The 285,807-nt window shown below is 40.4% G+C and overlaps 5 protein-coding genes and 1 long non-coding RNA gene across 14 annotated transcripts in view; 2 read left to right on the top strand and 4 right to left on the bottom strand.

The window, feature by feature from the left end:
• The window catches only part of LOC146382832 (cGMP-inhibited 3',5'-cyclic phosphodiesterase 3A-like), an 83,138-nt gene extending 25,100 nt beyond the window's left edge, over positions 1–58,038 (bottom strand). For both annotated transcript variants that reach the window (XM_084933775.1, XM_084933776.1), the window contains exons 1-3: positions 56,455–58,038; positions 10,940–10,990; positions 1,731–1,991 (exon numbers count right to left, since the gene is read on the bottom strand). In XM_084933775.1, the coding sequence (XP_084789901.1) occupies positions 1,731–1,991; positions 10,940–10,990; positions 56,455–57,369 (1,227 nt within the window). In that variant the 5' untranslated portion in view covers positions 57,370–58,038. The remainder of the gene's footprint in view (positions 1–1,730; positions 1,992–10,939; positions 10,991–56,454) is intronic.
• A 61,060-nt stretch (positions 58,039–119,098) lies between these two features.
• LOC146382831 (zinc finger protein aebp2-like) lies at positions 119,099–141,646 on the bottom strand. Its single transcript, XM_084933774.1, has 9 exons — positions 140,987–141,646; positions 140,204–140,414; positions 138,903–139,010; positions 138,588–138,774; positions 137,084–137,208; positions 129,859–129,926; positions 122,976–123,089; positions 121,624–121,653; positions 119,099–120,590 (listed from the first exon to the last, which is right to left on the bottom strand). The coding sequence occupies exons 1-9, from the start codon at positions 141,541–141,543 to the stop codon at positions 120,584–120,586; spliced, it is 1,407 nt and encodes a 468-aa protein (XP_084789900.1). The 5' UTR covers positions 141,544–141,646; the 3' UTR covers positions 119,099–120,583.
• A 1,200-nt stretch (positions 141,647–142,846) lies between these two features.
• On the bottom strand, positions 142,847–226,795 carry LOC146382830 (pleckstrin homology domain-containing family A member 5-like). Of its 8 annotated transcripts, XM_084933765.1 has the most exons (29): positions 226,666–226,795; positions 226,468–226,544; positions 224,019–224,076; positions 178,616–178,699; positions 170,666–170,786; positions 170,418–170,522; positions 168,528–168,600; positions 166,641–166,741; positions 165,249–165,364; positions 162,878–163,372; positions 161,183–161,663; positions 160,068–160,151; positions 159,255–159,374; positions 158,210–158,263; positions 157,286–157,366; positions 154,899–154,961; positions 154,731–154,811; positions 153,976–154,125; positions 153,748–153,849; positions 151,612–151,770; positions 150,351–150,506; positions 149,417–149,537; positions 148,652–148,767; positions 146,166–146,381; positions 145,889–146,050; positions 145,166–145,299; positions 144,642–144,784; positions 144,241–144,343; positions 142,847–144,003 (listed from the first exon to the last, which is right to left on the bottom strand). In XM_084933765.1, the coding sequence occupies exons 1-28, from the start codon at positions 226,755–226,757 to the stop codon at positions 144,249–144,251; spliced, it is 3,840 nt and encodes a 1,279-aa protein (XP_084789891.1). In that variant the 5' UTR covers positions 226,758–226,795; the 3' UTR covers positions 142,847–144,003; positions 144,241–144,248. The 8 variants fall into 8 exon arrangements, with proteins under 8 accessions (XP_084789891.1, XP_084789892.1, XP_084789895.1 ...); XM_084933766.1 differs by lacking the exon at positions 144,241–144,343; XM_084933769.1 differs by lacking the exon at positions 150,351–150,506.
• LOC146382829 (uncharacterized) lies at positions 226,746–245,603 on the top strand. The gene is made up of 3 exons (XR_014800677.1): positions 226,746–226,864; positions 236,956–237,025; positions 238,984–245,603. It is a non-coding gene; the product is annotated as an uncharacterized LOC146382829 (long non-coding RNA).
• A 619-nt stretch (positions 245,604–246,222) lies between these two features.
• Positions 246,223–266,677, top strand: LOC146382828 (1-phosphatidylinositol 4,5-bisphosphate phosphodiesterase zeta-1-like). The gene is made up of 12 exons (XM_084933762.1): positions 246,223–246,339; positions 248,396–248,588; positions 250,269–250,470; positions 253,092–253,236; positions 253,497–253,649; positions 255,320–255,502; positions 255,712–255,868; positions 256,912–257,028; positions 260,454–260,626; positions 263,254–263,380; positions 266,070–266,219; positions 266,428–266,677. The coding sequence occupies exons 2-12, from the start codon at positions 248,402–248,404 to the stop codon at positions 266,508–266,510; spliced, it is 1,677 nt and encodes a 558-aa protein (XP_084789888.1). The 5' UTR covers positions 246,223–246,339; positions 248,396–248,401; the 3' UTR covers positions 266,511–266,677.
• Positions 266,678–268,028: 1,351 nt separating this feature from the next.
• On the bottom strand, positions 268,029–281,599 carry pik3c2g (phosphatidylinositol-4-phosphate 3-kinase catalytic subunit type 2 gamma). The gene is made up of 33 exons (XM_084933764.1): positions 281,503–281,599; positions 280,526–281,057; positions 280,334–280,413; positions 279,925–280,076; positions 279,108–279,222; positions 278,888–278,999; positions 278,416–278,486; positions 278,189–278,252; positions 277,962–278,087; positions 277,766–277,796; positions 276,777–276,960; positions 276,517–276,639; positions 276,225–276,353; positions 275,584–275,698; positions 275,357–275,490; positions 275,020–275,208; positions 274,522–274,615; positions 274,267–274,361; positions 273,231–273,411; positions 272,984–273,091; positions 272,790–272,882; positions 272,512–272,641; positions 272,304–272,440; positions 272,047–272,216; positions 271,796–271,952; positions 271,591–271,700; positions 271,317–271,485; positions 270,675–270,793; positions 270,459–270,555; positions 270,302–270,365; positions 270,089–270,168; positions 268,966–269,091; positions 268,029–268,181 (listed from the first exon to the last, which is right to left on the bottom strand). The coding sequence occupies exons 2-33, from the start codon at positions 280,964–280,966 to the stop codon at positions 268,029–268,031; spliced, it is 4,149 nt and encodes a 1,382-aa protein (XP_084789890.1). The 5' UTR covers positions 280,967–281,057; positions 281,503–281,599.
• Positions 281,600–285,807: the final 4,208 nt, after the last annotated feature.

Raw genomic sequence — 285,807 nt, 5'->3', positions numbered from 1 at the left:
GCTTTGTCTCCAGGCAAATAAATCATCTGGATGAGATTGTTGTTTTTTCTGCACTTGGCCAATCTGAAACAAATGACGCTGGTGATAACCTGGAACATTTTTCACGATCTGCCTCGCTGGATCCAAGGAGAATAAACCCCGCATCGGACATTAGCAGGCAGCTGTGGCTCTATACTGTGCAGATGCCTTTCATCATATAGGCTCTAGCCTCTCTGCTTCTTATTCTCTCTGTAAGTCTCTTTTGTCTTGTTCTGTCAGTCACAGGCTTTCTATGTCTATTCTCTCTATTCTTCCTTCCCTGGGATTCCCAGCGGTCTGTGCCCGTGCAATGCCTCCATCTGCTCTGTGCCATGCAGTCATTTGGCACAGCAGCTCTAAACATGGCAGACTCTCTTTCTCCGTCCTCTGCAGAGTGACCTACTGAAGATTGCCTTAGAATCCTGAATGAGCCCATTCACAACAAGGCTTCATATACTGAGTGCTAGGACACACAAACTCATGTACATGTACTCATGTACTCATGTCATGTTAGGAGGCATGTTTCTCACTTACATTACCTTTAGAGCTTTGACGTAACCTTAGTTCTGCCATCAGTCCAAGGTACATGCAAAATTCCATTCACACAAATTTAAAAGAAAATCTTGTTTCTGCTATGACTACAAACATTTCTACCATTTTTTGTATCATTAAAAAGGTATGCTTTTCCAATGGTAAAATTGTGCAAGGCTGTAATTTTAAATTTCCATAAAGAAAGCCCTATCAGGTTAAAACCAAAAGCAGAAATACATGGCACAGAAACACACACAGCAGTGTCGACATTTCATCATTTGTATAACCGTTTAAGAGGGCAGAGTGAGTTTCAACATTTAACAAGTAGTTATTTGTTTTGTCATTCATGGGTTTTTTTGTAGCCCTTTCAATGGAGTTGCCATTTTGCAATGGAGACAGAGAACATGCCTGTGTTGGACAGAAAATGAGCTTGGAAAACCTTCACTCCCGTTATTCTCCTCCTGGGCAGGCAGAACTGGGCACATTGTCCCTCAGGGGAGGAAAGTCTTAATGAGCACAGTTTCGCGGGCTACTCCACAGGTGCAGTTCATCTTGACTACTTTTCCACAGTTCAGATGATGTAAACGTGCACCTGTCAGACCAGCGACGTGACAACAGTTTCCACAACGGCCAGAACAGGTATCGCATAGCTGGACGGTCATGAAGGAGGTCCAGGTTTGCTTACACGCTTGTCGGTCTTTGCAGCCTTTAGAGGAATACATTCACCTCCATGTCGCCTCTCCTCTTCTACTCCGCTCCTCACATTCGTGCGCACACACTCTGTATGGCTCTGCACATCTGTCATGTTGACACAGCTGCGGCTATGAAGGGAAGAACAGTGCTCCAAGCGCTCTATTTTTCTTCACTCAACTCTACAAAAATACTCCTTCATTTGATGCTAAAAGTTCTGAGAGCAGGAAGCACTCATTAGCTGAAACATGGGCTAAAAGATTAACATGTGTGGGGAGTGCTGTGTGGTATATAAATCATTTGGCCTTAATAAGGTGGACCACATTTCCATCCAAGGAATATTTCACTGTTTCCAAATAAAATTATTTTGTTTCAGCCTCTTGACTACTTCTGATTAACACGTTTGACTTTTCTTTTAAGGATGAAAAATATCCCTTCTTTCATCTTTGGTTCCAAGGGCTACATTTCTTTGTGTTAACTCATTTTGTTACCTTGTGGATGGATGTCTTCTCTCCCTTCTCAGGTACCTCCTCTGAGTCAGAGCAGGTGTAGACATCGCTGGGGTTATGCAGGGGGGCAGGGCGTGGCCGGTGCAGGGGCTGGAAAGTGAGCTGGGTGGTAAGCATGTTGCTGACGGCCCGCAGCGACGTGCAGGTGTTGGGTGGGAGAGAGGGGTCAGCCAGCAGGTCTGTAATTAGTCCATGGGCTTCTCCCATCACTGCTATGTCCACCATGACAGTTGTGCCTGATGACTGTAGGATGACAAGGAGACAAAGAAGAGTTAATCATCATTGCAACAGTAGCTGATGTGAGCTGATGCTAATTAACGGCTGAGTCTGATAGCGGCCGTGTTCCGCCTCGATGGCAGGCATGAAGAGCGGGTGTGTAAACTATGTCAGCAGCTCCCTTCTGAGTGTATAATGTTGTTAACTGTAACACTTGAATTTCTTTTGTTGTTTATGCTAAAGAACTGGTAGTCAAGCTATGCTGAAGGTTAGATGGTGTTTTTACATTAAGACAATTTCTTTCTTAGTGACTACTTTTAGGATAAACTGGAACATTCTGTCACGGAATTCATGGACTGAGAAAAAACACTTCCAGAAATCATTGTCTGTGAACACAAGTCACAAAGATGAAGCCATATGCGAACATGATTCAGAAACACTGTTTTTCTGGCCAAAACACACTTCAAAAGCCTTCATGTCTGGTGGCATGGGGGGTGTATTAGTGCCTATTCAGCTAGCTCATCTGGAAACGGAGCAGTCTTTTTAAGGAAGGCCTTTCATATTTCAGCAAGACACATAAAGCACACATAAATCTTTCACCAAGTGAAGACATTTCATGAGATGAAAAATCTAACATTTTTTCTTAAAATGGTAAATTGTCTCAGTTTAAACATAAACATTACATATAAACATTTTCTATTTTCCATTGTGAATAAAATGTGAGTTTATAAGATTTGCAAATTACGGCATTTTACACAGTGCCCTAAAACTTTTTTCGGAATTGGGGTTATAAAACCTTTAAAAACTATAAGACCTGTAAGTCCTAGAATTAAAGGGAATCCATTGACATGCCAAATAATCACTGGATGTTATTTGGCCTGCCAGTGTCAGTGGCTAATATTTATCTATGTGTCACTTTATGTGGATAAAGATTCAAAGATGAAGACCTTAAAACTTGTTAATTACTTTTCATAATGAATGAATGAAATTCTGTATTCTCTGGCACAAAGTGGAACAATATGGATCGTTGTATAAGTTGTTATTCTAGCAATTTATTCTGTGGTATCTGCCAAAAAATGTTGATTTTCAGTTTTGAATTCCAGTGCATCCTTAAGAATTTGAACTTTTAAATAAACAGTTTGGAATATATGAATGGCACGTCTTTATACAGCACTCTGCATGTAGTCACTAGACAACATTAATCTTTGGCTCTCTTCCATTGTGTCTTTGTCCTGTCATCCTCTCCTCTGCAGATAGCCACCCTCCCTGAGCCTAGTTCTTCTGCAGGTTTCTTCCTGTTAAAAGGGAGTTTTTCCTTCCCACTGTCGCCAAGGCATTTGCTCATAGGCGGTCATGTAATTGTTGGGGTTTTCTCTGTGTTGTTGTAGGGTCTTTACATTACAATATAAAGCGCCTTGAGGCAACGGTTGATTTGGCGCTACATAAATAAAACCGAGTTGAATTGATTTGATATGCATTGAATTAATGTCATGATGTTACCGTATGGTATATGTAAGTGCAGTGTTGGTGGCTTGTGCGTGTGTTTCAGAAGTGACTAAATAGAAATTTGGGATTAAGTATATATTCAGGATTATGCATTTTAATTTAATGCTGTCTTTCTACGGGGCATTAAAACATGACTGAAAAATTAAATGAGACAACAATCTATGAATAAAATCTTAAGCATTAAAAATATACTTAACATGAGGTCAGATCTTGATTTTCCTGCTTTCCAGTGGTGTCTGTGCATATAATCATTAAAAACAATAATTAAAAAGTTCAAAGTCATCAATTGCTTTGTTCAACTTTTACAGCACATCTTTTATGTAGAGTGACGCTGCGAAATCCCTTGAAATGTGCGTTCAGGAAAAAACAACAACAACATCAGAAAACAAATTATACAAATGCTAAGTAGCCAATCGCATAAATAAACAAGATCCAAACCCAACACATAAAGATATAAAAACAAGAAATAGTCCTTTTTGTGCCACTATTAAGTATAGGAAATATATTCAGTAGTAGTGTTAGACTTTGCCAGGGTTTGTTTTATAGCTGTGGTGTTACACAGGCACACATACAAACACGCAAACTTACATCCACTCATAGATCAAAGGCTTTATTTTTGCCTTATATGGCTCTTTTTTAAACATGAGAAGGAGGAGTACAGCGATGTACTTCACAGTAGTAGACCTCAATATTCTAGCAGCCTGTTAACTATCCGCATAAGTTTGAAACACGTTCAGCACAGATGTGGATTACTTGATCCTTGTTGAATGGACTCATTAGCAGTGTCTCAAATAGAATCTGACCTTTGGCCTCCTCACTCCTGACCTCTCAGATGGCCAACAGCCATCGTCTGTTTCTGACCGTCTGCTGCACAGCTTTCAAGGCATTGGCGCTGCGCGAGTCGGCCTTGTTTTCACAGGGTAAAGTGAAAAGTTCACAACCCACTCTTAATTGCTGTGCCTTGAGCAGTTGAACAACCACAGCTAAACACAGGTCAGTCCTGGCTGCCAGCTAATTTATCTAATAAGCCCACGAGTTCCCTTTTTCCCCCAAAGAATGTTATCAGATTTTTTTCTCCCCCCAGTGTCCCATTCACTTTGACACCAGCTGCCGGGCACCCAGATTTATTTTATTTACACTGGCTAAGTAGCAAGCGGTTGACGTTAACAACACATGTGTGTATACCTTTCATTCGTCTCCTCTTGTGGGAACAGAGAAGGTCTCGCATTTTGTTTTCCTAGTATCCTATCAGATAAGTTGGTGTATTTATACACGTTTTCCTGTTGGTCTGCAAGAATACAAAAGGCATGTGTTCTCTGAGTTTAAGCAAAGTCCTCCACATAGGGTGACCCACGCATGATGACACGCAGACATCCTATAAAAAGGCGAATGGAACACTTCTGGACAGATCATCGTTTATCCCCGCTGCCCTCTGTTGTCCCACTCACATTTCCTATACTCTTTTACTTTACACTGCGAGCATAAGATGTAAACACCTGTCTTTCAGCTCATTTATTGCTTGATTTAAGAGTTCGCTAAATAGGGGGTTAAACAAAAGTATGGTGGCTGAAAAACATCTGGCTGGACAAAAACAACAGTGATCCTTAGGGGGTCTCAGTGGCTCCAAACGCACATGCACGTACACACGCAAACTCATCTGCTACTTCTGCAAACTCCGTCTTTTGTTTTCACGCGACAGCCGCGACTCCGAAGCGAAGTGAAAACATAAAGAAGGCACTAAAGTCTGATAAGTGAATACAGAGAGAGCATCATTTTAAGCATGTAATGCAAGGACAGATGAACACTCTGTAAGGAATATGAACACTGCATGACTAAGTGGCCATAAGAGGATGATGAAAGCACTGGGTCTGAAACTGAACTTAGAGTAAGCAACTTAAAGCTAAGAGCAGGACATGAACATTCAAGTGCAGTGAAAGACTCCAGGTGCTGGGTTAGCGTTTGAGGTGGGAGTTTTTGGACACAGTGGAATTCGTAGTATTTCTATTACTCGAAAAGCTAGCGAAGCCTGTCTGCTACAACACTTAAGCCATTTCCTTGCTCTGTGAGACCTATATAAAATGCTATAGACATGAAGAGTTTAAACTTTGAGCTATTAAAAGCTCATTGTAGGAAACATAAAGAATGTGAAATCCCAACTATCCCTGCCTTTCAGCTTTTACTTATGCCTCAAAAGGTGCGTCTTGCCCAGAAAATACCTCCCGATGTTCCCAATGTTTCAACAGTCTGCAACATAACACTTGAGAATCATCAATGGATGTCCTGGAATAGATGACATTGTAAGTGAGTTATGTAATATCCAAAAATTATATAAGCACTTTGTGTAAAGGTTAGATGTTTGGTCTAATTCATAGGCCACTGCCATAGCTGCAACAGCAGGCTTCACTTGGAGACAGATTTGACCGCTACAAAATAGACCTTGCCTGGGAAAAAAGCACTTTGTGTACAAAAAAACAAACAAACAAAAAACGAATCTCCAAAGATGTTATGATGAAGCATTTCTTCACTTAGACACATGCGTGTTTGTAAACTAAATAATGATAAAATATATTCAAACAATGGGTTTTAACATTTAGGAATAGTATATCGTACATATGGTTATTCCTTTAAAAAAGAACTTTTGCTATTGTCCTTCACAATTATTAAAAGTTAAAAATTTAGAAAAGTTTGCGCACTTGCTAAGAGTTCAACAAGAAGGTACGTGGTGTCATTAATTATTTAACAACAACTGAGCCAAAAAGCAGAAGCACTGTGTGAAAAAATAAGTGCGCCCCATGATTCAGTAGTTTGTCTAATCGCTTTTACAAGCTGCAATAACTTAAATTAATCATTTTCTATATGACTTTATCAGGCTCTCACAGTTGTGGAGGAATTTTGGCCCATTATTTTTTACAGCGTTGTTTCAGTTTAGTGAGGTTTACGGGCATTTGTTTACACATAGCTCTCTTAAGGTCAGCATTTCAATCAGGTTGAGGTCTGGACTTTGACTGGACCATTGCAACACCTCGATTCTTCTCTTTTTCTGCCATTCTGTTGTAGATTTGCTGCTCCACTTGGGATCATTGAGCATACATATCACAGCCTGGCTGCCTTAGTAATTTGAACACAAATCTTTTAATATGTCAAATAAAATCCTTACTAAGAATAATAACGAGTTGTATTTACTAACATACAGTTTCTCCAAGCGTTGCAGGGTCTGCTCTTGGGATGGATTTGCTGGGACGTTCACGCCTTTGCTAGGATGTCCACTTATGGCATTGTGTTAACTAATTCAGTTAATTTTTGTTAAATAAATAATGAGACGGTGTAGTATGCTGTGTTTTGGAGTTGATTTGAGGCTGTATTTATCTCAATAATCTCTCAAGACCTGCTAAAGACTTTCTTTTTTGCAGATTTTTTTTAATTATGTCCTGATATGCAAAACCATAGAAATTAAAGAAGGTGTAATATTTTTTTAACCATGACTGTAAATGCAGCTTGCTAACGAAGTTTGTTGAAGTTATCCAATTACTTTGCACTCCACTCTCATCTAAATATGGCTACTCCCAGCTCTCAAAAGATCCTGTCAGCCATAATTATTTAAAAGTCCAAAAACCAGTGGGAGGCCTCGTGCTGGTTAAGCTCATCTTTTATTTACAGTCTATGTTAACTAAGTTAATTTTGCTGACTCGATAGTTGTTTAAAAATAAACAAAAAGGTTCAATTTAATCACAACAACAGTTGCCTCAAGGCTTGACAAACGTGGCTACACTCCTGCTTGTAGCTATAAAGCATGTTTTGCATTAACCTTTTACAAAAAGCTTGCTGATCTTAACCACCAATTTATCCTCCTAGTTTGATCACAAAATTACCAGAAATGTGTGCCCTATTAGTCACACACTCCGAACTGTTAGGGGGTTGACATGCTACATTAGGTAAACCTGACTACCATCATCAATAAACAGAATTTATGACTGCTCAAAAAGCTAAGTCATATACTAAACCATGCATGAACAGTCTGTTATGACATTGTACAATGAATAACAGCAGTGCACATGATCAATGGTCTTAATTGTTTATGTGAACACACTTTAGAACCGTACATCAATAGCCATGCCATAGATTAGCACCCGAGCAGCAGTTCATATAAACTAAACTGAGGGCCATTCAAAACAAACCAGCAATCATTCCTGAAGAGTGAGAGTCTGTTTGTTTTTCTCTGTACTAATATATGGCCTATACTCAATTGTGTAGGTAGGTTTAGCTCTAGAAATGTACCGCAAAATACAATGTGTTATTAGCGAATGCTTCTTAGTCGGGGTTAACCTGAAGGTTGTATCTGACCTCACGAAAAACAGTTAATTTAAAGGCCTATGACACTATGTTTAATTAATTTTAAATATATGCACAAACTGTACATTTTGGAGAATTAGCTGTTACAAACAACATTGCTGACCAGTGCAACCACCCAGAACAGTGGAAATATGATTACTGGTGTTCCTGCTGTGTCCCCATGTCTTTTGCCAAAAACTTTGAGGAGGACAGATGAAATATACTCGGTGCAACAAACAAAACCCTAATCCTTCTGTCTAATGAAGATTATTAATGGAATACACAGACAGGAAGGTCACATATTTGTAATTTTTGAGAGAGTCCACTTGATGCACCTTTAACCTCTCGGCTCACTCATCTAAACATACAGTCATCTGAGCCTCCAGTAAAGTAACAGTGATATGTGGGCCTCTGAAAATTGTGCAATGGTGAGAATATAATGTGTCCCAGAGGGAAGCTAAAGGTCCGGCAATAATGTAAGCAACTCTGCTTTTCATAAGGTACATATACTGCAGAGCTTATTTTGCAATTAACCCCACGCAAAAAAAATAAAGAAAAAAAAGAAAAATGGGAAGAGCAAGAATGTGCTGAGCAAGAAGCTGGGGAATATATCTGAAAATATTTTAGTGTGTTCCTTACTTTGACTTTATTTACCCAAAACTTTGATCACCTTTGAAATAATCATTACCATGCAGTTTTCTGTTTCAGCGGTAGCGCAGCTAACGTAATGGCCTTGATTGCATCTGTCAGGTTGGATTAGGCGAACAGAAGCTAGGGAGACGACGATGTTCTCTAGAATAACAGAGGAGTGATACAGTATGAATCACAGCATAAGGGTAACACAAAACTCCACTGAGACGCTCCGAACTCCCAGCCAAAGCTTGTGAAGCAGCACTACCCTTCTCACTTTCAGACCAACGCTCAGCCCCACTGCGACACAACTCTCCTCACAAACCTTCCGACTGACTGAGCCAGGTCTCCGGCTCTGCAGCCAGGGTACAATTACACGCTATTATATATTTTATTAAAACGTGGCTCGTCGGGGAGGTTGTACGAGGTATCAAAACAAAACAAAAAAGCATAACTGCCTCATTTATGATTTACTGGGAAAGGTCAAGCCCACTGACCCTTCACATTTTTCTTCCACATATTTCATTGTGTATAATTCCAGCAAAGGAGCCCACTAATATAGCTAATATGCAAAAAACAGAAGCTGTGAGACAAAGTGGTAGAGGCAGAAGCTAAAAAAAAGAATATATAAGAATATATATATGTGTGTGTGTGTGTGTGTGTGTGTGTGTGTGTGTGTGTGTGTATATATATGTGTGTGTAAAACCAGAGGTTAATGTATTCATCATGAGCACATCAGTGCACACACTCATGTATTTAGAGAATATGAGCAGATATACTAAAATTAAAAGTAATTTGAAAAAACTAAGTTTTAAAAGTGGCAATTCATCTATATTATTCCATTTTTTATTTATTTTTTTCAGGCATTGGATAGTCAAAAGCACAAGTAGTTCAGTGTTTTCATTCTATATCACCCTTAAATTCACTCTTGCCACAGGACACCGCGTAATGAGAAAATAATCTACTAGATTCTTATTATGGGACCAACCAGAAAGACGTCAGAGAAATTTTCCAACTTCCAAACTTGCAGTTTCAGAAATGTTGATCGGTGTTTGAAGCGCTCACAGCGATTTCTGAAAAATCTTCGACATGACTGCGATGTCATAGCTCCTCTGCCTCACAGACCACTCTTCCAGCCTTGCTGTAATTTAGAATAACATCCACAAAATCTGGGCCTACAAGTACTCTTTTCTCCGATAATCTCCTCGGGTAATATTCCAAAACCGATGTATCTCCAAGTTGAATACAAATATTTAAAAAGCTCTTTTCCATACATAACTTCACTGTCAATTCCTAAGCTAAAACATCCACCGCAAGCTTTGCACGGGGGAAAAGAAAAAAAAGAAGAAGATGTGGTTTGGAAAATGAGCCTGCTAATGTGTGCATGTTGGCGAATGCGACGCAGTGGAGATCAATCAAGCGCTCCGGTTCTCTCTGTGTGATTTACACACGCTATGAGGTGCTATAGTGAAGTGCAACCGGCCTCTCTGACCGACAACGTGGTCCAAGACAGCGGAGCCAAGGGAAAATAGCCACAAGATGGAGAGAGATGCCAACATAAGCCCCGACTTCTTACATGTCTTGTCAGTCCTTGGACTATTACAGGATTCCACTGACGAATGCACTGCACTAGTCCAAATAAAAAAGACAGAACTGACCACTGAATCTAAATGGCAGCTAAGGGAATGCATCAATCAAAAAATATGTGCTCGCTTGCCTCGGACAATATTTTAAGAGGGTAGCATGCGATTGAAAATTTCTTCTCCGTGAGGGGAGCGGGATTTTACTGTAAGGCTGATTTTAGCAAAACTGCATTAGCTGTATCTCTTGTTAAATTATATGCTGTAATTTTCAAGTCTAACCCTGCTCTGTACAGTTTTTGACACTATCCCCCCACTCTGTCTTACCCTGAACTACAGCTTTTGCAACATCTGTTGCTACTCAAGCATACATCGTCAGCAAAGACACAGTGTCTATTTATTTCCAAAGGATATCCTCCTGATAGGAGACCATGCAGTACAGGACACACGCATAGTGTATACGGCCACGCCAGTGCCAAGGGCATTGTTTGTTATCCGTGTCCTCCAGAGTCCTGCCCTGTGGCACTGTAGCAACTCAATACATAAATTTAAACATACACATGCGCACACAAAGATGGAGAAGGTACAGTAATGTCGAGGATGTGGCTGTGCCTGTCCTCTACGAGCTGCGTCCCCTACACTGAACTATTCCCTTGATCTTTGGTGGCTTTCGTAGCTCCTCAGAGCAAACTCACATGCACGCGTCCTTTAAACTAACAGTGCAACAAGGACACTGGTGGGAAGAGAAATGCTGTTTAAGCACTACTAAAATAAGTGGGTGTGAACAGGCCAGTTAGCGGTAGGGTTTATGTTGTTTGCGTCATTTATAAGGTGCATGTAGGCGAGTGCTAGAGATCGGGGATGTAGATCCTGTTCTCTCTTCTCTCTTTCTCTCTTTTTCTTTTTCTTTTTCTTGTGGACACTGCTAACCTGTGATCCTCGGGAGCCTCTCTTGTGGTCCCAATCCGAACGGGGGAGCATCTGTGGGAAACAAAAACAGAAACATGTTCAAACCACAGTCCTGCACATCCTGTTTCTGTTCGCTTCCTACAACAGCAGCAGTGCCACCATAATGCAGATAAACTCTGCTCAAGCAGAATAGAAAGGAAAAAGAAGCAAAGAAGTGGAAGAAGTGTGGGGGAAATGGAAACGCTCATAAAAGCAAAAATGGGTTTTGTCTATTTTTTTCACTTTCCATTAAGCACAGACGTCTAATGCAATTTCACAGTCAGGTTTGGTTTACTTTAGCTCTTATTCACCGCCTAAGGGGCTGTTGAAGGCTGAGGATTTTTACGCTGTTTAATTACCAGCCACTGTATCCTCCCACAGGCCTTGTAAACCCGTTTTCCACTTTCTTGGGAGTAACTAAATGCAGGAGTGCAGCGACTGTCACTGATGGTTGGTGGGCACACTGCAGAGCCAAGTCAACGTTAGCCACCCCTCTGCCCAACTGGCTCTGTTAGGGCTTTCTGCCCCTTAAGTGAGAAGTCCTGAGAACCCCAGCAGGCTGCTTTGACAAATTGCTGCTGCATACACTGAGGCAAGAGGCTCCAGCATAAGAGCCAATTTGATAATTCAGGTGTAATTTACTGTGTCAGTGTAGGTCATTGAGTTGTGTCATGCTGTGAGTAAAAACATTAGGAAAACAGTGGGTTTTCATTTGCCGGTGCTGTGGGCTTGTGTGGGCAGCGCTGTTGTTTAGCTTTTTCCCCCCCACAGTGCTGCTTTGTTTTAAACAAATGCAATTTTAGAGTTATTGTTACTGCTGCCCAATTAGGGTAATTTAGTTTTATTTTTTATTTTTTCCTTCTTGTACCTATTAATGAACTGGGATTGTACCTTCTTAATAAACTGGGATTTTACCCCCACTACACTTTGGAGGCCAACAGAAAATGTGCTTTTTTATTCACAGCATTTAAATTTTTATTCAAAAAAATTTGTTAATTTTAAGTGTCATTTTTTACAATTGGGAAAAAATGCCTCGGTTTACGGCCAGGTGTACAAAATCACTGAAAAAAATTAAGCAGGTTATTGTTTTTGTTACTGAGTACTTCAAATCTAAAGTATGTGTCTTTAACGTTAAATAATTAATAATCAATAAGCAGCAATCAAAAATAAAGTTTTGGTAATAAAGCTTCTGGGTATTATCTATGAACAGTTTCACACTTCATCTGCACTGCGTGGGCACGGTTTAATCACATGTGATTGACAGTGGCCAAAATAAGCAAACAACCCTCCAGCTGTCACCACACTTGAAGTCAAGTATTGCTAAAATCCAGCAAATCCTTTTTTCCATCTGAGCTCTACCTACTTCTAAATTGTGAAAAAAAAAAAAAGAAGAAGCAAAGACAGAAACTTCTCATGTGAGAAAACAGAAGCAGCTCCAAATTTGGGAGAAAGTCGCACAGGATCCATCGCTCATAGTCAGAAGTAGTAGGTTGTTTAGCAGTGAGGGGAAACAGTTTTTAGGGCTTGGATTTAGGAGTCACAACAGCTTTAAATTGCTTTAATAAGCAACAGCTTTGACATATTTTGTGACGAAATGTAAAGTGCAATCTGCTGTTAAGTTTGTGGGACAGTTATTGTATCGCTCATCCTTTTAGTCAAGGTTTTCACAACAATGGGTACTGCAGCACAAAATGTGGTGACCGTGACAGAGAGCAAACAAGGTCACTACTATATAATGTAAATCGCTCTTTAGGTGCAGCTGACGTGCCACAGTTTTACAGTTAGGATGTTGAATAAAACACAATATGAAGGGTTTACCCAAAACATACTCTTGTGCTTTGGCAATGACTGTATGCACGATGACATCTGTGAGTTGCTTTAAACTCCTTCGAGCTTGAACATACTGTCTCATGCACTAACAGAGCTATACTCGATAGAGTACAAAAGGAAAGGCGTATGTTCATGCACTGGATGTAAATCACTGTAGATAATAGTATTAGCCAGTCAGTGCTATTTGTCTTATTCTTTACAGCTCTAATGACAGCTTTTCTTACAGTATGGAGCTGGCAGTAGGCTACTCTACAGTTGCTCTAGAGTCCAACTCCATTAGAAAGTCCTAGTATCAGTGAGTCTCTCCAGGCGCACACGAGTAAACAGCCTTTCTGTTTGACGATCTTATATAACCCAACCTTTCATCTCCTTGCTCTGAGAGACAGACATAGACTATACAGAAGTCTACACGCTGCCTTTGATGTGCCAAAAAAAAAAAACCCCACACACAATACCTAAGCTGAGCACAACATTTGAGTCGTGCCGATAGCCTCTTGCGCAGAGTGACTTCCCCGGCCACAGAAGTTTATTTTTTCTGAGAGTACTCAAAAAAAATGTTAATACATGTGCATGTACAGTAGCTGCTCTTCTCAAACGGTGGGTGCAGTTGGATGCCAGTATGTGTGTGTGCGTTTAACCACAGATGGAAAATCACTTACGCTTTTAAATACAAGCTGCCAGTGCTAGAATAAACAATAAGCAAACAAATGCACACACATCATCTGTTTTAAAGAGGCAAAAAGCAACAATATGAGTCTATAAGAAAAAGAACTAGATGATTAAACATCAGTGTATACAATCTACAGCAACTAGAAGAAAGAAAGTAAGTCTTGGTTTTGCTTTATGTTTGCTTTGCTTCGAAGGGATCGAGGAGAGTGGTCAAAGATAATACTTAAAACACACGAAAGGTCACTGGCAGTATCATTTCTGAAGATGTAAAACCACACATGAATGATTTCTTAGATATCTCCTGGTTTTCGTGGACACTGTCCAGTCAGCATAACACAGCTGAAGCAGTAAAACTTTCGAATGGACTTGTTTTTGTTCTAAAGCTCCAGTACACCTACTGGGAAAAATAACAACTTTGTAGAAGTTGTGCCCTTTGTTTCACCCTCTGATTCATTATTCCGGGCCATAAGTCAGAATAAGCCAGGTCTAATGGTGGTGATTTGAAAGTAGAGTCGTCTCTTTCAGTCTTTCTGCTGTAGTTACCTGAATAACATGACGCACTCAATAAGCTCCGAGCCATTTTTATGAGACTGTTGTTATAATCTGAATGAGTGGTACTCCTCAGTAATAGTAATAGCAGATTACTTCACTTTATAAGATGCAGCCAGACTGAGGCTCCTTCCGCAAAATAAGCTGGAAATAAGTAACAGGCACAAGTAACCATATTACACTATACATTCAGTCCTTCTTGCATTTATACTACTTGCCAATTGGAGTGGGAAGGCAATATTTTCAGTTGTGACAAAAAGCTGACACTGTCTATCTGCCTGACCCACAGGACCTGCTATTTTGGTTCCTTTATTTGTAGCTGCACATAAAGTCCAAAGGACTGGCTGAAGGTGAATTTAAACCAAAAGGGTGAGGTGGTCAGTAAAGTGACTCTTAGCCAGTCACATCTCTCGTCTCATCGCTCTGAAGGAAGTGCACCAATCACAGTGAAGCACGCCAACAATAGGTGGAAATAAAGCGTAAAGAAGCTCTTTAAGGACATCGGTCTGCATGGTGCAGAGCAGCATGGCATGAACACAAAAGTAAAATCTGCAGCCAGAGAGAGAAATGGTGTGAGTGCTATTTAAAGTACACAGCACTGATAAATAAAACCGCACTAACCAATTTATATGCTCGCGTCTCAGCTATTTTAGTTTTATTTCTAATTATCTCGCGTAAATAACTGATCACATTTGACTGTAAAATGCAGCGCAGCAGGATTTGCATCATAACGCATTACAAGAATGAATAAGGATGCTCTTACACTGTAATGGGGATCAGCCAGGCACAATATCCCAACCAAGCTGTGATCTCATGGCTCAAACAGTACCAGCCAAGTAAACTCCCAACCGTCCTCAAGCATAGAGTGTTAAGAGGGCAGCTGTGTGGATTCCAGTATACAGAAAATGCCCTTTCTACCACCATGGCACGCTGCCGTGCCTCTGAGGTGCTGGGCAAACACCATGGTGTCAAAGCACAAACAAACTACTGGAATATGCTTGTTGTTTCACTTGCTCCCGCCAATATCCAGCTGAGAACCACATCTCTGTGGCTGTGAAGCGGTGGGAGCTGCAGCAGCAGCACCTATAGCACCACTTTTACTGTGACCAACCAGAAGCTTCACAGTAAACACTTCCCACTGTTATCAAGTTAAAAAAGATGATTTTGAACAAGGATATGGGTTATTTCCTTTCTTTTTTTCATTATGTTCTGCATATTTATATAATAGTGTATTACGTAATATCCTGTATATGTGTATATATATATATATATTACTCATATATATACATTTGTCTGTGGCTGCTCGGGCTGTTAGAAGCTGGGATGAGAAGTCAGTGCCAGCCGATCACCCTGTTAGAGAGGAGGGAGGGAGAAAAAGAGCTGTGTCCAGATCTTTCAGTATGTTCGGGCTAATTAAGGTGCTGTTGTGAGGCCAAAAGATCAGTCTGCAGGATTTCCAGTGAGCTTGACCCAAAGGTTTAATGAAGCACCTCTGTGTCCAATTAAACTCTCACTTACAGTTAGGTCTGCAAAGTCATGAATTCACACATATGTCCGCTACACACGCACGCGCACTCGTTCATACATGAGCACACACCCACCGCCTCAAGGTCTCTGAGTATTTCCTTTCTTTATTTTCCTTTGTTCTTTTATCTGTGCACTGTGTCAAAGATATTCTGATGTCTGTAGTGTTTGACTAGGACATCCCTGCACTCGCTTTCACTCTAGCTGACACAAAGAAAGTAGGTCAGATTCTACTAAGTCTTTCTATGTGAAAGCTTCAGAAATTATAGCGGCTTAGCCCTAAGGACACCATCAAGGCAACAATCAAAGAACTTTATTCTCCCTTTCATGGGTGTTAGAACCACAGTAAAACTCTACTTTGCTCGCCCTACCTTTGACAACGAGGTGTAGTCTTGTTTTACACCTGCAGGTGGAGGTATTCTCATGATTAGTGTCACGAGCACGGTTTCTCCTGGGACGCCCTTTGAAAAGTTTTGTTTGTTTGTTTTATGAGTTTTAGAGACATTTTAGAAAATAAGTTTATTGTGATAACAAATATGCAATAATATCAGGATTTAATAATGGTAGCATTTGGAACATAACACAGAATTTAGACCAAATCATATAGGGGTGTTCTCAGGATAAACTTTAATATCTTAATTATCTACCAGCTACACTCTGGACACATGATCGATCTGCTTGGTCTACCAGGGGCTTGTTATAATTTCCTCGCCCTGAAATCTAGACAGATAAAGTCCATTTAGCTCGGAGAATTGGACCCATGTTAATGATGAAAGTAATCATAATGGTGCACAAGTGTGTTCATTAAGGTTTTCTTTTTACCCTGTATTGTAATCTCTACTGTCTTTTTCTTTAAGCAAGCTATCATATGATTTAAACATGTCTTTGTAAACTTTAATGAATATGTCTTAACACAAGGTACTTTCAAAAGGATAAAAACCAAAATTAAAGGGTGATAGTTTAATCGGTATGTGTATGCTAAAGTTTAATGAGAAACTACAGCCTGTTTAGGCAGACACAAAAAAATTGCGATCCAAACTGTGTGGCTCCTTGTCCAGGTGACTGCAAAAACCTCACCCCACCTTCTCCTCTGCCACATCCGTCCCAAGTGTAGCAGTTGGGGAGGACTCTTATAAATCCTTCTCTGCCTGAAGGCTGAGTTGAGCGCATGGAGAGTCATTCCTATTCATGCTGGCTAATGATTTACAGGTTTTACCGTGGGGGTCAGTCATCGTGGGTCATTTGCGTCATCGCTAGAGGGAAGGGAACTATTGAGGTGGGCTGCCAAGGGCAGGGGAGGGGGCTGTGTGCGGGGAATGAGGAACATACTTTATTAGCACATGTACATCTAAATGTGTGCACACACTCTCTCGCACACATTCATTTTCCTGCAAAGCACTCAATTAATGAAGAAAATCACCAAAAATTTTTTTTTAAAAAAGCTTACAAGCTCAAGCATGATCCCATGACATATTTCTCACATTAGTCCTGCATGTGCACACTGGCTTTTCCCTCTCCCCTCTCTTGCCTGTGACATGTTCTTACTCAGACGCTTATAATTTCAAACGTGTGACTAATGGGATTTATCCTCTTTATGTTTCCTGGGAGAGACTTTGGCTGATCCTAGAAGAAACCCACTGTATGAATCTTTGCCAGAGATAGATCTGTCAGTCTCTGAGGGTGAAAGCACACACGACAAGGATGCCGTGACCCAGAGAAAACCTCAGTGCGGGTACCCTATATTCTGACCTAAAAGGTTTCAAAGACAATGATATGAAATATGTCAGACAGACAGTGAAAATCTGTTCGTGAAGGCCTACATTACTGATACCGACTTTACAGACGTGTTTCATGAGTAAAATTGACACCTATTTATTTATTTTTGCTAACATTACACTGTTTTTCCTTGCTCATGAGCTCCCAGCTCCACACAGGCAACGGGGTGAAAAAGAGGGGATCTGGCTGGGCAGACCTGGCAGCCTATACCAAAAACAGCATGCCAAAGCCATTAGTGTATAATAGTACAGTCAGGATTGCTGCTGGGTCCTGGAGAGCTGAGAAGGGAGCGCAGCCCCACTTGTTTGTTTGTTTTACAAGCCTTTACTCTGTTCGGTTTGCAAGGTGCCAGTGGGCTTTGTGCGGTTTAATTCCCAACTGATTTGAACAGTGTACAGTACGTCAACAACGGTAGCTGTGCTCAGGAAACAGCACACTTGTTTTGAAGGCTTATGTCAAACAAAATCAGTTACGACATTAAAATTCATTTAAATACTTTCATTTACCATACAGATAAATAAAGCCATGGCTGTGGGGTATTTTCCCCAAAGGTGACTACACCTGCGTATTGAACAGCTAACCAGAAAGATATTCTCTCTTACGTGCTTCTTACATGATCTGAACTTTCATTAGAGAATAGAAACTGTACATTTCTACTTTGTCTTGCAAAATAATTTGCATATATAATGAAGCATATGTGAATTACACATTTGTGTATGAAAGGCCAGATGACAAAGAATGTCAGCAAATGAGAAGAGTTAATCCAGCTTGCTCTATTTTGTTGCTCAGTGGTGTTTTTTAAGCCATGAAAAATGGTCTCAGACAACAGCAGGAGTGGGTGTTACAGTGTTCCACTGTAAAACCTTTTTATGAAGCCATAAGTCTGACTGGGACAAGAGGCAATATTTCTTTTGGAAGACGCAAAGTATGTCAAGCAGGATTTTCAAAGTTAATGAACAGATGAATAACAAACCTATTCCGACCTGACCTTTACATGAAAACCAAAGAAAACCCCACAGAATTTCTTAACTGGGTTATTTTTGGCTAAATAGCGATGCGTGGAACTGTACTCTTTGAAATGACTCTTATCTGGCTCGAGAATACAAATTAAGCTTTGCTGCAAGATAATTTCAGATTGGGGAAATGCATGTTATGAAAACACTAAGGGATTTTTTTTTGCATGCATGCATTCTGCCTCCAGAGCATACATTATTTCATCTTTTATTCACAGGTCTGACTCAGCAAGGCCTGTATTCTGTGTTCTGTCTTTACTCATCAGAGAGGGGGACCACTGAAACACACAGACAAACACACCTACACACACACACACACACACAGACACACACATAGACACATACACAGGCACACAAACAGTTTCAGCATTTCCAGTAGGGATGGGTACCGGTATCCGGTGCCATAAACGGTAGTAACCAGACCGAAAAGCAGCGCACATTTCGGTGCTTTATTTCGGTGCTTTTTTTTCCTGAGATGTCATACACTTTGGATTCTAGCCAATCATTTTACCTTTGCAAGCGTAGTAGGCGGGCCCAGGTACGTAGGTTCTTTTAGAGCAGAGCTACAGATTAAAAATTCCCAAGGCGAAGCAGTCAAAAGTCTGGCTGTACTTCACAGCAAAAGATGCAAACTCAGCACCCTGCAACAAGTGCTTTAAGGTGATACTGTGCAAAGGAGGTAACTCCTCGAATCTGATGAAACACCTGGCGACGTATAGCATTTTGTTAAAAGCCGAGAAATGCGCCGTATTTGATAGCTTGCTGCGAGACCTCACACCGGGCACATCTACTGCGGGTGGGTTGCCTGTTATTGGACCCGGAGTTAGCAACATCCCCCAAAAACCCGAAGAGGAGAATCCTGGCCCCTAGCCCTGCCAGTGTAGCAGAAATGATGACGGATGATGATGGCAGCAGCAGCCGTTCTTCTCTGCGTGAGTCGCTTAATGTTGTCCGTGTGTGATTTACGTTGAGTAGGCTAACCACGTTATTAAATTAATGCATGTAAGGTGAACTAGCAAACACCGTTGTAGGTACATGCGGCTGTCTTCTTGTTTGATGGCAGATACTCCCTTCACCCTGGCCAAAAAGCCTAAAATGACCAAAGAAAAAGTGGAAAACAGCTGAACATGAGAGGTTTTTGGACCAATTTTGTGTTCTCCATTCTTTAATCACCGGTTCGAGCACCGGTTCGAGCACCGTTTAAGCACCGGCACTGTTTCAAAAGTACCGGTTTGGTACTGGTATCGGATAAAACCTAAACGATACCCATCCCTAATTTCCAGTCCCATCAAGATTCCCACAGGACTTCAGTAAACAAACAGACAGCAATTGTCCGCTGAAGCATTTTAAATCCTTTAAATGCCTTTAAATCACATCCCTACATCCTTTATAAATCACCAGTGTTCAAACATAAACGTGCAGTCGGGACAGCCCCTATGTACTGACTAAACGTGTGTGTGTGTGCATGAAAGTGTGTAAATGCCAGGCTCAGATAAACAGCATGTATGTCTGCATGGGGAAATAAATCTTTGCTTCCTCTTTTTTGCAGGTAGCCCGTTCAGGTAGAAAAGGCTCACATCAACCCTCTGGCAGGTTTGTCACAATTAGCTTGTAAAATGGTTGCTTTGTCAATGAAATTCCCATGGGGTACTGGGCTCTAGTTCCATGTATAGCGTGAACTAGAGGTTCTGAGGAGACAATGACGGTACAGGTCTCTGTTGAGCCTTTTTTTTTCCTTAACAAGACAAAACATGCGGCCATTAAGAATGACCCATCATGCTAATGCCTATCCTGGAAACCTGGCTGGAAAGCAAACAGTGGCATAAGTCAGGGGAGATGCTGGCTGTCCTCTGGGGAAATAAGCTGCAGGCTCTTTGAGTGACAGAAAGCCATCTTCTTCAATCACACCCTCACTGGAGCTCACCGAGGCTTAGCAAGCAATAAACAATACATACTACCTTAAAGCTCCCTGTCTTGTTTGCCAGTGTGATATATGATGTGTTAAAAAAAGACACATATTGAAGTAATGATATGCTGTCACTCTGCTGTGTAGTAGTTTTGCCTTTGGCAAAGCTACCACATAAAGCATGGTGATAATAGAGCTCAGGTGAAAAGTGACAGTAGTTCTATGACTTGACCACCCAGAGTGATTCTTCAATTCAATTCACTTGAGTTTTATTTATATAGTGCCAAAAAACAATGACAGTTTTCTCAAGGTGCTTTATATTGTAAGCTAAAGACCCTACAATAATAGAAAGAAAACATAGAAAAAAAAAACAACAATCATAGGACCCCCAATAAGGAAGCACACTGGCAACAGTGGGAAGGAAAAACTCCTTTTTAACAGGAAGAACCCTGCAGCAAAACCAGGCTTAGGGAGGTGCAGCCATCTGCTGCGACTGGTTGGGGGTGAGTCGATGAAGACAGGACAAAAGACTTGCTGTGGAAGAGAGCCAGAGATTAAATAACAAAAAAAAAAATTAAATGCAGAGAGGTTTATAAACACACAGAGAGTGAAAAAGGTGACTGAAGAAGAAACACTCCATGTATAGAGGAATCCCCGTAGCAACCTAGGCCTATTGCAGCGTAACTAAGGGAGGATTCAGGGGTCATCTGATTTAGCCCTAACTATATGCTTTATCAAAAATGAAAGTTTTAAGACTAATCTTAAAAGTAGAGATGGTGTCTGTCTCCTAAATCCGAACTGGAAGAGGGGATTGAAAGCAGAAGAAACTGCGTTCCATTCTACTTTTAAATACTCTGGGAGTTCAATTGGGGTGATACAGTACTAGGTCATTAAGTTAAGATGAGGCATGATTATTCAAGACCTTGTATGTGAGGAGCAGGATTTTAAATTCAATTCTGCTAAATTCAAAAACGACTCTAAGATTCCTCAGTGTTCCCAGAAGTCCAGGGCAATGTCATCCAGAGTGTATAGCCGTGAGACCAGTTTTCCCGTGCTTCACTCGTGTACGTAAGTTTGAAGAGGAAAAAGAACTCCACAGGACTCCGACGTGAAAAGATGTAACAAAAAAATTATTCCACAGTTTGCTGGTCATCTTACAGGAGCGGTCAGGTTTAACTTATCCTCAACAAAAAAAAACCTACTACGGTAGGAAAACCGTGTGGCTCTGTTCTCCCCAGCTGCCGCGTATTTCTTAGGATGCCTGGGTCGTTGACCCAGGGTTTTTGAGTTTATTATATTATTTATAATTTCTAGTCTTTGGGTTTTTGTTAGAGTCATGTCTTATGGTTTGTCTCTGTGTAATCCTTAGTTGCTGTCTCCCCTGTCCGCTATATCCCCGTGTCCAGTCAGTGTCTGTGTCTGCCCTGGTCCCAAGTCTCTGTTCCCTCTGTTGTAGTGCCTGCATGTGAGTCTGTGTCTTTTGTTCAGTCTGTGTTATGTGTTTCCTGTTTTACTTTGAAGGTCTCTGTCTTATCTCAGTGTGTTCAGGTTATGCTTCCTTGTCTCGTCAGTTCTGATTTGCCACAGCTGTGTTTCCCTCCTGTTGTCCATTCCCTGATTGCTCCCTCTATGTATTTAAGCCCTGTGTTTCAGTTTGTCATTGTCGTGATCTACTGTTTATCTAGCTGTGTGTTCTGTCAGTCTTCCGGTGTAAGTTTATTTTGATATTTCCAGTTATTTTATATTTGAGTTTAACATTAAAGCTGTTTTGAGTTCAAGTTTTGCCTCCGAGTGTCTGCACCTTGGGTCCTATTCTTGTCTGCACACAGCCGTTCCATAACAGTATTAACTTTTTTTCTCTCTCTCCCCCCTCCCACACCGCATGCGCTCATTTGCATACATCCATGACGTCCGGATTTAACTATAAACACAAGCCTTTAAGACACATGTATTCACGGTACTACGTAACCAAGCCAACACAGCAATAAAATAATTTTAGTTCCACCATAAACATGCATTTACTTCTTAAATTATTAATTGCACAAACAAGTTTAACAACAGCGAAATATAAATACTAAAATATATGAACTACATTAACTTGGCTCCCACACAGAGTAAGAATCTGGCTAGAAACCACATTTCTGTAACCTCGGGTTTACCTGAATTTAGAAGGTGAAAGCTTGAGTCTATCAAGGTCTTTATGTCTTCAAGACATTTCTGTAGTTTAACTAATTGGTGTGTGTTATCTGGCTTTGTGGACAGATAAATTTGGGTGTCATCTGCATAGCAGAGAAAATGTATGCTATGCCTTCTAATGATACTGCCTAAGGGAAGCATGTATAATGTGAACTGAATTGGTCCTAGCACTGAACCCTGGGGAACTCCATAATTAAGTGTGAAGAAGATGCTCAATTTACATGAACAAATTGGTGTCTATTAGATAGATATGATTGAAACCACTGCACTGTACCTTTAATATCTACAGCATGCTCTAATCACTGTGATAAAATATTATGGTCTACAGTATCAAACACTGTACTGAGGTCTCAGGTACATCCTGAGAAAGAAAGAAAGCATTGGTGAATTCAGCAACGCAAAAAGATCTGGATGTCCACAGAAGACAACAGTGGTGGACGATCCCAGAATTATTTCCATGGTGATGAGAAACCACTTCAAAATAGCCAACAAAGTGAACAACACTCTCCAGAAGGTAGGCGTATTGATATCCAAGTCTACCATAAAGAGATGACTGCATGAAAGTAAAGACAGAGGGTTCACTGCAAAGGGCAAGACACTCATAAGCCTGAAGAAGAGAAAGGCTAGACTGGACATTGCTAAAAGAAAAAATATTTGAAAAAAATGTTTAAAAAAGCCAGCAGAGGGAAAAACATTCCCGAAAGTATGGAGAAGGCATGGAACAGTTCACGATCCACAGCATACCAGATCATCTGTAAAACACGGCAGAGGCAGTGTGATGGCTTGGGCGTGCATGGTTGCCGGTGGCACTGAAACACTAGTGTTTTTTGATTGACAGAAGCAGCTGGATGAATTCTGAGGTTTTCATAGACATCCATTCCCCAACTCTCTGTGAATGGTACTCATGGCCATTGATCAGTGGCCTTTGTTGATCAATGGCCATGAGGATTTGCATAATTATGATGAAGGAACTGACCTCCCAGCCCATTGTTCCTTCAGTGGTGCTGGTTTCAGTCATTATGCAAATGTACTGTTGAGGTTGGGGAAACCTGCAGTCAGCTGAGACTGAAGAAGTCACTTGGATGAGTGACGAAACGTTTCTCCCACTGAAAACATTTCTCGTCCAGATGAACAGAATCAACTTTTGGAGATTTTCATAGACATACTGTCTGCTCAAATCCAGCTAAATGCAGTCAAATTGATTGGGCGGTGTTTCATAATACAGATGGACATAAAACATACAGCCAAACAAACTCAAGAGAAGTGGAATATGCTTGAAAGGCCAAGTCAGTCACCTGATATTAACCCAAATGAGCATGCATTTCACTTGTTGAAGACTACATTTTGGAAAGAAAGGCCCACAAACAAACAGCAACTGAAAGCCGTTGCAGTAAAGACCTGGCAGAGCATTAAAAAAAGGGAAAACCCAGCATCTGGCGATGTCCATGAGTTCAAGACTTCAGGGTGTCATTGCCAGCAAAGGGTTTTCAACTAAGAAGAAGAAACTTAGAAAGACTTAGAAAGAAATTAATAGTTAATGTTAAAGCAGTGTTTGGCTTAACAGAGCTCTGACTTTTTGTCAGCATGGTTACAGTGCTGAAGAGAAACCTGGGGTTTTTCTTATAAGATAAGATAAGATAAGATAACTCTTTATTGTCATTGCACAGTCATACATAGTACAGTAGTACAATGAAATTGGAAAAACTGTCCTACGTCGGCACTACATATAACACAACATGACACGATATGACACATCACAACGCAACAAACAACACAACACAGTATAGTTTTTAACTTAGTATAAAAAAGAAGAATAAGTGTATGTGTTACGCACACTGTTATTATTGCACATTAATTATTATTGCACCTTGTTATAAATATAAATATTATTGTTATTGTTTTAAACATTGTTACCTCCCCCCTAAAAAAGTCCAGGGAGGTATCCAGTCAGGTCAGCTATTTACATTGATCAGGGCTATTGCCCTGTTGTAAAAGCTGTCCTTGAGTCTATTTGTTTGGGACCTCAGCAGCCTGAACCTCCTGCCAGACGGCAGCAGCTTAAACACCCGGTGTCCTGGGTGTGTGCAGTCCCGTAGGATGCTGCGTGCCCTCTTGAGACAGCGAGTGCTGTACAGGTCCTTCAGGGAGGGAAGAGGATGTCCAATGATTTTTTGGGCCATGTTGATGACCCTCTGGAGTGCCTTTCTGTGTGCTGTGGTGCAGCTGGAGAACCACACACCGATGCAATATGTCAGCACACTTTCAATGGAGCAGCGGTAGAAGACGGTCAGCAGCTCCTTCTTCAGGTCCATTTTTCTGAGGATTCTCAGAAAGTGGAGACGCTGTTGGGCCTTCTTTAAGACCGCAGAGGTGTTAGAGCGCCATTGGAGGTCTGTGTCTATGTGCACACCCAGAAACTTGAAACTGGAGACCCTTTCCACGCACTCCCCGTTGATGCTGACAGGCTGCAGCTCGGACTTCCTCCTTCTGAAGTCAACTACTAGTTCTTTTGTCTTGGTGGTATTGAGGTCCAGGTTGTTATCTGCACACCAATCTGACAGCCTCTGAACTTCAGCTCTGTACGCAGTCTCATCTCCCCCTGAGATGAGCCCCACCACGGTGGTATCATCTGCAAACTTGATGACTGTGTTGTCTGGGTGGGAACTAACACAGTCATGTGTGTACAGAGTGTACAGTAGGAGACTCAGTACACAGCCTTGTGGAGAGCCGGTGTTAAGGCTGAGGGCTGAGGAAAGATGAGGCCCCACTCTAACTCTCTGTACACGGTCTGAGAGGAAGTCTCTGATCCAGCGGCAGGTGGTAGAAGGAAGTCCAATTTCCAGCAGTTTAACTATTAGTCTGTCCGGGAGTATCGTATTGAAAGCAGAGCTAAAGTCAACAAAGAGCAGCCTGGCGTAACGGCCCTGCACTTCCAGGTGAGAGATGGTGGTGTGGAGCGTTGTAGCGATGGCATCTTCAGTTGATCTGTTAGCTCTGTATGCAAACTGGAGCGGGTCGAGTGTGGGTGGCAAGCAGGACATGATGTGACGTCGGACCAGTTTCTCGAAGCACTTCATTATAACAGGTGTTAGAGCAACTGGTCGATAGTCGTTGAGGCTGCTAATGTTAGTATGCTTTGGCAGTGGGACAATTGTGGCTGACTTTAGGCACGGCGGGATGCAGGACTGGGACAGTGAAGTGTTGAAGATCTTAGTGAAGACCCCAGCCAGCTGGTCTGCACACTCTTTTAGGACCTTTGCGGTTACCCCATCTGGTCCGGCGGCCTTCCTGGGGTTCACTGCCCTCAGTGTGCGCCTCACCTCATATTCCTGCACTATGAGGCTTGGGCTGCTGCTGCTGTCCGATGTTTTTGCTGCTGCTGCCTCTGGTCCCTTCACCTCAAAGCGTGCGAAGAAGTAGTTCAGCTCCTCCGCAAGCTCCGCGTTACCCTCAGTCAACGTGGTATTGCCAGGTTTGTAGTTGGTTAAGTGCTGAACTCCCTGCCATACCTGTCGTGAGTTTTTGGTGCTGAAGTGGTCTTCAATCCTTCTCTTGTACGCTGCCTTGGCCTCTCTGATGCCTCTTTTCAACTCAGATCTGGCTGCACTGTACTGCATACCATCACCGGATCTAAAAGCGGCGTCACGTTGCTTCAGCAGGACCTGGACCTCTTTAGTCATCCAGGGTTTCTGGTTGGAATACACCCGGAGACGTTTGTCCACAGTGACACTGTTGACACAGAAGTTAATATATGAGAGCACTGATGTTGTGTGCTCTTCAAGGTCCTGATGTTCGAACACGCTCCAGTCCGTGTTTTCAAAACAGTCCTGCAGCTGATGTGATGCACCTTCTGGCCAGGTTTTCACAGTTTTTGTGACTGGGGGGGCTCTTCTCCTAATGGGAGTGTATGCAGGGATCAACAGCATGGACATGTGGTCTGACAAACCTAGATGTGGTAGAGGGGTTGCTCTGTAGCCTTTTTGGATGTTGCTGTAGGCTTTATCCAATGTGTTTTTCCCCCTCGTTGCACATTTAATATGCTGTTCAAATCTGGGGAATACTGACCTTAAATCAGCATGGTTGAAGTCCCCAGCTATAATGTGCACTGCGTTTGGATGGGAGTTCTGCTGGTTGCTTATTGTCTTGTGCAGCTCCTCCATGGCCGAGTTAGCATTAGCATCGGGTGGTACATACACGGCCGTTACCATGACAACAGTAAACTCGCGAGGTATGTAGACGGGTCTGCACTTCACAGTCAAATATTCCAAATCCGGGGAACAGTGGCTGTCTACAGTCTTTGTGTTTTTGCACCAGCTGTCATTGGTGTAGATGCATAAACCCCCTCCTTTGATCTTACCGGAGTGGCTGTTCCTGTCGTGACGGTGGACCGTGCGGCCTGCTAGCTCAATAGCCGAGTCCGGAATTGATGGCTGCAGCCAAGTCTCTGTGAGTAATATTATGCTGCTGTCCCGTACACACTTATTGACTGCAATTTGTAATCTCAGTTCGTCGATTTTGTTGGTTATGGACCTGACGTTTGAGAGGAAAATACTCGGAAGCGGTGGCTTAAATGGCTGTTTCTTTAGCCGAGCTAGTGGGCCCGCCCTGCAGCCACGCTTTTGCCTCCTTTGTTTACGTTTCCTCTTTGTCTTGCCGCTGGGAAGAACCAACCACGGAGACCCTGGAGCTCTTATTATGTCCTCCGGAATGCCGTGAAAGTGGTGGTAGTCCGATGTAATGCTCCTTGCACAGCGTGATCCCAAACTCAGAAGGTCCTGACGACTGTAGGTGGACTCTACTCGATGTATAATAATAAAAAACACACACATCCACACAGATACACGTAGAAAAAGTAAAAAACAAAACACCGAACGTGAGGAGCAGTGAGCCGCTGCGTCTGTGTGCGCCGCCATCTTGTTCATCATATCACTACTTATATCCTTCAATCAGTAATGAAGAGTAAGGTGCTCTAGCTTTTTGGAGGGCTTTTCTATAGAGCAGCAAACTGGCTTTCCAGACAAAATGATGAGCTTCTAAAGTAGTGAGATGGCACTTCCTCTCCAGCTTTAAGGTGTGTGTTTGTACCCTCATACCTACAATAGACCGATTTCTGTAATATATCTATATTATTGCTAATATATATTTTGTAATATATCTATATCATGGCTAAAGCACTTCTGGATGGATGCAAACTGCATTTCGTTGCCTTGTACTTGTGACATGTGCAATGGCAATAAAGTTGAATTCTATTCTATTCTATTCTGAATTCTATACCAGGGAGTCAAGCACTTCTGATTTGAGGCTTTCTTTTTCAGATGAGCTACAGTATCCAGAGTTGTAAAAATATTAACAAGATAGCGGTTCAGTTAGCTGCTCTGCATTGTGTTAGCACAGGGCATTGAAGAAGATAACAGTGGATGAATTATATCCTTAAACTTAGTTACAGCACTTTCAGAAAGACATCTACTATGGTAAAATCAATTCCCTACTGCTGTGTAATCCATGGCTGTAAATTGTTATTAGGAAAATATCGGACAAGAGAGGGTTTCAGGAAATACTGTTAAATATTCAGTAGAATAGAATGAATGCCATGTTGAGGCTGTAATTTTTAGTATCTGCATTGATGTTAAAATCACCCATAATAATTATTTTATCTGAGCTGAGCACTGAATCAGACAAAAAGTCTGAGAATTCAAACAAAAACTCTTGAGTAAGACCCAGGTGGATGATGTATAACAACAAATAGAACTGTTTTTTTTAATAATATGAACATAAAGTGCATATTTACACTATGCTCAGCTGGCTGTGTATTGTGGCTCTGGCACATCAAAGTATCCCTGATTTGATAGTTAAAAAGTTGGCAACCCTAGTTGGCTACGAGCTAAGTTAAGCTAGCGAATCCCTAAAGACACAGTGAATACTGTGAATATAATTAGCGGGTGAATGAATGAACAGAGAGTGTGCTTTGGATAAAGCATGTTAAGATTACACTTCGTAATAAGACGTTATCTTTACATTTTTAATTAAATTGGCTATGCAGATAAAATACACAAAAACACCACTGCATGTTGTAACAGAAACAGGAAGTGATACTCTACCACAGAGAGAGCCAACACCAGTCTTTACAGGAGCAAAGGTGTTTGTTTTGTTTTTTGAGAGTTTTTTGAGAGAACAAATTCTTTAAAGGTGTTCAGACGCTATGCATTAAATCATTAGTGAAAGAAGGATTTTACTTTTTCTTTGTTTTTGCTAAAGGGTTGAGCAGACATGGCATGGACATATTACAAACTTTAAATTTGAGGAAAATCAGGTCGGGGAAACAGTCTGAAGTTGTCTTTTATCACATGTAGACAACAAACGATACTTTGTGTCATCTGCTCTCTCATTATTGGAGATATTCTGTGGTTTAGTCCGAGGTGCAGCCTGACTAGAGTGTGCAGGAGCCAGGACACATGATGCCTGCTCACTAGCTGTAAACTTGTTAGCTCAGGGAAGTTAAGGAGTGCACTGCATGTGTAAAAACAACTTTAGTTCTAAGACTTTATTAGGGTTTTAAGCTTGGTGTAATGGTAGGTACTTGCTATTTGATACAGCTGTGTCTTCTTTGCGGCTAACTGTTGGATATATCAGTAGAAAGTGCAATAGTTCCCTCCAAAAGTCTGATGGAGGAAAAACAACTGAATGAATCAGCATTATTGGAAATAAAGAAGTAAATGTACTTGTATTTGTTATATAGCACAACTGGTGCAAGCACGTGATTGAGCTTAAATGGATGATATCTGAACATCCTTCATGTCTGGCCTTAGGTCATTTATGTGTTTACATGACTGTTGTCTGTTAGTTTATCAGTGCATTACAATAAACATGCATTGTATCTCTATACCTGCGTTGTCTGAAATTGCATGTACAGCATATATCTGTAACAGTGTGCAAGTGTGTTCAGGACTTGGAATAGTACTAAGGCTTGCCACATGCTAGGAAAACAGTAGTAAAAAAAAACCTTTGTTAGTCTGCTGTTTAAACATGAAAAGAATCCCAGTAAAAGTACACTGAGGATTTGGGTTTTCTTCGCACTCAACAACAGAGAGCAAAAACTTGGAATTTAGTTCTTAGATCCTCTTGATTAGAGCTTCTCATGCAACCCACGCACAGCAGGCCAAATGGCTACTCGTGTTTACCTAGCCATGTGACTGGAGCTACGGTAGGGCCACTGACGTCAGCTTACATTCCACACATTCATGAGCCTCAGTTCTCACTGATACGGTCTCAGATGCTGTGGAACAGAAGTAGCAAAGATCATACATTATAAAAGCAGCAGTCATTCACTGTGCCTGTGTTTGCTATATACATATATATATACATATATGACTGAGAACCTTCACAGACATATATATATATATATTTATATTTATATTTATATTTATATCTTATCCTGATAAAATAAATATGCACTGCGTCATGTTTGCCATCTGTTTTCATTAGCTCATGGACAGGGATTGCCCAAAATAGCCTATTCCACTTAAAACATCAAGTCCATAAATAATTGCAAAACTGCTGTCAAGAGATGGATGCACGGAAGAAATAACTCACCACATAAATATGCAGGAATACTTCAGTTTTAGTTTTTCTTTTGGGTGTTGGGTGGGCAGCCTATTATTTTTCTAGCTTATGTGATAAAGAATCAAACAGGAAGAATGAGGATCCTACAATAATGTATGTATGATAATGTACAAAAGGGCCATATCCTTGATTCATTACAATCAATACTCTTGGTACTCCTGTTATGGTATTAAGTTACTGCTTGACTAAATTAACTTGTGCTGTAAAAAAATATATGACTTATGATGGCTTGTCCAAAGAAAGAAACACACAGAGACCGATGAGCACTGCAAAAGATTACAAAAAAAAAAATTCCACTAAAGCACATCCATAGCATCCAGACATCCATAGAAAAAAAGGAATTGCTGCTTTTTCAAATAAGGTTGCTAGCTATATGTGACACAGCATGCAAACAGCAGGCTAAAGTCCTTTTCCCCCCCTTTTTTATGTTTCCTACAAAAAAGGGGAAGCGCCTTTGACTTTCTTATGTTTCATGTTATACAGCCCCCAGAAGGGCAAGGGCTATAGTCATAGAGCATCATATTGAAAAAACAAAAAGCATTTTTTTCATATTGAAAAAACAAAAACACGCCCTTCCATATAGAAAGTTACTCAATATGGTTTCTTGAATTAATTTGTTTTCCATAGCGCTATGCTAACATTAAAGGTTACAGTCAAATTCTTAGTAAACCTAGGTAATCATGTCCCCCAAGGCCTAGTATATTGTTGTGCAGTGTAAAGACAATGCATAAAAATTGTGCGTAATATAAAGTTCTTACTCATTTGCTGTGACCTTGATCAAGCTCAAGCTGTTATTGGTACCTACTATCACACAAAATTTGAAAATGATATCCTGAAAACGGTAGACGCTAGACTCCTAACAAACAGACAGACAAACAAATGGAATCAATTACAAACGTCCTCCCTTCTGGGAAAGGAAAAAAAGGTTTTTATGTCTTTGCTTATTTTTATGAATTTCTAACTAAGATTACAAACTGAGTCCATTCTTTAAATTATTGTGGTTTATTAATAATTCCAATAAATAAATAGTCCTTTGTAGCACAGTTGCAAATGATTAAACTTCTGATTAAAAACTGTCATAGGTTTACAAGAAACTGCTGATAGATCACAATCCACACAGCATTATCACCGCAGGTCAAATAAGGAAAAGTTGCCAGCATCACTAAGGGGACAAATTTTATTGGCTGACTGCGCACCCAGGCACACGAGGCTGTGATAATTGTGAGTTTACCCTCACACCAGAGAGCTTTGCTGGATGAGAACCAGGGGCAAAATAGTGTCTTGTGTATTTGTTTTTTGGTATCAGAAACAGACCAATAAATCACATTTTTCTGACATAGGTTTCAGAGAGTTTGCAGACAGTGAAATTAGGATATCAAAAATATGGGAAAGTCCCGTTGTTCTTGATTGCGTCATTGTTTTACGATGGCCCTGAGAGGTCAAATGCACTTCAACTTAACAAAACACTGCAAAAGCACACAAAACACAACAGAAGTTAAATAAAACAAAAACAGAAGTGTTTTTTGGGAGTCGATAATATAACCAAACAGTTAAAGTGACAAAAACGAGGACGTCAAGGAAGCACTGAGACTTGCTGAAAAGAAACAGAGGATTCAAGGTAATGTGTGTTTTAATCACAATTCATATAATACTGTAGATACAGATTTGCAATTAGCATATAATATTAGCTTGTCATGTTATTGTGTTTTTGTGAGGTTTTGCAGTGTTTTTTTCTTATTCCATTGGCTTTTTTTCAATTTGTACACCAATGTAAATAGATAGCTAGCACGGCTACAAATTTAGATGTAGGCAAAGATGTTAAAAAAGACTGAACAACAAACAGTTGTTTTTTTGTGGAGTTGGACTAGTTCAGTATCATAATTACCATTTCTGAGATGAGGATGATGGCTACATTTGTTTTTCTTTTAAAGTATATGTTGAGCCTCAGTCAGCATGCACAATGCCAAATTAGCAGAGAGCACCTGGTGTACTAAACATGAGCTGCACTCTACATAACTTTTTTTTTTTTTAAACTAAGCTTAAACATTTAATTAACATGCTTCACAGGGTTAAAGTGGGGTCTGAAAAGCTTCACAGCATTCAGGCCAAAGCAAAGAAGCACTGCATCATGTTGGAAACGTGACTTTCTCACTCAACCCAGCAAAAGCTTGGGGTACCGGACGTCATCGCGTAAATGGAATGGAACTTGTACTCACCACTTACCACACTACAACGATTACATAACAGGAAAAGCATTCTGCTTCTTTTGGACTACAGTATTTGGTAACTCTAGAGTGAATATACAATGTATAGAGCAAGGGCATATACTACTAGAACAGTGGTAATGTGCAAACTCTGCATGACTTGAAGTATGCTGTTTACCTAAATGATGCTTCTGTTCAACAGCAAATATATTTTAAGAGAAACACGGTGATGAGTAGACTGACTATGACTAACATTTTCCTTGCCAGGATATTTCACTTGTTTATGAGATATGTTGAGTGGCTCCGTTGTGTAGTCATTTGCACATTTGCCTAACAAGCAAAAATCCCTGGTCCAGTCTCAGGAGGAGACACAAATCCCTTTGGGATTGTGTGAGGAAGGCCAACCAGCGTAAATACATCTGACAAATCAAACATGTGGCACTACCTGCTGTGGCCACCCCTTGTGAATAAAGCAGCTGGAAGCAGCAAGAGAGAGAGAGAGAGATAATGCCCTGTATTTACTAAAAATAAAAAACAATGAGTTGAACACTAACTCAAATAAAAGCTCGTAATTTAAACATTAATGGGTAGAAACCTTGTCACATTTACAGATTCAGCAGTTACTAAATTCTGCGCCAACACTGTGTTTAGGTTCCAATTTGTCCGCTAATCAGTGTCGATACCAATGATTTTTTTATGCTGTAATTTATCTACCAAGATCTCTTTTTGGTTAAAAGGCTGGTTTTGTTTATTTACACGTGCTGTGAAAAAATACTTGCTCTCTTTGTGATCTCTTAGTTTCTTAATTTTTGCACTTATGTTACACTTTCATATTTCAGATCATCAAACCAATTCAATATTAGACGATTTAATTTGTTAAGAGGGAAAAAAGCTCTGAAATGTGAAATATGTGTGGAAAAAAATATATGTGACATTTTTTTAAGTCTAAACATGTTTGATTTTTTTAAATTTTTTACAGAGGGTGAATATTAATATCAGTGAATCTAATGTTAACAATTACATGCAGAGTAAATTTGATCACAAACATGAACGTATTGTGAGCTGGGAAAAACTTCCTCTCGCTCTTCTTGACAACAGGAGGTGATTTTGCATTCTGTTGCTGAAACCAAGAAAAACTCTCACAACAGAGAAAGTTTAAGACAACAAATCTCTAACAGGGCTGAATTCTTAGGCTATCCTTTGCAGTTCCCTTTGCAGCACAGCTGAGGAAACAATTTGTTGAGACCTTTGCCTTTAACATTCTGCTCCCCACGCCGTGCTCTAAAGACACCACAGAACAGCAGGCTCATCTTGCTACTGTCTGAAAAAAAAGCAGGAAAAATGTTATGGAGAATTTTGATGGAGGCTGTGTTTAACCTCGCGCAGTCATTACATGGTCCAAAAGCTCATTTGTTATTCTCTTAATTGGTCAATCAGTAATGTTGGCAGGATAATTAATCAAACAATGAAAAGAAAGATTAGCCTTAGCCTTAAGATCGTGTTCAGCAGAGGTTCACATCCCGTATAAGTCCAACAAAGCAGGTCTGTAGCCCGAAGCTAATGTTAATTCTCATCTGTAATTGCTTTAATTGTACTTTCCATAGACCATGTAAAAGCAGAAAGAAATAAAGTCTGCTGCAACTCTGAATAAATGACGAACATTGTAAAAACAATCCTGGCTCAAAAAATGCCCAATTGGAAGGATAATCCGCTATAATGGGAAGTAGTTCAATTAATTGGAAAGGTAGACTAGAAGATAGGTATCATAAAACCAAGCCATTAACAACTACAACTGCACAGTGGATAAGGCTGTACTGTGTAGGACTTGTAAATGCAAAATGGCCACCCTGGAGTTAAAAACCATGGAAATTTTTATATTAAAAAAATCTGCATGTTTATCATTTGCATGTGCGTACTACATTAATTGAAAACAGAACCCAAGTAAATCACCGCTCCGCTTATAACCTGAGTAGTACACATGCGCCGGGCCTGAGCCAAGTGGATCTGGTGCCGAAAGGCTGCAAAAGAGGGGCACGGATGTGAATGCAAAATTCAGATCTGGCCACCTCTAACACAGTCACATTGTAAATCCCTAAAGAGAAGAACCAAGACGGGCAGACCTCGTCCAGCCGGCGCTCACATCCAAAACAGTCGCTGCTGGTGATTACAACATTACATGACTAATCACAGCAACAATAATGAGCTGTTGCGAGTTGGGAGTCAGTGGCTAAATGGTGCCTGCCGGTTTGAAAGGCTATTGTTTTAATAGAACTGCATTTGCCATGTGTCAAAATTCATTTCAATCATTTATACATTTGAATAGCAATTAGTAGATTTGCAATGATCGACTACGTAAAATGATGGAAGATGTGGTTTAACACTCTTGTATCTGTCCCTCAAGAGTAAAGCTACAGTTTTGTTAAGCTTAGCTCAAAGACTGGGAACTGCATGGATGATGCAATTCCTCTGAAGCACTGATTAACCAGATATACAATTACCAGAAGAAGAATGAAATGATTTTTCAGGTGAAATAGAGTGAGTGACTACAGTTTTTTCTTTCCTGATTGCCAAGACTCGCCCTAAAACCTCAGAAAAGCCAAAAATCTCATATTCGGATCGCAAAGCTATTCCTGGAAAAAAAAAAAAGACATAAAAACAACAATTGATATAACTTGGCTATGCATTGTAGCGCCAAGATTTTTACACACTGAGAGCAGGTGAAGCAAAATTAGAAAAAACAAAACTGGCTTAGAAATCACAGAGTTTATGAGCTTGGAAGAAAATGACAGACATTAAGAGAGCAGCAGCATCCCTTTGTTCCATATGCTAAATTTAGCTAACCATCTCTTGAATGTAGTGTCATATTTACAAGTTTAGATACCTGTATTTCATAAAATTTCCCAATTTTTAGATATATTTTTTACATTCATATTTAGTCCATACTCTGACTCTAATGTTCACCTTTTCCTTGTCCTTCATTGCACTTGATCTTTTTGCAGTGCTGGCAGTGCTGTGTTAAACTGTCAGCAACCAAGGCACCTGCATTGGCAGAACAGGCCTTGCCTCGGGCGGTTAAGCCCTCAACTGGGGCTTACTGGTTTATGGTTCGGTTGCACTCTCAGGGTCTTTGGTCAAAACTCAACTCACATGCAACAATACACAAATGGCTGTCGCTCTGTGTTTTCCTGGGCCTCTCAAAGTCAAGGCGAAGTCATCCAGAAACCCAGGCATGACTCAAGGCTGACCAGTAAAGCATTTTTTTTTTTTTATGACTGCCTTACTGGCAAACTGCACAGAATCACACATGTTTATAACTACCCCTTGTGGTTCCTCCATCTGACTCTTTTGCCTCTTTTCCACACATCCACAGAGTAACTTCAGTCACATGCACCTGTGTGTGTGTGTGTGGTGTGCACTGGATCTAATTGATTGGAAAATGAAGATGGACGCCTGTGTGAGCAGAGCCCTGTTGATTAACAAGAGACACAAAGTCTATTACAGCGGTCCTGCTCCCTTGTCACCCAGACAACCAGTCAGTCTTCACTCTTAGCCTCCAGTTACGCACCTGACAGTGAGCAGCAGAGTCGATCATCTAAATGACAGAAAGGCAGTGGCAAATCACTGCTAGGTTTAGGCGACACCAATGCCCTTTTTCTCAACAGCAACGCTCCACTTTCAGTAGGAAAAGGAGATGGTTAAAATGGGCAACGTAATGCTTTCAGTCTCTGCCTCTCTGTGCATTAACAACAGACATAACAGAGAGCCATTAATGGCTTCACTGTGTGTTTGGCTAGCCAGACAGACAGTCTGCTGCTAGCTAGAGATCGAGGCTGGCCTGATTATTGACATTTTGATGGTTTTCAGGTTTGGAAAAAAGTTAGACTTTGTGGAACTTTGATAGATTTGGCATAGTGGAGTTAGAAAACCTTTGCACTGGGTAAGAGTTAGGGTTTTAGTTTTGCAGGAAAAACTATGCAATGCAGTATTTTGTTTTTTAATGCATCTATTTGATAGAAATCTAACGCTAAATGAATTTAAGAGAGTACCTGTGTAGATAAGACATACTCCATTCACAATCTAGTTATGAACTGTACCTGAACTTGCTTTAGTGAAATGTTGCAACCCTCGGGTGGTTGGAATTATATTAATCTTTGGTAGGAACAGATACACACAGCTGGTCCTCTGAACAGAACAAGGAAGGAAAAGGGAAAAGGCAAAATATCATACAAAAAAAGGAAAGCCTTTAGAAAAGAGAGGGGTCGTCCGTTCAGTGGAATTCAGCAGTGCGTGAAAACGGGGGAAAAATGAGTACATCTGGCGTGAAAATACGAGAGGTGGTTTGTTCACCATTATGGAGTTTTTGAGAGCAGAAGAAAGAAGGGAAGAGAGAGGGCAGAGATTAAAATGAGGGTTAATCATGAAAGAGAGCTGGGAGGCAAAAGGAAACAGAGGAGGACTAAAATGGGGACAAATCAAATGAAAGACTACAAGGTTTAGAGTGAAACACAGAGACGTGAGGATGAAAAGAACTAAAAAAGGAGAAGCGGCAGGTAAAAGAGAGCAAAGTCCTTGGTGCTAATCATACAAGCACATTGTGAAACTATAGATTGGGGGGGGAGGTGATTCTAGCTTTAGGAGTAATGTCTCCATCCTGAGCCGGAGCTTTGAAGGCTCTAGGACGAGATGTGGGGGAAAGAAAAAAAAATGAACGCACCTCCCCAGAGTGGGGAGCACTGTGTTACCATGGAAACAGTGCTGACGTCAGAGCATGCATTATGTGATTACTCATAGACTCTGTTGAGGAGTGGGCCAATAAAACAGGGACCATTACTCACACACAGGGAGATGGCCAGAGCTCAGGTTACACACATACTTCAGTGTGCACTCGCACACACACGTACACTAAAAGCACAAACAAAAGCATATACATATACACATGGCCAACTCGTTCAAACGGCTCCATTTTAAATGAGAAAAAGACTGCAGACGACGGTCTAGAAGAACATTTTTACAATCAGGCTTGTTAAAATAATGCCAGTTTTTACAAATGCTCCCGATTTGGCATGGAAAACATGCAAATTCCTTGTATGCTTGATAATGTCAGTGCTGAGGAATGAGGCAATAACCTGAACACTCATCGCTTTGCTCTAAAATGTCAACACAAGTGTCCACTCGGTGACAACAGACAGAGAATCCACCTCTCCATCGCAACCAGGAGGAACACAAAACACTACCTCAGCAGCACAACCACAACCCGGATATCACTGACAGAATCTGCATGTTCGGCATTCCACACACTCTGACCCGTGTCTGACAAAGCACATCAAACACAGACGGTTACATGTACACTATTGTGCGTCACAACACACACACTTGCATGCACACTTCCTCTCGCCTTCTCCCACACATTCTCCACTGGGAGTTAAAACACTGTTAGGGCTGATAAGGATCCAGGCAAACAGAGTGGATAAACAGTCACTCTGGTAATTAAGAAAAATGGGCCTATCAGAGAAGAGCATGTAGAGACAAACATGTAATGCAGACTCTATTATAAAGGCCTTACACATTCCCGACACAAAGACCATTAGGTGAGTTCAGACGGACGGCAAGAGTATGGAAAGCCAATGAGGTCATTTTTCTTATTTTTTACTGCCAGCTAGCATAAACACAAAAGAAGTGCCACGTGTTGTTGCAAATACCAATCAATGCTTATGAATTTTGCACCTTAATGTTTGAATTGCACTGAAATAATTAAACTTCTTAACTCACCAGAGTTGATTCAGACACAGCAGACCGTAAGCTGTCCTCCACTGTTTTATGTGTATTCATAATGCATATTTGCTCAAAATGCTGCTAGCTGGATGTTAGCTAGCTCATTTTTTCTAATAGCTGCAGTAATGTTAGTTAGCCCACGGAAACAAAGATTCATGGGTTATGGAAACAGTGGGAATGTATGTTACTAAAATCAAGTAAAAACAGTAACCTTAAGGAGCTGGAGATATTAAAATTTCAGAATGCAGGAAAGATGAGATGAAAGATGGGTTGCTCAAAAATTTAGGAGACATTCTACTATTTTCTGGACTGAGAAGAACACAAAAGTACAACTTAATACACCAGCCTGAAGTGGTCCTAAAAAAACTGACTCCATTATAATATGCTAATAGTTAATTAAGTTGCTAGTTTAACTATCCTGTTCACTATAAGGTTTGAGTAGTATTAAAACATTATTAAAAATGTACCAATTACACTTCACACAGGAGTGGGCGATATATCAAATATGGCACACTGCGGTGAGCATGCATGTTTATATGCTACCAGATAGGGAAAAAGTTGGACACGCATGCAGAAGTTGCATCCCGTGATTTTTTTCATGTTGGCTTGAAATAAAATAAAATATCTTTCTCTGCTGTTACTGCAACTAGTACTGCAACTTCTGGATGCATGTCTTTTTCACGCTTTGGAGAGGCAAAGTGTGAAATCGACACAGTGGACCAGTGTGTCTATTATATGTGGTACTGGGTTGCAATATTATAATTCTCATATGAGCAAGATGCTGTTTAGTGGTCTTAACAATAATGTGGCTACACACAGTATAGACTGTCATAAATCTAAATGTGGTCAAACTACATTAGCGAGACGTAACTTTTAAATAAGAGTGATTGTTCATAAAAAGGTGCTTGTGTTAAACAATGTGTTAAAGCTCATTGTTATTGTTTTAGCAGATTTTTCACATCAAAGGGGTAAATCTAGTATTTCACCTATTCCCAGTTGTTTTATTGTAATGTAAAATCATAATAGATATTGAGGGGTTTTTTCAGATGTGTGACCACTATGACGTTAACTTGTCCACAAAGCAAATGTTTTAGGCGCAACAGTGGATTCAGATCATGATTTTTCTTGCTAAAGCTGCTTGACATGACAGGTTAGAAAAACAACCTTGCCCACCATTTTGAGTGTGTAACAATCATGTAGGTGAGGTAGGATCAAGTGATTAAGACGCAGTCACACAGACTTAGAAATGACCACCAGTCATGAAGGGAGAAATGGTTGTAAGACTTGCTTGAAGTCGGTGGCAGACGCTGGGAAAATGAAGTCATACAAGTCTACAGACCAGTCAGTGACTCCAGGCAACCACCTTCACCAGAGAAAAACATGTAATCATTAAATGGTTGGCAAAAACTTCCTTGTTTTTGGTTGCTAGCATAATGCTGCAGTCATGGTTTGAATGGAAGTGATGGACTTGTCTACAAACACTGTCCAGCTATCCCTCGAGCTGCAGCGAAACTATGAAACGTGTGATGCAAATTGGAAATGGAAAAGGTTTACCTTCCAAGTAAAAGCTGTACATTTTGAAAAAGGCCCAACTTTTACTTTTGAAGGTGAACCTTGTTCTTTTCATTTTTTTCCAACATGAACAACATGAAAACCCACAGGCAACTGTGGGAATCTTCTAGCAACCAAATCAATCACCAGGGGTTGCTTTTTTTTTGGTTCAACCCTTACTTTAAAACTGATTTCACTCAGAGACAGCAAGAAAGTTCCAGGAACCACTGCCAAGCAGTCAGGGAATACACAATTCTTCCTGAGAAACTCGTGGTTTTATCACACCAAGTATAGTGTACAACTCTTGAGAAATGTCCCCATGATGTCATGTGAGAAAAATATCAATAATTACAAACAAATATCTTGAGACAGCTGGCAATAGTAGTCAAGTTTAGTTTAATGTTATAATGATAAAAAAAAAATACAATTTAACAATAAATATGTTTCTTTGTATTGACATTTCAAAGGAGTTTTTTCTTGAAAAAGTGACACAGGTTAGCACTGATCGATCAAAAGACAGGTTGTAACTACTGCTCAGTGATTTCAAGAGGAGTATTCATCCAGCCAGATGAATGTTCTCTTTTTCCTCTTTATGCTCGAACATGATGTTACATGTGAGCTTTATCAGGCATCAATCTACCTTCCTCTGAAGTATCTGTATTTTTAACTGTCCTTAATTTCCATGACGCAAGTTCAGTTATTGCATTTGGGACAAGTACTCCATGTCATTTCTCTGCCACAAATGTGACTGAGCTCTGGCCAAAACCTGATATACTATACTCTGCACCATCACTAATTTGGTTACAATGATACCATATCTGAGATGATCTAATTAGAGGCTTACAAGGCCAGTAGCTCTCCCTACCTCTGTGTGTCACTGCAAATTGTGTGAATGTGTCTTATTTGTGCTACTATTAATAAGCACACATATATGTGTTGATGCATCACAGAATAAGCTTATGGAGACGTGCGAGCGCACGTGTGTGTGTGTTTGTGTGTGTGTGTGTGTGTGTGTGTTGAAACAAGCACAAGCTGCAGTCCACCTGGCACGCCAGTGGGCTTAATGAGTCTCACGTTCATGCAGCATGCACAGCCACATCCACCGCCTGAGGCTCTGATGACCAGGTGCTCTGACACAACACATCTTCAAACAACATGAGCAGGAGCCTCCCAGAGGACGGTTCCTCTAGTAATATCACCGTGACCAGCTAAGAAGAAACTGTTTTACTTTAAAATGTTGTTCTAAAATCTTGCTAGCTAACTATAACTAACTTTTGAAAAGGTGCAAGGCTGTCACAAATATTGCCTAAAGCGAGGAAATGTCAGTTACTTTGTAATCATTTTGCATATAATCTTGTTCCATTTTCCTATTCAACTCTCAACATCATTAGTGTTTGTTATTGTTCTTATTTTAAAGTTACAGAGTTTAAAATCTCACCACTAGATGTCAGTATATTGCAGTCAACACCTCTCAATTCAAGTGCTTAATCCTAGCTAAAGGTGGATGTTTAGCCAGTTTTTGTCAGCTTCTCTAATCTGCCGACAACAAGTAATTCTTACAAGATCTGGAATAAATGAGCATTTTTATGCACATTTTTTGTGTTAGAGCTCCAAATAGTTCAGGCGATGAGGTTTGAGGTGAGGAGGAAGAGGATGACATTTTATCCAAATGACGGTCACGTTGTCGCAAATGCCTACGACTTCTTTTCTACTACTACAAATATGCCCGGTCTCTAGCCACATAAATAAAAAGTACTGGGCCAAGCAGCAATATTCGTCTTGGCCAATGTATTCGAGATGGGCAGGCAACATGGCAGCTTCTATGATTCTGAGAATACATCAGTTTGTTAGAAGATGGAATTACACACTGTGTAAAGCTAGAGTCAGGAACATTTGCTTAGTGTTGTTGGCTAAAAAGTATTTTCTTCTCCAAAATAAAAACAAAAAACCCCCAACTTTACATACGATGAAGCTACACAGCACCGAGAACTAATGCAACTTGTAATAGAAGGAGTTACATTTCATATTTAAAATGAATTCTGATATTTTGGGGATTGAAAACAATATTTTCATTACAAGTTAGCATTAAACTGAATTACTAAAGACAGGGGTGGGCAAAGAAGGAAGTATCTTGCCCCGACATGGACGGGATCCAGTCGGGATCTAGTCCAGTCATTTCAGACTTAGCAACACAAATATACTGATGAACTGCAGCTGCGGGGTCTGAAGAGAAGGCCACCTCCTTACTTCACCTCCCAAAAAAAACAAAAACCTCTGCCACGCTTTCTTCCTCACTCACTTCTCTTGTTACTAAGGGCAAGAGGGTACACCTGCACTCAAGAGAGCCATTTCAGCATCCGTTACTTTAGGGCGGACCGGCGGTAATAACAGTGCTACTGCTGATCGGAGTTCAGTTTCTCCCGCACCATTTACTCTTGATCCTCAGACTTCCTGAGAACAAATGAACAACTTTTTGTTAGGGATTATGATTCAAGGAGTGTTAGAATTTTATCCACATGTTTGAGTTAGTGGGAGGGTTCGATTGCAGCCAATGGAATTGCTGGCTGCTGCAACCTGCAGCACAGTCCTGCCGATCTGAAAAACCTGGCCAGTCTGCTGCTACCACGGCATTGATATAGAGCGCTATAGGACCTTGAAGGGAATGGATCTGTCCAACATGTCTCATCTCCCCTAATGTTTCCTCTCAGATGTGACCCTTGGTTCCAGTTCCTTTCCAGCAGCTGATCACCATATGTAAAAGGCCCACACATGTCCACTGAATCCCTCCCTAATGGGCTGCACAGATGCCACTTTCCTGGAACATCTCTCCCCGTGTGTGTGTGTGTGTGTGTTTGTGTGTCCGTATCCCTGCCTTTCTCTGTGAAAACAGACTCTGACGTTCCACACATTCTCTTCAATATGTTTCACCGCTGTCTGGAAACAATGAAAAGATGCTGGGTGAGAAGTGTGGGGAGAAGAAAAAAATGCAAAGGAAGAATTGTGGAAAATGACACGGTGGGAGAAAGGGAAACACATAAGGGGGAAAATTATACTGCTGTTTGGATAAGAGTTGTTGAGGGTAAGTAAAAAGGGAAGTACGTAAGCTAACAGCAGGTCAGTTGTGAAGGGAGGAGGAGAGGGAGTGGGTGAGGGTAGATTATTGACTTAATGGCAGAATCAAGGCTGTCAAGTGCTGCAGAGACACTGTTTGTGTAGTTTGGACTGGATCTGCTAGAGCGTGCGATGTGATGATGGAAATCTTACACTCAAAACAAGCCCACTGACCTTTTCATCCGCCGGTCCCTGAATCAGAGTTAACATTGTGCCAATGTGGAAATAAATGGGTGCTTATTACATCTGTGGCAACACTGCACTCTGGCCCCCTTTATTGCAGGTGGGCGCGCGTGTTATGCGTGCATGTGCACTTTGTGTAAAATGAAGCAGATAATTATCTTTATAAACATGTAATGTAGTTGGCTCAGGTCTCAGCCCGCTGTCCGTCAGCAACCAGAGGGGCTGGCGAGGAATGCAAAAATCTTAGAAACTGGGTCACTTCTTGAAGGTGACCAATCTTCGTTATCCCTGACATTTCCGAAATAATCAGCTCGTCATAAACAGTATGAGGACCCTCTAGAGGTCCAACCATTTTGTTCGTGAAGAGGCCTGATCAAACATCTGCCTGGAATAATATGATGCCTCTGATGCTTCACCCATAACTAACAAAGAGGACACAGCTGCTAAAAAGTAATCTGGATTAAAAACCTAACATTATCACGAATGCGCAGCCAAGCTACTAATTGAGATCAACAGGCACTGATGTTTGCCTTTCTTAAGATCTAGGATAAGCAAATTTTTTCTCAGAAATTGGAAACTGACTGCCAGCTGTGGCATGCCAGAAAGTGAAGCAAGGGAGAAAGGCTGAACATATTATTGTGCCGTATATGCAACATAGATATCCAAAATATTTGTCTAAAAATCCAAATATTTGCAAAGATTCTGGGATAAATCCCTGGAAATGAGGTGTTTGCAAAGACAATAAGACGGACTTGTTCATATAAAAATCGCCGACTGTTCTGCCAGCAAAGAATTGCTTGCACCTTTTCTCTGCCGAAGAATGAACAAAGGAAGAATGAGAGAGACTACACATCTAACTCTTGTGTGAATAAACATGCTGTTTCCATTATTTGATGTAATCAAATTTGTTCAAATTAGCGCAAACTATGTAGAAGATCAGCTACGCCGCAGATTTGCGTATCAGGTTTAGGGGGTGAAATCTGATTAGACGAAACTCCCACGGGAGAATGAGTCCAGATTCAAATGATGTCACATGAAAAGGCTAAAAGAGAAAAAAAAATTGAAAGTAATAAATAAAAACAAACCCATAATAATTGTGTCTCTGTGTTGAATTCTGACATTAAAACGGCAATGAAATTATTGAATATACAGATATACTCAATACCTTCTAATTACAGACTGATCAGATATATGTGAGACCACAACAGCGGTCTGTAATGTAGTTTAGGAAAACCTCCAGCAGGGCTTCTATGTTTAAGTTTTTCTTTTACTCTCAGAAATGTTTGTGTTGACTCAACTTTTAAGGATTGTTTTTCATTAAAATCTCATTTAACCTTCCCTGGTTTGGGTCACTTGCCATAAAAAAACAAGAACAAGAGATTTTTTTTTTTAAAAAAAGAAAGAAAGACCCCCAAACACCTGGTCAATAGTTTGCCCTTGTTCAGTGATTTCAGGTTATGGAACCAATAGATGTCAGAATCAATCGACCCTTCTCCTACTGGGATTTCTGCATGAAACAGAACGTTCTTTAGAAAACCAAAACAATGATTTAAAACATAGTGAAGCGCTCGAAGGAGCTGGAACGGCAGATTCTGGCAATAATGGTGACTAAGCTATGAGTGCAGCTACAACAAGTCATGTGACCCAGCTTCAGCATAATAATATTGATTGCAGATGTCACACCTGTAACAAACCTGTACAGGTTTGGTTCTCCAGTGGGAATGCATGTCAGCTTGAACTGTGCAGTCACTCTGCTGGAACAAAAAAACGTGACAGGCACAGTTGCATTTTCAGGAAAAGGTGCAAATAGCTGCGAGATAAAGAGAGCCTACATATCTAACTGACAGACCAGAAAGAAAGGCTTTATGTAACATCTGAAATCACGGCAGATGGGAAAAGGAGACGATTGATGGAGCTGCTGGAGAGCTGAACATCCACCTTACATAACCAAAGTGGCGTAACTAAAAGACGTACTGTAGAATCGGCTTCAGGCTCCTTTTTTCCTGTCCCTCGGACACCTGTTAGAGAAAAACCACCAGATATGACCTCAGTGACTCACTAACTCACTTCTGTGATGCTTTAACTCTTAGACTAATATCTCACAAGCAGACGACCGCATTGGTTCACGCCTGTGCACAGCCATAAACGCAAATGAGACCCACCTAAATGTCTTGTGTCATTTATTCGCTTTCTGTGGGCATTTTAACGGAAAATAAAGACAGAGTACAATGTGCGCATAAAAACTAGGTGTTAGTGTGTGTGTGTGTGTGTGTGTGTGTATATGCACGTGCGCATGCAGGCTCATCTGTGCAACATCTGCTCAACCAGCCCAAGGCTCCTTGCCTCTTGAGAAGTGGGTCACGTTTCCTAATGACGTCAAAGGTCCTTCTGCCTCTCCAGTTTGTGGAGTTTTGCCAAAACCACCACATGCCTTTCTTCATCCTTACAATGGAAACGCTAACCCTAAAGAATCATCAGCCAAACCTATCAGAATTTTTGAATGGCAATACTGAAGTGTGACTGACCACATGGGAAGGGGGGGGGGGAGTGAGGGGGGGTGCAACATCACAGACACATTATGTTGGCAAACTTTTTTTCCAATCTGAACAGAAGAGAAGAAAAGAGAAGGATAATCATAGATATGGAGATTTCATTCAAGCTGTCAGGCCCCGGAGGAGACGATGCAGGAACCAGAGAGAGTATGAATGAAACAGCAGCTAATGGAAAATATTATGGAGAGAGAGAGGGAATGTGGAGAGAGAAATCTAAGGTGGCCCTTGGCAAAAAACCATTCAAAAAGCCTGGTACTCCTGTTCTAATCTCAGTCCCATTGCTATTGTATGAGCTTTCAGCGTTTCTCTTCACAACACACAGACTATAGACACGCACTAAACATATGAGTGTACATTATCATTTATAGGTTTGGCTTGTGCTACTTCAAGCAGCTAGCAGTTGGTATTGGCTAACTTGGGAAGGAAGGGGTGCCTGGAATCAACAGTCCAATATTTACACAGGATTGTGTGGCAAAACATGCATACATGGAAGAGCCTGCTGTTCATCACAATAAACTCAGGCAGAATATAAATGGATGTCATCTACATAAAAGCAAGTTGCCCTTTGCATTGCTTAGTGTCTCCAAGCAGTGCCATAACAAATCAATGACATCTTGCAATCTGTTTGTGCGTTTGTATATTGGAAGGCAGTTACATTGTCCAGAAAATATGCACAGTGGTACTTCATCATGCTCTTCATTATACTTAAAAAGCACAAGCATTTGATGATAGACGTAGGACAGTGGCGCTGCCTTCGTCTAACAACTAGACACAGACCCACACTTCTAACTTAATACGTGAGCACTGAGTGAGCAGTTAAGTCGTGCAAGTGTGAGTCTGTCTGTGGGTCATTTGGTCGCTTTCTTTGCACCTCAAATCAAGTAAATGTCAAGTGCACAATACTCACTTAAAATAAAGATTTAAATATTTATCATACACACACTGAACAAAAAGAAAACAGTTCCTCTAAACTTTAGTGTTCCCATCATTAAAACATAACATATAAACTCTCCCTGAACTTAACAGAGAAAGACAGTCAGAACTTACCGTTACGGCTATTTCAGAATCAGCAGTCGCCATGCATGTCTTTGGATAGACTGGCAATGAATTGGATAATCAGAAGAAGACGGATGGATGGAAAACTAACTCATTTCTGAAAAATTAGCTATTTGTTGTTGCATAGTGAATTAAAAATGTAACCAAATTTGTCCAAAAGAGGCTCTGCACTGTTAAATTAAATGTAACCTACTTTGGTATTACCTCATCCACAGCACATCCATAAAAATCTAAATTATGGGGTGACCCAATAGATGAGAGGTTAGAGCGCATGCCACATGGGTAATGAATCACCAGTTTGCTTGTTATTCCCCTACTCTGTTTCCTTGCATTACCTGTCTATCTCTAATAGTATTATTAAAAAGAAAGGCATAAAATGCTCCCAAAAATGTTCTTTTTTTAAAAAAAAACAAATCATATCAACACCATTAATCTTCATGCCAGTTCAGCATGTACCTACAGTTATACATTGCACTTTTAATATCTGGTTAATTGAAAGTGACTGTGAAAAAACAACCCCTAACCCAAACCCGAAGACTCTTGCACTGCAAGTGGTGAAATAGCCCGACTGACAGACAGATGTACAGACAGATTTCTTTTTTCTCTAACATATTTAGAGAGTAAAACATAGCATTGAGCAGGGAACAGCAGGAGCCTTGTTGGCTGCAGGGACAGATGGGCTCATGGTGAGCCAGTGAGGCAGTGGGCCGGACTGAAGGGGAGGGCTCCCCAGGCAGAGGTTACAATAACACAGTTCCTTGCACCACGCCACTGAGCGGGAGAGACATAAAGCCTGCTGACTAAATCGGTTTTACATTCGGGTCTAAAAGATTATATTCCACAGTCAGAGCTTGACCAAATGAAATAAAGTGAGATACGATATGTACATTATTAACCAGAGAACTCTGTTATTAACGATATGAAGCTGAAACTGTTTCAGCACAATGTAGCTGAGTAAGTCTACTCCACTTACTGTGCTGCACTCAAACTTTTAATCTACTTGAAATCTCAATTTTCCAGTACTTTATACTTACACTCTACACTGTATACCAGACGCATAAATTCTACATTTCATTCTATTAGGTTTACAGCTATAATTTGTGATCAACAGTTTGCATAAAAATGTGCAGATGAAAAAAGTTAACCTACGTAAAAGATTGAGCCTAAACTCAGCAAGATATATCCCTAAAGTAATTTTTATATATTGAGGAACAGGTAATAGTAATTCCATGATATAATGTATATTTAACTCCCATATAGAGCATTGTTGAGGCAGTGACATCAAAGTACCTATAGCTACATATATTTATAGTACATATATTTAAGCACAAACATAAATCGTGGACTGAGCAGTCTATTTAAACTAAAGGTCAATTTTATTACTGTGAGGATGTACAGTTTGTAAAGAAAAAGCACTGATAATTCTGAACAAGTGGTCTTTTTCAACTGTATGTTAAAATTAGTGTACCACTAGGCAAATGACATTATATTAATTACATTAAGGATTTTATGATATATGTAATATATATGTACATCTTCTAAGTTTGACCTCAAGTTTATCCTCAATTGATGATTATGATTGTGATGATTATTGATTATGATAAATAATTCTATTTATCTTACTGGTGTGAGCTCTCGTGTGTGTGTGTGTGTGTGTGTGTGTGTGTGTGAGCTCTCGTGTGTGTGTGTGTGTGTGTGTGTGAGCTCTCGTGTGTGTGTGTGTGTGTGTGTGTGTGTAATTATGGAAATACACTCTTCCTTTAATGCTAAGTGTTGCACTTACTTGATTCTCATTAATAAAACACAAAACTATAAGAAGAACTTTTACTTTTTTAATTACAATTTAGAAAGTTGTCATCTTTTTGTCTAATCTCAATACTCAAAGTAAATGTGTCACAAAATATGTTTGAATTTATGCACAATAGAAGCTTAAAGGGGCATGAAATCAAAACACTCAAAGAACAAGTTATTTGGATTTATAAGACAGAATTTGAATAGTTTGAATCTCCACCACTCCTGTGTTCATGCAAGCTGTTATCAAGTTAACATAAGGATCTGAATACCTCTATAAACACTGGCATTTTGGAAACAGTACAATGTTTAAGGGACAAGTCACACTACATGTTCAAGTTAAATTTAACAAAAAAGTCTCAACAGTCTGAACAGTTGAAACCCTGAGAAACAAACCAGGCAGTGGATTACTAAATGCAGTCATTCATCACTGAAAACCACTTCTCTTGTCATGCTCTTGAAATGTATAATCAATTAATAGCTGACTATGTTTGGATTTATTGGGCAGCCTCAGTCATAGGGGCTCAAAATGTTCCCCCTCGCTAATTGAGTCATGGCAGCAGAAGCAGCAGCGGCAGCGACAGCAGCAACTGTGGCCTGCTCTGTTTCTAATGCAGACACAATGATACTGGAACAGGGGGATTAGCTGAACTTCCCCTACTCAATCTGAGCTCAGATGAAAGAGTCCTGAGATAATTTTTTTTTCTGGGGCGGTATTTTCCAAAATATAAAAGGAAGAAAAGAGAGAGTGGAAACGAACAGTTATTTATTCTGTGTTTCACACATTCTACTGGCTGTCGCTATTTCAGTCTAGAACTACATTTCCACCTCCCTCTCCTGAATACGCACACATGCTCACTTGAGCACACACCTCCTGGGGAAATATGAGAGTATCTATTCATTCGGCAGAGGCCAGCTGTACACCTGGTGACAGCCCGGGATGGTGGTGTTGGCTCAGGTCACGGTGTGCAGGGAGAGAAAGGGAAAGGGCTGAGTAAATGGGCCCGTGGGCCTGTCCTTCAGGCCCTTCAACCTGCACATTCCAATTCATATAGCAGCAGGGCAACGGCTGGAATGTCTCCTCATGTAAGGGATTACTGTCTTAAAGGTGGGCTCCTCTTGTGATTGAAAGGCCCCTAGGATGATAAATAGACATGAAAGCCTGAGGCATTGCATTCATTTCCCCAAACGAATGTACTGCCCATCCCTTAGAGAGCAAAATGGCTTGGCTTCAGGGTTACAGACACAAATGTTTGGATTCAAGAAAATTCTGAAGTTATTCAAATTTTTTTTGGTTTTAGACTTCAGAATTTAGGAAAAGCTACCTTATGACTCTTTTAGATGTTAGATGTTTGCTTGCTAATATAAGTTTGTAAGTAAATTTTCAACATATACCCTCGTTTCATATGCATTGTAAAGGCCTGACAGTGATGCTAGAAATGTTAGCCAGAAAGCAGCCATGGCCTAAGGACCACAATGCCTAATTATGAAAAAAGATCCACCATAAAAATTCCACAACCGTTATTGGAATCTGGAACCAGCAGGACTTTTTCCTGGAACAATCCTTTACTAGATATTTCCTGTATTGCCCCAGTAGTCTGGAACCATCTCTCAGGCATGCATTTGACCTACAGTGATCAGTCACAACACTAAAACCTCTGACTAGGTGAACTGAATAAAATTCTTGGGTTCTGTCATTTATGTCTGGGTAACTATGGCAAGCCTACCCACCAAAACATTGTTTGCAGTCTGAGCATCTGCAGGATGTGCCACACTAAGTTTGATCCCTCAGGGCTCCAACCTGCAAGCCACAAGACACCACTGCCACCCTCCTGGTACCACAGGCATCACAGGACACCCCAAAAAGGACCTATGTTCATATTTCAAGGGTCAGAGCGATGTTGTGGCTTTTTAAAAGAATCAATATATGTACCAAATAGATCAATAAGAAGATACTGATCTCCTAGTTGATCTGAGGACTTTAAGATCTTATAAAATCTCTATTTATGTTTTTACCACCGTCTGTGCTCTAAAATCCCTTTAGGCTGCATGTTTCTATAAACGATGTTATGGTAACGACAAATAAAGCTGAATATTCTTTACTTCTGCAGTTTCTTTGTTATTATTTTTTTCTTTAAGGGCAGTTTACCACATTTACAAAGTGGGCTATCTAATATTTCTTCATGCATTTAGATCTATCTAGCAGGGATAATGCTTACTGATAAGCCAGATTTCCCCATATAGGCTAATTTTTAAAGTTGTTCCCGGCCAGTTCTTAAAAGTGCAGTCTTAAATAGACCAAAAATATATATATTTATACAATCATTACAAATTCAGTTGTTCTAGCAGTAAGATAAAAAGACATTAATGAGCTATAACAAGTAAAAAAAACCTTTTCTCTAGAAAAATAAAAACATGTCTATAATTCTCAAAATAAAAAATCAACAAGTTATGGTAATGACATGCTGACGCGAGTATTGGCTACGTAGTATTACAAACACTATCCAGCCCTATTGGTATGCACGGACATCCACTTCTTCACCACCACGTGCGCACACTTTCTCTCTATCTTTGTCTCACATACACAGACACACACTCATGCACAAGCACGGACGCCCACATACTCTACTCATAAACACTTTTGTGCCAGGAACATTCTGTTCACCTCCATTACAGAAAACTTGAGTGACATAGTTGCCTTAGTCAAGAACACGGGAGAAATGAGTACAGTTCATAATCTACTATTCAATTCACGCAAAAAAAAAGTTTAAAAATCTGTACTTCACTTTAGATTCTGCTGTAGTCCAGTGTGAGCCAGTTACTGGGAACCTGAGGTGTTAATATGTGTGATGTGTGTTAGAGCTGGAGGCCTGCATCTGTCTAGCCGTTCCAGCTGCGTTGGGTTGCGTCTGTGGTTAGAGGCCCTCCATGTTTCTCAGAGCGGATTCAACCTCTCAGCCTACAGCAGCTGGCAGCCATCAAGCTGCTGGCACCACATACACACACACACACACATGCGCACACATGCTCACACAGACGTCTGCAATTTCCATGGTAATCAGTAGAGAACCAGAGCGTGGTTGTGCCAGGGTTAGGGAAGAGAGGGAAGGATATTCAATTCAGTCCCGGACCTCTAGTTTGGTTGGCTTAAATGATCAGAGATACAGGGAATGAGCTAGATCTTATTGCTGTAAATGACTGAAATGAAAGAAGTGGACACAGATGTGTGATTCAGGAGAGTAGAGTTTAAAGAATAATTCTGGTTAATCAAAGCCTGGGCGTTATTTGTGTTGTTTTGCGATCAATACTGATAACTTTGTTCTCACTCAGTTAAATGCTAAGCTCTAGGATCAAGGTAATATCACTAACAAGTGATTATGGACAAGAAAATTAGCTCATTGTCAAAATATAGCACTGTGTCACGCGGCAAATTTGACATCACATCCTGTAAGCCTGTGTCGCGCACAACAATCTCTGTAGCACTTCAGTCAGTCGTGCAGCTCTTGATTTTGTAACCTGGCACATTGTGCCATGGCAACTGTAGTTTGGTTGAAGACACAAGTGTACAATCGTAGTGGTTTTTTACCGCCATTTGAATGCTATTCCAGTATGGAAGCTGAGAGACATACAGATGTACAGAAGAAGACGTTGGAACAGTTTGAAAACTTGACAGTTTGTGGAAAAATCTTGGAAAAAAACACTGGACAAAGTCTTAGCTTTTGGTAAAGGCATTGTTTAAAACTATTTGTTGATCAGCTGGATACATTATTTAAAAGAAATTAAAAAACAAAAGCCACTGGCATAGATAACCTGTTTGGTTTGGTTACATAGTGTCAAAGCCATTTATCTGATACTTAAGCCAGTTGAACTACATATTAATCACTTCAGTGTGCACAATGACGACATATTTGATTGAAGTGATTGACAAAACTACGGAAACAGCACCCAGTTCTCATAATTCCAAGAGAACCTTTGGAGGCTTGGACGGGCAACTTCAAGACCAAAACCCGGAGTGATGTGGCTTCATGCTGGTTAGCCAACATGGCAGAGGTAACACATACAAATCTGGAGCATAAGCACGTTAAAAGTTGCTACTCTGCGTCAGTAAAACGCAAGACTCTTCCACCATTCAGGGGGGGTAAGAGTAAGCCTGGTGTTTTGCCTGGCTACTAAACAAAACCTCAAATGACCTACTTTCATTCCTACCCCGATTCCTCCACCCCTCGCCTCCTCCTCTTCACACATGCACAGCGCAGCTAATACACGGGGACCGAATGAGGATTGAAAGTGTGAAGTGGAACGCCCAATCACAAGACACGGAACCCCATGCTGATATCAGCTTCCTTTCCAAGTGCAAAAGGAGGCTTTCAATGAGACCATTCCTAACCCAGAGGCCATTCAAGTTTTTTAAAAATATTTAAGAAAAAAAAAAGTTAAAACGTATCATGTCCCATGAGGCTACGAGTTTAGAATACAAACAAGCTGCTCAGGATGAGAGTGTGCAGTGGTAAATCACTGCCCTACAGGCTATCAACAACCTCCTCCATCCCAAACACAATTCAATTACGGACAGTGTGGTAAAAATAGAGTAAGAGGAAACCTTTACAAGACCAACAGTAATTGTGTTTGGAACCCATTCCGCAGGAAGTCATTATCATAGATTTCAAGAATATCTTCATCATCCGAGTTAAGAAAGAATTTCCTCCCCTGGCTGGGATAATATTTGTGCTGGTGTCAGAGAGAGTACAGAGAGTGGAGAAATAGCTATGGAAAGGGGCGGGGTTAGTGAGAGAAAAGGGAGTGGCTTCAAAGACCTTGCAAAGGGGGTAGTACTTTACTCCCCATTACCGGCCTGATCAGCTCTGCTCAAACTTTGCAGCTCAGGTAGGAGAGGTCAAAACAGGGCAGACTGCTTTCCTCTTCTGCGCACAGAAAGTTCTATGGTGGCGCTTATGTCTGCAGCAGGACAGCCTTGGACTCAAATTTCCTCACATGCTGTGAAAAGTGATCCACACGAGTCCACACCTTATTCTCCAGTTCAATATCCCCAACTGAAATACAGAAGACCGGCTTGCCATTTCGTATTAAACCAAGACGAAGAACTATCCCACAGAGGCCCCCGCTAACTGCTATCAGATCAGCTGATAATGACTTTCTTTTATTAAGCCAAAGATGGGGGTGGGAGGTGGGGGGGGACAACCCCAGCATTGCAAAATGCATCTATTTAGTGAGCTGATAGATGTCGGCAGCCAATTTGTGTTTAAAAAAAGGGAAAATTACTGTTTATCAAATCTACTGTTGTGCGAATTTGAGCAGTGCCTCAAAGCGTGACTTTGGAAGGATGGTGATGAGAATGGGGGGTAGAGTAGCTTTGAGATTTGTGATGAAGCAAAGAAACAGATTTCTCTTTGCTCTATTTATTTTCTGAATAAACAGTTTTTACATCGTGACTATGAATCTGAAGAGCTTTGTTTCTTTTTTTTGTTTTTTTTAACAAGACTCAAAGGTCTTTGAGAGAAGCTTCCTGAGAAAAATAAAGTTAAGTATCAAATGTAATGCTCCATCCAGGATTACACTGTTCTTCAAACACTTCAGTCACATAGCACTAGTGTAAACATCATCGGGTCAACACAGTGCAGATGTACTCCTTGTTATGCTGCTTCTTTAAAACATCATAACTCTCTTGAAAACAGCAAAAGGGCAAACTGTTAAAACATCAACCAGCCTCTTTACAACAAAGACACTCCTAGAAAATTACAGCCTCGTTGCTGTTAAACACTAAATACATATATTTTCATCTGCCAGACGGATTTTTAAAAAAATATATAGATGTATATATTTGCTGTCTGGCATCTCTCCTGTTCCCATCACCATGTGGCAGTTGCTTCGCGGGCCCCAAAAAGTGTGACTGATCCCCTTCACCCCCACCAACCCCCAGGGATGCCAGAGCCCAGTGGGAATAAGGTGATGACTAGTGTGGATCAGCGCAAGCTTGTTTACACATTACAGACCACACAGACAAGACAGCATACGCACGCCATGTGTGGCTCAATTACATGCAGGCCGTGACTGGTCAACTGCTAAGCAGAACCATCAGAGATGAAAGGGAAGGGTGCATCACTTGGCCTTTGTTGTAGAAGCTTTAATATGTCGTGAACTTCTTCATGTTGCGCTGTGGGTGCCTGCGTTGCCGTCTTTACATCCCACTACAAACACCTGTAATTGAGACGGTCTTTCAGCAGAGGGCTCCAGCCTGGCTGAGGTGACAATGTAGGAGAGTCACAGATGTTGTAAATGTCTGCACTCTTTCATGATATTGCCTACTTTGTCAGCCAGTTCCATCCTGCTTTTGAGTGAGGTATGGGGACTGAAAACACAAAACCTCATAAATCATAACTTGTCTGTTTTTACTGTGCTCTAAGCAACTGTTTTGAATTCAGTGGAGCCTGAATCCAAAAGTAAAACCTGGTGTCCACCCTTTTTTATGTGTTTTGACATCTGCAAGCTTTGTAAAGGTGCATTGCTGTGACTTATTGCAGTTTAGCCGTCAAATGTATCCGCGTAGTCTCACTGCTTTGGTGAGGCATGGAGAAATTAAAAATATACTTTACTGAACTTTTACCTTTACTCGATTTCTGAATTGTTTTAAAAGCATCGTCGCGTACACTGAAAACAAGAGAAAATTTAGAGAATATTTCATGCAGAATTGAGAAGATATCAAAAACTATATGTAGAAATTGAACTGCTTTCTTCATGTGTAAATAAATATGTGAGATGTTAAAGAATTGTGGGACAACTCTTTAACATCCTACTTCAAGTAAAAAAAATTAAAAAATAAATACACAAAAATAAGCTTCAGTTGCAAAATCATTCCTAAATCAAAAAAAAGTGCAAAGTGTAAAATATCTAAGAGTCTTTTCATGTACAAAATGTGCACCATATGTGTGCATGTGTGTGACCACAAAGAAAAACAAACTAGCACACTGCAACACTAACTAGCCCTGAAGGCATCTTTCAAGTGGCCGACAGTGCAGCCTCTCATCTGCCACACTAACCACACTCATAGGTCACAACGATAGCTTTGATGGCTCTAAAAGTCAGTTTCCCATTCATTGATTTTGCATTCGAAAGGTTTTAGGAGTTGATATGAGTTCATTTAAGTGAAGCTAACCTGTCTTCTTTAACGCAGGAATGCATGTGTAACAGTATCAGTAAAGATTTGAAAGTCAGTGCAACCACATTCCAGAGGTTTAAGTACAGCAAGCAAGTAAAGTGGTGAGAAACAAGTGACATTAAAGTCCAAGACAGAACAGCAGTGGCTCAGACACTATCTGGGGAAAACATTTGATAAAAGAAAATTAGGGATGACAAGGATCAGCTTCCCTTTCTCATCAGTACTCGAAGGCACGGACTCAAAAATAGCATTCCATTTAGCAAAAACACTTCACATTTGGTACTTTATTTTTGAAATGACAAAAGCGAGCTTGACATTAAACCATAGGCCTAAGTTTTTTTTCTACTCCAAAAACATTACACTGGTTTGAAATGTGCATCGTTTTCTTGAAAAATGAGGAAAATCTACATTAATTCATATGTTTTTTAAGATGTATTATCAGTTTAGATTTTTAAAAAGGTATTTGTAATGATAACTTGTCTAAACAGTTTAAGTGTGGATGTAAATAGGAAAAATAAATCCTTTGTTAGTATTGAATTTGTGCCTGAGAGTGGCTGCAATTAGCTCCACAAAAAATGACAAGGTATCTGTCAAAAATGATTTGATCTGATCAAAGATCAAAGCACACCCAAGTAAACTGTAATCTCCACTGCAAGGTTAAAAAAAAATACAAAAAACAGCACATTACTTAACAATAATTATAATAATAACTGTATTATCATATTATTAGACTTTCTGTTGTTATGTTATTCTGTTGTGACATGCCTGACTTTCCTTTTCTAATTAGGATCCTGCACACTGTCTGGCTTTGTTAAAATCCCTGCTAATAATAATAAAATAACATTGAAATTTGTGATCAGATCCATAAAGGGCCAGTGGTCCATGTTTTGATGCCACTGCGCAGACTGTTCCCATCTTTCCTCCACTCCACTCAAAAAAACAAAAACAAAAAACAAACAAAAAAAATTCATAGGACACAAAGCAGAAAGAGAAAAGTTCAAGGGGACAAGAACTTCTTACCTGGTCTCTTTGGATGCATGGCAGAGAGGTCCGGCGATGTGACTTGCTGTTGGACTGACTGTGTGCCATGTCTGAGGCTATCACAGAACTGGACCTCCTGCGCCTTTTAAATACAGGGATCTCTTCCCTGGCCTCAGTCACAGGGGTGCAGCCCTCCTTGTGTCTCCCTTGGTTGGGAAGGAGCTTGTCAGCATACCTCGCCAGCAGGATGCCCAGCACTCCAACCAGGTACGCTACGTATGGTCTCCAAGTGGCCCGCACTTTGTGCAGAGAGAAGAGTGAGATAGTCCTGACTACGCTGATGAAAACGATCACCGATATGCCCTGATTCAACCGTACTACCATGAGTGCGCCGGTGGCCACGCAGAGGAGCACAACAACGGCCGCTGTCGTGAATGAAAACAGCTGCTCATCTGTCCCATCCAGAAGAGACCACGCCGCTGCTTCGCCCAGGTGGCACAAGGTGAGGAGGGAGATGGCGGTCTGGATTAGAACCCCGCAGCGGATTAAGTACACACCGACCCAAAAGAAGGCACATACAAGGGTGAACAATGGCGAAACCACACTCCAGCAAGTTTGCAACAGCTCTGCTGCGCAGCCTGAAACGAAGTGAAGGGGAGACGATGAATGCGAGAGTCTGCTGTCAGCGCTGCTGCTGGCATCAGCTTTCCAGTCTGCACATTTGACCAGCAGAGCGAGAAAAAACGAAAGCGAGCCCACACACACCGCACTCCGGAGTCTTTGCGAACTCCATATTTTTGTAAACATCAGTCTCACCCACGACTCATAGTGTCGGTCTCGCCACAGTGGAATGACACATGTTTTCACATAACCATTGCGATCCGGTGCGCCGAAGCTTCTTTCGTAAGTGCTACTCTGCGCACCGTTACTGCAAGCTTCTGAAGGCATCGCCATCACTCATGGCAGATATGAAGTATGAGGAAGTCTATAATGCATCTATGATAGTGCGGTCATGGGACAGGACACAAGTGACAAAACAAGCGTAATTTATTGTAAGCACAAAGGAAAAGAGCACGGCAAATACGCACACACGTCTCTCCATTTACGCATGGAGATGTACTGCCAGGGAATGCACTCTCTTTTGTTTTTCCAGGTGCGGGATGAGGAACTGCTGCCCCAAAACAACATAAAAGAAGCATGGACGACAGAATTACTCAGATGTGTTACAGATCTAGGGCACCGCTTCTTTGCACACACATGTCCCGCGTTGCCCTCCTTTGTGGCGCGCCGTCTCTTTGACTTTGTCTGCTGTCATTCTCGTTCTTTTGTACATCCACGGCCCGTGCAGCAGCACCAGCAGCAGCAGTAGCAGTCTTTGCAAAACATCCGTCCCGTTCTGCGAACATTCAGCCTTAAACCATTTGTTTCGACACTTTTCGGTTTCTCCCCAAACGGTAAGAGTCTCCGGTTACTTTCGAGGATAAAAGCCGCTGAGGAATTTAAGCCGCTCGAGTGAGTGTCCGCCAGGTTGTCGCTCAGCGTTTCGCGTGTTTGTCACCAGCTCTTTAACCAGCCGTGAGTCTCAGCTCATTCACACCCCCGAGTTCCTACTTCACACAGGGAGCAAGATATTGCAGCGGCAGTGAAACCCCCAAATCCTCCTCAGCCAGCCCAGCAGGCGTTGTCCTCACATATATATTTTTTAAACATTTTTTAATACATCACCATGTAACATATACATGCATATGAGTATTTGTATACGTTTTTTTAAGATAGAAAATAAAAATGAAAAAAAAAATGTGGATGACCTATATTTCCCTGGAGTTTCTCTCTGTTTGGAGTAATTACGGGGTATTTAGGAACAAAAATTCAAAGCATGTTACATCACAAAGAGTTTATTTTAATTTATCATTTTCTTACAGTATTTTTTTGTCAAAATTTTTTATTTTATTTTTTCAGGAGAACCAAGCAAACTTCAAAGCTTCAAATTGCCTCGAGATGAATTCATTTTTAATTGAGGCTATGCGCAGATGCTGACGAGAGAAACGGGGCGCTCTGCATGCGAACTGTAGTTCGGCGAAATTCCCGGAACAGTGCTGTGGTTGTCCTCCAGCTCGACCCCCCTGCCATTGAAATATTTATCCCATCATCCCACTGTAAGTGTCAGTGATGATATACAGTATTACGTCACAGTGAAAGGTCTGCATCAATGTTTCAGCACAAGAGAGCCTGTGGGTGTATAAATGCACGGTGTTCACAGTTCATGAGGTGCATATGTGTGTTTCCTCACATGGCCTGCTATAATCTCGTGGGATTACACCCTTATCACGTGAAGTGGATGCACCATATGCAAACAGAGATCCACCAAAGCAAGCACAGGTAATCTCATATTTGATGCTGTGCAAAGACGTTGCCTCACGTTGGACTAGTATTTTTTTTTCTTTCTCAACCCTGACCCACCCCCCACCCCCCTCCTCTCCCTCTCTCTATCTTACACATTCACACACACACACTTAAGCACACACTTTTAACCCTGAAGCTGTTTAACATTTAACATCTGGTCTTCTCATGAAGACAGAGCATTGTCTTTTTGACGGGCTGTCTCTGTTAAGCCGAGGTCGTGCTTTTATAGCCCAACGTCCTTCTCCTGCTCCTTCTACCCTGATTAAGACAGGTCAGCACAACTCCTTCCACCCAATGGCGTATTACAGGGCCCTGTGTATGCCTTGTCAGCTGTGATTAGTTAGAAGCAGGGGAGGAGAAGACGCGCTAACAGGGAGTGATAGGAGCAGGGAGGAGGCCGGGTCTTGTCCATCACCTCTCAGCACACGCTCGCAGAGAGCCAGACAGTCCTTTCAGAGCAGCGTGTCACCAGGCAGCTGCTGGCTCCACATTTTTTGGGACTTTTTTTTCAGCTTATCAGAACCCATAGGTAAGTTTTCTCAGGGAGAGCTGAAACAATGTTGCCTTATCAGAATGGCTTATTTCATAGGTGATAGGAACAAAAACATTCCCTCTTCAAACACGGAAGATAAGAGGAAGACAAAAGAGGGCAGAGCTGGAGTCAGCCAGAATACAGGATATACACGCATTCGTTAAATCGCTGTGTGTGGTAATGAAATGCAACATGATTTTATTATGTGATAGGTTGCAAAAATGGGCTGTGTAAAGGGAAGCACGCCAGGTTGGGATGCTTTGGACACCACCTGTGTTATCAAAATTTAAAGCTAACAGCTGCCCTCGTTTCGCACAAACCTGTCAACGGTCAGGAAGATTCTTCAATGAAAAGCATCACATCCTGTTTCAGACTGTTTGTGGCAGATGAAAGTAAATCACTCCAAACCTGGAGCATATCCCGCACTACATCTAGAATCTTACAGCAAGCTCATTGTGAAACATTCCTGCGACTCTCTCTCCAAAACGCTACTATTCTGAATTACCCAAAGGAATTTTAACAACCGGGGAATGCTCACCTAACTGTCTTACCGTATTTGGCAATGCCACGCTCCATTGTAAAAGAGGAATCTTTTATGAGGAGCAATTCATCAGACATCTGGTTTTGATGTTGCATGGGGGTGCAGTCTTCAGAAGTGACCTTTCTCAGACCAACGCCGGCCTGTGGGACTGCTGCAGGAAGATGTGTACTCTGGAAGTGTGACTATCCAAAATCTGGCTTATTTACCAGTAAACCACTTGACCCAGAAGCCTCTTTGCACTTCATGAATCCAATATGAACATGATCTGATGCCATATACTACGCTTGGGTTTCACTTCAGGCAATTTGTGTTGTAAATAGCTTTCGAGTATACACAAATTGCAGATGTCTGTTTGATTTTGTCAAAAAATGTTAAAAAGAGATGCAAAAAGCTGTTTCTTGACGTTACACATCGAATGCAGCCTAATGTAGTGTTGAACTACTAAAGAACAGAAGGAGAAGAGTGGCTGAGTGGCGTGATGGAAGCAAGTTTACATTGTGTTTGGCACTTGAGTGCAGAGAACGAGATCAATCACGGTGTGTTTACCAGCCCTCATGGGCAAAAGCTGGCTCGTGGCCAAGTTTCCACTGTGGCGCTGTGGGCACCCATCGCTACACACAAACACACACAGACACAAATGCCACCGCCATCATATACACAGTCATGCACGTGCACGCACCCCCTGACACAGTCTTTTATTTGCCCCGGTGTGTACACACAGTTACACGAGCACCTGTAGAGCACGGGCCTTCTAGCACGAGCAACCGAGGAATCAGCGAGCATCCTTTCTCTGCAAAGAGGAGCCTGTTCGTAACATAACTGGAATTAGTCTGTGCCGGATTCTTCTGCACAATCAGGGCCAAAACGTTATTATCAGTTTAGGTCAGTGACACCGACAGCGGTGTCAATATTCCAAATTTCAATCAGATTGCACAAGATACAATTTTATAAAAATGTTCTATCGCTAAATAATCTGCGATAAGTAAGAGATTAGTCAGAGGTCTGCCGACAGATTATTTATCAGGAAATGTCTGAAAATCTGAGAAGTGATTTGAAGAATGTGGACGTACAAAAACAAGACAACTCACGTGGGCTTTGGGAAACTTTAATTATCAATGTGTTTTAGAATCTGAATTCTACAATAAATGATTCCATTCAACAAAGTCACCTTTTTATTGTTTGTAAATAATACTGCTGACTCTCCACAGACTGCAACATATTGTGTCTAGAAGGATGTGTTATGAAATGTCACACCAAAACAGATGTCTATTACCAATATATTTACACACACACACGATGTAGATTTGGTAGATTGACTTTCAAGTACACTGAATTTATAGCAAGACAAGTTGTTTTTTTATAGTTTTAGTATTTCTCCTGCCCTGCGACAGACTATAGCGCCAAATCACAACAAAAGTCGCCTCAAGGCGCTTCATAGATACAGAGAAAAACCCAACAATCATATGACCCCCTATGAGCAAGCACTTTGGCGACAGTGGGAAGGAAAAACTCCCTTTTAACAGGAAGAAACCTCCAGCAGAACCAGGCTCAGGGAGGGGCGGCCATCTGCTACGACCGGTTGGGGTGAGAGAAGGAAGACAGGATAAAGACATGCTGTGGAAGAGAGACAGAGGTTAATAACAGACATGATTCGATGCAGAGAGGTCTATTAACACATAGTGAGTGAGAAAGATGACTGGAAAGGAAAAGCTCAATGCATCATGGGAATCCCCCGGCAGCCTACGTCTATTGCAGCATAACTAAGGGAGGATTCAGCGTCACCTGGTCCAGCCCTAACTATATGCTTTAGCAAAAAGGAAAGTTTTAAGCCTAATCTTGAAAGTAGAGATAGTGTCTGTCCCCCGAATCCAAACTGGAAGCTGGTTCCACAGAAGAGGGGCCTGAAAACTGAAGGCTCTGCCTCCCATTCTACTTTTAAATACTCTAGGAACAACAAGTAGGCCTGCAGTGCGAGAGCGAAGTGCTCTAATAAGGTGATATGGTACTACAAGGTCATTAAGATAAGATGGGGCCTGATTATTTAAGATCTTGTATGTGAGGAGCAGGATTTTGAATTCAATTCTGGATTTAACAGGAAGCCAATGAAGGGAAGCCAAAACAGGAGAAATATGCTCTCTCTTTCTAGTCCCTGTCAGGACTCTTGCTGCAGCATTTTGGATTAACTGAAGGCTTTTCAGGGAGTTTTTTGGACATCCTGATAATAATGAATTACAGTAGTCCAGCCTAGAAGTAATATATGCATGAACTAGTTTTTCAGCGTCACTCTGAGACAGGATATTTCTAACTTTAGAGATGTTGCGCAAATGGAAGAAAGCAGTCTTACATATTTGTTTAATATGTGCATTGAAGGACATGTCCTGGTCAAAAATGACTCCAAGGTTCCTCACAGCGTTACTGGAGGCCAAGGTAATGCCATCCAGAGTAAGAATCTGGTTAGATACCATATTTCTAAGATTTTCAGGACCGAGTACAATAACCTCAGTTTTATCTGAATTAAGAAGCAGAAAGTTAGCGGCCATCCAAGTCTTTATGTCTTTAAGACATTCCTGCAGTTTAACTAATTGGTGTGTGTTATCTGGCTTCATAGATAGATAGAGCTGGGTGTCATCTGCATAGCAGTGAAAATGTATGCTATGTCTTCTAATGATACTGCCTAAGGGAAGCATGTATAATGTAAATAGAATTGGTCCTAGCACCGAACCCTGTGGAACTCCATAATTAACCTCAGTGTGTGAAGAGGACTCTCCATTTACATGCACAAATTGGAGTCTAATAGATAGATATGATACAAACCACTGCAGCACAGTACCTGTAATACCTACAGCGTACTCTAATCGCGCTAATAGAATATCATGGTCAACAGTATCGAATGCTGCACTAAGGTCTAGCAGGACAAGCACAGAGATGAGTCCACTGTCAGAGGCCATATGAAGATCATTTGTAACCTTCACTAAAGCTGTTTCTGTGCTGTGATGAGCTCTGAAACCTGACTGAAACTCTTCAAATAAGCCATTCCTCTGCAGATGATCTGTTAGCTGTGTGACAACTACTCTTTCAAGGATTTTTGATATGAAAGGAAGGTTGGAGATTGGCCTATAATTAGCTAAGACTGCTGGGTCTAGAGATGGCTTTTTGAGTAAAGGTTTAACTACAGCCAGCTTGAAGGCCTGTGGGACATAGCCGATTATTAGAGATAGGTTGATCATATTTAAGATCGAAGAATTAATTAATGGCAGGACTTCTTTGAGCAGTTTTGTAGGAATGGGGTCTAAAAGACATGTTGATGGTTTGGAGGAAGTAATTATTGAAGTTAACTCAGAAAGATCAATTGGAGAAAAACTTAATATCAATTTTACTAAGAGTAGCTGTAGATAATATTACATCTGTGGCTCAACAGAGCTCTGACTTTTTGTCAGCCTGGCTACAGTGCTGAAGAGAAACCTGGGGTTGTTCTTATTTTCTTCAATCAGTGACGAATAGTAAGATGTTCTGGCTTTGCGGAGGGCTTTCTTATAAAGCAGCAAACTATTTCTCCAGGCTAAATGATGATCCTCTAAATTTGTGACACGCCATTTCCTCTCCAGCTTACAAGTCATCTGCTTTAGGCTACGTGTTTGAGAATTATAACACGGAGTCAGGTACTTCTGATTTGAGACCTTAGTTTTCACAGGAGCTACAGTATCCAGAGTCGTACCCTGCCTCTCGCCCCAAGACAGCTGGGATAGGCTCCAGGATAAGCGGCAGAGGATGGATGGATGGATAGATAGTATTTCTCCAACACATTTAAGCAGGGGGAAAATGTAACTCACTGTTAAAGTCTTTCTGTAGCTTTATATCTGTACGCATTCACATCGTATTAAGGCTGTAGGGTTATGTATTAAAATGGACGTGGCCATTTTGAATCACAAAGGTAGATGTCATACTTATGACATGTACGGATGGACTTTAGATAGCAAGGCCCCAATATGAAGCCCTGAAACCTCAAAATGGACCTTGACTTTGAAACCAAATGTGGCAAATGAAGGGGGGATCTGAGTAACAAAGCAAAGGTGTCTTGAGTGACCCCTCATTTTTCCATGTTTTGCACGGAAAATGGGAAATAGGTGCACTGATTTAATGAAACATATGCAAACAATATCTGGAAAAACAGTATGTGAGGCAAAAAGTTTGTATCACTCTAACCAGCTTGACAGTCAATATTTGGTAACTGAGCTCTTTAAGCCAGCTTTCTTGTCATTTTTTTAAGCAGTCTTCAGGAATAGTTCTAGAGGCTTCTTGAAGGACATTCAAAGTTCTTCTGTTGGCTGTCTTTGTGTTCTCTGTAAAGATGATCCCACACTGCAACAATAATGTTGAGATCCAGGCTCTGGGGAGGCCAATCCATAACTGATAGTGTTGCATTGTGTGTTTCTTTCTATCCAGGTATGCTTTTATTGTATTCACAGTGTGTTTGGGATCACTGCCAAGCTGAAAAAGGAAGTTGTTGCTAATCAGATGCTTTCCAGATGGTACTGCACAGTGGATCCAGATCTGATGGTATTTTTCTGCCTTCATAATTACATCAATTTTGACCCACCAACATGACTGGCTTATATGCAACCCCAAACCATAACAGAGCCTCGACCATGTTTTACACTGTTGTACCCCTGTACTGACCTCTTCTATACATAATAACGACGTCAAATTTGGATTCATCACTACGTAGGATTTCCTGCCAATGATTTAAAGTCCAGTTTACTTAAGCATACTTCAGCCTTCTCTCCCTGTTTACCTTCCTTGAGAATATTTCTTTACACTCAACCTTCCACTGAGACCATTTCAGGTGAGTATCCAGTGAACAGTATCCGGTCGTTAAGTTTGACGTCACTAGCCGTGTCTGGGCCTAAACTCCGCTGCAGGTCCATATATCAAACGATCACTATGGCATTACTGAGAGTTGAAAAACTGTCTAAAGTCTTTCATCTTTAATAAAATGATCAGCGTTCTGCTCTACCAGGTGTAACAATTGAGTTTAACATACAGGCATCCATGAAAATGGAATTTATGACATTTAACAGAGTTAGAAGTTAGCAGGAAGTTAGCTCGCTAGCTTCTATCTAAATACAATATAGCATGTCCTGACTGCGGAGTTTTGGAAACAAATTAAAACGTACAGCTCTGTTATCACTTCCAACATAAATGAAGACAGAAAAACTAAACAGCAGTGACGTTTGCAGGGTTACTGAAGTTTGGCTAGCTGGTATATAATGATGTGCTACGTGACCGCTAGCGACACAGCTATGTTAGCATAATATAAACAAGCTAACTTTTTTTCCACTCGATAAAAGTTAACTTGAGTGTTCTCGGTAGTCAGGAACAAATGTAATCGCATGGCAGGATGCTGTAAAAGGACCAAACTTCAGCCAGGAGAACAACTGAGATAATCCATCCACAATACGAGGCTAGTCATTCATATACTGCTGCATGGGCTGGGCTGTAGTTACATCCTAAGGTTTTAAAAACTGAGCTTAAATAAATGATTAGCGGTAATAAAAGCCGAGGGAGGTCAACAGTGATCACTGACTGTTTTAGGAGCTTTTTGAGATAAAATAGAAGAAAATACATAACATTAAACATGTTAACAACACAAAAGCCATATTAAATGCAGACTACTTTAGGCCCGGAAGTAGGATTCGTCATGTCATCACTTAACGACCGGATATGGATCAGCTGAAGGGTCAGACGCATCTCTCAGGTCAGGTTTTGGGTGAAGTACTTGCTGGATTCTTTTTGTTTCTTGAGGACATGTTTTTCAGACATTGCCAATCTGCTCTAGGTGGACTTTTAGGACTGCCACTTGTTCATTTGTCCTCCACTTGTTCCATTTACTCAAATTTCTTTAAGGAAATGCTGAACAATGTGCCAAGATAAGCCAAGTTAGCACTTTTGGAATCATCTCTATCACATAAAAAACTATTTTATGCGTGTCAAAATGTGCTCTTTTGACATATTTCATGGATTCATGTAAAGAAATGGGAACAAATTATGGGTTTTTATAATAACAAAGAGTCTAAAACTAAAATTTAAATCAGTTCGTAGCTCGGTTGTGTGTTTTGTGTGGACACAACACTAGTTCATCGAGGTAGAATTAGATGCTTTTTGAAGTATTATGTGGCTTAACAAACAAACAACAATTCTTCTGAAAATGGCAGAGTAAAGTGATTATGAGTACACACTGAAAATACCTGTAAAACAAGCCAATGTCCAAAAAGAACTTTGCTCAAGAGTACTTTTTAAAAATGGCTCATCTGAAGCAAAATACAAAGAAACGAGGGATAAAACCAGAAGTCTCATCACCAGTGAGCCAGCAGGCCAGAAAAAATTCAATTTTAAGACACCTACCTAATTGCTACTCTTAGCTGATAGGTTAGCACTTAATCCTCTTGTTCAAATATGTCTCATTTGGCTCCATTATGCGAAAGGCCAGTCTTCAAAACGTGAGTCCAGACACAAATATCTAATGTCATGGTGGCTACTTCTGTCTTTTAAATATGCTTGACTGCCCAGACTTTAACACGCCAAAACATGTTTTTTGCCACCCATCCACCTTCCCACATGGTAAATCTGCACGAGCCTTAAAAGTTTGCCCACTATTACTCACAAATGACTCCTACACAATCAAATCAGTTTAATTGGACATCTGTAATTATTGTCATCAGTTTAGTAATGGATCAAACCAAATATGACAAGAACCGCCCCTTCGGTTCCTCAATTATGCCACTGAGTTTGTCCCTTCCTGCCAAATTTGAAGTAATTCATTTTTAACTAATACTTTCATGACTCTTCAAAAGTAAAATTGAAGCAGTACATATTCTTATAGTGCGCTATTGCTAGTTCATTCTTTGACATGATCAGGTGTAATAGTCATATGTGTCTCTATCATGCACAAAAAGTCAGAACATGCACGCGCTGACAAGACTCACTGTTTGGAGCGTGACTGCAAAGAATATCCAAAGTGAATTAGAAGACAGGTACTCGGTTGTGTGGGTGGGAGCACTGCGGCCTCGGAGAGAACGCTGAAACACTGCCTCAGATGAATAATGCAATTCTACGGTTTGAGTGGGATAGGAGCCACGCATTTTAATGCATATATATACTAAGGAGCCTCAGAAAAGTTGCATGTATGAGTTTTGAATATTTCAGATCAAAGTTTTCAAAGTTCTTTTTGCAACTGTAGCTCGCTTAAACCATGTGGCACTTTGCTGGCACAGGATGTAGCCTGTCTTCGAAACTAGATATCAGTTTGTGCCTGGGATTTATGCTAACCCAGGGAAACTGTATGAACTTGTATTATATATCTCTGTCTCTCTTGTTCTGCAAAGAGCAAACCTACTTCCTAAGCCTGTTCAAATAATGCAAAATACAACTGTAGATCATAGGCTGACACACCAGGCAGCCCAATGTAATTGGTCTGTGTTTGTTCAAGACATGCCAGGAAAAACACAGGCCATCCACCTTGTGTGAGAGTTGTCCAGCGTACAAAAGTCAGCTTTCATATGGGCATCTGGACCGTGCAAGAAAGGCCAAAAGAGCTGACTGCTCACTTTTATTTTTTTAACGTCAGTTTACATGTTTTCCTAAACACGAGGAATGCTACTTGGAGCTGAGGCCCAGAAACAGATCCATAGCCTCGATTCACTTGTCAGGGAAACATGGGGTCATGGATAAAGTGCTTCACGGCAACTTTCCTGTCAGGAAAAAAAGCATGGTGGCAACAGGCAGCCTTTTCCAAAAGCATAATCACAAATAACAATCAAATAAATTCTTATTAACTGCAGCACACGCCTGTCATGGGAACACCACGGTCAGGAGAAACTGTGCAGTTCCAGTTTTGTTGACTTTCAGCTGAAGGATCACAAGGACTTTTATAGGATTATAAAATCCCAGGATACTTCTGCAGATGAAACTCGTTCCAAGGCAACTGGATGGAGTCAAAAAGCATGACTGTCAAGCTCAAAAAATATATTTTGGACAATTTGAAAACTCAGGTTTTTCTTTTTTCAAACTAACAGTGTTTGCATATCGGGACTCAAATGCAGCCTTTTTTTCGGGAGCGCATTTCTTAGATTCATTAGTTATAAATGGTAGCTCAACTTAAAGAATCAAAGCTGCTTCTGATTAGTGAAAGTAAGGCCAAATATAGCTCTGTTACAAATTGTTATGAAGCTACTTGTCTGATGAGTAATTTCGAGACTATACTGACTCCTTGTTCCCTTGTTATGATGCTTATTATGTTAATGTTAGCAAAATTATATGTAGTTTTTTTTAAACTGGAAAATTGTATCAACACAGAAAGATAGCACAGGAGAATGCAAGGACTGAAATTGTCATATATACAGTGAAAGTGTGAAAGTTTTCACACAATTCTCTGCAGTCTATGAAAGCACTCTTAATGTCCACAGCATTTCAGTCAGGTTGACATTTGAACTTTGACTGGGCCATTGCAAAACCTTGATTCTTTTCTTTTACAGTCTTGCTGCTGTGCTTGGGATAATTTAAGCACATAAATAAATACATAAATGACCAAATTTCACGCCAACTTGACTCTAGAATAGTTTGGAAAGCAGAGGAGTTCAAGGATGACTCGATGCCTGCAAGGTGCCCAGGTCCTGTGGCTGTAAAATAAGCCTAAATCATCATCCTTTCACCACCGTGCTTGACAGTTGGTATGAGGTGTTTGTGCTGAAATGCTGTGCTTGGTTTTTGCAAACTGCGGTGCTGTGCATTAGTAAGGCATCTCAACTTCTACTTCATCTGTCCAAAAGACATTGTGCCAGAAACCTTGTGGTTTGTTCAGATGCAACTTTGTAAACCTTAGCCTAACTGCCATGTTTTAGAGAGAAAAAGTTTTCTCCTTTCCAGCCAAATCATCCGATTTGCTAGGATGTCCACTTGTGGCATTGTGTTAACAGACACGTGGAAATTTCCAGGCCAGCAAACAATGAACACTTCTGCTTTTTTAATCAGTTAGAATCAGTTAAGTCATTCGTTAGCAGCACCTGGCTGCTACCGCTGCCTCTTGACTACAAACAGTAAGGGTGCACTTAGTTTTTCACAGCACGTTCACAGAGTCCAGTGAAAATTTTCTTTTTCACATGACTGTAACTTATGTTTAAATCTGGGAACAAGTGAGCAGTGGTATTTGGTATGCTGCAGCACCAGATGTATAACCTAAGTGTAGGTCAAAATTCATATCAGGAGAGAAGGTCAGATTCCGTGCTGTAATATTTTAGTAACATTGTCTAGGCTGGCTGGACATTTTATTCTCCTAGGGCATAAATATGATATTGGAGAATGTGTCTAGCTGCGTAAGGAGGACTTCATACACAGTGGAATCTGAAGTGGTCTTTCAAATGCCAGACACAAACAATCATCAAGGACGAAAACCTACGGAACAATTTAGGGCACCACTAAGAATCATCAAACAGCTGTGGGCTTTCAGTGAAGCATGCAAGTCAACTTTCCTCTCCTCAGGCCAAATCCTCTGAATTTAAGCAGACCTTCATAAAAAGTTTTTTTTTTTTGTTTTGTTTTCTTTCTGAATCACTTGTCTAGCAGTTTACTGTAAAACACGATTTTGTCCTGCGATAAAGAGGATAGAATGAGATTTTAGGTTGCTGTTGGCAGACTTACAAACAGTCCTCAAAAAAGCAGCCAAAAACAGCAGACAGGCAAACTGGCTTCTAAACAGAAGGAGAGGCTGTGAGAAGTCGGGGAGCCAGAACTTCCCGTCCCCAAGAAAGGGAAGAAGCAGCAGAAGAAGCGGCAGACTGATCCCATCTCTGTCCAATCAGCTTTGACTCTCACATAGCCACTCTTCATCTCAGGATTGTGACAACCCCTCTCCCTTTCTGGTTCTTTGTAACTTTTATTTGGGACAGAAGCTTTTAAGCTGCCTCGTATCCCCCGCTGTTTGTACAATTCATCCCGGTTGCCATCACAGAGCATGGCGCCGGCACACATTATGCTGTTCTTGGACCAGAGAAGAGGAGGAAGTAATCCGTAAAGTGTGTGGTCTCCCTAGAGGAAGGAGGCAGATTTAGGCCTCCATTTACAAACTCTCGCGCTGCACTTTTGTTCTGTCATTTATCTAACATTTTATAGGAAACACCTACATCGTTGATACCCTAAACAGAGACTTTTAAGGCAACAGGGTTTTTTTTTTAGCTCTTAAAATTAGAATACAAAGTAAAATCCCCCCCATTAAGATCAGCGTGAGGACTTTTGTGTAGACGGACAAGAGACTTTAAAAAGCCCTACTTAGTCTAGCCAGTGGCCGTTTGACGTCATTTAATGGAGGAAAGACTGTCTAAAGTAAACTGACAAAAAGGAGAAATCGCGCTAACAGCTTACAGTTGTCATTTGGTTGAGCCTGAACACTGTAAACAGGGAAAAATCTTACATGATCCTTGCCACTCACAAGCATCTGTTGAGTACAATGTGTGCCTTAAGCAGTGTTGGGCAAGTTACTTTGAAAAAGTAATTAATTTTATTGAATAATTTAGTTTATTGAATCATATTTCATAACTTTAAATGCAAATATAAATTGTCAATTTTAAAATCATATGCACAAGTTTTGCAAACAACAAAGTTAATTGCAACTGTTTACCTTTTACCCTCTTTTTTATAACCATTTCAAACTATTTATATAACAGTTAGGTGTTCTGCATTCAGTATGTACTCGCTCTCTCTCTTTTTCTGCTCTCTCTCGCTCTCTCTCTGTCGCCATCACTCCTAAAACTTCCCCCTCTTCCTAAACAACCAAATGTCATGTTGTCATATCATTTTTTGATTGGTCGACATGGTACATTTTTCCACCAACACGAAAGGGCATCTTTTGTTTTGTTTTTTTATTTTTTGCTCATAAGCAGAGAGTGCTTGCTAGCTCTGTCCTTAGATGTTAGACGATACGAAACTATTGAGGAAAAAACGCCGCATATGTATTGTTTATCATCTACATCATGGTTGTATGTGGCCTATCAACACAATTTAAAAACTGGTGTATATCACCTTGTTGCTTTGTCATCTTGAAGTGGACATGTGATTGGCTTAGCACGACTACTTTAATCTTCCTCAGTCAAACAGCAGAACTCATGTGATTGTTTTGCCCCATTAGCTCCAGGTGTTGTGCCAAAAAGTGATCGTGATTGCCGTCCGCGGGAGCACGCGCAGCTGCGTAAAGCTGTAGCGCCCAGATTACTTACGTAGACAGCTACTTCCGTGCAACTGATATAAATTGCGGTAAGCTGAACACAGCTTCAACTGTCTGTTTGTTGAAGAAAGGTAACGCGACCGCACCGCATTTTCTTGTTAGTAACGGTAACGATAGGAATAGCAATTAGTTAGATTACTCGTTACTGAAAAAAGTAATGCCGTTACTTGTAACGCCGTTACTTGTAACGCCGTTATTCCCATCACTGGCCGTAAGTTAGGCTTTACCAAAGTGGAAAGGACAATATTTTCTTAAAATCATGAAACAAGAGTTATATTCATCTTACGATATATTATCTTTGAAAGAGATCAAAAGCAGAAACATCTATCAGTGGCATAAAACATTATGTTTGACAGAAGGAGTTTAAATGAATAATAATTGGAATTCCAGATGTGCTGAAAAAAAAACATTGTGAATACCTCTACCCCTTTGTACAAGTGTTTTATGTTCCTTTAAAGAGAAAAAAAAAAAGCAACTTGTATCTTTTAATAATGCACTTGTGCAATATTCATATCTAAGCGTTGTCAAACCCAGAACAGGACAAAGGGATACTTTCAAGAAGCCAAAATACCAAAACCGGTGCTGGTGACAATGCAAAAACTACACTTGTTTTCTTTATATTAACATAAAGGCACTTCTCCAGATGTTCGCTGACTCAATATGTGTACTCAATTGCCATGGAAATGGACACAAATAATGTCATGATTTAGTAGCAGCTCAGCTAAAGCTTTTGCTTGGACTAATCTAGAAATGTAGTGCTTTGTTGGTAATAGGAACTGTTTTGACTGACATTATTTAACAAATGACTTAGAGTTGCCACGGATTAAGGACATAAATTTCAATTCAGCGTGAAAGATTAGACTTAAACGGCATGTTTTAAAGCATAAATTTAAATGTTATCATTCCCAGTGCTAATATATGGCTTCACTTGTTTCTGTTTTTTTCAGTCTCCTCTTTTCTTTACAGAAAGCATGTGTGCCCCTAGATACAATGAACATTACCCCGTGTCAGGAGTGTTTATAACACTGTGATGCACAGACTGCTCCAACAGATCTGTGTTACCCTTTAAAGGAAAAGCGAGCGGTCAGGCCATTGTTAGGCTGGTAATAGTGCCAAATGTGATAATACAGATTTTCTACGCAGGGTCGAGGTAAATATAAAGTTAAAGGTTTGTGAATAGTAATAATTATAAAAAAGGAATACCAAAAATTGAAAGCCAAATTTTTCCATACATACAGCAAGTACACTCTTTAGTGTGCTTTCAATATCCAGTGCAATATAAATCAGTTTTATACAGTACCAGCATCTAAAGCAGGGGCATCAAGGCCAGAAAAGTAAACACCAAAATGTAGTCGAAAGGCATAAATCCTGTCGCAGTTTCACTAGATTCTCCACCCTAAAGCATTGTCTTACAAGTCATTAGAAATGGATCATGTGTCATCACGACACGATCTGAGCCAGATGTGTCAGTCGTCACTTCTGCAGCCTTCTTATTGACAAAGATATTACCCACAGCCTGCCATACCACACCAAAGGGAGGTGGTTAAGCCAAGGAGCCGTACTGATGTGTTTCTTTGAGTGATGACACAAGCGTTTCTTCCTAATGACAGCAAACCGACTGACTGTGGAAAACCTGAGAGATACCGTCGAAATTGCACTTTTCTGTTTTGTAATGAATGGTTTGTTTAATGTGAACGGATTCAGAATGTACTTTTTTACACTAAAAGAAACGGGAAAAATGGAGTGTGCTTAGTTTTTTGGGCTGTTGTGCAACGGTGTAAGTTGTCCAGCTGTATGTGGCCTGTGAATTAAAATCAGTTTGACGGTCCAGATGGGAACGCACAATGAAATGCAAATAAGGAAACCAATTTTTGAAACACTTTGTTTATTTCAATTCGTGCCACTAGAAATTCAATTTTATTACTTTAATGTTGTTTCTATTCTTTTTATTTTCTATTCTTTTGTTTAATTTGGGCATTTGCATAGTTATGTACTTCCTCAGCTCGATAATGATTAATAGTCTCGACACTCGATTAAATATTATGTTTTCTTTTCAAAATATGAAGCAACCCTGTCATTAAGTATTTTGCTTTAATCATTGAGTGCTTTGTCTCAGGTTTTCTGTTGTGTCTTCTGTAATTTTGGTTGCTTTTTATTTATTTTATTTTTTTCAGTACATTTACAGTCAAATTCACTTAAATAGAGGAATTCCGATCAAGAAATTTATGTTGGCAAAACATGTGTCATAACTGACTTACGAGTCCCATCACACAACAATCTTCTCGCTGCTCATTTTTGTCCGCTCTTTCAGACAATTGTAATGAGAACTGCTGAATACAGACGTGAGCCAAATTTTTCTGACTATACGGTGCTGACACATTTCTCTGGGTGTACATTATGCACAACTTATTCATGGCTCACTGTGAGCATTCAATAATTAAAAGACTAAAATGGCATATGTTTAAAATTTAAACACCCCCCTTTTTGCTGGACTTGAGCACTGCACTGTTCTCGTCGTCCCACCAGTTTGATGTTCACAGGGCATAAGTCATGTAGAGACTTAAAAAGGATTGGTTTTAAATTCCTATTGCACAGAGCAACCAAACTCTGGTGAAAACGGAGTAAAGAAAAGAATAATGTATAATCTAGGACTTTATAATCTAGGACGTGTTTCTGTTTAGTCAATATTTGACTGTAATGATTTTAACACTTGTCTCTGTTGGAAGTATATTAGTGGTACGATTATTTTTATCTGACTTTGTATGATATGTTAGATTTTAAAATATTTAATACTTTCACGAATTTAATAATTTATCTGAGCCATCATCTGTAATCAAATCAAACAAACACAGTCTGGTTGTGCAGCAAAAAAAATGAAATAACGAGCTGAAAACTTCCCTAGAAAAACTGAATAATAAATCGACAGGAGAGGGAATGGCAGCTGCTGAAGTGTGTCCATTCCCCGTGGTATCAGATTAAGGGTTTAATGACTTCCAAAGGCTCAGGTCGCTTCCTGTCTGCACTTCCTGGTGCTTGGACCAGTGTGTGCTGGCTTTGACTTTCCCTGCGTCACTCTACTCTGCTTCCCAAAGGAGAAAACCTCCACATAGTCCAAATGGTAAGAGCAAAAAGAGTCTCAGATAGACCAAACAATCAGGCACTGGCTCTGATATAATCTGCACTGGGCATGAAAAGCCAGCAGAGCTTGTTATTAGTCTAGTGCACGGGGAAAGTGCTCCTTCCTCTACATGTGCACTCTGACGTTGGCCTCAGAGGCCAGATAAGCCTGTCGACTAACTAACCACTCAGGAATCCAAAGATAACGTCTGTTAAGGGAACTTATGCCTGTAGATGGATGCATGAGCATATAACCATAGCTGAGTGTGCGTGACAAGCCCAGCCTGCAGCTACATTTGCATGCGTATGAGAGCTTTTTATATTTGTTTGTATGTACAGCTGAGGGCACACACGCACATCATGTTTGGATTTAACAGCAGGCACACCATCTGGGAAGAACGGAGTGTTTTCAAGTTTCCTTAGCTTGATATTTGGCTGATCCAAGATGACGGGCAGAGAAGCTGGATGGCGTTTCCGTTGAAGAAAAAGGTTGAAACACCTACTGTGTAGCGTGCTATGCAGGAGGCACTGACATCATGTGGTTTTATCTACCCAGGGTAGCATGCTCCTTTAAAATTATACTGTCGGTGGTGAAGTATTCAGTAAAACATATGACCACTAGCTGTTTCCATCACATAGAGACAAATTATACTGCATTCAAGAAAATCACATCATTTTTTTCTATTGTTCCATTCATAAAAACCACATTAGCAACCCATTTTATGAATTACAGCTTCTAACTGACAGAATAATATGAAAAATGTAGTGCACGCTAGGAATGGCTAATAAATAATTGAATGGCCACCGGAGGTTAGCTTCAGAGCAAGACAGACCCCAACTTCAGCGATGAAGGAGGTGGGGGTTGCAGTCTGAGCCCTCCACTGAGTCCAGTGGGTGAAGTCATAGTGTCTGGACCTACATTCATTTTTTCTATACTTTTAATAGTTAAAATGAAAGACTTTAAATCAGAAATAAACATGTTAACAAAAAGTGTTTACCATTTATGATAGCAACTTGTAGAAACATACTGTTTAAATTATATTAAGCGTATGGGAATTTTAAGTGACAAGTGGATGTTGTTTTGTCTTGTTCAGTAATCCTAAAAGACACTCTAGGTTGGTGGCTGTTCAAGTTTTTAAGTACATTTTAGTCTGACCATGGTAGCACAGAGCATTGAGTTGATTGGGTGATTAAATACAGGAGTCAAAGTGGGTCTGAATCATTCAGAATAGCATTCTTGCATCTTCACTTAATGCGTAATTTACTCTAGGGAATTAAATACAAAATGCCCCTACTATGGTGGCCCTGAGAGGCCAAACAGACTACAAATTAAGAAAACACCAGCAATAATAAAAATGCTGCAAAAGCACACAAAACACAACGGAAATAGGAAAAACGAAAAAACAGATTTCCAAACGCACAAGGGAAGTGTTTCTGGGGAGACAATAACCCGATGGACCAATTGCACAGGGAGACACTTAAAAGATGTGGAGGATGTATTAGTTTTGTGAGGAAAGAAAAGACAAGAGGTAAGTGTGTTAGCCTAACTATTAGCCTAAAAATCCGTCATCAGTATTATATAAATCATGAGATTAAAATACACTTACCTAGCATGTTTTGGTTCCTGCAACTGGTCCGTCGGATTATTGTCTCCCTAGACTTCCCTTGTGCTTCAGGAACTCTGTTTTTCCTGTTGTGTTTTGTGTGCTTATGCAGCGTTTTTCTTATTGCTGGTGTTTTCTTAAGTTGCAGTCCGTTTGGCCTCTCGGGGCCACCGTAAAATGCTTTTAAATAAGTTTATTTTTCATGTGCTGCAGAATGACATTGATACCAAGGACACATATGGCACGCATCCTTTTTTCCCTTCTCAACCCGATTATGTTAATCTATGTACATGTCAATAAAGTTGCGGTTGTAGTATGTCTGCCTCTAGCTGGCTGCGCTGAAAATAAGTAAACCTAAATGGAATATTTTTTTTTTCCATTCTCCTTTCAGTCCTCGGTATTTATGTACTTGGTGACAATTATCACCAAATACACTAACTGTTTATGTGCAGCTCGACACAAACACAGTTTGTTTGCCAGCTAATGTTGCAAGGGCTGTATTTTCCAGGGAAAATATGTTACTGTGAATTTCACACTCAGTGATTGTGAAAAATATAAGAAAGAGTGGACAGTAAAGGTAAGTACAGGTCAATAAGGGACATTTGACAATGTGGCATGAACATTGATTTGAAATAATCATAAATAAACAAACTTCAATTTGATCTATTTAGAAATCAGTTACACTTAAAAAAAAATATGCCTTGGATTTAAAAGGTAAAGTTTTGCTCATACACAAACAAGTTATGTTTTTACATGTTACTCAGTAAAACATGATGTATTTATTAACCAGGTAATAAACATATGGTCCACGCACATGTAAACTCACTCACCATGATGCCATGTGTATTGCATTAATGCAGCTGTATCCCAAGACCTGGCAACATATGAGGCAGGATATACCCATGCTTTCATGTTTTTTGTGACAAATTTCTGACCCTACCATCTGAATCTATGTTGCTGTAATCTGTGTGCTTCGAGGCTGGATGCGTTGGTGTTTAGAGATGCTCTTCTGCATACCATGGTTTTAACAAGTGGTTTTTTGAGTTACCTTCCGTATCAGCTTGAAGCAGTCTGGCCATTCTCCTCTGGCAGTAACAAGACATTTTCACCCAGAGAACTGCTGCTCACTGGATATTTTCTCTGTTTCAGACCATTCTGTATAAACCCTAGAGATGATTGTGCAGGAAAATCCCAGTAGATCAGCAGTTTCTGAAATACTCAGATCAGCCCATCTGGCACCAACAACCTTGCCACGTTCAAAGTCACTTAAATCACCTCTCTTCCTATTCTCAGTTTGTACTTCAGCAAGACAATTTGACTACATGTCGATATGCATTGAGTTACTTATTATGTATTAGTACACTCTGGCTCTCTTCCACAACATTTCTTTTGTCCTGTCTTCCTCTCCTCACCCAAACCGGTCGCGGAGGATAGCCACCCCCTCCCTGAGCCTGGTTCTGCTGCAGGTTTCTTCCTTGTGCTTGCTGGTTTTCTCTGTTTTCTTTGTATTGTTGTAGGGTCTACCTTATCATATAAAGCACCTTGAGGCTACTGCTATTGTGATTTGGCGCTGATTGAGTTCCTGCCATATGACTGGCTAATTTGCGTTAAAAAGCAGTTGAACAGATGTACCTAACAAAGTGGCTATATGGATTCCTGAGTGGTAAGACAACCTTGTTTGTAAACCACACAGCTGCACCTCAACTCTAATTTATTGTAGGGTTATTATTAAAGTGACCATGTGAAAACATAGGGATTTTCAATTTAAAGGTCACACAAGTTGCAGCTAAGAGAGCTCTGTCAGGATTACTAAGGCTTAATTAAGATTAATTGAAGCATTTATTCCTCCACACTTAGTGTATAAATCAAGTGTGACAGCACAGTATTGGTTCTAGCTCCAGGGCTAGTGGGTAGTATAGCAAGTTGACATCGACGCACAAGGCCTCTCAAAGCAGGTGGTTTTAGGCTAGAGGGATTTTGACAGGCTCCATTAGCTAACACTTGACTCTGACACTGAGGAGCGAATGCAGACTAGAGCTCAGAGACCCCCCTGGGTCCTGTTTACCTTCTAGACCACACTAGACGATACTCTGTTTGACAAAAAGGAATGTGAGAGATACAGCCATACTAACAGTGCAGGACACCCACAGCGTAATCTGCTTGTAAAACAATGGAAAGGAAAATCGGGGTATTTATTAGATAAACGAGAATTAAGACTTGACTGTGTTTGCCTAACCATCTGAGGGCCTTTAATTTATCTGCTTATATTACTTAGGTCTTCGCTGATATCTTCATGTGGTTTTAAATTGTGTGCTGTTGCCAGTGATGTATTTACAGGAGCACAAACCGAATCCTTGACCCTCGAGTGTGGGGTGGGTAGCTTTGACCGCTGCCCTGCACCGTGCCACCCGACTAATGTTTCTTCTGGCTGCTCTGTTGTGTTCAGGGCAGAATCTACGAGGGAAACTTTCCAGCTGGCCCCTCTATCTGAGCAGTAATCAAGAAAGGAATCTGTTTGGTTAGCAATGTACAATTACATGGTTTTTAGAGCATTTTGTAAAAGACTGGATTTATGGCTGGGAAAAGGCCTGACATCGAAAGGGAGAAGATAAATTCAAGGGATGAAAGGAATGGGTCACTTTCCAAAGAGCATCTTACAACTGATATCCCTGTTGCAAGTGGATTAGGATTTCAAAAAGATAACAGTCAAAAACTTGGCTAAATCCCATCGGAGGTTTGCCTAGCTGCGTATGTAGCACTGTAATAATGTTGATGCAGACCTTTGACCCACTGAGATATACTACTATGTTCATTTTGAAATTCAAAGTTACGGTTCTCACAAGACTTGAAGGTTTAGTCCAAGATGCAAAAGAGTGGTTCCATATTTTAAAACAAATATATACTATAAAATTATAAAATAAGATACGCCTAATGCGTAGTTACTGAGTTGCACCCTGCACCAACAGCAGTAAATGAAAGCAAGGAGGCCAGCACAGAGAAACACGACTGTAGGATTGAAACAAACATTCACTATCTATTAATCTGCCAGCATGATTCACCACTAACAGATGAGGAAAAGTCTAATATACAAAACATGTGAAGAACTGTCAATCACAGAAGCCACCATGAGGGATGAGGTCACTAAATTCCTTGTTTTTTTTCTGACCAATACACCAAACCTCCAAAGATATTCAGTTTGGAATGACACAAAGATGCAACAGACGCAATCAGCCTTGTGAACGCAGGAATTTGAGTTCGGTTTTTACAACAGGCTTTGAAAGAGAGAGAGAGAGAAACTATGGGTTTAATTTGGTAAAGCTGTCGTTAAAACGGCAATGACTTTGTGTGGAAAAGTTCCAACCCTCAGTGGTTGGGAATGGAAAACTGACAGTACAATATAACTGTTCTGTGAAAGTTGGCAGAGGATGTCAAATCAACAACTTTATCAGGCCAGTTATCTCAAGAGGGAGTTTGTCTGCCGAGAGAAATCTCCATTCCCTGTCCCGATGCTAAAGAGTGAGCTAACGTAACTACCGGGAAAAAGTTCAAAAGTTCACGTTTCTCTGGAGCAGAGGGTTAATTATAGTTATTGGTTGGTGAGCTTTGGGATACGCTCAGCTTGTAGGACAGATTGAGCTCCCAACCTTCTGACCTAATGTTAAACCCCGGAGAGAACTGTGTTAACCAATGATCTCCTCAGTATTCCAAGGAAAACACAGCACAAGCTGTCATTTCCACCAGGAGAAATTAATTGGCCCTAAAGTCAAGCTTGATGCACTAAGCTGTTACAATATTAGCAGGAGAAGATTATTGTAATAACACACATTATTATTTAGTGTTACAATTAAAACAGAAACTGTGAGTTGAAGGGGTATGAGTCAGCCTGCAGTTTGCTATATTACAGTGCATGAGAACTCGATAGGCATCAAACTATTAATAAGGCTCAGGTTGCAAGAAATCCAGCGGGTTTAATTGATTAAGGAAACGAGGAGGCTCGCGGCTATATTTTAAATGGATCTATTATGCTCATTTCCAGGTTCATATTTTCATGCTTGGACTCCAGTAGTAGCTTTTTTTCTTCCACAGTTAAAAAAAAATCTTTTTATCTTTATACTGGGCTTTGGTGCTGACGGTGCAGACCATTAGTTAATCCACTGCTTTAATCATCAGTTTGAACTCCCTTTTAAGGCAACTTTCTCTCGATTGGCTGTATCTGATAAACAGGAAAATTTGAACCACAAGTGGGTGGGGCTCCTGCTTTCACGGCCAGAGCTGTATGCCTGAAATGACCACATTAGGCATATCCATAGCACTGACTTCATACGTAGCCAAGATTAGAAAAACAGTCTAAAACAGTGTTTTGAAGCAGACTTGAGCTTAGCTCTCGGCTCAGAATCCATCAGAAATGTCTTGTGTATAGGTAGGTAGGTGTGTGTGTGTAGGTAGGTTGGTAAGTAGGTGTGTAAGCAGGTGTGTAGGTAGGTAGATGTGTAGGAAGGTGTGTAGGTAGGTAGGTTGGTAGATAGGTGTGTGGGAAGGTAGGTAGAGATTTGTAAATGATCACAATCAAAACTCTAACTGTGAAATTTTGGTGCCTCAAACTCTGAGACGATTAAACCCAAAACAACTGCGTTCAAAAGGGTAGGTGTGTGTGTGTGTGTGTGTGTGTGTGTGTGTGTGTGTGGGTAGGTAGTTAGGTGTGTATGACATTGTGTAGGTAGATGTGTGTGTGGGAAGGTAGGTACATAAGTAGGTGTGTAGGTAAGTAGAGATCTGTAAACGACGTTACAATTAAAAACTCCAACTGTGAAATTTTGGTGCCTCAAACTCTAAGTGAGACGATTAAACCTAAAACAACTGCTTTCAAAAACTTAAATAACTGTAGTTTACAAGAAAGTCATTTACAATGTTTACAAGAAAATAAGAGCACACATCGTCTGAACAACAGAACAAAGGAAAGATTGAAACCTAAGTGAATAAACACAGCCTACATGTAAGAACGAGAGAAAACGCAGTGTAAATGATTATGTTTTGCATTTACGCCCAGTAAAAGAAAAAACAGGTACATGAAAAAAGAGAAATTTCTGTATATGAGGCACAATAAGTGGCCAAAGCAGTGTTCTATTCATAAGTAATTTTATGATATAATGTACTTGTAGATACAGACATGTGAAAATCAAATCAAATTAATTTAGTAATCCATGTATGAGCCTTGTAAAGGTTTTCTCCTTTTAATGTTATTTCTTAATGCCCCAAACCAGTGGAGTTTACTGACCAGCCGCAGTAAGGATCGCTAAGGCCTGCGTGTTAACTCCAAACATGTTCACTTTATTTTCACAAGGTGAGAGACAAATGTGTTTTTGTAAAGCTACACCATTCTTTAAGAGTCTACTTTATCACAGTGTTTTTTCCTGCTCCTGATAACAAGGCTGAGACATATGAAACAAACTGTTTTTTTTCCAGTGAGAACCTTGGATTGAATTGGCAGTCTTGGCAGTGACTTGGCCTTGAGAAGATAGCCCAGTGCATTTGCTACAACAATGACAAGTAAACATGAAAGCTTCAGATGAATGACGGTTAGTAGCAATCTCCTTGATCATTATGAAATGTTATTTTTTATATAGAGCTGTTAATTTATTTCACTTTTTTAGATGAGTCAAAGGAAAATGCTTCAGACACACACACAAAGATACCCAAAGATAGTCTGTGATGCCAGGAAATGTGAATCTGGGTTTGTTTGAAAGTTCATTACAAAGTCAAGTGGAAACATTTGCTGAGTGAAAAATAAGCTTTTTCTAGCTGGCAAAAGAACATTTACACAGATGCTGCACAAAAGACACACTGGACATAACCTGTACAATACAGGATACTGGCAAATACAAGTTTTAAGTATTATTTTTGAGTAATCAGAATATTTTTCACAAATATTTTTAACCCTTTCTGCACTCAAATGTGAAGTTTTGTCATTCCTATAAAGAAAAAAAAAACATAAAATCATTAACAGTTTTGAATCATTTCATCTCTACATAAAACATTTTAGTTATCATACTGTATAAATGTTATAAGCTACAGATTTGCTTATTAAATTTAAGTAAACCTGATACATTTTAATGAGCATTTCATTTGTTTTGGAAACTTAGGAAATAAAGAAAAAATAATTAGTCTCAAACGTGGAAATATTATCGTGATCATTAGGTTGAGTCTCTGTAGATAATGAATACAGTACATGCCTAAAGTGTTCTCTTAAGTATCATGGTGTAGGAATAATGCAGTATCAATCAGACAGTTACAACAAACCATCAACAACACCACACTACACAAAAAACAGCCTCTGCCACATCATATAAATGAAGTTATTTTTATTTTAGATAGATAGAAATAAACTTTATTATAAGAGTACTGTAGTATCTGTACTATGTGCAAAAGGTGGTACATACAGTAAAAGACAAGTCAGAAATTTTTAGTATTAGTTTGTTTGTTGCTGACATGACCTTACTCAACAAAGTTTCACTGAGCTGGCAGACATGATAGATCCTGTTGGTCTCTTTGTTTTTCCACCAACCCTATTTGGCTGTTCTGACCTGTCATTTATAATGGCCCTGGTCCATATTTAATTCACACAGGGCCTAACAGAGTCAGACTCCATACAGGAAGCTGACTATACAGGCAATAGCCATTCTAGTTTCCTGCCTAAGACATTTTATCAACACGGAACTCCGAGCCAAGATTGATTGTTTCCCAGAAAGCTGTACATCAAACGTGAGCGACACGCCAAGCCCTGTTGTTGCACCCCTGCTAACCTCAAACCTTCAGATCAGTGTACTAGCAACCTAGTAACTTCTACCAGGCATTCTCCAAAGTGCTCAGCAATTATAACCTGAGTGTAAATCCATGCTACAGATCCAATTGACACACTGTAAACTCTAATCAGTTCTTTCAAAGGCGCTATCTTTGCAGTGTTACTGTGGTGGCATTAGCTGGGCTCCTTCCAAGTTGCATCACAGAAGCCCTCACAGAGATGCCGTCTCTGCAGCCTAATTAGCTGCTCCAGTAGCTGCTGTCAACACCACCATCGTGGGCTTCAAAGCACGGGCTCAAGCTTGTGATCTGTCTAAATATTTCTTTCATGAAACTCTCTTTATATCAGGCTTCTATCACAAAAAAAAAGGCCAGAGAAAGAAAAAAATGGAGGAAGAGCGAGACAGAGTCAGGTGGTGAGACTGACTGAATGGAAGTATGCATGTCCCGCTCAAAATATTTGAAGTTCTCCATGTCATTAGCAGATCCAGAGGGACTTCTGCCATGCATGAAAATGTCTTTTCATCTATCCTCACTTACACTCACTGATGTTGCACAGAATTGCTCGAACGGTCACTGCGGCTAGCACATCGCACATAACTGCTGATATTTACACCCCAAATCCAGACAAATATTTGATAAAAAAGGAATTCTGTCAAATATGTTTCAATCTCGACACTTATGCAGAATCTTGCCAAGACTATATATCACTGAACTGCATGCACCACAAAGAAAAAAGGCTTACCTAAAGAGGGAGTACTGTGGTCTAACAAACATACTGAATGAGCAATCCCTCATAACAATCCGCATTCTGCAGGGGGAGAATTAGCCTACATTGCTCAAGCTGAGGGTGGAAAGATGGTTGAGAATGAGTGCTACAGACATTCTTGGAGTGCAAATGTCATTATGATGGCCTGACCATGGGTCCGCAAACTGACAGACCATCATCTGCATATGGCCTCCAGGCACGCTTGTGGTCCCATGTCTCTCAAGAAAGAGGCAGAGAGAGAGAAATCTGCAGTTGTTTAAAGGTTGCATAACATGATATTTGGAGGTGATCTATTCCTTCGAAGGTCTGTGGCAGTGGTGGTGACGGCAGTGGTGGTTGCGGTTGGGCTAAAAGATTCTAATCATGTACCGACGCCGCGTCTACTGCTGCTGAAAACGTGTTAAATTTCCCTGAACATCAAAAGCAACAGGACAGAAATTAAAATGTGAATCACTGAAATATAAAAGGTATGAATAATAGAATCAATAGTAAGTAATAGAATAGAAGTAATAGAATCACTTACTGTGAACATGAAGGTGATGTAATGTACAAATGCCATCGGCTGCAGAAGAACTCTTGAGACTGAGACATGTTTGCAGACATCGATTTATGAAATATATGGTCATATAAAAAAATATGAATACCTTCTTTCAATTTTAAGGTTTTAATAATAAGGGCATCATGAAAATCATTTGATCTTAAACTTAGGTTAATGAAGCTTCAGATAAACAACAGCCAGTGTGAGGGAAAAAAGAACATAAGTACACCATTCCTGCTTCCAAAGGAATTCAGAAGGTAAGTAACAGCCATGACCTGCGAATGTAATACACTTTTTTTTTTTTGAAGAATGTAGAATGTAATACACTTGAATAACTGATCATAAGCGTGTGGTCACCTCTTTAAAAGCTATAAAACTCAATTATCTCGTTAAATGTTTAAAGTTCATGAAGGCACAATTAGAAAAAGACTGAACACATGTGGCTTATTTGTAAAGAGAAGGCGACTTCTTTCTAAGAAAAACATGGACTGGACTGATTCTTATATAGCGCTTTGCTCTCTCTCCCGGAGTACTGAAAGCGCTCTATACAACATCCCACATTCACCCAATCTCACAAGCACTTTCTCTAAACTGTGCTTTTTAACTACATGCGTTGGAGAGCAACTTCCCCAAAAAAGTAATCCCATTACTTTACTGATTACTTATTTTTCAAAGTAATTAATTACTTAGTTACTTAGTTACTTTTTAAAAACACGATTTACAACCTGAATAGGTGATAAAGCAATAGATCTTTCAGCCCAATTCTACTTTTTCTGCATAATCCATCATACAAAATGTAATCAAATGGAAAAGTCCCTTTTTAAAACTTGTTTTATTAGTTTTAATCTTTTAATTTTATGCATCAAGCAAAAATTTAATTATATGCAACATTCTCTGACTGGAAGAAATTTGTTTAATATTTAAACCTATTATCTGCACATTCCAGCACATAAAATAAAATATTTTTTTGTGTTTACACTCAGTCTTTCAAATAGATGCAAGTAAAACACAGCAGAAAATAAATAAAATCAAAGACTAGAGGTTCTGTTGCTCTATTTTCACCTGTAAAGCAGGAGTGGGGTAGGCGGAGGTTTACCCTGGTGCAGGTGTGCCGCAGCGGTCAGTGGAAGAATCCGTGAGCTTCTCTGTGAATTTCCCATTACGTGGTAGCGCACTCGGCGCTTGCTTGGAAGTTTAGGGGTTTTTTCGCTGTAAAAAGAAGTTTTCTTCCCACGCACAACGGACACTAATGTTTTTGTCACTTTTTATGGAATCAAACTCAAAGTAAGGTCAGTACTTCCACGCTTTAAACGCTGCACGCTCATACTCTCTCCCGCACTCGATATATGATCCACTGTTGATCTGCACACAGCTGTTGCCACGAACGTCGCACTCGCTTACGTCATTGTCATGAGACATTCTCGCAAAAAAATCACGGTTTTAGTAACGCAATAACACAGCGTTCCTACGGGAAAGTAACGGTAATCTAATTACTGTTTTTGCAATAGTAATCCCTTACGTTACTCGTTACTGGAAAAAAGTAATCGGATTACAGTAACGCGTTACTGCCCATCTCTGGTCCTGATATGTAAAAGCTTCACGACTGTGTATGCATATATACTTCCACTCTTTCAGTGCCCTTCATTGTTTTTTTTATAAGTTACAAATGTGTGGCCAATAGTTCAATAACAAGAAGCAATCTTGGTTGAATGATGTTACTTTTTTTAAATTCACAAAATGCATACAAATACAGACAGATGTGACAACATTAATGCTGGGGTTACGCCACGATCACAGTCACAACATCCAAGTCTCGTGTAGTGCCAAGGCTTGAGCACACAGTGAAATATTGAAAACTGATGTCTAAGCCCTTGCCACTCAAGTTGATGACAGAATATTAAATGTCTTTTAAATGTGGTTTCATTCAGCATTTATTCTGTAACACAATCTCTTACTGTGGCCACTCATTAACTAGGGGTTTGGCATTAGAAAATATATCTCCAGATGAGGACAGCATGTACATCAGTATTTATAAGAGATCAAACATGATCCCGGTAGATAATTAACACAAAACTTAATAATGCAGATGATGTGGAATTATCAAAGATCTGGCAGTGGACTGTCGTAGTACAATATGGAATCATAAAACTCTCAGCAAACTTCTTCTCAGTCCTTATTAACTGCCAGACAAAGCTATCTTTAGTAGACATCCACGTAGCGTGAGACTTCCATAAACCAACCATTGTTCATTAATTTTCTTTCACTTCGATTTATAAAGGAATATTGTTTTTTTTCCTAAAGCAAACTATTAGGTGCTTCTAATTTAAAAAAAAGGTGAACTCCTCATAGTTTTATATTCATAGTGTATTGTAGTTTTATGTAATTGGCTGTTATAATTTTGATTGTGTACTGTAGATGTAAAAACCCAACATGGGACAAAGGTTGGAAATTAGCAACAGCTACAAACTTTATGTGCAGCACATCACCGACATGCCCTATATTGGAACTGGGTTAACTGCATTGGCCCATGTTAAATAAATAACTTGAAATGAATATGAGGGGTGTGAAATTCCCCAGAATCATGGCTCACACCTAATTGGTTTCGCTTCATTCCTTGGTTTTTCTTTACATTGGATAAAGAACATAAAAGAGGATATTTTTGTGTTATCTGCCTGCCTGATGGTAATTTAATGATGACCAAAGAAATAGCTTTAATTAGGCTGTAAATTCTTATTATATTTATAGTTAACTCATTAATGATCCTGAAACATTACAGCACATTTAAAGACTAGCATGCTTTAAATGTGCATGCCAGGTTTCTTGTGGGTATCATGGGACAGGAAGCTGGAACTGCAGTATGATATTTCAGATGTAAATTTTGGCCTGTGCATTGATTTTCTTTCTTTTTGCTTCTTCCTAGTAACACTTTATAAAATAGTATTTTACATGTTTAACTGGCTTTAAAAGCATTACACCAAAGCTTTCATTTGAAATTTTCAAAATCGTCCTCTTTGCTTTAACAAGAAGTCTCTTATTCACATGTCTTCATCAGACAGAGGAATGTGATGCTGATGCTGGACCCGGGTGAGCAAAGGCTGCTGTCATCATAATCGACCTAGTCAGAGATAGGAGCATGTGTCATCGGAGGAGGACTTGAGGTTATCTCAGTTTGCCCTCCCATTTTCTCTCTATCACATTGTCTATCTTTTCAAGTCTCTTTTTCTTGGCTGCCCACCCTGCTCCTGCTTTACTGTGAGCAAACAGGTCCTTTCCCTCAGCTGCTGTTCTCTCTAAATGTCAATCAAATGGAGAAAAGAACCACAGGCAACACACTTTAAACAACCACAACAACAACCACAGGACGCAGGAGAGGTGTTCCCCATGCCTTATTAGATTAGGAACCTCCTTTAAATTTTAGAATTAAAGGACACGGAAACAATCTGTGGCACGACAAACTGTGAGTGGAATACATACAGCATCAGGTGGCCACCTAAAGAACATGTTCAAGTAGCTCCATGTTCGACCAACTTGTGAAAAATGCATCAAAGAAGAAAAGCCATTAATAAGCTGACAATTGTTGCCAGGGGGCACAGTGGATAGAGCTGTCAGTGGATACAGCACAACACCAGATACATGGCATGTTGCAGGGCAGCCGTCATTGTCCTATGGCCTTGAGAACCACAAGGCCACAGTGGAGGTGGTGGAGGATGGCTTAATAAATCAACTGAGAGGCTGTTTTTATGTGGGCCCAGCACTATATGCTTTTATCTTTAGTATTTAACTACTGTGAGCCTGGTAGATGCAGGCAGTAAAAAAGAAAGAGGTCTGATAAACAGTGCAGAGGGCACTGCAGTAATCTATCACAGCCACATCTGGGTTTGGCCTTTTACTGTCATGCCAGCAAAAGCGGGAGATTAAATACACCATCAGCCTGTGTGATCCCAGCCCATGAAATTGTACAATATCAAGGAAGTAAGCATTAAAGTAGGAAAGTAAATAATTAAATAAATAAATAGTGAAGACAAAAGAATTAAAAATGCTTGAAAAACTTGTGCATGAAGTTTTATCCAATGACTGAATCAAATCTTAAGTCATTAAACCTACACGTGCAACAAAACCTTAATTCAAGGTGTTGTAGTTGACCGTATGAATGCTTTGGGCCACCAATTCAAATGACAAGGCAACACTGTCAATTAAAGTTTAATTTAATGGCCAGTTCTTTAATTTTCTTTTAATTTCTTATAAACATCAATTTTTTTTAAATACGTGACAAAGAAATAATAAAACTCTGCTGCTCTTTTGCATGAATAATTCAGCTGCATATGAACACTACACAATAGCCCTCACAGATACGTACTCCTTCATCACATCTCCAAAAAAGTCCTGATGGCAGTCTTACTAAGTCCGATATGTTCATATTTAGTTGACATTTATATTATGCTTCACTTTTGCCAAGTCTGAACTCCATGAGAGATGACTTTGCACGTCTCTTTTGTGCCCTGATGAGTTGCGTAGGTCGAGGACAACACACCAAACGGTAATACACACATAATGGCATTTTGTCTCACAAAATCCATTTCCAGTGTCCAGTAAGATGAACACATTTGTCTTAATGTAGTTTCCTTAATTTTAATCCAGAAGAGAAAGCTAACTTGCAGCCTTTTTGTGAGTAATAGGGTAGAGGCATGAAGCACGCATAAGCACAGCAAAAGCATCCTTCTCTTATAGCAGCATAGTGGCGGAAAGAACTAGACAGTGCTCATCCTGTCCTGTCCTGTGAGGGCAACGTAATGGAGCTGGTTAAACTTATTACAGTCAATCAACCAAGTGATTTCTCACAGATGCTAATCTGAAAGTGCTGCTGACCCTTTACCTACATAACTTGCCTGTTTGATTTGACCGGACATGGTCTGAGGTGCTGTCCCCTCTCCGTCATCATCACAGCTTTTCTTGCTAATCTACTAGAGGAGTTATTAATTATTTTTTCACACTCCATTTTCTCTACATTTCACTTGTTGGGAGTTTGCCTTGTAATCAGAAGGTTGCCGGTTCGAGCCCTGGCTTGGACAGTCTCAGTCGTTGTGTCCATGGGCAAGACACTTCACCCTACGCCTACTGGTGGTGGTCAGAGAGCCCGGTGGCGCCAGTGTCTGGCAGCCTCACCTCTGTCAGTGCGCCCCAGGGTGGCTGTGGCTACAATGTAGCTTTCCATCACCAGTGTGTGAATGTGTGTGTGAATGGGTGGATGACTGGATGTGTAAAGCGCTTTGGGGTCCTTAGGGACTAGTAAAGCGCTATACAAATACAGGCCATTTACCATTCACCATGGTGGTTAGCATAAAGAAACCCATCTGTAACGAGGATAAAACACTGAAGCTCACCTACTTGCTAATGCTACCTGTGATTCCACACGAAGCGCAGATCGTAACTGACCTAAGATGACTGAAAGCGGAGCCAGCTTGCTTTGCACACAGGTTTCCCATCAGTTTACCACCAAAGTCCACAAATGCCCACAGGAAAGCTGCCGGCATCTCAGCTTGCCCAGCTCAATCGTTGTTGATAGGAGAAGGAAATGCCTGTAAAATGGAGACAGATATAGTTTCCTTTGAGTGTGAAACAAAACATGATTTCAGCAACAACAGCCAACTGCAGCTACAACGTGGCACTAATGTAAAGGATGTGCGCAGACAGGCAAGGAACTTTATGACCGTACTGTGGGAGATCGCCTTACGTTGGTACGTTTTTAATGTATGCCCATTATTACATTTGGCAAAACAAGCACTGCTTGAATGCTTGTCTTGTCCTGATGAAACGCCACTGCTTCATACAATGGCACTCTCCATCTCTGTCATCTCTGTCGTGGGTTGACTGAATAAAGGCAGTTAAACATAACTGAAAAAGTTAGTGACTACCAGCCCACACAACTATTGTGACTTCATAACGTCATGTTGACTTCCCAAAGTCAAAATCGCAAAAGCATTGTCACTTAGTAAATCATTAGGCAAAAAGAGCACAAATAAGGACGTGCACAGGACTTGAACATCTTTCTAGTGGTGGAAAATAAATTGATTTGACAGGGAGCTCTCTGCATGGCCTGAGACAGTGTTTCAAAGTTCTTATCTATTCCAGGTAAGCAGTTGCAGGCAACAGGTATTACACGGTCCCATCGGCCCATCATCGTTTTTTGCTTTCTGTAAGTATTTCTGGCCATTTTGAATCACATGCATTAATAACACAGCAGCTTGGATCCATGACACAAGTGGTTTTATTAGAAAAATAACTACGTCCATACATGAGGGAGAACAAACAGAACTACTCAGACATTTCCACCGTACATAGCAACTCCCAGAAACACTCCAGTCATCTTTCGTCAGTCAGCCCAGTAAATCCTTCCCAGCTAAGCATGGAATATTGGTTTATTGTCAGAACCAGAGGTTCAGATACACTTTGGATTATCTATCTGTCATCATGAAGTGAACTGGGAAACAACTTTAACTGAATGGATATATTTTAGCAATCAGCGAGAGGTAAAATTGCAGTGTGAATTATGTGAATGTTCATAAGTTTAATACTCTGAGTCAGGAAGGAGATCAGCTTTCACTGAAGGGAGACTGATGAAACCTGCTGGGCTTTTGGGGCTATTTTTTTCTATAGTTCATTGACCTGTTTGATTGCTCTGGTGCTGGCTCCAAAGGATCTTTCCAAAGCAAACCGAGGACATCATTATCTTCCTTGCATTTTAAGCTCCTCACTAATCTCTTTCCTGTCCCCTTTAGAGTTGTTAATGTTGCACACAGTGCATTCTTTTGATGTGGAGCAAATGAAGAGATTGTTTCCCGATTCTGGCACTTGCCAATGCCTGCCTTTGCCAGGTTGACAGATTTCAGATTTCAAATTTATGATGACCATAAAGGAAAACAACAGAAAAAACCCACCCAAAACAAACAAACAACAACAACAAAAAAAGAAAGCTGGCACATTTGAGCACAGGGACTGTGGTCACTGCTTCTGACCTTGCTCTCTCTTTAGTTTGACTTACAGTCAGATGAACTGTGAATCACACTATCATGCCTGCAGGAGTGAAATCCCCAAAAGAGAGGAATGCCATCTTCGCACACTGCCAACTGTTTATGTGTATGCCAAGAACTGATTGTGCTGCCTGATGATGTGAGGATTCGGGAAAAGTAAGCCTAGAAAAGTAAAAAGAACACTTGTGTGTCCTGGAAGCTAGTTCTAGCACTACACACAGTGGTGTGAAAAAGTCTTTGCCCCCTTCCTGGTTTTCTAGTTTTTGCATATTAGGCACACTCAAACCAATTTAAACAATTTTATTATTAGACAAACATAACCCAAGAAATACAAAATTCTGTTTTTAAATGAAATTGATCAAGGGAAAAATGTTCAAATCTACCTGGTCTTTTGCAAAAAAGCAATTGCCCCTCTTGTTAAATCATGAATTAACTGTGATTTTTTTTTAAAAAGTTCAGTTTCACTAAACACACTCAGATTTGATTACTGACAGACATGAATCAAGAAATCAATTAAGTAGAAGCTGTCTGACAAAGTGAAGTAAGCTAAAAGATCTCAAAAAGCAACACCTCAGGCCACAACCTAAAGAAACAGCTGAGAAACAAAGTCATGGCATCTATAAGTCTGGAAAGGTTTACAAAGGCATTTCTCAACGAGAGTGAGAGCCGTTATACACAAATGGGAAAATCTTGGAACACTGGTGAAGCTTCCCAGGAGTGGAACAGGACCGGCTGACCAAAATTACTCAAAGAGCACATCGACAACTCATCCAGGAGGTCACAAAAGAACCCAGAACAACATTAAAGAACTGCAGGCTTCATGTGTTTCAGTTAAGGTCAGAGTTCTTGATTCAACAATATAAAGAGACTATGATAGCATCGATTTGCGAGTTCAAAGAGAAAAAAAAACAGCTGGCCAAAACGAGCACAAAGCCTCATCTCACATTTTCCAAAAATATTTTTTGCAGACTGACGAGACAAAAGCTCAAAAGCTCAAGCTGATGCATTGGGGTTCTGCAGCAGGACAATGATCCAGAACACACCAGCAAATCCACGTCAGAATGGCTTAAAAAACACAATGGAGACTTTGGCGTGGCCTAGTCAAAGACTCGTCGCCACTTATCGTAAATGCTTGATTGCAGTTATTGCTGCTAAAGGTGGTTCAACCAATTATTAGGTTTGGGGGGGCAATCGCCTTTTCACACAGGGTTTGAATAAAAAAAAAAAACAGTCAAAAAATAGTACAGCCAGACAATTATGCATACTGCATATTTGATGAGAACTGGACCACAGGTGTAAAGAGCTGTCTTACTCATCCAAGAAATTTGCTTCAGATGAGCTGACCTGACTGCAGCAGTGGGCCATTGGTTTGGATGTGTTAGTCAGATACACCACATGGATAGCTGTGCAGATCATTTTAAAACAGCAATTAAGCCTTTAAGATAAGTTTTACATTTTCAATATTATTATTCATATTACATCATACAATTTACACTATTAATAAAATGAGATGACACTTTCAACATCTGTTTGTTGGTCAGAAGACTGAATATATTAAACTAAGGTTAAACAATGCACTAGAGCCTATCAGTCAATAGGGTGGGTGAACTTGAAGTGCTGCCTGATTTTTATTTGGCTGATGTTCCCTTCAAAGTCGCTCCTTGTGCACTTCAGTTTGGCTATGATTTTTAGATTACTCATGGAAATCGCAGTCTGACCACTTGCATGTGTACACTGTCATACCAACTGGATCGCCTCTATTGTGTCAAACCAGAAACTTGGTTTGCATGTCATTTTAGGAGGGAGGAGAAAATTGTAGGAAGCAAGTTCTCTTGCTCATGGTGAGCTACAGTTGTGTTGGTGTGTCCAAAAATACCCACACATTTCTAATGTGCTGCAAGACACAAAAAAAAAGGACATTAGTGCAGAACTATGCAATGAAAACATGGTGGACAAATTCATGGGGTACAATATTTGAGAACATTAAAAAAAAACAAAAAAAAACCATCCTCATGCTTATATTCCCTACCTACTGCGCCATTATTGAGCTGGGTCATAGGGCTGGGCCATATCATACTGTTCACGGTAATACCGGTATAATGTTGGGCAACGATAAGAAAATGAAATATCGTGTAGAATATGGGTAAAACGCGCATGCACAGTGCCTTTGTTTTCATACGCACATGGCAGCGACGGAGAATGAGAAGGGCGAAAGTGGATTGTTGAATGAAACGGATGAACCAGAATTGGTTTGTAAAAATGCTGCAACTTCAGTGGTGTGGAACTGGTTTAGCTTTCGTCCGTCAGATACACAACAAAGCACTATTTTTGGTAGAGCATGCTAGCGGGCCGTCGTTATTAAAATACGGCACACTTAAAATCAATCCTTTGATTTTTCTGAAAATTGACAGTGCCCCTTATAATCCCGTGTGCCTTATGTATGAATTCTGGTTGTGTTTACTGACCTCGAAACGATTTTATGTGGTACACGGCGCTCGAAAATCTGTCAAATGTTTTAGTACGACTTTGCTAAGCTACAAAGCCGCACCGCTTGATGGATTGTCGGAGCATTACGGCTATCGTAGGCAGGAGCCTCGCGGAGTGATACATTCTGTGCTTCAATATAATATTACCGTATTGTGTGTGTATAACCTCTTTTTAAGTTTTGTGGATATTATACATGGTTTTGCTGAGGATATGTCGGTCAATTTCCACTGGAAATGCCTTTTGGTTAAACTGTCAGCAAGGAATTTGCACTGTTAAATTTTTATATAACTTTAATGCACATTAAAAAACAGCTGCTTGTTTAAGTGAAAATACATTGATGGGGTTTTTTTTGCACTAATAAAGTTGTGGAGTTGTAAAGTATTTTGTCTAGTGTCAATTATATCATCAGTTATATAGTTATTGCTCATATCGCCCTGCTCTACTGGGTCATTGCAGATTCTTCAGCTGAACTCTTGATTCAGTATCTGCGTCATAGCCAGAAACCCAGCTCCTGATAACTGCACCGAGATAAATGTAATAAGTTGATACATGTTCTTTGTATCATTTCAAGTTCATTGTGACATGGTGCAGAGCCAGAAGTGGATATGGTCAAATTGTACTGAGAGACGTCCAGGGGTGCACAAAGAGATGATGTTGAAGGGGAGATAAATATCACCTCTAAATTTGAATCGGGTGTGTTTTGTTTTTGTTTTGTTTTTTATGTGTCAGTGACGGGAAAGTTGCATCTCTTATATGTTGTTAATTTCACCTTTTCCAACTGTTGATGATGTGGGTGTTAGCTCATGCAAACTGCAAATGCGCTGCAGTTGTCACATTTGTATTTTAATCTAATATTTATAACTTCACAAACATGACTGTGACGCCTCACAGCTTAAATAAGATGTGAGTGAACAGAAGCAGACTTTGAGACCACTGTGATCACACTTTGCACCCTTTTCGTTGAAAGAATCAAAACAAATTCTCCTGACATGCTGTAAATGTCAGATCACTATCACATAGAGTTCATGTTCAAAGTGGTATTCTGCAGCAGTACAGTGTCTACTGTGACCCTCTTCTCCTCAGCCACGTTGCATCACGGCTGGCTGATGTAAGCCGGTGAACACAAAGCAAAGCACAGTGGCGGCATCCATCCCAGTCCTCTCCTCTTGTACCCAGCATCATTAGCTAGGAGAAGTGTGTCCTGCTGTTTTTGTTGTCCTCTAACATTTTTCATGGACACAACCAGACACCACTCCAAACATCTGCCAGCATCTGGCTGCCCCATTTCTGGTAAGATCAGGGCTCCATGCAGCCAAGTGGCGGACAGGATGTTGATGACAGCCTAGAGAGAAACTCAATGCAATATGAGAAAAGTATTAAAACATTCTTTCATTACTCTAAAAAGAAAACAATAACAAATGTGTTGAAAAAGAAGAATCCATACATGATTGTAAAGAACAAGAAGATCAAAATTTGGGTGGTTGAGTCCCCCAGTTCTACTGGAGGTCGACGCTATTCAACACAGCTGCCTCTGCATAAAGTTACGACTGCCAAATTCTGCGACACATCTAAGAGTTGGCATCACGTCCTCATCTGAGTTCAATGAAGTGGAAAAAAGTGGGCCGTCCAATTTTATTCATATGAATCCCACCCAAACCCACTGAACTTCACCATTGCCTGATTTTCTACTTCAAAGGAATATTGAAAGACTGGCCCTTTTTTGTGCTTGGCCGTAAAGGTTCCAATCAGTTTGGGGCTTGGACAAGGTTTACTCTAAGACTGACTGTGAATGTGAAATCAGCCATTGAAAATTTCTATTAGAAAAAATGCTCTCTGTTCCAGTGCAGCTCTCTGTGGATGTGGTGTACTCTTGACAGTACCTCAGGGATAAATGCTGTCATAAAAACCAAAAACCAGAAAAAGCTTAACTTTGTATTAGAAGTAATGCATATTAGGAAAGTTTCAAACTGACCTGTTGACTTATTTGACCTATTTTAAAAGCCTCTACAGCTAGTATAATTATACATAATATTTCAAAATCAAAAAAAGAACCAGCAAACAAGACGCAAAAACAAAAAAAGCAACAGAAAACGTTTCAGCTAGCTTTACCGGAGGAACCTACCCATCTATCTATCTATCTATCTATCTATCTATCTATCTATCTATCTATCTATCTATCTATCTACCTACCTACCTACCTACCTACCTACCTACCTACCTACCTACCTATCTAAACCTGCAAAGGTTGGATGCTAGTACACATCTAAGAAGGATTGACATCTGGGAAGGAAATATTGTGGGCACATGCATTGCAAATGTCTTCACAAAAACTACATTGGTGTATACTGTGTGTAGAGCACTCTTATCTTCATGTAAACAGCATTTTTTTTTTACCCGTGATAGACTGACGACCTGTCGAATGTGTGTGTTCCCCTATGCTGGCTGGGATAATCACCCCCATCCCGCGATCTTGAACTGGATAAGGCCACAGAAAATGGAGAGAGTGATGGGTGGATGTTTTTCGTTAAATACTGGTCACTTAAATTACCATTAGGATGTGGTATGACTATAAATGCAGTTCTGATGGACGTGTAACTCCAGGAATACACTGAGCATGATGGATATGAGGGGTGGGGGCTGATTTTAATGCATGCAAAGTTCCAGCCACTTGGAAATATGGTTAATTTGGAAATTTGGAAGAAGAATCTCGTGCATTTGATGCAAAAATGATAAAAGCATTCTGAGCTTGTAGGCTCACTAATATGCAGTATAAATATAACCACCATCACAAGTTAAGAGTCTTGATCAAACAGCTGTCCGGGGGTTGGTACCTCCATATTCATCCATCATCCACACTCTGGGTCTACTGCCCACCTGTGAAAACATGCCACAGCCAAGCTCGCCTCTCCCTTCATTACTGGAGGAGGTAGTGCAGCAATGGAGCTCACTGGTTCCAAATTAACCTCACTAATGGTTTGACAGCAGGGATATTTTCCCATTATCAGTACTTTAATTTTTTTTCAACTAATGGCACAACTGCATCACAGACTGGTGAGTTTCAGTTTCATTTATTGCTCCCATTTGATTTTATTCTTATTCTGCTTGCAAAAGTAGAACTTTCTAATTTTACTTACAAAGTCGTTACATTTATTTTAATTCTAATTAGCACATTTGAAAAAAAAGTTGTGAAATTGTTTGCATGACAATGTGAATTGAAATGGCTGCAATAAAAGTAGGAACAATTTAAAACCAGACAAAAATACCAAACATTTGCTGGTACTCGTGAATAAAATGTTGTGTAATTTCCTCCCACTAATTATTAAATATCGTTATTTTGGATTTTTGGAAGTTAGTTGAACTGAACAAGACAGGTGACAGTGTCAAACGGGGTTCTGGATAACCGATGGGCATTTGGCACAATTTTTAAAACTACTATGAGTTACTGATTGAAATGACTGTATGAAATATTAAAGCAATGTGTCCCAATGTGTCCCAATGTGTATCCTCAGCTCATGTTGCACATCCCTACTCAAAAATTCTGCTTTAAGATCTCATTAATTGATATTTTGTAGTATAAAGTAGGACGCACTCATTTGTGCACATGCAGCAAGTCTGATCCGAGCGTAGGAGAAGAGAAGAGTAGATGTATTAATGAGTGGCTGTTTGCTACAAGTAAAAAGAAAAGGGAGCACGTAAATAACCGATGTAGTGTAGCGTTTAGTGTGGCACTAAGGCATGTGCCCTGATAACTGATGTGCAGTTTTTGGAGGTGTGAAACATGAGAGCATTGCAGAGGCGCTGTAATCTCGACAGCTGTGCTTCTGCATCAGCTAAACACTACACATGCAAGTTCATGTGTGTGTATTTGAAGCTGGTCTGAGTACCGCATGAGAACAGCTTGGAATAACCTGGTGACGTCACAGGAACAGCCAGGTCTGCTATCTCGCCCCAGCAGCAGCACCGTTCGTCATTCTTTACACGTCCAGCCAGCGAGGGAGAGCTGGAGGGAGAGAGGCAGGACGGGGAGGAGTCGAAGCCCCCAGGAGGATGCCTTGGATCATTTGGTAGAGCAAAGTGGGACCTGGGCCAGAGCAACACTAAAGTGGAAGAGTTTTTAATAAGAAAAAGGAGGGACAGAGGGAGGAGAGGGGATGGAGGGGGATTATGGAAAGGACTCTGATACAGTAAGTGGTAATCAGCAAGAGTGAGTGAGCGGGAGGACACAGAAAGAGCAGGGTAAACCTCTTTAGCAGAATAGAAATGCATTAAAAGAAGTAAGAGAAATAAAAGAAAATAATGAGAGATGGGTGCAGGAAGAGGTACTTACACAGCTACTCGTAACGAGTATTGTTGCAACACATAGGAGTATGATTTGAAGAATCTGGAGTAAGTTGTCATTGTGCTAAAGTGCACCAGCGTGTAGTCTTCTAATTAAAGGCACTGTTGTGCAATAATTAGCTTAGATTCGTGCTTATGTTTATGTTTGCAGAGGAAAATCTCTCCCTATAGGTTGCTTTCATCACAACCTGCTTCTCATTTATGCTTTTGGAGATTATAGGGTTACATAAAATGAGATGATGAAAGAAAGTGGTGTGAAATGGGAATTAGAATGAAAGAGTGCAAGCTTGATATAGAGTTTCAGGCAGTTACTTGGGTGCATTTAATAGTTGCTTGTGTGATCATTTCTGGGCTTTTAACCATTAATGCATATCTACCTCCATTAGATGCAAAACGGCAGACTGTGGGGTTCATTTGGTCAACGTTACAGGAATGTGTGTGCTGGGGAAGCAGCTCCTGCCCTCAGTTCCCTCTCCATATCAATGAGCTTGCAGTGGGTTGTGCGTCATCAAAACAGATCACGCTGTTTACAGTCAACTTCACTGTCTGTCAGCGCAAGCTCATGTGAAACCTGCATCTAGCTGTTGCAACAATCCATCCGTGGCTGTTAAGAAAATGATATAAACAGTAAACACTATGGGCTTAAAAATGGTAATTGACTCTAGCTGACTCATTTTTTTTAAAGCTAATTATATCCAGAATGTGTGCAAACAGAGCAATATGACAAATAAGCTCCCTAAGTTTCTACCTTACCTCTCTGAAAAGAATACAAAGGTTTTCAAAGAGCACTCCCACATTCAGTAAAATTACTATTTCCCCATATGAATAAAGATACCTGATACCAAAACTGAACTTTTGGAGTCATTATCCACCATTATGACATTTTAAACCTCACTATTTAACTAGTAATATCAAAGGAGCATTTAACTAGCAATCATTATTAGCCTTAGCCAGTTGTTAGCATTAGGTGTTACTAGCATAACACTCCTCTGCAGCACTTACCTGGTGCAAGTGATGCCTGGGCATGTTACATGCTAGGCCATGCCCTGCCCTCTTAGCTGCTATTTTTAGAATAGGTTACATAGCAATTTGAAATAAACTCTAAAAACTCTGATTTCTCCATTTTATGCTGTCAGGCTGTAACACTGCTTAACTAATACGTTACTGCTAAGCTAGGTTTGAATAGTTAACATGTCAGAGCCCTTTGTCATTCACTGTGCAAATAAGACTTCTAGCATTACTGGTTCAGTGCAGACAGAAGTAGTGGACACATCTGGGTGTCATGTGGGTTACTTTTGGCACTTACAACTCAGTTACACCATTGGCTAATGTCATGTAGACCAGATATTGCCCACATCTGACACAGGGCATGTAATATGTTGACCTGTGAGTCAAGGCTATCATTGAAGGCCTTATGTAGCCCCATAAAAACTGCAGATGTGTGTCACATCTGATGCCGTTTCTCACATCACTAATAAGGTCAGAGAAATGAGAAGAGAAAGACTGCTCAGCAGAAATTTACGAAAGAGTCCTGCACCGACCAAAGATGGCGCTAATCTCACGACTACCCCCAAAGGGCTAACCTTGAAACAAGACATTGTGTTGTTCTACAGAGAGGTTCATGACAGGTTCAGCTGCAGCGAAATGTACATTATTGTCATAAATATATAGGTAATATTTATACGTAGAATACTATGGCCAAGTGCACGACATGGTATTTGTTCGAGTGCGCTGGCGTGGTTAGATAAAAGAATGTATAAAAAACAACAGAAGATTAGTTTGCACTCTTTTTGTGGTGAACTAAGTTGAACTGTTGTGTGACAGTATAATAAGCTTTGCGTTTTACAAAAAGCTTATCAAATTTCACTGGTGATTATTTACATAAATTTTTTATACACAGTGACAAGTTGCAGCTTTTGCTAATTTTTTACATAAGGTTTTTATAATAACTGCCTAGAGGCAAAACTAAAAAAAGGGCAGTGATTGTCAAAAGTTTGCAGAAGTCCAAGTAGTTACTGAAAAAGTGCAATCAGATGTCTAAATGTGCTGATGAAGACCAAACTAGTGGTGGAAACTTTTGATATCAACAATATGGATAAAATGTTTTTCTTACACTGTTTTTTTTAGATTCCTTGTGAAAAACCATGAATCTTTGCTAGGCCTGGAGTGCATTACAATCACAGAGTTTTCACATGTGCAATGCATTTGATGGTGAAGGCGGTTTGATCTGTGGTCAAACACAGCAAAAACATGAGAAGGTCAGGTACACTGTAGGAGAAACAGTACGCCGTTGCCCTCAATCAGACCAGATGATGAGTGATGAAAGATGAGAGGGAGGGGAAGACGCAAACGAAGGAAAAGCAGGGGTGGGGAAAAGAAGAGAACAAGAAGAGAACAAGTGTGGAGAAGGAGCGTTTATTTGGCGAAGGGCGATTATGATCAGACAAGGTGAAGCAAGCACTTTTGTCAAGGGTGCGACTCCTGAAGAGAGGAAAACACTGAAAGGAAGAAGCCAGGAGAATACGTGAGAGGAGGGATAGGGAGACAGGGGGTATGAAGAGAACAAATACAGAGAGAGTGTCTGCTAAAAACATCTGGGAACCATCAGCGAGTGGATAGAAAAACGCTGGACTCAGCTGAAACACTTCGCTCCCTTTGCTACGCTGCTTGCCGGCTCGTCTGCTTCATATCCAACTAACACCTTCCCCCAAAAGACACAAAGTAGAGGGAGGGTGAGTGCAGTCTGTCAGGGAGCCGAGAGAGTTCAGAGCTCTGCAAGCTCTCACTCCCGTCAGATTACAGGGACTGCTGTAAAAGTAGATCATGCATTGTTAACAAATGGGATTCATCTGAACAAAACACGTTGCAAAATGTTAGCAGTAAATGACATTCAGACACGCAACTTGCCATGTCTGTGAATAAACGAAACCTGTAGCGAGAAGCACTGAAAACCTTCCACATGTGCAGCCATGTGATGTCCCAGCGTACAATGTGCTTGCCTCCGTGTTGACCCCTGCACTCATTGATCATTTGAATAATTCAGCATTTGAGATTTAAGGACTCAGCGTAGTTCCATAGAAGGCTTCAGAAACTTTACTTCCAAATGCTCTCGTTTGAAAACAGAGCGAGACATGGAGTTTCCTGTGTGGTCAGGGTGGTGTGGGCACAGGGTGGCATCTGTCCATGTCTTCATTGAAATGGCACGGCTCATATGATGACATTACCAGAAATGTCAGTCACCTAGTCTCAGAGGTTGTGTAAAGGGCAGACGTTCTTTCGCCATGCCACTAATGATGCCTTTCACTGAACCATCAGATTCCCTAACCTTTCCTCTATTTCATATTTAAAGGATGAACCAGATATCAATGATTTATGCATCTACATGATTATTGAGCAAAAGCAAATAAATAAATAAAAATATTGCCGAGCCTTCGACTGTCTGTGGCGTCAGTAGATTCAAGAGAAAGAAAATGTAAACACAAGAGTTTCTTAAAGAAGGGATACAGCAATCAGGAGGGGTACTCTGGCAAGGCATTAAAAAAAAAATCTTTAGAGTTCACCCAGGAACAACCGCGAGTATCTATAATAAAAAAAACTAGACAACCATTTCAGCAGATTGAAAAGTTTGCCCAGCCACCTGTTCTCCAGGAAAATTTTCAGAAGAATTTTTCTGCTTCTCCCAATCTTGAACTAACTCTATTAGTTTGTCCACTCTGGCCTTCTTATTCACTTGATTGGAGAGATATTTAAGGGATTTTCTTGTGATAAATTATTACATATTTCGAAATTATAGCAGCCACTCGGCCACTATATTAAGTCTAAAAACGTCATACCAGTGACTGACCTGAAAATCAGAATTGAATCGGTAATAAAGGCTTTTACATACACTGGTTACCCTGGAGTCCATTATTAAAGAGTGAGAGAATTAGTCTTTTAGTGAGCGTGAGTGTTTTTAATGTTGCTCTTAATGATCTCACTTGTTTGTATGGAATATTGTATTTGTTTTTTACTCGCTGTGTTTTTATATGTGTAGTATAGCCAGGCCCCTCTCTTGGAAATGTCAAATGTCAATCTCAATGAGACTCATTATTTATCTTTATAAATAAAAGAGAATTAAGTAATTAATTAATTAATTAATTAAAGCAAAGTCAGATTAATGTGCAGTTCTTGAGTTGTCTTGATAGACTATAATCCATGTCTGCTTACAGACCATCATTATTATTTCAACTTTGAGAACGACTGACTGCAGAGATGGTTGGCTGTAAAATGTTAACATAATCAGTTTAAAAATGTAAAACTTTTCTCAAAGAAATATGACGACTTTTGTTCCGAAAGAAAAAAAAAGCAAACCATCCAAATACCGAGGAGTGTAGTTTTAGAGCCGATGCCAGATGGTGTTTTTACCCCACAACTGACACATGCCATGTTACAAGGCTGAATTGCAGATTATGTTTTAATTTACAAACAAATTGTAGTCATCATGTAAGCTTTATTATCTGTACATTTAGAGCAATTTTTCCTTCTCTCACAATGCTCCATCTGGCGCTGAAAAGAGGCTTTAATGTGTAGATGTGTATTTCATTTAACGATTAAACAAGTATATACACATAAGCTCACAAGCACACATCCTCATTTTCCAACATTACCTTCATTCATTAACTGCGGCGGGGGATTAACATTCACCTCTCAAAGCTCGGTCAATCCTTGACAGTTTTGTCCTAGAAAGTTTAAACATGGCCAAGTTATCTCCCGGCACTATGATGGTAGCTTAACATCAGCATTCAGGAAGCTTTCCTTTATAAGCCATTTGTAGAACGCTTTTTTCCCCCCATCAAATCTGTAACAAGTCCAATTTCTGCTGGTAATCCCTCTCAGAAGGATCGCATTGATATGTAAATTGTTGTCTCAGAATGGCAGAGTAGTTATTAAAAAGAGGAGACAGACTGAAAATGACTCAGGGGCAAACTCAGTAATTCATTCATACACTGCTGTCCTAACGTTCCTGATGTTACACATGCAATCGCAGGCCCTTTGATCGCAATCATGACAATATTCTGCTTGATACAGTTTCACTAGAGCGGCGTTATAACTGTTTAAATGTGTCAGGGCCCTAGGTTAAACATCCTTCGATCACAGACTCTGCGGCAGCGCCTGAGACTGAAAATAGATACTCTGGAAGCGCAGTAAACTGTGAAAGGTGTTTCCTGCTCAGTTTTCTAATCGCAGCTCCTCCATCTCCTCACCTCACACTGCGTCCTATGTGACCTGGGCATATATTGACTTTTTTTTCTCCTCCCGCCTCTAACCTGTGAGCATTCACATCAATCTCAGTCACTAGACGGGATCAGCAGGAGGAGCAGTAAAGGTCGTAACTAGAGATGGACCGATCCGATATTACGTATCGGTATCGGTCCGATACTGACGTAAATTACTGGATCGGATATCGGAGAAAAATAAAAAATGTAATCTGATCCATTAAATATCAAAAAAGCACCTCACAAAACTTTCGACACGGGGTAACTCTCCTCATAACCGTAGCACATTGGAGCAGTGTGCTCACGTGATAGAGCGGCTGTGTGTATTTGTAGCCGCTACGGCATTTCATCTCCGAGGAAGTGATCCCAGAGAGAAGTAAAGCAAGTGTGTAAGTTCATCTCTGAATGTTAGTAAAGCATTCCCACGTTAAGCTTAACAACCGATATATGGAGGACTGCCTCTTCTCTCCCCCTCCCTCTCCTGCTGCTACTTCAATCATGAAACTGATTAATGATCAGCTGATCGGCTTTTCTGTCGCGAGTCCGTCTCTCTTGTTTGTTTATCTCCCACTTTGCACCAGAAAGAGGAAACCAGCGGCTGAATAACAGCAGCACGTTTAAGCAGATAAGCTGTTGTTAGAATTTATTTAATATTACTTTCTACACCAGGATCCTTTTCTACGTAGCTGACGGCTGGTAACTGTGCAGGGGCGGATCTAGCAAAGTTTAGCCAGGGGGGCCGATAGGGCATGAACAGGGAGAAGGGGGCACAAAGACATACTTTTCTTTCTTATTCTCATTTAAAATGTCTAGCTTTTATTAAATAATTATCTGAATCTTACACCCAAAGTTTTAATCTGATGTAAAATGAATAGAAGTCCATTACTGTATATAGTAACTATTAAGTCTAATATACCCTAGTAAGCTATAGTACTTTTTCCTTTGGGAAAGTACCATCTGTGCAGTCTGCAGTTCTGTTGAAGAAAGATGTTGAATCTATTTAATTATTCTTGAAAAATAATTTATTTCTGTGCATTTTTTTTTCACACTGCATCAAATTAAAGTTGATTACGTCGATTAAGCATCATGAGGTGGGGGGTGGTTCCTTATTTTTTCTTTTTTTTTTTTGCTGGGAGTTTTAGAGCCCTATTAGTTAGGTTGCTTACTCTTTAAAATACCAGAATAGGGAGGATGGAGTAGGTTTAAGTTTATTAGATTGATCAGTATTGCTGAACTATGAAATATTTTGGGTGCAGTGCATTTTTTGCATACAGGTATAACAGAATAGCTTTAGTGGGGTTTTTTTTGTTTTTTTTTTACTTGAATATGAACAAAAAGCAGCAAGATATTAAAAAAAAACAGTTTTATTGATTAAAAAACACACTATATCGGATTCATATCGGTATCGGCCGATATCCAAATTTATGATATCAGTATCGATATCGGACATAAAAAAGTGGTATCGTGCCATCTCTAGTCGTAACCCCAGTGGTGTACTGGGACAACAATGACAGATACGTGAAGTGAGGATCTTCCAATGTAATAATAACTATCCAATCAAACTGTGGGCTTCAAAGGCTTAGATTAGATTAGATTAGATGAAACTTTATTAATCTAATCTAATCTAATCAAACTGTGGGCTTCAAAGGCTTATGTTAAACCAAATCCTGGTGACTCTGGCTGACCTTACCATGATGGAAGAATTCCTGAGGGAAGATGTACCTTTAAACATCCCGTATGGCCAAGGTGCTTTTATTTCCTGAGAGTGAAATGTGAGAAGAATAAGGATGGCAAGATTATCCATGAGAATCTTTTCTGCCTGCTGAGTTTATAGGCTACGATTGCCAAAGATTTAGTCTACCAGAATGCACATGTAATTTCCAGCTTCTTATATGTATGATTTAAAACTTTCCTTCTGCAATGATCGATTTGTTCTCAAACCAAATCCTGGTCTTATTTGCATTTCATCATTTCTTTTGAACAAATTTCTCCACTTCCAAGCTGTTTCTCTCTTACTTCATTTCCCCCCCGCATGCCATCCAGAAAAGGTAGTAGTGAGCATGACGATAATGGTGATGCACAGTCCAAACACAGAGCACGAAGGAGTCATGGAAGAAGCAGGAGCATCATCATCACCATCATTGTCATCATCAGCCAGATGAGGAGAGCCAAACTTGAGCTCTGTCTGTCCCCATCAGGGTGGCTGACAGTCACAAACTCATCCCTTATTCACTCCACTCATCAATTATACACAGGCCAAAGGAGCCCTGTGAGGCAGGAGGCTGTAAAGGCCCCTCTTCACGTGTCTTCGTCCCGAGAACTGCAGTGCAAATACATCGTTCAGCTCTCATCGTCAATGACCTTCTTTGTTCTCTCTGAAAGCAGGAGACAGCTTGTCATCATGCCTTCAACAACTGCTGCTACATGTGGATGTTATGTATCTCATTGTGAGGTTCGTTTTAAATCACGTGACTAAGGCTGGCGTGATGATGGCACAGTATAGACCTGATTTTTCTGATTAATATTTCCTTTTGTTTTCAAGCTGAGATTTGCTGATGCACTCAGTCGTCATTCAAATTTTTTTTCTTTTTAAAGTACGATATTTATGTCAGCTTAAGTTCCTTTAATTTGGAATCAGAGGCTCCAGGATATGTGTCAGTGATTAGAACCTTTTTAAGAGGCAGGTGGAACCTGATTTATTTAAATCTGACATCTGGTGTTCACTTTGCCACTGAAATGTGTGGTCTCATCATTCCAAGATCTAAAGAGCTCCTTCAGATCTTCAGGGGGGGAAAAAACCCAAAACATTTATGCCTAAGAGTCTGGCAAAAGATTTAAAAAGATCTCCAAATGATTGCAAATAAATCACTCCGCTGCAGGGAACATCATCTGGTGTTAATTTCAAATGGCTGAAAGTTTAAGACTGACATCCCCAGCAAATTCACCATTAAGATCAGTTTATGTGATAAAAAAAAAAAAAAAAAAGCTCATCTAAAAAAACCCAAATTTCATTACAGCATGCAGGTAAGTTTTGCAATTTTTGATGTCAAAGTGCATCTACAGCCAGAAAGAGACTGGATAGATCTGTGTTACACTGGAGAAGTGCCAACAAAAAGTTACTGCTGTCCAAAAAAGAACTGTCTCCCTTGTAAAAGTTTACTTTTACTCTAAAGGCCAGCACTTTAGTCAAGATAGTCAGATGAAAGATAGGCAGAAACAGTAGACATGTTTCTCACAGGCCAAAAGCAGCTTTTGAGGAGAAAAACCTCGTAATAACTGCAAACCACAGTGGTGGAAATGTTATTGTTTGGGGTTGCCTCGCTCCCTTGGGGACTTGGAAGTTAGCAGTAATTGAATCAGCCATGAATTCTGCATCGTATCAAGGAGCGCTTGAAGGTATTGTGAAGGTGTCTGTTCAAAGATTTACACTGAACCAGAAACAGATCTTTTAGCAGCAAAATGAACCAAAGCACACATGCAAATCCACCAGGACACAGATCAAAAACAACAAATGAAGTGTTATTTAATGGCCAGGTAAACGAATGCCACTGAAATGCTTTCAACTGAAGATCTGAAGCAGGTAGTACATGTAAATGCATGCACAGGGGATCAAAACCCCTCAAACACCTTGAAACGACATTCATTTTTAAATGGAAGGGTTCAGTAGGCTAATATGGTAGACTGACGACAGTTATCCATAAGTTATTTCTCCTAAATCTGACAGACTACTGTCCCTATGAGGCCAAAGGTGAACTTACCCTCAAGAGGTTGATGCCTGTTTATATTCTTGTTGATCGAGTTTAAGTGTTTAATGTTTGATTGTTCCAGCATACCAGAAAAGGAAACAATTTCCACACGTGATGTCTCTCAAATGTAATCAGCAATCTGCTGTAATGTGCAAAAGTCTTGAGCCGCCCCTCATTTCTTTATATTTCACTTGGAAAATGGGAAACGTGTAAACAGACATGGAAATACAGTCGAGAAGGCAAAAACTAAGAAGAAAAAAAGTTTGTACAATTTTAATAAGCTTAAAATGAATGTGACTATTTTGTCATGGCCGCCTTTATTAATCAAAACAACACAAACTCTCTTAAACAAGCTTTCTTATGCCTGCCTTTTGTTCTGTTTTCACACTGCTTCCATAATGTGGAGGTCCGGGCTCTGGGGAGGCCAATCCATGACTCACAGTGTTCAGTTGTTTCGGTTTCTCTCCAAGTTTACATTTACTTTCACACAGTCTTTACTTCTTGTAGATATTTTTCAGGCTTTTAACTTGTTTCTTTTGTCCTCTACTTGTTCAGTTTCCTCAAATTATTTAATTGCGCACCATGCTGTGTCACATTTTCACCTAAAAGGACTTAAGGAATCACGTTGTTGGTGCAAAAATATTATTTTATGCCTGTCACCTTTGGCATTTTTCATACATTTAACCAACCAAATATTAAGACATTCTATGTTTTTGTGACTGGTTGCTAGTAACTACGGAGCCCCGCAGGGGACATGGGAGAAAAAAAAAATTAAGACGGACTTTTGCGAGATCTCGCAAAAGTCCGTCTTAATTTTTTTTGGTTCATCTCTTGAGTTTGGGGCCTTTTGTATGTTTGAATGATTCTTGGGTCGGTGTTAAGTGGTTTAATAAACAAACAAACAGACAGACTTTCCTCTCAAATGGACTGGACTTGAAATGAGTGAAAAAGCAGCCAAAGTCCAAAGAAAACCTTTGAAAGACCTTCAGAAAACCTAGATAACTTTTGCTTAAGACCACAACAAAGTCTGGCTTCTTGGAAGGAAAATATAAAGAAATGAGGGGTGACTCAGGACTTTTACACAGTACTGTAATTGTTCTTTGGATTTAAATCGACTGACAAAACAAAACAGCTGGAATAGCCAAAATTAACCCTGCTCAGGAATTTGTATGAGGCTTATTTTCTCTGTCCACATGCTAAAATATTATTTCCTCAGCTTTGATTTACCACACTAGTGGGGCCAATAACAACTAGAACACATGAAATATCGTCCCGGAAAATAGGTTTGGAAAAGAAAAGGAACTTTTAATGTTTGAGGCAGTCCATCAGAATCTGTATGTTGAGGTTATATGAGCAACGCCTTGTCTTAAAGGGGGTTCAGATAGTTTTTCTTCATGGTGTTCAAGGGAAGAGCTTAAATATAAGAATAGCTAAGCCGCCTGATGTCATCTGGGCTTTCAGTTGGTCACTCCTAGCAGTAAAGATCAGAGGCTAATGGTCAGGCTAGCAATTACCTGTGCGCAAACACTGCTAATTCAGACACAAACCTACTACTTGGCAACATATCAGCTCTCACATTGTCTAGGGCTTGATGATCTTATTTCTAAAAATAGTTTAACAATAGTTTGTTGGTGTAAAAAAACATGTGAGCTCATACACACAAACGCTTGTGTTACAGTCACAAGTTATTTCCATATCAGGCAATGCAGCTGGCCTCAGGGAGTTTATTCAAAGAAGTGGGCTGGCGCTTAGACGAAAGGGTAGCATCCATGCCAGAGTTTGCGTGACATGCCCATTTCTTCTGTGTGTGTGTCTGCGTATGTGTGTCTGGGAGAGAGATTGGTCACCACTCTATTAAGTAACATGTCCTGATCAGACAGCTAAACGTTAACCTTGTACGTCAGTCACATCTAACCAGAAAAGTGGGATTGACAGAACTTTTTTTTGTCCGCCTTGACTTCTTTTTGCTGTTTTTGACTTGTGATTTAGTGGATTGAGTGTTTTTCACACTATTTTGTTAGAGAGGCTTTTACTATTCTCTAATGGTCAAACAATACTAGAGAATACTTAAACCTGTTTACTTTAGCATAATTATTTTCAGTTATGCGGTTGGTAAGCACCTCATTAGTAAATGCATTTGTATTTTACATTTATTTGGCAACTTTATTAGGTACATCTTTCTAGTACCTTCAGAACTGCCTTAGTCTTCATGATATAGCTGTGGTGTTCAATCTATGCTCAAGTGCTACTTAGAGACACAAAACGCCAAGAAAATATCCCCTGCAACGTTTTACCAGCCTGAACTGCTGATACGAGGCAGGGTGGATCCATGCTTTGAGACTCATCACATCAGGCCATGTTGTCTGATTTTGGTGAGCCCGTCCAAATTGCAGGACGGGCTCACCTGCAGTTTCCTGCTCTTAGTTGACAGGCACCACACCTGATGTGACGTGTTGTTTCTTTGTTGTTTGCTTTTTTGTTCCTCATACCTTGGCTCTAACCAGTGTTGGGGTCATTAGTCAGAAAAAGTAACGTATTACACATTATTTGATGCATATCCATCCATTCGTGTCCGCTTATCCTTTGCAGGGTCGCGGGGGGCGCTGGAGCCTATCCCAGCTGTCACAGGGTGAGAGGCGGGATACACCCTGGACAGGTTGCCAGTCTGTCGCAGGGCCAACACACAGAGACAGACAACCATTCGCACTCACATTCACACCTATGGGCAATTTGGATTAACCAATTAACCTATCCCCACTAAGTGCATGTCTTTGGACAGTGGGAGGAAGCCGGAGTACCCAGTGAGAACCCACGCAAACACGGGGAGAACATGCAAACTCCACACAGAAAGACCCTGGCCTGATGGTGGAATTGAACTCAGGACCTTCTTGCTGTGCAACAACAGTGCTAACCACCGTGCCGTTCAATGCATAAAATGGCAAAAACATGCTGTACAGCAAAAGATTAAGTCACACACTTAAATCATACTCCATTTACTGTTGGCAGATCTGCTAAAGCCATATGGGACTGATGGGCTTTTCATCTTATTCTAAGATATTGCTTAATGTTAGGAGGAAATAGAGTTGTAGTTGTCAGAGCGTAATACTTGATATCACGAGGAGATAATGAAGGGAGGAGAGAGGAGAAAGACATGAAAAAAAAGACCACATAGAAAACTGGGCACAGACTCTGACAAATCACTGAAGCCTGGAAAATGGGAGGCCGCAAGAGAAGAGGTAGCAGGCCAATCATAGTTCAATGACAAATGTATTAAATCATCAGAGAAAAAAGGGAGGCGAATGGGGGGGATCCAGCTGGGAAAAAAGGGAAAATTCAACACAACCATAAAGCCTCATATGCTTAACTGATAGTAATCATGAAGATGGGAGAGATGTAAATGTCGTGATGATTATTGTATAACTTGATGTCCTGTGAGTAATTTCTTTTGACATTATCTTGCGTTATCATTGTCACAGAGGGGTGTGTTTTTTGTTCTGTCCTGGCTAAGGATGATCTAAAGCAATCTGACGAGGGGGAACTGGTTGAGAACTGATATGGCAACCTCAGTCATTCACACTCCCGTTCCAGGAGAGACCTATGGGATGGGAAATATGGCACAGCACCCTAAGGACTGTAAAAGACTTATTTCACATGCGGTCCAAGAAAAGCTGATGCTCGGCATGGTTAATGTACCTGTACTAATTGGTTTCCCCCTAGGCATCAGTTCAGAATACAGAAAACATCCCAAAAGCTCTGCTTCTGCCTCTGTCTCCACTATATCATCCAGTCTGTTGACCTTGACCATCACGGATCAGCTCGTCAACCTGTCTGATGTGCTGATGCCAGTTAGTCACACTGGGTCCCAAATAACTTCACGCTCTAATTTCTTCCTGTGTTTTTGCTGTAAATGTCTCATTTGCTGGCAAAATTCACAAATACATATCAGAAATATAAATCACAAGCCGGGGTCAGAAGCATAATTTAATGCCAGTCTAAAAGCAGCAAATTATTGCTCAGAGTTTATATTGGTGATTATTTGTCACATGATGATGACCAGCTGGAGGTCATTCAGTTTTATGTCTGTGCAATCTAGTCCCAGCAGATCCTGCCAAATTCCCACAAGAAGCAGAAAATAAACATGAAAGGAGAAACTGTATGATAAATGAACACATTCTTACAAACGAATCCAAAGACAGAGCATAACTCTGGGCTGAAAACAGGAACATCCTCAATCATATACGCTGCGACTCTTCCACTCCCCGTTGTTGCTGCTTTTTTCCTCCCAGTGCCTATGACATGCCGTGGAACTGATGAAATGTTATCAACTATAAATAAAAGCCGTTACTATTGTCTCGCTACGCAGTCTGCTGGGAAAGTGGAGCGTGAGGCGGGTAAATGGCCAAAGGGCTACTGCGGTCGAGTATGAATGTTGAAAGAGCAGTGACTGAGTCTTGGGCAAGCACAAAGGCAGGGCTTGATATTAACTCATTAATGCAGGCCTTCCCAGCGCTTCCAGGTCATCTGTAATGATGACTTATGTAATCTCTACATTCTGACTTTCCCCACTTTGGAGGGCTGTGATTGGACGTTTCCATGTCAGCGGAGTCGACCGGGTTGGTTTAAGGAACAGTCATGTAGCTCTTTGGGAAACTTCACATTGGTCACATTTGCTCTATAATTAAGGCAGAAAGATCAAAACCTCTCAAATACAAGCCACTTTATTAGGTACACTTTGCAAGTACCGCGTTAGACTCCATTTATCTTCTGAATTAACTCTTCATGGCATCGATTCAACAAGGTGCTGGAAACATTCCTCAGATATTTTGGTTTGTGTTGATGTGACAAATCTCCCGTCCCACCACATCGCAAGGGTGCTCTGTTGGATTGCGATCTGATGACTGTGGAGGCCATCTGAGTACAATGAACTCATTGTATTGTATTGTTGCTAACCATGTCCATCCCTTCATGACCACAGTGCACCCATCTTTAGCAACAATACCCATGTAGGCTGCGTATTTTAACCAATTTTCATTGAGAGGTCCAAAGTGTGCCATGAAAATACCCCCCACACCAATACACCAGCAGCAGCCTGAACCAGTGTTACACGGCAGGATGGATCCAATTCTGATACCAAATTCAGACCCTACCATCCAAATGGCACAGCAGAAATTGAGACGCATCAGACCAGGCAATGTTTTTTGCTGTGTGGTCTTTTCATGCTGTAGCCCATCTGCCTCGTGGTTCAACATGTTGTGGATTCAGAGATGCTCTTTTGCATACTTTGGTTGTAATGAGTGGTTACTTGAATTACTCTTGCTTTGCTATCAGCCCAAAGCAGTCTGCCCATTCTCCTCTGACTTGTGGGAGCATTTTGGCCCAGAGAACTGCCACTCACTGGATTTTTTCTCTTTTTCAGACCATTCTACGTAAACCACAAGAGATGCCTGTGTTTGGAAAATCCCCAGTGATCAGCAATTTCTGAAATACTCGGCTCATCTGGCACAAACAACCATGCAGTGTTCGAAGTCACTTAAATCACCTTTCTTCCCTGCTAGGTTGCTCAGTTTGAACTTCAGTAGCTCATCTTGACCATGTCTACCTGCTTAAATGCACTGGTGATTGGTAGATTAGATAAAAGTGGCTTTTGAGTGTTAGCATTGGGTATTAAACTGCAGCCAGGATATGATCGGTTCCGGTTAGTACAGGTAAAAATCGATAATCTGCCTACAACACAGGTCAAACTCACAGATTACCATTGTTCATGCCAGACAAAATGCAATATGAAAAACTGCAACAACAATTTTGGTTTTCATAAGTAGCTAATTTCAGAAAAACAACTACATAGCATGTTGTTTATGACTTTGCGTTTGGGGCGTTAAATGTAAATTTGGAGACCAGACAGACTCCTAACATTATAAGGACACGTAAAAGCCTTAAAGACATACAGGTATTCACCTTCTTTGGAAATGTGATTCTTTTTCTTTGCAATAGTGATAAAAGTTTGTAGAGTTTGCAGGAAAAAAAGTTTCTTCTTCTGTTTTTAGAAGAAGCAGAGCTATGAAAACCTGAAGAAAGGGAAATTAGTAAGATGGAAAACTACATCACAAGAAGCACAATTTATACCCACAATACAACAAATGTGGAGGCTGTATTTGAGTAAAGATGGATGTTACATGATTGGAAACTATTTCTACATCACTGTTATGAAATGTTTCAACATTACATTATTATTATTGTTTCAAATGTTCAGAGTGATGGTAAAAGCTATAAGACGCTCACCCTGCCAGCTAATTGGTAGAACTCAAAGTGGATATTGATCTCTTTTTATGTTTGACAGAAAAATAGCCAAACAAAATCATGTTAAAGGTGCTTGTTGTAGTTCTTATGCAAAATGTAACTAAACCCTTCAACAGGTTGAAAGTGCTGTTCCCTGAAAACTCTGGGTTTTCTTATCCACATAGAAAGCTAATTTAAACCATGAGTTAGTTACCTCGGTAACAGACTCTTGAGTAAGACAGAGTCCTGTCAGTGGGGGGTCAGAATTCAGGGTCATCACGTGGATCATGTAGCCTTAGTGCTTAGCAGGCAGCTGGAATGTGTGTTGATCACAGACAGACTTGCTTTTTAACTTCTTACCTTTTAAAATGCATCTCAAACTTCTGTGCTGCTATATCTCTACGGCATAGCTAGCGTATGTTGCTAACTTTTGGAACTATTGCAAGGCACCGTGATCCAAAAAATGGTCCACTGGAGTGAACCGCGATGGCACGACTCACAGAGCACAGAAATCTTTACAAACATTATGATCCCATTTACATTTTTTTAAATTTAACATGAGTGTCAGGCAGTATAAAACTCGAACTTGACACAGTAATTACTAATCTGTATGTACCTAATCTGTATGGAGCTAAAACAATAATCAGTGAATAATCATTTATCATGCTATAAATGCCCCACAGTTTTTTAATCCAGGCTACTGAGACATTTTTTTCAACCACAGATGACCAAAATCAGTCGTGCTGACCAAAAGTCTACATATCTACAGTCTTATTTGCAGTAGCTACCATCTGTATTGTGTCCCTGTCAAATTACAGCTGATGAGACTTTAAGAAATTTAACGTATTCGGCGTGATTCCAGCTCGACCCATTGAGTAAAAGTAACACAAACATGAGGGTCCAGATTGAAAGACATTCATATTCCTCTATTCATCGGATTAAAAAAGAGATTCTGCTCTTTAGTTACCTGTTGCCATGGTGAATCATCGGCATCAGAGCTCTTCTGATGAGTGCTTTCTTTCACTAGTCAACAACCTGTTTAACTCAGAGTTGACACTGAGGAGCTGGGATCAACTAAAAACTCTGAGCTTCCATGTCTGCATTAATCAACTCGAAGTTTATTTGTAGACTCAGAGTTTGTTCAACCAGCTTCCTGGAACGGGGCCCAGATGTGTGCCGATGTTTACAATGACATCTACAAGAGGTTTTGCTTTTTTCCATTGTCAATAAGACTGTGATCTTACCGACTTGCCTGGTCATTTAGTGCTTCCGCTCACTACACCATCTTGTGGTACAAACTGGTACTGCACAAAAGTACAGCCGGGCCTTAGTTCAACTTAAACTGATATCACAATATGCAGATGTGTTAGACGTGAAGTCACAGCAGCAGTTACTTCACAGATGTTGCATTTAGCTCACTGTAGATATATTATCAGTGTTAATACACAACATCTGAAACTGATGGGAGGGATACCCTGCACTATAACACTGAGTATTCACTTGTTTCCCTAGCTGGAGGATGCTAAGACAGGATCAGGTCGTTGTGTTAACAGGAGGGGTCAACAGTCAGGGCCACTTGAGGACAGCCTATTGAGTGCTTCTCTGGTACGCTTTCTGCGCTAATGGAAGGGTCCAGAGCTGTCAAAATATATTTGTGCACAAAGCCTAAACAAATGCACAATCCCTCAGAATGAATAATACAAGGACAGGAAGCTTTGGACAGACAGCCGTGTCACAACACTGACTTGCAACATCTCCAACAGAGTCAAACAAAAAAAGACAGATGAGGAGCTCGCTCAATAAAAAGACCATTAGGGCTTCTTGACGCGGCGTAAGAATGACAAACATGATTGAAAACCGCTGAAAACGATATCCACAAAACAAAGAGTTATCAAAACATTTTCCCCAACGGTCGCTCACGCTTTAGAGGCCGTATGTGAAAATGTCGTGTTTGTGTAAAGGTTTTCTGGATTCTGTCGTTTACGATCGCTGTCTTCAAAGCTGAGATGTTATTTATGTGGCTCTGGGGCTTGTGAAAAAGAACGCGCTGGCCAACGAGCTTATATGACTAACATATTTTGCCACAAATTGAAATGCTGTTTTATGAAGTGACCAATATCCAAAAGAGCTGTTCACAAGACTAAGATAATTGCTCACAGTTTTACAAAAGCATTTGAGATTCCACATTACTGATTTGGTTGAACATAATGAAACTGTTCATTCATTTATTTTGTGCAAAGGCCTTTTTTAATTTAATGTTTTTGATTACAGTTCACAGCTCATAAAATCAAGTCTGTTAATCTATTACACTATTTCTATTTTTTTTTACATACACTTGTGTTTTCTTGTGAAAGGTTTGTTCATGTGTGCATCCAAATCTTACCTGGGGCTCCTTTTCCATGGAGGCGATCATACCTGCAGCATTGCCGAGGTATTACTGTAGCCCAGGTTGCTTTTGATAACGACCTTCAGCTCATCTTTATTTTTGGGTCAGGTGTTTCTTACCCTCCACAGATTCTCTGTGGGGTTCAAGTGAGTTTGCTAATCAATCAAGAAGCAATAACATGGGCAGCAATTGATTTGATAGTCGTTTTTTGGCTCTGTGGACTAGTGCTAAGTCCTGCTAGAAAAAGAAATCAGCATCTCCATAAAGCTTGTCAGCAGGTGGAAGCATGAACTACTTTGTAGTCTCCTGGTAGATGGCTGCACTGACTTTGGATGTGATTAAACACAGCTGAGCAACTGCCACCAACAGACAGCAGAAACTTCACACGGGACTTCAAACACCCTGGATTCTGCGCCTCTCCATTTTTCCTCCAGACTTGAGGATGAAGTGCAAAATTCAAACTTACCAACCACTTGATTACACTGCACAGCAATTACACATGCAGACGTGGTCACAGACCTGCTGAAGTTCAAATGGAAGATCAGAATGAGGAAGAAAGGGAACTGTCATGACTTTTATCTGAAAAGAGGACCACAGAGCAGCACTCCTGTTCTTCTCCTTGGAGATGTTTCTGACATCGTCTCTGGTTCAGGAGTGGCTTGATAATAGAAATACGAGAGCTGCAGCTCCTTCCTGAAGATGGCTGTGCATGGTGGCTCAATACTGTAACACCAGCCTCAGCTCAGTCCACTCCTTTTGAAGCTCTCCCAAGTTCTTGAGTCAACTTTATTTGACAGTCCTCTTAGGCTTTGGTCGTCCCTGTTTCCCTTCCAGTCAACTTTTATATCAATGCAGCCCTCTTATCACAGTCCACCTTTTCGTCAATGCCATTCTGTGGTTTATTCCCCTTGTGGAGGGTGTCGATAATCATCATCTGGTCAACTATCAAGTCAGCAGACTTCCCTATGAGCCTAAAAAAGTGTTTACAGTGTTTATACTGTATTAATTTTAATTACAAATTAAATATTCTAATAATTTGAGATTCTTGAATTTCTGATTTTGCTGAGCTGTAAGCCACAACTTAAAAACAACAAATAAATAAAGCCTTGAAATTTTTCACGAATAGAGAATTTAAGAAATTGTATCTTTTTTAGGATTTTTTTCACAACATTCTCTTTTTTTTCTTTTCCTTTTTTTTAATATAGAAACTTTCTTAGTGTTACTTGTGAACTAGTCAGACTTTGTTCCCACTATTTCTTTCTTTGAAAAACATTAAAGACTGAGGAAAAACAATTCCAGGCTGGGATTTAGAGAATGGCCTCATTGTTTTTGTTTTTGATGAAATGCCTCCATTCCTCACTGAGACAACAGCGGATGTAGCCAATGCAAAGGGAAGATTTTGTGCACAAAGAGAAACTCAGATGGCTGATTCAGGACCAAAGCAGACACACAGACGATGGAAAGTGTCCAGATTTGAAGAAATACAGACCTAATAGGCAACACTTACAGATACAGTGTGACACAAGACTAAAACTCGTAGACTGATATTAGAGAATGAAAAACATAACTGTTAACTAACTGCTTATCTGGGCTTATCCAGTGGAGACAGAGTCAAAGGGATTGGCATCGCACTGGGTGTTTAGAGGAAGAGAAGGAAGGAGGGGGAATCGTCTTGTGGGTTGAGTGGGCAGACGTCACATCAGGGTAAAAAGCCAGCGTTTCCTTCACAGGCAGGCTGAGGCGGGATTAGGGCCTGCAGGCGGAGCTCCTGTCTGTTTTCTAAACACGCCTGCTGGTCGTGTCGGTCTGTTTGTCACTTCTGGAGTCGTGATTTGAACAAACCTTAATAATGTTTGGGTGCTTCATTCAAAACACCCTGCAAATAATCAGCGCTGGAAATATAATGCGTCAGAGAAATGGAGACATTAAGAAAACATGGTACTCACTCCAGGGAAAGAATTATTAGGCCAAGAAGCATTCCCAAAGTTATATGTTGTTGGTGCTTTGAATGTTATTAAGTAATTTATATTAATATTAAATTTGAGGATTCCGGGTCAGCTATATCGCATGTTTATAAAAGCGATTAATCTACGAAATAGTTCAATAATGATCTGCATTTTCAAGTGGAAAACTCATCACAGGGTGATAAATGGACTCTGCAGTAATGACCAACAGTGAATTGAAAAGAATGTCACTGACTTCCACAATAAACAACTTACTGAGAGTTACTGTAAATGATGCACTGACCGAACTCACATTACACGATTTCTTAATGACAAATTCCTGCTTATTAATGGATTTAAATTTGCTGCAGTTTTGTTCATGATTTTTTTTGGACAAAGACAGTTTCTGTGGTTTTGCTTCTGTACACCAACACAATGGATTTTAAACCAAGCAATCAAGATGTGATTGGAGTGCAGATTTTCAGCTTTAATTCGAGGGGTTTTACACAAGTATCACATTAACTGTTTAGGTTACATCCTTTTTTTATTCACAGTCCCTCATTTTCACAGACTCAAAATTCATTGGACACCCTGACATGATTTTAACTATAAGGATTCTTTTTTGTACTCGCATGAAAAACCTTTGTAGTCACTGACTGCCTGAAGTCTAGAACACAGGGACATCATCAAATGCTGATATGCTCTTCTAGGCCTAGACTGCCTTCACATTCAGTTACTGCTTGTATAGGTGTTTCTACATTCAGTTTTGTGTTTAGTAACTCAAAAGCATGCTCTGTTGGTTTTAAATCAGGTGACTGATCTGGCCATTGAAGAACATATCATTTCTTTACCTTGAGGTTGCTTCTGTCTGATCAGTTTAACAGCATTCGGCTGAATATGATCAGAGAGTATCATCATCAATTAACACCAATGATCAGGTTCCACCATCAGCCATACACAACCATGCCATAACACTGCCTCCACCACGTTTGACATATAGTGTGTTGTCTCTCTCCTTCTCTATAGTTTTTCATTCTCCCATCATCCTGGTACAAGTGTACCTTTGTTTCATCTGTCCAAAGATTTTATTTTCAGAACTCTGCAGACTCTTTTAGATGGTTTCTGGCAAAGTCTAATCTGGCCTCATTGTTCTTAACATAATTTGTAGTTTTCGCCTGGTTGTAATCCCGTCATTGACATTGTGTTCTTGACTTTGTTAGATGTTGTGAAGCTATTATTCCTAACCATCAAAATAATTCTGTCATTATGGTTTTTGAAGTGTTTTTGTAAGCCGAGTTGGACACTGGATTCATTCAGGAACCAGATTATTGATTTTTCTCTGATAGGTTTTATTTGGAAAAGAGACTTCACCTGGACATGAAGCTGCCCATTAGGTAAACTGTCCAGTTACATTCAAATCTCTGAAAAAGGGGGACTGTGTATAAAAAAAAAAAATACAAAATCATACAAATTAAAGGCAAAAGAAATAACTTCAGTGACATATTGTTTGATCTGCACAGAGGCAAAACCACAAAAATACTGACTCTAAGAACACACAGAAGAAACTGTTTTTCTAAACACTCGAATAGCTAAAAATGACCAGAATATTTGAGTGAACAAAATTAAAAATTTGATCCAAGGACCCACAAAGAAACAAAACAGAAACATTTATTTATTTCCGTATCAAAAGGTTCACATATTAGTACCAAAAATGTAAACTGGTCCAGCAGTGGGACTATGAAGATTTCGTGCTGACACCGAGTTGCCTACATTATTAGAACATTACATTATTATCAATTTGCCATAAACATTTCTATAAGCTTCAACAGACCATTGCAGATATTAGAAACGCTCACAAAAGCAAACCTTCAGCCACACTGTTTCAGGCACTGGAGTCCAAGAAGAATTTTGTATGTGTGACCAGTGCATGAAATATTGACGAGCAGGACAGCCACACTGTAGCAGACCTCTCCCTGAACTCTGTTTTCTCTGCAGGCATGTTCACCAACATTTGAGGCTGGCAGTGGCCCTGCTCTGCCAGCCCAGTCATTAGCTTCTCCACAGCATGCTCCCAAAGCTGTTCTGCTAATGGATGCCAAGTAAAGCCAATCCCTCCAGCACACCCTTAAAGAACTTACACTCGACTACAGCCACGCAACAGTGGATTGCGCCATTGCCAATGTAGCCATTTGGATCATTACAGATACAAGTTGAATTCATTAACATCATTTCCCCAATTTTATTACAAACACAATAGTTAATTTCAAACATTACGTAGAAAACACTTACCAATATTTCTTGAGTGCTTAAATAGCGGTAATGTTAATCAATGAACATTTAACAACTATGATACATACAGTTCGTGTTACTTGTGGAAGAGGAGGCCGCGTTAGTTGCTGCAATTTAAACATTTTACATGCCTGCCTTTTATTTTATGGCATGCTGTCTACAGATTGGGTGAGATTAAGAGCTACACTGTAGTGTCCTTATTGCTCCAGACACCATTTGAACTGTCTGACGACCGGCACAGCCTCACTCTTCACCGTCGCACACATAGTTAACAGTACTGCATTCAGTAACTATAAATAGGATAATTTGTTAAGACTTACGTCACGTACAACGTAATTACAACTAGAAAATCTCCAAGTATCCCTACAGGTGACAGCTTACATATATTATCACAGTAAATACGGTTCTATTCAAAACCTTCACAGAAATCCACAGTACACCAGTATTTTCAAGGTATAAAAATAAGTTACAAATCTGGATAAATATTTTACACAAAACAGCTATAAAATGATGCTGTGTTATCTGACAAGCTTGCACAAAAACAGGTTTTTTGTTGCCGTTTTTTTACACTACTGGGAGTTAATATGTTTGGTGCTTGTTTAAAAAAAACAACAACATTCATTTCATTTTCTGTTAAACACAAAGGTTTTAAAAATTTTCAGTCCCATTTGACATCACACTTGGCTACAACAATCATTTTATATACAAAGCTGGAGAGGGAAAAGGAGAACTGCAGAAAAGCCTGTTTCCTTTTATCGCCATGTCACTCCCCCCATTCAGCAGAGACGGATGAAGAGCGTCCCATACAGGAACTTCAACTTAAGTATCAAGTCCAAAGATGACTCCTTACAGGCTGAGCACAAAGACAGGAGAGAAACAGAGATGGAGACTCGAGTTTTTAATCTGCCAGCAAAGAGATTTCAGTAAGAAAAAACTGGATCTATCCTCAGTGTTCAGACACTGAGCTGACTTCTTTACATTAAGAGCTTTTAGTGCATTTTTTTCTTTTTTTTGGATGTACTTCACTACTGCGGTCAATTAATGGAATAATAAACAAAGTCCAAATAAGAGCTAATGTTTGAATGAGGCTAACAATTGCCAAAGGCCGTGGCTTCAAAATGGCCTGTTTCTCAGTTAACGGGCTTCATGCTACACAGGAACTGCCGAGCTGTGGGCGATAAGTAATCCTCTGTAATGATATTTCACTACAGGGAAGTCACAGCCACGGGTAGCAACACTGCAGACGCACGAACATTATCGTCAGTGCATCATTTGATCTACGTCACAGCGGGAAGAAAAAAGACATTTCAACTGCATATGTGTATTTAACAGCCGAGGTGGCGAGCAAGAATGAGGCAGCAGTTCTGTCTTATCTGCATACACGCACCAACACCATGGTGAACTTCAAAAACCATGCACTCATCTTCACACAAGAGTCTGATGTGACTTTAATGATTCACGCATCTATGTTTTAAGCGTGTCTTGAGACTTTTTGCACGTCACTGAAAACATTGTTGCTGCTGCAAACTTCCACAAAGCTCCCACTTTAAATACTTCACTAAAATAATTCGTATAAACACAGTGTGTGTGTGTGTGTGTGTGTGTGTGCATTAATGATGCTGTAGTAAGATGTAGTAAACTACATAAAATATATTGTTATCCAGTTGCTACTTTAAGTCCTGTACCGTTCGTTTGTAGCTCAGGTTCACATTAATAGCCTACTCAAATTACTTGAGTACCTGCAGTAATTGATTAACATGACTACTAGTTGGCTTTGAACCAACATACATGCCTTTGTATATAGTAGAGAGTGTCTAGAATCCATTTTTTAAAATGATTTTATTTATACTTCACAAATACCTCGATGTTGAACATGTTCAGCTTACCTGCGCTTCAGACGCTTTTGAGGAAGTGCTCTGAAAAGAAAGAAACATTTTTTAGGACATCCCACAGAGTTGAGTCTGTTCATCTGCACGTAGCGTTTTTAGTGGGAGAAACGTTGTAGATAGAAAACACTACGTCCAGATGAACACAATCAACTTTTTGGGGTATCCTTACCTGGACGATTTAGCATGCATCAAGACACTTTTTCAAGAGAATCTTTTTTTTTTGCTGTTTGTGTGCTTGAGCTGATTTCAGGCGGATACATTTCATCACGGAAGCACTGCCACTATGACGGTCTTTTATTCCATCTGATGTACATGAACAGAAGTCCAAACACATAATATCTGCTGCCATAAGCAGCAGCTACCACATTTGTTTTGGGATTTCATGCACGAGGACAACCTTGACATAAATTGGCTAGGTGCTGACAGTTATATTCAACTATGAAACCAGAGTCCAGCAGCAGCCTCTGCAGTTACTGAGCCTTCACCTCTAATTAAAATCAGCCAGCCTGTGTGCTGATTAGCACACTTGTGTGCCATATATCTCTGGTAAGATAACCACTTTGTTATTTTAGGCACATTGTTCCTCTTTCAGGATTCATTTTCAGACTTTTATGGGGTGCCATAAAGTTACCCTTATTTTCTCGTGTCAGTGACGAGTGCAAGTCTAGAAGAGCTGTGCAGGATTCAAATAATATCATAGCTAATGTTTAGTGGTGTGTGGTGCACTTGAAGACAGAAAATGTGGTCCACTGAGTTGCATTTGCACAACAGCAGGAAATTACTTTTTCCTGTATTAAAACTGTATTGTGACAAGTTCCATTTTTTAGAAAAATAAAAAGACATTTAAAAAAAACAGGGTCATGTGGAGAGCAACACTAACAACTTATTATTCATTTTATGAATTTATTAGTTGCTCAGTAAAATGCAATCTACATATATGCAAGTAACAGAAAAATGCATCTGTACTTTAACCAAAAGCTGACGTCTCTGACCAGCCTGCACAACAGATAATGTTTTTCGCCTTACAAGGAACACAAAACGTGTTTTCTCTGTATCAGGTTGTTGAATCCAATCTGCTAAAATCATGAGTTGGTGCCACCTGCTGGAAGAATGGTAAAGCACATGGACACAAACAACCTGACAGACCTACTTGCAGAAATTCTCACATACACATAGCTCTGCAGGCAAAAACCTTGAACACACAAGTGTCATTTTAATTAGGTAATATTTACCCATGGGTAACATGTATTTGACTGCAGTAAAACACCGATCTGCAAGCACTGTGCCATTGTGCATTCAGACATGCATGCATGCAAACAAAAAGGCCACTGGCATTGTCACACACTCACCGATAGATGTTGGGATCTAATAGCATGGCTGTGTCCTGTGGCAACTGGGATAAGTGCACCACTTTAGTCTTCAGCTGAGGTCGCTCGGTTTCATTCACCCACACGTCGGGCAGTCTGCGAGACAGCACACACATGCAGAAAGAGGACATGTGGTCAGGTTTCAAGGTTACATGACGAAGATGAGGATACCGAGGACGGAGTGGGAGTAGGGTCGAACGGAGCAGGGTGGGAAAGATGTAGCCTCAGTGAGTCAAATGAACACGTTAACACCTATCTCTGAAGACTAGGTATGTTTCTATAAGTAACCAAACCACAGAAACAGACATACGTGCACAAGTGACCAGACTAGCACACACAAAGGGTGGAAAAAGTGTACCTTCCTCTCATTTGCATGATCAGATCGTATGTGTCAGTGATTTCTTTTGCAAATTTTACTACAAAATGGAAAAACTGGCTTAGAAGTACAACGAGAACAGACTGATTATATTCCCCCTTAAAATTCAATTAGAGTGTGTTATATTAAATGCTGAACTGAGCAGTAGCACCTTACTGCACCCACAGTATGGGAGTGTGCCGAGTAATGGCGTGGCAAGTTGAGGTGCAAAAGAAAGAAACAAAGAGCTTAGCAAGTCTGCTGCACTTCCCCTCCTTCCTACAGCCCCCACCTCCCCGTCTCCAACCCCAGCGTTCCCCCGTCACTATGTGCGTCATCACAGGAGCCCCCAGAGACACACGCGCACACACACACACACACACGAACACACAGCAGGCGGCTGCTAGGCAAGCATGCAGTCACCAAGCCAAATCAGTCATTCACATGCCTAGTCAGGCCATTCAGCATTATGGTGTGCAGGTATCGCTTCAGATGTTGCACAGTTGAAGGTAGAGGTGAAGAACTAAAGAGAGAAAATATAATGCAACACTGACAAATGAAGGACAGGAAACTATGGAAGGAGGGAAAGCAAAGTGAAGTGGCAGTGGAGGCGGGGATGGCACACATTAAAGTAAAATGATTCACTTCAGTGGTTGCAAAAATCCTTTTATGGTATGTTTAAGTGCCTGGAAGGTGCTGCTAGCTGCATAATGTATATATATGCTTTTGCTCAAGTATGTGGTTGCAAAGGACTACAAAATACCCCAAATCATGCAAAAACATAGCTTGCTCATGCAAATGCTGTTCCAATCATTGTTAGATAAGGGCATATGATGTCTGTTTGGTTGTTGTTTTTGTTTAAGCTTGAAAAAAGTAAAGAAGTGTGATGCTAAGTTGTTTTCCTTTTTGATTCTGCAGTGCACAAAGTCCCTCTATCCCCTTTAATGGTGGGGAGAGAAGAAAGAGGAAGCTGAGAAGAGGCAGAGACACGACAAGAAACAGCCCCCTTCAAAGCAGCTTTACAGTTTGGATTACTCTTGAGTTAGTGTCGTTCTCCAAAGCAAACCTCAAATGACAGAGGTGGACCTGCGGAGTGTTAAAAATGCAGTAAACACCCGTGTGTGTGTCCTCGTACTCACACATGTAAACATCTCACAGTAAGTGTGCTGTGGTACTGATGACTTATTATATCCTTGTGTCTGGGAAATGCATAAGAAGGCTGCACTGGGGGGAGTGGGGGCAGCATGTTGCACGTGCCGAAAATACACAGACACAAACACTCCCAAAGTGCTCATATCATTCACAAACACACGTGCACATTTTCAAAGCCCTAAAAGATCGAAAACCCCCATTCAGTCACATAAACCAAATAAAGACAAATGGATTTGTTTTATTTTCCGGAGGAGAATTGGGAAGGTTATTTGCCTCGCTTCTTTATGAGCCAGAAATGTATATTGTGCGGGAGGCCCTCTGTTGAGAAAGCTACTGGGGAACGCCTGCCAGAGTGAAGCTCGTCTTCAACCCTGAATTGATGGCTGGCTCCAGGCCTTGAAGCTCCCAGTGGTGACAGAAGCAAAAGGTTTATCATAAACCACTAAAGAGTATAATCAGATTGGTAAAATATTAAATGGCTTTATATGAAGTGTCCTGATAAACTACAAAGGACAGGAGGCTCAGAAAGCCGGTTCATTGACTATAAAACTCACTGCGGCCTAAAGAGAGGCTACACCCCATCGGCACCCCAACTTCCTATTACGATTTTACACCACAATACTTTAGGAATGGTTCTAACATATTTAAAATACAATATACTTTTATATATTCTTAAAAACGAATTTAAACTTCTGAAATTCTAAGATTTTAGATGCATTTTGTCTTCCCAGAGATCACGTTACTCCTTGCTTAGTCAGGTTTACACCACAGATTCAAACCCAAGACCTAGTTGGTAAAAATAGCAACAGTTTAACAATTAAAAAAAAAAAAATGTAATCAACATGATAAATGCTCAAAGAAAAACCTCCTCCTTCACTCTATTATGCTTACTGCCAAGGAGTCATGTTACACCTACTCTACTCTCAGCCAGGAAAAACCCATTCATAGTAAATAGAACATAGGTTACATCAAATGGACATTCGCACAAATTTTTCCTAAAATAAAAATAATTTTCTTCTCTTTTTTTTGAGAGGAGGGGGGGGGGCTTACATACATGTCTACCACAGACAGAACGCGTGGAAGGAAGTGGATGTTCTTGACACGGTCTTTTTCTTCCTATCAGATCAAATTAGCAGGTCTTCTTGAAATAGCAGTGATGCAGGTTTATGCATTAATTCTTTTGCCTCGTGTCAAAATTTATGGTGCAAAACTAACTGGTCAGAGACCCACCAGACAATCCCCCAGGTGCGCTTTGAAAATGTAGTCAGACATCATAGATCAAAGCTACATTGATCTTTAGTACATTTAGAGACAATTCTGCATGCTTACTCTTGCAAACTTGTGACAAAGTTCCCCAGGGCAGACTGAAAACAGAGCAGGGGGAAAAAAAAGAAAATCTAATTTTACACTTTTTTTTCTTATCCACACAGTGAATACCTTGAATACCCCCCCCCCCTTTTTTTTTCTTTTTATAAAACTGTTTCTGCTTAAGTGACTAGAATAAATATTAAAGGTGCTTCTTTTGGAAACTGTTGCTTTTTTGTTAGATCTGCCTAAAAGTAAACAAAGCAATAAAAAAAATTGTAATTTGGGGAAAAAACATAACAAACATTTAAGAGATAAATCCATGTTGGGAAATATAAGCTCCGTCTAGTTTTTTCATAACTATGTGCAGGACAGATTCGGTGGCTGGAGGTGTTCATTGTCAGTGACTGTGTATTCTAGTGTTAGTTATTCAAAAGCAATCAACAGCGTGCAGGGGAATCCACTCACCCATCCATCAAAGATTAGACTCCAATTATGGTTCTCTCGCTCTCTCTCCCAGCCCTCCCATCCCCCCTTTCCTCCTCAGTGAACTGCTGGTAAATCTCAGTTCATAATGGCTCATGTTAATCAGTTACTCATTAATCCAAATGGAGTTAATGAGTGTCAGTCACACAGTGAATGGTTAGCTCGAGCATTAATAAACATGACTTCCCACATTCACACAGCTAATCATTGACTCAGTGGCTGAGAAACATATGTGCACACATGCACATTGCAGCCTATATGCTTACATTCTTCATTATCCTTAGGGTATTATACCAAATTACACATTTAGAGCCGCCTCAGATGTGTGTAGGACAAATGATGATGGAGTGACTTTCAACACTTTGTCTGCTTTATCATCATTTACAGTTCCCCACAAACTAGGCAGTGTGTGCTGTGACATAGTCTACATATGATTTGCATCCTATAAGTGATGTCATCACTTACAGTCTAATTCCTTGCACTATCCCACAGATGTGATAACATGTTTTTCACTCATTGTTGAGTGTTTCTCATTTCGGGCTGATCTGCTGCTCTTTTCTCTCTACCAGGTTTCTTTTTCTTTTGGTCTATTAGTCTGTATTTCATATTACCTTGGTGTCAAAACTCCCCCCGAGACCCACAATGAGCCTGTCAGTGGAAAAGATATCAGGCACCTCCGTCAGTTCACTTTGTTTTAACCTCATTGTCACTCCCATGGAAACACTTTGCGCCTTTTCTGACTTCCAACTTGTCTTCTCTCCCAGTTTTTAGCTGGGAGAAAGCATACTTCGTTCTTACAACATCCTCACCACTTTCTCCACTTCTCCTCAAGGTAAATATGCTTTCTTAAAAAGAGAAATAAGGCCAGACTCCAAGCAATGAGCACAACCCTGCTGATTTAAAATTATTCTGAACTCACAAACATACGTGTGGCAGTAAGACTACAGTGGTCAGTGTGCAAGTCTAATAAATCCAAGGGTAGTTTTTCATGAGCATTGATTTCTTGTGCAGGGTAAGAACATTTCTATGCATGTATTAGTGAACGAGGCCGAATGAGATCAAGTGTTCTTTTCTTACTTCTCTTGCTAGTTAACGAGACCTGGCACAGGTTCTTGGCTATGGATGAAAAGCTTGTCTGAAATCATAGATGTATTGTTTTACAAACCGGTAAATGTGCCCCAAAATCAATGTAAACTAAAAAATGTGCCCCTGTAAGAAGAAAGCCTGACAGACTAAAGAACTTTATCCAACAAGAGGTGGAATTTGGCAAAATAGTCACCTCTAAACTTAATAGAAAAGACAGCCTAGCAAATGTCGTACAAGCAAACTTAGTTCAGTCCCCTGGTCAACTTTCATCTGTTTAGAGGTACTCAAGCCACCCTCACAACCACACGGCTTAAGACATTACTGTAACCCCCCTCCGTAATGGGATAATTATCCATATTAATGACCCAAGCACTCCTCTGGCCCAAGGCAAATGTATGACTCAGTACTACCACTGCCTTCTCCTGCATGAACCAAGGCGTCTCATTCTTGCCTTCCATCTTTCTGTTAAATCCCCTCCCTATCATTCATTCCCTCTGATTTCATTCTGCCTCTTCCTCACATTTCTCACTCCCACAGCCATTTTGCTCCCACTCCTATTTCTCACTTTCCTCCTATCTCTGTCCCTCCTATTCTTTTCCTCATCTGTTCTGCCTGCATCTGTCTTTGGGGTCTCAGCATCAATCTCAATCTTTGTCTCTCTGTTTGGAATTAATTTGAGAAATGTTTCCTAATCACCAAACTTCATCTCTCTCTTCCTTTCCCCACTCCCTTATTATTTCTCCCCACATTAGATTAAACTCCCACATGCATGGAAAGCAGAAGGCTGTAGAGGTGGATCGGAGATGGGAAAAGGAAAGAAGAGGAGGATGGACTGCAGAAACCTCAGAGAACAAAGATTTTTCTACAGTCTGTTCACTGGAAGCTTTTAGCACACAGCTGAATTTGCAAACTCGTGCCAGTACTCCCGTCTTTGCCAGGTCCCTTTGTTTTCAAACTATTTCTTTGCCACCACTGATCTTGTTCTCGCTCCCCTTCCTTCTCTGTTTCTAGTTCTTTCCCGCTTATCTCTCGTCATCCTTGTTCTCTTTCTCAGTCGGCTCTCTGATCATTTTCAGATGCCTTTCAGTCAAAACCTTTAATAGGAGTGTGGGAGAGTTGGGAGTTTGGTTGGATCTACCCGTGAGCAAAAGCCCTACTGATAATCACAGAGTTCTGTGAAGCTCTCTCTTTTTGCTTCCAATGTTCACCTCCAGTGGACTGAGCCCAGGAAGGCTAAGCTGGCAAAAGGCATTTAAACGGGTGATGACTGTGCAGAACGGTCCAAGTCTCAGTGGGCTTAGTACAAGTTTATCCATTCATTCAGCCAAGTAAGGAAGATTTATAACAAGCCCCGACATGAAGGAAGCCCAGATCGCTGCATGTGCAGCTGGATGACACATACTCGTACGAACTGCTACAGCTCAAAGAGGTAAATTTTGTACAAGTGGTTCAGTCTTTGGATTGTTACAGATGTGGAGGTTTGTACAAGAGGTGTTGAGCTGCCTTGTTGTACACTGGTTACATTTACATATTATGGCTTACAAATATTAGTATAAATTATTATTATTGTGTGGCCATGGCTGAGGTGGTAAAGTATGCTGCAAACCTGCCCTTGGACAAGACACCAAATCAGATGGTAGGTGAACACCTTGCATGGCTGCGCTGCCACCATTAGTGTGCAAGTGTGCGAATGAGAAACAAGGATAAATGGGACTATATCAGTGCAGACCATTACCCCGAAGCACCTTGAAACTTGAGTTTTGCAAGGTCCTATAGAAATAAAGTATATTACTTTTTAACATTCCACATTAATTATTAACAGATGTCAGAGTGCACGTCTTCTCCTTCTCAGTGGGGTTAAACTAGGGAATAAGTTCATCTCGTAGTCAGACCCAGAAGTATTTGCACGACAAGGTTACTACAACAACTTAAAGACTGTCCAGTTTACAAGGCAGACATGTAAGTGTCAGGTTCAGTTTCAGTTCAAAACCCAAGATGGTTCATACAAACGCCCCCGAAGCATGAATAGTCTCACAATTTAAAAGTCAGAGGAGGCCTGCAAAACATCTTTAAAACATGCTGGCACTTATTTTTTGGCTTATACACAGTCTATCAAAAACAAGCATCCCATTTCAAAAGGATATATTTTTGAAAGTAATGGACATAGAAGTCTGCAGTAAATTTTAAAATACATATCTAAATATAAAGCTTACAAAATGTGTCTCCCTCCGGACTCGTGGCATATATCCATACGATAGTCAAACCCATCCCTGGAGACACTGCAGTCGTTATACTACATACTGGCAACCACATGAAATTCACAAATCCCTCCTTTCTAACGGTATGTGTTTCGATCATTGCCAGTGAACAGCTAAGGAACTAAAGCACTATGAAATCGAAAGCTTACACCCTGTATATTATTTAATATAAGGCAAATGCTCATGCAGATCTATAATAAAATGTAGGAAAAGTTTTACTCACATGTCCTCAGGTGTCCAATGCAGAAGAACCTTGACCTTGCCAGACCCCTCTTTCCTTTTGGCTAGCACCTACACAGACAATCATGGGAGGAAAAAAACAAAACAAAACATTAAGCTGGCTTCAGCGAGGAAGATTCAGAACAAAGTATTTACACAGGCATATAATTTAACCCAAATGGCTGTTAACCTTTACATTTCAAGCCCCTTTTGTTGCTTTACATGTGCACAGACGTATCAGGTTTAGTCTGTATTGCAGCATTCTCTCGCATCTGTGGAGAAAAGGCTTCAAAGATGTGCCTTATTTCTGGCCTCACCTCTCTAATGAATAATACGGTTACATGCTTCAAACATCCTACCAAGTGATTCAGTGCTCATTTTGCTTGTTAGTGTAATCATCAGCCGGTCTTAATAATGCATGTGTGAGCTCAGTGAGATTTCTATTTTCAGGGTGATCTATGCCCCACAACCCACTGCAAGACCAAGAAACTAATTCAGACAGAAGATAAAGCACACGAGACATTACCATCGTCACAAAGTCACTGCTCCTGTTGCGGTTTATGTCACAACCGAAAGCTTCGTTAGGCAGGAATGCGTTTAGCGGAGACCAACTCCTACAGAGGAATGTTTGCATCACAAACCTGTGTTCATTTTTGCTTTGGTTTCTGGTTTCAATACAAACCTTTTGCACAGCCGCTGCAGCTACAAACTTCAAGGCTTTTCTTCTTTGAAAATACAGTTGAGACTATACAAGACTTCCTGCCTATCTAGCCCTTTTCATGCATAGCATTTCATCTTTCATGCTGTGTTGGTTTATAGTAAAACTGGTGTGGAATTCACAAATATTGTCAGTAGGGAAAAGAAAAGCAAGAAAAATAACCAGGAGAGGCAAAAATAGCCACAGATATAACCTCTTGCGTCAATTGCCTTTTTTTTTTTTGAGGGGGTCTGTTTTTAGGATCGTGAATGAGCTCACATGTGAAGAACTTCTCTTACGCACATGAATTTTTGAGATTATTTTTGTGACTCCAGGGACTAGCTCTGGCATTGATGGAAACTGGTTTGAGGACAGGAAGGAGCAGGCTCCACTGAGACAAGACACAGAGACAGAGGCAAGACTCGCTCTCCTCCTCTTACAACGGCTCCTGCATTTCACAAAACGCATGATTTTTGTGTTTTAAGTAGCTTCAATCTGTTTTATTTATCTGAGATCCCACTAACCTCAATGATAAACAGATACAACTAATTGATGGATAATCTGACAAATTATGTATTTTCATCTTCCTCCACCTTTGTGGTGTTTGGCAAACGTTTTGAGGAAAGCAAGGAGGACACAGACATGACCTGTAATAAACTGATTAACTTTAAAATAAGCAAAACAAAAAAATGAAACAGAAAAACAAAACAAGGACTATTTAGGCTAGGTTAGGTGAGATTAATTTTGTTGTTTCTGGACTTGTGCCTTAACATTTGTCTGCTAGACGCTTTGCAAACAGCAGCCAAGTTGGCAGATCAACCATGTTCCCTTTTGTCTGCAATACAGTGTGCAGACACACAAGTCTTGACAAACACAAGGAGGGATATCAAAGCACCTAAAACAGGGTGACTGATTAATAGCTTGGGGAATTAAAAGAGTTACTTACCATCTGATCGTATCTCGATACACTGCCCGTGATAACAGGCAGTTCTAAATGGTATCACAGTGATACAGTGTGATACACTGAAATGTGACATACGGTGATATAAATCAGGAAGTCTGCAAATGTCACAGCTGCAAACAGCCGTGAGATAACTGCCAGTTTAAGTCACTTTCAAATATTCATTATTATTCACAAAGCACTGGTTTTGGAGTTTGCTAGTCTTCCCTGTACCAGCGGGGGTCCCTCCTCCCAAAAACTTGCATGAAAGGTTAAGTCCCGATCTAAAATTAACCGCAGGTGTGGCTGTGAGAGCATGTGGTTATCTGTCGCTCTGCGTTTTGTCTCTGTTGGACTGCTGACTGGTTCAGAATGTGACAGCTGGGACAGGCTCCAGCCACCCCAATGACCCCACGTAGTTAGCAGTTTCTGACAATTCAAATTAGAGGAAAAAGTCTGGAGCACCTGTTTATATATTATAGGAGAACGTGATACAGTACATTTCCCTACCGATATTATATCTCACTCAAGCAAAAACAAACAATCAAAACAGACTTGCACCTCTTTGCTAACTGGATTCTACTTAAAATGCTCTCAGATGTGCCTCTTCCAACTTTCTAACTTAGTCCTCAGAAGATGTAAAAACTCCTTTCCAACTTTTCAGACTATTAGTCACATCTCATAAATAAGCACTGTATCTCATTTGTTCTTGCTTATCTCCCTCTTCCTTTATCTGCTAGCTCTCCAGCTTTGTAAGTTCACATGGAGAGGAACAGTTTCTCAGAGACAACAGCAGGGCTTGTATACGAGAGTCAAACTCCTGTGCTAGCTGGAGTGAGCCCTACTTGAGTGTCTTAAGCCCCGCGGGTAAGACTCAGTGCACTAACCAGCTGCTTTACTGCTTTTTTATTTAAAAATGCATAGCTGCTAACTTATGCCCTCAGGCACCTTGTAGCACCAGGTTAATAATCACAAGCCAAGCCTACACTTGAAAGGGCCATGAACATGTATGTAAAGAAGTGGGCTTGTGTTTAAGCAGCATGAAGTGATTTGTGAGCTGAGTGGTCTGATGATGATGGTCTGTGCTTTAAGGGACAGATCTTAATCCTCTATAAACCCAGGGGAGGACGGTAAGAGAGGGGGAAGTAAAAGAATGGGAGGGAGAGAGAGCAGGAGGACTTAGGGAGTGAACAGCAGATATTAATGTGGCTCCAAAACAAAGCAGTGAAAACTGCAGGAATCCAGCTGGGGGAGGACAGGCCTGCTAAAACTGGGTGCCTGTCTAGTGTCATGGGGTCAAGCTGTGGATGACGCAGATTGGTGCAATAACAAAAATATCCCATCATAAACATGACTGAGTTGCTCCAACAGGTCAGCAGACCCACTGGCCAAGCTCCACAGAACCCCCCACGGCTTTGCTCCATCTCCCCAGGCCTGGGAGGGTCCACTGGGGCCAGGGGTCTAACTCAGCATCGCAGCCCGTCACCACAATCCTTCAGAGATTACAGAGAAAGAAAATCTATGCCCAACTGGCAAGATCTCCTTCCGATTCCATGACCCTAACCTTCACTTAACCCCTGTTCCCTGTCCTCACTCTCCAAGTCTGTTTCTCTCCATTTGTTACTCTCCCTCCCTTGACTGGTTCTTCCTCCTTCTGACTCTGTGTCCAAATAGTTACCTCTCTTAACCTCTTCCCAAGCTTTATCTTCAAATTTTCCCTCCCTGTCTTTAAATTCTTGGCTGCTGCAGCTGACCGGTTGAGGTTTATAGAGGCAATGCAAAGGAGAAAAGAGCTGAACAGGAGTCCTGTAAAAATACTCCTCAGCTGCACCCACTTTATGCATCAATTATTTACTTAAAAAAAAACAGAAAAAGAAACAAACAAAAAATCTAACAAATAATGAAGGGCTGGGTGTTGCTATAGCTGACATGCAAGCATTAAAGAGGTACAGTGAATACAAAAAGTGTAAACACCCCTGTCAGTAATCAAAAGGTACATCAAGAAAGTATTAGTTTAGGGGTGTACACACTAATGTGCACCCAACTGGCCAGATTTGTTTGTTTTTCCTTTGAACTGTACCGCTTACATATTTGTGATTTATTGTGCGCTCATTTACTAACATCACAAAATATTACACTGGATGAATCATTGTTGTCATCACTGAGACAACTGCAAATGTGTTGTACAAAATACCCTTTTTAATACCGAAACAAACATTTTAACAAAACCGGGCTCTGTTTTTAAACGACCCTTTTACTCCTGTGTGTTTTTCATGGTGGTTAAAACCCTTTTCATAAAGGCTGGTTTTATTTTGAGGCTAAAGGGGAGACGTTTTGTTTCCCGTTTCTGATCAGCCAGTGGTGATGCTCTACAACAACGCTTTATGGATTGTTATATCTTTTTGGGAAAATGTCAAATGGAAATATTTCTTAGCTAGAGTAGTACAGGCAGGTAAAATAGAATAGATTTCTTCCTGGAGATAACAAGTGTAAACAGAATTACTGACACTGGCAGGAAAACTGCTGCTTTACAAATGTAAAGAGAGACTGCGCCGAGAAAGGAGTGGGACTGTGTGTGTTTCGTGTAGACCATGTGAACAAAAGAGGATTAGGCAGCAGATGATCCTTACCCCCCCCCCCCCCAATCTTTTTGAAGAACACCACATCACTCAGTCTGAACTGGAGTCAGAGTGCTCCCTTGTGGAAATGCATTAGAATAGCAGCTACAGTTAAGTTTTCTTAACAGAAAATCCATTTATCTAAGGAATTTTTGTCAGAAAAAAAGATTTTTCTTCCTATGAGAGCTCACATGTGGCTCCAGTTTAAGGTGAAAAAGGCACGTTACCACACATTAATAATGTATTCTGCACAAGGCTCAAAATGGGGAAAGCTGCACACATAAAACACACCAATTGTCTTTCCTGTGAAGCCCGATTTAGAGAAAAACAACATCAGGCCTTGGGCTGTTGCTACAGGTTCAATTCAAGTGCAAAGAGGAAAAAAATCTGCAATCCTTTGAGGATTTCAATTGATGACTCTTTCATGTCCCGTCTTATTTATATAGATTTTTTAATTATATATATATATATATATATAAAAATGTGGGATGTACAAAAAGTAACATTACAGTGCCATAAATTTACAAACGAGCAGCTTTATTGGTGTCCCTGAAGGGAAGACGAAAGATTTAGATGACGTTGAAGACAAAGTCAGCTTCAAATTTTATTGCTCATTATGATGATGAAGGTCTAAACCATCTTTGAAAATGTCATTAATTTCTTATGTGTTCTTTCGGATAAATGACTTTGGGAAAGTTCAGCTGTGTTTCCTGAAAATATTCTTTATCTTATTTGATCTTGGTGCTCTGACACACAAGCTTTCCAACCTTGTTTTCTTATTTACTGCACTATAGAGTAAAAGATTTTTTTGGTTTATCAAATCATTAGAAATGGCAGCAAAAAGCTCAAATTTCTATAAAATTATGTAACCAACTCAATGCCTTAACTGTACATTGATCAGCTGTACATTTGCACTCATTCACAAAGGGCCTATTTTGAGCCAAGAGAAATCAAGTCCTGTTCCAATTATATAAGAAATAGACTTTTAACATACACAAGTAGCGAGAACCTGGAGACCAACTAGTAAGGGTGTATAACTTGTAACACGCTACTGTAATCCCATTACTTTTTCAAGTAACGAGTAAAGTAAGGGATTACTATTGCAAAAACGGTAATTAGATTACCGTTACTTTCCCGTAGGAACGCTGCGTTACTGCGACCGTGATTTTTTTGCGAGAATGTCTAATGACAGTGACGTAAGCGAGTGCGACGTTCGTGACAACAGCTGTGTGCAGATCAACAATGGATCATATATCGAGTGCGGGAGAGAGTATGAGCGTGCAGCGTTTAAAGCGTGGAAGTACTGACCTTACTTTGAGTTTGATTCCATAAAAAGTGACAAAAACATTAGTGTCCGTTGTGCGTGGGAAGAAAACTTCTTTTTACAGCGAAAAAACCCCTAAACTTCCAAGCAAGCACCGAGTGCGCTACCACGTAATGGGAAATTCACAGAGAAGCTCACGGATTCTTCAACTGACCGCTGCGGCACACCTGCACCAGAGTAAACCTCCGCCTACCCCACTCCTGCTTTACAGGTGAAAATAGAGCAACAGGACCGCTAGTCTTTGACTTTATTTATTTTCTGCTGTGTTTTACTGGCATCTATTTGAAAGACTGAGTGTAAACACAAAAAAATATTTATTTTATGTGCTGGAATGTGCAGAAAATAGGTTTAAATATTAAACAAATTTCTTCCAGTCAGAGAATGTTGCATATAATTAAATGTTTGCTTGATGCATAAAGTTAAAAGATTAAAACTAATAAAACAAGATTTAAAAAGACACTTTTCCATTTGATTATATTTTGTATGATGGATTATGCAGAAAAAGTAGAATTGGGCTGAAAGATCTATCACTTTATCACCTGTTCAGGTTGTAAATCGTGTTTTTAAAATGTAACTAAGTAATATATACTTTTGAAAATAAGTAATCAGTAAAGTAACAGGATTACTTTTGTGGGGAAATAATCAGTAATTAGTTACTGATTACTTTTTTCAAGTAACTTGACCAACACTGATCTAAAGTAGCAACTTCCAAGACACAAAAAATGAACTCTGAAAGGCCAAAAACTGCAGTACCTCTAACGGCCAAATGCAAGTCAATCCCCAAAGCAAAACTATGTGCAAACGCACAGCTAAAAAACGTGAAAAAGCACATTTACTTTGTTCTCCATGTGTCGTTTCTCCCTTCACAACAACTGAGTGACTTTTACTTTATTTTTAATGTATCATCCGAGAGTTATACTGATAGGACTGAAAATGAAGTCCGTCTCTGCTTTGACTGCCAGGCGTATGGACAAAGGCCTTAATTCTGCCAACTCGAGGCTGTGAACTGGACCTCTAAACCATCTCACATATGACCATGACAGCCACCAGGCTTTTTCATTCTCATACAAATAGCTGATGAGCAAATGTCAGACATACAAATTTGCATCTGAAATCAAAAAAGCTATTCTTATTGCCTTTGTTTGCCATTACCATTTTTGTGCTGTTAGTGATTTTTAAACCATTTTTAATGGCTTTATTTTCCAAATAATGAAGCCTGCAGTGTGCCCAAAAAGTGTGTTTCAATCTGGTGAATGAATTCTGGTTAATAGTCTTAGCACTAACATTTTTAAGACATCAGGATATTTTGAGGAAATCAGTTTAACTGTAAATTATTTTTTTTATTTTACATAAGTAAAGAGTGTTTTAGATATGACCAAAGGGAGCCAAAATTGTTTCTGGTCTAACTTTAAAACAAACTTAATATTTTACATGTATTTCCCTTTCTGCGTGTTTGATTTAATCTCTCTACTCTTCCAGTCTTTAACAAACACAGCAAGAGGCCAATTAAAGCTGGACATGAAGAAGAGGAAAGCATAACAAAGGAGAAAGCCTGCTCTCTCTGGACCGCCCCCTCCCCCGTTGTGTGTAAACCCATTAAAATGGAAAAAGACACTAGAAAAACTACAAGACATTCAGTCAAGCACATACCGTACTGTGAAAGACAACACTGTGGCCATTGCCCACACTTTCAATGTGGGTGGCGAGGTTGAGGCAGATGGCTCTGTGCCGAATGGCATCCATGGTCTGGGCATCAAAGAAGTCATGGGGTCTCGCTGGAGGGTGGGGGGGTGGGGGGGAGGGGAGGCAGAAAACAGGAGTAAAGTCAAAGTCCCAAACATGTACACACACGTTTATATAAAACCATTTGTCCAATTTTGGGCCCCCCAATCATCTCACAGCTGAAAAATACTAATCTTTTGTAACAACAGCTCCCATACAAGTTAAACAAATGACAGCTCTCAATTGAAAGCTGTATGAAACTGGAAAAATTTGCATTTCCTGCGAAAATGCAGTGTGAACACTTTACAGCACTCACACAATAAATGACTGTTTTAGTTTCTCTGAATAACTGTGACACAATTCAGTAGAAAGAAAACTCTGACCTCTTAACATCTGAAGTTGTCATCATCGTGTTTTCTAAAATACTTACACAGCGCTCTGCAGTCTTTGAAAGGAAAAACATTATTATGAAAAATAATCACCAGAAGTATACATTTAGGAGAAAGGAAATTTTCATACCTTTACTTGATTTGGGATAGACAACCAAACAAGGAAAATATGGCAATTATTAACTATTACACAACTTTGGATTTTGTAACTATTTTTTTTCCCTCAGCTAAACCATGAACGCTTAGAAACCACTGCCACGTATGACTCACGACCAGCGAACGTATGCGTAGGTGACTATCAGCAGAAAGTGTGAACGGCAGAATATTACCTTCGATTGCATTAGAATACAGGTCAAATGTCTCAGTTCAGATTTGGATTTTCTTAATTCATATTATTGCAATCTAGTTGCCATTTAAGAAAAGTATGTTTTATATATTAATAGTTGGTAATAATGGCAAGTATACACAATTTACAAATTAACTGGAATATGCAAAACTCCTGACGAAAGACTCTTAAATCACCTAATGACTCAATATTTCTTGGTGGATGGGTGGTTTACTACTGCACAAATCACATCTGTATCCAAGGTTACAAAACTGAAAATGTTGTACATGTGTTGTTAAACTACCTCTTGTTTAGAGAATTAAGACAAACAGAAGTGTAGAAATTAAAAATAATACCTGCATAATGCATAAACAGGCCATTTAAGGCAAAACCTGCAACGAGGTAGTGATCTGCACCTGTCCAAGCATTGAGAAGCTACACTTTTACATGAAACACTTCCTACTGAAATGCAGCACTTTGCCATGTGGAAAGTGTGTCTGTCTAGCTGGCAGCAGTTCCTGTTTGTGTTGGTGTTTGTGTGTGTGGTCCAGCTCTCACTTTTCCAACAAAGACATGTGGGAGTTTAGAAGCAAAACAAGCACAGCGCGACCTCAAAAATGTGCTCAGGTTGTAATCCTTTTCAACACAGAAAGGAGAGAAAAGCACAATGAGAAGCATTTTGGAATAAGATCGGTGTGTGCGCCTGTAAGGTACGTACGTAAGGAGCACCTGCGTTTGTTCCTGAGCTTCTTCCTTTTGTTGAGTCCAGCCTTAGAAGGGGAGTCCTCCTTGAGTTTGGCCTGACCAGACATTCTCGAGGAGTTCTGCTGACTGAAGTGACTGGGTACGTGACGAGCCAGTCCACCTTGAGAAGCAAAACTGGCATTGCAGCCACCAACTACACACTGCAGCAGAGAAGCAGAAACAAGAAAAAAACACATGGCCCTGTCAGGATATTACCCATACTATGAAGGATAATGAGACAATAAAGAGAATAGCGGGACATTAAGTCTTAGTTTATTTATGGTTTTACCTTGAAGGGCTTATCCCCACTGTGGGTCAGCATGTGTCTCTGGAGCCAGCTCTGACTGGTGGATGGCGTGTTATACACCTTGCAACCCTTCCACAGACACACAAACACCTGAGGAACACAGACAGGCAAGCATGACAAAATAAAAAGAGATTACAGAGAGAAAAAATAGTTCATAACAGAATACTGAACAGAGGATAAAGACTCCTGAAGAAAGGCCTTTTTAAGATCATGTGTGAAATGATCTAAACCTAACTTTCCCTGTTATCTAAAGACCAACGTTATTATAGTTAACTAAAACTAAACGAAAATTAAATGTAAGAAACATTTTAGTTCAACGAGACAAAAAAATAACATCAGCCTTTTAAGGCTGGGGTTTAAAACTACACTTTCAAATTAAAACAAACACACGACTGGGATTGGAAAATGACCTAAAGTAATATGAAAACATAGAGAAAATATCATTAGTATTTGTTAGTTTGATAAAAAAAAAAGGTTATTACAACTTGCCTGATGTCTGCAGTGTGAGTCAACTGCTTTAAAATAAGTTAGATTTTTCTATTGCAACACCTTTGTTGATTTTCCTAAATCCTGCCTCTGACATATGCCCTCAATACATAAAAAACAATTACAAAGACTAAAACTAACATCAAAACTAATAAACTAATAAAAACTAAAGATTTTCAAACAGTAAAAGCTAAACTAAAACAAGAAAATCCACTCTGGAAAGTAACTGACACTAAGCTAAACTAACATCAAAATGAAATAAAAGTAAAAACTAATTACAAAATATAAAACTTTCAATAACCTTTTCTCAAATGCCGCCAACAGATGGAAGATGTCAGTATGACTTGTGAAACTGCATGAACGTTACATTAATTGATTTATGGGATACAGAAAAAAAGTAATTTTGTTACAAAAGTGGCAACACAAATTTAATTTACTTTTCTTGCAAAAAAAGGATCCAGTGTTTGGTGAAAAGGCAGTTTAACATTCACTTTAATCAGATTACAGGCACATAAGGTGCTTTATGAGTGTGCAGTGGCATACTGGATGTCACTAGAAATTAGTAAGAAAATGAATTATGCAGTTCACTTTAACAAAAGAAGGATTCAGATGACCTTTATTTTAGATTTGCCAGGGTGTTGAAGCGATGAAGTGAAAATGGCCAACTATAAATTTAAATTAAAGTCGTCCAATTACAGAAAATTGCTCTACTGTGATTTGGCTCTCTTCACAGTCAGTGTTGAGCTAGAGCAAAAAGGGGCACTAGTGTAGGCTACAAAACTTTTAAGTCTACTGACCCCTCCTCTCTGCCCATCCACATGAATCCCCCTGATGTGCTCTGCCAGATCAGGACTAGAGTTGAAGCACTCTGGACAGAGGTCCCAGCAACACTGGTAAGCCATCGACTTGTTTCCAGAGCGGCTGGCACTACCCTGTCCATTCATCATGGCAGGGGTGGAGCGCCCGCTGGATACTAGGCTCTCCATCTCCATCAAGGTACTGCTGATACTGAGCAAGAGGAGAGGGCAAGGAGGAATTCAGTGTCACAGTTATAAAACAAAGATGGCTTTGCACAGCCATAAAGAACAGGTGCTGATATTACATACTTGCTATGCTTGAAAGCCTTGGGGCTGAAAGGGATTTTCCATGCATGCCAAAAACACTCATGCCAAATCAACTTTATGAGTGCGGCACACATAGCTTCTTAGCATAGTATTACAAATTTGCTGTGCTTCCATAAAAGGGCTCACAGTCAGCAGTGTTATCGCAAAACAAATAAGGTTTAAAATTTCAAGTGGCTACAATTTGATTAGTTCAGCATTAACAACCTTTTATTAGATACATCCCCACACTTCACACTGATCTGAAAAGCCACTGAAAAGTTGTTTTTCCCATCCAGCTGCTAGAGGTTAAAGGCCCTCTGTGCTTACCTTTAAATGTGAGATTTAAACTTTAACACTAAAAACAGACAACTTTAAAAAAAACAAAGACTGGCTTGCCATCCTGCACTCGTTCAGTCACTACTCGGGTGGGTGGGTACTACAACAGCACCTACTACAAGAGTTATTCCGCAGACCAACCTGTCCTCTGAGTCCATACGGCTCAAGGGTTCACCATCCGAGGATGATATCTCCACACTCGCCCGCCTCTTGTCACCCATCTCCCCACCACCAGCGCTGGCTTTATCTCCATCTTCGCTGACAGTTTTGCTTTTCTCGCTGTCTGTCCCCGAACTCCGGCTATCCTCTCCCGTCTCCTCCTTAGCATCTTTTATCGTGCTATCGCCGGTAGGTTCGCTGTGACCGTCTCCCGGGCTCTGCTGTGATTCCGTTACTGGCTCTGGCTCTCCGGGAGCGTTTGTCACTTCCTTGTCGCCCAAAGAAACACCGTCGTCTGACACCACCTCGCTCGCGGCCTTGTCTGAATCTGCAGCGGGCTTCTCCTCGCCAACCTCCGCCTCCACCGCTTCCATTTTCGGCTCTACGCTACCGTCTGGCTGTTCCGTTTCCGGTTCGGTAGGGCCATTTTCCTTCTCCTCGCCATTGCCGTTGTTTGTGGCCGCCGTCGGTACGTCTTTCTCGTCGCTTAGTGCGGGTGCTTCTTCTGAAGCCGCAGAAGCCATTTCGGCGGCGGACATAGCCGGGAATACTTTCGGTATTAAAATTTACTCATGCCACCGTCAAAAGCTTCTCTGCAGAAGGAGGGCTGGCTAAATTCAGTCCGCTCCCTGATTGGACGGAGACGGCACGAGGTGGCGAAACTATGACGTAGTATTTAAAGTTTCCTCGTGTTTCCGAAAGCACATGGTTTTCCTTTTTAATAAAAACTGGAGTATTAGTATTACAGCTTATAAGTAGCTTTGAAATATTAAGTTTAATGAATGAATAAATAAATAAATAAATAAATAAATAAATGTACTCATAGTTGGATAGATAGTTATCGCGCTACAAATGATTTTATAACCGATTCATGAGAATAACTTTGGGGTTTCCAGGTCTTCCTCAAATATATCGATTTAGCAGTTTGTCAGCATAACGTTACATCTTTTTAGACATGGTGTAGATAATAGTTTTTAGACCAGGGATGTCAAACTCATTTTACATCATCGGGCACATACAGCACATGCACTTTGATCTTAAGTGGGCTGCACCAGTGAGACTCCCGCTTCTATCAGTGTGAAGACGTTTAACTACACATTGAATCCTTGAGATAGCCTAATATAATATATATTAAATATATATAATTTTGCATCTATTGGCCTCAAATTGCGTGTACATTGTTTACTGAGTTCTTATTAGCCAGGCATTCACATGTAAACGGCTTTGATTTACATTTCCATCATGCACCAAAGAGCTTTCATTTTTTTGCTAGAATGCCAAACAGGAAGGTAAGCACGGGTATTTCTACAACATGGCCACCCAAAAGTGGCCTATTAATAATTTATGAATGCTATGATTAATGTTAGAAACCTGTTGTGAATGCAAAAATATGGTCCATGTTGCTACAGCTAGATGACCACCAGAGGGAGCCACAGCCCCTCATTTAAACTGTCATTCATGCTTGTTAAATCAAATGAAATCATATCTTATATTTGATTGTTTATGATTACTATTTGAACCAGAGGCATGTAATTTTGCATGAGGGACTCAACAATTCAAAAAATCCCGAAGTGAACTCATAGGAAAAGTGTAACCGTCATGGGGGAAACGCTTTTTAAATCTATATTTTGGAGTCAATTTAAGACTTTCCATGCATGCGATTTTTATGTTTTGGGGTCTATTTAAGCTGGAGTTCATTTAAATATGTAAAATTCTTTCAGTCAACAGTTGATGAGAATTTAATCTTTGACTATGTTGCAGGCTTGAGTCAAACTCCCTTTTGGTCAGCATCTCTACTGCATGTAGCTACAGGGGAGATAAAGAGCATAACACAACCACTCATTAGGAACAGAAACATTTATTTAACATGATATAAAACAGATGGGATATGAACATTTGCAAATTAAATCTAGTATGTAACTGTATGTTGAACATATCCTCCCATCCAGATATACCATGTACATTATATACACAGTAAATCTCTGATAATTACACTTTGTACACACAAAAAATTATCTCAGATTCAGAAAGGGGTTATTTCTATTGCTTTTTACACATCCTTATCCTGTTTTCTTTTAGTTCCAGGGCTCCAAACCAACATGTCATAAATGTTCTCGATTTTTTTGTCATAAAATATAATCAAGATCTCTTTTTCCATCTCTCAGTTTAAATATATCTCTCAGCAATTAAAAAAAAAAAAAAAAAGGACAGTATAGATTGACTCAAGTCAGAACATTCACATATGCATTGGCAACAAAGTGCCAGGGACTTCAAATCCCATCTTTAAATAATTAGAACTCAGAAGTATGAGAAATTACAAATACTCTTAGTCTGCAGCAATAAAATGGTTCCTCCTTATATAATAATGGAGGGATCTATATCTTTTATCTACTCATCTTTAGCATAGACACGTTCTTTACAATAAATGGATAAATATGCCTGGTTAGTTGATGTCGAATTTGTGGGGGGGGAAAAATTAAGTGAATTATTAAAGGCTTAATTAAATGCAGAGAAAATGTGAAACTTGCTTCTGAAACTTTTTCGAACAGGTGATGAAACATGAATGAAAATGTATAACAGACCAACATACTCTGCCACAGGCTATCAGGCTCAGAACAGAGTTCAGTCTATTAGCCTCCTGTATATACAGATAGACTTTGGCCCAGATTGGAACACAAAAACCTAATAAAACCATATAAATAATAAAAATGATTATAAAAGCCTTGTAAAAACTGAAACTGCAGCAGTAAAACGGTATGAATCCATGTGCTGTCTTGCCAGGTTGAGGAGAGTGTTGCCCCCCGAAGAGGGAGGAGCTTAAGACGTCACAGTGAGCAATACAGAAGTCAGAGGTTGAGACCCATGAGTATGAAGTAGGCAGTTTCACTCTGTAGCCAAAGGCCTTGTGCTGAACTCTTTAGGAAAGTCCTCAGGAGCCGCTTCAGGCCTCCCCAGCTGTTTCCTTCATGTGTAGGTTTTCACTGAGGCCAGAGCCTGGGCTGAAGCAGAACAAAAGGACAGAAGTGAAATTATAGTGAAATTCCCTCATAGTTCTGCTATACAACAGTGTATTAGTGCTACCGCAACACATAGAGAACAAACTCCCCGCATTGTTACGTGAAATGAACCCAACTAATTATCCTGAAATGCTTTTTTAAAACCCCAGAAATCAAATTTAACAATCAAAACACTTCATTATGAGTATGAGTGAAAAAAGGGTGGATGAAGGCCCTTACTGGTGCTACTACACACACATGAAGTGAGAACCGTCAGTGAGCTGGGGGGGTGCGGTGGTGGGAGACTGCGGATGGGGTGGGGAAGAGGACGACAGGCTTTTCACTGCAACGAAACGACAACATGGTGAGCACAGGCGCACGCATGAAATGACAAAACAACAAATTAGATCAGTTGATAATGAGTGAATGGCTAAATAAAACAGAAATAATCACTAAAGTGAGTGAAATTACTGAAAAAGCTACTGAGTAAACAACCACAAGTAAATTACCTAACACATACACAATGAAAGCAGCTACAGTTTGTTTCTAAGAACAGGCTCCCACCAGCTTTTGTTTTATTGCATGCGTTTTCTTTGATCCAACCACCCCACCTCCACCCTCTCGTCTCTCTAGAGACGTACCTGCTACCAGCTTGCTGCGTTTGGAGGCCTCGGCTGCCAGCTCATAGGAGATATTAATCATCTTCTCCTTTTCCTGTACAGTAACCTCCTCTTCAGTCTCCTCCTCAGGGCTTAGAGCCAGACTAGGCAGCACATTCTGCATGCTAGGAGCAAACACAAAACAGCAAAGTTTTCTCTACAGCATGCGATGGACAACTTCTAATTACCAACAAACAGGCCAGTTTTTAAAAATCAATATGAGGGCACTGACATTTAGAATAAAATGCCACAGTGGCTCAGAGATGAGCAAATAGACCTTTTCTGCACATTTGAGACATGGATCTGCATGCCAAGCGCATGAGACATCTATGCTATGACCCTAAACTTACCTCTTACTTTTAGAAAGAATTTCATGCACGACATCTGCTCACCTGCAAAGCTGGCCTTTTTACCGTAGTATCCTTATCTAATATTCAAGGCTTGAGCAGACCTCTCCATGCTAATAACCGATTACTGATTTAGATGGATCATGACAGTGTGCTTACCTGTTTTTGGCGATGAGGGCTTTGATGCGGTCGACTTTTCTCTGCTTATCAGCCTCCTGCTCAGGACTCAGAGCCTCCTCAGGGTCCGATTCAATGTAACGCTCAGGAATGAGCACTTTGTCAGGCACAGAAAGCTGAGGAACAGCCACCAGACAAGAAACACTTATTTAGCACATTTGGTACAAATGAATGGTTTTCTAAACTGACACAGAAAAAATTCCACTTCTGTGCAAACAACATTATTACCCTGATCGGCATCTATTGTGCAGGAAGACTATTTCACATTTTGGGTGTTTAGAAGTAAATGGAGTGTCACTGTCAATTACTCTGAGGCATTCTGTACTACGCAGAGATCAACTGTAAGAAGTTCACCGATGTAATCTAAAGCAAGGCCGTGAACTCTTCTCAAGGCAGCAAGTCATGCAAATCATGTTGGTAGCTTATGAGCAGCCCATGAAAAGATTTTGGCACAGAGGCCTTTGTGTAATGTTCAGTTAGCCTGAACAACGCTTATACAGTTATATAAGAGTTGTTAACTTTTCCATTCCAGTTGAAACTTTTTTTCTCTTGCAGTATTAACAATTGAATTGATAATACATGTTGTTCTGTTGGTAAACGGCACCTTCATAATAATTTGTCCACAACAGTATTAGCCCTCTGAGTAATGGCTTGTAAAAAAAAACAGCAGGCTGATGGGAACGACGGCTAACTGCTGTGCCGTACCTCTCGGTCGACATTAAAGTGATCAGCCTGGGAGGATTCTTTGAGACGAGCTATCTCCTCAGCGGGCGTCTCCTGCTCCCCCACCACCTCCTGCTGCCTGAGAGAGGCCTCCAGCTCCTGAATGTCACTGCTTATCACTTCATCTCTGCGCCTCACTTGAAACTAAAAGAAATAAATAATGAAACATAAAATAAGCAGAGACATTATATCATATGAACATCTTCTGACTTCAGAGCTACCCTAATGTCAAATAGGGTCTGAGTCACTCAGCCAGTACCTGCGTGTTGCGGTAATGGTTTTCTTTAGTAAATGAGTGGCTGCGAGAGGGTGTGTTCTCCTGGCTGCTACTCCTGATGCTGAGGCTTTTTTTCTTCTCCCTGAGGGTACCCTGCTGGTGGCGACGGATCCTCTCCAGCTGCTCCTCCACACTCATCCTGGGTCGGCTGCTCTCCACAGCACACAGCTGCTGCTCCACTGCACTGCGTGGACGCTCCTGTTGGCCAGAGACGACAACAGAATATAATTTAATAATGATATAGCATTACTGTGAAGACATTCAGCACTACGAGGTTGCCGCCATGGTAACTTTTTTACTGTGATCCCCAATGGTGTGCATGGTAGAGGTCTGAAGTTACATGGTGTCATTGCCTACTTGGGTTGTTTCACATGATGCAGCATTTGCAGCATGATGAAGTAGGCACGGTTAAAAAAAAGTCTAAACTTTACAAAGAAGAATAATGTCTACCCTTAATGTATGTACTGGAAAACATTTTACTTTTTTAAACAAAAGTAACAAACAGGACAGACACTTTGGACTTAATATAATGACTGAGAAATTGTTAAATATTTGCTCTCTTTGAGCTACACTTGGCAAAAGGCCAAACAACCTGGCTGTTGTGCGCTTGCACGCTCCCGCTGGAACACATGGGTGCACAGAGCGGCTGGGGGCTTGTTAATGCCTGAGCAGGAGAGGCTGATGTGAAGTGAACTGAGGAGAAGTTGTTCATTCTCAGGTCTGTGCCACACTGGAGGGTAGGCAGATGTGAACTCAGTCCAGAGGTCAAGGACATAGTCCCCACTGTCCCCACTGTTCAAGATATCCTGGGACCTAAGTTGAACTCTATAGGCCCTGTGCATACTCTTAATACCATAGGCTGACGTACATAAGCCTAGAAGGAGTTTGTGCAATCACCTATTTTCATTACACATCGATCCATGTTCATACTCACACTGACACACTAAAGCAGGACACACCCTGCAGTGTGTACAACAACCTCAGTTTTATCCAAATTCAAAGCAGGAAATTAGAGCTCATCCAGGTCTTTATTTCTTTAAGACGTTCCTGCAGCTTAACCAATTTGTGTGCGTCATGAAACTTTAATGACAGATGAAGGAAAATGTATGTTATTGCTGTTCATTAGATAGATATGATTCAAACCACTCCAGCGCAGTACCTTTAATAATTATGGCATGCACTATACATCTCTGTAATAAAATATTATGGTCAACAGTACTGAATGCCGCACTGAGGTCTAACAGGACAAGCACAGAGATGAGTCCACTGAAACTCATTTGTCATTTCTCCCAGGATCTAAGTTGAACTCTTACGCCTTAGGCATGCTCTCTTAGCACCAAGTGCTAAAGCACATAAGCCTAGAGGAAGATTGTGCGTTTATCTATTTTCATTTGTACTACATGTCCATTAACGGTCAAACAAAGTCACACAGGCGCAGCAAAAGCAGGACACACCCTGCAGTGTGGTGCACTAATGATATGGTTAGTATGTTTAAGTTGATAGGATTCGTGGCTGGAAACTGTTTAAATACAGTTTGGCATCTACTTTATGGCAGCATGAGTCACACCCTCACCATGTGACAGCTGGCCTTTACTGCACATGTGAGTTTTCAACCAGCAGCTTACAAGCAAAACAACCAATTAGGAGAGGAGTAATCACAATTCAAAATTAACTGTGGTTAGTTCACAGCTGCCCATAATCATTATTAATTGAGAAAGCGTTAATTCAGGCAGACCACAAAGCCAAAAAATGATCAAGGCAAGCCAAACACAGTACATCAACTGTGTTTGGCATTAACTAAGGGCTCAGCTGATACTCCTCTACACAACTGGCAATCTGCAGATAGCGCAAGCAATTAAGCTACTTTAGCCTGGCCATAGTTGCTGCACACCTGCAAGCTGCCTTACAACCCACTTCTAGCTCAACTCCAACTTTCTTGTTGTATCTCAGCGGTCCAACCTTTTTTGCGCCACGGACCGGTTTATGTCCGACAAGATTTTCATAGACCGACCTTTAAGGTGTTGCGGATAAATACAAAAAAAAAAAGATTTATTCATAACACACGGGAAAAGACCCAGGGAAACTGAGTTAACGATAAAAACCATAAAAAAATAATGATAAAAAACGATAAAAACCCTGAAAACCATAAATTTCACACACAAGCCTCATCTATCGTGGCCCGGTACCAATCCGTGAGTCGTTTGGGGGCTGGGGACCGCTGCTGTATCTGACTTAATTCCTGCTCGTTTCCCCTTTGCTGGGGCCTTCCTCCAAGTATGTATATAGGAACGCAGGAAGGTCAGAAAGCCATACTACCAAATCTAAATGACTGCAGATATACATACCAGTCTTTTTTTGACTATAGTCCTGATCGTGACTGTATTTCATTTGTTTTTCTATTTTCCGGTAGATCCAAATCTACAAATGCTAAGAACATTTATAGTTATTATTAAAGCCCAAGGTCTCACCGTTCTAGGGTCAGGCTTCCTGCTCTTTCTTAATGTAACATATGAAGCTATGGAGGAGGAATCAGGCACTGGAGATTTGGTCCTTGGTGGGACGATACCAACTGGATAGGACATACCTACCCACAGAAAAGGAGACAAGAGATCAATAAAAGGTCAAACTGAAATCACATTATAGTAAAAAATTAGACAGGGTCAATTACAGGTGGTATTTTAATTAATACTTTCCATCCAACAAAAAAAAGACCTGCAAGCTCTTCAATAAATGTAGATCAATTTCCCTTTTGTGGTAAATTCAGCTCATCTATTCACAGCACATGTTTGGTGGCAGAAAGTTTAAATACAGTAAAACAAATATTATAGCTCACATGTTTTGGCCAAGTTTAAAAAGATGTATGCAGGTGCAAATCTCACTGTATCCATGGTAACCAGCAAAATTATGGTTGCCATGAGAGTTACTTTGTGATACACTGACCTAGATCCAAATAATCCAAATGCCAACTCAAATTGTGTTAGAGACAAGGGTTGTGTCAGAAATCACTCCATATTTACAGCATAGTGCACTCCATATGCTGTTCACCTTCTGAGCGTGTAAATGTTTCCACTAGAGAGCCCTCAAATACTCTAAAAGGCAGCGATCACAATGTGTAGACTTTGTTAGTCCCATGATAAAAAGCTCCAGTTTTATACAGACTAAAATTACCACTCTATTGTATTTTTATACACTAGGCTTCACTGCGAAACTGCACCAGTATCTCTCCAAAGTACCTTTGTTTCCAACATGTTCTCTATCAGATGGATATTCAGATCTGTCTTCTCCATTATTCTCATCCACTTCGGCCACTGTGGTGAGTTCTGGCTCACTTTTGTATAGTCTGTAGTCAGGACCCTGGAGACGAGAAATTGGGGGGTAAAAAAAAAAAAAAAGAGGTCAACACAAATGAGAAAAACTCTGAAATGTAGTCAGTTTGTAAACAAACTCTGCATAACTCAGAGTGTCATTATCTCTTACAGAATGACTTAAGATGAAAAAATAAAATAAAATTCTTCATTGACCAGGGTTTTTTCTGCTTTGAGACGTTTTGGTGCCCCCTACAGAGGAAAATAACAAGCACTGTAATAGAAATATTTTCTTTTAATCGTATTTGTTAATTGTAGTTTCATTTACTCATACATAACGAACTTATAGTTTATCGACGCCTCAGAAATAACATGAAAACAAATAGATTTAAGCAATAAAAATGGTTTGCCTGTACTGCACATGAGGCGACTGCACCAATTCATCTCCAAAATCCCTGTTCGGAAAACAGGAAAAACCCTGCAGACTGAGCCACCTTAAATTTAAATGTGTGAAATTTGTTGAAATACTCAGACAAAAGGTAGGCAGACACATTCAAACTTTGATATGGTGAAACAAACAGACCCAAAAAAATATTACATTTCAACATAAAGGATGAGAGAAAAGGGGGATGTGGTAATTTAGTCAAAAACAAAATTTAAAAAAACAAAACAAAACTAAAAACACAAGCTGGACTTCAACCAAATAACTGAAAAGTAAATTATGCTGTACAACGACGGGAACAAATGGAAAAAAAAAATGCAACAGACACGAGATATTTATGGAAATCAAAGTGAACTCATCATCATGGACATGGGATGATACAGCTGAGGGCAGGGTCAACCAAGAGGTCAACAGGCTTACGCTGTGCGTGCTAGTCCTGTGATTGGCCTTCCTGTCCTCTGGCTTGTGGAGTGATGAAGGGCGCACGCCGGGATGAGACGGCATAGGGGGCACGGTGGGGGGGTTGGGCTCGTAGGACTGGGGTAGGGGTGGCCGTGGGGGTACAGAGTCCTCCTCCTGGGGATTATATTGGGTATGACAGCACAGGAAGCAAGGTGACACATGGCGCCACCATGCAGGCTCAGGGCTACAGCCATCTGGTATAGAGTAGCTCTGGGCCACAGGATGGGCTAAACAGTTGATTAGCCAGAGAGAGCGCTCCAGATGCTGTTATGGCTTGAGTGACACATTCCTCCAGACACCACTACTCACACCATCCATGAGTGGAGTGGGCATTTAGAGCCCTCAGCTTACGTCGATTATCATCTTCAAAACTGCTGGTGATGTGGGTTTATTTTTTTATGATCAATTTTCCCCATTAATTAATTCCAATAAAAGGTAAAAAAATTACCGTTAAGCTCACATCTTTAATTTGCTTGTAATGACAACCACCTGTCCAAAGCCTTACACAGGCCTAGAGACTAGTCAGCAACTCCTAAACAACCGCTGAGTGCTGACTGTGGTCACGTGAAAACGATTACAAGGAGAACACTACACAAAAAACCTTGCGACTGCTTTAGTAGCATACAGATTGTAGTGGCATTTTGCAGGAAAGATGCCAACTGGTTTGCAAACGCTAGATATTTTCAACAGAGGTGAAACTTGAAAAAGTGCTGCACAACATGCATGCATTTCAAATGGCGGAACTTTTACTTTAAAGGGAAATGGTCTTCGTTTCTGGTTTGTTTCAGTACTGCTTGGCATGTAGTTTGTTTTTGCAGCCAAGTCGGCATCTTCCTTACAAACTAGAGGCAACCTACTAACAACCAAACTATATACCTCTTTGACACCAACTTCACACTGGTGACTGCCAGTAAGGTCACTGGCTAGTCTCCAGGTCTGTTTGACTGGGACTTTAGCAATTAATTTCACACCAATTGCCTCCAATCACTCATGACCGGTCAGGTAATACACTTTTTTTGCCTCACAACCGGTAATTGCCAGATGGTTGCTAATCAGTTTCTAGGCCTGTTTGACTGAAGCCTTAGGCAGAAAAAAAAGAAAAACTCTTTCTCACATTTGAAAAGCTAGGAACAGTAAATGATGATTTAAAATGCCTTATTGTTTCAGCATCCTGTCAGACCAGGTGTTCTGTTTTCTTTTTCTACAAGTGGTGCCTCACCTCATTTTTGTGCTTACTGAAGTTGGCTTTGGGCCCATAGAAACCCATCCCATCAAGAGCATTTCTCTGGGCTTTGTGTTTATTCAGGGCCTCCATCACATCTTGAATCCTCCACAGCTCCTTCTGGATGCGGACATGCTGCTGGCTGGGTGGTTCTGTCTGGGTGTGCACAGAAAACAGACGCACGTCAACAAACGACAACAACAACAACAACAAAAAAAACACCTGCAGACTGAGATCTAAGGTGGAAGTCTATAGCAAATAAAACTAACACACAGAAGGCAGACAGAAAGCTGCAGTGAAAAAAATTAGCATGATGGCATCGTAAAAGAACAGTAAAAGGGTAATGTCTGTATCTGCTAAGGTGTGCAGTCAGTGGAGACACAGATCTGATCAGGCTCCAACTGTCTGCGAGAGATACTAGCCTCACAACACGATAATCAGAGGAGAGATTAGGATTGGAAAAGGGGAAGAAAAAAAGACAAGTAATTATCTCCCCCTCGCTGTTGGCAGGTTGGTCTTTGTGAGATGGACTTAAGAAGAGGATGTCCAGACTCCCTGCTGGCCCTCTGACTTCTCTATTCTAAATTATCATTACTCAGTACAAGCCAGAAATAACTAGTAGAACAATTTCTTTTTGTCTCTGCACCTCTTCCTTGATGAAAGAGAAGATAAAAGACAAACTTAATTAAGACCTGCTCCATCCTTGCAACGGTCATCAATCACCCCCCTGTGTTGCTTTGATCGCCATTTACTTCGCTCCATATTTTTCTCCCAAAGTCCAGAAAACGTGTCTGCAAAAAGGTTGAGTAGGTTTACAGATTTCGCTGCAGCTCTGCAGTGTATGAATCTGCAAGTATGCCAAGCAGGTCAGCCGCAGTATCAGATTTTCACTACACCATTACTTTAGCCAAAAGGAATTCACAAGAATGATGATATCATGATAGCTACTGAGAGCGCGCTTCCTTAAAAAAACCCTATCAGGCAAAAAAAAAATCATGACGCTAAACCAGAGAACCAAAACTACAGTGACTCAACCAGAACAAGAGCACTTCTGTAAACACACCTTTGGGTCAAGATGAAAGGCACAGCTGCTACTGCTAGCCTAGAGCACTGTGGGACGTCTTCTTTTGCCAAATCGGTAATTAAATTAAGAATCAAGTCCCCAGCAGTTCATCCATCTGCACCCATCATTCAATCACATAGCAACAGCCGAACTCTTCCTGCGTGAGTGACTCGGTCTAACCTAACGGGTTCAGCGTGGGAAGCGAGTTGTACAGTGAGTTATATAGTACTTACTGAAATGCTTAGCCATGGCAAACTAAACATCAAATGTGTCAGTGCTGGATTGTTTACAAAATTATCAGCATATTTCTACACACTCAATGTCGAGTTAGAGTTAAGGTCTTTTCACATGGACGCGAAAAATTTGTGTTAAAAATATTTTCCAGACTCATCGATGCTTAACGCAGCCGTTCACACTGACTGTATAATCTCACAGGATGAAGTTGTTGCCTTTGTTTTTTTTAAATAGATTTTTCAGAGTTTTTACCTGCAAATAAACCGATCTGACCAATCTGACCACTGCATTTGGCAACAAAGTAGCTCAAAACGCACACCGGTACTGAAGATACAATGCTTCTGAAATTGTAAAATGATACCATTTAACTTCAGACACACAGCTAGTCATTGCTATTGGCTCTCTGAAATAGTTTCTCTGCCTCTTCAGATGTGGTGCCGACTCTGCCAACAAGAGTTCAAACTGCCCCGCTGACATCCTGAAATATGTACGAAAGCAGCCGCGATGCAGCTTCAACTCCTGGATCAAACCACGAAACTCTCCCTGCTGCTGCCTTCTCTTAAGAATTGGCTGAATCCATAATTTCAGTTTCTTCTTTTTCTTGTTTAAAAACACCAGAACCAGCTCATCATCGCCTGATTTTTGCTTCATTTTTTTCCCCACAGTGTGATTCTTGAGGACCGATTGGTCAGTGTGTGTATATATAAATGTTACACATTACAAGATCATTTCCGAACTATGCCAAATTTTGTGCTGTTTTTTCCCCAACATGCTCAGAGTTTAATGGCCTTTAGAGAGAAGAAGTTGAGCAGACTCATTGTCAAAAATGTTCCTACCTGAGGGCTTCCCAGTGCTTCTAGCTGCTCCAGCAGGTTGTTCTTAGCCATAGTCACATCTCCTTCCATCCTGTCATATTCCCTCCATAACCGCTCCACCTCCTGGGGAAGATAGAAACAACAATTATGCAACAAAAAAAGACAAACTACCATATTATTAATACTCCTGAAAAACAAAACCCCAAGAGGCCTTCATTGTCTGGAGTGTGAATGCACTGTATTACTTACGGCAGTAACTCTGGACACCTCTCTGCAAGTGCTGAGGAGGCCGCTCTGCAGCAAGTCTCTCTGCTGCACGACGCTCTGCATGGCAGCCGGGTTGTCGGAGCCCAACTCTATCTCCTGGCTAGCTGACAGAAGTGCTGTCTCCAGAGTGTGCTGAAGCAACATGCATCATGTCAAATACACATAGAGCACAACAGTCATCATTAAAACTTCAGTAAGACTATTTCAGAATAGTAGATTATTTTTAAATATTTCCTGTACATCACTGTTTTGTCACTAAACAAGAGGTTATCCCATCTTTAAAATGTCAAAATAATCACAAATGCCCATCAGCCCCTCTCAGAGCCTAAAGAAAACATTTCAAACTACTTATTTGTCTTATCCAAAGTTCAAAGGGCACAGCTGTGACTCAAAATTGACTAGAAATGATTTTATATTTTTTCTATATACCTACAATCGCTGCACATCAACTAGTAACATAAAACAGTCAGTGAGATTTGCTGAATATGACAAAGCAATGCAAACCAGACAAGTCTTTCCAGCTGATGATGGTAGTTATACTTACAGGCTATAGTTAGTTATAGTTACAGACTTTGTCTCCTAACTTGCTCTGTTTCATGCTTAGAAACTTTACTCTTAGCAACTGCAAACTGTGCATTCCTTCAAATTAACGTTTTTTTGCACATGATACCAAATCTTTGTAAGCATGTTTAGACAATGTTTTGCATGAACATGACGACAAATGCAGTATTAGTCACCTTCTCTCTGTACAGCTGCTGCAGTTTTTCCTCCTGTATCCTGACCATTTTGTCCTGCTCACACAGCATGCTAAGTTTAGTCTGAAGAGAAACCAATAACGAGTCATGACCTGCTGTGTACAGCTAAAAGGAACATTATGTCATGCAAGTCTGCAGCACTGAACTTACATCAGTGTCCACTTCTTCTGGCATGCATGTATAGGCTTGTTCCCTGTAGTTCTCTGGACTCATCTGTTGAGAGAGACAGCATTAGACAGAGGCACTAAATCTGTGCATACACATTAGAATCTGGAGATCTAATGCAGTGTCAAGACCAAGCTCTCTCACTGAGCCGCAGGATTTATCCTTCAGAAGGAACTCATATTTCACTAAATCAGACGATCTGCATTACCAGACCAGCAGTGGGACCTCGGCCAGTCTAAACAGAGTCTCTGCTGTTGATTCTTGCGCCTCGTGTTTCATCATGTACAGTCATTGTCTCCATCGGCACAATGGTTTTATGGAAAAACATACAAAACAATCTGGCTTACTTCACTCTGAAGTTAGCGCATAAGCTTTGTCCACCAATCATGTATTCTACAGCATAATCTGGGGTTAACTAATGAGAGACTGTGTGTGTACGTGTGCATGCCAAAGCGCCCTGTTACTTTTGTTCAGTGCCCAAGTGTACGGTTATGGTTTCTACATTAATTTTACAACGTCAGTGTTTAGTCAGAAAACTCCAAAAGTCATCCATGTTTCCACTTGATATCATTCAGCTACTTCTCAAACAAAGAAAATCATTGCAGCTGCATTGGATCCCATGTTTCCAGAAAAATCAACAGATCACATAGTCATTCACCCACTCTGCTAAACCTATAATATTATAAGTACACACCACAGACATCAGGACAGTGACATATTTCTGTGTTATTTTGTGTTTTTAGTCACATTTGATATGAAATGACTCAATGACTATAGGCTCAAAGTGCCAAGTGTAAGATTTCATTCACTTCCTGGAAAGTGTACAACCTACAGACACAGCACATCCTCTGTATATTCACTTGAGACACTCTGCCAGAACTCGACTGGAGCCATTTCCTTATTGCTGGTTTTAAGCTTTCAGTCTGGTTTTCAGCAAACAAATATATCACATATCAGATAAAATACCTGTCAGGCCCTTATAAAAAAAATAATCCTTGGTTGATATAACTGAAAAGGTTTAGATTCACCACCTAGCACTTTAACCTCAAAGACATGATTGAATTTCAAATCAAATGTGCCCAAAAATAGCAAAACAGCAACAAAAAAAGTGACTTACTGTCCAAATACTTTCTGAATCAACATCCACGCCTGCACTCTCTCACAAACACCTTTTTTTTCGCAGCTGAACATAGTAAAGCTAAAAGCAGGTGGGGCTTAAGAACCACATGGCATTCCACACAGAACATGCAGACTCTCCCACAGCTTGAAGAGCTTCACTGTGGGTTTTGTGTGGCGTGGACTAATATACAAGAGACGTAGGGAGGAGGAGGAGGAGGAAGACAGATTTTTGTCAGCTGAACAGGTGGGAATGCAGCTGTTGAGGTGGCGGTATGCTAGTGAATGGGTGACGGGGTGAGTCTCAGCAACACTTTTACACCTCGAGGGGCGTCTCAAAAGTGGCAATGTGATGTCATAGCCATCGGCACACACAAGCCGGCCCCTTTATCCTATCCATCAGCAGAATGACCAGTGGGGGTGAAGGGGAAGTAATGAAGACAGATAAATAAGTGCTAATCTAAATTTAAAAAATATGAGGATTCATCTTCGTCAGTATCGCCACCTCAGACTTTAGATATAGAGTCGATTCAGTGATTGAAGCTGTGGTGCTTAAGGTTATTAAGCTAATCCCTACGTATGAAAAATGTCTGGCTAACTTGCACAGGCGGAAACAAAAAGAAAAAAAATTAAGAAAAGGCAGGCTGAACATAAATTCTAAATGGGATGCTGAGATAGCGTGCATACTTTTCTCTTTAACTATAGCAGAATATTCATGCGTCATAGATGATAAACATGAAAATCTATTTATGCCATTTCACTCTAATGATCGCTTATCTGCTGGCCCTTAATTGGGGCCGTTTTCCACAAAAACATGAATTATTTGGTAATAAACTAGACTGACAAGCAATAAGACTAGCAACACATAATTAAGTCAAATTAATTAGAGTCATCTTGTTAAGTTCAGGTGGCTCGGGTAATGAGAGGGAACACATTCTGCGCAGGATTATTGAAAAATAAATAAATAAATAAATTCAAACACCACAGTGAGGAAGAGATTTAACCCAACAGTGGAGCATTCATACATTCTCCAAGTCTTAAAAGTCATGCCTGCATCAGCATGACTTCTCAATAATAAGAGGGAACAGTCATAAGCAATGGATGAAGAGGTGCTAGCAATACAAACGATACAGGGAGACCAGTCTCAAGATGCCGTGAGGACTTGGACATCGAAGGAGGAGCATTGCAAAACAGACCAAAAAGAACAACAGCGACTGGTGAGGATGAGGTGGAGCAAAGCCTTAGGCTGGCCTTACTTGCTGGTAAAGTTGAGGCCTTGGGGCAGAGTTCTCAATCAAAGTGTGAGTCATGACGATTAAAGGCTCATTTTCCTTCATCTAGTCCAGTGTGGAGAGGAGCGATATAGCAAGTGTCAGAAAGTTTGCAGCAGCTTTTCATTTCTGAGACAACACCCACAGTGTGATTACACCTCACTCGCTCTCGCTTTCTCGCTCTCGGATGAGGTAGACTCACACAGAAACGTGCATCCAGAGACGACAGGGATGGTTAACAGCAACAGAGAGAAGACGCTCAGGAGCAGGAGCAGGAAGACACGGAAGTACAAAGCTCTAAGGTTCATTTTTATTAGCAGTGAAAAGTTCCCATTAAACCCTGATGTGTAGGAATGTAAAAAGAACTGCGTTTACAAGAGGTGCAAGAAATCACAAATGCTAAGGCTCATCAGTCCAAGTCAAGGAAATGAAAATTACTTATTTCTCAGTGGTTACACAAATCTAAGGCTTCCTTTTGCTATAATTATTAGAAAGGTTTTACTGGACCTTTGTGTGCTATATACAAAGCAATTAAAACTCACAAAGCACTTAAGATCGTTAAAAAAAAAAAGCAGATGATGAAGCTTTAATATTCCTTTGCAAACACTTAAACGTTAAATATGATACCTTCATCTCTACGTGTTCTTTATATGGCAGAAATAACGACTGTCCACAGTCATGATCAGTTATTTGGATAATGTGTGAGTAAATGAACTCGCGTGAGCTAAAAATACTGCGATCTGAACTTTTAGCCATTTAAAATAACAATAAAAGATAACAAGTTAGCCTGGCATTGGGACTGCAAATCACTAAAACAGCCACAGAGCAGGGATTAATACAATAAAAGCAGAGGCATTAAATGAGGTCATGACAGAAGAAGACAGGGCATGCATTCATGCATTACCCCACCTGATTGTCCAAATACATGAGGTTCCTTTGGAGGTGGTGAGAAAGAATGTCGTTCTATCATCAGCAGCAAAAAGAGAGTAAAGAAAAGGCAAAAGGACAGTGAGACAAAAGAAAGGGCAAGTCACATTCTTTCACTGATGCTCTCTCTTTCACACTCTCTCTTACATCCACAATCACACAAGCATGTCATGTACCCAAAGATAACCCAAGAGAAAGGAAAGCAGGACCAATCAAGGTGAAGAAAACAGGTCAGGTACCAGGTGTACTTTCAAAGGTAACAGAATGAGTACACTGCAGGACTAGTCTTGACCGAGTGCATGCAAAAAAACAAAGACAATGGCAAGTCAAAGTACCACACAACGTGGTATGTGTCCGCTGACGCAAACATAAACTAATGAAGCAGGGCAACCGCCTTTGGTCGTATAGCTACAGGGAAACTCGCATTAAATGCACAATAGTAGATTAAGAAAAACAACAACAAAAACACCGTAAAATGGAAAAATCTTCAACAGTCCTGGTTGACCTACATCATTAATGGTAAAATCTGCAGTCTGGCATTAAGTCTGGAGACTTAAAGTCCCAAAATCCTGAATTAACTTTTACATATGCCAGTGGCCTTAGCCTCATTAGTCGGTCACTCTTTAAGCTCGCCAATGGCTTTACGTTTCATCTGCGGATAACATCTGTCTATATTCTTTAGGGGGATAAATGACTCAATCAGCTGCTTGCCCTGCTAAAATGGCCCAAATCTAATTATCTGATGCACTGATTTAAGTCAGATGCTGGTTGCAAAATTATTTTGAAACTGGAAGAAGAGTGTTTTATTTCCACACATTTTGGGAAAAACTGATGAGAAGGTAGCCGTTCCACAAAAAACATGAAGCCATTAAGCATAGTCATGTTTGAAGAAAATTCCTTCTTAAATCAGCCATGTGTGAAGACCAAACAAATCCTCTGGGTCGAGATGGATAATGGAAGTGGATAAAGATGGCATACACACCACACGCTAACATACACGCCTGCAGAGATGTCCCTGGGGCCTGACCTTTGGGTTGTCGCCATCCATGTTTAGTTGCATAAGCTGTGCTACAGTGTGCTCCCGGATACTGTTTAGCTCTGCCTGCTGCCGACGCAGCTTTATCAGCAGCAAAGTCAGTTCCTCAGGCTGCAAGGAGGAGGGAGGAAGAGGAGGAGGCGGGAGGGATGCATCGCCACAGTGAAACAGGGACACACCGCAGGGGTGAGGCAGGGATTGGGGGTGAGAAGAAAGGAGAGAGAGCACACCAGGATAGGAGATTTAGAGGTACCAGGATCCCAGTAGGTGAACAGTTGCTGCATTCTAGTCTTGTGTTTTCATGCAATTTAGTACCATGTTAGCTAGCAGCATGCACATTCTTTTATGTCCACTCAAAACAGCAGAACAGTTGGCACTTATTACAGAATTGACTTCACACTTTACAAGCTCAATGAGTACAGAGAACTGTGTGCAGCTCTGACATAAATTCTTGATCCTGGCTTATAGAGTTTGAGTGACAGGGTTTTTAAGTCTCCACTGAACTGAAGAGAGTCTAAGGAGCTCCTGAAGTGAACACACCCTAAATCCTACCACTTGAAACACAGATCTGCCTAAACCTGTCTCGAAAGAGTTCTGTCACAATGTCTTGGAGGGATATGAAGGACAGAAAGAGGGAGAAGGGTAGAGTAGGTGGCATCATCAGAAAACAGCATTGTCCTTGAAAGACATCCAGGTAACCCCAGACTGTATAGTTGTACAGAAACCAAGCATGAAGTATCTCAGCTGAACAGCACAGTGATATAAATCTAGGTAGCCAGAAGACTGACATAGACCAAGACTTACTGTTTTGCCTTGTAAAGACTGGGCAGTGATGGTCTGGATTGGGATCCCTGCTGGCATAGACCTCCTATCAGGCAGGTAAGCATACTGCAGAACACAAAGATTTAATATGAAAAAAGGCCTGTCATGTGCAACATTAAATATCTTTGATATAAATAGTCAGCCATAGCCACGGGGTTCATCCAAGTACAAAGAAACATTTGCTACCCTTGATGCATATTTTTGTATATATCCGTCTCATATTTCTGTCACTATAAGTATGATCAAAGCTGAATGTAATTTTGTTTGCGCTGCTTAAAAACAAATGAAACACATGACCGCATTTTTGAACTTTGGGAACTAAAGTAGGCACAAACAGGGTTTTCACAATTCTGATGAGTTTGAAGATCAGTATTTGGTATGACCTCATTTATTCTTCAGCACAGCCTGAACTCTCTTAGTCAAGCTTTCTTTAATTTCTGTATGTTGTCTTCAGGAATAGTTCTCCAGGCTTCTTGAAGGACATTCAAAGCTCTTCTTTGGCTGTTGTCCACAGTGGATCAAAACCTGACAGTACTTTTCTGCATTCATAATGTTTTACATCTCCCCAGATCTCCTCCATACTAATGATCATCACTCCATAAGACCTGCTGCTACTGATTTTCAGTCCAGCTCTATTGTCATTTAAAATACCTGAAACTTTTCTCCTCATTGCTCTTCGTTAAGAATGGCTTCTTACAGCCACTCTTCCATTGAGACCATTTCTGATGAGGTTTCAGATTGTGTTCCTTTGCTGTAGATCTTACTTTTAGGCCTGCCATTTCTTTTTTTTCTTTTTTTTTTGCAACAAGCTGTTAACGATACCTTTAAAATAGATTTTTTTGCCAAATTGTCTGCTATCTGTAGACACAACATTGGTCACTGGTCAAGTATAAGGACTGGACTGAAAATGATTGAAAAAGCAGCCAGTGTCCAAAGAAAAAATGTGATAGACCTTCAGAAAGCCTGGAGAACTATTCTGGCTACTTGGAAGCAAAATATAAAGAAATAAGGGGTGACTGAAGACTATTGCATAGTAGGCGATTTTGTTATTATGAGGGTGAACTGAACATTTCCTGTTTATGCATCTCTTAGCTGACCTTGTTGACTGGTGGCCTCTGCCGTCTCTCAACAGTCATGTCTCTTCGGAAGATGGGAGAGGAAATTTCAGAGCGAGTGTTGCCCATGTTGTAAGATCTCATTGGAGAGTAGCCGCCGTACATCGACAGGGAGCCATGGGAGGGCGAGGGGGGGATGGAGTGGCTCGGTGCAGCATGCTCTGACAAGTTGATCATGGTTTTGGGACTGGCCATATTGCTGTACAGCCCTGGCTGCCTGCTGTAGGCCTGCCTTTGCTGCCACTCGTACAACTGCCACATGGTGTCATCGCGCATGGAGCGGCGTTTCTCAGTCATTGAAGGACCCATGGCCTGGTCATATACCGATGGGGACATGCTGCAGATGCTGTCCCGCTGTGCCATGCTATTCCTGGGCATACTGCAATATCCATCTCCATAATGAGGCATGTAGGGTACCCGATGGCTTGGCAAATTTCTAGGCAGTGTCTGGTACGATGTGATGCTGGGGTAAAAGAAAAAACAGATAATTAATCATGTATGATATAGTAGATGACCTGCATGGTGTTATACCAACAGAGCTAAAATGATCTGTGTTGGTATAACAATTTGATAATTCTTCATATATTCCATACACAGAAGCAGATAAACGTGGTTTTAGGCTCTGTCAGGTTCAAAGGACGCAACAAGTTGTTTATAGTTGAAAGAAATCTCATTGGATTTCTTTCATTTTGATTATAACCAGTCAAAAACATCAGTTATCAAAGCAATGCCATGTTATGAATCTTTTCATTTGTTGGTTTGGTTTAAACTTTGTAGTTGAAAAGCACTTCACGCTGAGTATCATTCTAATTAAGTATCAAACAAGGATGATTCTTATTTTATCTGTTTACATGTGTGTCTTTAGGGAATCTCACAAAGTAATTCCCTACTCAGAAACAAATTAGACCTTACTATTGACAGCAAGGCTTTAAGAAGTTCCACTTCCTCAGTGAGTTCAAAGTCAGTACGGAGAGCTTAATAATAAGAAGACCTGACAGATCCGGGCTAAAACACTCACTGGTCTTTAAATCCCAGTATACCAGTGTTATAATAAAGGCTTGTGACTGCTACACATCCGTCTAGAGAACATGCATGTCATGACAAAAGGAGCTGAAAGAGATTAATGAAGAGAGAATTAAATGTTTACCTCAGAGGGCCAACACAAAAATATTTACTGAGGCCTTATTAGTTTTGCCCATGGTATCCTCTAAAGCGAGTGTGTATGTCTATTTGTTAAAAAAACAAATGATAACCACAGAATGAGGCAAAGCTGTGTCAAATATGAACACAAGCCTGATGACAAACCTATCTCTTGACTAAAACATGTATTTTTTAACAAAAATGTGAACACCAGGGATGGGAATCAAGAACCAGCTTATTAAATCCTCTCATCAAAACCTCATCAATATACTTAACTACTTAGAACTAAGAGGAGACCAACGTCATACTCTCCACCCAATAAAGCCAAATTTGACTTCATGTTGTGGAAACAGTCTAAGATTTGACTCTTGTGGAATAATCTGAAAATAACTGGTGCTACTGTACAGACTACAGCGCCATCTGAATAGCATCATTTCTCTTCTGGCAGTGTACGCACGTTATAATCAAACAATTACATTTAAAGCTTATACAATATCATGTCAAGATGGTTTTTTGGGGGCATAGCACTAAACCAACCTTCTGGTATCATCGTCCTGGCCACGTCCTCTCTGTGTGCGAACCCACTGCTCCAGCTGCTGCATCGAGCTGGTCCGACTCAGGCTGCGATCCGGCTCATGTGGGGAACTTTGCAGAGGAGGGACTCCAGTCCCATTAGCTGGACGCTGTTCTCCAGATCCATTAACTTGGGGGCTGTGTTGTGATCCGTCAACCTCGGTCTGAGGCTGCGGCGAGGTCATATTAGCCTTGATGGCTGCCGCCTGCGCTGGCTGCAGTTTGATACTGTTTATTTTGGTGAGTGGACGTTCACGGTCGGCCCCATCTTTCTGGAAGCCGTAGCGCTCTGCATCTCGCTGCTTTCTCTCCTCTTCTTCTGTGGTGGGGGAGACGGCTGCGTGCTCACGGTCAACCTCACGGTTGCGCTCATTCTTCTGGATTTCGGTTTCTGTTCTATGGTTGGCCACATGGTTGATCTCTTGAGGTCCACACTGCTCCACTTTTAGTTTGTCCAACCTAAAAGAGACAAGAAGGTTCAGGCTTGAAAAATCACAAAACACTGGAACTCTTTCAATAGACATTTTGGATTATCCAGACTTAAGATACGCTTGTCTTCAAGTGAAATCTGAGAGTGGCGTGTTGTTTTATCTTCCCGCCTTTCTAATCTGTTTACAACCCCTCTGAAAGCACCGTTAACTTAATCCTACAGCCTGTATTACTACATGAACTGTTAACTTGAGTCTTGTTGATATGAATATGAAACCAATGAGGCCTAAAGTAGCTACTGATGCTGAAAAGTGCCCTTTTAGTTTTCTGAATGGATCCATAAACGGTTTCCACATTTGTATTGTATTCCACACAGTATTTGGCTTGGTCTTCTGTTGTGTTTGTATTTTTTCCAATTTAGCCACGTTTGAGCTGAGAAGCATTGCTGTTCATCTTGCTTTGATGATGTCATACAAGCACATGTGGAAGTTTGCACCTAAGTATTCAGGCATTGTTCCTTCCATTTGTTGTTCATGTAAAAACTGTTACAACCTCAGACAATAGGCTAAAATGTCTTTAATGTGATTAACCCTTACGTAAATCTGGGTGAGATGATTCATGTCCAACTAATTATTTGGTAGGAATTGCTGTAAACGATGTTTGATTCACATTTTTAGGTTTATACTACAATATACTACACAACTAATGTTGTGAATTCAGTTCAAACTAAAGCAAAGTGCACAATGCCTCTTCCAGCTGCCAGAGAAGGGGAGGCGTGTAAAAGGAAATCAGATATCTCCAGTAAAACAATACCTCAGCTGAGACACTTCAGAAAAGTGACGCTCAGATCCCAGTAATCCATTTGCTTCTCTCTTTTGCCTCCTGTCTAGAAGACCTGCATACCACTCTGTGCTCCCTAGGGAGTTATCTAGAGGTAATAGATGCCACTATGCCTTGACCTTAGACAGACATAAGGTCGCAACTTCAAAGTTTGGCAAATTCCTCTCAGCAGCATGGCTCACTGGGTTAGCAATAAGAGAGCTGCAGAAAAGGCATTCCTTCAGAGTTTCCACTTGTATACTTTCAAATAGCAGCACTAGTCACTTAATGACTTCTCCATCTTTCTGTGCCTCCACCAACCAAGCAGAGCACACATTTAGCCCTGCAAGCATTCAAGTTACACAACTGCAAAACAAACGATGAAGTAAATTTTAAAAAAAAGATGAAATTACAAACCTTTTTGTTTTGATCAATGTGTAGTTATATAAGATAATCTTATAGTAGCATCACACGGTCCCATTTAGCAGAGACTTTCAGAGGATTTCAGGCACTACTGCTCTGTGTAATTACACTGCTCGTTACCATTACGTTTCTGCTCGCCCATGTAAAAGCAGGGCATTAGACAGGCAGCCTGCCAAATGGCAGATATTTAACATAGTTTAAAAAAGAAGGAAAAAAAAAAACCCCTGTCCTGATGAGTCAGTGATCCTGATCAGCCAGCGCAGCTGTGCACATCATCCCTTAAACCACCTGCATCATGCCTTCACAGTGTACCCACAGTCTTATGTATGTTACTCCATAATAAACTTTAGCGCTTGAAACAGTTACATAACATGAAAAAACATCGTAGCTTCTTCAACAAACCCAGAGACCAGAGATGTCAAAAGTGGGTGTTGAAGTGTTGCCGAAGAACTTAACAAGGAATTCAAAAGTACTCTCTTCCAGTACAAACAGAAAAACAGAAATCAGAGTCTAGAAATGAACCACGTGATGCACAGCTGTTAGTACTAGTTTGAAGAACTGTCCTCAAATGGCTTTTTCAAACACCCCCCCCCCATGCGCTCGCAATTCAAAAATGACACACCCACTCAGCAAACATGACTTTATTTCCAAAGCTCTTACAAACCTTTTGACTGGCTCTGACTGCACGAGTGCAGCATCTGTCATCACTTTCATCCAAGATTCCATCTCTTTGGCTGTGTCTGTGCAAAAGTAGTACGTCCTCATGTTGGGATGTGTCGCCTGTTTTGACAGTACACGGGATCAAGGACAGGAAGAGTTATCCACACAGTTACCTGAAAGAGAGAAGACAAAAACTGGTTGACTAGGATTTTTAAGGTTTCCTCACAATAACAGGAGGGTAGAATATTGCATTTTATATATACACACACACACACACATACACATATATATATATATTTTTTAGCACCTAATGGCTGATATTGGAATGGAATGGAGATATTCTCTGCAGTTAATGATAATAAATCAAATCCTTAAGTCATGCTAGATTAGGGAAGTAAATCTGCCACAATACTTACCATTCAGTGCATTGTATGGGAGACACATGGTCGGTTGTCTCTTGGTTCCCTCGTGGTGAACAAACCAATATATTGTTAAAACAAACACAGGAAGAGACATAATGCTTCGTGAACAACCTCAATGTGCAGTTTTCCAATGTTTAAAAAAGACAAGACTATACTTTTTCTAATTGCTTCACAATAATTTTTAGAAATAACACACTTACTGATATGACCTTTGGCTACAACAAGAGACAGGAAAAGTTGAGAATAAAAAATATACAGTCAAAAGGTCATCCCATTTCTGAGTGAATCACTGAACTGAAGAGCTTGTGTCCTGCTTTCATGCTTTTCTCTTTTCTAAGTCTTGTTTTGGGGGTTTTTTTTCAGCCTGAATCTAAGTTGGAAAAGGAGTGGGCTGTGTGGTTGGAGAGACCTTGAGCAGACTCCTGGGCGTCTGTGTTTGGCTGTGCTTGGCAGGACAACTTTGTTGTCTCTTTGGGTTTATGAAGAACCCACAGTCAAATCCTTTACACACCACTGTGATCTCATATTATAAGTCCGTTGCCCTGCAACTTGAATCCTGCGAGTCAACTTATAGCATCATAGTACTGTAGTCCTACCTCACTGCTGTCAGTAGTCAGTGTAGAAATATGAGACATACTTTAGTTGTTAGCATTAGCGACTAAACATCTCACTTTGTCAATCAACCAAAACTTCTGAAGTAACAACCAACGTGTTAAATAGGAAATAAAACCTAGAAACTGCCTAACATGTCTAAAAATACACATACATATATTGTGAGATCACTATAAGAACCACTGCAGCACCAGTTTTCAAATGTACCTTCTGTGAGACTTGCACATTTATTTTTATGGCCTTATCTACAAGTTTTTCCATTTTCTCTAGAAAACTAATTCCTGTCTTTTCTTCTTTAAGTGTAATAAACCATAAAATATGCAGCCTAACAAAGTCTGACAGGAATGAAAACATGCACTGACCTTGAAGGCATATTTTCTGGTAATGTGATCGTCCACAGACAACATGGATATACGAAAGCTTGGCAGGAGGATACTGCCGAGAATCCCCTCCTCTTTTTCATCTACAGAGGAAAAACAAAACACAGTATATATATATATATATATATATATATATATATATATATATATATATATATATATATATATATATATATATATATATATATATATATATATATACACTATATTGTCAACTCTTATCTTAAAGCGTTATTTGTAAACAGGATGCAAGTCAAGTGGACTGTGAAAGGAAAAACTGTGCAGTGTTTTGGTCAGATAAACATAGGATACCAAGTCAAAACACTGGAAAAGATGAGCACTGATTCAGTGCTGTATGCAGCTAGGCTGCTCTAATCCTCATTAAGTTAACAGACAGGGTTCCACATTGACAATTGTGCACACTCCACATGGGGGGGGATTAGATTGGGTCCCAAGTTTAAGCAGAGTAGCTTACTCTCCAAATTCCATAAAAGCAACCCGTACTGCTTACCCAAAACAGTGCAGGAAAACAAAACAGTGACTGCTGCAATCCCATATAGGCATGGACTTTGTCTGGTTTATGTGCAAGTTTGCATGTGTGTTGTCAAAACCATTATGTTAGAGTCAAAGTCTTTTAACACATATTGGTGATGATGGAATGAATAAGGCTGATCATGAATAAAGTTCAACATTGTGAGTAATATTTAGGGAAATATATGGTAACATCAATCTGGACATTCCCAAACATATCAGAAGTCGAGCTGTTTGCTCAGAAGTTATGTTACAGACCTGCCTCCCTTAACTGATTTTCAAAAGAGGGGCGGATGGATTTTTGACAGCGTCACCTGTCTGCAACCAACCGGGCTCTTTGCCACTGCCTCTTTCAAAAAACACAACAGGCAGACGCTTCAGCAGAGCAGTCTCATCATGGGATATCCTGATGCGCAGAAATAGAGTGATAACTACAACAGCAGATAACGGATGTGTTCAGATGAAGCAGCAGAGTTCACGACCTCTCTGCCCACTCTCTGCTGATGGATACAGTTTCTCAACATATCCATCTGGATAAAGCCTTTGGGTCCGCCGCTGTCCGCGGCTTTTGTCAGTCAGTGGGTGGAAAGAAGGCGACGGGAATGGCAGACACCAGAAATAACACAGACTGGATGTCATCCTGATCAGCAGAAATGACGACTACATCTGCATAAAGCGGCGGCACTGGGAAGTGCAGCCTTGTACAAAGGTAAGGCTTGTATTTTCTCACAGTTTCAAACAGCACACCTAGTTTACACTTGGTCTACACTTTAAACATTCTCCAAACAGAGATGTGTCAAAATTAGATGTGAAGATTGGTCCAACATGAGAGAACAGCCATTAAAAAAAAATCACATTTTAATCAATAATAGATTATATAAACTCGATAAATCGCATCGAAATGTCCACACATTTTACAAAAATGCAAACTGCAGTAACTGAGTGTAACTACTACTAACACTACTTTCAGACTCCTATCATGTAAAAGCATGTATGATGACATGACTTGCATAAAAAGGAATCATTCAATAAACTTGTTTCATCTTGTTTCATCATGACTTAACATTAGTGTGAAATCCTATTTGTTAGTATGCTTTAACGTTTAACTCTGCATCCAAGTCTTGTGTAAGGACCTGGCTTTGCTTGATGGAAAAAAGAAGGTGATGTTGCAAGCTTTTTCACCTGATAAGTCTCCTCAGTTGGTCCTGACATGTTCTTTATCACAGGGACTCCAACATAACAATGATGAGAAAAGGCATCGCTTGTTGTTGAAGATCACAAAAGCACTTGAACTATTAATCGAAAACCGGTGCCGCTAGATGACAGGACTGAACTCACCTCTGTAGTAGAAGAGGCAGAGGTCAGAAAGGACAAACCACCTCTTCTTCCATAGCTTCATCCCTGTACTGTCCTGAAAAGACACCAGAGCAATAGGGGACATTAACTCCACAAAAGTTTGGGGCTTTGATTTTTTTTTAATATCTTTGTCTTTTTTTAATCCCATTCAGCACATGCTGTAGTCCTATGATATAATCCTTTCCATGTGATCAATTGTTTGCTACATCATCTCTAAGGATTAACAGCCAATCACTTCTTTGTTGTATTACATAATTGTATACGACTTTCTATGTTTCCAGCTGAGACAGGTCACCATTTTGCATTTGTGATCCAAAATGCCTCTCTGAACTTTGGAAATTATGAAATAACCCCTTGCTTAAATGAAGACGGGTTATGGAAGTCATCCGATCAGCACTGCAAAATTTCTCTCAAATTTAGCTATTTTTGGCCTGAGATGGGAAAATTTAATTTGTGGCATGAAACAAAGACAATGCAACACACACACATGCACACACACAAACTTCCTCTGCTTAAGTTGTTCTTCAGTATCAGCTCAAAGCCTTTAACGCTGCTGCCTGAAAAGGATGAAGGGTGAAGTAAAGGGTATTAACTCTCTGGTTTACTTTAATGGAAAACTTGAGCAAAGTCCTTAATCGTAGCCTCCACCAGGAGACAAAAGCAGGAGGGGGGATCTTAACAACTCTGTCATTATGGTCAAACGGCATGTGGGCTGCAGTTTACTTGAAATGGAAATTCACTTCCACAAACCAGAATGGTTAAAACATTAGTATCAAGAGAGATTCAAAATACCAGATGCTGCGCCGTATGTTCATAAAAGACGTAGATGTGAAATGTAACAAGTTTTAAAGATCTTGTGTCCACCACCTTTCCTCAATTAAATCCAGGTCTTAACCCCCCCTTTTTTGAATGTCAGTAGCAGAAGAATAAATAAACTTTATCAAAAGTTCTGTCGAATCTTGCTCTCTGGAGGCTTTCGCTATCACATCAATCACTGCGGCACTTTGTTCTAGCAGCGGGCCAACCGATGGACTGCAGCTTCCCCTCAGCCAAGGACTTCAATGGCTTCCAGTTTTCAATGAGGCAGGGAAATAAAAGTGCAAATCCAGCTTTTATTCAGGCTAGCAGATTTGTGAGTCTTTTGCTTGATCTACGTCACCCTGATTGATGTTTCCAAAGAAAAAAGCAGCTGGCAGCTGCACCAAAGGAGCCCATCATGTGCTCACAAAACTGCACAGGGTGCCTGCAATCACCGCTAAATGAAACTCTCAGTTAGGATGCACAAGGGTGTCCGGTCTGGCCCCTTTTCACTCTTCTGTAAGTAACCAGGGAGGTTTGCATTCATACAGTGGCCCTGCTGGATGAGCAAAAACAGAGATGCACAAAGAAATGCTCAGATTGTGCTCATCTTAAGACTACTGCTGCTGCATAACCACTTGCAGTTAAAAATGGAGACAGACTCAACACTGTTTTATATTATCACCTTTGTATAGCCAAGCTTTTCCTTGCCTCTGACTCCAAAGATAATACTATCCAGCAGAAATCAGAGGTGCTCCTGACGTGAGCATGCTCGGACTAATAATGCTAATGTGCTGTTTAACATATTTGTTCCATGTTTATCAACTTTTTTGATATTTTGCACTTTCACACAAATTGTTAACAGGGTGGTGTAAGACAAAAAGTCTGGGTACAACCAAAAAAGTTTCTGCAAAAATCCATCCGCACGTTGATACATTTCAGTTGTAACCACAGTGGTTTAAAAATATTGATACACACATGCATCGAAGAAAACAAATTGTATGATCTGTCCTTTAAATTTCTGATTGCATTTTCTGGAGTAAAAATTACCTGGAGCCGTGGACTCCTACTCACCTGTTTATACAGCCAGTTTCTCTTGATAACCGGGGCACCGGGATTCCTCCTGATGGAGTTGGATCGTTTCCCAAAGTTGTGAATTTTTTTAGAAGGTCTTGAGGGCTACAAGTTAAATCAAATTAAGCTCAACACACACACGGAAAAGAAACATCTAGACGTTTTAAGCCATTAAAATGTGATCCCCTTGTTTTTCCCATTATTTTCTAACATAACAGGCATGAATCGTAAGCCCCCCTGTCACTCACCCTTCCTCCGGGGCTACTGGGGTTTGCAGCTTGCTCCGAGCCGCCCGTGTAGTTAGAGGCCTCACTCATGGTGCTTACTGGTCGTTCCTTCTTCTCATTCGCCGGCACTTTGGAAGCAGATCTAAACAAAACACACAACATGCCAAGAGCAGACAAGCAAGTCATTAATCAGAAATAGACACTGTGTTATATCCAACATATTTATCTCCAGTGACCTTCAGAGGAGCAGGCAGCCCTTATCATATGTTTCCCTGTCTTTCCTCTGAAGTTCAAGCTCTGTTATAACGAGATCTCAACATGGGCTTATGAATCAAACCAATTACTCCCACCCTGTCACTGCTGATACATTTTAAGTTCTCTAAGAGCTTAAAGTGAACGTCCTGCAAAGTCCGCCTGACATATCCAGAAGCAGCAGCTGCAGCAGTGAACAGGGTCAGGATGTTTCTTAAAAGACAAAATCTGTCTTATTTTTAAAGGAAAAGCACAGCAGGATCAGTAATTGTGGCATATGAAAGAACACCACGCGAATAAGCAGTACACGACCCACGGAGATGTCCTACATTCACTAAGATAGGAACAATGTTGTGGTCCAGTGGGAACAAGGCATGAAAACCAAAGGGGATCAAAAATACTGCAGCAGTGATATCTCCACAGATCTAGTGATTCTGCTGCACGTAAGGGCTGAAACTGCTGACTCTGCATTAAAAAACACTCCCCGATCTAACAGAGCCATGTGATCAACAATATAACATTCGTACGGTCCAGATCATGTTTTATCACCAAGTTCCATCTTTCAGTGCAACCGTCTGTTAGAAATGCAACAAGAAAACATAAGCATTCAATTAGAAACAGCTCAAACCATGTGGTCATACCCAAGGTGCACAAACACAAAAAGGGGATCACGATGGACGACCATACGTGACACACACAGGATGTTCATTCCCGTGCAGCAAAGGGACAGATCTGATGTCACCTGGAAACCCCTCGAAACAATGACTATTACAGACCGACCTGGTCTTACCGGCATTTAGAAGGAAAGCTACGTACAGTAGTTAGTTAGACAGGAAAGCTTAGTTAGAAAAAGCAGCAGTATGTTATTAATGTCTTCTGATAATTTCAGATATGAAAGTATGTGACTAGATATATGGATACACATACATAAGTGACGAGTGACTAACTCATTTATCTAAAGAAAAGGCGCTTTTACAGATGGGTGAGTAGCTACTGAGATTTGCCTTCTTCTCAGTCCAATAAATTTGCTTCTGAAAATGAGGTCTAAACGTTTTGAGCATTTCCACTGACTCATGAAATCCTTATTAAAGCATAATCAATGGTGAGTCAAATTGTCATCTAATAAAGGTCGGGAAGGATGGAATGTGTGAAATGACTACACTGTAAGAGATATAGTGCTTTATTTGATGCTCTATTTGGCATCACGACACGTCTAGGCTCTCGGCTACAGATAATTAGCTTGGAAGTGATAATCATTCCGCATGCAATCAAACCGAGAAGATGCAAATGTGTCAATTTGATAGCTTTAATGTAAGAGCTGGCCTTCGACTATAGGCACATTAAAAACAAATTGAGAAATTACTTTGCATTACAGCCCTGACAACCTAAAACACCCACACTACAATACATATTCTATTTGGACATTTCAGTGCTTATTGGAAAAGCAAACAGAATACAACATAAAAATCGAATCTAATATGAAAAATAAGGAACACGTAATCATTACAGATCTTTTTACAAGTGACTGAACACACGCACACACACAAAAAAAGAAATTCCTAATCACACTAGAAACATGTACGGAAGATGTGCAGAATACCAAACCAACACCAGTCATTTGCAATTTACCAACATGAAAAAAAAAAAAAAAAAAAATCTATAATCAACAGTGTTCTTCTCTGATCAACATCCTAAAAATTAAGGATGCATCGCTATGAAACGTTTCACTGAAACCAGTATTTAAAAGAAAGAACTCAACAATAAGGTTCGGGAGTAAAAATCCATTTCATACTCTATCACAAAGAGTTATAAGCCATAAAGCTCATATGGTGTGACACTTATATAGCCCCTTTCTACTCAATCCTTTGCAGTGAAAGCACTTTCTACTACAAGCTTCATTCATCCATTCATACGGTGATTTATCTGCACGAAAAAGCACTTATCGAACATTTACAAAGAGACACACGCCGATAGACGCATCAGGGACAACTTGGGTTTCAGCATCTTCCCCAAGGCTAGTTTGACACATAGACTGGAGGAGCAACCCACTGACCTTCCGATCTGCTGGACAATCTATTCAACCACCTGAGCTGCATCTGCCCCAAGAGCCTTTCAACTTTTTACCACACTTTGAACATTTAGCCTGTGCAAAATTGATGTGACACAGCAGATATATATCATCCACCGCCATCAGTAAATGCCATCTTATTTGCAAATACACCAGCATCAGCCTTCAAAGTGTTACACACAGGATGTTCAGCTAATATCAGCTGATATCAATACTCGGCCAATGAATTGAGCAGTGTTCCCAGGGCCTCACCAGTAATTATTTCACAGTTATTTAGAGTTAAAACATCACAAACGCATACATGTGCACACACAATGCAAACCAACACATTGCTATATTTTGGCATAAAGTTTAACTTTCGTTTATTTCGTGTAAAATGATACAATAAAACCCACATGGCTTATGCCACTATTCATACTCTTATCATGCTGTTTTGAATGCCTGTCTGTTTTCAATTCCTGTTGTCTGGTTTAGGATGGGGCTTGCCTCCTGACAGCACTGCCCACAGTGGAAATGACTGTAATGTTAAATACCACGGGCAACACTCGCCGCTGTGTTCACCAGAGCTCAATGTCAACAACAAAGTCAATGAACCCAAAAGTGAAGCTGAAAAGGCCATGTGACGTTCTGTTTTCAGCAATGTCGAGCTGCTCTGTTACCTACGGGAAGGAAGGTCTGTACAGCGTGCCAGTCTGTCTTAAGATCAATGTCGCGGCAACGGTTTTTCCATTTTAGTTTTCGCCAGTGTCATTATAGTTTTCAACACTAAACACTCTCAAATGAGACCGAGAACTGAACATCAGATCTTAAGGTTGAACTCTCAAATATTCCGCAGAGAGTAAAAGTTGAAATTAGGCGAACTGTGTGCAATCAACCTTTTGTCTAATAGAGCCATTATTGTAGACAAACAAAATAGATGTTGCTGCATCAATTCAACAAACTTATGTGTGTTAAAAGTGACAGATACAGGCTGCCCCTTGCATGGATTTTCTGTGTCTGTGTAAATGTGGGGGTCTGTGTGTGCAGAAAGAGCAGGGATTAGACTGTTACTGAAGCCTAGCACTCTAAGCACACTGGGGGGAAAAAAAAACAAAACACTGAACCGAGAGGCTGAGGGCGCATTTTAAAATGACCACACAGCATTTCTAAAGAGACAAGGCGGCTCTAAAACACCTTTGTGTGCTGCTGAACTGCGCCTTTATCTTTTTAATGAACAAAAGATTGGAACACAAGGGAAGCATAATCAGATCTGTAACAGTGTAACTAGGTCCACTGGTGTAGAGCAGAACAGAGCTGGATCATGCACCAAAGATTTACAGATACTAAAAGTTCTAAACCGAGATCAACTAAACCCCTTTTTGCTGTGGGTCCACATTACCCACATTATTATTACCATACTTACAGAACTAATAACATATGAAAGCGTGGAGCATTAACCGGTAACAACATTCATAAAACAAGAGCGCTCACTCTCTGGGCATTATTTACTTACTGCTCTGGGAACAGTATGTTGCATACTCTTATTCTTTGTTCTTTTTAAGAACTTTGGAAGTTTATAGGGCAGTGCAGCGGCCTTTTGTAATTTGCCCTTTTCAAACCCATTTTAATATGCTTAACATTAAAGTATGTATTTGTACCTTTTTTTTAATCCATCTTTTTTATCTATTTTTTAGTTATACAGCTAGAGTAGAGTCTGTGGTGTTCAAAACAGGTGTGTTGTCAGCAGGGAAGCTGCAAAGTGCCACTCATAACATGGCTGAAGGGTTTTTCTCCCATTTCTTCATTAACGTTTTCATTTTCGTTAATCGGCTGTAATAAATGCTAATACAGATGGATTGGCAAAATTCTAATATTGGCCAATTATATTGGTCCACAGACTTAAAAAAACAGTATGCTTTCAACAAAGAAGAGTCAGTGGTACAAAAGATGATTTGTCTGACAGCTCGGCTTTTATAAAGGATGTGCAGCTTGACTTTAGCTCAGGAAATGTTAGTAATGATCTCCCTGGGGTCCGTTCATAAAGTTTAGATGAACAAAACAAATGTTTCAGACAGTTAGATACACATCATGGGATTTTGTAGTACAAGTATATTGCAGAGTCTATTGTTAGTGCGCAACAACGACAAATATTAACAGACAAACACATTTAAGTTGTTTTACATTAAAAGAAATGCTGCAGTCATCCATCTGCGCTTGAGAGACACATTTCACACCACAAAACAGAGGGAAAACAAATTTGTTGAGATTGGGTTTTGAGGACTACTGTAATCAGGTAACACTTGCTCAAATACTACTCGGTCAGGAAAAGTTTATCTCATCTCATTTTGCATCATGTCATTATGTATCAAGATAGTGACAAGTAAGCTGAAAATTATTAAAGTAGCAAATTTAGCTAAAGGACAACCTGTAATAAGAAAAATAAACCCAACACTACAGTAAAACAGCCCTGTTTTTAACATTGTCCCTAACACTCTAATGGACACATACATGCACTGTGAAACAGCTGACATGCTGAACACGTGGTGAGACTGCATTTTGGTCAACATTTTTACATGTGAGTTGCTGTAAACAAATACCTCCTGTTAGCCTGCACATGATCATGCAGAACACTAAAAACAGGAAAACATTTACACAGTATAACAGAATGGTGAAGCTGACAATGACAGATATGGGTAAAGTCACGTGGCACATACAGCACTTTAGTGGTAACTTCGCACATCGCACCACAGCTGTATGTATGACACATGAGTGATACAGCCTCTTAATGAATATTATAGCAGTTTGAGAACACTAATGTGCAAATAATAGCTTTAATTATACCCTGCGTAGCAATGTAGCAGTGACAGTGTCATGTGTTCCTGTCACACATTTATGTAACTGAAGACTACAAACTGAACCTTGAAGTGAAACTCACAATAACTAAAGAAATAGAGAAATAAAGAAAGGGAAACTGTTCCTGGTTACTGTTCTTGGCTATATTAACATAAAGAGCAGCTTTGTTTTGTTAATACTTTTCAGAATGTGAAAGACCACTCAGTCTCTTGATAAGTGACAGCTTTCCGGAACAAAGTGGTATAATTACAGTACAGTATTATTAGAATTTCCTGTTAAAAATTGACCAGCCAGAGACTGGAAATGGTTGATTTTCAGTGTGCACAGCCTGAACTGGGGACCAGCCGGTCAGCCTCTCATGTCTGATTGCCAGATGATCTATTTTATTCATGTGCAGATCCTGTACACACTCACAGCCACATGCTAACATGTCGTTATCGTGGGAGCTCTTCACTGTGACTGAAGACCCAGAGTTCAGCAAAGTAAACCACAGGGAGACCGGCGGAAAAACAATTCTAACGACAAACCTAATGAGACATTTAAATCACCCTAACCCGGCTCAACGTGAACATTTTAAAGACACTAACAAAGAAAAAACAGCTAAAGCTATCCAGCGCTCAGTGCCATCCACAAGCCAGCAGCCTCAATATGAGCCTCAGTATGAGCCTCAGTATGAGCAGTCAATGGATCAAGCGATTATGAGGGAAATTACAAGGGACAAGGGAAAAAGAGAGAAAGTTAAAAGGTAACACGTAGGGACAGGTTGGAGTGGAGCTAAACCCGGGCCTCTGCAGTAGCCTTTTGGCACATGGATCAGTTGCTCAACCAGTGATCTAGAGAAGCACCCCATTATCTGGCAAAGTTACAAAAATAATTGAAAATGATGTAACTAACTGACATTTGTTTTGTTACATAAATCTGCAGTTTATTATTTGTACCTCTTTCCAGCAGCAGAGCTCTTTTTTGAGAGTTGTTTAAGGGAAAGAAGATCCTGTAACTTACTGCAGTTTAAGTGTTCATAATAAAGCTTCACATATCATTGCTATATCTACCCTAATGGGACACAAATAGGAACTCAAAGTAAACATGGCCGCTTGTCTTCTCCAATCCATTAACTCAAATCTAATCTAGGCTTCCTTTACCTGAATTACTCACTTTTTATTCCATCTTAAGGTGGGCTGAGGCAGGCTTTATGTTATACTAGACTGATTATAATGCCAAACTGAGGCAAAGATTTGTGTTTTGAGTGCATTTAAAGTGCAGAGCAGATTAAGCGGAGATTTCAGCAAGGCCTCTTTATCCCTGTGGCAGCTTAAATCCGTCTTTGCCTTTTATTACTCGTCCACGGTGCAGATTTTGGCCTTGTACTATTTTTACTAAAACAGAGCCAACTGTTGGATGAAATGCTCTGTAATAAACTTCGAATTGTGAGTCATGTAGGTTTACCGCTTTTCTGTGTTGCCTTCGCTAACTGGACCCGATGTAGGTTCTTTTTTCTCCTTTTTTTTTGCAGATTCTGTAAATGATAAAACTCAAATTGCTAAATTAGATATCATCTAGCACTGACATGTTGTGCTTCTTAGCGTGAAAAGCGGCAGAAATGTGTGAGCAACACAGTGGAGAGAGGAATGTGTCAAGAGAGTGCAGTGTCACAGTTCTGGTACAACAAGCTTCTTCACAAACTTTTTTTTCGTGATTATTCAATCTATTCTGAAGAAAAGTGCTGCTCAGAAGATTTTAGAGAGACAAATAGGTCACTACAGCATGCTCTGGAAAAAAAAAAACTTTCTAACCCACATATTGGAAAAAGCTGAAACTGGTACTCATAAAGAACGACTGGGGGATTTCTTCTTTACTGCCGAACCACTTGAGAGTGAAATTATACGTCTTGGAGCAGAACGTGTTTCAATCAGTATTCGGTGCTAAAATAAGTGACACCAGTTGTGATGGCATGATTTTAGTGGAACAATCTAGTGGAGGAGATCTACAATGAATGGGGTTTAAAATCTAACTTAGAAACTGAGCAGAGCTGAAAAATGCTACGCAGCATTAAGCTATGATGGCTAGGGTAAACCATGAAAGCGCTGTGGGCTGTGATGTAAGCTGTGTATATTTAGCAATGTTACAGACTGAAGTAAATCAGAATGGGAACTAGTTAAGGAGGGCAGTGGAGCAGACAGATATTTGTCCTCACTTTCGACATGCTGCGGACTTAAACAGTCAATCAGGAAGGTTATGAAGTTAGAGGATGGTAATGAAAATACTGGACAGAGTCATAGTGTTGATCTCCTGTAAGTAAAAGCTTGAGATGACTGACATCTGATTCAGTCATGTGGGCAAAAATATGATGACTGAAAGCAGTGTAGATGATCACATGGACGTCACACAGTTGACCCTGTACTGTATATGAAAAGGACATGAACTTCTCTCCAGGTTAAAACAAGGGCCAAAATGTGATAAATCATGTTTTCCACTATTTGATGTATGCCTGAAATAATAATGGTTTTCACTCTGGGGCCTTAGCACCAGCACTAAAATTTAAGTCTTTGAAATATGAAAAGTTACCTACAAATGTTTTTTTTTTTCTTAACAGAACCTTCCTTCGTACTGCTGAGAAATTTCTTTATGAAACCGCATAACTGAGGATGCATTGAATAGAGGCTTTGAATTCAAAGGGCAGAACTGCAAATAGACGATGGCACGGCAACAACTTATGCAATGTTGCCTACACATGAGGAGTTTCAACAGCATACTGTAGTGCTAAAATGCTGCACAGTGGCATTCTGAGAGAAAGAAAAGAAAAAAAACAAGAGACTTACTGTTCGTTGATGACAAAGATGCAGTTGTCTTGCGAGGGTAAGCCTGACACAGGATGCTTGCAGGTCACCTTCCGTTCATTGTGGCTAACGAGGAGGAGGACAGGGAAGAAAAAAAAAATACTGAGCATTGTTTTGGTCAAAAAATAAGTCTGTAAGTCTATTTATATCTACTTTTAAAAATATCTAATAGACATGCTGCTTAACAGCTTAGACACAGAAGAATTTCAGAAAAATTTAAATTTTTGCTTTTAATTTGAAACTTTTACTAGCAAAACATAAGAGAATCAAACAATTGATATTGTATATGGTAAAGAAAACTGCATACACAGTGCGGACGTAGTAGTAAGCCACACCAATTAAGAAACTGACCACACTTGAAATGACAGAGTTTAAGCCAGAAAATTTGTAGGTGTTGGGACTGATAACACATTGCCATGGAAACAACAAAACTACTGTATTAAAGGAAAAATGTAAAAGTCGATAACAATTCTATATAAAACTAAGCATGTGTCAAACTTTAGAGCCTTATGTGTAATTTCTTGTCAACTTATACCTCCTTAAATTATCTACTGTCTTTAATTGTTGAGTTCAATCTTTAAAACTATAGTCTTATTACACCCCTCCCTCAAAAAAAAAAAAAAAAAAAGCCATTCCTATTACTGCTAGTAATTCTCAGCACACTAATAATAGACCTTCTCTCAAGCCCCCCATCATGACACATCAGTCCCATCTTGACACAAAATCACTGACAATGTGCTGACCAACAGCCAACCCAATCAATTGAGTTGTAAATGGCAGTAGTCCACTGGTTGCTAGCAGGAGAGCTAACATTGCATGGAAAGCTTGCAAGCTAACAGCAAAGCGGCAGCAGCTTGGAGGCATTTCAATCGAACTAGTTTCGAGGATTAAAGACGTCTTCTTTAATAAGAAGAATGTAGACCTGGCATTTGTGAGCACTGCTTCTGAGCCTGCTCAGTAGACTGTGAACTTCATACATATTATAATTCCATAAAAATCAACTAGAAGAGATAGTGGAAACTGACCTAACTTGATATACATTGTGTCAGTTCACCAGAATAGGCACTCTAGGTACTATGGCTGCTCAATAGGGGCAAATATTCTTATGGCATGTCTACTTGGGATGGGCTTGGGAGAGAAGAGGCGTTTAAATAAAAAGTATGGCAGTAGTTCTCTTAAACAAAAACAAACAAAACATGTCAGTTTTTCCTCTTATAACTTAGAAAATAGAGGATATTTGGTACATCCAAAATCATTTGAAAGCCCAATTGAAGAAATCATGAAAATGATCATTAAAAAAGGGTTCCAGCAGGCTGTTGTGCTAACATACACTCAAAATCTAATAACAGAGGAACAAATGATGCCACTATCCTGTTGGCCAATTAGAGCGGTCTGCAGTCACTTCCACCCTGACATAATTAGAACACCAGGACAGCGACCTCACAGTCCTTGAAGAACAGCAGCGTACTGGTAAAGGAGCCAGCGGTCAGTGTGAATGGCCTCGGGGTGAGGAAGCCCACTAAACTCACTGATGGGCTTTAGTGTCACTCATGTTAATCATTTGTTGCTTTAACAGTGTCGGTGGAATACTGCCAAGACTGTAAATTTAACATCAACATACAATTTAGCTTCCTACCACATAACCTGCAATTTAGAAATAGAAACTGATAGTTATTTAGTGACTGATACAGTGATGGGGTGCAACTGAGTATTTTATACATATATTAATCAACATAATAACAAAAATGGAGACTTAACAAAACATATGGGTAAAGAGAAGACTTGCAATGTCAACAAAGGCATCAAAGCTACTCCTGCCTTTATGTTCTGGATAATTATTCTTTACTTTAACTCAGTCAGGCTGTACTATAAACACAAGAGACTCAAGCTACAGCCCAAAAATAACACAGCGTTTAAACACTGAAGAAAAGACCAAATACCAAGTATAAAATAGGGGGTTTAGTTTCATTTTAGCCTGAAGAGCAACAGTATCCACAGCCCTGGTCTATAATTACTGGAGGCTCTGTTGGCAGCAGAGCACTCTGTGCAGTCTTCGGGCAAGCCAGCGGCACCATATTTCTTTGGCATCCCTCACACATGCCTATGCTGGTCTGCATAGGTTGGCTACAAATACCAGAGAGAGAAAAAGTATAGATACACAAAATAGTGGAATACAAAAAAGAACATTCCTTTGCACAACAGTCCCAATAATGATTTCTACTACAGGATCAGCTCCAATCAATCACATTTTTCCACATTTCTAAGTTTGGATACTGACTATGACCGCTGTCAGTTCAGATGCCCTGTCATCTCCAAAAACTCTATCAATGCCAGAGAGAAAACTCTCCACGCTTGCTCTACCAAACTCCAATAACCCAAAAACATCCCGTCCTGGTCGTACTGTCAGTCTAGGCCAGTACATTTCTGGAGAGCAATCATCCAGGACGGCATGGGTCAAGCCAGACTCACCACATAAAGAGCAGACAATGGGCATAGCTAGGCACAGCACTCAATTGTAAAATGGTGGTAGAATTAGGCCAGAGGTTCTGCTCCCAGCTAAAAATCACCCAAACCAAATTCAGCGACATTCACCTGCAGTTGGCCTTCGTTCATCAAGGATCAGCGCTGTATCGTTATCAGCTCTAATCTGGGAGATGAGAGCATTAAGGAAGGGTCACCGTCAATTTGCCAAAAACTTCTTCAGAGCTCCTGACGAAGTGACTTCCTTACAGTGGCCCATCATACAACTGCGATTTCTGCATGCGCTATGCTGCATTAGGCAAGCAACAGTACACAACAAAAACAGTAATGCATTTTCACTAAAGCAGTCTTTCTTTATTCACTTTAAACTATGTAAAATTCCCATCAAAGTTAAGCCATTCAAATGCTGGCAGACCACCATTCTAGGAAAAAGGTTATTAATGACAATAATATACAATTGCAACATTTTAAAGCCCTGATCACCACGTAGTGCTTTCTTACTGCTAAGTTGCTCTATTTGTGGTGCAGGTACAGCTGAGAATTTCTCCAAAAGTGCTGCTTGTGCTGGCTTGTACAGCAAAGGCACAGTAAGCTACACAAAATGCATACATGTGGTCAATCTGTAGTGGGGCTCTAAGGCAACGACAACATCCATTACCTCCCACATCTGAGGATGTTTGCAATAAACACAAACACACATACATAGCAGCGGGAAACTCTTTAAATGCTGCAGGAAGACACTAAAACTTGCTGTTTCAGTGCAATTAAATACATTTTATATAAGAACAATTCACAAGAATAACAATGTCAAAGCCATTCATATTGTAAGGTAAAGATCTTAGAGCATTATTTTACCTTGTTAGTATGCATTAACCTACACTTTTTGGGTGAATGCATCATAAAGAACTTTGTATGTGTCAAGATACACTTCTTTGAGTGAAATAATTATGCAGTAAAACAAAAACGCACTGAATGAAAACACAAAAAGGCTGTTTAGTGTTAAAAGATTGCTCAGACTGCCAATCCCACTCCCAAACCAGCACCCTATTTACAACTTTTCAGCTTCTTTCAGCTCATTGTTTTGGTTTGGCAGTCTGGGTGGTAAAATCCCGGAGGTTCTGAAAGATGGTACAGTAAAGTAGGGGCTTGCTCGACACACAGCTCAAAGAAGTCAATTATACATTAGTTGCGCAATGAAACTGGCAAAAAAAATGGACAAACAAAAAGGAGTCAAACATGTGCTGTAGCAGCCAAAAGACACCAGACAGTTCCCAGTAGTCTGGAGACCAAACCAAGGATGTGAGGCAACTCTACATAGAGAGGACCCCTACACAGTCTTTGCTAAAATAATCAAGCTCCAGTGACTCCCGTCACAATCTCTTTCTGTCTATAGTAAGAAATTTTAAACAGGTACATGAGGAAATATAATAAAATTAGAAACTTAACACTGAAACCTGGATTAAAAACAAAATTATCAAAAATGATTTATGGGAAATGCACTCTATCCAAAAAGACAGATGAACTTAATTTACTTAGGGCAGTGTATTTACATGTCTGTAATTAATCCACCTGAATCTGAAAAAGAAATATATTACCTCTATTAAAAGAAATATTAAACTATTGAAGTATTCTTGAGAGTTGACAAGCTACAAGGCTGTTAGAGCGGCACAAGTGCTGACCCTTAAACACATACCACACCCTCCTGACATCCACCAGGTTACCACTGAAATGTCAAGGGCAGGGGTGTCCAACTCCAGGCCTCAAAGGCTGGTGTCCTGATATCACCCTGGGTCAACACACCTGAATTAAATGTTTAGTTCATTACCAAGCCTCTGGAGAACTTCAAGACATGTTGAGGAGGTAATTTAGCCATTTAAATCAGCTGTAGACAACCTGCAGGACACTGGCCCTCGAGGCCTGGAGTTGGACACCCCTGGTAGGGTGTTAAGGCTGTCGTCCAATAACAAACAAACAAAAAACCTAAGAGATGGTGCCTTTCAAATGAAGCCCCATACATTCATGTTGATATTAGATTTTTGTGGTTTAAAGCTTTTCTGTTTTTTCCCTTATGGGTGAAAACTCTGAAAACAAGTGGTGGATGTTGATTAACCCTAACCCCAACCCTAGGTGTTCCACCAGTGACCTGGTGGATCTTAATATTCTGAAACATACTGATATAAATTAAAGTTTCAAAGATAGCTGAAGTACCACGCTCAAAATGAACCTGACTAGGGCTCTTTCATTTAAGGATACAAACTATGTACCCTTACATGAAAGGGCTGCTCTCACAGAGGTTTATAGAGATGGGCAAGCTGACACAAGTCAGAGGTCAGTGTCTGTATAGCACACCTTTTTGGACAGAAGTAATTTGAGAAGATCCTAAACATTCCCATCACAACCATCTGTGCCTGTATGCAGGCCAAAAAAGGTATGATGATACAATATACTTTTTCTGACCTTTTTAAAAAAGGAAGGTCCTTTTTTTAAAGCAACCTACAAAGGAGCTACCCTTTCCATCTATTCAAGCTATACAAGAGAAACATTCACAACATGATTGACAGCCTTGACAATAGTGAGAAAAATTTCCTCAAAATCAATTTTGCTGTATCCATATGGCACTGGGAGCTAAATTCAACCATGACAGGAACACGCTACAGAACAATTACTGGCAAGAAATGTGGCTCGATTTCCTTGTTGTAAACAACATGAGGGCCTTCCAAAAAATATCACTAAACCTTAGTCCTTAATGAATGTTGATGGCAGTCATTGTTTTAACAAAAAAAAAAATCAACTTTTACTGTGACCTCCTAACTGTGAGTAAATATGTTTTGTCCCCTCATCCAGCTAATCTTAGTTTGCAACAACATTTAAAATAGTCACACATGTTCTGCAGGATGTGGTCTGTGGTCAATACGGTCCAGATTAAATTAGCTTAAAATCACAGTGTTTTACTGTAAGACGGGCATGTGGTAGTAGAGCAGAGACGCATTGTTTCCTCTACATTTTAGTGTAAGATCTCTCCCTGTGTTTGTTCATGGGGCGGGTATGGGTGAAGTGCACCCACAGGATCTTCTGCAGATGTACAAAAGGTGCGGGACTAGGAGTGGGAGTAATGACCGACCACCCTGCAGTGAGGAGGGTTGGGGAGTTTTCTGTCTCCTGAACTGTCCTGTCCAAAATAATTAGCAGTGAGCTGCAGTAATGAAGAGCTTAAGGTCTGGGAGGGGGGGGGTCACTCCAGCACTCCACAGGCTAAGCTTTTTATTGCTTCGGGTGGGACTTTGATCCCATGCTCTCGTTCCACTGCAGTTTAACCACAAATAACTAAGAGGCTGCAAGAAAGATCCATACCATTATAGAGAGAGGGATAGGGCTCCATGAGTTTTGACAACATATAATTGGATTTTAACACCAGAACTTAGGAACCCTGTTGAAATCTCATAAAATATCTTTGATGTTTATTCAACAATCTTGAGCTTAAAAAAAGACTTAATACAGTGATCCTAAGTTTGGTTAATTTAAAAATAAAAAACTTAATAATTAAGATTATTAAATCCTTGGTTTCTACCAATAAAAATATTAAGAAAAAACCCACTATAAACAGCGGTGGTTGTCATATATTTTGCTGTCAGTAAAAAAGGAGGGGAAAAGCCACTGAAGGGGATTTCCTCATTCTGTGTTCTGTTGAAAAACTGGAAGAAATTCCCCCCAAGTCATGGTGCAGAGTTTAAAAAAACCACTGTGGCAAATTTAGATTTTGAAAAAGGGCTTTTCAAACAAACTCTGCAACACAAAGGTAACCTTGCAAGGGTAAAAGATGAAGCACTGTCCCAGGACGACTTGAACTGATGATTAAGTGACTTTACGACACAAAATCACATCAATTAAACAACTTGAAATGGTAAAATGTTCCACTTCTCCAGACAGAAAATTCAAATTCTGCATTTTCTGTAACTGCTTTCTAATTCTGGGAAAGCTCAAGCAAGGAAACCCATGCCGCTTTCTCTCTCCTCACAACTTCTATAAATACATACTGCCTGACCACAGCAAATGCATCCTATTTTTAATTGAATGCCTTTATAACTGCCTCAAGGTCTCTACAGACTGGGCATTCAAGTGTGCAGGCAGGTCAGAGGAGTCAAGCTATCTAGCCTGCATTCTTAAAGACATGAACCAATTATAATGATGCTTTAATCACAGGATAAGTGAGAGCATTTGGTTCTTGATTTTTTGTTTATAAAAAAAAAAATATCACACACAGCCTAGTAAGATGATCCTACAAGTGCTAGAGTAATAACATATCATACTACTCAAAGTAGATCAGATGGTAGACAATCATCAAGAGTTACCATCATAAATACATTATATATCTGCACTGCAGCACATTTAACTGCGTTTATATGTTGTTATCTGGCAACCTTCACCCCTAGTAAAGCCCCACCGATATACATATGGGCACAGCCTGATATTAGCTGTTTGTCAGTGTATCAGTATTAACAGTTGATCAGAGTAGACCCAGATGGAGCGTAAACGAGTGATGCACAACTGTGAGAATAAAACAAGTTTATTTTTAATTGTAGTTATTTTCTCTCATATCTAATAAATAATGACACATAAGACATGTCAGGGAAAAAGTCATCAGCCTGATTTATAAATCACCAAATACGGTATTGGTATCAGGCTAAACCCAACTTCATATCTGTAATACTAGAGGATCACACTTTTTTTTTTTTTTTTTTTTTTTTTTTTTTTTAAATTGAAAGGATATTAAAGGAAATGAATTTAAAAATGTTGCTTTGTCTCTTAAACAAATGAAACATCAGCTCATCAAACAGACCCTCATAATGATAATTCTTTTGGCAATGGTCAAAAATCTAATCCCATTACACGAGAAGGAAGTTGAACATCGGACAAAGCCCACAAGTGCCAATTGGGGTTTTCGTGCCATCAGGTAAGTACTCCTAGCAAGCATGAAAAGAGTTAGGGCTGGTATGGTACTCTCCAATACCACATGGATGCTGACCAGAGGTATGAATAGCCCTCCTCACAATAGCTGAGCTGAATAGGCAGAATAGGCAGTTTATGAGAGGGTGTGTGTGGGGCAGTGGGAGAAAAGACAATAAAGGACAAAATAGCAGCTCTGCAGTCCACACAAGTCACAGGACAGACAGTGTTCCAAAATGTAGTGATGTGGTGATGAAAACATGATAAAAACACACTGTGCTGAAGCACAAATACTGCAGAAAATAGAACCCATAGCTTAATCTGGAGGCCTGATTAGCTTAGACCTTCACCTTAGACCTTTAAACGTATTCACAGAAAACAGCTGCTCATTCGGGCAATAAATCTGATTTTTTGCACAAATAATTAAATTAGCAGCTCAACTGAGGCAGCTGTGACTGCGAGCAAAGTGTGTCAAGGTGACACAGCTGAACAGGCAATTCAAGCAGATTTCAGAGTCATGGAAACAAGCTGCCTTATTGTGGAAAGAAAAAACAGACACGAAGGCTGAAAGAAGTGAAACCAAGCATTTATGGGGAAAATTTAGGAAGTATGCTGGAGGTAAACACCTATGTTTGTAGACTAAGCTACACTGTGACCTTCTGCCAGAGGCCAGTCCCAGCTGTTCCTCATTAAACAAAAGGAATGGTTCCTTAAAGGTCTGCTGATGAACCAAATACTATCTTCCCACCCATACACTTGCCACACATCTAAAGTTTCTACCTTCACTTTCAGTGTTGTGAAACTTCCCTTATTAAACTACTCCATGTTCAATTTCAAGCTTCATTAAAGACAACACTAGGCTTGCATACAAAACGGCTGTATCAGAAAAACACTGTATTTATATTTGCACATATAGAAATTATGCCTATATACCATCACTATCACCATTTGTAGAGCTACCACAGCTATTTAGGTCTGTTGCAGGACAAAGAGCATAAGTGTGGCACCCCAAAATAACACAAACTCTAATCAAGGTCAGCTCCTTAAAGAAATAGTGAGAGAGGCTGTGGTGGTGGTGGTGGTGGAGTAGTCAATCAAATGCAAAATTAAGAACTGGACTATTGACTACTATTTTTTTATATGTTCAAATTTCTAAACATTAAAAGGTTAAGCTTAAAGTGAGAAGTAAGAACAGCTTTTATGTGTTCATTCCCCTTTTTTTGCTACATACTGGAGTAAAGAGACAAATTTTAAATCATGCAGAACTGAAAAGGTTTCCTCACCACAGGCTGCCTGCACATGAGCCCGAGCCTTTCCTCTGGTGTTTTTTTTTCCCTACTTACAAAATGCATGAACACATTTTTGCTTCTGCTGCCATCACACAACTACATGTGAATCTAAAAGACAGAGTTTGAAAAGGAAATGCTTTGAAACCTTTCACCCATTGTTTTCTATCCATATATCTCTGCAAAAATGTAAACAGTACACAATAACAATTGGTTTGTACACAACTGCATTTCAACGGGCTGACATCCATCTCAAGTTTTTGCCATTTTGCTGGTTTATCTCTCATGAGTCGATGATTGAAAACAAATGGGGCCCCGCCCTTGCCTGTCCTTGATGTCTTCTGCTCAGTGACTGCTGGGGCTGGATCAACAGAGATCATCAGGGCATCTGTTTATCTCCATTATTCTGGGCCTGCCCTGTGCCTCCCATTCATAACATTTATTTGGATAGCTTATCTAAAGCTACCTACCCATCCAAAATGTTCAAATCAACTCTTTATACCTTTAAAATTCCAGCTGAAATGTCTAAAAGTCCAATTTATATTAAATCACACTGATTGGTTAAAGAGACATTAGCTTGTGAATGCTGTTAATGTTTTGCAGAGGACTCAAGTTTAAGTTGATGGAGTGTCCAGCCCAGAGTAGATCCCATTCATAAAACAACAGTGGGTATATGGACTGAATACACTCACAAGCAAAGTGAATGAATACTAACAACAGAATGGCTATTCTTCTCCTTTTCGATTTGACAAGTGTCTCATCCTTACTGTGATACGCCACTATGTTCCACCTCTGTATGCCAACATCCAATTAATGCTCTCCACTCTAACTTTATCCCATAATCACTTAAACCCCACTGAGTCCTGACCACACTAGTCCCCCCACAGATATACCATTTATATGTTGTTCAATTGTAAGGGACAAATACAGAGAAACTCCATCTCCAGTCTAAATGCAATAAAATCCAAGAACTACCTTTACAAATGATGCTTGAGTATGATCCGCAGCTCATACATGAATGTAGAAATAAGGAAAACAGCAAACAGCATGAATAAAAACACATCTGATAAGGATAGGAGGAAAAGGCTCAACTACTTAATTGTTTGGTTATTCCAAGAAATTCTGGCATAAACCACAAAATCCAAATTAAAAAATAAAATCCAGTCTGTCACAACGTAGAGCTTAGCAGTTTATTAAAAGAGTGCATGGTCTCGGTCACTGCTGGAAAGACTGTAATTGTGGCTCTACTGACTGTGATGGACAGATAAAAGGTTTTAAAGATCACAGAACCACTGCGCAGATCAGTACTGTAAGGAATTAAAAAAAAACTAATACAACAAAACAGAGCCATGAGGGTGAGAACTGCCAGGCTTGAGGACTGCTTGCAGTTAAGTGATGGAAAAATCTGAAAAAGTGAGATGGAAATGCTTCTTCAATAGCTGCAAATAGTGGTTTAAAACTTGCACCATGAAACCATGATAATACACTCGGAAAAGCATGAAACTCGATTTGCATCAACAGCATTCAAAAACTAAAACACAGAATGAGAAAGTCTCAGATTTTATTCAAGTATTTCCCCTGATGTGGCTTACTTAAACTGCTGTCTCCATCAAAACTCCTGTTATCACATTTGACCACCAGTAAAACATTTAAAAAAAAGAATAACATATTTGAATTCAACTGCTTTGATCCAAAGTAGAGTAGGAAGGAAGCGTTTCTCACACCAAGCTTGAACCATTGCACTTAACCATAAGGATGATCTATTACACGTCTTTAACAAAAACACGCGAAATAGATCAAAGATACCACATAAGGAGTCATAAACACCACAGCATGTGTGCCATTACACAAACAAGAACCCCAACTAAGATAAAATGCGGTATTATGGAGAATGGTAGTGTCCAGCATAAAGCCATGTAAAGAACAAAACGCTGACTGGGAGCCTGCTCGGAGCTGATTAGAGCTGCAATACAGTACAAGGCAATCACGGGGGCTGCATCTCAATAGCCTTTTGCTAGCATCAGCCATCAGCGTCAATACATTTCACATCCCGAATATCCCAAATCACTACCGCCTTACTTCACAGTAAATCCCGTTCAGTGCAAGTGGCACGCAGTACTGCCTGAGGTCTGCTTGTCTTTTTTACTTACAAAGAAACGCTTCCATGAATGTCCAGGCGGCATCAAATCGCAGTGAAGTCAAGCAGGCGAGAAAACGAGCAGGTAAAACAAAAAAGAAAAACAACATCAACAAACACCGTCTTATCCAGATGTGAACGTTGCAAAAAACGACGTGAACAGTTTGTCAGTGAAGAACAAGCGTGCGTCGTGGAGTGCGCTTTCCCCGTCCGCGGCTGCTCTGCTCTCACACACGGCTCAGTGTGGACTGCTGACTGCCTCGTGCGCCCTGTAGTAGGGACACAGTGAAACACGAGAGGCGATGATGTCACGGTCCGGGTTTAAAGAAAGGAAGGTAGCCGGTGGCGTTCTCTTTTTTTTTTAATATATAGAAAAGCACAGCGGTACAAACCCGCCAATACCACGCTGGCACAGTCTGATTCACGCAGGCTGAAAGACTTGAAGGGCTCCGGTGTGGTGAAGGCGAAATTAAAAAAACAAACGGAAGACTGATGGACTTTTCTCCACAGTAGCCACGCAAGATTTATTCTTGAAACGCAGTTTGCAAATTTCCCAAACTCCTCCGCTCATATGGGGTGGGGTGGGGGGTATTATAACTGCATGGAAAAATACGGGGAGCCCAGTAACAGCTGGACACATTTATAACTGAACCACATCTGAGATGGAAACATACACCATCCCTCCGATGTTTATTTAGGAATGTATCCAGGCAGGTCAATAATGTGAATATCAATGAGTCTGAGCGCTGTAGCTCCTGGGTGAGCCGAACTGTGTTATTTCTGGCATTTACTGCCTTAAATATGAATGTGGGTAGGTGCGCCTCCTTCAGCTCATTCTTCAACAAGTCCTGACAAAGGGCCGTGTTGAAAGTGAACTCAGCCTCATCCTGAAAATATTCTTTGGATCATAGCGATAAACGTTGCTGTGAACATGTGGAAAACATTGAAGCCATTGTGTAAGCACGCTTAAAATATTTAACTAGTTTTTCTTAGCTCTGGTTTTTGATTCCTTTGCATCCCAGTTACTGGAACTGTACTATCTCTGGTTGAGGCTTGTTAGTTTCAATAGGACAGAGCAAGAGAAAGAAGTGAATATCAAGTAGATTCAGCAGGGAGCCCGCAGCTATTGAGGACATGAAAGCACGGACAATGACCCCAGCCTCTACCAAGAAGCCAAACAGCTCTTCCACTCATCAACCTGCTGGGTGCAGTGAATGGTGCAGGAAGACACCCAGGGTCAGTCAATGCACTCTTAGTGGCTGCTTTTCTCTCCCTTTTGCCTCTGTTTAATAATACTTCAACACTCCTTAAGGAGTATACTGTATCTCTCAAAGAGACAGATTTAAAAAAAAAAAATGCCTTCAAATACTGAATGTATTTTTTATAGGCAGCAAATGCAGTAAAGCGGCATTACACATTATAACGCCATCTGTAATACGTGAACTACCTTGACCAGCTACATAAATAATGCATCGAGCTTCCATTACAAAGAGAGCAGTAAAGGGGGTGTATTCACTCCTTCAGCCATCCTTGGTCCTCCAGGGAGAGCCTCCATGTTGGCGCTCAGAGCTAGGGGATATGGCCACCACCTGGGGCACAGAACAGACACCATACCCCAAGAGAAAGCAGAGGGAGATGGGAATAATGAGTATTTGGCAGATATATGATAAGATATTTAGTGACCCAATCCCAGGAAGATGAATCCATGGCGAATGAAGATCTTGTGCTCCAACGCCCACACAAAAAAAAGTGTCAGAGGGGAAAGTCAAAGCAAGCTGTTCAGCCATCTGCGTATGTGCTGTGTGGTGAACATGGTGGTTTTATCCAGGATGACTACATCAGTGTTTGCTTTCAGTGCCCAAATCAAACAGCAAACAGCAGTCTATTAATCTACACAAAAGTCTGTCCACTGCCAAGGTCTTCACTTTGTTACATAAAAGTGTGACAGGGTGGTTACAGACAACAGCGCATCCACACATTTGATTCTCACAAGAACCAAGCTCTGTTTAACAAGTTTTATCAAAGTACTCCCTTGGAAAAAAAAATGTTTCTATCTGCTCACTCGTTGTAAAGCTTGATTTATAGTCTTGTGTTGAATCCTATGCTGTAGTGGGAGAGAGAAACTGAGATAATCATGTTGCACTGTGAGCCAAAACACTGAACAAAAGTTACTCTTACTGTAGGAAACAGAGAAGACTTCAGAATCGATTTAGTCTATAGTCTATCTAGAGCTATGAAAACAAATAAAAACAGCTTATGTGCTTGGAATAAAACTAGCTATTGCATTAGCTGTGCACCAGTCTGCTTTGCTGAGATGTGTACTGTGAGCTCTATGAATCATGCTTAATTCCATCTAAGGGCATCTATGAGAATAAAAAGAAAATGTAGCCCTTGCAACCACCAGGTCTGTCTCAGTTACCCCAAGGCACAGATCTGCAGGATGTTTTCAAAATCATACATGTCACAACTTCAGTAGCTCAGATTTGTGTGCCTGGCGGCTTAAAAAAAAAATGAAACCAGTCCCGATCAACCCAGCCACTAATCTTTTGTTACAATTGCAACTGCATGCTATTTGTTGTAATCTTTTCATTTTTTATAAATTAGGAAGCATGCCAAAGTTAAACCTCACAGCAGAAAAACCCCAGAGTAGTTTCAGTGGGAGTGAGAGTCCTAAAAACTGTTCCAAGAATTAGTTTAAGTGGGGGTATAGCCAAACCAAGGTTATACAGAGTCTGTTTCATCCCAAACCAAAACTCAGCTACACTTAATTTTATGGCAGTGCACCATTAAGCTTTATGAGCGAAAGGCTAACACAGTGGGGCAAGCTCAGATCTGTTGATGTTATCACAGCAGAATTATTTAACTTCACCCCTCCTGTCTGGCTGTCCAAGCTGAAAGCCTTTAAAGAAACAATGCACCTTCTGTGGAAGCAGATACAGAGGCTGTGAACAATAGCAACATCTGTGCAACATAATGCAACTTGAACAACAAACCTGTAATACACCAACTTTAAAAAGGATCCTTTGGAATTGCACCTTATCAGGCAGGTGATGAGTTATGTGTTAATGGTTTTCTGTTTTTGACTTATAATGAAGAGAGAACCCCTCTGGACCTTTATTATTTAAAAAAGTTAAAGGTTTCATAGTGTGCATGACATGCTATGTTAAGAGTATAGTAAGTATTTTTTGAGGTTGCTTAACTTGGATTGGATAATAGAAAAATTCCATTTTATTTATGTAGTGCCAAATCATAACAACAGTTGCCTCGTGGAAGTTTATATTGTAAGGTGAAGACGCTACAGAGAAAAAGCCCCACAAATCAACCCACCACTTTGAGCAAGCATTTGGCAACAACAGGGAGTAAAAACCCTTCTTAACAGGAAGGAACATCCAGCAGAACCAGGCTTGGTCAGGTGTCACAGCTTGATTGCATTGTCACGTCATATGAGAGTTTACGGTCCAACAATTTTAAATCCACTTCAAAGAAGTTTCAGTAATCCTGGCTAACAGCAGCTAACAGACACTAACAGCAGCAAAAAACTTAACTTCTTAAAAACAGAAAAGTCTCATTGACGTGTATCTCACTCCTTTCATAAAGGTTTAGTCTCCTCCAGAGTAATAGATGTTAACATTTGGCATATTGACAGCTGAGGTAAACAGTGGACTGACTGCCCACACTCACCACAGATGAACAGTGGCCAGAGTTGTTTGTCCTACAGCGGCCATTCTAGCTAGGATTGTGCACTTGAATTGGAAGGGTTAAGAAAACAGAATTCATTTGACAGCAATCTGCAATGTACTGACATCTAGTGGTGAGATTTTACACAGTGTAACTTTAAAGTAAATTTTGGGTACCATTAGGAGCTGACTGTACTTTATTCTGTTCTAAAAGCATAATAATACTACTTAGTCTAATAACATGTGGTTAATGTGCATTACAGGACCTTTGGAGCCACATAGTAACCTAACAAAGAAGCTAAAAAGTAAAAAGAAATTTAAAAAACTTCTATACATTGGCAAGGCAAGGCAAGGCAAGTTTATTTGTATAGCACAATTCAACAACAAGGTGATTCAAAGTGCTTTACAGAGACATTAGAAACAAAAACAAATAAAAAGCATGATTTAAAATTGATTAAAACAAGCAGACAAACAAACAAACTAATTAACAAACAAACAAACAAAACAGTATATAAAATTAAAACAGATAAAATCAGAACAATAGATAAAATCAGTAGTTAAAATGTACGTTTTGAAATTTAAGCTTAAAAGTGTGGATTTGGTGCTTTATTCAAATGCAGCTGAGAACAGGTGAGTCTTCAACCTGGATTTAAATAAACTGAGTGTTTCAGCTGATCTGAGGCTTTCTGGGAGTTTGTTCCAGATATATGGAGCATAAAAGCTGAATGCAGCTTCTCCGTGTCTGGTTCTGATTCTGGGAACTGATAAAAGACCGGATCCAGATGACCTGAGGGACCTGGAAGGTTCATACTGGGTCAGGAGGTCACTGATGTATTTTGGTCCTAAACCATTCAGAGCTTTATAGACCAGCATCAGAACTTTAAAGTCTATCCTCTGACGGACAGGCAGCCAGCGTAAAGACCTCAGAACTGGACTGATGTGGTCCACTTTTTTGGTCTTAGTGAGGACTCGAGCAGCAGAGTTCTGAATGAGCTGTAGTTGTCTGACTGATTTTTTAGGTAGACCTGTAAAGATGCTGTTACAGTAATCAAGCCTGCTAAAGATGAATGCATGGACTAGTTTTTCCAGGTCCTGTTGAGACATCAGATCTTTTATCCTTGATATATTCTTGAGGTGATAGTAAGCTGATTTTGTTATTGTCTTAATGTGTTTTTCTAAGTTTAGGTCTGCATCCATCACTACACCCAAATTTCTCGCCTGGTTTGTGGTTTTTAGGTGTATAGATTGAAGTTCTCTGGTGACCTGTAATCGTTTGTCTTTGGCGCCAAAGACTATTACTTCAGTTTTGTTTTTGTTTAGCTGGAGAAAATTGTGGCACAACCAATCATTAATTTCCTCAATGCATTTACCAAGAGCCTGTACAGGGCCTCGGTCTCCTGGTGACATTGTGATATATATTTGTGTGTCATCTGCATAGCTATGATAGTTCATTTTGTTGTTCTTTATAATCTGTGCCAGTGGGAGCATGTAAATGTTAAACAGAAGGGGTCCCAAGATGGAACCTTGGGGAACTCCACATGTGATACTTGTCTGCTCAGATGTGAAGTTACCTATTGATACAAAGTATTTCCTGTTTTCTAAGTCTAAGTACATTGGACTGATTATTAGTGGGCAACAGAGTGCTTCTCTTCAGGTGTAGCTGGAACTAGAAGTTTCATCTCGTTCTCGGCTGACAGATCTCAGGGAGAAGCTTTCAGACTCATTAACTGCCCACTCAGAGTCAGTGAGAGACAGGAAGGGAGAGGAAATCGCTAAGTGTTCACACTGTTTATCCACTCTCAAAGGAGCCTCTGCTACCTGCCCACTCGCTCTCGTCTTTGGCTCTTTCCTCTTCCACCTACACTCCCAAGCTCTCTCCTTTGTCGCCAAGGTGCAGATTATTACCTGCCAGTGTTCTGAAATGCTGCACGTACAATGGCTGCAACTAGCAGTAGCCTGAGGTTCTACTGTGAAGAAGCCACACAGAATCAGAGCGGCACGTTTTCCAGCACTCTGCAGGGGCCTCTGTTCCTACTGTGTGACAGCGAATAAAATACTGCATGCATAAACAGTTCAATTCCCAGCTTGTCCCCAGGGAGCCGGTGAGAAGACGGGCTGATATGGCCACCCTCTTGGTGTGCCAGTGTGTGAGAATGGGGGTGTCTCACGCTCCAGTAATTAGCTGAGTGTGTCAGATGGAGCTGAAAAACATTTCACTCCTGTGTGCCTGAGTGAGCGCATCCAGACACACAAGACCAAGATAAAGTTACTCTAATAACATCAGTGAATTAAATTTTTTTTTATTCAATAAAGGAATCGGTGAACACTGAACTTGACTGATTAGCACTGATTAAACCAAGGGATCCGAGTCAAAGGACTTGAATTTGGGAAGTGTAATCTGGAATGAAAAACTATGCATCTTTCAGTGCATTCAAAGGACTTCTTGCTAATTTGCGATAAGGCATGGTATGCTGCCCGAGGAGATACCAGCCACCACTGATGCTATCCAATACAATACAATACAAGAAGAGCAGCAAAAGAGAGAGAGACTACCAGAGCTGTTTCTATCTTTGTGTAGGAGACATGGTTGACAGGAACTGAGAAATCCCTCAACAACATAGGGTCTTATCATCTGCCTGGGTTACAACAACGAAAGCATTTACATCTGATGCAAACAAGAAAGCATTTCTGAGGAACCAAACTGACTGCATTGTGTTTTCACTGAATGAAAACAGTCAACTTGTACGATGTTTTTACATCATTTCTTTTTGGTGTATTGAACTTATGTAAAGATCTTGCACTTAGCATTTTGAACCACAATGGTTTTCTTTGTTAGCGGACACAATGAAATAAAGATTAGTTTAAATCAACACACACACACACAAACAACAAAAAGAACATGGCTAATTTTACAGAGGCAAACAAGTAACTCAGTCAATAACAAGTCAAACTCACAGTCTGGCAGGAAGTCTGGGAGAAGTGAATGGCAGTGTAGAATCCTACTGACTGTAAAAGCTGGCTAGAAATCCCTGTCCCAATGACATGTTCAATCTGCAGCACATATTGTAATCGGAGGAACGGGTTATGTTAATGTTCATGTTCATAGACCAAGATGCTAAAGTCACAAAAACCAAGGGATGGAATGAAATTTATGTCAGCAGGGCAGTGAACCTGCAGTATTTCTTAACCACAATGTGGGCGTAGTGAGTGACATCACAGGTAAGCATGTGAACAGAGGGGGTTGGACTGACTCACTTCACTGCTCAGGCTTATTGTGAGCATTAGCAGTACTGACAGTCACACATTCCAAAGTTTACTAGTCAAAATACCAACAGTGATGTACTCTTGCAAAGAGGCCTCACCCAGCCCTTGTTGCAATCGCGTCTACATGCTGACCAGGCTTGACTTTCTTTTTTTCTTTTTTTCCCCCCCACTAAATGTAGAGTACCAGCAAAAAGTGCAGGTGCTGCCAATGCCTATCGTTAAAGAAATATGTACTGATGCTTTACATCCATCATCAAACAACTGTCAGCATCAGCCTGTCGACTTTTGTTTACACCAGCGAGGCAACCAAACACAGAGGTAATTATTTGGACATGAATAATTTATAGGTCAATGCTCAAAGTAAACTTTAAAACCTTTAGGTAAGCAGAGCATCAATCCACTGGGCTTCAGTTGTGCGGAATGATGAGCCAAGTGTATTATACTGTATGTACCCCTGGAAAATAAGTTGCTTAGATTTAGCAATATACAGTCAATATTTTTTTCCAGAAAAAATATACTTACTGGTTCTGCATAATTAATACAAAGAGGACGTTTGTGCCTTTATTAAAAAGTAATACATAGCACTACCTCTTATTTGGCACTTAGATCTTTAAATCCTACTTTATATTACTTTGCCTGAGATCACACAGAAATGTCCCAGTTTCGTGTAATTTGAAGGTAATCTGAAAGTTTGGGACTTGTAAAAATGTTTAAGAAGAAGAAAGTGAAGAAATGGTGCGAACTATTTCACGTAAAAGATGAAAGTTTGCATCCTGGAATTTTATCCATCCGACTGAAGCACACTCAGGTAGACTGAATCGCCTCAGCAGAGGCTTGTTAACGTAATAAAATATGGCTGTACAACCAAGTCTACACACAATATTGCCTACAGGCTGCAATTGTGATAGTGGTTAAAATAACATCAGTTTAAGAGTCACAAATCAAACCACAGTGGTTGAAAACACAACGGTTGTGTTTCCCCATTCACAGTTCTTAAATGGTTTAATAATGGAGTTTCAGAGCATAACAAAAATAGAGGATTTCGATTACATAAATTACATAAATATCAAGTAATCAGCTGAAAAAGTTGTCAAATTGCCTACCAGACACTAGAGCACAAACAGCCTATGCATAATAAGAAATAGTGGGCACACTTTCTGTGAGCAAATGCTGGTATTACAGTATAATATTAAGCATCAGAAGTCAGGTCTTATTCTTGCTGAGTTTCCTAAATCGACACACAAGTTGCACACAGTTCATCACTGCGAGCCTAATGAACACATTAACTCTTGTCTTTGAGCATAATAAGCCTGTCAGGAGAAGATAATGCAAGCTGAGAAACTGATTTGTTAGAGCCAGTAATGACAACCTCTTCCACATGCACAAGGAGCCCCTGTAACCAACCACAAAACTGATGATTATACAACAATGGAGAGCCACAGTGCAGCATGAATAATACTGTGGCTCACTATCAGCTTATTTCCTTCCTGAGATTATTATTTTAGTTACAGATTGATCACAGAGAACGGATGCTGGATCAGCTTTGCCACACGAATGCCCACCAAACACTACAGCAAGTGAGCCGAGTCAGATTTTACGCTGTGAATGCAATCAGCTCTGCTGCATCAAGCTTGAGGCAATATATGTCTGCATGTACTATGTTGTCAGTTTTATTTAAGATTTATATGTGTATAAAAAACATGAATTTGATCTCCTTTTCAAACATCCATTGCTTTATTTTCTCTGATTTCTACACAACGTTCATTTATTGCAGCCTGAGGGACAATCTACTGACTCCAAAGGCCAATTTTTCTCTCATAAGTGCTTCTCCATTGTTCACAACAAAAGATCTGAGTGAAACACCACAGTTCAGGGACTACAACACCAGCTGAAATACTCCCCAATAAAATTTGTATGACACTCAACTGAAGACTAAGCTAACTGTCTGAAGCTATATAAACAGGAACAAAAGACTGAAATGGTAAAATGTGTCTTTTGACTTGTTTAGAGAAAACCTTAGAATAGCTTCTGATAGACTTCGTGTTATCTGCATGGGTCGCTCAGGCTCTTTGAGATGTTATTCTGCTTTGGTTTCACTGAATACAACCTATCCAACTACGTCTTTAATTCTGCCTTATCTATAAATAAAAGAGAGCTACAACTACTAGATAATTAAAGACTATAGATATTTAATTCATTAGGCATTTCAAAGCCCAAATATTACATCATTTCAGCATCCCTAATATGATCATTTGCTGACTACTTTGCCTTTTGAGTTAGTAATAGATTATCTTCACATTTGAAACTGGAGAACTAATAACTAATTTAATGACTTCAAGGCCAAAAAGACTCAAAACACTCAGTAGAAATGCCAGTGACAGTAAAGCTTACCATAGCCAAAACCCTCGAATAAAGCATTGGCATATCATTTTTAATTCATGTGTTGTCTCCTTCTTTGTCTGAATCAACAAGCCTGTGCTGTGACAGACAGAAAGAGAGGGAAATGTCTAAAACAAGGTTTCGATCCACTACGTCGCCCTCAGCAGTGCTGAGCATGCTCAGTAAGGCTGCCAGGGGGGCAGGCTCCTGCTTTGGCCTACTTCTGATAAAAACCAATAATGTCATGGAAAGTTTCTTTGCACTGTGTGTGTGTGCATATGTCTGACAGACAATGAGTGACAGAGAGGAGAGTGTGTGGCCTCAATAAATGGGTAAAAATCCAATTTAATCAGCCAAAGCAAAAAACAAAAAAAATACCACCCCTGACGGGGATTATTGGTCTGTCCATCATCCAGAATTTTAACAGGCAAAGACTGCAGTTAATGGACAAAGCACAACTTAAATTGCAGCTGAAGGAAAACAACTTTCATTCTAGAGCAACAGAAAGATTTAAAGAACGGCAGCCTTGAACCGACAATGTAATGAAACGCCATACAGGATCTGTTCAGCTCTACTTCCTCTGGTCCCCAAGCAAGGATAGCAGCTAGCGTGAGCAGAGACATGGCGCGGCAGTGCCGCTCTCACTTTGGTGCAGCTGATTATAGAAAAGCTGACCAATGCAAGTGGGTCAGCCGCAAGAGTGACATACCAAGATACCCAAGAGACAGCAAGAAAGAAAGAGAGATGGCAGAAGTTCATGTGAGGTTAAAACTTCAGAAGCTTTCCATGTTGAAAATTAGAAGGAGGCAGACTTCAGGAGTAAACAGTGTTTGTTTACACCTAAAAGAGTCAGTAATCATGGACAATATTTACTAAAATATGAGTGGCACCTTAAAATTACATGTATATTTGTTTATTAGAATCACGTTTTCTAAGCTCTTTTTTCCTTTTTCTTCTTTTTTCTTTCTTTTTTTAAACAAGATGAGCTCTCTGGCAACAAAAATAACAAAACTCATCGTATGCTGTGGATTGTCAAATATTATCAGCTTCAGGCTGAAGCAACGCAAACAGCAGATGACTAAACAAACATTGTGGAAAGCACATACTCGGTCTCTTGCCTGCAGTTTCAGTGCCTAAAAAAAACCCCAGCATATAAAGTTACTGAATCTGCTGTAGAGACAAATTTTTGAAGGCCTATTTGTTTCCTCTGTTGTGCATTTACTGAATTATGTATAACATGTATTAGATAAAGCAAGTAGACTGCAAAAGCAAAAGAACCCCCAGACATAAACGCAGCACCAAACAATTCAGTCATGGACGCTCGATCCAAGGAGAAATGGATTGGTCACAGCTTCAAAACTTCAACCTGACTGCTGTCTCTTCAGCAGGCCTAATCTGAGCCAGCAGATAAACAGAGTACACAGAGAGGCAGCGGTGAACTTGAAAAACAAGCTGACCCAGAACATCACCGCTCCACAGTCAGAGGTCATCATATGTACTTAGTTTTTCAGTCAACACATCCCGCTGTGTTATTAATATGTGTAGAGGCATTTTGATGCAGTTTCCATAATGGTATCTGAGATATTCAGTATATCTGTGGAAGCACCAAAATAGACCAGAAACACAAAAAAAGCTCAAGTAATATTTATTTTAATGTAACATGAAAATGTTAAAATAAATCCGAAATGTTTGGACTTGTAATCTTATTTTAAGTTTTTGTTTTCAGTGCATTAGCTTGTTTGTTTTTATAGTGTAAAAATGGTCAGCTTCAGTCTAGTTTTCATTAGCTTCACTGTTAGTTTCAGTCTTTTTAAAGATCACAATAAAGAGGGTGTTTATCAAGGGCAGGACTTATGAAGTTCAGATTAGATATTACAACACAAGCATATAAGATTTTGAAGGCAGCTGACTCACAGTGATGTAGACATACCACATCTCAGTAAACAGGCTAGTTGTGTTGACATATTTGACCACACTGACAAAGTTTAAAACTAAGAACATTACTCTATTGTTTGCATTTATTTTAGTTGGTTTTGTAAGAACAAAAAGCTTTCATTTATTTTATTTTTTTCAGTTAAGGACATTGCTCAACAACTACAATGTTAACTACATTAACAAAAAGTCAGTCAAGCTCCAGGAAAGACCCTACAATAATACAAATTTAAACAATCAAATGACCCCTGATGAGCAAGCACTTGGCAATAGTGGGAAGGAAAAACTCCCTCTAAACAGGAAGAAACCTCCAGTAGTACTGGGTTCAGGAAGTGGCAGACATCTGCCACGACCGGTTGGGGTTGAGGGGAGGTTTATTTACTGTAGAATAGAGTGAGAGATTAATAATATCTAATGACTGGATGCATAGTGGTGTAGAAACACACAGTAAGTGAAAAAGGTGAAGGTGAAGAAGAAACACTCAAGGGATCATGGAAACCCAAGCAGCCTGGGCCTATTGCAGTGTAACTAATAGAAGATGCAGGATCACCAGATCCAGCCCTAACTAAATGCTTTGTCAAAAAGGAAAGTTTTAAGCCTAATCTTAAAAGTACAGCTGGTGTCTGTCTCCCAAATCCAAACTGGTTCCACAGAAGAGGGACCTGGAAGCTGAAGGCACTGCCTCCCATTCTACTTTTAAATGCCCTAAGAACCACAAGTAAGGCAGCAGTCTGAGAGTGAAGTCCTCTATTGTAGTGGTATGGTATTATGAGGTCTTAAAGATAAGATAGAGCCTGATTATTCAAGACCTTGTATGTAAGGAGAAGGATTTTAAATTACATCCTTGATTTAACGGGTAGAGAAACCAATATGGGAGAGATAGGGGTTCTCTTTTTTTAGTCCCCGTCAGTATTCTTGCAGCAGCATTTTGGATGAACTGAAAGTGACAACAAGTGCACTTGAAAGGCACCAAGACAACCCCCAAAAGGGAAGGTTTTTACAGGTGGTGGTCACAGACCATTGCTCTTTCCTTATCCCACCTGACTGATTTTTCTCTAGTTTTGCTTTTTTGCTAGTGCCACTACAGTACCACCAGCACATTCAGGTTGCTCAGGTAGTCCAGCTTCCTCAAGGATGACATATCCTTGCATACTGCCACAACTAATTTTGCTGTCTTTCTCAGCAGAGTCTGAAGAGAATAGAGGAGATACCATGAGATGGCTCATTAGACAGGAAGAGTGGGACAGGACAGTAGAAGGTCATCAGCCCAGCAGCAGGACCAGTATCTGCTCTTTTGTACCAGGAGAAACAGGAAGAGCAGGAGGAGCACTGCCAGAGCCATGCAGAATCACAAGCAGGCTACTCACAGCCATGTTTCTGATCAAAATGTGAGACACAGACGTTATGAAAATGGCTGGCGTCTTTTAGTGGAAACTGTGTTCACAGCCCAGCAGAGAACACTGGCATTTAACAGACTACACCAGAACCATTTCTGAAAGGAGCAGATACCAGTCCTGCTGCTGGTCTGACGCCCTTTGACTGCCCTGTCCAGCACTCCCTCTGCAATGTTGTGCCAAAGCAGGTAAAACGCATTCAGAATTGTTCCTGCTTCCTCACTGGACAGATTGAACTCACTTTGTGTTACACTATGATCAAAAAGTGGCAGTGTAATATGTTCTTCACACTTAGCTTTAGTTTTAAGATTAGTTCAGGTCAGCACAATAACCTTAAATTAATAACTCCAAGTAACACTAAGTGTAATTTATGTATATATGGCTTTTTTTTAGTGGAATGCATAAATAAATTCCCAAAGATGGACAATTTCAGCAACCAGTAATGCTGTTGCAGTAGCTCAGTATGTTACATAATTTAAGGGTTATCATGTAAAAAGGGTAAATAATCATCATAAGAAAAAAATGGCCATTATGAGAAAATCAACAAGCCAAATTCCTCACTTCCATAACCAGCCGAATCACATCAGCTGTGCTAACACAATCAGTTAGAGACTTAATATGATAAGCTTGCATTAGGTAACATGACATGCCATTAGAGCAAGAGCGATGGTTGTTAAAAGTAGGCTTTTATATGCTTACAGAAATTAACAGGTATTTATAGCCTTATGATCAACTTACACTGCATTAGATGAAAACAAATGTTCCCTTTTTAAAACGTTTTCAAGGTAAACCCAAGCTTTAGAATACGTCTTGTAAGATCTATAGGTCTTATGATTTAGTCATGAAAGCTGCATCTTTGCAGTTTTCTCATGCAACCTATTTATAAGGATTAGATATAAATTATAAATATTAAAGTAAACAGAAAGCATAAAACTTTACTTCTTTTACTTCATGAATGAATCATGAGGTTTATGAGAGTACAGCACAGACATGCACGGTTGGCAGGAAGGGGAAAAATCTTTCCATTTATTTTCCATGCAGGAAATAAGCATTGCAACAACAACAAAAAAAAGGTGAAATAAAAATGCGGGGACATAAGAGCAAGCCAAACAAACGGCATACTCGCTGAGGCTTCTTACGTCCTGATTTGACCCTCTATTATAGCATCCTGTTAATCCATATTTGAAATGGGGCCAATCAATGCCACTCTAAAACAAGGGCTGGGAGTGTGCAGAGGAAGGCACAGCTGACAAATTGAGGACAGCTCTCTGTGCTGAGCAGTCAACTGAGTTAGTGACTCAGTCTAATGGCACTTCATGCATCTTTCGCCCTGTCACCTTCCCTCATAGTCCTCATTCATATCAACACAGTATGTCTCCACAGCGTGAAAGACATTTGTAAAGCTTTAAGTCTGGAGGATATCATCAATATGGCTGTCTTAAGTATTTTCCATATTTTTCAGCTCTTTTATAAACAAGCCCTTAAAGCCAAGGAGCCAAATCTCAGTCTGTTTTACAAGGTGTGTCTCCTCTTAGGTCCCCTGGTGCTATTTCTGTAGGTGCAGCTGCATTTCTCAAATGCGCTTCTGAGAAAAAGGACAACAAGCTATTCTTGTTGACTTTCAAATCTTGTTTCTTTGCAGCTTTGCACGCCTACAAGCAAGCGGTCAGATCCAGCGTATTTATGATAACTGTGAAAGGACAATATTGTTTCATTATCAACACGCTCCACGAGAGCCTGTTTTAAATTTAACGGGCCGCACCTCCTTCCTGGTTGTAGCCCTCCCACCGACAGCTGCATATGTCAGGTGTAGAGTTGTAAGGGGTCACAAGGCAATTCATCAATGTCCCGACAGCCACATAGATTACGGGAAGGGAGGGAACGACTCGGAGAGGCGGGAGCGGGTGGGGAGTGAGATGGAGTAAATCAGGTGAATGGTTCAGTGTAGCTGGCTGAACTAGAAAAACATTGTAAGAAATAAAGTGCAAATGTCACCCAATTCCCTGTTAAGGAGGTGAAACTACAAATACCTACAAAAAAGGATTCAGGACAAAGTGTTTCTGCAACAGGATGGGCCACATCCACAGGGCGGCTCCTCTAAAAACTGAGTTAGCAGCTGTGTGAGAGGCAGACAGCAGTTAAAACAGCAGGGAGGAATGTTCCCTGTTAGACACCACACTCAACTGTAAGCACCTCAAGGTAAAACACACAGTCATCCTCCTACTCTCAGCAGAGCAGAGCTTTTTAGTTTTTAAGTGAAACATCTTCCTAAGTGCCACTTACATGGATTGATGATGCAAGAAGCGCACAAAAAGACAACCAAGGTGGGAGAGAAAATAAAAGCAAAGAACAACAACAACAACAAAAAAAATCTGTTGCAAACTAACAGTAGGAAGTGCTGTGAGTCATCCTACACACACACAACACAAGCATGCACAAAAAACGTAATTAATCTGCACACACATTCTAACAGAGGCATGTTTTTATATATATAATGAAGAAAAGTTTAATGCAATAATAACAACTACATTGAAGCAGTGACCACAGGGCTGCTAGATGTTAAGATCCAACACTGCCTCCCAATGGCAAAAACAAAATGTTACACATCATTTCTAAAAAAAAAACTAAAAAAACAAACAAAAACAAAACCAGACCCGGGCAATTTGAATCAAGTCAGAATAAATACATCAAAAAGCTGAAGCAACCTGCTTCAAGAACCTTTAAGGCATAAATTATTAATGCCTACCAAAGCTGTGCAATTACATCACCAAATAAAAGTAAGCTACCTGCAGGGCACCAATATTCACAAGGGGTCTTCTCAGCAGGTAGCTCCACATGTTTGATTTAGCTTTTTCTTTTTCTTCCCCCTGGCGTAACCACCAAGGTCTGTGTCTCCTCCAGAGATCGAACAGGGGATCTTACACTTGTCAGGTGAATGATGAGACATAAACTACAATACAGGCCTCTTATGGTATGAACCTTTTCTCTACATTTGTGCTAGATCTCCATCCCTCTCCTCCCTTCAGGTTGTATAGGAGGGGTGTACATTGTACCAGAGGAGGCGGAGGCTCTGTGATTGATTCACTCAAAGAGACTGCAGCTTCTGGATTGCACCACTGGATGACAGCAGATCTTTTGTTTTTAAACCCCAGCTCACATCCACCTCACTTTGCAAGCAGTGCACTAAAAATATAAGCAAACCTACAAGCACGTAGCAGGAGTGAGAAGCCCTTTGTTGAATAGCTTCTTTCCCTTTTTTGGAGCTTAGGTTAGCAACTTGTCATTTGTTTAGAGCACTGCTCAGCTCTGAAGCTAACAAAGAGGCACTCTAAACATCGATTCGCACTGTTCAATAAGCCTTTCTTTGGAGTGGAAATGTGGGGGATTCACACAGCATGTTATGTCTAGGTTTCCCCTAGAGCATGGATGTAACACGAAGATTAAAGAATTAAAAAAAAAACCACTGAGATAAAACACCTAATTTTAAACACAACTGGAACTAAAGCCTATTTTAATTCAAACTGACAATCTGACTAAGATCTCTCACTTTCTCTGCAGTTGCAGTTCCGGCCTTATTTCAGCTACTATGATGCCCTCTGCTGGATAAAATATCCAATTACACCATTAGTGAGCACGATTATAACATGCAGGCTGACATCTGGTCCTAATCTCAATGCTAATTTGTCACTTTCAGCAGCACAGCGCGCTACCCCTGCAGCTGGAATGGGATACACAATAAAATCAGTCTCTGAAGAAGAGCAAAGGGATGCATGCGGGCATAAACAATAAACGGCACATGGTAGGAGGCCAGGATGATCCCAGTAAATCTATTCAAATTCATCAAAGAGATCACAATGAAGGCGATTTATGAGCACAGCTGCTTGACTGTTAAGACTCATCCGTGTTTGGAGGAGAAGCCTTACAAATAGATGGAGACAAATCCGAAGCACAAACGAGCCTTTTTTCCCTCTCCTTTTTGTAAACCACATCTTCCCTGCAGTAAAACCCAACACTGCTGTATTTCAGTGTACTTTTAGTAACAAGATTCAATGCTATCACAAATCCAGAAAAATGCTGAGTTCATCCAGTATTTCATGGTTATTTTTGGCAAAGACAAAAAATATATATGACAGCAGGACAAAACATACTGACCTAATGAGAAACGACATTATACTGTGCAGAAATGCAACGCTAATGTCACAAAACGTACTATTAAAAATGCTACTGTTTATTCAAACAAAAGCAAAGTGTATATAGACAAAATCCACCAGGGATTCTGAGTTTTACTTTCAAAAGTTTTATTTTGCTTTTTTTTAAAAAACAAAATCAAACTTTTATGGATTTTCTATTCCCACAGAGGCACAGATATTATTTAGATCAAAGAATAGACAAATGTTTAAACTCAATCAGACAATGTCAGAAACTAAACCTTGATCAAAGGAACAGCCCCCATTTAATTTTTTAAAATAACTTCAGTCAAATAATGAAACCTCAAAATAATTTAGATCAAAGAGCCTTTCATCTCTCTACCCCCCACACACGTGTAGATGTGCAGCTCGTTCTGCTAATGGCTGTGCTGGAGGAAAATAAAACAAGCACATGTTACTGAGACAATCAGGAGTGCACGCTCTTGAAGCCCCTGAGTAGTCAAAAAACTGCTTTCATGAGCTCCGCCCTATTAGGATCATCAATTAATGCTCTTATTTATCTCCATTGCATTCCAGAAAAAACAGCAGGTTTTTTCCGAGCTGCTTGTAGGGGATCCCTGGGTGCCAGCAGGCCAGTTTTAACATTACACCCTCTTCACTGAGTCATAAGTCATCTATCAGTCATCTGTTAACAACCGAAAGTAAAGCTGGAGGCATTATCCTTTCCACATGCCTAAATCACTTCATATTGCTCAATACAGAGTGAATCAGCTGTGCTGCTCCAGGGTCCAGCGGGGGGTCACTGAACTCCACCTGTCATCACGACAAATGATGCAAGCTTCTATTTTTTGACTGCTTGCCTCTCTGGCATTATGTCTGACCAGAGGTGAAGGTCAGTACAAATGCTTTGTTTTAAATCAACCACACTGAACTGCTGCCCTCTCTCTCTCATCCACAATAAAACAGTAAGTCGCATACAAACTACAGACCGGTTAAACCACCATAGAAAGTGTCGGACCTTATTCTGACCACACCTCAGCAGCAGGAATAAAACATGTTGGCCTCAGGTGGGGCTTAACATGTGGCATCAGAAACAGAGACAGTGAACATGCGACCAGGCTGAAAGCATGTAAAGACCACATGGCTTGAAGCTCCTAGGGTTTCTCCTTTCCTAAATCCCTGACAATCTACCAGGTCTTGTACCATTTTGTTCCCTTACAATAAAATATTTCCAGCAGAGATAATACGTTGGATATTTCTCATTGAGGCAATCACAAAAAGGTAGTTAAATCCATTTGGGAATAGTGGTGATTTTCCAATATATTTGCTGAGCCTCGTTGCCAATTACCGGCATGATAGCAATACAATGGCATTAATCAATGTCAGTTGCAGATGCTATCTGTTGTGTCACATCGATTTTCTGCTCGTTCAGTGTTCGGTGACAGTGTAATAAAGAACTGAATGACTTCTACACAACTATTTTTAATATAGAAAATTTAATATAGAAAAAAGCAACAAAAAAAGAAAGAAGAAAAAAAACATATCAATATCAGCAATCAGGGTATCAGACAAATTGTTGTTTTAAACACTGCAAGACTATTTTTAAACCGCATTTTCATATTTTCTTAGTAGGGAATACACATAACAAATGGTGAAATCTGTTGATGTTCTGTGTATCTGAAAGGGAAAAAATGTCAGCTGATATATTAGATTTTTAAAAACGATCAAATATCAGTATCCATCTTAAAAATTCTATGTCAGGGTTAAAAAGCAAACAAAAAAACCCCACACACATCAAAAGTATACTTAAACCTGTCATATTACTGACTTAAAGTCATATCAACATAGTTGATAGGACTACTAATAGGAATGAAAACACCACACACCTAGATCTAGACAACCACGAATAAAAAATGCATCTAACAGTGAGACAAGGTAACATCTGTCTGAGAAGTGTCCATTAGTTTACAGTGTGTAAGCCTCACCGTGATGAGACTGTGACAGAGAGGTGATAAGTTCTCCAGACAGAACCTAAAATTGTTCCCAATAGACCATGATTCATTTCCCCAGGAGAGTTATAAACAAGCCTAACTATAAACCAAGGTGGTAATCAAGATCTGATTCAAGGGAAGAGGAATTCACATATGCTCACAGACATCAGAAAACCATTACGCAGCCAAGTACCAAATCTACAGTCTAAGGCACCTTGAAACACTTTCTATGTAAAACAAAACAGAACATGTCCTACACACAAGCCTTCATCGACTCAGCTGCAGTGAAACGTTATGCAGTACCTGTGAGGTTCTGTTAAAAGAACAATGAAAACTAGAGAAATATGGACTAATGGGTATACCATGAGTACGACATGACTAATCAGTCGATCAGCAAAGCACTCACAGTACTAAAATGTTTGAATTAGCACATCCATGTGATTTCATATCTCCCACACAGTTACCTCCCATATCACAAGAGTACATTGTACTTTTGATATAGGTGAGAACTATTAAAGAATATATGAAAACCATCGAATTATTGTTTCTGCTGACTGGTCTTTTTAGCTGCTACTATTTATGGTTTTTCTATCCATTAACAATCCATCAAAGAGCATAAACACGAACAATTGTGTAAAGTAAAATATCCCTTTTGAGTGCTATTCTTTTTTTTCATGTCAAGTTAACTAAGGTTCACATGTACAGGCTCTTTCATTGATGCCAATTCCCAAAAGCTAAATGCACGAAGGTTTCTTCTGTCAGTTTTTAAAATTGTCTGCTGTGTTGCAATGATGCGTGGGAGTATAAGAGAGAAAAGCTGGCCTAATTCACACATACCTCTCTTATCCTTCCTTGCAGAAGGCGCTATCGATATCTCATTAGCTGAATGCCTCTGCTAGCATCGCCGACAGCATAGCCAACAAGGTTATGGATCGTTATTGGTCCCTGGCTTTTACATAAAGATCAGTTGATGCTTCAAAAATGAAGACCGAGCGTGCAGGAGTTAAAGTCCTGTGCTTTTAGGGTGATGGAAGCTTGAACCAATATGTGTGGACAGCACTAAAGTGCCTACAGCCAGGTTTGACATAAACAGGGACCACAAGAATCACGCTGAACCAAGAGACACAGATTCCAGTTTCTGGGTCTCATCTAACCCAGAAACCCCAAATGAGGGCCCTTTCCCCTCAAATAAAAAAATGCTGAGAAAGTCAAATAGTGCCGGTAGCGTTATTATCTAAAAGTCTAAAATTTCTTCTGCAAGATTGGCCACAAAACAGCATCAGCTAAATCACAGTGATTGCACACCAGTGAAGTGAAATGCATACAATAAGCACACATACACATAAAATGAAGCATGAAATACAGAGCCATCAGGATTATGACCATTAGGACTGAGTGGATATCTCACGTTTGGTCAGGCGAAAGTCACAAGCCAGTATAGGCCGCTTTGAAGTCATTTAAAATTGCTTAAATTAAATGAAACCAGCTTTCCAAGATTCAGGTCATTTACCAGCTGATTCAACCAGACAGATATTCAGATGTGTTCAGTCTTATTGCCACAGATGTATCAACTCAAGCACCTGGTTATGCAGTCTACACAGAATGGGTCGCTCTAAAGAGCTCACTGAATTCAATAATGCTACGGTAATATGATGCCCTTCCTGCAACAAGTCAGTTTGTGAAATTTCTTCCCTCCCATTCAACTGTAAGTGGTATTACTGCAAAGTGGAAGCATTTAGGAACCACAGCAACTCAGCCACAAAGCGGCAGACCACATAAAGTTACAGAGCGGGGTCTCCAAGCGTTGATGCGTTTGGTGTGTAAAAGTCCCCAACGCTCGGCTGACTCAACATCTGCAGAGCTCCAAACCTCCTGTGGCATTAACATCAGTATAAAAACTGTGCGCTGAGCTTCATGGCATGGGTTTCCACAGCCAAGCAGGTGTAATGTGTAGGTAAACCAGTACTTTTGTCCAGCTATTGCATCACACCAGCTGAGAGAAAGCACACCGTCCAATCAGATCATACAATGTGCAATTTACAAAAGCAGTTGTGGTAAACAGCTGTCTCCATGAAAGACATAAATCACCCTCTGATTCAGAGCCACTTTGGGTATCACTGAAGCTCATAACTGTGAGCAACACAAACAGTATTTCAGTTGTATGACTCTTTGTAGTTTACTAAAATGCTGCTTTGGAGTCACAGCAGACTGTTTCTCTGTTATTATGGAAAGACGCTTTGACATTCAGTCAAAGACATTTTAAAACACTGTTGTACTAACAATCCAAATGTGGAAGTTTCAAACCCAACGAGGCACCAGGAGTGCTCAAAAGAAAGCCCATTCTCATCCCTGGGGGGGGGGCAGTGACTACTGCCTTGTCAAAGCCGCTAGCTAATTTAGGCACAAAGTGTCCACTGTTGTAAACAAGTATGTTTTAACCCAAACCAAATAGGTTTTAGTGCCTAAACTAGCTAACAAGTGGAAAGTGTAAAAAGAAAGAAAAAGGCCCAGCATGAAGCTAAACCAGGGTCTCCTGGCTGTTAACCCCGGGAATTATTCTACCAGCAGCTCTCCAACCTCCTAATGAAGCCTCTCTGTTAAATGTGCCCATTGGCTGTCAGAGGCCAATATAACCATTTCCAGAGCTTTAGAGCACAAAGAATCCCACCCAGCTACATAACAGAGAGATGCAGGAGGCACCTGATCAGGCAACATTACTATCATACTAGTATTTAACTAGTAAACTGTGAAAATGATATGAATTAGGTAAATACATTACTGAGTTGGATGAATGTAACCACAATCAAGTCTTAGCCAACACAATGCTTCTGCTTCAAAGAAATGTCTTTGAAGCATTGTGCTGGCTAAGTTTCTAAATCTGAGTAAACATGAATTTTTTGAACATTGCCATTTTGAGTGTGGGTAGGGGTGAAGCCAATTTTAAGCTTGGCAGTGAGCCATCTTCAACTGTGCTTTAGTTCTTGGCAAAGAGCTAACTTCTTGTGTACACATTTGCACCGTCACACCGAATGACTAATGAGCCTCCCTCCTCCATAAATAAGCAATGAAAACAAACGGGACGAGTGGCAACTCTAACAGCTTACAGTCCACTTACAGCTAGTTCTAAATCATTACACGAAAACCTGCTATAGATGTGGAGGGAGGTTTTGGATTTTTCAGACATATTACAGGCCAGGGACCACATTTATCAAACACTTCACCGCTCAGAACTCATTAAGTCTGACTTGGACCAAAAATACAAAGTTGCTCGAGAGTTAGACACGAAGCTTAAGGCACAGACTGTCGATAAGGAAACATGATGTCTCATTTTTTATTCTGACTGTTAAGACTGGTAGGATGGAAAACAGCAAACTGAGATTCGTTGCTGGTGTATCATGTCAAATCAAATTTTAACTAGCAGGCAAAATATAGTTTGTTTTGTTTTTTTACACCATGAAAGCATTTACTCAACCAGCAACTAACCTGAAAAACCAGTTTGCATGCAAATCTGTATGCTGTCTATCAGGGCTCTGATTTCCTATCAATGATAAAAGTAAAGTAATCTGCACATATACTCTTATAATAACAAGCTCACTCACTCATTCTGTATATGCTCACTGTACTCTAAGGTAAAACTAACTCACACAGCTGAGAAACGGTCAAATTTGTAACTGTTAATCACTTGAAAATATGTTAATTTTTCACCAATCAGCTAACCCTAGCAGCTCTAATCATCACACTCTGCACTCTCAGCATGCGCCAACATGTGCACAGTGCACATTATGTGAGGTGACAAAATCTACCTTGTGGTGGCACTAACTGTATAATCAGAATGATATCATAGCCCATCTATTCACCATTCTGACATTTACGCAGGTTAAATTTCCCATCCTTTTTGAACACACAGTTGAATACACACAGTAAGGACCCTCAGACTAGTGGCAGGCAGTAATAAAGCCATCACACGGGGAGACATTTTGAAGCATTCTCTAAAAGATTCATTTGAAGTGGTGGCTAAATCCAGCCACCTTACATGAGAAGCAGAGGTGCATTTATCTGCACCACCAGCAGGGGTCTTACAGTGGAAAACAGTGGGTTTCCTCTCATTCAGAGGAGGAGGAGGAATGCCTGCACACATCACTTTGTGAATTGCAGCACAAATGTGGGAAGGCTGCATTTATCCTTGAGCAAGTACCGTTGATATTTAAAGAAGACTCTCGACTTCTAGAAGCACTCGTCGATGAATGCTGCAGAAACATACTGCGGAGTGCTGACAGCTGATTAGACTGATGGATCAATATGAGGTGCAGCCATTACTACAGTTATGAAGCCCCTGTCAGCTCACACCACTCTGGCCTCATCTCTCACACACAGCCTCCCAACAAAACTGAAAGCAGGCTGTGTGGAGCTGATACGCCGTATGAAAAGGTGGAAAAGATTGATTTCATTGCAGCTAGTCTCTAAAGGTAACATATGGAGCTTTTTCAACTGCTACTGGCAATGCAATCCCGAGCACGAGGGCACATTTCTGCAAAGTGCAGTAAATGGCTGGAGCTGGTGCTGTATTATAAAGGCTGAAAGACAACAGTAAACCTAATGTAAAGGGTTGGTTTGCAAATGTTTCATGGCACATTAGGGTTTAAGATGCATACTAACAGTGACACATGTAAAACTTTTGACTAGCCCTCATACTAGAAAGGAAACTTCAACAAAATGCCTTCCAACATGCTATTAAAAAAACAAAAAAACAAAAACCCACCTTGAATTCAAAAAAACATCCAAAGTGAGAGTTTGGGTTAAGGTTATGTCCAGTACCCAGGCATGCATCTCTTTCTAGCTAACTGTGAATCACCTGATCTCAAACAGGCGGCTCAAACTCCAGGATGCAAAAACCCAGCAGGCTTCCATGGCACAGATTTAGATCAAGGGATACACATTTAGCAGTTTTCCTCCCCTGGGTTTTGTGTGTTTGTTTTTTTATATGTCGTTTCACTGTGGCAAATTCCTCCCGTGTGGTAACTCAGGTGATGCCATTCAGCATGCGATACAAACAAATCAATCACAGCAGCACAGATTATTCAAAGACAGACCTGGCACACAGTTCAAATATTTGTTTAGGCAGGGACAGCTGAGGACAGAGTGTGGGAGGAGCGACTCGCCCACAGAGGAGCAACAAAAGGCACTGTATGCAATCACTGCTACTGTCAGTGCTCATCTCTCTGTCCCACATAAAGTGAACCAAATCCCCTGAAAGTAACTGGCTGTGCATACTATATAGATGCCGATTTATTTTCAACAAGTTTTTACATATCTCTACTCTCTGAAGAAGTCGTGACAAACTGCTACTATTTATATCCGTGAGTGCCCCATCTAGTAGCAGTGCACTCAAGTCACAATGGGCCTCGCGCTAAAATGCATGCACACTGGCACACGGTGGGGGGGACTGATGCACTTGTTAAAAAAAATTAATACATTTTAAAAAATTAAGTGAGGCCGATGGTCAAAAATAACTATGGAAACCCTTCGCACAGGTACGTTTTATATATAGATGAAGGGCTTTTACAAATGCCAGCAACGCAGATGGGCTAAAGGCTAAGCATCAAGCTCTCTCTCCTAGAAGTGAACAAACAATTACTAGAGATTAGGTAAGGGTTATCATTGTACAAATGAGGCAGTGATATCAAAGGCTCACACCTAGGGAGACTAAGGCATCTGTGCTGTGGCTGAGTTTAAGAAACACAGATGAGAGCCGTGAAAGGATTAAAAACTTAAGGGGAGAGCCACAAAGAGAAACAATGTCCTGCTAATAGCATGCAAGATGCAGAGCCTGAATAATGCATACCTATGAAAGCCCACTGTGGGACTGTAGGGGTTGCAGAGGGACAGCGTTGGAAACACTGTTGCCAGGAGAGAGACAGACAGACGAAAAAGCAAAGCCACAGTATCAATAGGACCAAGTGGGTATTAACAGCAGTGTTGAAGGGATATTATTTCTACCACTTTTCCTTTTATTTTAACTCTCTGGAAATGTGTGAAACGACAATATGGCGCAATAGTTTAGTGGACGCTTTTCACATGAAGGCTTCACTGTGAAAACAGAGATTTGGTTACGCTTTATAAATAAAGTGGAAGAAAAAAGACAATTTAAAAAAATAAAATGAAAGAGGCAACCCCCTGCCTGCTTGGATTTGTTAAAGACAAATTCAGAAGTTTAATTTATCTGTATTAGTGGTCCGGAGTCCTCTGTGGACATTTTAACACGGTGCTCCAAGAGCTCACAGCTGTAGAGCATTTGAGCAGAATGATGGCTTCCAAAAGCTCCCTAATCATCACAGACCATCTGGAAAACAACTGGGCCGTGCACTGTCCACTGGACCGAGGTAGACAGACAAGAGAGGCAGAGAGAGAAAGATAAAGCTGGGGAAAGAAAGTAAAAGATTTTTCAGGGTATGATATGGAAGCGGTAACATGTTAAGAGCGTAAGAGATATCCACCACTAATAGATCAGAGAACCGATAACATGGGCAAACAGTAAAGTATTTCAGTTGCAAATAAAAGTCGCTTTCCCCTTCGTCACTCACAGATTAGCTTGCTTTATTTCCACAGATTTCTCTACCATGGGCACCCTGGAAAACACCTATGAGTAGAAGCTTTATAGATCTCCTCGGGCCTTTCAGAAGCAGCCTGTACGGATTTGAAATGTTCTAAATTGTCCTTGTGACTTAAGACTTCATAGCCCACTGTAACATACAACTATACACATTGCAATCAAGGAAAATTGACTATAGTGAAGCGAATGCAGAATGAGACTTAAGCATATCCCTCGAAAATCAGAATCTGAAAAACTACAACACAGCCAGCATACCAAGTTTTCATACGTAAACCAAAGCATTTGTGGGGTAATAGCAGACTAGAGCATGACCTCCATGGAGGCAGCTGTCCCTGGATTCAACCTGACACAACATCAGCAAAGGATGGCTCATTGCAGATTAATACAGGGATTAATCAGGTTCAACAGCTCTCTCAGCATTAAATGAAAGACGCCGCATAACTAAGAGGCTTTAGGACCAAAGAATTACTGTCATCTATATGCTCCCTTACTTAACCCAAAGGTGTGGGCCTACATTTGCTTTATATATTCTGTAAGATTTAACCAGAAAGGGCTCAATTACAGAAATAACTATAAAACAATCACAACATCTGATCACCAGCAAGGCTTGTGTGGACTACAGCAAAGTCATATGTGCAAACACATACATATCCCACCTAAAACGCCATAGAAGGTGAGTTATGATTATGTTAAAACCCCACCCATATTTTTGTCCTCCATTTTTTCTCATGGGATGAAAGGAGAAGCAATCGCTGTGCACACAATTTGTAAACAACATGCACATTACAAAAGGGCTAACTTGGTCTGATGTGGCTTTACACTGAGAAACTGTCTTAATCAGCACCTGGGGCAGCCACCAACATCAGAGCATCTCTTACACATATGTTCACAAGCAGAGCATCTAAACAGATACACACTTTACCCCCCCCTCCCAATAGAAGCCAGATGGTGAGGACCCCACCGAGACTTAAAGGCGTGAGAGCAGTGCGAGCAGCTCAAAGCTCGCCTTGCTGACTGTCTGTCTCCCAGTCAGCACCCAGCCACACAACAGAGAGTTATAGATGTGGAGATCAGGATGATGTACAGCAGTCTGGTCTCCCTCTTAAATCACATTACACACACAAGTGCTCTGCAAGAGTACTGAGCACAGACAGTGTTAGTGAGTCAGCAATCACACACATCAGAGCCTCCCCCTGCCAAGAGGATGAGTAAATATTCTCTCAGCACTTTGCAGTTTGAATAAGACTTGTCCCGTGTGCCTTTTCTTAAAGTTAGTCACGTGTAATGGCCAACTTACAAACAATAACCCAATAGGCTTTGATGTTATGACTGAAAACTAAAATCTGGTTTTCATTTGACTCAAAGTTTGTAATTGTGTCAAATCCAAAATAAGGACAAAATTTCATAATGTACTAAAGAAGGTCAGAGCAGTGACACAGCATTTCATTCACCTCTGTGTAATCTGCAACCGTGAGCTGTATGTTCTGTCCTGCTGCTCCTCTCTGTTGCTCATAGATCTCTTCCTGAAAGGAGCGGGCAGTTCCACCTAATGCTGCTGATACTGGAACACCCTCAAAACCAAGGGTGTGATTTTTTGTGGTGAAACTTGAAACATGCACGTGTGACTAACATCAGTTTGTCTTAAAGTGGTAAACAGAGGAACTTCAAAGCTTTTTTTTTTTCCAGGCCACTCCACATGGAAAACAGTTTTGACATCCGTCATTCACCACAGACTTGCATTCAATCTAAGCTATCAATCAACGCTGGCTTTTAGACACGCAGGAGTCTTAACCTGTGCACTGTGTATAAATAAATAAAACAAATAAACCCCATACACACAGACGTTAATCTCTTCCTGCTGCGTCCACATGCAGAACATTTTCATACATTTCTGATGTCAGCCTGGTAAAGACAGTTTGCCCAGAAGTAGCTCATTGTTTTAACATATGACACGAGGAGCGAGTGCTGGATCAGACTGAGAAACCGCACACTCACTGGATGGCAACTTGTGGTTTTCTAATTCTAATTCTAATAATGACCACAATCTGCAAAATTAACTTAAGGTTTTATTAACATGACCTGAAACCAGTAAAGGCACAAATTCATGTGGAAAATGTTTACAGTGGTCACAGAGTGAAGGAGCTGAGAGGCGCTTTCACAGTCGCAGACATCTAAATAACCACAGGAGTTGCTCTCGGCCGGCCCCTTGAGAAGAATGCAGGTTTTTCCATGGGTTCACTTTTCAGACCCAGAAGGTTCATACATCTTTTATACTGCCTGTGATGAGGGACTACAACTCAAAGGACAGCATGAAAGCATATCGCTAGATCATCCAGTTGTGTGCATGCAGCATCCCCTGTTTACCACTAGCATCTGTGGTGTGATGAGGTCGATCTAACCTTACAAATGTCATAAAACTTGAATGTTTTTTCTTGTAAATTTGTGGCTTTATTTCATAAATTTGCATCTTTAATCTCAGAAACTCAGGAGTTTGTTTCTGAATATTAACTCCCTTCTTCTGGCTTTCTAATTAATTTTTCTGTGCACTGTCACAATTCTTTATCACTGAGTAGTTTCTCGTGTGGCCTCCCAGCTTAAAGGTTTGTGTGTCACCTCAATTTTTAACAAGTGCTCAAATTTCCTACAATGTACAAGGAGGAAGTTAGTAGAATCAGAAATGAATTACCTTGTACATGTGATTGTGGTCATCTGTCTTTGTGAGACAGACTGGCAGGCTTTCCTATGCGCACCCTGCTTCTCATACAATGTCTTGTGGAACAAGCTACAGCTCTTGCAATACAAATGAAAGGAACTGGCTTTACTTGTTCCCTCTATAATAAATCTCTTGATATACTACGAGCCAGGGCACATATGGTAAAAAAGCCTTCTCTGCATGAGTGATCACAGCTTTGCTTTCACAAGTCAGGGTTTAAATAACCTGTAGGTGTTATCAGACAATTTAATATACAACCTTAACTTGCATCTATTTATTTTCAAGTCCAAGCGCTTGATTCTGTGCCTTCCTCTCCACTTCCATGACTGGATTTTCAGGGTTACATAATCAGGGCTGATATAAGGCTTTGCTCACAGCTATGGTTTATTTCCTGGAGAGAAGGGAGTGTCTTTAAATGTCTGCCATAACTGTCATTCTCACAGTTAAGGAGGGTTCATAGGGACTCCCATCGTTCTTACACAGAAGGATTAGGACCTCAACTCTGAGTTCTTGAAAAGCTACTGACAATGTGCAGCAAACCCAGGTAGACAGAAATGAGAAATAGAGTGAAGTCATTCTTCAATTTAAAAAAAAATCATTTTCACTCTGGTCAACAAAAACAAACTCCCCCACCCCCTACCCCATCTTCGAGGGCTGTGACTTTTTAATCTCCATCTTACGATCGCTGATAAGACGCCTGGGTTTACTGAAACTCCAGATGTTATTGTCTGAAAATGAGACTTTAGAAGAGACAAGGCGAGCCAAAAACACTGGTAAAGGTGAATGCATCGAATGCAATAAAATGTTTGTGAACCCATTCGAATTACCAGGACTTCTGCATTGATTATTTGCAATTAGTGCTCTGACTTTCATCCACTGTATGTTTCAGCTGAGGCAAAGGACTGCTCAACACCTTGGAGTCACTGAAAGAGCAATACCATAAAATTGTATCAGTAAACTTTTCAGGATACTGTCAGGGCAGCAGTCCATGACCTACAGCTTAAGAGAGGTTGGGAGATGCAGTAAGATCACAATCCCAAAGCACACAGTCAAATCAGTGACACGAATGGTTAAAAATGAAGAAAAATCCTGTTTTAGTATTGCAAAACTGACCTTAGCCCAATTGGGATGCTGTGGCATGACCTGAAGAAGGCTGTTGAATGAAGACATCCCAGAAATACTGATGAACTGAGGCAGTTTTGTAGGAAGAAAAGATCCAAAATTCCTCCTCATCATTGTGCAAGTCTCATAAGCAGCTACAGGAAATGTCTGAGAAAGGTTGCTGCTGCTGGAGTAGCTCAACTTTAAATCTAAAAGTTTACTTGAGTTTTTTTTACCCTGCAAGGACACGAAAACTGTTTGGGTGTTATTACTTTAGTCAGACATGTCTATAACTGTTACTTAGATGACACTGACATTCAGCCAGCTTGCCAGCTTTAAAGGTTGTAATATTTCTGTTGTGTTCACAGCTTGTTTCTACTGTCACTGCAACTATGCAGAGGTAAATAAAAATTAAGATATAAAAATACTAACAGCTCATCAACTGGGGATGAACCCCTACGGTCACTCCTGCAAGTGGTGCACCCAAAGGAGGGTGGACCATGTAGGCCTCCAGACAGACGGATTGGTGCAGCATCCTCTTGTGACGCTATGCTGGTCTGTTGTGATAAAGAGTAAGACAACAAATCTACATTTCTATCCTCATCTATGGTCATGAACTCTCGGTAGTGACTGAAAGAATGAGATCAAGGATACAAACGATGGAAATGAGCTTCCTCCAAAGGGTGGCTGTACTCTCCCTTAGAAACAGGGTGAAGAGCTCAATAATTTGGGAGGGGCTCAGAGTGGAGCCTCTACTCCTCCACATGGAAAGGAGCCAGCTGATGTGGTTCAGGCATCTAACTAGGATGCCTCCTAGAAAGCGTTTTTTCAGGCATGTGCTACCAGCAGGAGGCCCCAGGATAGACCATAATGGAGAGACTTTGTCTCTTGTTCGGGAATGTGTCAGTGTCCTCTGGGATGAGCTGGAGGAGGTGGTCAGTGAGGGAGGCCTGGACATCTCTGCTGAGACTGCTCCCCCAGTGACCTGAACCCGGATAACCAGCCGAGCCGGAGGCAGGGAGGATAGTTGGATGTACTAGCATAATTTCAAACAGAACATCATCTTTAGGTTCAAAGTGTATTTCTTTTGAACAAGAGATTTAATGTGAGTCACTATGAAAAATATTGACTTATTATAGGCCAGTATCAACGATGCTAACTGATATCAACATATTAGCATATAACATAACATTTATAGATGTCAGCAGCTGTACCACACAAGATTTGCCCCATACAAATGTCAAAGAGCTAAAAGCTTTTTTTAAAATAATGAAGATCCCTCCCTTGCACAAAAGATGGAACAGATAATTAACATAGCAAATAAGCAGAACAAAAAACCCCACTCTGCATCAGCAATCAGTCAGATTGTTATTTAAAACACCGATGTTGCTGCATCCCAACAGGAAACCTATTATAAGCAGAATCTAGGTTATCAATTAAAAAAAACACAGTCATTAAAAAGATTATTATATGAACTTCATTATTTAGTTTTGATGGACATTAACCACCAATGAATATTTGTCTGGGAGTAACCTGACACGTGAGTACACGGGCTTTTAAAGCAGAGAAAGCCAACAGCTAAACACAGATCCACTGAGGAGATTTTTGTCATAATTGACGACATTTTAATTGACATGCTTTCTTCTGCTCTGAGTGATGAATTATGCAGCAGCAGAAGTGAATATCCTAATGAAAATGGTAGTTGGAGAGCAGACTAGCACGATATGTATATTTTATGTTGCATTTCACACTGATAAGCTATTGGAAACGGTAAGTTGTCCTCAAAGCTCACTTGCAAAAAGTCGTCAAATGAAGCATTACTAACTGGACAGCCATCAAGCAAAACTGTAGGGTCACGTGCAGACTGCTTATTACTCACTCATTAGGCTTCAAAACAAGATAACAGCAGTCTCTTTGCCAAACCTAGCGCAATTATCCCTGAGTTCAGCAGTTTGCGTTTTGTTTTTTTTCTCCATTCCCAGACAGAATTAATGAGACAAGAATAGCAAACAAAGACCGGGAACTGACTTCTGCACCTGTCTTTCATAAACATAATTACACTTACAGCATCGACGAGGCAGCAAACTTACAATTAGGGTCACCGCTTTCCTACTATATATTAATGCTATGACACCTTTGCTTCACTCAAAGTCACTTCACCTAAGTTGCCCTGACACACACTTCTGAGAGGTTTTCACAGGTCTGGAATGCTCATTAGCAAAATGTGACAAAACACAGCAAAAAGTGCCTAAATCACAGGCCCACTTCTTGTTCAAAATGAGGCTTGAGTTAGAATCTGGGATTATGTGCTATGTAGATAAAATGAAAAAACAAATCTGCCAGATGGACCAGTCTCATAAAATACTGTTTCATCACAAATAATAACAAGCTGAACAGATTTGGGTGGCTGCTGGATTTACTCATAGACACAAGGGAGAGAAAATGTCTTAAAATAAAAGTAGAAAAGCTTGACTTTGCCTGCAGTAGTCTGCACAGAGCAATGCTGGCACACTTTCAGTGCCTGGAGTCCTGTCAGACATGGAAGCAAAGCACTTGCACTGCACTGACTGTTTTGACTGCCTGTGAATGAAATTAACAAGTTAACAGCTTGCTGATTTATACCTCACCAGGATCTCTGTTACTTGGGTAGCGAGCACCCACCACCTGCCAGTTGGAACACACCACAAAGTTAAAAAAAAAAGGGAAAAAATCCTATTTTTGCATCAGGCAACCCAGAAACCAATCCAGAAAAGTGGTGCGAGTCTGAGGAGAGCAGTAAGCTATGATTGATTCAATTAACATCTCCAGTGACCTTCACTCATTCAGAACTCACGGCGCCACAAACTAATCAAATCTTGGGACGGAGCATGCCTCTAGTCCACACTATCACACCAACAACCTGCAATTCATCCTTCCCAGCACATCTCATCAGAGGACAGCCTGCGTCAGCACAATCTGCTCCTTGATGCTCACACTGTGTAACCCGACGGTAACAGCCAAGCCACACAGCCAGCATGTGAATAAGCCAGATCCTTTGGCACAAGGTTTTTTTTTTCCACTTTCTAGCAAAACAGCCACAGAAATTGATCAATAAACATGTCTACATTTCACACAAGTGTGTGTTTAGAGCCACTGCTTGAATATAAAAAAAAAAGATCTCCAAACTTGTGATATTTAATACAAAATTGATGACAAAGCAATAATAACCTACTGTAAAACATAAGAACAGCTGTCACTGGGCTAATTGTACTGGAGAGCTTTGAGAGGCTTTTACTGGCAACCTCACACAAAGCCTCAAAATGCCTCAAGGACCGTCCAAGACAGTTATCACATAAAGCTATCAACAAAGCTCTATGTCAAAACATGAGTCACAATGAAATTAACAGGCATGGTTTTACGCAGCCTCGTAACTTAAAGCATAAAAACACCTTAAAGATGTCTTGATCGCTGATCTTGTGCCCTAAGTTGACCAAATATTTTTCCAGCACGTGCCACCATCTTTAAAACACTTGCAGTTCTGACGACATGACTCAAATTCTAAAAGCTCTTGCTAAGTTAAAACAACAAAAGAAGCAAAGTCGTTCCCAAGAAACAGGACGGGGAAAATGTTTACTTACTAAAAGAGGACACAGAAGGAAGATGGTGAAAGTGTCGGTCAAATGTTGGTCACATTGCTCTGTGTTACTAGATTTTCATTACTGTTTTAAAAAAGAGGGAATTGCTATTGAAGGTCAACAGAAGGGAGAATCAGTATGCTGAAGCCGTTTCTCTGTGTATTTTACTTGCTTCGCTTCAGTTTAGGACAAGCTCAGTTGAATCAGCCATCCGCATATTTTTGTTTACTCTGACCCTGCTGAAGCGCCAGTATGCCAGTATATGAGATAAAAGGCAACGATATCATTTAAAATGCTTTTACTTTTCACAGTTTTGGCTAAAATTCAACCTACGGCTTAAACCAAATGTGTTTTTCCTCACAAAAATGCAGATGGCCTGCTTTGTGGGGGGGCAGGATGATTAGTTTGCGAGTTGTTTTACAGGCAACATTACCATGTCATTGGACTGTGCCAAAATCACAGTGATCATCTAATGAATGTCTTCCTCAAGTCTGTTTTGCGCCGAGAAGCTGAGATAAAATACTGGAATATAAAATTACTGCCTTTCAGTCCGACTGCCTGGCAGCCTGCCACATGAAGCTCCTCAAATTCATGGGGAAGTCAAAGGAGAGAGGATTCGATGAGAATAATAGGGTATAATATCCTATTTTCATATGGCGTGTATGCTACATCCTCAGTCATTCAGAAGCCTTCTTGTACTTTGGCAGAGATGTTCACATACTACGCATCTATACGTGCCGTGCAACGTAATTGCAAGAGAACATGCAAAATAACAACATATTTCCCCCCTCATACCCTTGGATTTGGAGGACAGATGATGAATCAGACCCCAATGAATGACAGCACTTGTGATCTCTTTTGATTAGCCGCATGCATCAGGCTACTGGGGGAAGAGAGCAAAATGTGAAATTTACTGTATTTCAAAGACTATGGCCGACTGCTCACGTAATTCATGCAGAACCTGGGCTTCACACGGAGAGGGTCACGAACTGAACAAAGTGTTTTAGTGGACACAGAGGATATATGACATTCTCTCCTGCCCACACAGCCACAAGAAATTAGCATACCTGAGATATGATGTAGGAATAAAAAAATGTCCAAAAAAAATCACTGGAAGGAGACTTTGAACGAGAAGCCATTTACGTTTCCTTTAGCGGAGTGGACTGGCATGTAGTATTTTGGATATTTTCCAGCATCTATTTAGGGACAAGTGTCATTCTGAAATGTGAGGAGCCGTATAAACCCAAACAGCGAGGATAACTGTCAGAAAAAGAGAACGCATTATACTTTGGCTCAACTCTTTAAGCAGACTCAGCTTTGAGCAGGGTAAGTCTGAATAAATACAAACAGCTTGCAAGAGGAAAGCAAGCACACTGTGTCCATGTCTGCCCATTATTTGCACAATGTAGCTGTGTAATCATTAACTTTTGGGATAGGCCACACAAAAAGGGAGTAAAGGTTCCAAATTTACAACCTCTTTATATTGACACATCCACCACAAGGCGTGTTTTCAGGAGCTGCAGACTATTGAGAGGAGCGTTTCATTCCTCTGAGGTGACTTAAGTGGAAATAAATTAATTTATGCTTGTAATCGAGGTACCACGGTGGCGCGCAACGGGGAAGTGTTTTGAATTTAGATGACATGTTTGTATGCAGAGGTCCTAAGGTTGCGATGGGTGTGCGTGTCATGCGGTAAAATAGGCGGGAAACTCACTTGATAAAGCACCGTGCTCCCTCAAACGTATATCCCTCCTCCCATCCGGTGGGTAAGTCTGTGAAAGAAGGAAAGGTGGAAAAAAATGTGAACAATCATGCAGCCATCGGCCACATTAAAAATCACTGAGAGGTGAAGCAAATAACATTGATCATGTCATTACGATGCTATGTTCTGTTGGGGTTCTGTTGGGCCTCTTGGGTCCTGACATTCATAAAGATGCAGACCGAGCACACACCACCATGAAAAAGACAATTCCTGATGGGACGACTTGCGCTGCCAGACTGCAAATACTTCTCGTGAATGGTCTTTAACCTCCTAAGACCCGAACTCTTCCAAAGCATGCATTTTTAATTTCTCTTTGATATTTGGCCGTATTGGCACTCGATGAATGTAAAAAACAAAGAATTACCAGATTTTGTTTTTAACCTTATTTTTGTTTCTAAGAAAAATGAGAGCCACATATGACGATATTCGTTTAAAATTTCGATAGAACAGTGGCAGTATAATGTCCTCCTAAGTGGATATCAGGCCCTTACAGAGTAAAGTTGAGTATTTTGGTCTAAATAACCCAAAATGTGATGTCCACATATGTGGACGCCAGGTCCTAGGAGGTTAAAGCTCCATGAGTGAGCACCAGAACAAGTCTAGTCCATGAAGCCCCGCTCAGCAATCCACCTGCAGCCAGTGTAGTAGCGGCTGATGCTACACAACACCTCCAGCATGCATGTATGTATGAGTGTTTGTCCCAGAAAGTTAAAGGTGTTTTGGCCAGACATGAGAGACCCACTTACCCAAAACTAGGCAACCACCTTGAAAGAGTTTCTCGAATTTTCAAGCAAATTTCGAAAGTTCCAGTTTGTTAAAAAGGAGAAATGTTTAAAAATTTGAAAAAATATGTTTTGAAAAAAAGCAATAGGAGGCAAAGAATAAATAAATAAAACTGCTATGAAATTAGAATATGAAAATTGGCAGCTCTCCTCCTAACACCCTCCCATCAGACAAATGCAGGCATCTGCTCGTGCTTCACAAAAGCTAAAACTCACTCAAAGCTGAGCTTCACATGGGATTCAAAAACTGCTCTGCTTTGTAAAAGTCCTCTACTTAACCCATCGCACTACTGCATATTTTCTGCACAAACTTTACTTTTTGCCCAAGTACTTCATTACAAGCTAGATTTTCTAGTGCCCTGAACGAGAGCCCAGAAAAAGTGCGAGTTTACTCCCCTCTTCATCCACATGAATTAGTGAGTGACACCAAAAATATGCTGCCTCTGCCAGCTTTATGCATCACCTTTAGGGTTGGAACTAATTATTCCGCCTGTGCTCAATTTGTCACTTAGTTTCTTGATAAATCAGTTCAGTCATCTGGTCAATAAACTGACTGAGGATACATTCAAATTTTGTGGTTTTGCCCCCAGAAACCACAAAAAAAAATCTCATTTACTATTACACAACGCTAATAAAAGCATATCATTGCAAATGAAAAGAACAGAGCTATATCATGCTATTAGTAATTATTTATTTAGAATAGCTGCCTGCCTTCTGGGCTTCAGCTCTGTGGTGAAATACTGATGGACATTTTTCAATTTTTGATACTAATAGAATACAATTTTTTAAAGAAAAGAAAATGTATGAACTCACACATTATTTAAAAAAAAAAAAAACTCATTGGTTGCAGCCATATTCAGATGAAGCAGACACTCTTAACAGGAGAGGGGGGTGCTTGAAGTTAAAGAAGAGCTTGCTGCTGCTGTATATAGTTGCATCATAATCTCACCAGAAAAACGCACTAAGCAGCTAATTTTACCATGTCTTTAAGATAAGTCAAGCTTTTTGTAGGAATATATATATATATATATATATATATATATAAGCTCACTGCAAAAAAAATTAATGATGAAATTCAGCAGATCTATACTTCAATCTGCTGCAGTTTTCCTGCTTACCTGTCACACAGGAGCTTACTGTTAAGTAGGGTCCTGTGTCAAAACACTTAATTGCACTAATCTTACTCCCCTGCACGGTCAACATAATGCGTTGGGTTATTCAAAGCCAAAACAAAAACAAAAAAACGACTTCCTACATTTGTTTACGTGCTTTAGTTGCTATTAGGCTAAAGGTCGCCTCTTCACTAGTTCTCGGGCGATATTGGCTAGTGTCCACTCTTCAACTTCACTGACTGACCAACCTGGGGAGAGGCAGCTGCGAAGGAAGTGGCACTAGCTGGGCAGAGGTGGGCACGAGAGGGCTCAATTTTCACAGCACGAGCGACAAAAACCCACTCGTGTGTTAAGAAACACGGCGTGGATATCACAGCCTCTCTCTCACACACACACACGCACAGCGTGGGAAGTGTTCGCTTTTGGGTAACACAACAACAACACACTGCCGGGGCGAACACGAAAGGCGTTCAAGATAAGAGAAAAACTTGACAGTGACATCTTTACCTGGAGTTTTCCTGTGCCCGGTTATAACTGCCTCACCACTTACTGGATGCAGCCAGGTTGTACTCTTGGCTTCTTCGCTGTTGAGAGGGAGAGACAGAGAGAAAGAGCGAGAAATGCGTTCAAATCCAGCGGTGACTTTGTTCGAAATAGAAACGAGCAGAATGACTTGAAACGTTTGCCTTTGGAAGGGATATTTACTTAACGAAGAAGACACGTCCATCCCGAGTAACACCATAACTCCAGGAAGACGGGAGACAAGAAATCCACTCGGGTTGTAGCTCCGCCGCCATGTCTGGCAGTACTGTATGACAATCGCGCGGCTCCGCTCTCCCAGGCAGCGCGTACACGGAAACCTTGGCAACGGCGGGTGGCTGAGAGCAGGGTGTAGAGCAGACAGGTAAAGTCCATTCATTTGTATGGGAGAATGATGGCTGGACAGCCGAGGGGTTTTTTTAACCCAAATTTTATTTTATTTCTTGACTGACACAATAAAAGAGTTATTTTACTTTTAGGTAAGTTTTTGCATCGCTGTGTACATGGCTTTAGTCAAAAAAGTCCTTTTGGATTTATGGTTCTTTATGGTTCTCTACGACTTAAATATACAGCCAGGATATTAAACCACATGTCCAATCAGCAAACTCACATGACAGCAACTCGGTGCATTTATGCATGTAGACATAGTCAGGGCGACCTGCTGAAGTTGAAAACTGAACATCGGTTTCCCAGCAGCGACTTTTTAAGTGGTATGGTTGTTGGTGCCACATGGGCTGGTCTGGGTATTTCAGAAACTCCTGATCGTCTGTGGTTTGAGTGGGATTTTCCCCGAAGATCCATCTCTGGCGTTTACAGATAGTGTAAAAACATATACTCTGCGCAACAATATCTTATTGCCAGAAGTGAGAGGAGACTGCTTTAAGATGCGCACCTGGGTTGTAACTAAATGTGTTGCTGTAATGGTGTAGGATTAGATATTTTCTTAGTACATCTAGTCACGCTCAAATCATATCAAACTGTTTTTTGATTTGTTTTTTTTAACATGAGTCAGCAGATCTCAATCCAGTAGAGCAGCTTTGGGATGTGATGGAAGAGATCTGCATCATGGATGCACAGCCAACAAATCTGCAGCAACTGAGTGATGATATCATATCGATATGGACCAAAATCAGTGCAGTGTTTCCAGCACCTTGTTGAATGTATGTCAAGAAGACTTGACATAGGTTTATAGACATAGAAGGCAAAATGGAGTCCAACCCAGTACTAGCAAGGTGTACCTAACAAAGTGTTCAGTGAGTGTATATTTTTTGTTTTGCACCCTTACAGTCTTCACATTCTTTATATGTTTTTTTTCTTCTATGTCTCGTCTGTGGGATCTGGTTGCTACATCATAGTACAGATGTCAGTGGTGAATGCAGGCTCCCATCTCACACATTTGTTCCCACCAATAATAACATAACTTCCAGGCATGTTGAATTGGCACCTGATGACTGATTTTAAATTTTTTCTTCTATATAAAAAAAAGACATTTCTATCATAAACGGGGGCAGAAAAGGTCTAAAATTCACCAGAAGGAAATTAAGTGTCTGACATTCAGTAATTCCTTGGGGAGGACCTCGAGACCTTCTGCTTAATCCACCCCCACCCTCACCCCCCAGTGCTCAAACAAAACCTGTGCCCATGGCTGTGGTTGTAGCTTTTCTACATACAAAGGCACATTAAGCATGGGGGGGGATGAACCTGCCACTAGGGCCCCAGGACAAAATCGATCTGCTGGACCTCCAAAAGCCTTTTTTCACTTTAGACATTTTTAATCAAAACTCAAATCCTCTCTCCTCTTCATGTTCAAATAGTGCCCCCGAGTCACATCGGCTAATAGCAGGAACCACTTTGAGGTTCTTATAATGTTAGATGGTATTGTGCTTTTGTGGTACATATTCCAAAACAAATGATCAATTAAATTAGCTCAAACCAGATGATGCACAGACATTCTGGAGTTTTCTGAGGAACATCCATTGTCATAGGAAAGTTCCCTACTTCATGTGCTTGGGGGGCACAGACTGATGGACATACAGAGAAAAATATCCACAGTCTACTACCGCACCCACAGTTTCAACTCTACCATTCGGTTCTTGGCCTCCGCCTTTTGTCACTGTGCAGCGAAACTGCAGCATCAGCTTTTCACAGAATACAAAAACATGTTATCCAACACCACTTTGCCAGGCCTGTTGTTGCTTTGTGTTGCATTGTTTTTCTGCACACATGATAGGCCACTGTTTTTGAGCATGTGGTGGTGGTAATGTGTGGTGGACTTATCTGCCAACTGCCAGGTCAACCACTTGGAGAGGAACTCTTAAAGGACAAGGAAGCAGTGAAACACTGAATCCTGGTCAGAAGTCACACACTGAGCTCTTTGTATTCTGTTTACCTGGGGCAGAGTAACACAGTTTTCTGGTAATGTGACGTACAAAGAAACTGCTTGTTTCTTCCCAAGTAAGGGGGCAGTGGTCCAAAAGAAAATGGGACAATAACAATATTAAAATAAGCTGAGCTTTATTTGCCCTTTTCATGAACTTGATATTGATATGAGAAGTAGTACGTGTGTTTTAAAATGCACAATCTAGAAAAATTCCTCCCCCAATCTCTGAAATATAGTTTAAAAATTCCAACTTTTCTTTCTGAAACAGTCAAAATATATATTTTTTTAAGGAAACAGAAGAGACTGTCTTCCCCAGAAAACAACCAGGTACTGTCTGTCATTTTGGCAAGCTGTTATTATGACCTATGCTTACATTATAATGTTAGCCATCTTCTAGGGGGTCTGTGAGTAATACAGGTAATCAACAACTTTGACAGTGTATTTTTGTGCCTAAACCTAACCAAATTACAAGGAAAATCAAAGTAAGCACGCTGAGAGTCGATGCTTTCATTGGAAACAATCACGTTTCAAAGACTCTTTAATTAGTCTTTTTAGACAGAGAAGAGCAAACAACCAGCAAAATGATTTAAGTAAAGGACTTGCTGGAAAATGCGGATCTCACCTGCCCTCTTTCAATCCATGATCTTTTTCCAGCATATCTATGTGTAGGATCCATCAGAGTGAAAATGATAAGATTAGAGCCTGACACCTGCTTAAATGTGCTAGCTTACCCGTGAGATCTGAAAGTGAAGTAGTGCCTGAAAGTGGAGCCTTTCACGTCTCAGTTTTCAAGCAGTCATCTTTTGATCTGTTTAGAGAGCCTATAGGCCTGTGTCATGCCATTCATAACTTACAGAAAATGAAAGTGCTATTCCCTGTATATCACACAGCACTTGTTTCAGTGAGGTTTACCTTCAGCTATTTTATTTTTTCATATAATCTCAAGTTACAGGGTTGATAAAGAACTTGACAGTATCCCCACTGTTCTAGTTCCAGTACTGACAGTATTGATATAGCTGAAAGTCCAGCACTGTGGGTCATGTAATTCTTCTTTTGGCAGGGGCAGACATTTCTCAACTGCCACCCACAGTTGCCAGGGTGAACAATGCTCCACTGAGCTATAACTTATGGTCCTCACTGAAAGAGCCTAATACCATTAGCCAAAGTGGGAGTCAGATGAGCGCTGGAACTTGGAGAGGTAGCATTTGTGCAGGACGTGCATATGTGTTTTGTGCAAATGTTTCTTAGGAGCATCTACTGAGTTACAGAAAATGAAAATGAATGGGGAAGCAAGCCAAACAGATCTGCAGCCATTAAGTCATTCGTCAGGCAGTGACATCTCTGGGATCCCGAGCCTATGGTCACATGCAATCCAAGCACACAACTGACTCAGCAGAAACGTCTGCTGAAACATCTTCCTGTAAAGACAACCCTACTTTATATGCTTATTTTGAAGATTAAAGGTCTCCAGCTGAATAACGTAATGCAAGCAGGTATCAGAAAATTCAGTTCAACTAACAAAACATTAATTAATGTAAAGAAGACCTGGTAAAAGTACAATAAAGAATCTTCATAAAGACACGCGGCGTTGTGTCTGGTTAACATTGCGCAACATATTCTTACATAATTGCTCCATGCTCAGCGAGGCGAGGGTTCTCTGCTCAGTGACACAGGCCAGACTTGAGGCATCAGAATGTAATTAATGGTTGCACATTATCAAGCAGCTGTTTGAGGGCTTTGTTCTGGTGCCAGCTCGGCAGTAGCCTCGTGCCTGTCTGTGCTAGGTAAGAGGACCCTCCTCTTTAGACTGGAACCGCTCGGCATCTGTGCAAACCTCTCATTTGTTGGAGTCACAAGGCTGTGTAGATAGAGCTATCTTTAAGCCTGAACACAGCACTTCAACATGGTCACTATCTTTTTTGTTGTTGTTTTGCCTACTGAAGCTTGAAGGGAGTAATATAATAGTAATAATACCCACAAGTAGAGTGTAAAATCAACACATGCCACAATAACTTCCTGCTGCACTGCACTCTTTTACCAAATCACAGATGGAAATGATTCCCAGATGATGTAAATACGCTGTCATACACTTTCAGCACAGCACTTTTTTTTCGCATTAGCTTGCTCAGCACACAAACCAAAAAGCCATCAGGGTCAGTCAAGTCAGCAGACCAGGTTAATTGGCAACTCTGGAAAAATGGTTTAACGCTTAATTCAGCTGTAGCTGCGCAAATGCACTAGTACCAATATGGATGATTGGAAGGAGTCGCTAGGCTTTGAGAGCTTGTGGAAAAATGACTCTGCCGGGCGGTTTTAGTTCTCACAACTCCACTCTGAATCATTAAACACACCTCCCTGAATCACTCTTAGTCACAGCCTGACAAAAACCCAACCCACAAATGACTCTCTGTTCACCAGAGTGACGACTTCACTGGATCCATCGGATTTTTGGGTGCAGTCCAAATATTTTTTTTCCTCTCCTACTTTTATGAGACTTCCACTAGTGATATGTGTCATTAAGAATGAATGAGTGGATGTGCTATTTTGTAATTAGAGGATGCTGCAAGTGGCCTGACTCGGTTGTAAGTAAATGACTGTGAAGAGGGAGGGTGTTATCTGTGTTTTTTCCCAGATGTACTGTTTTTATTTTTGCTATATAAAGTGAAACATAGCAAAGACTAACGGTGGAACCAGGCACACTTCATTCATCTGTGAAAGATGGTCCAGAACTCAACCTCTCAACACTCATGTGTCTTTCAATATCTAATTCAACAAAGTCATCATACTCTTACCTACATGTCGCTCTTACTCATTAATGGTTTAGACAAGGACCTCTGTGTTTAGATAATGAAATTAGCTGGCCTCCCTGAGGCTCTCCCTGCTTCATAAACTGCTTTATTAATTGCTATCTGCATTTGGTAAGTGCTACAAAAGGCTACTGTAAGTATATCCGCTCGTAACCGGAGTGGATTCTATATTGATTGCAGATGGTGTCATTACTCAAAACACCCAGCTGTGTAATTTAAGTAATGGAGCAGATTATTAATTAAGATGAAGGGCTACTTAACATTGATCAGGGATCTAAGCTCCACTTTGCTGTAATGCATAAATAACCTGACATGGGTGCGATTCCCCAACACACAGCGCTCGTTAAAGCTCATCGCATGTGCTGATATCACAGATTCTGATACGCAGCACCTCCTGGTTTCATCTTCATGAGTGCAAAGCCTGCGCCTTCACCCTGCAGTGCATTTATTGCTTAAGTAGGAGGATATAGAGGAGTTCGTGGAGAACTACTTGAGGCCAAGTGCTGGTATAATGCAAAAGTGCTCTTTCAAAGGCGTGATTATCTTGGCGTGGCGGGAATGGAAGAGGCAGCATTCCGCTGCATGCACGTTAAATAAGGTGACGTGCCAGATGAGAATTTGTATTTATTTATTTATTGTTTTTAACACAGACGCTGATGACATGTACTGTACAACAATGCAACCGCAACATCTGTTGGGCTTTGCAACATTCAGGAAATCTCAGCATGCAGTCCTTCCCTGATGGCACACATATCCTGTGTTTGATGGGAAAGCAGAGCAGTTGACAAACAGGTCATGAGCATCTTCTCGGGGCAGCCAGGGTCATGTGAGCGACAGCGAGAAAGGCTCAAGGCTCGGAATAACTCTTTAAGGCGGAAGGCAGGAACTCCTCAAGGACAACACTGATGCTGGACTTTGTAAACTTGCTTTCTATTTTTTTGTTGTTATTATGCTGTCCAATTCAAGGATTTGAGAGGATTTGTATTAATTCATATTTACTAATGAAATGAAATGCTTAGTTATTTGCATGCCAAAGTACAGATCCTTTTTCCAAGAAGAAAAGGGGCATGTATCTAAAAAAAGGAGCACAAAAGTAGTTTTTAATGATAAATTAAACTGACTCTTACGCCTAACAGACCACTGGCTTTGCAAAAGCACAATAGTACTTCCATCCATCCATCTATTTTCTTCCGCTTATCCAAATCAGAGTCGGGGAAGACCTGGAGCCTTTCCCAGCTGTCATATGGCGAGAGGTGATGTACAGCCTGTACATGTTTTTGTACTAGGTTTTCTAAGCAGGGCTAACACAGAGTGACAGACAACCATTCGTACTATTTGGACTGTGGCAGGAAGCTGGAGTGCTTGAAAAAACCCACACAGACATGAGGAAAACATGCAAACTCCACACAGAAAGGCCACAGATTCAAACACAGGGTCTTTTGGCTGTGCTAACTGTACAACTGAATTCTGACCCCTCCAAAGTACTTGCTTAAGTTAAAACCAAAATCTCAATTAGATATTCTGTAAAGGAAAGAAAACATGTGACCTAGTCTTTGACATCACAGTGCACATATTTATGTATGAACATCTGCTCTTCTCTGGGGCTATTTTTGGCCTGAAGTTTTTAAAATTCAAGGTCATGGAATAACTGATACAGTCACACAAGCTTCCTCATAATGAAAATACTGTAATGGCTTCATCTGGTTCCCTATTTTGTTTTAAATGAGAAGTTATTCAAATGCATCTCTTTTCCTTTTAGGGGAATTTGTTCATTTGTTTTTTTTTTTACTCTTTACTCCTACAAGTCGGACACAGGAAGTTGTTGTGAAATCTTGGATTTCAACAGAAAAATGGTCACTCCTTTCTTCCGCAGAGTTCCTCGTGATGCCTCTACGTGCTTAATCACGCTCTTCACTGTACAGTTTAAAAAGAGAACGACTGACTTAAATCTATTTGAGCGAAGTCGTAACTGTCACCGAGGTGCTTGATTTTTCACAACCCCGCCGACTCCACTGATACAGGGAGAGATCTGAGCGCGAGCTGCGCTGCTGTATTTATTTGTTTATATAATGATGCCACACTCTGTAGTAACTTTCTCAGATGGATCTGTCAATGATTGATGAAGTATGCAGTCAGAAGTCACACAGCTTTATAGCAGACATCATATTATGCTGATAGGCTGCAGAAGAATTTAATGTTCTCCCACAAATAGGCTCTCTGTAGAGACCTTATAAGGTTTACAGGGTGCTCATACAACCAAAGAAAAACAGGGGTTTTCTGTTATTCTGCATTTGAAGACACTAGTGAAACTCCTACACTCCTTAATTTGTTCTATATGTGTCAAACGCAAGAATTTACATTTACTGTCATTTGCAGCTACAGTTTTATCCAAACAGATGCATGGTTTTATTTTTAGAAACCAAGTTAATGAAATTGTTTTAAGAATATCCTAAAATCTAAAAGTTTTTTGAGTGTCTCGTCTGCCTTTGTTTCCTGGTGCACAAGATATCTCGTGGTTCATTTATTCTCCATATGTGGCAGATTGCTGAGTCACCCTTCTGCTCTGCACCTGTTCAGGTGTAGTGATTTTAATGCTCTCTTTGGAGTGCTGAATGCAAGGCTCCCGGTTACAGCTGGCATTGTCAAAGTGCTCGTAGTTGAGCTATGTGGCAAGATGGCCGGTGTCAGCAACAGTAAAAGAGCTGGGACAGTAAATTGACTCTGAACTGATGAGTGGGAGTGTTGGGTTGTGGGAAATCTGAGCTCATTCCCTCCCTTTTCAAGGTCCAGTAAATATAAGGGCAGTACATCAACATTTCCTGCACATCTCACAGAGATGTAAAGGGGTGTTTACGCTCACTCACCCAAAGGACAAGATGTTGAAAATACAAAAGAGCTTTTTAATGAAATTCCCCACGAAATATCAAACAGCTTTTATAGCTTTTCATCAGATTCTTCAAAATCGTAAGATTAGATCAGAGTGCCAAAGAGAGCGTCTGTATGAAAATCTAAATTTGTCAGTCTGTTGGAGAGGCATTAGGACGCAGCTGAGCGCTGTGGAGAGGTTGTGTCTGGGCCACTAAACAAGTCCCGTGTGCTAAGCAACACTGGGTAAGGGCCATCTGTCTCCAATACCAGAACGTTCAGGCAAAGCAGGCGGGGAAAGAAAAAGAGTTTCATGTCGCAGCTCCCCTGATCAATGACTATTGATTCTTCACTTATCTCAAATACAGCCTAGCTGATGAGATGTCACACTTCTGACCTCCTGCAGGGAGAGGGGAATGAGGGATGCTAGCTGGGTAGGCATGGTGTTGTGTTACAGATATACTCCATTCACATATACAAAAGGGGAAAATTTTACTTGCATACCTGTAATGTTAAGGAAACAAACATGCAGGCATAATTATACTGAAATTGTATATTCATGCAATGGAAGGCTGCAATTATCCACCCAGTGAACCATCAACTTCTACAGGTTTGATGTGACAAACCTTGCATGGACAGTTACGCTCCTATCCTCTTTACTGTCCATCTCTTAACCTCATCCCACTGTGGCTCTCACTCTCTTGATGCAGACAGACAATTAATAAGTGCTTTGTTGGCCGAATGGATCACATTCACCACAACTGCTGCGCTCAGCAGACAGCTCAAATAAATAAAGAGCAAGCAACCCCTCTAAACTGACAGTCACACAGATAGATGGATTACAAAGTCACAATGACCTTTGACAATATCCTATTTTTAAAGCCTTTTTGGGATCTCACATCTAGAGAAAAAGAAGGGGAAAACTAGCTAGAATAGCAGTAACAGTGGCAAGATAATCAACACTTTTCCAAGTGGCAATAAAACAGCAGAAACTCCACAAAAAGCAAGCTCAAGAGCATGCAAATGCTCCATAGCTTACAGATCAAAGAGCTCAATGACAGGAGATTTTACAGAGCATAGGAAGATGATGGTTCGGTACCACAGAAAAATCCCCCACTGTGACTGTGCACTGAATGTTAAACAATGGCCAATTTTTCACCCTTTCTATTTACTGTCGCACATTTTTATGTGCAATATATCATAACTCCTTTGAGTTTCCAATAAATCCTCACTATATTGAGATTTGAATGTGTTGAAAAGCACAATTCAAAGTATTCTTAAGTGCGACAATAAAGAAATATGCGTTTGAATTTCCTTTTGCAGACATGTGTTGGCTATCACTGTCTTTGACTCTGTGCAGATATGTGATGCATTCACTGTGCCTTGACATCTCGAGTAATTGTGTTTAGACAATTATATAGCATACTGCTTGTAAAAGAGATATTTCATTACACAGACTTTTCTCCAGTATTTCAATATTTTATAAATGTGACACATTTGTGGGTATACCCTTAAAACAGGTTGTTGTTCATGACCCCAGTCTAAATGGTATTGTATGAAACATGTCATTGGAGCCTTAAGATTAAAACAGCATTGATAAACAACAGTTTTGCTTTAATTAGGTAAACGTAGGAATGCTAGAGAGAAAAATATGTTGTTACAAGTGAAAGTTCTAGATTCAGAATTCTACATGGGTCAGTATTAACATCAAAATATACTCAAAGCATCTAAAGTAAAAGTATTCATTATACAGTGAGGGGGGTCAGGGAGGAGACAGGAGCCTATCCCCTCCCACTGAAGTTTTATTATCATTGAATATTAATTATAAATTGGTTTTATCTCTCACTTTAATGTTGAAGCTGGTAATAATTTGACATGATTTATTTACTACAGAGCACCTCAATCTATAATAATGTAGCACAATTTACTGGTAGCTGTATTATATTAATCAGAAATTTAAAATAAATGTAGTGCCTCTTGACCCAATCCCACTCCCTTGACATGTCCCTGACATCAAGATCAATAAGCCAATGTAACATTTATGGAGCTTAGAGACAGGCAGATTTTCTAGTGATGTTAACAATTTGGCTCGTGGAGTACAACCATGTGGTCGAAATAATCACTTTCAGGCAAAAAAAATACATGAGAGGTGAGCACAAATAGCCTTGAGGGTTTCAGGCGTAATTCTCCATCAGTCAGATCTTTGCTGCACGTCATATCTGCTCTCTCCCCACAGCTCACATTTGATAAATGGATAAAATACTGAAGAAATACAAATGAATAGATGAAAATTCATCTAATGATTTCTAATCATTTCACTAAGGGAAATATCTACATAAATATACAGATATGTACTTACTCTGAATAAAATCTTTAACATAACATTTGGAATTTTGGTTTAAGTTATCCACAGGTTGCTCCTCCTGGATTCGTGATGAGAGAAATAGAAACTGAACTGCTCAGCTGTTACTCGGTGAGACTGCTCAAATAAATTATTTATTTGAAATGACAGAGTGTGATTCTCTTCTTTGTCTGACCCCGTTTAACCATTATCTGCCTTCTTTGTGGGCAATTTCAAAGGAAATAATACACATTTCATAATGGATAAATTATTAGGAAATGACAGAAAAAGCACAAACTTGCCCAGATTTAGAGCAGAAACCATGGAAATAATTACATTTCTGACTACAGTACTATTCGCTGACAGTGTACACAAAATGAGTGCCCTGATTCCTAATTCGCAGATCACGACTGCTGTGAAATGCAATTAATGGATTCATAATTTATTTAGTGAGCTGTGATGAGCAAGTTCCTGGGAGCTCACTGAGACAGAATGCAGTATACACTCCATACACACTGGATAAGCACTAGGTGTGTCTTAAAGGATGTGCAAAAAAACAGAAAAAGGAACAGTACATCTAAATAATTCTAAGTTTAGATGTAGCTGCAGTTGTGGTTAGAAGTTTACATACACTCATCCTGGGCTTGGCTGTCATGGCAGTTTTGGACTCTTTAAACAGTTCTTTTTCCAGGGTATACACCCTAACTAATATTTGGTGTCCCTTGGCAAGATCCTTTTGGTAGCCATCAACAAGCTTCTGGGATAATTTTGGCTTAATAGTTTGGCAGTGGTCCACCTCCTTCATTAGTCCATTCACCTTGTGTAATAGTGTACGAGTATCACTGGCAGCAAAACAGCCCCAAAGCATAATCCTACCACCGCCATGCTTTGCAGGCTGAACAGTGTTCTTATGTTTGAGACCCTCACCTTTACTCCTCTAAGCATACCTCTTGTCATTGCGGCCAAATAGCTCAATCTTTGTTTCATATAACCATAAAGCTTTTCTCCAGAAGGCATTTGGCTTGTCCATGTGAGCAGATTCAAATTTCAGTCAACCAATTTCAAATGTCAATTTTCATGGCAGGCTTGAACCTTAGTGGTTCCTGAGTTGTCCTTGAACATCCTAACCCAGGGGTGTCCAACTCCAGGCCTCAAGAGCAGGTGTCCTGCAGGTTTTAGATGTGCCCTTGATCCAACACAGCTGATTTAAATGGCTAAATTACCTCCTCAACATGTCTTGAAGTTTTCCAGAGGCCTGTTAATGAACTAATCATTTGATCCCGATGTGTTGACCCAGGGTGAGATCTAAAACCTGCAGGACACCGGTCCTTGAGCCCTGGAGTTGGACACCCCTGTCCTAACCAATTCCCTCTTTTCTGATAGTCATAGTTAGGGTCTTCTTTGAGACCTTGGTAGTGACACATCTGAATAACTTGTACTTATGTACAACTGTTTGAACTGATGATCCTGGAATTGTTTGCTATTAGGCTTCTGTGATGGCCTTTCCGGCGCCCCAATCTGATTGAAAATTTGTTGCATACGCCTAAAAGCCTGGTGTGTGTTGGGAAACCAACCAATTTAAAAATTCTTTACCAGTCTTGCCAAGAACAGTGATAAAATATCCAGACAAATTATGGCAGAATGGTGTTGATGTCTGCCAAAAGTGACTTGTCAAGGTGTAACTTTCTAATGGACATTTATCCAAATATAGGGTCCTATGTATACTTTTGACCCTGTGTAGGTTAGAGAAAATCCAAAATAAATTAAAACTTGTGCACCCTATTCTTATTTTGTTTTCAAGTATTTAAAGAAGTGTTCTGCAAAATCATTCCACCCTGGAAAAGAACAGTCAAAGAAATCATTAAAACCCTGAAATTACACCCATGATTGTGTGTAAAGTTCTGACTACAGCTGCACATTAAAGAATAAAATGTGTTAAACTCCCTGACACACACCAAGTTAAACATAAGAATAAGAACCAAAGGTCTCTTTGGGGTGATACAGATGTCAAAACAGCCTATTTTGTGGAATGAGTGTCAAGCAGAGGGCACAGTCTATCTCTGTTTTTGTTTTGTTTTGCTTGTTCAAAGAGACAGATGCCATGGAAGCAGTCTGAAAAATGTGAGACAGCAAGATTCCCTGGATGGCTGCCATGTCCCTGCAGGTACAAGAACGCGAGGATTTGGGAAGGAAGCAGGACGCAGGTTGGTGATAATTGGGGGTACCCTCTGGAAATCTCTGCTTTGTAGTTAAGCATTGTTTGAATATGACGCTATTAATGAGGATGTGAGGGAAACACTTGTAAAGCCACAAAGCCGGAATTTATATCAGCTGTACTAACAGAAATGTTTTGCATGCTGTTCATTTAACCACAACTGGCACGCAGTGAGTGATCTGATCAAGTGATGCTGGTGGGAAAAAAATGTAAATACAACTTCAGCTGAAAGATCCTTCAGGGTATTGTGTTCATTTACAATACAAACCAAATCATCTGTTCAAATCCACAGGAAGAGGCCTAAATATGTAAAGCCTAAACTCAAATGTTCTCCAGCCAAATTATGCTGCCAGATATTTATCCTGTGCAAGGGCCTGATGGGCTGCACAGTGACTCAACTTCCACCCATTCCTGTCTCAGTATAACAAGTGTTTAGGCTGTTTGCCATAAATCATGTCTCTGCCAGATGTTGCCAAGCAACTGATTAATTAGCAGAGCCTCCTGAGTGAGTAACAGTGGAGCCAGTATGGGAGAGCTCATTTCAGTCCCAGTGGTCCAAAGACCCCACCAGCTTTGACACCTTAACGGACATAGAGAGCCATTTATTTTATATCCACAAGGACACTTTTGAAGGAATACTTGAGTACATGATTTGGGAAAAAGCACTTATTTGCTTTCTTACCCAGTGTTAGATGAGAAGGTGGCTACCACTCGCATACTTGTGTGACTTCTGCAGAGTTAGACACAGCAGGTGGTTTGGTTTGATTAATCTCCACATTTTAAACTGAATACATCTTAGTGTAGCTAATTTCACAAAGCATTATATGCTGGGCTAGTTAATCCACTGGTTGCCTGCCAACTGCAGAGTGATGACAATATTCACGTGTTTCTAAATAATATACTTCTTAATTAGTGATTCTTAGAGCTGCTGGTGGAAACTTTATTTTTCCTTTTTTTTACATTTAGTCAGAAAACGCCTGGTTGTCTCTCACTTATGCTTGTAAAAAATAACAACTGGTGATTTAACAGTAGTGAGAGGGTATTAACCTTTTCATCTCACTCTTCACAAGAAAGCAAGTTATCATTATTTCCCAAAGTTTCAAACATTTTAACCAAGAGAGGGAAAAATCTATTTATTTAAACACACCGTGCCTTTAAGACGGCTTAATTGCTTCCGTAAAGGCAATATATGAAGCTACATTAGGCCTCGGGTACACAGATCTAGAGACTGGTACGTGATAACCACAGATTGCCAGGGTAAACTGTGTGTTTTCCGGTTGATAGATTGCTGGTTGGTGGTTGCTGGTAGTGTCAGGTGAAATCAGTCACAAAGTGGCACTGCCCCAAAAACCTCATCCAACCTTGCTTTGGTTGCTAGCAGATTGCCACATTCCTCCATTGTTTGGATCTGCAAACACTGGGCAACTACCCAGCAAGTGATGGTGAAACAATAGCAATGCGAGCCAGAAACGAAGTCTTTCCCTTCAAAATTCATGTAAAAGATGGGCCTTGTTGTGCAACAAACACATTTCAAAAGGGACAACTTTTACTTGTTTACTTGGGTTTTTTCCCCACAGAGACAAATATCCTGCTTCTAAATTTGTTGCCTTTTTTTTTTTTCACAGTAGATAATCAGCAGAGGATGGATGGATGGATGGATGGATGGATGGACGTTCCAATACTCATATTGTAATTTGCTTGCGAAAGTGTCCTAATTTTGCAGTTTTTTTGTGCACCATGGTTTTAAGAATTAGTTACAAATCCAGTAAATATGTGTTTTATTTAAAAAGACTGAAAAGAAAGAATTTCATGAGTAAATCATGGCATGAGACTGCGTATGTACTGGGTGCTAAACAAGGCATCCTATGAAGTAGGCTTTGGCAGTTTGTTGCCAGTGTAAGTGGATGAGAAAAACCTCTTTTTCTTTTCTTTTTTTCCAATGATCATAACTGGCTGAGCCGTAGTTGAGCAAACATAGCTTGCATTTTCTGTGCCAGAAATGGCCTGAATCCACAGGGCAGTGGGTCACACTTATACATGCGCACAAACACATGAAGACAGATGCTCAAATACTTAACTGACCCACCTCAGACATTATTAGTTCTTCCATGCGGTAGAGTCAAAGCTGTCTAATAGAGGACGGTGGTCATATTTTGATGCCCAACTCCATTTGGGTTAATAAGAGGACTGTAATTAGCTGGGAGGATGGAGAAGGTATATGAACCATGTTAGGAAGCTAAATGGTCCAATTTTCACAGTCATGTGAATGCCTTTTCCCCACATCACTCTTGGCAGTCAGTGAGGCTAAAAGACACCAATTAATCTCCCATGGCTATTATGGACCCAGAAAATAGATGGGGAAAGCACACTGAGACAGAAAGGGGATATGTAATTTGCTGGGGATCACTGCACGTTGGCTGAAACCAGCTATAATTAAAATAGCAGTCAGCAAAAGTTTGACAATTGTGCTATAATTTGTAACGGGATAATTAAATTAACACTTCATAGAGGTGCTTTCTAATTATCTTGTAGTTATACTGTTTTGTGTAGCACATACATACAGTGCTAATTTTATTTAGTTCAGTTTAAGTAGCTGGAATATTTTGACAAACTGCAAAGTAACATATAAGGCAAAACCATTTAAATAAACAGTTCCTTCTTAAAAGATTTTAATGTGTTCAGGAGAGGCACTAAAGAGGAACTTGTGGCATCGTCTGAACTCTGCAGTAAGACACCAGAGACGTTCTACAGGCTTTGATAATACCCTGCCTCTGTGTCTGTGTTGATAATACCTCCCTGTCTGTGTCTATAGAACTCATAATTCCTGTTCTGTCAGACTGGCTCTCGGTAACCATTATTTGTCTTTAGTGGCATGAGCTGGATTTGGCAGACCTGTCACTGCATGCATGCTTGCATACTGTTTGCATGTATCAGTATTACACATTCCTTAGGATAGATTCAGATCTGTACCACTGTCTTGATCCTGAGCTGAATAACAAATGAACATCTCTGCCGCCTTCAGCTTTAACTCGCTGATTTCCCTGGGCTGGAATTTCTCCTAATAACCAACTGCCTGCCTCCCTCAACACAGCAGCACTGTCAGAGAATGAAAACTCTGATGCCTCAACAACTTGCATGCTGCTGGATGGAGTTTTTTCTCCAACAGATGGCCATTTGCTCAGGGCAATAACAATATCACTGGAATGAGATAGCAGGAATACTAAGCAGTTATGAATTTGGGTTCATTTTCTGTTAATTTTCTGGTCATCACAAGATGTGTTCCTCAGTCTACTGGGTTGCCATGTTTAGTTTTCCTGTGATACCTGTGGGTTTTTTTCTTTCTGTGTGCGTATTTGTTATTTTTGGCATGCCAACTACCTCTGTTACTGTAGATCTAGATCTTGGCTGTTTTGGGTCCCATTATTTTCTTCCTCAATTTCACAGTTACCTATCTAATCTCATTTTGCAAGGCAATTCAACCTCAGTCTAAGTAGCAGTCTGAGAGCGTCATCTCCCTGACTGTTACGTATTGTCCACAGCCTATTTACATTAAAGCAGACATGACTCTTTAATGAAGTGTATACCATTGTAGTAATCCTCTTTACTTTTAATGTAAAAACACATAAGCTCTAACTGTGTATAGATGCTTTAGTGTATTCTAGAGCTTTGGTTGCTTCACAGCACTGAACCGCTGTAGTTATCCCCCGACACCAGGCATTACCACTGGCATTCTGCTGTCTGACTCAAAGTTCCAATCGGCCAATGAATACCAAATCAACACTTTTAAATACAGCCAGGAATACACTGTCAAAAGGAAAAATGGTTCGCCGCCACCCCCACCAACACTACCCCCTATTCATCTGCAGAGTCACATTTCAAAAAAGGTGCAGGGGTTTCAGCTATTCTCATCTTGAACATCTCCCACAGGTGTGGCCGTAACTCTGTCTCGACACACTCTTGCACTTAAGCCCGGGGATGATATCAAACCAAGATCTTAGCACAGGACAGTATTGCTTTGTTTCACACCCACCCACACACACACACACACACACACTTAGAGAAGCACACATATGAACTGCTAATCTTGTATTCACCATCATCAACTCTCCAGAATGCACAGATGCGCACAAGCAGAGACACAAAACCTGACAGCTACGTACACAAGCGTAGTGTGCTCCCAAGTGAGCCCAGCTAACAGACTGTGGAGAGGGAGGTGCAGTGATGCAGAGACATGGGGCCATACACGGAGCTTCAAGTTCACTGCCTGGGAATTATCACATCAAACTTGTATGCCCAATGGTTCTGACAAGCCCAAGGCCAAACCATTAAAGCCTGGTGTAGACAGAAATTACTTCGCAGGGCTATGACTGGGCAATGACTGCTGTTGTGCACCAGTGATTCACACCAGCCAATAGGAGACAGATTTACACAGGCAACCAGGAAGGAAGTGCTTGTCAAACCAACACAGAGTTAGTGGATATGCTTACTTCATTCACATGCATAGATTAGTTTCATGATGTATTCACACTTTCGTCCACTGTGGCATTTTTGAGAATGTGGACTTTGTTCCACAAAACGAATACCGCTGAAATCAGTGTCTTGTTCTATCGGCATATATTTGCATGATATATTCATACAGTAGCTCAGTACACCCTGTAGCACTTGTAGCAGACACTGGAGATATCACGGCTTCAAATAACCATCCTGTTGGAGGAAACTGTTAGCAAGAATGCATTTGAGCCAGATCAAAAGTGAAGTGCGAAGAACACATTTATCTCACGGCCACACTTGCACAATTATAATATTCCAGTTTTACAGAGAAAACATGACTTAATTTGGGAGCATCATTCACTTCCTGTTTTATTCCAAATCTGGGAGCAATCAGACTTAATGATTGGGGGAATGGACAAGAAGAAAAATCCTTCACACCATCTCAGATTAGAATGTACATCGCTAACATGAAGTATAAAGCAGCTACGGCTAATAATATACCATTAATTCAGTCGCAGGAGATGAACTAAAGGTTAGATTTTCCATTAAGTCACTGGCATGAACTTAGCTGATGAAAGTGGTGGATCAAACACCTGCTTGATACCAACAGCTGTAAATAACTGTTGTTATTAGTTAAATGTCACTCAAAAAGCCACATTTAAATGAACTGTGAAAGTGCCTAACTTGCATTAGGAAATTTTTGAGCAGTCTGAAACTATAAAATGTCTTTGTGAAACTGTCCCCATGCGGGCAGGAACATGAAGGCAAAAAGTTCTTCTTTTACATAATTTATTATCAGAGTTCCTCTATAAAAGGGATAATAGGGCGAGAAGATTTTACCAAATTAAATGTGGGGTAAAGAGTATGTTTGTGCCATCCAAGGGGGGATTCCTAATGCTATGCAGGTTACAGGACTGGCTCATCGTGGACTACAGGAGGAATGCTGACCCACATCCACCCATCCACATTAAGGGGACGGCTGTGGAGCGTGTGAGCAGCTTCAAGTTCCTGGGAGTCCACATCTCCGAGGATCTCACCTGAACGACCAACTGCTCCAAGCTGGTCAAGAAGGCTCACCAGCGCCTCTTCTTCTTGAGGACTCTGAGGAAGAACCACCTGTCCTCAGACATCCTGGTGAACTTCTATCGTTGCACCATCGAGAGCATCCTGACCAACTGTATAACAGTCTGGCACGGGAACTGCTCTGCCTCGGACCGGAAGGCGTTGCAGAGGGTCGTGAAAACTGCCCAGCGCATCGCCGGAGCACCACTTCCTGCCATAAAAGACATCTACAGGAAGCGGTGTCTGAAAAGGGCTGGGAAAATCATCAGAGACCCCAGTCACCCATCACATGGACTCTTCACCCTCCTGCCCTCTGGGAGGCGCTACAGGAGCCTCCGGACTAAGACCACCAGGTACCGGAACAGCTTCTTCCCCACAGCTGTCAGACTCCTGAACTCTGCCTCCTGACATCTGACCCACGTTAACACATGGACTGAACATACACACACCCACAATGGACAACTGTACCCTCAAACACACAATAATAACATGGACTGAACCACCACTCACAACCACTAGCACTTTATATAGATACTGTAGAAATTATCCACATATCTAATTTATCTTAACTGCACTACTGTATAGCTCTGTAAATAATCATTCTGTACATACGATAATTTTTAACCCTACAACTGTTTACAACTTCCATAGTTCCCATTTCTGTATAACTGTATATCTCAGATTTCTGTAAAGTTATTTATTTCATATTCTGTATAGTTTTTCACATTTATATCCTGTTCATAGCCTGTACATAGCTTGTACTCACTACAGCCTGTACATACCTATAGTTATAGAATATTCACAACATACTTCATACTGTGTACATTATAACATACCATAATAGACCCATTTCTGTAATATACTTACATATCTATATTATTGCTAATATATATTGTAATATATCTATATCACTAAAGCACTTCTGGATGGATGCAAACTGCATTTCGTTGCCCTGTACCTGTGCATGTGCAATGACAATAAAGTTGAATTCTATTCTATTCTATTCTATTTAATCGTGAGAAGGACAGATATGGGTTTCTCTCTAAGCATATATAAGACCCTACAATGACAGAGAAAAAACCCAAACAATCAAATGGCCCTGGATGAGCAAACACTTGCTGACAGTGGGAAGGAAAAACTCTTTTAACAGGAAGAAACCTCCAGCAGGATCAGGTTAAGGGAGGGACGGACATTCAGTGCAAAGCATTATTAAAATTATTACAATTTCAGTGGTCACCAGGACATACACACTGCTTGTGAAGAATCAGCAGTTGGATAATTCGTTGACTACCCATAAAGACTATTTTAAAATGCTGTGTCCACAGGAAACTATAGCTGGCCCTACACTACCCTTTTCTCTGATGCAAAATTCTCTCATATTCAGGTGCCAAGTGTCTTTCTTATATTGTTTATGGTACCAGCAAGTCCGCCCTCGATGCCTGGCAATGTGAGAGCTAGAAAGGCATAGGGCGTATAATCCTCCTGTTGTAAACTGTGCGTATTTATGTGTTTTTTCCACACTTGACCTCATAACGACAACGTCTTGTCACTATGGCAACAACTTTGTGTACTACCCCAGAAACCCGCTAAAAACCGAGATTATTTATTAATTTATTTTTACCCCGATATTGTTCCAAATACCTATACTACAGAGACTCCAAGAGCTTCCATATCCGAGGTAGGCTTTTATTTATGACATCGAGTTTTCAGGAAACAGTTGTCTGAAACATTTCAGCCTCAAATCGATACAGCATCTAAGCTAACTAATTCTCCCCCAGCTCTTTTCTAGATAGCGCGGCTAGTCTGTGTGAGAATATATATATATATATATATATATATATATATATATATATATATATATATATATATATATATAATGTAAGACTGCCAAGTTTTCCTGGACAGTTATTAATCAAAGGGATCTGTTGATAAAATTAACGTAACTGCATGAAACGTTAATGACGGAGAGAGCAGTACTGGTGCCGTCGTGCTGCTCTCATTGTGGTGACAGATGCAGTGGGGTACCAAGCCCACTGCAGGGCTGAGGCGTATGTCTGAAATGTGAAGGGCTGCAGAAGAGAGAGAGATGAAAGCCGTGGAGGGAAAGAGACACACAAAGTCAGAGAAAGTCACAGACATTTTTGTCTCACTGACTGAAGGGAATGACAGGGCGAGGAGAGGGACCAAAATGAGAAAGTTACACAGAGATGTACCCTTAGTATTTGATGGAAGAGATACAGACAGGAGATGGGGGCGATGGGGGGGAGGCATGGAGGATGAGAGGATGGGAGAACTTTGTCTAGAGCAAACACCGTGGCTTCTCTTTTATTCTCTCTCATGCTGAGTTTGAAAAAAAAAAAAAGTAGTGTTTTAACAGTGAGCTGAGGTAAATGCTGAGATGCATCTCAGGCTTGACATTTCTACTCACTACTTCCTGTGTATTTTTAGAGAGCAAGCGGTGCATTGTGTCTCTGAAACGGGAAGGTAAAATATCTAAAAGGTGACATGAAAAATATTCTAAGTTGTTAAGTCTTAAATGGGCCTAAATCTCGCACTTTCTTCCTTCAATACTATCATTATGGACATTAAGTGTTGCAGAAAGTCAGGAGCATTCCTAAGTTTCATGCGTACTATTTGATTTGCAATTTTTTCAATTCCAAGGAAATGATCAGTCTCTAATTTTTATGGTAGTTCCATTTTAATGGAGAGAGACAAAATATCAACCAAAAACACATCACATAAAAGTTATGAATTGATTTGCATGTCACTGAGTTAAAAAAAAAGAAAAGTATTTGATCTCCCAAGCAATACATCACTTAGTACATGGTGGAGAAATCACTGTTGGTAAGTACAGCAGTAAGTCGTTTCTTGTAGGTGGTTGCCAGGTTTACACACATCTCAGGAGGTATTTTGGCCCACTAGTCTTTACAGAAGCTAGACCACTCCATGAACTGCTGGAAAACCCATCAATGACTCATATTCAGTGTTCTGGCTGAGGGAAGTAGGTTCTCATCACATTTTACAGTACCCCCATCCATTGGCCCCTCAGTGCGGTGAAGTTGTCATGAACCAGTAGAAGAAAAACAGCCCCAAAGCATAATATTTCCACCACCATGCTGTGGAGATGGTGTTCTTTGGGCTGCAGCATTTCAGTTCCTCCAAAAATCGCAGGTTGAGTTCCTTTTGGTGTCATCTGACCACAGCACTTTCTCCCAAGCATTCTCTGAATCATTTAGATGTTCACTGGCAAAGTTAAGACCAGGACCCTGAAAGACCCTTCTTGAGCAGTAGAACATTTGCCGGCAGTGCAAGATTTCAAACCATTACAGTGTAGTGTGTTCTTGTTGACTGTGGTCCCAATTGCTTTCAAATCATTAACACACTCCTCTTGGGTAATTTTGGGTTGATCCACCACCTTTCACCACATTCTCATCATGTTGATGATCTTGTAGCTCATTCCAGCCTTTTGCAGGTCTAAAATCTTGTCCCTGACATCCCTTGACAGCCCTCTCGTCTTACCCACGCTGGTGGAGAGGTTCGAACAGAAGAAACTGATTGTTCGGACAGGCTTTAGACACATAACGAGTTAAGATCAGAATGATCTGCAATCGGCTGATTAATTATAATCTGTGTTTTACATGGGCAAACAGCCAATCTGTAGGAGCTGGAATTGAGAAGAAATAGAGCAATAAGAGTAACAATAAAAGATTGCAAGGCTGTATAATTGTGCACAGGGATAGATGAAGAAAAGCAAGCCCCCCTCCAGGAGAGCTGAAATCCATCAACTCTACCAAGTCTACGCTGCAGGACTGGAAACTTTGAGTGCCCGTGCACTGCTGACGTTCCTCCACAAGGAGCAGAAGGAACTCACAGCAAATGAAGAAAAAGCAGAGAGTTTGATCGATAGATTTGAGATCAACGAGACAGGTGAGTAAAGGGAGAAATGTGGACAATGTCTTTGGCCTTGCTGTTCATCATCATGGGAAAAAATACTCTATTCTTTGGTGTTGTCACGTAAGGATGCTAATTTAGTTGTAAGAGAATTTAAAGGCTGTGATGCCTGGCTGGCAAAATGAAAGAAGGAAAGAAAAACAAATGGAAGAGTAAGACACATCAGCCTCAGGCTAATGGACCTGGCTAATGGATGTTCTCCAGTGTATTGTGGGCTAATTCACACCAACACAAACAGCAAAGACTCACAACTAGTCTGTGCCATTAATACACAGAAGCCAGGGCTGTCCAAATTAATCAAATTTGAATTTCAGTTAGACTTTTGTCTTTCACTAATTATCAGAACAAGAGCTGTCGAAACACATACTTTTAGTTTACTAACGTTGAATTGACTTCAGTTTTTTAAAATGATTTTGGTGTTACTTCTTCTGCTTTATTATTAAATTCAAGTAAATCAAGTTTCCAGACCTCCATTGTAATTGTACAAGCACAACAAAACTGCAAACATGCCAACTGTGGTGTGAAACATTAAAAACAGTAAATAGGTTTTAAAAGTCTTTCCATTTTATTTCAAAGATATATTTCTGCTCTTTTTTAAAGTGTAATAAACCCACTGTTTTGCCCAAGTTTGAGAGTAATTGAATTAAATAAGCTTGTCCAATGATGTTCATACAGATTTACGTCATAATTAAGGAACCCTAACAGAAGACCTCACTTTCTGCCATTCTTTGCATAAACAAATGTGCTCATGTTTTTCTTTTTCTGCACTTGCATGAAAACTGTATGACACATTTCTCTCAACAAACTCAGTTATTTGTAGAGGAATTGCAATTTTTAAAAACATGTATTAAATCATACCATAGTTGGTGATTTTATTCAAAATAAATCAGAAAATCATCCAAACTGCTAAATGTAAAAGCAGGTACAGTTGGTATGAACCATCAGCAGTGTAGTCAGTAAAATCAACCGTTTTCACAGCAGACAGTTTGTCAGAGCAGGGAGAGCTCTGATGGTGGTGAAAGATATTTTATTAATGAAGTTAGACATGGCACTGAATCAGCTTACACAATACCAGGAACCCTCAGCTAGTTCACCCAAATGAAATGCAGTCTTTTTTTTTCTTTTTTAATTTAATGTCAGATTTCTTTCCATTAAATTCATCGTTTGAGCTGACTGTTCAGCTGAATGAGTTTTATTCCCACCTCAGACTAAAGATAATTACAGTACACTTGTGACATCACAATTCATTACCAGCAGAAACTTCACAGAGGCTACATCATGGCTCTGGAGACGCTCCACTGGTCAGTCCTCTGCTGTAATCTAATTTCAAATTTCTAAACAGCTATTTGATGGACTGTCACGAAATTTCACCCAGCTACTTGTGGCTGTAGGAGGATGACTTATAATGACTTTAGTGATTCCCTAACTTTATTATCTAGCATGATCATCAAAGAGGTTTATGACCAAATATCTATAACACACCAGCCGTAACTCTACCAGAGATGTTATAAGAAGGACTATTGTTTTACTATTAAAGTAACATGGTATAGATAGAAATTAAATGCAGTTATCTGGCTTGATTGTAGATGCTGTTCTTCTTCTTTTTTTTAATCCTTAAAGATGAAATTTAAGTCTTCTCAATTCGTCCTCTTCCAGCCAGAGAAAACAGCTCAATGACCTTTGAAGGGTTCCTCAGGTACATGGAGTCCAAAGAGTGCTGTGTGTTCAACCAGGCCCACACATCAGTGTACCAGGACATGGACCAGCCGCTTACCAGCTATTTCATCTCCACATCACACAACACCTACCTGACCGGAGATCAGCTAGTAGGGCAAAGCAGCCTGGATGCCTATGTTAGGTAGGGAAGCAATGTTTACATACAGTGTTCCTCTTCACTTAGCAGTATTTTAAAAAGCCTCGCCCAATAGCAGAGGGAGTACTGTGAATATGTTTTAAGGCACTGAAGTTAAATTGAGAATGCTTTGAATAGATTATATCATAAATAGGTTTTAGTGGATAAGTCGAGTATGCTATACCAAGCACAGCAAATGGGAACCCCCCCCCCCCCCCCCCCCCCCACACACACACACAAATATAATCAATGTTTGGTGTATCCAACCTTTGCTTTTAAGTTTCAGTGCCCTCTGTCTCTTCATATAATCCAAGACTGACTCTATGAAATGGAGATCAGGGTTCTGTGGGAGATATATCAACAGTTCTTAGACTCTCTTCTTGCCTCTGAAGATAGTTTTTTATGATTCCTGGTGTATTTGCTGCCTGTGTATAAAAGATGGATGTAGTCAATATGACCTTACCCATCGGTTTCTTAATTCTGACTCATCTTTTTGGCCTTCTCCATGTTATTTTTGTATATTTATTTTTTTTGGAGCCAGAAGTGAGCTACTTTAAATGAGAAGAATAGAGTTCTAAGTTATCAGCTAAGGCTTCCAAGCTTGGTTAGCAAACTGTATTCATAAACTGCACGGCTTCATTGCACAGACACACATTCTTTAACAGGTTGTACCACATACTAAGCACTACAGATTTTCCTTCCCACTGTCAACAAGCACTTGCTCATAGGAGGTATTCTGATTGTCTGGTGTTTTTTCTCATTTATTTTAGGGTTTTAACCTTACAATATAAAGTACCTTGTGGTGCCTGTTGTTGCATTGCACAGAATCGACTAGTTGTTGTATATGTGCCTTTTCAAACATGTGTTGCCAACAGAGAAGTTGCAGAGTGCCCTCTTGTAGACAAATGATCTAACGTCATAACCCAAAACATAGTTGAAGGGTGTTTTTTACTTCTAAAATTTTTACTTTTCGGTGCTACAAATGCATTTAGTGACAAGAAATAGCAAACGTCATATAATAAATAATCTATAGATGGTAACATTTTTGCACAACCCATTTATATGTAAAATTATGCCAATACTGGTGAAAGTCTACTTGCAAATTAGCAAATTTAATCAGTAAAATATTATGACAAATAAAAACAATCTTTTTTTAAAAAAAAAAGCAAAATAGCAGAACACAAAAAATGGCTGCAATGAAGCTCTAAATGCCTTACAACACAACATTAGTCTCCCTCTCCTGGCCTACATGTTTGTCATTTGGATTCTCTTTTGCGCTCTGGTTTCATTGACCCAGTCCTGTGCTGAGGCAGACAGTGAAATTGCTGTGGTGCCTTTATGGGACAATGGAGGTGATTACAAAAGAGGCTGATGGAAGCAGGAGTGCTGTATTTATGGTTCCAGTGAAAGTGCTGAGTTCCCTGGCTGACTGGTAGAGCGAACCCTTCAACTCAGCGGCCCGAGAGCTCTGGTTTACTTAGATAATGATGCAATGATCTTGAGAGGAAAGCAAACTGGCAGGAACAGTAAGCTGCTTTATAGAAATCCCACTAGCTCACAGGTGGGAGAGGGATGAAAATAACATGAAGCGAATGTATACTAGTTACGAGGAATGCATCAAAAATACTAAAATATGCACCCTGGTACTTGTTAAAATGAAGATTGCGTAACTGTGGCTGTGTATGTATCACATTAACTCTCACTTCAAAAACTGTGATATGAGATAATTGTGTTAGGTAAATTGTAAAAAATAATGTTGAGAACTGCACACTTTGGTCCCCTTTTTCCAGAAAAAGGTGACACTAGTTTTATTTCAAAGCATCAAAGCTAAAAACATGAGCAAGCCTTCTTTGGAACTTAGCATTACAATAGAAGCTGAAGAAAAGAGTTAGCTTGGCTCTCTCAGAAGTTCAAAAATGCTTCTGAAGGCACTTCTGAAGGTATTTTCACCCAAAACCACTAATGTACAATCGGTCAGTATTTGTAGTCAGCTAGCAATCTGTCAGTGACTGAGACTTTTTTTTATAAGCGTGTGAATGGCCTTTGATCGACTTTTTGCACTGCTGACTTCAACCTGCCAGAAAACCCGTATTTATGCAATCTTGTTTGTGTCTCTGTTTAAAGTTTTAGCTGGGCATGTTGTAACTGACTCAGAGCACTATAGTGCAGGTTACCTGATACCGAATGTGAGCACAGGTACTTGTGAAGGCATGATGACATCACACCTGGAAAGACTATTTTACTGTCTGCTGTAACTCAACCAAAGAAAGCAAAAAGACTGACAGTGTGATGCTATGAACTTTGCCTGCAATAACAGAGCCACATTTAACACTCATGTGACATTTTATTACTACAAAGAAAAGCACCTGAAAGCTGACACAGACTGCAGCTGTTTTGCATGCGCCAGGCTCCATTTAAAACACAAATAACTTCTAGACAAGCATTGATTGAAAATGTCTGGAGAAAAAGGCGGATATAACTGTGTGTCAGTGTTGCATGAAAAAAATATTATAAGCAAAGTGATTATTTGCCCCAACCTCTTTGTGAAAGTTTTTTTTCCTCCACCGTCAGAAAGCAATCTTGTATAAGATACAGTCTGTACACGTGTGTGCTTCTGTCTGGAACAGTGCTCTGAGGAAAGGCTGTCGCTGCCTGGAGATTGACTGCTGGGATGGGCCAGACACGGAGCCCGTAGTTTACCATGGCCACACCCTCACCAGCAAGATACTTTTTAAGGATGTCATCACCACTGTGGGGCAGCACGCCTTTGAGGTAACAGCATGTAGTTTGTTACATGATTACTGCTTCTGGCGTAGCAGCCAGCTCGTTCACTCTTGCCTCTGCGGGCGCCAAGAGACCCTACTGAGCAGCATTTGCTCTCATTAATAACCTCTCTTGCCTTCAAACTGCCTTTGATTTAGCATTTCAGGCCATTCTCTGTGATGTACGACCATACAGAGAGAACAGTTAAGTTGCTGGTAATAGGGTCTAAACGTTCTTTTTTTCTTTCTGGTTTGGATTTTTATTGACAGGTGTCTGCTTATCCGGTGATTCTGTCTTTGGAAAACCATTGCTGCCAGGAGCAGCAGGAGGTCATGGCCGAGTATCTTATCTCTATTCTGGGGGAAAACCTGCTGATAGCTCCCTTGGATCACCCATCTGCGGGAGACCTCCCAAGTCCAAATGTAAGACTCAGAAGATGTGAGAATTAGGCTGTGTGAGTAGTAAAAAAAAGAAAGAAAGGAGATGAATCTGTGTTTAACAGTAGAACAGCTGTTGCAAGCGGAAGAATGATGGTGTTTGCACCTATAAATCCTCATTGTATGCCATAGCAAAACAAAACAAGAACAAAGTCAGACCTTTTCATCGTCACAAAGGGCCTCATTAGTCTCCCTTCCTAGGCTTCCCAGGCTCCCTGTCCTCCGCAAGCATGCGGGGTAAATGGACATCTGCATTTGCAAGCCTCTTTAATCTCAGAGAGTCACAAATCTAACGTAACGTAGTAGACCCTGATAAGTGTCCATCACTTTGAGACTGTTGAGGCACTCGAGCCGACTTCTCCTTTGAAAGCATCTGTCACAGCTCATTATGAAGTGACCAGTATGAAAGACAATGAGACTGCAGTATACTGACTATGACGAGGAGGATAAAGGCTTTGTGGATGAATGTGTGCAGTCTCATGAGAATCTCTTTGGTACTTCTGATTTCTGCTGCAAAAATGAGCTGTGCTCTATCCTTGGAGCACATATTCTCCATATCATTTTTATCTTTATGACTTTGGAAGTAGCAGGCTTACGTAGGAGCCTCAGCTCTAACGGTTTCATCTTGACTATTAACCCCTGCAGCAGGGACAGTTTTCATGTTTTAAAATTATGCAGCTTCACACATGCTCAAGTTACTATCTAATTATAAAAGTGGAACCAATCTGTAGTTTTCAGGATTCCCTCATTACTCCTACTAGTTACATCAAAGGGTTTTAAAGCTGTTTACACAACTTTTCTAAGCTGTGGAAAAGATGGAAAAGCCAGTTGTCTTGGCTCAATTTTCAATTATCCAGAGTTATTGTGGGATTAGAAATAAGCTACAGTTAATTAACATGTTATTACGCCACTTTATTCTATTTTTACTGTCAGCGTGAGGCGAAACCCCCCTCAAGAACCAATTATTCTTTCCTAAAGTGCATCAACATAAGCAAAGCCTCAATTTTAGCTCTGCAGACTATATAATTTTGTGTACAAGTGATGGAAATTTCAAGAAGTGAAGGGGCCAAGTGAAATTATGAAGCTTGTAATTTTTAGACCATATGGTCTCTTACAGGTTGTTAATGCTGGCATATCTGTAATTAGTTTGAATAATTTGCCTGTGCATACAGCATGCATTGACACTCACGTAACGTGGAGCTTCCTCCAGACCATGTTTCTTCTTCTTTTTTTCTTTTTTTTGGCTTTTAGCATATTGCTGCTCATTGGAAAAGAGAGCCCTTTAAAGTACTAACAGATATGGAGTCCGGACGGTGAAATGCAGGAGCAGATGTTCGATTCGGTGATTTGATACACCTGCTGCTTCTCTTGCTTTTCTTCTTATCTGCTCTAACTGTGTGTATATACTGTATGCCCCGCTGTGGATGTGACTCTTTGAAGAACAGCGTCTTTGTGGCAGACCATAGCAGCGGGAGTGGGGTGGTTTGTGCAACAACAAAAAAAAAAAAAATGAAAAAAATTTGGTGCTTGTGCCCAAAGTTTGAAGATGCAGAAACAGTTTGGCTGATGCAAATATGTGGCGTGTTTTAAAAGTGCTGTGTGGATGTTAGTTCGCATTCATTCATGTGTGACTTGATCCTGTGGAGGATTGCCAGGACCTGAAGTATAAGATCCTCATCAAGAATAAAAAGCTCAAGCGTCAGATTAAGACAGAGGATGCTGCAGAGGGAGAGGAGAGTGCAAATGAGGGTGAGGAGGAGGAGGAGGATGAGGAGGAAGAGGATCATCAAACAAAAGCAAAGTTCTGGTCTCCCAGAAAGGCAGGGTCAAAGAAGAAAGTAAGTCAGGGTGTTTTTGTTTTTATTTTATTTTTTCCAGTCAGCTTAAAAAAGAAAAAAGAAATCATCTACAAAAAATAATGTTTGAAATGTAAAGGTAAAGGCATTTTGCATGAGGGCAAAAAGGCATAGCTTTCAACCTGGAACTGTTACTGGAATTTCAATGGTGTTTTTTTGTTTGTCTCTTCTGTCCTTAATGCATTGAGTAGAAGAAGAAGGTGGTGGTAGCTGAGGCTTTGTCTGACCTTGTTATATACACAAGGTCTGTCAAGTTCATCAGTTTTAGCCACTCCAGGGACAATCAAAACTGTTATGAGAACACATCTATGGAAGAGAAGAAGGCTTGCAAGCTACTCAAAGCTTCAGGTAGAGTCATTTATTGATTTGAAATCATTAAACAGGAGAAGTAGGATTTATAGATTAAAGTAATAAAGGATGTGTATTTGTAATTGTGAATGTTACAAAATATTATTCGGGTGATCCCAGCAGATTTCTCTTGATTTATTATCCCACTTTTGCAAAGTGCTCAATGTGCATAATTACATTTCTCATCCAGGAGTCTTCGGATGGAAAATGCAATTACAGTATACCGGCTATAAATTCCCAGAACAGCAAAGGCATATTGAACATGACATATACGTTAGAAGGAAGTAATTTTTAAGGAATAAAGCATGAGAACAAAAACCCAGAAATGTGACTCGTACTTTCATTGCTGGGGAAGTGAAAAGAGCCCTCAGAGGTTCAAATCAGCGAATAATCAGTTAAAGTGTCAGCACGCCGCTAAGCCGCAGCATACTGGAGAAACAAAGTGATAGAGAGAAATGAAATCTGTTTCCTGCTGAGGAGGAATGACACTTTTCCACACATACAGCTACATTATGAGCTGGTTGACTTGGGTGTCAGCAACCATGAGCAGTCTCGGCAAATCTAGCTCAAAAGCCTGGTGGTTTCGACAATCTCTGCAGGAAAATCAAACAGCTACTGTGTTAAAGATAATGAATAGACTGAAGCTGTGTGCCATGCTTTTCAGTCCTCAGAAGGAGGATAATTATACATGGATCAAAATGTAATTTCTTGAGACATTATCTTCCCTTTTTTTTTTTTTTACATTAAACAGTATAGCGATTCACTTTCTGTAATGTTTTACAATCACAATTCTTTATATTTGAATAAAAACAACACATTAAGGTTGACAAAACCAAAAGCTTGAGCTGTAGTGTGATGAATTTTAATCATTCCAATGAGAAATAGTGGGATATGTCTATAATCTGCTCAGGACAAATCAAATCCCTACAGATAATGTGTCATGTGGTTCCATTAAACAAATCAACAGCTGTCAAGTCTTAATCTGCATTCTGATTACTGTGACCATTGTCATTGATGCATTGTTTGTCCCGTCTCTCTTTCAGGTTCGGATTTTGTTGAACACAACCAGAAGTTCCTCAGTAGGATTTATCCTGCGGGCTTGAGGATGTCTTCCTCAAACTATAAACCTGTGGAATTTTGGAATGCCGGTTCTCAGCTCGGTGAGTTGGAAGATTCCCATGGAATACTCAGATACTCGCTCATTATGTACACAAAAGATATTTTAGTCAGACAGCTCCCATTTGAAATGGCTGATTGCAGCAGCAAAGCAGAGTCAGAGTTTGACGTCTGAACTCACAAATGCGTTACAGTAGAGATACTGGGCAGTGATGAGATAACATCCCCTGGAGCCTACAGGTGGATGCTACAGGCCAGAGGGGGCAGATGGGAGATCTTGCATAAAGATTTGTTTTTCATCTTAAATAGGGGGAACTGGTTTGTTATGTGGAATTACTAAAGTGATCGTATATACTCTACACATGCACATTCCTATTTGTTTAGAGATTCTGAGATTCATTTAGTTTAGAAAAATTTTCCAAGTGCATGCAGTGTTATCTATTATGCAGTTAAGAAGGCTGCCAGAATTATGGAAATATTTAGAAAGCAGTTAATTAATTAGACCAATCCAATTACAGAAATGAATAGGGCATAAATAATAGATGGTTCCCAAACAGTTTCATTTCAGAATAATTAAAGACACTAAGGCTACGTTCACACTGCAAGCGAAAGCGCATCAAATCCGACTTTTTTGACCCTATGCGACCCATATCCGATCATTGTATGACAGTGTGAACGGAACAAATCCGATATTTTCAAATCCGACCTGGGTCACTTTCGTATGTGGTACTGAATCCGATACATATCTGATGTTTTAGAAAGCGACTGCTGTTTGAATGGTCATGTCGCATTAAATCCGTCTTTTACATCACTGACACAAGACAGACGCCAATTATCAGCGCCGGAGAAGCGCCCGATAAGACATCGCGAACACTTCCTGGCCATCCCGTGTAGATGTTAGTGAAACTGTTGGGAAGACAACGTTGGAGAAACGTGAACATTTTATTTGTACTGTATAATCTGCAGATTCTGACAGACATTTCCAACTATCCTTTGAAGCACTTCTCCTCTCTAAAACAGCAATAAGGATGATTATTAGGCCATATGTCAATAACAAAATAACTTTATAACTTAAAGCAAAATTGGGAAACGTAAAGTCCAAAACAAGTCTTTATATTAAGGGCCATCAGTCAAACAATACTGTGTGGTCTGGGTCTAAACAGAGCGCGTTGTGTGTGACGTCTTCTTTTGCGCATGCGGGCCACTTTGAGGGTTCACACTAGAGCGCGTTTGCTGTCACATTTTATTTGTAGTGTGAACAAGCAGACAAAAAAAATCGGATTTGATCCAAGAATCGGAATTGAGCATTAAGACCTGCAGTGTGAACGTAGCCTAATTCAGCAACTAGATATTTATTGATATCTTAATGGGCAATAAAAAAAGATCACATATAATAAGAAGAGTTAATGATTCTTAATGAAATAACCACTGCTTTGCTCTCACTTATGTTTCTTTGAGCGAAACCCTAAAAATATCAATTTTGATGTGTAAAACTATTTTTTCCCCCCACTGTGTCAACAGGAAAGACAATACCTTTGACACAAACAAACAAACTGCTTTTTTACTATGAACTCTTGAGATGAAGAAAACTGCAGCCCAGAAGACCAACTGTCGAACAACCTGGCCCAGTGTCCTGTCGATTACCTGTGAAAAGAACATTTCATTCCAATCTACAGCCTGACTGCCTCATCTGTGTTTTCCCCCAGAGCAAGTCCTCTCCCGGCCGTTATCACATCTTTTTCAAATCGATTTGCACCCCACTAAATGCCCCCTTTCTTTAAATTACAGCTGGCTTTCGGTCAGAGCTCTTTTTTTCCCTCCGTATGACTTACATGTCCTCCCCGAGTAACTATGCATTAGTGCATGATTCATCCTTGAGGTAATCTCCATAAACAGGTTCTTGGCAAAGGACGATATTTGCAACACTCTAAGCATTCTGGCTTTCGTTTGCAGTCTTTTTGCAGTCCAAACAGCATTGACCAATCGCATTGGAGAAAGCTTTGGTTCCATGCAGGTTGTGAGGAGTGCAAAATGGGGATTGCATTTGTCAAATTGCAATTTTGACGCCAACGTTTTTTGTCTGGTGACGAGTTCTTTAAAATGTAAATGCATTTGTAAGCAATGACAACACATGTTTCGGGAACTTTGGCCCGGATATTAGAGAACTATGCCCAAATGCCCCGAGACATTGTCCCCAGAGCTAAGTTGTTGGATTGCAAGTCATGCATTTCCAGATTTTGTTATGGTTGTTTTCCATTAGTTTCTTAGGCATTCTTAGAGTTGTTTTTGCCACTGCCTTCTGCATTCCTTTGTCTCTGTCATCATTAGTGTCTTGTTGCTTGGTGGGTTTTTTTTTTTGCGTTCTTTCTGTTTCATATTTACATTGTTTTTTCTAATGACCTTGTTTTGGTTTTAATTCCTGTTCGTTGGTTATTACCTTCCCTATCCTCAAACACAGGTGTTTGATTGTGTCCATCTGTGTCTTGTTCCAACATGGGTCTCATTCCTAATACGCCCTCTGTGTAAATATAGGCTTGTCTTTCCCTTTGTACTTGTTCCTTCTTCCTGATCTCTGTCCCCAGTGCGTGCCTGTTTGAAATTTCGTCACCTTTTGGACCCGGTTTTATCAGCTCTTTCGATAAAGCTCGCTCTTCACATTTCCTTTGAGCATGTGCATCTGCATTCAGGCCTTAAGCTCTGTTTAAAAATGTAACAGATTGCCTATGAGGTTAAAGTCACAAGCCTTATCTGTCTGACACTGTCTTTGCCAGTGTTCCTGTCACTCTGTCTTAACACATACTCTTCATACATCTTCATCAGTCAGCCAGTCAGTCACTGACTCTGACATGTAGCCTCGCTGATCGCTGAGCCGTGCAGATGGTGATCAAAGCTGCAGGAGTCTGCGGAACAAAGCAGTAGCCTAGAAGGATCAATTGCTGTTAGATGAGCAGAACATCCACAGGGCTTCGGCAACACACGGGGAGAGCACAGAAAGAGAAGCTGAAGGCTGCAGAGCAACATGGGGGTTCACACTGAATTGTTTCTTTGCATTATTTATATACGTTATTCAACCCTCATCAATGATTTCTGTCCAGCCAGAGAGAGACATAATCTGGCACTCTATTCTGATGCCTGAAATCTGTAGTCACTGATGATGTGTGCAGTGCACATGCCAAAATATAACTGTGCACAGCAGAACAGCCCACTGCGCATTCAGTCATTGCACAGTTGCTAATTGTGAATGACTCCCTGATGCAATGAAAGCCATTGTTGCAGAAACATTTCAAGTCATTGTATAATTTAACTCTCTCCTGCAGAATGAAAATGAGCTTTAGAAAACAGAAGGTTTGCAGGGATCATCTCAAGCTGGTTGTTTTATCTAACAAGCTTTAGGCATTTGCAATTTTTGCTCCACTGTGTTGTGTCTCCTTGTTTCATTGTTCAGAGACTGTCCTGTGGTGTTTTGCAGTGGCACTCAATTTCCAGTCTCCGGGCTTGCCTATGGACCTTAATGATGGACTTTTCCAGGACAACGGGGGTTGTGGCTACGTCCTGAAGCCGGCGGTTCTCATGTCCACCCAGATGCGCTTTGATCCCAGCAGCAGCCACCACAAGCGTAAATCAACATACCTGCTGCTCAAGGTACACCTATGGAGCACTAGACCCTGAATAATCCACTCATGGTGCATTTATGGATTAAGGTGTAACGTTACCGGACTGTCTGTGGGTATGTGTGCCTCACGTGCATGTATAAGTGTGGATATCCCTCACAATGTAGGGCACTGTGAAGCAGAGCTCATCTTATTCCTTGCACTTCTTGCCTGCAGTTAAATACTTTCCTGCCGGATGCTCTGAACCAACAATGATGTAAAACTCCCCAAGAGTGTCTGTTTAATTAGATTATCTCCTTTAGAAAATTAGGAAAAGAGAGACAGGAGTGATCTAATGCAATTAGACCTGGGGTCCAATTAATAAATCATCTCTCCTTCATTATTTTAAGCAACTTGGGGGACAGTAATAGCAGCACTTGTAATGTACAAAGCCACACAGCAAAAGTGAAAGAAGCTGCCAAAAAAGCACAGTCACATATCTTTTTCTGAGCTCATAAGGAGAACTGTCACGATTTGATCTTATGAGAAGAGTTTTGAGAGATATCGAGGTTTTGTACTGCTGAAACAGCATGGGGAACAGTGTGGGATCACGTGAAGTAAAGGCAAAGGAGGGAACATCATTATGCTGATATCAGTTTCATGATCGATCTTAAGGCGTATAAAAATAAAAACCTTCTTTAAAGCTTATATCAACTAAACTAAAAGCACAAACAACAATGAAACAATCTAGTCACATAGGCTTGAGATGTCCATTCATCCCTATTAAACCTTTGTAGCACTGAACAAAAAGCCCCCTTTATCTGCAGAAACACTAGACTAGCACTAGTATACAATACCATCGGTCCATCCTCTTCCGCTTATCCAATTCAGGGTCGCAAAGGGACTGAAGCTTATCTCGGCTGCCTTAGGGCAAGAGGTAGGGCCCACACCCCGGACTGCTTGCCAGTCTGTTGAAGGGCCAACATAGAGCAACAAACAATCATTCACACTCACATTCACACTTATGTGCAATTTAAAATCACCAATTAACCTAACATTACAAACTGTATGTGTTTGGAGTTTGGGACTGGACTTACGCAGAGGCGGCAAGAACATGCAAACTGCAAACTCAACACACAAAAGCCCATCCAGATGCCGGATTCAGACCCAGGACATTGTTGCTGTGAGGCAACAGTGCTAGCTACCATGCCACCGTGCTGCCAAGAAGTATTTTATACTAGTATACTTATTGGCAAATTCTTTCAATACCTGATTTTAAATGTGCAAAATGCCTGACGACCATAAGCCTGCAACTATTGAAGTTTTGTTCAGCTTCAGCTGTGCAAAGAATTTTTTTAGCGAAAGGAGTCACCACAGTAAACATTACCTACTGTAACCCTAAAGTGGCATGTTAGCGCTAGCATTTGACACATGCTAAAGTTAGCATGTAGAATGTATCAGTACACTTTCACACCATAACCAGCATGGCTTTATATGCACAGTGTTGCTTTTCTTTCTTTTATTTTTTATTTGTTGCTAAAACAACAACCACGGATATTATGGATTGGTGTGAATATTAGACCCACTTAGAAGTGATTGGTTGTCAAAGGTGATTGGAATTCAGATCCAACTTTTAGGAAGGATTTAATATTTGACACCTTGCATCATATTTTCGAGTATAATTTTCTGCATCCAGGGACTCCATTTATGCATGGTATGGATGAAGTTTTCAGCCTTGGCTGAGTTATGCAGTCTTTAACTTATTATTATTTTATGTTTCTGAATAGAATATCTGGTAAACTCCTGTCACATTGCTTTTGTAAATCTTTGAAAATCTGTGTAAATCTTACATCTGACAAAGAAAATACTTCTTGGTCAGACAGTGTTTTACAAGGACATGCTCAAGTTAAACAAATGCATGTCAGACATTGTCTTCTAATAGAATATGCACAACAACACACATCACGATGCATAAATATGAATGTTGCGTGCTGTGTTTTAGTGTGCCCAGGGCCCCGCCTTTATTTATTCACATCATCGCTCTGTATTATTCGATAACTTCGGGGAAAATCCCGCAATCTCAACACAGCCCTCAACTCAGTGAATCAGACTCATGAGTAGCAGACGGTGTTGTAACTTAGGTAGGAGTGTTTGGGTTTTCAATCTTCAATCTCAGCATTAAATTATTCATCTGTTCAGGAAAACAATATTTCCCCTTGAGCTTTCGCAAGAGTTTTTAGCATAAAACTGTCAAGTACGTGCAAAAGGTTTATTTAATGATGACTCCAACCTGCTAGCTATGAACTCACAAGTAGGGACATTGTGACTGTGAAGTATCAGAACCTTTGTGGTTTTGTAGTGTGACTGCAGAAGAGGAAAGGGACTGTAATTCTAGGCTGGACACTGTAAGGCTACATCAGTGCCAAGCAGGGCATGTCGTGATAAGTACATGCAGGTTTGTCTTTGATCAGGGCCAGTGAGGGAAAGCTCAGTGTGAGACGACTGCAGATAAGCCTGCCTTTCTCCAGACTAGTGTAATTACAAACCCTCCCTCCTCTTCTCTTCTCTACTCTTTTCTTCTTACTGATTCTTGATTCTTACTGATTCTTACTGTTTCTGAGGTTCTCACTAATCATTTATTTAAATTTACTGTATACCTCTGTGTGTGCTTGTCCACAGGTGATCAGTGGGTCCAACCTACCCCTACCCAGGAGTGGAAAAGCTCTGGACCCCTTTGTGAGAGTGGAGATTCATGGGATTGCATCAGACTCCTGCAGAAAAAACACACATACTGTCAAAAACAATTGTAGGTGGCACAACACAAACTGCGCATATCACAACGTACCAAGACACAGCAATCTGTTCTCCATTATGTTAGATCTAGCTTCACTTTGATCAGTTCAAGTTGTGTTTTGTCAGAATTAACTCTAGATCATTGACACTCAGCTCAAAGTGGTGTATTTTAAATTTTCAAGAAAGTAGGAAGGACAGATTTCATGTGTGTATTTGTACATGGGAGTGAGATGAGACAAGGAGGGAGAGAAGGAGGAAACAGAGTACCAGACGTAGCACTACACAGCAAAATCTCCAGTGTTAAATTAACACTAGAGAGTGTCTATATGGGTCCACACCTCTGAGTGTTAAATACAACACTGTTGAGTGTTAAATTAACACTTTTGACAGTGTTATATGTTTAAAAGTAACCTAGTCAGTTTTGAAGATTAACAATGGCTAACACTGAGCAGTGCTGATTTTCTAACACTGGAAAATAACTCAAAATGTTAGAAATATTCCAGTGTTAGAAAATCAGCACTGCTCAGTGTTAGCCATTGTTAATCTTCAAAACTGACTAGGTTACTTTTAAACATATAACACTGTCAAAAGTGTTAATTTAACACTCAACAGTGTTGTATTTAACACTCAGAGGTGTGGACCCATATAGACACTCTCTAGTGTTAATTTAACACTGGAGATTTTGCTGTGTAGAGTGAATACATCTGGTACTCTGTTATGATGTGCATATGAACATTAATCATATAGTCATTTAATAAAACAGGTAAGGTGAATACAAATGTCATTTTGGATTGAGAAACTTCATCAAATTGTTTAAAAAAAAATTCAGCAAACCCTTTAAAATCCAGTCAACACTGGTCATGTGCTGTCATCTGTGAGTCTGTTGATTGCTGGTCAGTTATCCCAACAGCTTTTAAATTCACTGTTAGATCAAGTGTTTGTGTTTTTTGTGGTCGCTCACCTTAGTGAGCTACAGAGCACTGCAGTGAAAATGGTTGAAAGTCCAGTCAACATTTTTCTGCAACATTAGCTTGCTAACTGCAACAGAAACTTGAAATGTTGCTTGACATTTGAAGTTGAGGTCTTTGCAGGCGACAGCCACTTTATGTTTAGCTTGCACACATTGCACTGGGCACAGGTAAAGTTAAAATGATGGCAGGATTGTCAGGAATGGAAGGCTGTTTTGGAGGGACTACTGCTTGGTAAACAATCTAAAAGGTAGTTTCTCCCTGCTTCACAGTGAGGCACAGTTGGGCAGAATTGATAAATAGTATTAAATATTATAGAAACATGCTCAGAAAATGGAACATGTGCAAAATTGGAAATATACTATTTATACGGCAAGAAGAGTGTACATTTCTAATGAACTTAAAAGTCAGTATTTGGTATAAACTCCTGAATTTTTCAGCACAGCCTGAACTCTCTTAGGCAGCGTTTCTTGTCATTTCTCTAAGTAGTCTTCAAGAATAGTTCTAAAGGCTTCTTGAGGGACATTCAAAGCTCTTTGGATGCTGGCTGCCTTTTATTCTGTTCTGTCAAGATGATCCCATACTCATACTCTAGAGAGGTCATTGCGTGTTCTGCTACTCAGGTACACTTTTATTGTATTGGCAGCATGTTTGGGATTGTTGAAATGCTAAAAAATAAGGCCATTTTCAATCAGATTCTTTCCAGATGATCAAAATTTCAAAATCTTTGAGAACTATTGCTCAAGACCACTTTAACAAAAAGACAAGAAAGTATGGCTCTTTGGAACAAAATGTAAAGAAATAGGGGGTGGCTCGACAATATTGCGCAGTACTGTATTTGTTAATTTACCACTTGGTTGATCAGCAGCTTGGCAGAGTGGTAAGAGCGGTTTGTACATGCAAAAATACTGGCACGGTAGCATTGTTATTCTTATTGTGACATCTGCATTTGTTTCAAAGCAGCAAGTGAAAGTGATTAACTCAGGTTGAACAATAAGCTGAATTAATGGTAACTTTACTTCTTGCACAGGTTGTCAGCGTGTATTAGCGTCAGAGCACTCAAGATGAGCTCAGGCGGTGTGTAATTTCAAAAGCCGGTGACAACTTTAATACCACCTCCTGAAACAAGTATTTTAACGCGTAGCTACACTTTTGACAATAATTTCATGATAAAGTAAAAGTCAAGTTTGTAATATTTCGAGCTCGCCTGAAGACAGCTGGAACAAGCTGAGAACCCAACAGTGTCATATTATCACCCCATAAAACAGAACTTGTTTACTTGTTATTTATCTGCCACTGTACATTAGAATTCATTTGAAGTTGTGTTTCTGGCCTCCAGGTGAATATAAATCACATACTCTGCCTTTGAAATTTGCTTTTGGGCTCCACTAACTTATGACAAAAATATATTTACAGGCTCCAAAATGCTTTGCTATGTTCATTAGCTAACCACTTTTCTTTGTCTGTCCTAAGTTTTAGCAGACTTCAGTGGATATGTAGAGCCGTTTTATTCAAATGATGTAAGACTGGTTAAAGTCAAAGCCCAAAACCATAAATTATATACCCAAAACAATGATCTTTGTAGGCAGGTGATAAATTTCTCTGTGTTCATCATTACAGTTGACGTCTTTCACATAGAGGTAGTCGTGTGATCCAGTGTTTGATCCAAAAATATTAATTAGCACCTCAAAGAAACATTAACTGACTCTAATGAAGTTGTTAATTCTGTTCTAGCTCTGAGTCCTCGCTGGGATACTGACATGTCCTTCACGATTCGCTTGCCTGAACTGTGCCTCGTTCGCTTCTGTGTCAGAGATCAGACCGGCATTCTCAGCAGTGAGTTTGTAGGCCAGTACACCCTGCCCTTCAAGAGTCTGAAGAAAGGTGAGCCAGCAAGTGCTGGAAGGTGGAGGGGTGTAGGGCAGTCAGATGAAGGGCTAAATTACACCAGGTGACAATGTGGGGCATCATTGTATTTCCCCTAAACTCCCAGTGTCAGCATTACTGAAGGTTTATCTGTGCTTCGGTTGAGTTTTTATGGAAATGATCCTGTATGACCATACGTACTGTACATTTCTTTTCAAACCTCCAGGCTACAGGTGGGTGCCTCTCCAATCCAAAGACGGCTTCAGCCTGGATCCAGCCTCCCTATTCGTCTATATCTCGCATTCCTAAAAAACACGTCTCCGTATCAGACTCTCTCACATGGCGACACAGGCACACACGCACACCTATGCCAGCAGATAGAGAAGCGTGGCTGATGTGGGAGCAGCAACGGCAGCAACAATGAAAATATATAAATAAATCAAAAAGAACCATTTCCTCAGATATAAATACCACTTTTATTGTCAGAAAATAGAAGTGCATTTATTTTTCCCCACTGCCTGCAACTGAGTGCTGCAGAAGAAAAGACCAGAAGGCTCCAGTGAGTCTGAAAACACACATAATAGTTCTCTCCTTGCATCTCTAAAGTAATAGAGACATTCCTAGAGTAATGATTTTAGAGGAGTAGATTGATCTATTTTCTTTTTTATGTGGTAAACTTGATTGCACATGCTGTATAAGGGTCTTGCACATCCACAACATTTTTTGTGGGGGAAGGAGGTATTTATCGTTAATGATTAGAAAAACAATATGTCAGGCCTGAAACGGATGTGTAGCGCCAGGATAAACTAATACTCCACGAGCACAGCTTTTAAAGAGTACCGTCTTACAGTCCTACTTCCCTGTGAGAGACCCTTCAGGGAATAATATAAATAAGATTCACAGAGGTATACATAATTTAACCAGATCCAGTTCAGGGAAGTCTATTTCTATCCTCTTTCGCCACTAAATCACTATGAATGAGGCAGAGGAAAGTATGGGTCATCAGGCCTGTCAAGAGAAAGGACGGATTTAAGATAACACGAAGACCTGGTTGTGCCTTGAAAGTGTGCGCGTCTTATTTTTCTTTCTTTTTTTGTCATCATGTGATTGTCTGCCTTCGCGTGCCGGTGCACACACGTGCTAAATTGGTGTACAAATGCTCCTGATGGATAAGGGAAAAGGCTGGTGAGGGGGCGAGTGTTAACTCAGCCCCACGGGCCAAAAAGGCAGAGTTGTCATCCTGCTCACACGCTCTCCCTCACCCCCCTCACGCCTCCAGTCCCACTGGTCAAGGACAGTGCAGTTGACGCAGCCTGAGGGGACAAACACACTCAGGTAACAAACCGGCGGCGCTGCATCACCTCCTCTTTAATCTGTCGTGTCCACAGCCTCGGCGACGTACACGTTTACAAGGTCTGCTTTTTGCTCTCGGTAAAAACAAAGTCAAGTGCAAACGAAAGTGCCACAGTGATTAAAAAATAAGTTTTCTTCATCCATCACCAAAGTAACATTAGAAAAACTAGTGAACAAAAGGCCTTCATTTGATAAAAATTTAGAAATAATAAATCCTGTGTCACACAGTAAACAGTCCGCTGTGTTCTTTCAGTCTGTTTTGTAACTTTATCCACTCACTCCCATCTGGCAGTGTTTTCAAGTCTGGAATGAGATTAAGTTGCATCTGATAAATAGGTATAACTGGCATGCAGTTTTGTATACAGTGCATTCTTCCTCTTCTCAGGCATCTCCCTCTCAAATCCATGAATGTGGTCCCTCACTCGACGTGGTTGCACCCCCTGCTGGCAGTAAGCCTGCAGTGCAGCTCAGAGGTCAGATAGCAGAGTTTCCGAGAGGGAACCAGAGCTCCAGATTGAGCAACTTTTCGTCCAGTTTTATGTTAGTTGCAGCCACAAAAGCCTTCTTGCTCTTTACTACCACTTCCAGGACTATCCCATTCAGCTGTGTGACCGAAGTGTACTCCACCTGTGAGTAGGAAGGAGACACTTTAGTTACCTAGCTTAAGATGTGGTTTTATAATTCTACAAAACTTTTTAATGCATGAGATTCTAAATAAGGGGTTATAAGAGGCTATAAATTTGTGGGAATATGATGGTTAGTGGGTCAAAGATCATGTTGTAAATCAGACTGCAGCAGCACAGAAGGAACTCTCATAATGAAATATATAAACACATTCATACATTTAGTTATAAGTCTGAGTGAGAACAATTTATCTGAAGAAGTATTCACAACACAAAGCAAAAGAAAAACAAACTTTTTAACTGTACACGTGACAGCTAATGCATGATGACAAAATCCAGCTCAAGGGTTCAAGGATGCACCATCATATTAGATGAAATTTGTGATTGTGGCTGTACTGCACAATTTCTTTTTTGTTGTTTTTTTTAAACTAAGCACTTCAGTTTAGAAGTTAAATTGAAAACAAATTACCCATGTGAAAGGCACGCAGACTAAAAGTATTAAGTACTATTAGCTGATTTTCCACTTGATGCTACTCAGTCGATCACATTTTTGGATTGCCTCAGATAGCTTGGAACCCCAGCCATGTAGATATTAAAAAAGCACCTGGTGCCACGTACTACCACCTAATGGAAAACCCAAAAACTTAGTGGAGCTGAGCCAAGCCAAGCCACTATGTACTAGTGGAAAAAGATTATAAATGTAAAAGCTACCCTGTAATACAGCTAAGTACCAAAAGATGTCTTGACTGTGTCTAATCATGGATAGAGAGGAGGAATGATGGCACTACCAGTTCATTGAAGGTGGGGTTGACATTATTGCGGACAATCTTTGTCTTCCTCTTGGAGCGCTGCCGAGGGTCTGGCCTCAGGTATGTGATAACATAGGCATCAGGGTTAGAACCGTTCGGGTGCTTCTGTTGAGGAGAGGCGAATGGACAGGAAGTCAGAGGAGCATGAGCACGTGCCACAAGTACACTCAGTCACATGATAGCAACTAATGCATTTTTGCAAACTGCTGAAGATTAAACTGAGCATCAGAATGGAGACGAAAGGTGATTTAAGAGACTTTGAATGTGGGGTGGTTCTTGGTGCCTGATGGTAAATGACCCGGTTCTTATAAAGCACTTTTCTACTCTACCTCAAAACTCAAAGAACTTGCCTCATTCATACAAGCACTTTGTTTTATGGCTATCTAGCATTTACACTAGTTGTTTTCCGATGGACCGGAAGGTTGGTGATTCGATCCACCATCCATCCAATTAGTAGATGACCGATTCTATCTCCCGAGCCACAGCCAATCACTCAAACCAGACAGGAGTGTTTCAGAAACTGCTGATCTGCTTTTTCACCATGTCCTTCTCTATGGTTTATAGGGGAGGTTCCAAAAAGACAAAGAATCTAGTAAGCAGCAGTTCTTAGGACACAAATACCTGGTTGATATAAGAGGAGAACAACCTCTGGTAGTTCATGATGGTGTAATGGACACGATCGAAGTAAGGATCCTACAGCTTAACACACTGTGACACAAAACTTAAATGATCTCAAACATTTTTCTTGAACGTGACAATGAGTTCACTGTACTCAAATGGCCTTCACAGGCGCCAGATCTCAGTGCAGTCGAGCACTTTCGGGATGAGAGATTCACAACATGAAAGTGGATCTGTGTGACACTATCATGTCAACAGGACCAAAATGTCTGAGGATTATTTCCAGCACCTTGTTGAATCTATGTCATGAAGAATTAAGGAATTCCGAAGGCAAGACGGTCCAACCTCATACTAGTATGACTAAGTTAATGAGGTGAACCTGATGTAGTATCCAGTGAGTATATATCTGATATAGAACCCTAACTATACATGCTTTACTCTTGCTAAATGCTGCAGGACAGTAATAAGAATAAATGAAACTCACAATGTTCTTCAGGTGTTTTATCATTACAGAGAGCTTGTAGTTGGCGTAAGTAATGTAAAGCTGGACCTGAGGCTGCTCTTCTGCAACAGATAATCACACAAGTGCAATTAGATCACAGCAAAGGAATTTCTTATAAATAAACTAATATCACACTTTTCTCAATATACCACGCAATCAACGCTCACATTCACATATTTTTTCCATTGTTCTTACCTGCACATTTTGGACCTCGGTTATGTCCTGGACCATCCAGAAACAAGCTGCAGACAAATTCATTCTGCGGGTGGCAAATTGAGACACTTTTCAAGTTCAGCTCTAATGGGGAAAACAGCTAATCACAAAGGACTACTAAAGCAGGGAAGAAACTCACTCCTTTGCAAGGTCCTTCAAAAAGCTCTTTTAGGTATTTATTCAGCAGAGACATCTTCCTGCCTGGGGTGAATGACATCTGGTACCAGCTCGGAAACCTTGGAAGCAAAGGAGTGGAAGCGAAGTCATGCATCTAATTATGTAATTACTATGAGAACGAGCTGTGCGACAAAATATAATACGTGTGAGCAGGATTTATGTTAATTTATTCACTCACTGTGGTAGTGCTGATTCAATAAAGTGTTTCTGCAGCTCCCTATGGATCAGCTCAAACTGTCCAAATGTTTTCTCACTGGTCAGAAACCCATCGTCAATGGTTATCCTTAGGTCATAGAGCTGCAAATCAAACACAACCAATTGTTACATTAGATAGAGACTACAGGAACTGTGTTAAAGCTTCCAGGGAGATTGTTTAAGTAGCTCAAATCACTGCTCATATGCAAACTCCTTTATTTTCACTGCATTTTTTCAAACACCTGAATCCTTGATCCTTGCTGTTATTTCTACTATAGACTGAATGTGACTAGAAGAACAAGCACTTGACATCAGGACAGCTCTTCGGATCAAAGAGTAGTAAATGCTTACAAACACTCCTCACCCAACCCTTGGGAAAGACTTTATAAGCACAAGACTGCCTTCTGACAAGCTGTAAGTGACAGCAAACACACACTGTCAGCGCAGTAGTGAGGGCTATTCCTCTCAGATCACAAAAAAAGTGTGAATTTGCTGTCACTTCCAAGTGTTTTATTGCCTCCTCCAGCTATTTGGGCCTAATAAACAGCCCTGTGGTGCATCAGGTAAAATCTATTTTATAATGGTGTGTTTTGTTACTGAGGCCAAAGTGCAGTTGCAGGCTTACCACATCTTTTCCCTTGGCAGAGTATCCCAAAATGACAGCTTCCTGAATGTTACTAGCAGGAGCAGGAGCACTCTCCCGGGGCAGGGTGCCCTTTGTCTTGGGTTGAGCAATGTTGTGTGCCAGGAAGTTAAACTTGACTGCAACACAGTCCATACTCTCCTTGATCTTCCTACCACAGGTGTAACACAAACAGCAGAAATTAAATGCAAGTTTGTTTATTTGCAGAAGGATTATATGTATTCTTAGGAAGACGTTGCCACACACGTCACATTACTTTGTAAAGAAGGAGGTGGCCTCCAGATCAGTATCGTGAGGTCTGAGGTTGTTCTGGACGTACTGCAAGTCATTAGAGTCCTTCAGTTCTGGCATTCCTGCATGTAGCATCTGGAAATTTACACAATGGGTAGAAACCCGTTTTACGGGATGTTTTCCATTCTCAGACAGAGCTAAAAAGGGACTGTAGTGTTATTTAGTCTTACAAGCTCCAACAAGCCGAGTATGAGTGCAGAACGCTGCCTGATTATGTTGTAAGCCTCACAGCAGAGCTCCACGAAGCGATGCAAGCGTTGAGGCTTCTGCCCTCCACCAGTGATGAAGTGGTGCATCTCAGATGTAAAGATGAAGGGAGACCGGTCCCTATTATTGAGCAGGAAAATGTTTTTTGTTGACCCATACATAACAGCACTCTGTCCTTTTTCAAAATGCTGCTTTGCTTGACTTGCTGACTTGCCTTTTAACACCTCCAAACATCTGTGCATTGCCCATTATCTTCCCGAAGTCAATGTGGAACATGTGCCCACTTTTTTTCAGCATGATATTGTCATTGTGGCGGTCGCAGATGCCCAGGATGAAGGTAGCGACGCACCACCCGGCACACGAGTGCAGGAAGTTCATCACAGCCTGCATATAAACAGAAAGTGTTATGCACGAGAAAGATGGAGCAGTGACAGTGCATCGTTAAGAAAAGGCTTTTCAGATGGTCTTAACCTTCTCGTAGTCTTCCTTAGTTCTGTTAAACATGTGAAACCATTTCTCCAGAGTGTCCTCTCGGAGGCTTCCACCCAGACCCCACTCTTTATGAATCTTTGCCAGGGTCACTGCCTCTGGTATCACTTCCACCAGACCTGACAAGCATAAAATAACAAGCTTTGGAAAAACACAAATTCCCAGACACAAACAAATCTATCATACTGACCCCGAGCTTGGCCTGTAGAAATACACTTGTAGGTGATCATTTGTAGATCGAGTCCCTCTTGGAGCCACACTCTGTCCATCGCACGGACAATCTGAAGTACCAGCATGTCCTGACGCAGGTCATCTCCTGTCTGAACAACACCTTTAACTGAGATTTCCTTAGAGTGTCCTATAATATTCAGAGCTATGTAATAGCAGTTTTGAAACAGATTTCATTTCCCTGGAAGAGAACAAGCAAAAACACAGTGTGGATTGATCCAACTGCATATCATTACTCACCTTGCAGATAACATTGTAGTTCTTGGCCAGAGGGTCAGTGCAGATAAATGGGATCCCCAGAGGAGCAGCAAATGAGCTGTGGACCTTACAGGCCTGGAAGTAACACATCAAAGAGTAAACACCTGAAATAAAACGTTGCTGTGTGTTTGCATAAAAGAAATACTGATATATGATGTGGTGGGTAACAATCTTACTTCTAGGTTCACTCCATTCACACAGACAGCAGGATCTAGTGGTAGGCAACAGCTGATCCCATTCTTAAAGAAGTCTTCAATTCTCCACCCTGTTTTTTTCAAAGCGCTCTGCAGACAAAAGAGCAAAGCAGGAGAAAAAACACAAAACAAAACAAAAAGTTAAATGCATTTCTTGTACATCGACAGACACAATGATTACAAGGATTATAAGCCAGGAAGTGAATACACCAATGAGTTAATTACGGACCTTACGACGAGCCTTGTCAGCACTGCGAATGCCACTAGCCACCTGTACGAGCACGGCCATCAGCTTGGTTTCGCGCTGCAGCTCCTCCCTCAGTGCTTGGCCGCAGCACTGCAGCAGGGCAGCGTGAATTTTACTGAACCAGCTCTGGTAGTGTTGGTCATTGCGGGCATCCTCCAGCAGCCTGACATTATATTCTAGCATGAGTTGTAAAGCTTTGCATGCATGATGTTGTCACTTACTGCCTAAAAGCATCATAGAGGTTGAACCTAAATACAGTGAGTCTAGAACTAAAAGAAATAAGTTCGACTGATAAGTGAAGCATCTTAACTGTGTGTGAAGGCCAGTGAAGAATTGCTTTGTTAACACACACTAGAATACAAAGGCAGTTTCCTAAATTTCACCTCTTTTAGCGTGCACAAAATGTACTTCTTTATATATTTCTGTTTTCATCGGATTGGATAATTAACAATACAATTTGATCATATTCAATGATATCAGCTCTAAAAATAGCAGCTGCATTTTTATACCAGCTGGTATTTTTAGATCTCTTATTGGGAGGCCCATTATACATTGGGCACAGTGTCAAGTTGAAATTCCTTTAGCCTGATTGTCATTTTCAAGAAGAATTTGCAGGGAGGCAAATCTGGCAAGTTCTCCAGCTGGGGAGAGAAGAGTTAGCGGGAAATCCTGCAGTTCCTCGTATGTTATAGAAAAACTAGTTTAAGTCATGTCACACAACCCTTTACAGTAAGAAAGACATAGTTTCTATTTGTACTATTCAATGAATTCGGGGGGAAGAAAATGACTTGGAGTAAGATTTAAATTTGATAAGTTTTTATGGACTTGTTCTTATGTGATCACTATTTGATCACAAAATCGAGTAGAGTGAAAAACTGTAATAAATCAATCAATATTTTATCAGTAAAGACAGAAGTCTTTCAGTTTTATTCATGTTAATGTGGCAATAAACATTTTCACCTGAATGAAATGACAGTAGTTTTAGTATTATTCCTCATCAGTTTAGTGTCTGACTCACCAGAAGAGCTGCTGAGCGATGCGTATGTTCCTAAGTGATCTCTCCAACAGCAGCATTACCAGGGGTCCATCCAATTTCCACTCATTCTTCAGTGCCTGCAGGAAAGGAACACTCATCAATCACACATCAAACTACTGAGCGTGCAAAGTGTGCCACCAGTTGTCCAATTTATCATCTGAAAAATTAAACTGCTTCAACATCATATTTTTTTTGAGATCTCTTTTGAAAGGTTTGAATGTGTGTTAGTTTGCTCACCTGGACCAGCTGTGGTAAATACACCTCCAGCTCCCCATCTGGTATCTGCTCAAAGTACTGAACTGCTGTCTGTCGTACAGTCTGATCATGAAAGCTGGAAGTGAGATCAGTGGGAAAGGGATCAGATCATTTTTGTTATGTTTTTTTTTCTAAATCAGCTTACAAATGAAACATTAACCAGATATCCATCAGTTTCTATTACAAAAGTTCTTCTTTATTGTTTATTGTCTTGAATTATGCGCTGTGCTTCATTTATGATGATAATGTAGGTGGCCAGGAATATTAAGAAGATTAAAGAAATGATATTCCAGATCCAGGACGATCAGTGTTAGGCTAAAGGAAGCCAGAACCAGAGAACCGGACTACGCTGACCCTTTTTTAGGGTACCCAGTCATTACCTTGTGTTAGTTGAACTGATAACTACTTTCATATGTTGTATATATTTTTTGGTCAGCTTTTCTAAGTGACAGCACTTTATTTTGCATGTAAACGCTGTACCTGTCGCTAAGCAGGAAAAGGGCTTCCTCAGGTAGATAGATAGCCCAGTTCTCCAGTATGGTATAGATTTCTGTCAGGTTTTCAGGATACCAATGGGAAACTCCGCCCAGCAGCAGGTGGAGGAACGTACTTTGTTTGTCGCTGCTGTGACGTTTCGTCCACAGGAAAGCTTTCTCATTCTCTGTAAGACTGGTGAAAGAAAGATTATTTTAGGAATGTGTTGCTTGACAACAAAACCCAGGAAGCAATCTTGAAGAATTACTGAGAACTCGTAGTCCAAGGTATTTCTGACTAGTCCTGTTCTCAGATGACTCAGGAATTAAGTCATTCTACTCACAAGCAGAGACAATGCTTCTTTGAAACCTCCAGCATTTTCTTTTGCAGTTCCTCACAAGCCTGTGTGAACAATATTGACCCAGGGAGTGCAATGGGCCTCTTATACTCCCACTCAACCTGGTCTTGAAACTGAAGCTGAGGGAAAAGGTAGGAAGATAAAGAGTCACGGAATGTGGTGTCATTTTGCTTTTTGGTCAACAGAGGGCAGAGCTGTCCAGTATTACTTACCTGCATTATCACCCCAGTGGCTTGTCTGTGGCTGTCAAAGAGGGCAGCGGACGGAGGAAAAGACAGCTCAGCCAAAGTAGACATACAGAGCAAGACGGTGCCTGTTACGAGAGTCCTGCACACAGAGAGAGAGATACACTTATTGCAACAGAACTATACTGAGCTCGTAAAAACACAATCAGCCTTTAAACACATGCAATGCAAAGCAATTTGAAAACTGTTCTTGCACAGTGACATGTTTCCATCTGTTGTTTTGAGTCTTTAAAGTATTCAAAGAATGAAGCACTTTCATTTTAATGCGTGAAAACAAACACAGAGATAGTGGAACTGGGGTTTCCTCAGTTAACACCAATACCTGATTTAATTCACAGTTGCATATACTCGCCAGTCACTTTATTAGGAACACCTGTCCAACTCCTCATCACTGCAAATATCTCATCAGCCAATTAGGTTTAGATTTTTACAGCTAAAATAGCCCTGTTCTGCTTGAGGTTTCTTCCTGTTAAAAGGGAGTTTTTCCTACCCACTGTCTCCAAGCGCTTGTAAAGTCCAATGAGTGTGCATATGAATTTTAAACCAATCCAAATAGACACAAAAACTTTATAGGTGCTATAGAGATGTAAGCTTTAATGACAACTTACCTATCGCTGTAAAGAGGTAGTACAGCCCACGATAAAAGCTCAGCAGTTTTGCCTTTCTTGGAGCCCTTGAGGCGAAAAGTGAGCATGGACTCATAGGGAAGCTGATTTATTGAAACAGGGAATACTATCCTAAAAACAAAGAACATATAGGTTATATATTATTCATTTTCACACGTTGTTTGTCTTGCAATTATTTTACATTATCGTACTTTAGACTGGTTGTAAATGAAGAAAGAGGAAGTTGGACGTGACAAAATAAAATTTATACTTATGGGCACTATCTAAATCTTACATGCGGTTACACTGGATTGTGTTTCCGTGTGACAAGGCAGTGCTGATATTTTCACAAACTCCACTGTCGCGGAGCTTCCTTCCGACGTACGTCAGCTCACACGAAATAGAGAACGACTCGTAACTAAAAGAAGAGGAAAAATAAAGCAGGGAAGAATCCAGTAAATATCAACGGTGTGGTTAACATTCATGCTTGAGCGCGTGAATTGAGTTTGTGCATGCATATATAAATATATAGAAATACAATAACCACACACGTACATGTCTACCCAGACGGGCTGTAGTTTGTAGAGAGCAGCAACTTTGAGCTGGAGGATGTCGCGGTTGTGGTCTACGTCACAGATTTGCAAGCTGCTCGTTACCTTCGGGGCACTGAAGTCTGACTGGAAGTTTTCAAAAAAACCCTGCAGCAGCTTTTGCAGCGCCCCGTGGAGCATGAGCATGGCTGGAGCACAGATAATAAACATCACTTAAGAGAGTCCAACTTTTTTGCAGAACCATTACAGCAAAGTTTTTAGCTGAAACATTTAATAATGATCGTCATTGCTTTATGTAGATGTATCAATAAGAGGTGTAGTAAACCAGAATTGTAGCTTGCTCTTTTTTTCTTTGGCATTGGAAAAATGCAAAACCTGGCACTGAAGCAGTGTAAGTAAAGAGTAGTGTACATATAGCACCATGTTTGTGCGCTAGAGGCAAAACTGATATGTCTGACAGTAGTCTTCCAAAAATTTTAAATATTTAAATAACAAATATCTCTTTCAGGTTTTTGAGCATATTGAGCATGTTGTTACAAAACTAAAAATTCATAACCATGTAGGTTGGTGGGCAAGTTTGTGTTGGGAGCTCGGTTTCATATCAAACTTCTTTCCTCACTCTGATCCAATCATCTTCTTGTCTGTCACATATAGTAAAAGCTATTTCCTGCTCTTTAAAACTCTGCTATTTTATCATTCTGCCTTTAAGACCATTATTTCCGGGATCTTTTACCCACTACATGCTTCATCCTGTCTGTTATACAGACACTTCTACTTTTGACATTAATCTGCTCTCTTTTTTTTAATTGGAGTCCAGTCACCAACACTTCAATGAGTAAATAACTTGTTTCACTTTCAAATAGATTCTCCTTATGGAAATAAACCTGACGCCCAAAATAATCGAAAAAACTTCTTTGCTGTCCAGCAACAACAAAAAGTTTACAGTAAATATACACCACACACAACCACACACGTACCAGTATAGATACTCACCATCTGCACACTCACTTATCTCTTCATGACTCTGCAACACAAAAAATGAAACATCTGTCATTTTTAATGTGAACAGGCATTTTTTGCAGGTTTTTAAAGGTACAGGAAAAACGATGAGATTGAGGCAAATTTTGCAGGTTAGTGTGATACTAACTTCTATTTATACTGATGGTTCTGTTTCTGTGATATAACCTACCAGAGGTCTTGGATTAATTCTGTTGAGGCTGCCAATGGCATCCTCCAGTTCTTGGCACGTGACACCACACAGAAGGTTGCTGATGGTCCGAGCACGGCTCACAATAACACCAATATTCACCCCAGACTGCAGACCATAACAAGACGAGACACAAATAAGGAGAAATATTGGACAACTATGTATTGAGAAAGAAAATCCACTAGCTGCTTTTATTTATTTTGACTGACCTTATTACTGAAGAGCTCTTTTGCCTCTCTACAGTAGGTGTTGAGCACACTCTGAAGACTCAGCCTGAGAGGGGAGGAAAAAGTGTAAACAAAGTGGTAGTAAAACCAGCTCTCTTCATGTTTTCTGCAAACAGACACCATCTGACTGTCTCGCCATCAAATAGCTGTCATTGTTAATGAAACTACTCCTCAAAGCTGGTGGTATGCAGTGCTGCTGGTTGTCTTACTTGCTGGTGTTGAAGACGAAAGCAGAAGCAAGGAACCGGAACAGCTGGCTTGCGGTGTTGTCATCCACAGCCTTAAAGAGGGCGACATAGATTGGAATGTTGGATTTTTATGGTTATGGTGTCGCTCATATGTGGACAACTTCCATAAATAATATCTAATATGTAGCTTATATAAAACATTTAACTAATTACACGACAGTGAACATGCATATTTTGTCTTTTATGCATTTAAATCTAAGCGCACATCGGGTTCACCTTTATTCTGTTTACGTCTTCACGCCACCAGTCATGGCGTCATGTTTACACAGAGCAAAGTCAAGAGCTCAGGGTGGAGATTTTTACAGCTACAATAGTTCTCACGATAACAAACCGGCCAGGGAACGGGAAGAGTTGTACATTGTTTCAAGACTTGGGATGAAGCGAAAGGATCCTTTCTGTAAGAGGAAATGGAAAAGGACCTTGAGCCACTCACATCTCTTGCCAGTCCACGTTTAATGCTGTTGATGTCTACCAGTCGGACGGGGACTTCTAGATTAAGCTTGTAGTAGATCTGAATTGTCTCGTGCATGCCGAGCAGCTCTTCACTAAAGGCAGAGACAAAAGAGTGCATGGGGCGCATTACACCACATTAAACGATGCAGGTTTAAGAGGACGTCATGAGCTTTTGCAGTAAAATCTAGCAATAAACTTACTTCTGGAGATACTCCTCGGAGTCGCACAGTTTCAATACGCAATGCTCAGATTGGTTGGGAGGGATGTCTAGAAGCTGGGAGATGTCCTCGATCAGACTCTTCACTGTCCTGTTCACTGGATAAAAGATTAGACTTGAGAGACACCACACATGCCAACATATGAAGAAACTTATGAAGCATTTATAGATATTACCTACAAATGACCCTGTTCAGCACAGTTTCCTGGGTTGCGAGGTTGGGTAATAGCTGCTTACTTGACTGCTGATAAGTCTGTTAACACTTTATGCCAATTTGACCTTTTTTGTTTTTTTAAGTTAGAAATATCAATCATGCATAATTTCTAAAACAGACTACAAGTAACAAGCAAAATTTTATGATCATTTTTCCTGTTTTAAATTCATTTAACTGCCACAGAAACCGAAAGACGGAGAAGGAAACAAATGTTGTTAAGTTGTTTGCAGATACTTAAGGACAGACAAAAAGCAAGAAAATTGATTTGTGGTTAAATGTTGCAACAGAAAATATTATTACATTTGTGTTAGGCCTCATTTTCAGTAAAGACCTCAGAAAGATCCTTAGCCCACGTTTCTGACCAAATACCATGTGTGATGACTGCACTGTCATCTCAGAGTCAGTGCATGATGACAGAAGAAGCTTTGCAGTGAATTCAGTGATGGGTTTTAAACATTTGAATGCACAAATTGCACTATTGGAGCCACTTTTAAAGGATTTCTCTCCCTCCAGTATTTTGTGACATTAGATGGGAGCTGCTGCTAGCTAACAGAAGCAAGTGAACTGGTATATATATAAATGTTACCTGAGGTGGGAATGGGGATCTGGTTTCGGTCCCACACCACACTGATAGTCACCTCGACCTGCTGCAGCAGAGCACGGTTGATGTCCAGCAGTCGACCGCATACCAAACCGGAGTTGTAAAGACTGTCTGTGTGCTTGTATTTTGACATTAAGCTGCCAGAGACAGTGAAGAAAAACAGGTTGCAAAATTCCAAATGAAAGTATGATTGCGATTAGAAACCAACTGGAACTACAGAGGAGCCGTCCAGTAGCAAAACAATTGACAGTAAATACACAGCATATAAGATTTAAAGTCCAGTGACTAATTTTGTTTGCCTGATTTCTGTCATAGTAAAGGAGAATATTGTAAACGAAAGCATTTTATAGTCATTTCATTTCCACACAAGTTGTTTTTATGGTCATTTTCATACCTGGCAGTTGCAGCAGAAAACGAAACCATTGTCTTGGTGCTGCCCTCCGGAGTGTCTATGAGTGTGATGGCCCATATATCCTGATGAGGAAAAGAATACAAGAGACACTCTTCAGTCTTTTCTCTGTATTTTGAGTTTCGATCTTGAACATTAAGGAGCTTTTTGTCTACAATGAGTATTGGAGATGCTTACTTGGTTGCATACTTCAGTCTTGGAGCGAGTCAGTCTTTGAAGAGGCTCGCTGAAATCACAAGAAACCTGCTTTTTGAGTCCCGGCCTGGGAGGAGGAGGAGGAGGAGGAAGTCGAAGGACCTTTTTTCCTCTCAAACATTCACTGGGAAGCCTACATCTTTGTAGATTAGGAGATCTTGGGGGTACTGGGGGACGACCATTTGTGCTCTGCTGGTTGGTATTTCCAGGACCTCCGACCTCAAAATTCCAGATATCATTTCCAGGTTTAGGCTGGGTTAAAGTGGGGGATTCTGGGATGTCGTACAAATTAGGCCCATCATTTTGTGATAGGTCATCAATGCTCTCATAAAGGTGTATTGCTTCTAGATCGTCCCTCAAAGGCATGGGGAGATCGGTGTCGCTCGCATCTTCTCTGTGGAGTGTTTCAGCTGAGCTTTCCATTGCATTTTCTTCATGTAAACAAGTTTTTCTGGATGCTGGTGTTTCACACTCCTCACGGCCTTCATTCACAGCATGGCAGAACAGAAAAAACCTATGTGGTGGTATTATTAATAATGACAAGTTAGGATACTTGATGACTTACATTAGAAAATGCGAATTGTTGAAGGTAGGGCGGGTTTTATGAGCAGAGTCTAACTGAATCTGAAGGTTCAGGCTGGTGTAATTATTAACAAGCTTTCAAATCTTAACAGGAAATCCAACAGAGCACACAATAAGCCCACAACAATGCCTTGTTATATATCAGTAACACCACAAATAACACATTATAACTTAAATTCTATTTTTAGACAGTATAAAGCTGAACAGCAGGGAATTTTGAATTTAAATCAAACTCAAATCTAGCCTGGTACTTTTTTATGAAAAAGTACCAGGCTAGATTTGAGACATGAAGGGCCTCTATAGTAAAATGTTAAGACTAGCTGTGAATAACAAGATTTATCTTTTGCAAATTCATGGGTATGTTTTTGTGAGCTTACCGTAAAAGCTCTGATGTCCGGCGCGTATCCTGTTCAAGGTGAACGCTTGAATGAAGCCATGCCCAGCCAGTTAGACCTGTAAGACATCTGGAAAGGTTTGCTAGCTCCTCCCACTGTTCCTCCTCTTCCCTCTCCCGCGTCACAAAGTTGCCCTCTGCTGGACAAAACCGTGTATTACATATGTGTGCGTGTGCTGTGGTTGTACAGGTGAACTAATTAGGGCCCGAGCACTAAAAGTGCGAAGGCCCTATTGTATCTGCTTTGTTTATTATTATTATTATTATTATTATTATTATTATTATTATTTCGGCAAATGAATTGGCTTTTTGAGGTCCTAAATATGCTCAAAAACTCATGAAATTTTGCACACGCGTCAGGTCTGGTGAAAAATTACGTATTTTAATGTCCTCAGACATGTCCAGGGAAAATTGGCTCAGTAGCGCCACCTAGAAAAATGAAAAACGCGAGCCCCCGAGATGGGTATGACCTACATGTATGAAAGTTGGCACACATATCTAACATTAAGGGACGCACAAAAAAGTGTATTATGGGCATGTCCTAAACCCAACAGGAAGTCCGCCATTTGGAAGTGAATGTGACATTTTGGCTCTAATTTTGCCATTTCCATGCCTCGAACTTTTTCTAACTCCTCCTTGGGGTTTGATTCCGTAACCTTCATCTTCGGTCAGTGCCAACTACACACCCGGGCCATGTTAAATTTTGAGTTTTCACAATACGGTGAGGCCGTGGCGCCACGGCAAATTTCGATGACTCGCCATGAAAATCTTATTGCCTCTCATTCTGTCATACATTGTTAGATCTGGACCAAAGAGCACACATATGATAAGGCTCCACCCCTGAACATATTTCAACTGCCATATTTGACATCAGGGACAGCGCCACCTAGTGGGAACTGGAAATGTCATGTTTTACACTTTGGGGTACAGTATTGTGATGGGTGACATCTGCAGCCTCAAATTTCTCCAGGAAAGCCTTAAGGAGTTGGTCTTGGGTTACAGTGAAAACTGTGACTCTTCGCGAAAGGGTGTGACCCCAGCAGAATTGCGAACTTTGATGTCTCGCCATGGAGAAACAAATTAGTATAACTCAATGAAATCCGGTCTGATCAGTACCAGACTTTACAGGCATAATGTCAGAACCGCCCTGAACAGATTGATATGCCCATTGTCAGGAATACGCAGAACGCCACCTAGTGGCAACAGGAAATGTCATGTCTTTCACTTTGTTGTACTGATTTTCACAGGTTCATCGTGGCCACCTCAAAAGTGGTGAATATCACCATCAGTCCCTCATGATGCTTCAGTGAGAAAATTGTGACTTTAAACTGAACGGCGCACCCTGGTGGCAGCGCAGTTTACAATGAAAGATGAAGTTGCTTTTGAGGGGCTTGGGAAGTTCATAGAGGCTTTAAATTTGGCCCACACCTCCAATGTGATGAAGGCTTTGTTGTTATGTGACCATTTTCCTTGAATAGCGCAAAATGGCTCCGCAGCGCCCCCTACAAAATTTCAAAACATCAGCCCCTGCTCTGTGTTTTATCTATGAGTCTGAAACCTGGTAAGCTTATGGAAGATGTCAAGATGTACAAAAAAGTCTCTTGGAGCAATATACCAAATCCAACAGGAAGTCAGCCATTTTAAAATTAAGGTGTAATTTTGGCGACATTTTCCCCTCTTTTCAGGCACTCCTCCAAGGGATTTCATCAGATTGACGCGATCTCCAGTGTGTGGTTTCTAAAGACCTCTGTGATGTTAAATTGCGAAGCTTTTTACGTTCAGGGAAACGGGGTGGTCATGGCGACACGTGGAATTACAATCACTCGCCAAAAAGCAGTAATTTGCTGTCACTCAAAAACACAATGTTCAATCTCTCCCAAAGGTCGCAGGTATGATGAGACTTGAGCTCGGAAATGTTTGTTATGCCATTTGTCAGTAATGGTTAAAGTGCCACCTAGTGGGAGGACTTTAACCATGATTGAATGAGATGAAATGATAGCTGGTGGTTAAATGCATGAATTCCATCAATGTGCATGAGATCGGACGTGCTGGTTTTAGGTGTTGGGCGTGGCTCGACGTGCCGGGGTGCGAGGGCCCTCGTAACGCTGCTTGCAGCTTTAATTCCAGTTAGTTTTTAGTCTTACATTCAAATTTGAAAACACAAAACAATCTTGACTTTTCATTGTATGTTTCAAATGCTGATTAGATTTAATTTGCGTGTTTGTTTTTCACGAGTTAACCAATAAAAAAACATATGTGACATTAGTTTTCAAAGCAGCATCACTTCTGACTTTACTGTATGTGTGTCAAAATGTTTTAAACGTGATCATAAACATGGATAAACACGTCTGTCGAGTTCAACTAACACACCGGACTACACTGAACACACTCCTCATGGAGGAATGCTATTGAGCAAGTTGAGATACGAGATCACTGTGTTTCAGTGGGTCACAAAGACTTGAAAGGAGCGAGAACGACATGCATGTTCAGGTAGTCCCCAGGTAGCACATAAGGTAAGAATACATTTAAGAAAGGTTGATTCCTTTGTACAGCTACGACCCTGCAGAGGAACAGGAAGACTGGGGTGATGCTGGCAGGGAGGATGAGGATGCGGAGCTCAATGTAGGCACATTCTTCTAGTAGATTCAGATGAGTTAGAACGAGACTTTATATGTTTGTTTTGATTTTCATTTATGTACTGTCACCATTAAGAATCTTTGAGGTCAGTATTAAAGCTTCTGTTTACAATTGGCAGCCAACCAAAAGAAAGTTGACAAAGTATGGGACAAAAGAGCTCAAGTAGATTGAGTCCAATAAACTCGACTGGTTGTTATGTAGCACTTTTCTGCTCTACTTGAGCACTCAAACCACTTTATACTACAAACCTCATTCATTAAAACAGCATTTTTTTTCTATGCTTTCTAACATTCACACTCTAATAAACGCATCAGAAGGAACTTAAGGATCTTTCCCAAGGAGTCTTTTAAGGACAATGGAACAGCCAGTGATTTGAACCACAAACCTACACACTGGTAGACAACCCACACTACCTCCAGAACCACAGGCACCCTAAACTGGGTAGAAATAGATAGCCACAGAATGAAAGGGACACCATTAATACAAATACAATGTTTCCATCTATCTAGAATAGAATTAGAATAGAATTCAACTTTATTGTCATTGCACATGCACAGGTACAGGGCAACGAAATGCAGTTTGCATCCATCCAGAAGTGCTTTAGTGATATAGATATATTACAATATATATTAGCAATAATATAGATATGTAAGTACTTATGATGGCATGTTGGAGATTTAGAAACATGCCCAAGCACTCCTTGGCATGCAGACTGGAGCAGCCAGGGATTGAACCACCAACCTTCTGATTAGTAGATAACATTCACTACCTCCAGAGCTACAGCTACAAATACACCTATTCAGGGCCTTTTAAAACTACACCTGTCCATGTTAATTGGTAAATTTCTATAATCAGTCACATACAACAGCTCTTGTATCATTTGTTACCATGTTAGCATCTTGCTAACAATTTGAACTGTAAGTTATACTTCAGCTGTACTTTTTCTGCAGCTAGCGGCATCTGTCATTTATTGTCTACTGATTTGCTTTGACTGGTTAATACTTCTATTTGAATCTGTTTTAACTGTGCATGTGCTCCCTTTCTCATTCTCGGGCTACCTATTTCTGCCCATTACTTTTGTGGGGGCTGTGATCCATGAGGTAGCATGGGTTGTCTACCAGTTCCAAGGTTGGTGGGTTAAATCCTTAGCTGCTCCAGTATCTTCCAAAGAATCCATGGGAAAGATACTGAACTGCAAAGTCCTCCTGATGTACTCATTTGAGTGTGAACATTAGATAGAAAACACGTAAGCATAGGGAAAAAAGTTCTTTAAGTGTTTAAGCAGAGTAGAAAAGTGCTATATAAGAACCAACTACATTTGATTCGTACTTTAAAATGTCACCTTCAGTACCCCTGTGTATGATTCACTGAAGTACATCACCAGTCATCACATAAGTTTTAACACTTCGATTACATATTTTCAACTTCATACTCGTACCCTCATTTCCTGTCATACACGTGGGTGGCAATGACCATTTCAGCTTATGTAGAATTTGATTTTCTTCACAGGAACCTTTGTACAAGAAAGCACAGCTCACCATTTCCTCTGGCTACGCAACATGATCACAAATTTCAGAAGAAACTCATTTAGGCAAATAAATCTTTATTTGCTGTACATGCTGCACAGCAGCAGCTTGTTGCCTGGATTCAA

Source organism: Perissodus microlepis, chromosome 7 (assembly GCF_051167445.1).
Source record: "Perissodus microlepis isolate ML-2025 ecotype Zambia chromosome 7, ASM5116744v1, whole genome shotgun sequence".
NCBI lineage: Eukaryota > Metazoa > Chordata > Actinopteri > Cichliformes > Cichlidae > Perissodus > Perissodus microlepis.
The sequence above is the reverse complement of the archived record's forward strand: the minus strand, read 5'-3'. Positions and strand labels throughout refer to the sequence as shown.

What these genes read in the sequence shown, in the direction of transcription:
- LOC146382830 (XM_084933765.1), bottom strand. Translation starts at nt 226,757, where the DNA reads ATGGCGGCGGAGCTACAACCCGAGTGGATTTCTTGTCTCCCGTCTTCC. An exon ending in GGAGCACGGTGCTTTATCAA is followed by an intron (nt 178,700 to 224,018) that starts GTGAGTTTCCCG and finishes CCTCCTCGTTAG; the next exon opens with CCACAATGAACGGAAGGTGA. An exon ending in GGAAGCCTGACCCTAGAACG is followed by an intron (nt 146,382 to 148,651) that starts GTGAGACCTTGG and finishes TCTGGCCAACAG; the next exon opens with GAGCGTCCACGCAGTGCAGT.
- pik3c2g (XM_084933764.1), bottom strand. Translation starts at nt 280,966, where the DNA reads ATGGAAAGCTCAGCTGAAACACTCCACAGAGAAGATGCGAGCGACACC. An exon ending in TTTTCTGCTGCAACTGCCAG is followed by an intron (nt 280,077 to 280,333) that starts GTATGAAAATGA and finishes TGTCTCTGGCAG; the next exon opens with CTTAATGTCAAAATACAAGC. An exon ending in ACAATCCAGTGTAACCGCAT is followed by an intron (nt 276,354 to 276,516) that starts GTAAGATTTAGA and finishes CTTTGTTTTTAG; the next exon opens with GATAGTATTCCCTGTTTCAA.
- LOC146382828 (XM_084933762.1), top strand. Translation starts at nt 248,402, where the DNA reads ATGAAGAAAAGCAAGCCCCCCTCCAGGAGAGCTGAAATCCATCAACTC. An exon ending in ATTTGAGATCAACGAGACAG is followed by an intron (nt 248,589 to 250,268) that starts GTGAGTAAAGGG and finishes GTCCTCTTCCAG; the next exon opens with CCAGAGAAAACAGCTCAATG. An exon ending in AGCCTGGATGCCTATGTTAG is followed by an intron (nt 250,471 to 253,091) that starts GTAGGGAAGCAA and finishes TGTCTGGAACAG; the next exon opens with TGCTCTGAGGAAAGGCTGTC.
- LOC146382831 (XM_084933774.1), bottom strand. Translation starts at nt 141,543, where the DNA reads ATGTCCGCCGCCGAAATGGCTTCTGCGGCTTCAGAAGAAGCACCCGCA. An exon ending in TGGATGGGCAGAGAGGAGGG is followed by an intron (nt 139,011 to 140,203) that starts GTCAGTAGACTT and finishes TGTGTTCCTCAG; the next exon opens with GTGTTTGTGTGTCTGTGGAA. An exon ending in CAAACGCAGGTGCTCCTTAC is followed by an intron (nt 137,209 to 138,587) that starts GTACGTACCTTA and finishes CCCACCCTCCAG; the next exon opens with CGAGACCCCATGACTTCTTT.